Genomic DNA, 230,203 nt, shown 5'->3' on the forward strand with positions numbered 1-230,203 from the left:
TATAGCAGATGCCAAAGCTCCTGAATGCTAAAATATCCGTCTCTATATTCACGATTCCTTCTCAACATCAGATTGCCTGCCTCTGACTGACACTATCCTTGGATATTTTGTGTTTCAACATGACGTAATGCTAGAAATTCTTGGAGGCCCTGTTAAAATATCCAGACTTGCTTTCAGTAGTCACCTAGAGACTAATGCCGATTAGTGGCATTCCTGGTTGTTCTGCTGCCTGTGGCCATCCCTTTAAATGCCCCCCCCCGCCTGACCCAGAACTAGTTGTGATGCCATGATGACATCATTACACTGGAGTGAGTTGCATTTCAAAGCAAAACAGGTGGCCACTCTGAGCAACACAGAACTGCTCCAAGTGGCTGCGAGGGGGGGGGTAGTGGATGGTACCCCCCAGCCTTGCCACCCAGGGACACTTGCCCCCTGACCCCCCCTTCAGGTATGCTAGTGATGCTGATTCTTGGAGACTGCAGACCAATCCTGAAGGGTTAGGATCTTGGAGACTGCAGACCAATCCTGAAGGGTCACTATCTCAGAAGTTCTCTGAAACAGGGTTGCTGCCTTAGCTCACCCTCACAGTTCAGATTTTTACACAATCTGTAATTTGGGAATAGTGTACTGTAAGCAAGCATGATCCCTGTATACACCCAATATTCCTTGCATTGCAGATTCAGACCTGGTTCAAAGAGGCAATCAGTAGATACAGGTTCAACCTTGTTATACACTGATTTTTTATACATGGATTTGACTCAACACGAATGGCCACTGCAAACGAGAAGGAATGTGCTGAACCCCGGAGAAGGGGAAAAATGCATCCCTTTAAAATAACAGTTTAAAAACTGTTTTTCTTACTTGTAGAGAGACAGTCATGCAAGCGATCATTCCATTCTTCAGCTGAACCAGGCAAAGGTAGGGTGTCCTTTGCATTTCTAATTGCTGACTGCCTCTCTACAACAGTAAGAAAAGCTGTTTTTTAAACCACAATTGTAAAGGGACACACTTTTTAAAAACTGCTTAAATTTAGCACATTTTATGGTATCAGCAGGGAGTCCCAGAATCAAACCCCTGTGGATGTCAAGGCATGACCGTATTCCATTAGGAGCAATGAAGGAGCAAGAAACCTGAACTGGGTCTTTAAATCTATTTTTCCACTTTTTTTTAATCCACTATTTTTTTTATTCCCAGTGAATAACAAGGGATGACCTCTATTTATGTGTGTTCAAATAAATTAACAGAAGCATATGAGCAATGGTTAGTTTACTCTCTGGGACAGGAGGCAGTGTATTGTCAACTTGATCATTCTGCAGTTACAGTTTTTAATACAGGAAATGATGCAATTTTCCACATGGCTGTGGCTTCGGAAAGCAGTGTTGTTGGGAACTATCTAGGGCTGTACCCAAATGTGAACTGAGAGTTCTCACCTCATCGTCACTGGTTCTGGTCCTTAAAAGATGCAAAAGAAAGGAGTATATCCATTAAATATCAGGATTTCTCAGACTGGACCCAGCCCAAGCTCAAGCATCAAATGAATCAGGGTGTAAATGCTGCTGCGGCTGCCTGCCTCCAAAATGGTGTAGAACAGTGGTTCTCACACATTTAGCACCAGAACCCACTTTTTAGAATAAGAATCTGTCAGGACCCACCAGAAGTGATGTCATGACCGGAAATGACATCACCAAGCAGGAAAATTTTTCACAATCCTAGGCTGAATCCTACCCACACCTACCCAGGAGTAAGTCCTATTTACTGTCATTGTTAAAAGATTATACATAGTAGCAGTGCTTTTTTTGTAAAAGAAAAGGTGCAGGAACTCACAACTTGTTAATCTTTTATTTATTTATTTATTTATAAACCATTTTTTATTGGAGAAATAAAATATTTTTATGTGCTTCCCCCCTAAAGATGAACTTACTTCTGAGTAGACATGCATAGGATTGGGCTGTCAATCTCCACATCCCCTTCCCCCTAGCTACTTTTTCTACACATGGGGAAAAATACTGTACAGGTGCACTTGTAGCGTGTAGTATGTAGTGTGGCACTACTTCGAGGAGAGGAAGCAGTCAATGGATTCCAAAAAATGGCTTACATGAGTTCCATGTAGTAAAATTACTCTAAGCAACTGTGGGAGTAAGAACAAAAAAGGAATTCTTACACGAGAGGGGTCCTTAGGTGCACATAGAAACAGCTACGTTTGCAAACAAGCGATTAAATATGGTTTAATTCAGGTATCAGAATACTCTTTGAGAGTGTCTTTGGGAAGGCGCCTGGCATGCAATTGTATGTCCTCTGCTGCCCTGAGCAGCTGCTGTGCATTGCTGGAGAGGAGCTGCAAATGCTGGCTGGTGGAGGGCATGCTTGTGGGGGAAGGATGAGGAGGATCTCTGGCAAGGCTTGGTAGCATGTTGTACACATGTAGAATCCCTTTTCACCTGCCCTTAGCATGTGAAAATGGGTGCAGATATATATCTCTGCCAGGATTAAGAACCCAATCCTAGGTATGTCTACTCTGAAGTAAGTCTCATTCTAGTCAATGGAGCTTACTCCCAGGAAAGTGCCTAGGATTGCAGCCTAATCCTTTGCATGTCTACTCAGAAGTCCACTTTAGTGAATGGGGCTTACTGTGGATAGGATGGCAGCCTCAGGGCCCAATCCTGTGCCTGTCTCCTCAGAAGTCAGTCCCATTAGAGTCAATGGGACTTCCTCCCAGGAAAGTGTGGAGAGGACTGCAGCCTCAGAGCCAAAGCCTATGGCTGTCTACTCAGAAGTTAGTCCCACTAGAGGCAGTGGGGCTTCCTCCTAGGAAGGTGTGGAGAGGACTGCAGCCTCAGAGCCCTTCCTCTGCCTGTCTACTCAGGCTGCAAGGCAATGACACTTTCCCAGGAGTAAGCCTCATTGAACGCAATGGAACTTACTTCTGAGTAGACATGCATAAGCTTGGGCTCTCAGGCTGCAAGGCTATGCACGCTTTCCCAGGAGCAAGCCCCATTGAGCACAATGAGACTTACTTCTGAGTAGACATGCCTAGGCTCGTGCTGCAGATTGGCACAGGGGCTGCACCAGCCAGCTTCCTTCCCCTCCTCCTCCGCCAAGCCAGTACCTGGGCATTCCGTGGGTGCCACAGCCCGTCTCCCTGGCTGGCTGGCTGGCTGTCCGTCCTCCTCCTCAGCGTCGTGCGTGTCCCCTGCGCCCTCCACTGGCTTGGAAGCTGAGCAGGGAAGCAGAGTGCGGGGGGAGGGGAGGCGGGCTGGGCTCAGGTGAGAGCTTGGGGATGGGGGCAGGAGGGGGTCATTGTGCGGTCAGGCAGGGGCCAGGCGCCTGCCCACCCTGCACCCCCCAGCACCCACCCAGCGAATGCCTCTGTTTTGCTCCCCCCCGGAATGCCTCCGAAGGGGAGGGGCCCCTGCGAAAAGGTGCCGGAACTTCGTTCCCCCGCGTTCCATTAGAAAAAAAGCCCTGCATAGTAGGTTGTTAAAAGTACAGATCTGTAACATTTCTCCAAATGCAGTCACATACCATGGTAGCATCATGTCTCATATAAAAAATAAAATACTGAAATGAATGGAGACCCACCTGAAATTGGCTCACGACCCACAGTTTGAGAAACACTGGTGTAGAAGGTGGCAGTCCAGCCCCATACCTCTTCAACTTGTTCCTTCCTAGCACAGGCTCTTTAACAAAACCAGGAAGTGCTCCCAGCATGTCCCTCACTCCCTATGTTGTTTAAAGGGACCACACAAAGAAGGAGAAAGGTAAGAAGATAGGGAGCCAGGCTGCTGTTTTCTGAGTAGCAGCCAGGTGAGAGTGGCTCCATTCAAGGCAGGCTGGAGGGAGGTGGTGGCATAAAGGAATCCCAATTCTGTTTGCCATTCCCTGAAACTCACTGTGAGCTGCATTGTCCGCTTCATGCACAGACCAGCTGTGTCTCAGAAACATACAATATATAATTTTATTTGTTTGCTCATTTAATTAGACTGAATTCTAAGAGACTGAAGGAGTTTACAAAAAGATTGGCGAAAACAACAAAAAACCATAAACACATATTTAAAACACTATTATAAAGGACAAGAACAGCAGCGCTGAAACCACTAACAGTTGCAAAGTGAAGATGAACTTGCCAAATAAACATGTTTAAGCTTCTTCCTTAAAAATCACAAGTTTTTAACTTTCCACAAGTGTGGGAACTAGGCAGGTCTTTTTATTTTGGACTATTAAAGTCCATGGTGCTTTACTGAGTTTTCTAAGGCTGCCATCCTAAAGTCATCTAACTCAGGAGTAAGTACCATTGAAAAAAGGACTTCTGAGTAAATGCATATGGTATATGATTGTGTTGTAAGCTTCCAAAATGTCACAATTTAAATGATAGTGATGGAGGTAGAGAGGGAAAGAAGAGAGACTAGAGGGAAAGAAGTCTGGAATGCAGGCTGGTAAGGGAAGCAACAAATGGAGAGGATTTTTTTTGCAATGCTTCCTGAACCAAACACAGATAACAGCTGAGCAGGTGCATGGGGAAGTGGTAGGTAGTGCAACTGGCAGGAAGTGAGGTCCAGAGGTTGAGCTTTCACCCTGCCTGAAGAAGCTAAGTGAGATCAGCTCAGTTGTGGAGGAGAGACTGGAAGCTGCTGATAAGTTGTTATAACCCATTGTGAGAGAACTGAGTGACTGACAAGCCACTGTGGTAGGAGAGCAGAGGAATATGGAGGAGTTCACTGGCAAGAATGGATGAGAAACTGCCTGGGCTTGATTTGTAGTTGCTTGCAGAAGTTTGAAGGCATGAGAACTATGTAGCCAGAGAGATGACCATGCTGTGAAGGGAAACATCTGGAAAATGATGGGTTCAAAAGAACAATATTTGCAAAATACCCATTTGGAAAAAATGGGGTTTATGCCAGGCTGCCAATGCAATCCACCCTGAATCTATAAGAGAGGTGGTATACAAATAGTGTAATAAATAACATAAACATAGAAAATGAATTCCTTCTCTACACCTGCTTTTTTTTAAAACCACTTGGTTTGCCAAGGTGAAGCTAGAAGCAAGGAAATATTGACCCCTCTAGAATCTGCTACTCAAGGGTTTCCTGAATCAGATGATTCCGATACATTCTAGCCATTATCCTGTTCTGTATGAATCTTAGTGTGCAGCAACTGCCAAAACAAACATGTAACTCAGTGCTGAATAAAATTATTCTATGAATCTACTCCTGTGCCTCACTTCAGTTTGTAAATAAAGTGCTAGCCAGTGCAAGTTTCATTTAGTTTCTCTTGCTAGATAAGTGCTTAATGTAATGTAAAGCCCTTAATCCCCAGTGACTGGAAGTGATATTTTGATAGCATAAGAACATAAGAACAGCCCCACTGGATCAGGCCATAGGCCCATCTAGTCCAGCTTCCTGTATCTCACATCGGCCCACCAAATGCCCCAGGGAGCACACCAGATAACAAGAGACCTCATCCTGGTGCCCTCCCTTGCATCTGGCATTCTGACATAACCCATTTCTAAAATCAGGAGGTTGTGCATACATATCATGGCTTGTACCCCATAATGGATTTTTCCTCCAGAAACTTGTCCAATCCCCTTTTAAAGGCGTCTAGGCTAGACGCCAGCACCACATCCTGTGGCAAGGAGTTCCACAGACCGACCACACGCTGAGTAAAGAAATATTTTCTTTTGTCTGTCCTAACCCGCCCAACACTCAATTTTAGTGGATGCCCCCTGGTTCTGGTATTATGTGAGAGTGTAAAGAGCATCTCCCTATCCACTCTGTCCATCCCCTGCATAATTTTGTATGTCTCAATCATGTCCCCCCTCAGGCGTCTCTTTTCCAGGCTGAAGAGGCCCAAACGCCGTAGCCTTTCCTCATAAGGAAGGTGCCCCAGCCCCGTAATCATCTTAGTCGCTCTCTTTTGCACCTTTTCCATTTCCACTATGTCTTTTTTGAGATGCGGCGACCAGAACTGGACACAATACTCCAGGTGTGGCCTTACCATAGATTTGTACAACGGCATTATAATACTAGCCGTTTTGTTCTCAATACCCTTCCTAATGATCCCAAGCATAGAATTGGCCTTCTTCACTGCCGCCGCACATTGGGTTGACACTTTCATCGACCTGTCCACCACCACCCCAAGATCTCTCTCCTGATCTGTCACAGACAGCTCAGAACCCATCAGCCTATATGTGAAGTTTTGATTTTTTGCCCCAATGTGCATGACTTTACACTTACTGACATTGAAGCGCATCTGCCATTTTGCTGCCCATTCTGCCAGTCTGGAGAGATCCTTCTGGAGCTCCTCACAATCACTTCTGGTCTTCACCACTCGGAAAAGTTTGGTGTCGTCTGCAAACTTAACCACTTTACTGCTCAACCCTGTCTCCAGGTCATTTATGAAGAGGTTGAAAAGCACCGGTCCCAGGACAGATCCTTGGGGCACACCGCTTTTCACCTCTCTCCATTGTGAAAATTGCCCATTGACACCCACTCTCTGCTTCCTGGCCTCCAACCAGTTCTCATTCCAGGAGAGGACCCGTCCTCTAATTCCCTGACTGTGGAGTTTTTTCAGTAGCCTTTGGTGAGGGACCATGTCAAACGCCTTCTGAAAGTCCAGATATATAATGTCCACGGGTTCTCCCACATCCACATGCCTGTTGACCTTTTCAAAGAATTCTATAAGGTTCGTGAGGCAAGACTTACCCTTACAGAAGCCATGCTGACTCTCCCTCAGCAAGGCCTGTTCGTCTATGTGTTTTGAGATCCTATCTTTGATGAGGCATTCCACCATCTTACCCGGTATGGATGTTAGGTTGACCGGCCTATAGTTTCCCGGGTCCCCCCTCTTTCCCTTTTTAAAAATAGGCGTGACATTTGCTATCCTCCAATCTTCGTGGCCGTTTTGAGGGACAAGTTGCATACCTTAGTCAAGAGATCTGCAACTTCATTCTTCAATTCCTTAATAACTCTTGGGTGGATGCCATCAGGGCCCGGTGACTTATTGATCTTTAATTTATCAATGAGGTCTGAAACATCTTCTCTTTTAACCTCTATCTGACTTAACTCCTGGGTCAGGAGGGGCCGTTCGGGCAGCGGTATCTGCCCGAGGTCTTCTGCCGTGAAGACAGATGCAAAGAACTCATTTAATTTCTCTGCCATCTCTAAGTCTCCTTTTATCTCCTCTTTCCCTCCTTCACCATCCAGAGGGCCAACTGCTTCTCTGGCAGGTTTCCTGCTTCTAACATATTTGAAGAAGCTTTTATTATTCCCCTTAATGTTGCTGGCCATGCGTTCCTCATAGTCTTGCGTGGCTTCCCGTATCACCTTCTTACATTTCTTTTGCCACAGTTTATGTTCCTTTTTATTCTCCTCATTAGGGAAAGACTTCCATTTACGGAAGGAAGCTTCCTTGCCCTTCACAGCCTCTCTAACTTGGCTAGCAGATCATGTGTTAGAAGTTGTAGAAGATATAAAGATAAGCAGTAACTGTAACTATAATTAAAATAATGTAAACATACAAACTTATCCAAAGATAACTCCACAAGTGTACTGGTTACTTCAGTTTGGTAGCAAGTTTGTCTGCACTGGGTGATCTTTGCAAATGCCACATTGTAGAATATAACATGAGCAGGCCCATATCTCCTGTAGCTCATCTTGGACAATGCTTTTGATTAGAATCCTATTTATAGGTTTTGTTGTAGTATCCTATGAAAGAGATATGGGCGGCCCAATCCTAACTTGTGCCAGAACAGCCAGACTGAGTGGCCTGTGCTGTATGCAGCACAAGGTAGGTACCGGCTGGAGGGCAACTTTTCCCTTTACCCCAAGTAATACCCCAGTCACCCCTATGGGGCTGCTTTGATCTGCGCCAGCAAAATAGTTGGCATAAATCTGAGCAGCCCATGCAAGGCCGCCCAGGCCAGGGATAGAGGTTAGGATTTCTGCCTCCCAAAGACACCCCCTGTCCACCCTCCCACCCACTGCGCAGGCCTACTCTGACTGGTGCAAACACCCTGTCTGGGGCTGAATGTGGCCTCTGGGGGCTGGTGTGGGCCTCCACACCTAGGCAGCTCTTGAGTAGCCATGAATGTACTTTACAGCATGTTTGCAATATTCCGGGGCCTACACAGGGGTTCTGCGCTAACCCCTCTCACAATCTGGATTGCGCTCTAACTTTAATAACAATTGATTCTACCAGAAATGTTAAGGGCTGCAGATTCAAGTACTTGCCCTGCTGTTTCAAGAGGCAAGTTGACATAAAGGGTACAAGCATTCCTATTTACAGAGAGTAGCCCAATTTAAGAAAGTAATACAGTGAAGAGATTGCATGTGGACATTTTCCAAGGTGAAGCAGGACAATTAGTCATTTAAGGTGTGACAGTCTTTCAAAATCACATATTTCTGACACCCTATGCAGGACTAGTTTAGAAGCCGAAACCTAGGACACCATGGAATGAGTGTACACATACTGCACAGAAGCTCTACAGTCTGATGCAAAGTTAAAGATGTTTATGATTTCCATAAGTTTAAGGTGACTTTCAGGCAGGTTCCTTGTTATGCCAACACATGCAAAATCACAACATTCCTTTCACACCACAGTAGATGTAGCATTTTGTGGGGACAGAGTAAATGGACCCTGTTTTTACCCATCATGTTTCCGTGGTGGTTTATTCCAGAGCATGCATCTCTCAGAAAAGATGGAACCACAATCCTCAAGTGCTGAAATAGTGTTGCTGTATCTCTGTTCTCAAAAAGCATAGAGTTTCTTAACTAATACATGTGACGTTAAGTAAGTTTGAAGTACAGGTTTAAATACAACGAAAGGATATCGACATTTTGTGAACCCCCCCCCCCTTAAGAGTAAATGAACAAAGGGCGCAATCCTAACTTGCATGGAACAGGCAGGCCAGGAAGTCTGCACTGTATCCAGCGCAAGTTTGGGCTGACTGTGGCTCAGCCAGAGGCAAGGGGAAACTATTCTCCTTACCCCTGAGAAAGCCGCAGCAGCCCCAATGGGGCTACCTGAATCTGTGCCACCTCAGGAGCTGGAGTTGCCCACCACGGGCCAGTGCACCTCTGTGCACTGGTACAGCCTACTCTCGAGGAGCTACAAATGTGCTTTATGGCATGTTTGTAACCCTCCTGGGCTGGCTCAGGATACTGTTAGGATTGCGCCCAAAGTGTGACAATGCCAGACTAAACACCCTGTCTTGAAGGGTCCTAAGGTTACTTAATTGTGTTGTGCATATCCAATAGGACCTTAACTAACCTAGTCCAAAAATCACAGATAGGCAGCCTGTCAAAATTATTACCTGTCTCTTGACTACTATCTTCTTATTTTCTTCCAGGGATAGAAGCGCAGTAGAAGGTGCATTTGTCCAAAATTGCCAGTTATTTTCTTTTCTGGTCCAAGGCAACAAAAATAGACAGGTTACACTTTCATTTTATTATCCAAAATTGCTACTTGCCATGATCTCCTGCCTTCTGACAGCCATCCTGAGTCCATGCGCTAAGGCAAGAATGTCAACATGAGGTGAATTCCTCTGCCAGAATGATATGAATTCAGCAGATACATGCAATTCTCTTAATTAGCAAAATGAGGACATTTGAGTTTCTGCTAGTACAGTCGGCCTTCCTCTGTTTTTGCACTGAGTTTCTTTTCAGGAAAGGTTTCTATTGACTAAAGAAACATTTAAAAATCCAGCTGGAGTAGAGCAAAGTCCTTGCTCAGCAGAGTCCAAATGTGTTTGTGTGCCAAAACATACGTTACCGCAGGAATCTCAGATCTAGGTCAGAGATTCAAGCTTCAAAACATGTTTCTAAAGTGAGAAAAGAGCCCATCGAACAGTGCCCAGCCCATGCAGCGACTTCCCCAGGGTCGTCGTGACTGCTCTACGGTCCGCAGATAAAACGGAGGACCAAAATGCACCAGAGTTGGCCAGCCACCAACGGAGGCAGCCCTATGAATCACAAAGCTGTCCTCTTTAAACCCTGGAAGAATTTAACCATGCAAAAAAAGGGGGTGAGGGACAGAATGCAGTCAAATCAGCCTCAAGAGACAGACTTGCATGTTAGCCACAGAAAACTGTTGGGCCAAGAAAAGCTTTTGTGAGTGTGCCAGCAGACAGTTAAGCTCCTAATTGCTTTTATTATTTTTCCATAGTTAATAGCCATTTTCACACATTTGTGAGAAAGAGCTCCCTTCCCTCTCCTTGCCTTTTGTTGTTGTTGTTTAAGTTAGAAGAGGGGGGTGGGGAAAGAGCCCATAGTTAGTAATAACCGTGCTAACTATCTGTCCTGGGGCAGAAGTCTTTTTATGTAGAAGCAGCTTTGTATAGGCGTGCAAATATTTGGCACATGTTTCCACCACTCTAAATTATAGTAGTGTCTTCAAAGCTGGCACATATTTCTTGGGAAGGAAGAATACATGTAAACAGGGTTGCCATTGCTGGAACGCTGTGGGTCAGACAGTTCAGTTGCACCATTTTCAAATGTCATCTCGTGAGCATTTGCACTTTGCCTTTGAAAGTGCTTCAGAGCTATGTAGATTTAATTTTATTTTGTTCGAAACCATCTCCTAAGGTGATACTGAGCAAAACTCTACACAAGGGTTTTTTCAAGTTTGCTTTGGTGGGAACCACTTCTGTGAGTATCACCATTGCGAGAAAAAGTGGCAGCTGTGCACTGGAGCGGGTGACTTGGAGCTTCCTTTGACACCCTCCTTCCTGGTCCCAACCATGCCTCTCTTTTGGAAAGACCAGGCTACTGCCAGGACCTCCCCTAGCTCAGCTGGTACCTTTGTGTGCATTAGAAAAAATGCACCTTTGGGTTCAGTAGAAAAAAAAGGTGCCCCTTCCTCCCATCAGGACGTTCCACCTGCATTCCTCCTCCTCCTTATGTGAATGGCATCCTCCTTAGATGTGGCACTCTTGTGCAGTGCACAACCTGCACAACCTTACTGGGTGGCCCAGGCAGCTGCACAGCTTCCTCTTGCACTACCATCTCAGACACCTCCACTTCCAGTGGCATCAGGCCAGTGGCATGTGGGTTGCTACAGCAGGTGCCAGAATACTACACACTTTACTGGGAGATGCCACTAGTGGTACCTGAAACCAATGCAACTGACCTGTACTTGTACCACTAGTTGAAAAGCACTGCTTTATACAGGTGATTGCTTAAAGCATTTTGAGTGGATATTCTGGAGAACCACTTATTCTCTGGTTTGATTCCAAGGCAGCTCTGGGGCACAATTTCAGTTGCAGGAGAAAAAAAATTTAATTATTGGAAAAACCTTCCTGACTTGGTCCTCAACCCTTGTGAGAACCATTCATGTGTCTCCTCCTACCATGTTCAGAATTCTGACATAAGCAAACAATCAAAAAGTAATTTGAACATACGTGCCCCAAATCTGGATCTCACACATGAAGGCACAGATACACACAATTGACTAGTTCTTGATGGGGAAGTTGATTTGCATAGCTTCTGACACAGTTAGTCTGCCAGACACCCAAATCATCACAGAAACAACAGGATCAGAGTCAACCACTTTAGGGTCAGTTGCTTTCTTTCTAAGGATTTGCATTTGTGCTAACTTCCCATTGCCACTGGGTAGTATAATGGCTCCCTTGCCAGAGCCCACAGCAACCTACTTGTAGCCTAGATCTGTGCCAAAGATTATGAATAACTAGTATTATAGCTATTATAATATTATATACTTAGTACTGAAGGCTGCTCCAAGTTTTCCTTGGTCTCCCAGCAGGCCTATCCTGGCAAGCTAGTATCACATATCTGTGAAGAGACTGCATTGCAAACCAGGACTTCCCTGGTTCTAATCTTGCCTGGGCCATGAACTCACTAAGTGGCCTTTGGCAAGCCACTCCCTCTCAGCCTCAGCTCCCCAGGAGAGGGGGATAGTAATACTTACCTTATGCAGTGGTTCTCAAATTTTTAGCTCCGGGACCCACTTTTTAGAATGGAATCTGTCAGGATCCACCAGAACTGATGTAATGACCGGAAGTGACAACATCAAGCAGGAAAATTTTTAACCATCATACCCACACTTACCCAGGAGTAAGTTCAATTTACATACCACTCTGGTCAGTGAATCTGGAACTGAATTCTACATCCTGAGTATTGCCTCTGCCAGTGTTTGCTAGCAGAGCATCTCACCCTCATAAATTCTCTGTTACTGGCCAGCCTCTATCACCTGCTTCTTAGATGTAATTCACTACTAGCTGCTGCATGTTATCTGGTCCGATCCTTCCGCAGCTACTGTTCATGGCTACAGAGCCTGCAAAGGCATCTAGGTATGCCAAATTCCATTCCAGAATGTATAGCATGCACTGGACTCAGTTTGCCAGGTAGACAGAGTGATGGCAGGGGCAAAGGCTTGTATGATATTATCCCTCAGTGGTGCCCCTTGTGGGAGTTTTCTTCATTTCAGAAAATGCATTGTTTTTTATTTAGAGTTTACTGCTAGACCCTGCTGAAAGGCTCTCTGTATAGTCTTAGTTGTATGTTCTACATAACTACAAGATACACTACAATTTAATGAAAGCAAGCACTATTAAAGATCCATTGGGAGTTCAGTCAACGTCTCAGATTCACAGAGGCTCATCACTTGTGACCAGATGGTGAAATACCATCGACTGCAGAGACTTTTTATGATTTCCCCTCTCAAAATAGTGGTACCCTTCCTTGTGTTGCAAATTTGTCCAGGTTCATTACACCTAGAATTGAGCAACACAAGAATTCTAAATTCTGTTGTCAAATGACTGCAGCTAGAATCATGCATACACTTTAGGCATTTTATTCAACTTTCCAAATACTTGCAATTTGATTATGCAGAATTACAATTTCTTTGGAAAAAGCAGGACATAAGGTGGACATTCAGAAGCGAGATGAGAGGCATTTGGAAAGGAATGCCTCTGCCCCAGAACCATCACACTCCATTGTGTATATGGAACTTGACTGAGACTTCCCCATTCACTTGCTTGGAGATATATGTGGAAATAGAGCTCTCTTCTTCCTTGATGGTGAAAACCCTGGGGAACAGAGGCCACAAAAAAATTAAAAGAATATAGGAGAGGCAGGAAGTGATGGCTCCTCTGGTTTTTGATCCCTTAGCAGACACTACACAGGTGTTTTCAAAGTTGCCCTTCACCATGAAGGTTAGCAACATTTTAAAGGAAAATTTTCAGTTGGTAGATTGCAACTTTCTCTTTTTGAGAACTAGTGATCAGGCACTGATCTCAATTTGCCTGTTCAGAAAAAAAAATTAAACTCTAAAAATACAAACCAGCTGTTTAAAAGTTATTTTATCTAGTATGGTGCAATTGTAGCCATCCAGGCCTCTAGCTCCTCTAACAATTCACAACCAAATGTGCCAAGATCTTGGCTATGACTACTAATAGATCTACACACAGGAGAGATACTGTAGACAGTAGCCCCATGTGAGACTGCAATTCAGTGCAATCAGACTTCTATGGTTTGAAAACCAAATCTGAAGTTTTGTTCCAATCAGATCAGGATGGTCCAACATGCAGCCCACAGGTCTGTGGCCCGTGCTGTCTCTTTTGATGGCCATCAAGAACACTGCCACACCCACCCCTCCTGTTTCAGTGGCTTTTCTATCTCACAGCCGCACCATTCTGGCTTCTCCTTTAGAGAAGATGGAATGGTGCCATAGGGAGATTGTAAAGTCCCACTGCACCCACCACCTCCTCCTCTTCTCTGCCTGCTTCTCCTGCTGCCCCCTCCTTTGGAGTGATTTTGGTGGCTCAGAGCCCAATAGTAACTGGTGGTGACCTCATCACATCACTGCCAATTACTTCTGCATTTGCACCCTTGGGGGTGGGTGGGGCCAGGGTACTGTCTCCTTAGTGATGAAAGTTGGGCAGCCCTGAATCAGATGATTATTCCAGTTGGCCCAACCAGTTTAGAATGTACACGCAAACATACGCAAAGACTTGCTTAAGCTAAGGCTATTTAAGGGTAGCAAATTGAACAATGTAATGCTTCCAACTCACACTTAAAACATTTGGCTTCATTAAAACAAACACAGTTGCATGTTTGATCATCTCCATGTGTGTCCTCTTCTACCATTCTCTCTCTCTCTCTCTCATCTTGCACATTGTATGCTTTCAGAAATTAGGATTCCAACTTTTATGGAACTGGGTAAAAGCATCTTTTGCCCTTCTGGCCCTGCAGAAATGAAATACACTCTAGCATCCATTTGGGCAGCAATGCAAGTGCAGAGGTTTCATAGTTTCTAGAAATTTCAGCTATTTCTGCCCTTTGCTTTCACATCACAAACAAATAACTTGGGGAGAAAATGCAGGTTTTGACAACAGATCAGATGGTATCAGACAGGTGGCAGGGAGCTGGGGGTGCATCTGTGGCATGGGGTGCTGGGAGAGGGAAATCTATATTTGGAACAAGAAATAAAATTGGATCTGTTTTCCTGTTGCATTATCTTGCTGGGACAGGCTCTTTGTGATTAAGACTGACAGGCAAATACCAGGGTAAACAAGCACCTTATCTGCATGGTGCCAGCATCTGCTGATTCCAGCAATTGTATGCTCACCCCTGAACGATATATATCCATGCAAGCTGTAACCGTGACCTCTTTAACTTAACCATGTTATACAGTACTATCAAAGTTCTATGTTAAATGAAACTTGGGCTCCTGCCAAAGTAATATACTGAAAGGGAAGACTATAAAGTCAAAGCTTGCATTGGGCCTCCAGGGGTCTTGCTTAAAAGGGCTTCTGTGTCACATAGAAGCAATCAGCTTCTTCATGCTTAAGAATAAAAAGGAGAGAGAGAGTGAGAGTGAGAGTGTGTGTGTGTGTGTGTGTGTGTGTGTGTGTGTGAGAGAGAGAGAGAGAGAGAGGATCTCCCAACTTGCGTTTTTCTTTTTCAAAAATTAGATGTGCCAAAGCCAACTGGAATGAAAAAGAACATTTTCATACACAAAATTGTCATAACTCTCTGTGTACAGTCCGGCACCCTTATCATCAAAGCCCTCCATAGCCTTGCTTCTCTGGCCCTCTCTGCTCTTAAATCCTCCGCGCTCAGCTGCCGAAAGGTTCCTTGCACCCTCAATCAGTTCCACGCCTCTTTCCTTGCTGCCCCTTTTGCCTGGAACTCCCTTACTCTCTGATTACCTGCAGGATGCCTCCTTTTACTGCCTTGAAAGCTGTCCTCAAAACCCACTTTTCCCATGAAGGCTTTGGCTTCCTAGTCCCTGTACCCGAGTTGCAACTGTTGTTGGCATCCTTCAGTCTCGGAAGACTATGGTATCGCGCTCTGAATAGTGGTTCTGGAACAGAGTGTAACCTCTCCAGTACACGAAGCCTGGGTAAAGTAGATATGGAGGATAGACTGTTGACCATGCAGCAAATCTCCCCTCTCCACGTCGCTGAAATGGTCCAATGGAAAGGCAGAGTCCAATATGGTTGGTTCCAGCGGCGTCGCAGGAGTTGCCAGAACGTGACTGTGTTCAGCCATGAACTGCCTCAGGGACTCGGGCTCCGGATTTTGCCTTGAGGTTGACTCCTGAAGCCTTTCCCATAACTGGATGTAGCCACAAGGCAGTGGAGGTTTGGGATCAGAGTTTTCCTTCTCTCAGATGAGCTGCCTTCCCAGGCTGACGAGTCCCATCTACCCGGTGGCTGTTTAGTCGCCTCTTATGACAAGTACAGCCAAACCGAGGGCCTATTCTTATCTCCAGCCCCCCCCCCCCGAGTTGCAGCTAAGCCTAATATATGTACATGAAATAATTACATATTCTACCCTCATTTAGCACCTCCCTGTCAGGAAAGACAAGGCATGATAAAAATACCTTAATACATTTACTCTGGCACCACTCCCCTCCCTGTGTCATCTCACTGGTGTCTATTTCTAGACTGTAAGCCCCTCAGGACAAGGACTCCTCTTCTACTGTAAAGCACAACACACTTTTTTCATGATACTATATAAACTAACACCACACACATAGTAAACAGCACTGAATGCTACACACTGGGAACAAAACAACCTGGCAAAAACCTGTTTGCAAGCAGCTGATGCAATGCTGGATCACCAGAGAGAGCTTCATCTGATGTAGTGAGGTGATTCTTATATTCTAAACGAAGCAGACAAACAGCACAATCTATGCAGGTCTAGGCATCAAAATCTATGCATAAAAAGTGAACCCCATTGTGTTCAATGGGCTTATTCCCAAGAATGTGTGAGGATTGCAGTCTTAAGGATTTTTCAAAACAGGAGATTCCAGTCACCTCCATTAGACATTTGTATGTAGCACACCTATAGTAAAGTTGGTTAGCAAGCTGTCCTGGGCAAAGAGGGGTTTTATGGCAGGAAGCTGGCTGTTTTGACTGCATAGCCAACACTATTCCTGTCACCTGCATGGACTACCATGGAAGCAGTGCAAGTGGAAGTATCCCATATATCTGATGTGGTTTTAAAAGAGTAAACTTTCTCCCAGTTCAGCACGTTGCAAGCTTCCTTTGATCTCTGTGCAAAAGGAATATATTCTGTGTCTATAGCTCAGCCCCAAAGCAGGTGCGGCTGGATCAGGACCACTGAAAACAGTCCTATTGTTGCTGGATTGCTTTGGGTGTTTTAAAAATCACAGTAAAGTTACTTAAGACACCCAGAAGTGTTAGCAGGAAATCTGCTGGGACCTCTTGCCTTATCAATGTACTTGCAACCAGATTCACGATACCAGGGAAAGGACAGGCTAAGCAGGAAGTAAAAACTATTCCAATCCTTGTGCAGGTTTTTATTTTTTTGGGGGTGGTGGTGGTTGGGCTATTAACCACTCGGATGGGAGAGCCACTTTGTAAGGAAATGTGTGGCTTCAAACTCACAAGCACCCAACACAGGCAGGAGCAGCTCAGTATCCACCCATTGGATGTCTGTCTTCCACAGGAGGGAGGGACAGGGAAGCATTCTGTTGCTGTTGAAGTCAAAGTAAACAGAATGATGGAGATGTGTGAATACATTTCCAGCAGCAAAGTGGTGATCAGGACTGTGGCACATACTGGGAGGGAAGGTTTCAGCATCCCCCCCCATGCTGTTTTCCAGATAAAATCTTTTATCTGCTATTTGACAGGTGGTTTTTCCTAGGTGTGCACCAAACATCATGAGCCTACCTAGCTAAGTACCCAATCATGACAGCAAGCTTTCCCAAGCAAGAGAGTATCTTGCTCTCCGTTCATTCTGTAACCTTTATTTCTATCTTCTGGTCCTGGACTGGCCTCATGTTTGGCTGTTCCTGGAAAACTAGGAATGGTTCCTTGGCTTCACAGGCTGCAAGCTTTTCATGCCCTCACAGGCCTCCTCAAATCCAAACACCAGTACTCACCTCTTGTAATGCTAATGGGAGCTGACCCCTTGCACAGACCTGACTTTGTGTGCTTTGTGCCTGGTATGTTTGTTCTCATCCCAAGGATTTGATGAACTCAGACTATAAACTGCAATCCAGCAGTCTCTCGACCCCTGACTTTTTTCATAATCAGGTCTGATCACAAACAGGAGTTCTTCCGAGCAGGTGGTTGGAATCCTTCATTTCTTCCAGCAAAATCGGTTGCACCATGGATTCCTAAGCCTCAACACTGAAGTTTTAAATCCAGGGTTCTGCTGCGGAATATTACGCAGAGTACTTCTGAGGATGTGCAAAGGGCTCCCTTTCTATGTAGCCGTACGACTTAAGCTCCAGTATTCATCTATCAAAGTAACTGCTGATTGGGCTGCAGCTGAAAATTGCTCTGATCAATGCAGTTTCTTCTCGGAAAGAATATTGACAAGATGTTCAACATGCTCATTCTTTTCTTCCATCAGGCACCCAATATTTAAAGAGGTATCTCCCTCAACTGTACTTTTATGCAGCCAAAATCTGCCTGAATTGGGACCAATATAAAGTTTTTGGGAATATGTTACCCCCTTACATAAAGAAGAAGCACTGCGAAAACTGGAGTGGAGAGAAAAGAGTGGGTGATTACTCTGGTTTCCACATGCAGACCACTTCAATTGCTATCCTTATTGTATACTTGTCTATTATATTCATTAGTGTCTCCATATTCAGTAAATTTTCATAGCTGAAAAAAAACTCAGACTCTCAGATCCTTACTTGGTAATGAAAGCGGATAACCAATGTGTGGTTAACAACCATCAGCCACAACATACATGCAAAAAACAACAATGGGGAGTATAATCAGTGCTACTTTGCTCATGGAGCATCTTCTGCAAATATGCTTAGTAGTTTGCAAACACAGGAGGGGAAAGGTTCAGACTAAGGAAAGGTCCTTAGAGCAGTTGCCTAAGGCTCACTGAAACCTGGCACAAGGCCTGCCTGGATCAATTCATATACAGAAGTTCAGAGAAATCATCATGGATAACCCACTAATGTCTTCATGCAGGGAACATTCCTTCATTAAGGTCATGCACAGAAATTTCCCCTTTTGGGCCATTGTGGAAGGTTCCATGTTTCTAAAGAAACTTTTCACCTTAAATCCTAGACCAAAAGAATAGCATCTACAAAGGATAATGTGTGCTCTACACACTGCACTGAGCTACATCATTTTCAGGTTCCGATTTCATACCTCCTTGAATGTGCATCAGGCAGCTGGATCTGGCTGTTTCTCTCCCACACAGAAATACCATGCTGGTCTACTACTGCAGCCTGCAGTTGCTTAACAGTTGAACATATCTTAAAACCAGCTTTAAACTGGGGGATAATAGGAATATGCAATAAAAGGGGTAGGAGCAGGTCAACTGGGAGTGGTGAAACCACTGGTAACGTTGCCAAGATAGACACAGGATTTCAAAGGGAACCAACAAAAGCAACGGAACACATGTATTGACAGTAATGCTTGGTTACATTGCCATATAAAAAACAAGTACAATCAGGCAATCCAAAGATGGCTGGCAGTCATTTTTAGTTATAATTTAAAAATATTCAGCAGAAAGCAAGCTAGAAATGGACAGAAGTTCTTGTTTAATTCACTCAATTCCTTACTAGTTGAGATATTACCCAGGGAGCAAAGCCATTAACAATGGGTTGGTGGGAAGCAATGCCTTGCTCAATGATGTATGCATGTTTTAGAGTTGCACAGACCTGGATTGTTTTGTTCTTCACGAGTTTGTTCTTCAGGAGTTGGTGAATTTGCAACACTTGCAAAAACTGCAGTAACAGGACTTTAAAACTTTGTCCTTCTGACCCTAATTGCACACTCCCACATGCTATTTAAAAAATTGAAAGGTTCCCCTTCCCCCCACTGCAAATACTGCAGGGATTGAGATTAGAACCATGGTGGGAGCTAAATTCTAAACCTCTTCCAACCCCTGCTGCTGTTTCCTCTTGTTTTGCAAGCCTCTCATGTGCTATTTAAATGAGCAAACACACATAGGCAATTTCTGAGTTCTTGGAAACAGGACTGATGCTACCTTATTGTAGAAAACATGGAGAAGTTTGGTCTTCTTCTTGAAAGTTAATACTGTGACTTCCACTCCCCTCCAACCTTGTAGCTCTAAAGCCTGCTTCATTTGTAAGAATATCCCTGTACTAATACACTGGTCAGGAGAGTTTGAAGTGAAACCTACAGGTAGACTTAAATGTGTGGTAATTGCACATGTAGGCATGAGCTTACACTAGTGTGCGCTGCAAAGCCACCACTATAAGATGTGTGCCCAGCCACAACACATGCAATTAAAAGCTTACATGCAGGTTCTGCATTGAAATTTCAATTCAATTCCTGCTAATGTCTTCCATTTAGGAATTTTGTATGAAGAGGTCCTCAAATGGAAGGTACTCAGGCATGTTAGATGTGATAGTTCTGTAATATAGCCATGAGAACAACATGTTCAAAATAGAAATATTGTGGTACCTAACACAATTGGTAAAAGTAAGCATAATAATCTTAAAAGATTTACGGTGCAAATGTGTGCATCTGTGTTGGGAAGGGCAGAAATCCTCTGAGATAAACATTCCATTTCTGGGTTTCTAACTGAGCTGATAAATACAGGCATCCCAAAAAGCCAGCTGTTCTCTTTCATCTGTTTGAAGTGCAGCTGGAATAATGCCCACACAGCCTCCACCAAAATACTTTCTTTGAAAGCAACTCGCTAATTGTCTTTCAAGGGATTAATTCCATATACATGAAGAATGTGAAAGGGAGCTGATGCCACCTAATGGTTATGGGCTGCATAGCTTTCCAAAGGAGGATCAAATTAAATGGAGATGTATGAAGCATGTACCTGTCTAATTCTCCTTAAACAGTAACTGTAGTTACTCTACTCAAAAGTAGATATGGGGAGGGTGGAGACAGAGGATTAACCCTTTCCTCTTTGATCAGTTTCCTGTTGAAAACTGCTGTTCTCTCTGGGTAAGTGCTTTCTTGCCCTGTTAATAAACCCATACAGGTATATATATTTTTATCCAAACAGCAGCTTCAAAGTAGCAATTTTCACTGGGTAACCGATGAGGGCAGAAAGAATTTTAAAACAAGACAGAAAACAAGACAAAAACCTTTTTCCTGTATTCTTGATCTGAACTGGGTCCCCGCCACTATTCCCTGTAATTTCATTGAATGTATGGAGCTGTATGGTGGCTGTCCAGGGGCAGCTTCAGAGTACTTGGCAATGACGTCATTGTGAAGCTCCAGAGCATCCTGACAGAGACCACACAATTAAGTGCTTAGTTAGTGGGAATGCTTAGTAAGTAGGAATGCTGGTCTTGGCCCCCGAGTCGCTGTTTGAGATGAAGTTTAAAAATGCATTCAGACACCTATTTTGGCCTCAAGGTTGCACATACATGTCCATAATTTCCTGACAGGAGTTAACAGCAGAGATGGTATACTCTGCTCTTAATTGTTAGTAATGTTTGGAATGTCTACATAACCAAGCAATATTTTGGAACTTGAGTGAACTGTACTGGTTACAGAAGTCACACATCAACTCAACCGCTTTGCTTCACAGCCTTTATAACAGATGCTGCTCACAAACTTTAAAGCTTTCCTGTTGCACCTGTAAATCTATGGATCTAATGGGACATCTGTATTAATTATACAGGATTCAATATGAGTGTTCATGTATAAAATGCAAATACAAATTTATAACCCCCTTGATGCTACATAAAAGTAGGTAGGTAGTGATAATTGCCTTTTACATGTTTGCCACACTATAATTTGTAACAAATCTAAGGTTTTTAAGGTGTCACAAGACTCTGCTGGCTTTGCTGCAACCGACTAACAAGAGTACACTTCCTAAGTTTCTTTCTTCAAATTCTTACTCTCAAATTATTCTCCTCTTAGCCTGCTAGCTGCCACTGCACAAAGCACCTTCTTCAAGGGTTTCAGTGTAATGTCCTCCTGTGTTGAGGAATGCTGTAAAGAAAAGAGAGTATCCAAAATCCATCTATTTAAAATACTGTTTATTTGTGATTTAACATTAATTAGCATTACATCTATGAGCAATTTCCAACAACATTTATATATTTTTCCACAGGACACAGAGTTGGCTGGCTCATTCTTTCTGCCAAAGCAAGTAAATAGAGGCATTAGCAAAAAAAGGTGCAAATAGTTCACGGTTGCATTTTTAAAAAATATTTATGCACATTGCATTCATTTAGATTTTTTTTAAAGTTATGAAAAAGCATAGTTCACAGGTTACTGTTTCTACATATGTTGTAATACAACACAAAGAATGTAGAACATAAACTAAGTTAAGCAACTCAGAGATTTCCACTAATTTTTTTTAAAAACACACTGATTCCAGTATTTTGCGATATCTAAAATATCATTTCCAGAGTCACTCCAGCACTGCATTGTCACACTTACACAATCAAAGCTAACCAGCCCTGTAACATGCTATGATCAGTTTTTGCATGCCAAACCACGCCCCAGCCATATTTAACTATCTATATAGGGTATATTTTTCAACTGGCAATCTGGGAGTCGCATTGCTATTTGAGATTTGTTTGCTCTTTTGGCTATAGGTGTATAAAGGCTAGCTCAAAGGCCAAAGGTTAATTTTCATGTTTATTGTGTATTTACAGGCTTTTTCTTTTTTTAAAAAAAGTCCAAAACAAAATAAAACTACCAGCAAGAAGGAGCAAGTGGCAGGATCAGCACCTACATTGCTAGATTAACTGGGTCTAAGATTCCTTGAGAAGGCAAAACTCAGGTTAAATGGTTCTCCTAAAAATCAGGGGATAAAATGTGGCACTCCAAATACATTATTTTATCATTTTTAATATGGACTTGTCCTACCATCAATTTAATAAAAATACCCCCAAATCCATACAATATATTTTATGAAAAATAGTCCACAAACTACTACTCTCTTCAGCTCCACCCCCTTAAATCATTCATTTCACTTTCCCTTTTTCAGTTTCGTCTCCTTCATTTGGTTATGGAACTTTCCAGATGATCGGTTTATTGTGCAACGTATATGCATTTGCTGCATGGGATCCAGTCTCCATCTTTCAAGGAAGCACTTCTGTTGTGGGGATATTGCATTTGCCCTGCACTCAAATGGCAATATAAAGTTGCTGCAATGCCATTATTTCACAACTAGAGGGGCCACAGCCATTTGGAGGGCTGTCTAGAACGTGGCAGCACAAATGTCACAGGCACAGAGTATACAACACTGTCCTGATGACAAGGAGCACAAATTTCTCATCCTGTGGCCTTGCTGGACTGTGACCCTAACACCAGCACTCTACCTGCAAAGCACTTACACAGGAGCTGAAAACAAGATTTTCCTAAGGCAAAGGGTGAAGAAACCCCTTGTTCGCCTGACCAACAAGTCCTCAAGACTTTGCCTTGAGAGTTCAACTGGACTCACTGGAAGACGAACCCACAAAAGGCTAAAATGAAGCTGGGGCATGCTTTGAACAGATCTTCTAGATAGGCCCTATGTTAACAAGATTAAGTTTCTTCATTTAATAGCGATACCATGAGGAAAAAAAATACAGTAAGATTTAAACCTGAATCCAGTTAAATTTAAAAGCTTCCAGCATCCGTTATCAGAGCTTCTGGATTCCTGAATTATATTTAGGTATACTCTACACCAAGCATCCTTAAATATGCTCTATTGTTAAATGCTTGGTTTACATGCCTATAATACTTCATACTGAGTGGTATACAAAAATTTTAACATATAAAATTCTTCTCTGTTTTTGCCATAGTTAAACTAAGTTATCAATGTTAAGCATATAAAATCCCCTTTATTGAAAAATAAGGGCTTCTCCCTGCCCCCCAACTGATAGAATAAAAAAAGTTTTCAAAAATTATATCTTACTAAAATGAAGTATTTGGCAAAAAGTTATTGTTGATGAATGCAGTCTTCACAGAGTCTGTAAAATTCCAAATGCAATTCCTTTTACGGTTTCCCTCCCCCAATATTATGAGCCAGTGTATCATAATAATTATAGGTGACCTACTCTTGACAAGGTGTGTGTGAGAAGCATCCTCTGAGGCAACAGGGATAAAACAAATGCTATGGTCGAGATCACAATACAAAGTATCATCCAAATACATGGTGAGGCAGTAGATTAAAAAAACAAACATTATCTGATAACTCAACAGCTACCTTAGTGAAACTGTGCTGAAGATCTTCTAATCTAGAAAAATCTCTGTGTACGGTTTGCTACCACAAAGGTATTTGAAATAACTATAGTGCTAGATTGCAACACCTGCCAGTGTTAGTGTGTGTGGTGGAACTACGTATTTCAAACCCTCATGGCAATTCTTATTCACACTAGAGATGAATTCTTTTGCTAAATTAAACATAAAATGGTTTCTATTTCAATTTTTTCCAGTTTTGTTCTTGGGTTAAGGCCCAGTTTACTGCACAACCCTACCTAACTGGAACATGTTAATGGGTGACTAAAATGTGGGTTTGAAATGTGTTATGTAGCCTCTGAGTGAACTGCACTCAGGCTTCCACTTTTTCCTTCTTTTTGTTCTTTTTCAGGAAGGATGGAGTACGGAATTTCTTCTTCTTCTTGGATGGTGATTTGGAGGGTGAGCCCTCAGGGGAAAGGGCCTCCTCAATCTTTTCAGAGGTTTTAATGGTAATTTCTACATTCTCTACAGTACTAGTGGTTAACTGGCTGACTCTCTGTGCCAGATCTTCTTCCATCTCATGCATGTCTTCTTTGCCATTCATCACCACGGCTGGCATCTCCAGAGAGATGAGGGTAGCATCTTGTAGGTAATCATCATGATTTTCTGAAGAAAAGTAAGGGGGAGGGATTGTGTTTTATTCTTTGTTGCACTTATGGCTTTGCAAGAGTTCTGCACAGGGTCAAAATGCAAACTCTGATTGAGACCCCAAGAGAACAGCTACTAAAAGGCAAGTATTTGGAACTGGGCTCCTTCCCCAACCAGTATTCCATTTTCCCTCTTTTTTGTTTTAAAGCAACCAAAATTTTAGCCATATTCACTGTAGGACATATGGAGCCAAGGTTTTCAGCCTGTCCCTCTGATCAGAAAGATGATTACAAGGAGAGCAACATCATAGGCTGATTATGTTAGCCTGGCATCCTGAGCCAATATATACACACAGTACTGGGGGAAAAACAGTTATTTTTTCCAAAAGATACAAGCACAAATTGGTGCTGGAACAGCAAATCAACACAATGTTGGTACTGTTAGTAAATGAGCTGTTCTGAATATGAAATCATAGCCAAAATCTATCCAATACTGAGAAGATATCAGGTTCCTTAGTTCTGGTAAGCCCAGAAGGGTTCTTAAAGATATGAAAGCCAGTAAAACAAAATTCTAGCCTTCACCTATTGAGAAGGTTACTTTCCATTCCTAATCTAAAGAACTGCAAGGAATGGCACAACAGGCTCATGGTACTGTACAGGACATTACATTGAATACCTTCTACTTTTTCAGGGACATTTTGCGGGGACTGAGTTTGAGAATGAATTTGTGAAACAGATGACCCATCATCTGAGAATAATTCCTGATCAGCATCTGTAGGATAAGAGCTGAGTTAGTAGAAGCCATGCCAAAAATAAGCTCAAATGCAAAAGGATCAGTGTACGTTAGTACATACAACACAAGCAACTCTGCAGGCTTGACCTGCCTGTGCTACTGTCATCACACACAGTTAGATGTTTCAGTGTTCATTCTATTAGTACTCTATAGTTATTAACATGTATACCATGACAAAAATGGTCCAGATATTTAAAAGATAGCATTCCATGCATATTTTAATCATGGAACCTACTGTGCAGAATAGACAGAGCAATCTATGCAATGTTAGTGCTAGAAATGCTAGTGTTAGACAACAGTAAATTAGTCATTCATGGAAAAGGTACTAAAGAACTTTATCCAATGCTTTTAATGAAGATGGTGAAAGATTTGTTGAAATGTAATATTTTTACCTTTGTATCTTTATGCTTTCAAAAGTAAGAAATTGGCAAGTTAGAACACTGCCAACCATAATATCAAAATTGTAGGAAATATGAACATACTATTAGAAATATTTATGTACCGCTTTCCAATAAAATAACTGAATGCCTTCCTGCTCCAAAAGGACTCACAAACTAAAAATTTTGCCAGACTGTTTTGCTTGACAAACTATGAATCTTGGATCCTTACCTTTAGAGCCTGCCATTCGCACTAATGAACATACACCTTTATACTCTTTAATAGTTTCTAACATCTTCAACCAATTTTTAAGACTGTTGTTTTAAGTAGTACTGACATACTCTTATGTCAGTAACATGCAAAAGCAAAGCAAATGCACAGCAAATGCCACCAAATGCACCTGATTGTGTTATCTTACTGTGTAGATCTCTTTATGGTTTATTTTCTAAACTGTGGAATGTTAGCTATGCATTTTTATTCTGTAATTTTCTGAAGAAGAAAAATAATAATTGCCCCAAGTTCTAGAGCAGCCATTTTCAACCTTTTTCAGCTTGCGGCACACTGACAAGGCACTAAAATTGTCAAGGCACACTACCAATTTTTTACTCACATTAAATTATGTATTATTTCCCCAGGAAATATTCCTGGGGAAGGGGGTGGGGTGGGGGAGGAGAGAGAGGTGCCAATTGCCTGCTTGTGTATTTGAGAAAAAAGAGTGCGACCAAAAGCCCAATCCTATGCATGCCTGCTCAGAAGTAGAGCCCATTATAGTCAATGGGGCTTACTCCCAGGTAAGTGTGAATGGGATAGCACCCCCAGAGACCAATTCTATGCATGCCTGCTCAGAAGTAAGCCCCATTATAGTCAATGGGGCTTACTCCCAGGAAAGTGTGGATGGGATAGCACCCCCAGAGCCCAATCCTTTGCATGCCTGCTCAGAGGAAAGCTCCATTATAGTCAATGGGGCTTACTTCCAGGAAAGTGTAGATAGGATTGTGGCCCAGTGCCCTTCCTCTACAAGCTCCGAAGTGCAGGGAGGGTCACTTTGGGGAGTTGCAGGCAAACTGGCAAGGAAAAGGGATTTTCAGGGATCCTGAAACCTTAGGTTGGGGGCCTCAGCAGACTCGCTCACTATGTACCTGCTTGCCTGCTTCTGGCTCCCTCTTCTCACTCACTCTGCAGCTCCCACCTCCTGGCTTCTCCAGGCTTCCCTTGTTGGCCAATCAGCAGGCAGGCAGGCAACAACCTCCTTCGTGCCCAACCCTATGCATGTCTACTCAGAAGTAAGCCCCATAGTAGCCAACTGGGCTTACTCCCAGGAAAGTAAGGATCAGGTTGCAGCCTGAGTCGGGCTCAGTAGCAGGAGCAAGCTCCAAGCGGACTCTTCAGCTGCTGCATGGGATGCAAAGCAGCCGTGACCAGTCCCTTCCCTGGCTGCTCCCTTGCTTGTTCTGCCTGCTGCGGGAGGCTCAAAGCAGCCGCTTCACCTGCAGCTGCTGCCTGCCTCCTCTGATCCTGCAGCACACCTGAGGCAGCGTCACAGCGGTTGAAAACCGCTGTTCTAGAGACACCAACAGCATGTTCTAGGAATTTCAAAGTGAGAAATAGAAGTGGTGCTGAATGGCAGTTAGGACGGGCAGGATGGGTCAACATATGGGTAAGCATATGAATGAAGAAGTGGAAGGACAGCAATGCAGCAGAGAAGAAGGGGGATAAGATGGCAAGTGGAAGCTGAGAAGTGAGGATGGGGGAGTCTGTGCAGGGTTTCATCGAAGACTAGAAGGTGGCCATATGATACTAAGGAGAAGGCGGGGTGGGAGATGGAGCATTAGGGTGGATAGCTTCATATACTGGGGATGCTATCAGATCCAGTTCTATATTTAGAGGCCTAAGTAACCTTGGTGACATAAGGCACTTTTCACTAACTAAGGCTGGTGTGCTTGTTATGGTCTTTCCAGGGCAGCTTGACCACAGTTACCCAATCTCAAATCATCCTGTCTGGATTACCTCCAGGCATGGTGCATATGGGGTTGTCCTTGAAGACAGTCCAGGAACTACACAGCTAATACAAAATACATCAGCCAAATTACTAACTGGGGCAACACATATGAATTACACTTTGCTAGTTTTACTAGAGCTGCACTGATGCCCAACATGTTTCTGGTCTCAGTTCAAAGCGCTGGTGTTATAAAAACTTAAATGATATGGAACAACGGGATCTTAAGATCCACACTCTCCCAGTTATTAAGAGGTTCCTCTGAGGACCTCTCAGGTTTCTTCACCCTCTTGTGAGGCAAGGTGGGCAGTGACCCTGCAAGGGTCTTATTGGTCACAGCATCCCAACTCTGGGACATTTTCTCATGTGGGCTTGCCAGGCAAGACTCCCAATGTTCCTGTACCCAGAAGAAGGTCTTTTATTTGCCCAGGCCTTTGAGGTATCAAATTCAATTGTATGTAAACTGGCTGTTTTTAGATTATATTTGCTGATCTTCAGGTAAATAACACAAATTTATTATGAAGTGGTTTTAAACATAACTACTCTGGAGAATGATAATCTGAAAACTGATACTAAAAAGTGTGATGGCATAAATTCAAGAAGTACAGTTCATTTCAATTGTTAACTTCTACACAATAAGTGTCCACAAGACTAAGACATAGCAGGAGGAGAGTTCTCCCTAGAACCAAACCAAGTGAACAGACCTGAAAAAGGTGGAATTATTCAGACAGTCATTACTCCAAGTAACAGCTCTTTAGAATTCAGTTGCAATTGTTTTAACATACGTTTACTCCACCTAGAACTCAGCCTGCTTACAAAAACATTTAGATGATCAGAACACTGACCGTCCACTCCCTGCTGCTTGCGTTCGATTGTCCGCTTGTACTCTTCCAGTTCTTTCTCCGTGAGATGACTGAATGGGTTCGGAGGTGCGTGTGGGGCATGCTCATCTTCAAACTGCATAGGCTGGAACAGAAAATAAATAATCGTAAAGAAAAAGGTAACTACAAAAAAATCCTAATCTTGTTTGCGATAAAGTTCTTCAAAACAAGAATCCAAGAGTTTAATGCAAATCTAGATGACATGAACTACCTCAGTTAACAGGCTACTGAATACTCACAAGCCCTCACAGGTGCAGCTTCTCAACTTTAAGACAAAAAGAAGTTTAATGATGAATCCCCATACTGAAGGATCTAGACTCATGGTTCCCGAACTTCTTAGCACCAGAATCCACTTTTTTAAAATGACACTATCAGGATCCACCTAGCTTTATGAGCCTACAGAAAAAGTTTGCCTTATCAACTGCTCAAGCCTCTCTTTTTATCCTTTTTACTATGGTGGGTGGGGGCGCTTTCTTGCACATTTGTTGAGCTTCATGTTCCTGTGCCATCCTGCATGTGCCAGTGGAGTAACAGCTGGAGCAAGTAAGCCCAGCACAGGGATGGAGTGGGGGGAGGGCAGAAAAGGGAGATAGGGCAGGGGGTGGGTGGACTGAAACTGAGGGGGTTCGAATTGGCAGCAGTGGCGCATGCAGAATTCTGACCTTCCTGGGCCTGATCCATCTGAACAGTTCAACACAGATTTGTGCCAGTGATATTGCTGGTACAGGTCTGAGTTGACCACTGCAGGTGCTGGGGCTTACCCCAGGGCAAGGGGACAAAGGTCCCTTTATCCTGAGGAGACCTCCAGCAGCCACAAATCCCCTGCGGGATGCACTGTAGCCAGCACCAGTGACCCTGCATCGCCACACTGGGATTTAGGTAGGATTGAATTGTTAGAGATTTAGGCTGCAATCCTATACGCATTTACCTTTGAGTAAATCCCACTGAACTTAATGGGAGTTACTTCTGAGTAGATATGCATACATTTGTGCTGTTAATGAACCAGCTTCAGAAGTTATGCATTTAACTAAAACTATGAGTTCACTTACAGCACCAGGCTTTTTATCCACCACAATTCCAGCAAGTAACTGTGACTGGGGCCCTGCAGTCTTTAAATCATACCGGTTTTGCTCCCGAATCTAGAGAGAAGCAAAAATGGGTTCAAAGCATTCAGAAACTCTGTTTCACAAATTCAACTCACACTCAACAGAAAACAGACACAAGGGCTAATCAACCTACTGTTCTTGAGTCTGTTCTTCTACCGTGCTTTTATTTTGGCTTATCTAATGAGAAGCACTTGCAAATTCTTGGACATGACAAATACAAAACATTTTAGGAAACAGATCTAAATGTATACCAATATTAGCTTGGCATTAGTCTTCTTACCAGCATATTTGGTGGGTGTGGATTTCTGAACCAACAGGTAGTGAATTACAGAAAGCCAGGAATAGTCAGGAAAAAAGTAGTGCTAATTTACACTTTTGGCTTGAAATACGTTGGCAAATTACAAAGGCATACAAAATTGAGGGTCAGAAGTTTTTCCCAAACTTTATGGTGGTTTGATATGAATTTGGGGTGCCAATTCCAAAAATGGCATCCGTTTTGCCCTATCACGTCTAGTTTTGGAGATATAGTATAGCCTCATTAGTGAATGGTTCAAGCAGTTCAAACCAAGCTGCTTGAACCATTCACTAAAGAGGCTATGCCATGTCTCCAAAACTAAACGTGATAGGGCAAAACAGATGCCATTTTTTGAATCGGCACCCCAAATATACCCAGGAATTGGTGTAACGTTTAAGGAAACAAAATGTGTGTTTGGCCCGCGTTATCACTTATATTGCACTCTCTTTTCCCCTAGAGTAGTGCTTCTCAAACTCTCTGGGAGTCTGAGAAGCACTGGTAAGTTTTGATGGGGCGGGAACCGGGATGGGGGGATGTCCTGATGGCGCCACAGTGATCATGGTGCCGCAGGCACCCAGGCGCATTTAACATACCTGAGGGGACGGTGCAGTCTCCTGGAGGGTCCTGGAGGCTTGCAGCCCCCTCAGCGAGCCTCCCCTCCACTGCAGTGGGCTCCAATTTGCAGTCGAAGCCCACTTCTGGTTTCGGAAACTCCATGTTCCAGAGCTCTGACTGCAAACTGGAAGTAGGCTTTGAATACTATCAGAGCCCACTGCTGCGGAGGGGAGGCTTGTGGAGGTAGCTGTGAGTCTCTAAGACCCTCCGGGAGGTTGCACAATTCCGCCAGGTCTGTTGAAATGTGCCCGAGTACCCGTGGTGCCACGATCACTGCAGTACCATCAGGGCACCCATTTATGGGTCACTCCCTTTAAGGGGAAAGTGACCCAGTTCAGTTCCAATGGTGGGTTGTGACCCACCACTTTGAGAATCACTGCTCTAGGAGTCTTTACGTAGTCCTAAGCCCGTGCAATCCATGCAGACCAGGTTCTAAGCTCAGTTTCCGCTGTACTGTTATAATAACAGTTGCCTTCTTTGATGAAGAACAATTCTGCTGATTCGATTGTCAGTGTTTGTACATCCAGATAGAGCATGTTGTTACTGCAGAGGGATTATCATTTGTTGCAGCTAGCAGCTCTGGCTATACAGCTCTATCATGTGCACAGTTCATGACACCATGCACAAAAACTGAAAAACAAATTTCCACTCTGATGCTAACAGTTCGCCTGCTTCAGTCTGTCCAGAATTGATAACACTCGTATAGACATCAATGGCTATCTGACATTGATGTGTTGTTCCTTTCCAAGAAGAGAGCAACCTTCCCTGAATGAAGCTAAACCAACCCTTTGATTGCTAGCAGATGCAAGAAAGAAATTCTTAGAACTTCTGGATGAAACACTGTATTTGGCAGTACACTAGTATCCTAGGGTGGAGCCTGAATTGGCAGGAGAACCAAAGAATGCACTGGTAAGAGAAAGCAGCAAGTAGTCTGGGGGATCAGGGCAGGCTAACTCTTGTGAAACTGCCTAGCTCTTCCTTGAAAACAAGAGAGAAAGGAGCAAAAACTCCAAAATAGTAAAAAGTGAAAAATAGCGCAGGAAAAACACACTCCACCTTAAATAGATTTTCTATCCTCTGATGAGGCAATTCTTGACAGAGTTTAAAACCAAAAGGTTTCTCAGAACAAATTTATGGAAAGTTTTAGCAAGTTCTATGTGCTTATTTGAAATCCAAGACGCCAATTTTTGTTAAACCGCATTATGTTCAGATGCTGACAAGTATTCTTTAATATTAGAATAAACAAACATGAATAGAGCAAAGATGCCACTTTACTGGCTAATGTCAATAAGCAAATAAAACTGATCTTCATAAAATCTGCTTTACCTTATTTCTTTTTTCCAGTACATCACTTGGGTTTGTATTCAGAGGAACAAACTGGTTTGGATCTTCAATTTTGATTGGAGTTCCCCCACTAACCTTAGATGTGTCTTCAGCTTTTATCCACTAGGGAAAGAAAAAATTTTGGATTACAGGAAAATAGGAGACTGTGTTCAGAAGGGGAAGTCAGGAATTAGAAAAGACAACAGGGACTTGCAGAACAAGAGGGTTTATATTCAGCTGCGTAAATGGCCCACTAATTGTACTTTACCAAATCCCTGAGCTGCTCAGTACATTGTTTCATAAAGAAATTCGTTCATCAATTCCATAATATCTGCATTGATTCTCTAGAGTGAATGACTTCTAGCTATTTTAAAATTACAAGTAAAAAATGAGGTTTGAATAGGAAAGATTTGATAAATTTATTGTAAATATCTTCACTGCCAAAATATTGTTCTGTAGAACTAAAAATCTACTGTATTCCTTAATTCATTATCCCGAGGATGATTTTCATTTCTAATTGCAGGTATTTTTTATTGTTCAAAGCAGGCTTTTTTAATGCGGCTGCTCATTGAAAATAACTCAAAAGCAGAGATAAACTGCTCAGTCACTACCAGGTGGAGTCAATCTTTTAAGTTAGGATGCTGAAAACTTCAAAGGGTAGAATTTTACCATCTCAAGGAAACATCTAGATAGCCTGCATAAAACCAAATCTTATGTGAAAAAAGTGAGGGAGAACATTATGTCTTTGTAGCAAGATCTTATTTTAGAAAAGTTTTATAGGGTGACTATTTAGATTGTCCTGTAGAGCCTTTCTTGAATAAAGTCTTGGTACAAAGTTTCCTGGTTTAGGATGACATAAACTAAATCAATAGCATTCAGTGTCACCAGCAATGGTTTTGCTTGCAATCTTCTCTTTAACCTAATCTGCATTTCCTCAGCAATAACCACCCTTTGGATCAATGGCCAGTTTTAAGTCAATCTTGCTTGCGTGCTAAGTTCTCAGGAAAGTGAGCTAACTACCAGCTACTGCGTAAGGGAAAGTGTGGGATGGAGGAAAGGTGTATGAGTTTATTCAGATAACAATCTTGTAGACTGAAAAAACATATTGTAAAATATGTCTTAATTGTGTTGTGTTGATATGCCAATAAAGGTTTCAGACAGACAGACAGAAACTTTAGGGGCAGGGAACCATTTAGTTTATTTTGCTATGTTTAATGGTTTAATAAACCATTTAGTTTATTTTGCTATTCACTTTGTGAATGTATCTGTTGAAAAGCAGTATACAAATTCTTCTTAATAAAAGTAATCATAATCCATTGAAGACATATCAAAATATATATTAGACCTGTTTTAAAAGGCAGTGGCATGCAATGCCATCTGTGCACAATGACGGGGGAATTAATCTCTGCAGATGGGAATAGCTGTGATGCAAAATAGCAGCAACACCCCCCCCCCCGGTTAAAAAAATAAAAAAAAGACTAGAAGTTATGCACTCCAATCCACAAGAGGGCGCATACACTGTAAGAAGTGACTTATGAGGAGGTTGAAACTGACTGTATTATGGGTGCAGTGGTTCCCAAACTGAGGGTCAGGACCCACCAGTGGGTCGTGACCCAATTTTGGTGGGTCATGAAACTGTCATGACCTACCTATGAAAACAAGCAACACGTGCATGTTTACTCATGAATAGGCAAACGTGCCTCAGTCCACTTTGAAGGGGAGGCTGAGGGGAATGCAATGCCATCAGAATGGTCCCAATCTGATGAATGCAAGCCCCCCAAAAATCTCGGAAGTTTCTCCCTCCAAACTGACAAGGAAACTGCATTGAATCCTATGAAGAGCAAAACTGAGCCATACATGCTCCTTTACTTATGTGTAGGCAAACACACCTCAGTTTTCCTCTTATCAAAGAGGAACACAAGGTCAACAGAATAGTCCAAATCTAATGAACATGGAGCTTAAGAAATGCATTAGAATTTGATTCCCTCCACCCCATCATAGTAAAAAGGATAAAAACAAAGGCTTGAGCAGCTGCTAAAGTGAAACTTTATTTTTAGTCTCAAAGTTGTGTGGGTTCTAATAGAGTGGATCTCAGTGCTAAACAGTTTGGGGACCACTGTTTTAAAAAGTGGGTCTCGGTGCTAAACAGTTTGGGGACCACTGGTGTAGTGTAATAGGTAGTACTGTACAGAAAAGTTTTCTTGAGGAAGGAGATCTGGTTCCTGTGCAAAAAGTAGGCAACAGAAGCACATTGGTGGTGCTATGAACCATCTTGAAAGGCTGGGAGAAGAGAAGAAAAGGCTGTACAAGGGAGGAGAGATAAAGGACAGGATAGAGTGTAGGCAATGAGTTGGGAAAATTCAGAGGGTTTTGCGAAGAAAAGAAACCACTGTAAGACAGGAATGCTGCTCCTATTAAAAGCATTCTGATATATACAAACTTGGAAATATTTTCTCTTTTCTACATTTGAAGCCCCATGCTACTGAAAGGCAGTGGAATGCACATTCCGCCTGCGTAACCTCCCTTATGGCTGCCGCAAATGTGACTAGACAGTGTGTGTGAGCTGGCCACTGCCATAACAAGCCAGCTCCATGTGCGAACAGACTTTGGATACCTGTCGGAGGAGATGAGCTGGCACAGGGGGTTGGAGGGAGGCAGGGAGGGGGGTTGAATGGGGTGGGGGAAGGGTGGAAAGAGGTGGTGAGGAGAGGGGCAGATCAGGCCCAGGAGAGGATAGGATCAGTGGAAGAATCAGTAGCGCACACCAAATTCTAAGCCCCACCCTGATCCACCCTCAAGGAGCGATGGGGATTTGCACCTGCAATTTGGTTGGTGCAGTTCCAAGTTGTTTCACAGTGGCTGCTTGGGCAAGGGGACAAATGTACGCTTACTCTGATACTCCAGCAGCTGAAAATCTCCTGTGGGATGCAGCGGAAGCCATGCTGGTGCCAATGCATCACTACACGGGGATTTAGGTAGGATTGGGCTATTAATCTCCTATCAGATTCCTACTAGAATCTTGCCCATGGTTGCATACTACTGGAGACCAATGAAACCTGAAGCTGTGTGAAGAACTGCTACCAAAGTTGGAATCCAGACTTCTTTACAGCTCATTTTCCCCAAGGCAACTGCAATTTCATAATACCCAATTCCTCCTTCCATTTTAGGATGTCCCAAGCCCATCTCTAGGAGTTGCGTACTGTGGTTTTAGTCCGGGGGCTCGTTTCTCCATTCCGAGATTCTTCAGGAACATCAACTTTCAAATATGTGTTTGGGGAATTCAACCATCTTGTCTTCTCCCGTTGCTGTTTTTGTGCTAGGAATTTGAGAGGGGAAATTTGGACTGAATCATCCTCAAAGGAAAAGGCAGTCACGGTGGCTGGGATCTCAACATCACTCTTGTGCTTGAGCTTCTCTCTCACTAAGGGCTGTCGATAAGCATAACCAGTCCTGTAGCCCTGTGTTAAGAGTAGGAAAAATACTCATTTAGACTGTTATACCTTGAAGGACATTAAAACATGGGTATAAAATTAATCTTGAATCACAACTGATTTTCAAATGAGTTGAAAATACCTCCAAAAAAATACCTAGGTAAACTTCAAAGGTTAAACACAAATCCGCTAAGCTGCTCCCAGCACCAAATTAATGCTAGCCACAAAAGAGGCATTACAAACTTGGACTTTAACACTCTCTCTCCTTGGTCTACACTGTGTGGAGCAGACATCACTACCACCCTTATGAGCCATCACTGTACCAGCCTGATGCACAGATGGAACAAAAGGAGGTGTGTCAAAATTTTGACATGGCAATTTAACTATTGCACAGCCCATGACCCACTGACAGGGTAGAAAGCATTACAAAAAGAGGTTGTAAGAACTTCCGTTTCCAAACTGCTACCTTAGACAAGTCAGCCAAACCACTCTTGATTTTTCAAAATAACCTGGACTGGTATAACGTCAGATTCTACTTAGCACAAGTTGGTCTTCTCTTCTGACCAAGAGAAGGACCCCCACCCCACCCCCACAATCCTATAGGAAGGAAAATGTTCAGAGCACTAAGAACTTGCAGATTTGCTTTGTGCACACACCAAGTTGTCCAGCATCCTCATCAGTGCTTCAAACTCTTGTTCCCCAACTTTCCATTTGAACTGAGAAGACATATTAACTCCTCCTCCTCCAGTTGCTGCCACCTGGTGGGTGTAAGGTTTATACTTCTGCAAGTCTAGGATAAGGAGATTGTCTATGCCGCCAGCAGCTAAGGCATGTACCTGTAACATAAATGATTATAATTTGTATTCCTGCCAGTATTATTGTAAAGCTGAAGAAGCAGCTTATTTACATTTTCTAGAAAGAAAACATTTGTTACTAGTGCATTTCCTCTTGATACATATATGAAGTTTTCTTTAAAGTGCACTCTCTGCTAGATGCTAGGACACAGGCATGTCACTTCTCTATACCCAATATCATAGCTAGCATGTTTAAACTTGTTTTCTGTCATATGTAATATAGCAGTGACAGAAAACAAGTATCCCCTTTATGCCATGGACAACCTACAAATAACTGCTCCAAGAAGCAAATTTTATTGAGAAAACACACACAAAAAATAGTGTTTTTTTTCCAAAGCCCTTCTTGTACATCACTCTTACCTGTGATTCACATGCTTTTTGCACATTGAAGATATAATGGAAGGCCTCTTCTAATGTCTCTCCCAGTGCTACTACCCCATGGTTTCTCAAGACCAGCACCTAAGAAACAGAGGCAGTTGTAAGTGACAAACGGGGAATGACTTGGAAACCTTGAACACACACACACACACTGAACTAGAGCAGAATACCTTACAGCTTGGTCCAAGAACTTTCTGAAGTTGAATTCTTTCTTCCTGCTCATCTAGAGATCCTTGATAATTGTAATAGGCAATGTCTCCTAGAATCAGAGCCTCCTGAGAGATAGGAAGGATTCCACATTTCATGGAAGAAACCTGTTTCAAAGCAATAGTATCTGTGACTATGAATGGAATTGTTCTGTGAATTTATTTCACAGCTGTTCCAAAGAAGCAGAGAAAGTACATAAAGAAAGTGGATGATAATCAATAGGGTACATGAGCCGTGGGGATGGACTGACACCATACAAACTTGGGGGCAAAGGAATGGATTCAGAATAAAGTGGAGTGACTGAATGGTGGGTTCCAAGCAAAAATACAAGTTTGCTTTGGGTGTTCATAGTGGACATTTTGGAAGCCATGCAGAGATGACTGCATACACAGTGTGCTAACAGAAGAACATAACTTGGAAACTGTATTTGCTCTTCCCTTGCTTACTGTAATAAAAGAGACCTAATGTGAGACCTAATGTTCACATTCTATAGAGTGCGGTGGTAAGCTGAGACGGTAGAATTCTGAACTGCTCCACTACAGACTGTAGGTGCAAAGTTGTACTTTATTTCTCGTGAAAAAACTTCACTTCATGTAGTAAATGATCATGCTGAAAGTTCACAACAAACCTCTCCCTAATTTGATGGTTTTGCTAACATGCAAATTTTGGTTTTTTGTTTTTTTTTTGCATGGGAAAGGATTCAAAAATATCACTCCTGAAGTGCAACAGTGTAGCATCCTACCACCACACTGTTGTGTGGAGATTAAGCCTTCCAGATACATTGTACATTACATTAAAAATATATTCCTCTCTGGCACTACCATCCTTAAACACTCCACACATTTTAAACTGTTTCTTATCTTTCAGCCATGCTGTGCGTATAATTACTACTGGATTAGCTGCTTCTATACTAAAACTCTATTTTGATCCAGGTACTTTGACTCATTAACTGGGATGGGCTGAGATTATGAATTTGTGCGTTGTACAAATTCTCCAATATACAACAATCAGATGGCGTAGCTTAGTCTGGATTTTTAGGGGATGATCTTTACTATATTGCTGTTAATTGTTGTATCTACCACTGTGAAAATACAAGGCACAATAACATCACTTCCTTAAAATTGGTGTCAGCCTCAGGAAGGCTCAATTATTCAATGACAACATGGGACTGATTTCAGGTCTGCATAATTTGTAGGCACACAAGGATACGGTGAATGGGAAATTGAAACTGTTTAATCTGCTTGGGAGATCAAAAAACCACCTCATAAGAACATAAGAACAGCCCCACTGGATCAGGCCATAGGCCCATCTAGTCCCGCTTCCTGTATTTCACAGCAGCCCACCAAATGCCCCAGGGAGCACACCTGATAAAAAGAGACCTGCATCCTGGTGCCCTCCCTTCCATCTGACATGGCCCATTTCTAAAATCAGGAGGTTGCACATACACATCATGGCTTGTAACCTGTAATGGATTTTTCCTTCAGAAACTTGTCCAATCCCCCTTTAAAGGCGTCCTGGTCAGATGCCATCACCACATCCTGTGGCAATGAGTTCCACAGACCCACTACCCTCAACCCACTACTGCAGTGGTTTTTTAGTACCAGGACACACTTTTTAAAAATGATAAACTGTCAGGATTCACCAGAAGTGATATTATTAATCTGAAGTGGCGTCATGGCTGAAAGTGACATCATCTATTTAGGCCACAATCCTAACCAATTTTCCAGTACTGACAAAAAGGCAATGCAACTCCAAGGTAAGGGAACAAACAATGCTCTACCTTGAGGTGGACTCCATGACTGCCCCCCAACTGCAGGATGCAGCATATGCCCCACTGGCACAGCTATGCCAGTGCTGGAAAGTTGGTTAGGATTGTGCCCTTAGGCTTAAAATCTAAGCTGCGATCAGCCTGAGGTCCCATTACACAGTGCACTCATGCTATTATTTTGCATAGCTCAGAATTCAAACATTCCGGGCAGGAAGTCAAAGCAGAATGTAGACTTGGATCCAGCCAACCATACAGCCCTCCCCCCTTTCCAGCATTCCATCTTTCTGTTTATTCTCTTCCACTGGGAGTCCACCCTGCCCAACAGCTCTGCACCCTGTATTTTCAGCTCTGTGTTTTCAATGGCACCTTACCCAAGTGCTACACAATGCACCTGAAATTGGCTCAAATTGTCCCTACCCACTGTTTGAGAAGAGCTGCACTACTGGATTGCTGTCTTGATTAAAGATTTCACAATACAACAGCCCAAAGCATGACCATATACAGGTGGGGCCTTGGTATCCACAGCGACCTTGGACCCCCACCGTTGTGGATGCCGAAATTCATGGATAATCAAATCCATGATCAGCCCCTCAAGCCCTCTGAAGGGCACCCTCTGGAGGGCTTTCTGAGGCCCACATAGGCAGTGCACATCTGCGGGCTTCAGAATGGCTCTTAGAGTTGAAAGAATGCAACTTTCAGTTTCCCAAGGGAAACCAGAAGCAATATTTTTAAGGCATTCTAAGGTCTGGGGAAGCACTTCAGAAAGCCCTCAGGAGGGGACTGGAGAGCAGCTCTGGTCCCTTCTGGAGAGTTCAGGTGGGGTCCAAGTCTGGCCCAACGTGGGTCTGGGAGAACCATGCTGAGCCAGATCCAAGGATATAAAATCTGCAGATAAACAGGCTCCATCTGCAACAAACTATGCTTCAGTTTCATACTGGATATTTAAATCTTTATATCATGTTAGGAAGACAACAAACTTACAGCTGCTGTTGCTGGAGTGTGTATGTGAATTGCACATCGGACATCAGGGCGCATGGAGTAGATGGCTGCATGAGGGCTGAATCCTGCACTGTCAATGCTTAGATTGGTACTTCCTTGGTCAACCACGTCTCCTAGGATATTTACTTTTACCTGGAAAGACAGGTCAGGGAAACTCCTGAATTTATTTATTTAAATTAATTTCATGCCTTTCCCTCTGAATTCCCTTTTGACTGCAAGTAACCGAGTAACCAAATTCAGCTTGCCTTGAATAGGTTGTATAGTTCCTCAGATATCAAAGTGGCAAAGAAAAAGATTAATATTGCTGAAATTTGCAACTATTTAATGAGCTTGATGTGGTATTTTAAAGTCATCTGAACTTATTCTGTCTCAGAAAAGTCTTTTAGTATTAATGTTTTCATTTTAAATCCTATGCAAGTCCTGCCTTACCTAAAAAAGGGACAAACTCTTAGAAGAATCGCAATTCCCAGGTTTCATAATAATTTGGTTCAGAATACAATCCCAGATAATTCATAGCGCTTAGTTACATTACAACATGAGCACCATGGCCCAAAGGATGTAAAATCTAAACTAAACTAACTTTAATCAGACTAAAATTAAGCTGAAAGTGCCAAGCACATGTGCCTCCTTGGTATGTTACATGCTGCAACGACAACACCACTGGGTACCAGAAACCCTGAGTAATTACATGTCCAAGGGCTCTCTCTCTATCACTGGAAAACATTTGTCAGGTATGACTATAAGCATGCGTGTGAGAGATGGGAAGAGAGAATAAGAAAGCTGACTGTAGAAGCACCTAATGAACTAAATGTGATAAGGTTTTAATTTTCATTCAGGCCAGTTAAAAATGCAAAAGCTTGTTCAGAGGGAAGTTATAGCTGAATGGGAATGGTAACTTTAACCCAAGTGGAACTTGAAACAAGTCCGAAGAACTCTGGCATCTGGGGAAAAGGTATAACTTTTGTTTTGCTAGATTGCGGAATTTAAAAAATCTCTTGAGTCATACACCCTACATTTCAGCATTGTACTTTAGGTCAACAGCCAAAAAACCCTCTGAACACGGTTTTTATCCTCTAAATTATCTGTTTCTGTTATGCACATACCAAATTGGAGGCAGAAGCTTCAGAAAACGACAGGCCTCTTGGAATGATAAGAATATGATCATGTTCTTTGCTTACTCTTACCTGGAAATGAAGAGAAAATGATTATGGATATACTGTACTACCAAAACTGTATGTTTATCCAGAAAAACATATACGGTTAAAAAAGGCTGAAAAGTTTAGATATATCTTTCAACATACAAGGAGAGAACAATAAATGTAGTCTTAAGGATACTTACGGTTATATATGAATTTGCCAAATGCCCCCATCCAAATAAATCTGTCAGTCTGTACAAGCTGGCTAATTTACAACGAGTAAGCTTCTCTCCCTTAACAAATGCAGTGGTGTCTATCCCAGGTAGGTCATTGATGGGGGTAACCAAGCCAGAACCTAAAAACAATAGCAAAAAAAGGAGTAGCCAAAAGGCAAGCAATAGTCCATTACAAAAGAAGCACAGAACAAAGTTTAATATTGAACTGGAACTTGATAACACTGCAGTGAGTTCCAACGGAGAACTCATGCAGGGAAAGCGCCCTACAGGTAGACCACAGCTGTGATACAAAGATATCTGCAAGAGGGATCTGAAGACCTTAGGATTGGACCTCAACAGATGGGAAACCCTGGCCTCTGAGCATCCCGCTTGGAGGCAGGCTGTGCAGTATGGCCTCTTCCAGTTTGAAGAGACACTTGGCCAATAGACTGAGGCAGAAGCAAAGAAGGAAGGCCCATAGCCAGGGAGACAGACCAGGGACAGACTACACTTGCTCCCAGTGTGGAAGGGACTGTCACTCCCGAATCGGCCTTTTCAACCACACTAGATGCTGTTCCAGAACCACCTTTCAGAGCGCGATACCACAGTCTTTCGAGACTGAAGGTTGCCAACACTTGAGTTCCAACATCTTTCCAATAACTTGGTAGCTAAACTACAGCAATACCTCCCCAAACACTACGTCCTTTAGCATTATTTCACTGCACTGCTCTTTGTGCTGAGTGTTGTTACATGGTGAATACTTTATTTCTGCTTAATTCCAGATGTGCAGAAGATATTCATTTAAACACAGGTACTTAGGTGCCTGCGTGGAGAGCAAAGGGCCAGACTAGTAATGTGGCTATTAAGAGGGCTGCTGGCAAGAAGCCAGATATGAAGGCCACATTTATGGTACCTTACTTCAAAGGGAATGTAATATTCCCCCCCATGCAATTAATCCAAGGAATTCAATGTTCCAGATTTGAATTGGAACTTGTTTACAGCTTAAATGTTAATGTAGTTTTCACATCTCCAAGAGGGAGATGAAGTTTTCCAGCTCTGAATCATGCTAGAACAACACAGTCAGTGGTTTATGACCCTAGCTACTTCCTTGGACTCCTGAGTTTGGAAAGCAAAGAAAGTTTCATACCTTCAGGTGAATCCTCAGGATTAAGTTCAATCTACGAGGCAATCCAGTGGCCATCCCCAACTGGGTAGCAGCACAAAGGCAGAATCTATGAGGGCTGCTGAGTATCCTGATTGAGAGCCCAATCCTGTTCTCCACGGCATGGTTCCATGCTGCGGACCACAGTCGCTGTGCCATAAGGCACATTTGCGGGGCTCATCACCAGGCTCCCGCCGGTGCTGGGCTAGCGCTAGCTGGTGCTGGGCTAGCGTTGGGCGGTGGCCCAGGTTCCGCAGCTTGGCAGTGTCCTGGACTGCCAGGCTGTGGAATGGGAGGCGGAGGCATGGATGGGGGCGTGGGGGAGGCGTTCCGGGGATGGGGGAGGCCGGCGGGGTGGGTGGGAGGCGTGCCAGGGGGCGGACGGGAGGCGTGTTGGGGGAGGGAGAGAGATGGATCTGTGGAGCTGTGCTCCGCAGGATCCAGGGTGCTTGTGCAGGGCTGCGCGCCCTACACGAGCGCCTTTACTTTAGCGCTGACCTTTTGGTAGGTTCTAAAGAGAGTAGCCCCACTGCAGGGCTGCTTACCTTACACGGGGGAAGGGAACAAACGGGAGGTGCCTCCCGTGGTAGTGCGGGAGGCGCAGGATTCGGCAGCAGCCCTCCTCGGAGCCGCCGAACCTGGGCTCTGCGGGCAGCTCAGGATTGGGCTGTGAATCCCCCCACCTAAGCAGCCCACAGGATTCTATGGGGTAAAAAAAAAAACTTGTAAAAACAATTGGCTTTAGAGCCCTGCACTTTTTGTCCTTCACTTCACTATCCATATCTGGACTTGCCAAGTGTGGATTGTTAATTCAATGAGTCAACCCCAGCCTCCTCTCAAAAACTACTGTACCAGCCAACACCCAGGACAGTAATACCACACAACACCTGTTCTGGTCTTTTTTCCATCTCTCTCCCCGAGTGCTACCAGACTGCTAAAACCAGAGTGGGCTTTTCAGCCAATCTTGGTTCACAGCCTAAGTTGTTGCAAACTTATGAGGGTTTGGGCTGTTGCTTGGTCTTCTCCTGTACTAGGAAATTGTCATTAGGCAAACACTTTACAATTACAAAACCTTTTTGCCACTTAGGCTTGAGTATGTTGGTGTTCAGGCACTAACACTAACACTTTCATGCCCTCTGCCAATTCATGAGGTCTGGCTTTTAGATCATAACGTTTCTTTTGTTCAGCTTGAGTCACTTCTAGGTTTTGTTTGGCAAATTCATGCAAAGTCTGTCATGCAGTTTGTTAAAATATTCAACAACAGGTACTGGCATCTCATCTAATTGGCCTTCCCAAGAAGACTTGAGTAAGTGCAAAGGCGTAGTTATGTTTCTGCCATAGATAAGCTGATGAGGTAAACAGCCCAAAGCTTCACTAGGGGTGTCACTGTAGGCAGAACACAAAAATGGTATAGCATTGTCCCAAGACTGTTCATAATCATAACAAAATTTTTTCAACATCTGTAATAGCATTGAATTGGCTCGCTCAATAATTCCATGTGAAAGAGGGTGGTGAACGGAGCTAGTAAGTTTGTCTATCTGGCCCAATTCACATAACTTCACTAATAACTTAGAAGTGAAATTTGAGCCTTGATCTGACAAGATTCTGGTAGGCACACCAACTCGAGCAAACAAGTCCAGTAAACATTGAGCAACTTTCCCAGCTGTAACTTTGGCTAAAGGCATAGCCCAAACATATCTGGTTGCTCTGCAAATACACACCAGAAGAAATTGATTTCTAGCAGGAGTCTTTTTCAAAGGCCCTAACACATCAATACATATTTCAGAGAACGGAAGCTGGCTTAGAGTTGGCACAGGCCTTTACTTGGCTTTTTGTTCATCTGCATTTCTTCCAACAACTTGGCATGTTTCACAGCTCTTATTGTACTCTTTGACTGATTGCCTACATGTTGGCCAATAGAACAACTCAGTCACTCTGTGATAAGTTCTTTTTTGAACCATACGCCTTCCACACAACGAATCATGCGCTTGCTGTAACACTAGATTTCTATATGAAGTTGGAACTACAAGCTGTATTTTCTTTTGCCACGAGGGGGCAGTGCTGGCTAATACAACTTCTACAGAGCAAATCATTCTGGAAGGAAAAAATGAACATCTCCAGGCTCTCCCTCCCCCTTCTGCGCTTTTTCGACCCATTCTTGCAAGGCAGGGCTGGATACGGTGGCTGCAATAAACCCGCTTTTTGTTTCAGGGTCTTGTAAGCACTGTAAGGCTGATACTTCCTGGCAATTTGAGGGTACAGTCTCATCAGACTCGTTAGCTGGCTGCTGTTGCATCTTTAGTTGACTTCTGGTCTGTACAGATTATACAGCCAGGACATCTGTTCCTTCTGCCTGTTTTCGTGCTTGTTCATCTGCGAACACTAGGTCTCACCCAATCAGCATGGAAGGCAAGTTAGATGCATGAACTAGAAAAAGTGGGGTCCTTTAAACACTTTATACTCACAATCTAAAGTTATTAACTCATAGAAGTGGGGAATTGGGGAGTCAAACAAATATGTGGCTGCACAATGCTTGGCTTTTTGTGCTGTTTCATTCTGTAAAGAGTCTAGCAACTCTTGAGAAACGAACGAAACGTCACTCCCAAAATCTTCACAACCTATGGTTTGAAGTTTTCCCCCACACAATGAAATAGGTTGCTTTCACTTGTCATTCACCCATTTTCGCTCCTCCTTGGAAATTAAATTGTCCATCTCCATTACTTCGCATCCTGGCAGCGGCTCTGAAGACCAACCTGTTGCCGTAGCAACCGGTAGAGAGTCTCTATTGTTTTCTGAGATGGCCTCACTCCTCCTTCCTCCTCCTAGAACTCTTACAAGAACCTGGGAAATTTTCCCAACAGAGGAGTGGGCTAGCCCCTCCCTCTCTTCCCTCAGGGAACTCCTGGGGCTAAGAGCAGTCTGTTCAAGGCTGGTCTTCTCTTGCTCGTTTTTGGGCTCCCCTCTTCATGAGATTTGCTAGAGCTCTCCCTTGGGGCAAACCCTGCAACAAGTTTTACCCGGGGCCCAAATGGTTTACTTACAGTCTTAAGGGCTGGAGTTTGCACCGCACTTCCATTGGTATTTTGCCCACAGAATTTTCTTATATGGCCTGTCCGATCGCATCCATAGCAGAGATCACTGGTTGTTGGGGTTGCAGCATTTCCAGTGAATTTGTGGAAGTCAGCTGGCTTTGGTTGCTTGACAACGGCTGTTTCTTTGTTGGCTGGCCAGGACCTTTGCTGTTCCCCTGCCCCTCCTTTCTTTGCTGGCTGTTGCTGAAAGTTTTTAGGCTGCCCATTTGGTTGGCTTCTGATGCTGGCTTGCTGATGCTGCCTTTGGGATGCAACTTCATCTGCTATCCTTGCCGCTTGCAGAGCAGTTGCAGGCTGTCTTTCTGCTACCCAGTCGGACAATGCTGGCGGTAAATAGGAGAAAAAGTGTTCTTTCGCCATCAACTCTTTCCATTGCTGCACAGTTTCTGCTCCTGCGGTCTCGGCCCAGGTGCTCAAAGCTCTCTCTAAGCGCAGCTGGAAATTAGTATACGTTTCATCTGGCTTCATTTCTGCATGGCGGAACTTCTGCCTTGCCATTTGCTCATTTATGGCCAGATTCTCCTTGACTAATGACTTAAACAGTTTGTAATTGGTCTTTGTTCTTTAGGTAGTCCTGCAAGTATGTGCACTAGTTCTGTACCCACACATTGTGAAAGGAGTACACGCAGCCATAACTTCTTAGGAACTTGCTCGTCCTCACATGCTTGTTCAAACATAGCAAGATAGGACATCGCATCCCCATCACGGATGTACCTTGGAAACATGTGTTGGTCCCACTGCTCTGTGAGACGCTTCCTTTGTCCTCTCCAATCTTCCATTTGCATTTCCGTATGGCGCTGTTGCATGGCAAGAATTTTAGCCCAGTCTCCTGCTGAGGGCATTGCTGTTCCTGGGGAAGCTCTGGCAGCATTCTCATCCCCCGCTACTTGCGCTGACGGTGGGGCTGTTGGTGCAGGAGTGTGTGGAGGAGGTGTGAAAGCCGTTTGCACTGCAGCCGGCAACACCGGGTTCACAACAGCAGGCTCAGATGTCGGTTGTAAAGGAGGCTGTGCTCTTACTGTGGAACATGATGCTGGTTCTTGCACGGCAGGCCACTCATCCTCTTGTACTTTTACAACAGTTTCTTGCCATGCACCTCTGGCTGGCAACATCCGAGGGTCCTCCTCGCTTTCGGCATCACTTTCATCCATCCGTTCCAACTCTTGTTGAAATTTGAGAGTAGACCTGCTGGCAGCTGCACTTGGCATGTTGTGCCTCTGCGGATTGCTCTGGTTCTCTGCACTCCATGACGCACGTGCTTTGAACCTCTGTCTCTCTTCCTCCATGAGTTGAGTTCGGTGCACCCGAGTGTCCTCTTGGGGGCCTCTTGTTCTCCATGGTCATAGGTGGTACAGACTCAGATCTGTAAGCCTCTTCCACTAGGCTTGGGGTTTGGGAATCCAGTATGTTGACTGGCATCGGTCCCACAGCCCCCTCCACCTCTTCAAAATCAAGCAGCTGATCTCTGAACATCATGTTGCTGTCTTCTACTCTATGCTAGTTCTGCTTAACATTGCTGAGGCAGAACAGCCCTTACTGCCAAAATAACAAACCACTGAAATCTTTGTAGAGGTTTGCCTCTGCCTTAAGTGTAACCACTTTTGGGAACAAAGTTCAGTCCACTGCCAGCATGTCGCAAACTTATGGGGGTTTGGGGTGCTCAGAGTTCTTGGTTCTCAAACCCTAAAGCCCTCAAGGCCCCCTGTTCAGTAGTACTGCCACCACTCTGTATGTGCCAGTGCCTTAGTCCAGGGACACTGAGACCCTCTAGGTTTAACTCTATCCCTTGCAGGAACTGAGCGCCTTCTCCAATTAAAGCTTCAGTCCTCAAATTACTAGACCTCAATGAGCATTTAGTAGCTTGCTGAACAGCTAGGCAGGATTCTGAACCTTTGTCCCCAACAGATAATGAAAAAAACTTGGTAAAAGAGATTTTAGTTTATTAAGTACATAAGGTTACATAAGGCAGCAAATGCTAGAGGCATAAACATCTAGGAAACATATCAGCAATAAAATAATAAAGCTAGCTGGCTATCTCTATTAATCCCTATCTCTCACCTGGGTAAGCTTCTCTTGTAGATATTTTAGCTCCAGGCTACCTGTGAGGCCAGATGCCCATGGTGGACAACAGAACTCCCAGCGTGTAGGATGTTGCACCCAAAACCTCTGTCCAAGAAGGGACCAGACACACCCCTTGGGGCACTCATTATTTCGACTGTCCAATCAGAAACTTTTGAGGACAGAACGTTCCCGAAGTTGGCTTGGTTGTTAGCTCTCCTAGTTCTTACCCCTCCAAACTGGAGATCCACAGCTGCACTTCATCAGCTTGACAAGGCACCTTTTTGTCTGCAGAGGTGCTAACATTCCAGTGGGTTGTAATTCTTGTTGTCTGTCCTTTCTGGCCAGCAAAGGAGAGACAACAATCTTTTTGTTTGTTTACTCACATTCTTGCAGCCAGGAACTGCTAGCAACTTCTCCGTTACCAACTTAGTTTGGTTCAGGTTCCACATGCTAACTAAGGCCTAACATGTACATATTCACGACAGTGTTCCACCTGCTCTTTCCTTCCTGGGAGGAAAGGCAGCTTGGCTCCCTTGTCCAGTTTCCTTCAAGGCTACCGTTCCCTTGCATAAGGGTTTGCCTTCCAATATTCTCTGCAAAGGGCCCTGCAAAGATTGACAGTTATAGCCAATGAGAATGGTGCATTCTTGGTAACAACGGGCCAATCAACATGTATTTTCTGCCTCATCAGAAATGACATTCCCCAATGTTGTTTTGCACAGTGCTTGACTTTGGGGAACGCACCTCTGGTGCTTCTGGAGATATTGCTGTATCAGATATTATGCCCAAGTAATGTTCATTTCTGGACTTTCAAGAAATGTACTCTGTTAAGAAAGTCAATCCATTTAGCCATTGAACAGGCCATGATTATTTGCATGCACAGCTTTACTTACTTAGCGGAGATGATGAAAATCCAGCAAAAGAGCTCGCCATAATGTAGTCAGCAATTTGTTGCAAGGCAAGCAATCCAGTTGGGTTATTGCCTTTCTTCATCTGCTCTTGTATAAGAGATTCCAGATCTTCCCGAAAAGCCTGTAAAGACAATGATGTTTCACCAGACCTGACTGGGAGTGGCAAACACTAGTTTTGTTCTACTACCCATCTAGTACTTATAGTTTACTATAATACTTGATAGTTTATATATACTTTATTATAATGGTTTACTTGTTCTTCAAATCTGAAATATGCTAGAATCCAAAACTGTGTTTTGAAATTCAGAGTAGCCACATGGATGCAATGATACTTTTATAGACTGCTTGCACCTCCTCTTGCTGCTGCTTTAATGTAGCAGAAATAGGAGAAGAGGAAATGAAAGGTGCTTTAGCAGCTTGTTGAAAAGGGACAGCATTCTGTTGCAACACCATTCTGACTTGTGCAGCCATGACATTCAATGACAGATGAAGCACCAGTTGACAAATGCAGTACAGCCATCCTTAGTGGTGTCACTAGGGTTTGTGTCACATGGTGCAAGAGGCCATGCAGTGGGTGGGGCAATAATGTGGGTGGTGGGCATGGTGATATATCACTGCCCCGCCTCGCTGTTTTTTTGGCTACAATTTTTGACAGAACATAGATATTTCAATGTGGTTTTTTTCATTGCATTCTGTTGTAAATTACACATTGAATGGTATATAACATGATATTATTCCTACAAATTGTGATTTTAACAATTTTGGTCACTAGTGCACGTCATCTCTCCATGTGCATCACCCAGTGCAGGTTGCACCCCCCACATCCCTCTAGCGATGCCACTGGCCATCCTAGCTAGATAGTTATGTCAGGTCCAGAAAGATCTTGCGTGATGCCTTCTCTGATGCTTTTTTGTCTACCATTTTCTGAAATTAGGGAACAGTGCGCACATCCACTCTAAACTGTGGCGGTTTTTTCTGCCACAAAATCTTACAAGTAGAAAAATTAAATGTAAGGCTTGTATCCAGGTAGAGAAGGGTTAAGGATATAATCTCTTTGCTTTTTCTGTTATGCTTTTTCTACCTGCTTCTCCCACAGAAGTTACACCTTGTCATGCTTAATTATTGTCCTTTTGTCTTCCACTACTGAATGCAATGTGTCATGCATTTATTTTGCAACAGTATTCTATGGAATTAGAGCAAACAGAAATCTTGTTGCACAAATATGTTCAGTTTCAATAGAGAAACTTCTCCAAAACAGAGGTGGGTCTGGATCAAGATGTTCAGAGTGGCTGTTATAAGCTCATCCACCTGCTACCATTAAGTGAGGTCAAAAGCAAAATTAAACACAGCTCTGAGAACTCTGCAACTTGAACTCTCTGGTTCCTACCTACTAGCTGCAGATTCCCTCCAAGGGAATCCCTCCTTCACTTCAGTATTGGACCCACAGCTCATCAATACCCAATTCCATTTACAGTGAAGAAAAGCAGAAGCTCATTGCAAACTTATCATTTGAGTACATCACACCTGCGGCTTTGTCCTTCACAAGACATGAACTAAGATTTGACAATGAATGAACGCCAAGATTCTACTTGCACAGTTCCGATTCAGCAGCAAGTAGTGTTTTCCCAGGATAAATCAGTGTATTTATTTAAAAATGGAAAAAACATTTTGCCTACTCAGCATCAGTTTCAAGCATGTCTGACTCATTTTTATAAAAGGTCACACAAAAGATTTATACGGAAAAATACACAATGCAGTGATATTTCGAGCAGAAGGGGCAAGAGTAATTTCAGATGAAATTTCTTATGAAAATGCTGAATCAGGAAAACAAACCATCACAACTGTCAGAAGAATGAGAAATTGTGTTATGAAGTCTGTGGGCACTGGACATGTTTTCTTAAAATAAACAGGCCAGCGAAGATATTTAATGGCCCAATCCTATCCCATTTCCGGTGCGGATGCAGCTGTGCCAATGGGGCATGTGCTGCATCCTGTGGTGGTGGGGCAGTCACAGAAGTCTCCTCAAGGTATGGAAACATTTGTTTCCAAGGCTGCATTGGTGCTGGAAAGTTGAATGCAATTGGGTTCTAAATTGCCTATAAGGATTGTGCAAGATTCTGCAGAAAGATCTCTCGCATGTGTACACACACATACGTGCACATCTTTAAAAATAAAGTTCAAGACTAGTACATTGCCTCAGGTGTCTTTAGGTAGACAGTGCAGTTTATAAACAAATAGAACAGGACTGCTGCCAAAGAGAAAATAAAATAGAATGAAGACTTTTTCAAACAAGATATAAATGTTCTCACAAAATAACTTCTCAAGATCTACAACTTTAATTTACTTGGCAACCCACCTGGCGATCTTAACTGCTTGCAAAGTAAGAAGGCCAGTTTTTTGTTAGTCATAATGGGCATTAAATATGTTCTTTTGAAGTGATAATCCTTTCAAGTACTTGGGCATAGGTTATAACAATGAGTGCATTTGTGTGTGCTTAAATTAAACATAACATTCAACATAGGTAAAAAATTGATTCTTTCTTTCAGGATAGCAAAATGAAATCTGCCAGAACCTTGTATGTTGTACTTGGTCCTCAACTTGTATAAATCTGACATTTTAATGAAGCCAAACTCAGTAAGATAACATGATTAACACAAGTGATTCTCAAAAAGAATGTCAAGACATATAGGAAAGCACATGCAGTTTTGTGGATGGATAACTAGTACTGGGAAAAGTGGATTTGCACAGGTGAAAGGTTTCTGTTAGGTAGATAATGTTGTATACCAGGGTTTCTCAAACTGTGGGTCACAATCTGATTGTGGGTGGGTTGCGGAGCTGCAACTGACAATCCCAAGGAAAGCAAAACTGAGTGATACCATATGTTTACTCGCAGGTAGACAACATTGCCTTGGTCCATTGTGATGGGCAGGCTGAGAGGAATTCAACGCCATGAGAATGGTCCCAATCTGATGAACGCAGCCCCCAAAACACCAGAAAAGGAAGTCCCTCCCTCAAGCTGACAAATGTATTCAACCCTATGGAAAGCGAAACTAAGCCACACGGTCGCGTTTACTCACAAGTAAGCAAATATGCCTTGGCTGGTGTGGAAGGCCAGACAAGTGGGACTGCAAGGTCACCCGAATGGTCCTAATCCTATGCACATGTAGCTCAACAAGTGCTCCAGAAGGCAGCCCCCTCCCCCATAGGACAGTAAAACGAGGCTTGAGCTAGTAAGGCTTTTTTTTTTTAAGTCTTCTAAAGCTAGGTGGGTTCTGATTGTGTAATTTTAAAAAGGGAGTTCCAGTGCTAATAGGTTTAGAAAAACTACTTGATTGGAAAGGGTTGTTATCTTTAACAGATTCCTTTCCTCCGCCCCACAGTGGAATCTCATTTCCTCTCATTATTCTGGTTTTTTAATGCTGTTTAGAGGGAAGCTTTGAATCTCAGTCCAGCCCAAACAAAAAGACATGTTGGATTTAAAATTGATTTTGCCCCAAATCACACTGGACTGGCTTAAATAATTCAATTCAATAAACCTTTATTGGCATCTGGCTTAAATAGAAGAAAAATTGAACAGGGCATTGGGTGGGGCTGTTTTTTGGTGAAGGGCTGTGTTTTTTGGTGGGGGATTTGAGGTCTTTGCAGGTAGGCTACAGAGAGACTTCACTTGGTGGAACAGGGCTAGCTTGCCCATCTCATCTCCCCTTCATTGTTTTACTTTAATTATTTCTAATTATTCATTTTTATTTATTTATAGCCTGCCTATTTGGCACACTCAGTTTACAAACAAAATTAAGACTTCTCCAAGCCATCACTGTCCCAACAGCAATATACGCCAGTGAGATATGGAAGATGACAAAGAACATCATCCGACGGATAAACGTCTTCCAATAACTATGTCTTTGTTGAATCCTGGGTTTCTCGTATTGAGAACATATCACAAACCAAGAAGTACATCAACAAACAAGTATGTGCCCACTGTCAGAAACCGTGGTTGAACGACGCTTCTGATTCGCAGGTCATATCTTACACCAAACAACTGCCTAGGACAGACATAAACTGGATTCCATATAAGAGGAAGTGAAAACCAGGACGTCTGAAGATCACATGGAAAAAGACTCCCATTGAAGATCTAACGGTCATCAACCTGTCATGGGATAAAGCTGAGGCTGCTGCAATTGATCAACTACGGTGGAGAGCGCTTACTGCCCAATGCGCTGAATGGCATGGGAGGATCTAAATCTAAGTAAGCCTGCCTATGGAAAAATGGCACAATTTCAGTGCTTGCTGCATTCTCAGGAAAGCACTTCCTGCTTGATGATGTCACTTCTGGCCATGACATAACTACCAAATTAATGACATCACTTTATTTTTAACACAGACATACAAACATATACATTTAGGAGTGCTAAATACTATATACCATTACGCATTAATCATACTATATCTCCTAATCTACTACTCATCTACTTCTGCCTCTTATTAGTTTATCCATTTACTTATATAATATATACTAAATTTTCCCTAATGTCCTATACTATATTTTCACTTTCTAGCAAACATAAACTTACTTCAATTACTCATTAATATTAAAACAAAATAATCTAATTACCAAAGTATTACTTATAAAATAATTCTTCCATCTACTTCTAACTCTTCTACTCATTTATATATTTCTTATATCAAATATAATAGACTTTTCCTAATTCCCTATAATATCTTTTCTAAATATTCAGTTTTTATCATCTCAACTAGTTCAATTACTCATTAATATCAAATAATAATAATCTAATTTCCAAATTATAATAAAACCAACAATCTCTTATAATATGATCTTTACCATTCTCCAATCTAATTACATTTTTTTCTTTAACATAATAACCACCTATAAAACAATTTATCCACACACTAACATTTCCAGCTATTTTTTCTAATTCATTCTAATTCATATATATCAATTTTGTATATATTTATTTTTTAAGTAAATTTAAACCAGTTATTAACTAAATAAAATCCTCCAATTTTCTTTAACCCTCAGGTTAACCCTCAATGAACCCTGAGGGTTAATGACATCACTTCTTATGGGTCCTAGACAGATTGTCATTCTAAAAAGTGGGGCCTGGTGCTAAAAGTTTGAGGTATACAATGTATATCCTCACAACAATGGCCCCTTAAGAATTGTTTATTTGGGAATAAAAAGTATAGGCCATACTGACCAAAATATGTAAACCTGATAGAAAAGTTTCAAAAATGTGATACTTGTGCAATATTTAGTAAATGAGTCCTTTTCTGCATGTCCTAAGTGGTGTAGGACTGATATAGTGCAGTGGCTAAGAGACTGATCTATGAATAGGGCTGCACCAGTTTAAATCTCGCATTTGCTATAAACTTAGGCAGGCCTAAAAGAAGATTTTCTTAAAGTGGGTGCCTAAGGGATTGTTCCAGATCTACATTTCAAAATACTCATTCCTGTACTAAACCAAAACACCACACCTTAGAGTCTGCATGGGAAAAAATTACAGCTGACCTGGTCAGCCAGAGACAGTAGAATACTCTCCAATTTGGAACTGAAAACTCAGATAAGGAAAATGTACATTTTGGAATAGGATCAGAGATACTGAGCTTCTTTTAAAAATTAGACTCTAGGCACAGTGAGTAAAAATATGCCTAAAATGTTAGAAAGAGATGGACCAATGGCACTCATTTGTAGGGATGGGATCTCAACTCTGGATGACTCAACTCGAGTCGCCCAAACATGTGTTTTAGGACAACTTAGTGTCCTGGACAACTAAGTGTCGACTAAGTGTCTACTCAAGTCATGGACATAACTGACCCCAACTCGACTCGTGACCAGTGACTCTAAAAATGTGTCTGGACTCAAAATGACTCAAGTTCTACCATGAGTCCCTATCTTGTGTGTTCCAGCTTACTTTGTTCACCACTTCCACAACGTGCTGAAGACCTTGTGGGCAATCCGGAAGCAAGAAGGCATTCTGAAGAAAGACATGGCAGCAGATGTGATGGGAGGGTAGGTTCCAGGAGACAGGGTATGGGTGTTGAGGGGAGCTGGAAGGGTTGAGCTTTCTTTCTTTTGGGGGGGCTGCACAATGCTAGGGGGAATGAAGATTAGGCAGGGGCCACTAAGATACAGGGAAGGAGCTCTATTGTCATCAGAACAAAGTTGTGCTCAGGGAAGCCCTTGACTCGAGACTCGACTTATTTCATGAAATGACTCATGACAACTTGAAAGACCAACTTTCTCGTGAGTCAAGGTCCCTGCATGATTCAGGACTCAAGTCACATTGTGGGGTCAGTGACTACTTACTTGACTCACTGGCTCAGTGACTCAAGCACATCCTTGATCATTTCTAAACAGTTGAAATGAGAGATTGCTAGAAATGTGGGAATGAGCAACTTTGATCTATGGCAGGTTCAACTTACTGTATCGATAGCAATGCATCTATTCTACCACAGATAGTTTCAAATCTCCCAGAAGTTAGGAGCAAACACAGTATCCTGCTGATATTTAACACAAAGACAAGCACGTACGAGACATATTGTCTCGTATATTGTCTCCATTACAAAATGCTTTGTAGAAATGGCATTATTAGCAATAAGCAGGTCAGGGTATCAGCAGAACAGATTTTCCCAGCTAAAATAAAGTTTTGTATATTGACCACTGGAAAACACAGTGGATGAAAGGTACATTAGTATCTGCTTTGGGAAAAAAGTATTGTACCATGTCTCTATGAGACTTACAAAATACATTCTAAGTAAACTGGATATGAACACTCCAGTATTAACTAAAGCTACAGGAAGGCCACAAATAAGAGGGTGATGCATGGAAAATGCTTTAAGAATTCATGGCTTAAGTCTTAACTATTTGCATGATGATATATCTAAAAATAGTTAGACTAAACATGGAAAAAGAAGGTAGAGATTAAAGACATAGGGAGGAAAAACCAGTGAATTACTGGTAAGAGCGGTTTAGTAGATTTATGCTCTTCATGTCTGAAATCTGCCAATAACCAGTTCTTGCTAGCTGTATAAAATCTGAGCTAATTAAGTGTTCCACAAACATTTTGCACAACGCTCAAAAGAAAAAAGATGCTCAAAGTCACAATGCTCAAAGCCACCATTGCTTCTGAGAACAACCAGGAATTAGGAATATGACTAAATACCTAGAATAACATTGCTTGATCTTGTCACACACTGACCCAGGCAAAAAGAGTTTGTCCTATCTTGAAGACTCTTCTCCTACCCTATCATATGATACCGATATGGATCATGTTGCACTCCCCTTAAAGGGTCAGGTTTTCAGTCTGAGGGTACTCATAGACCCTTCTTTGAACCTGGATAGTCAGGTGATGGCTGTGGCTGAGAATGCCCTTAGCTTTCTTGAATCAATTGGACCTAGATACGAGTGCTGCTGACATTAAAGTTGAAATACTGGAAATATTTATCTTTTTAAAAATTTATATTTCAAATATCTCAAGGTCTGTTTCTCTCTGAATGAATTTGTCTGTCCTGTAAAGCCCTTAAGAGAGTAACAACTCTCTCAGTACTTCAGAAAGGAAGTTTTCTGCATGGACTCTTCTTGATGGCAGGAACACTAGACACCCATGGATTTGACTCAATGCAGGTGTTACCCTAACATAAGAAACACAAGAACAGCCCCACTGGATCAGGCCATAGGCCCATCTAGTCCAGCTTCCTGTATCTCACAGCGGCCCACCAAATGCCCCAGGGAGCACACCTGATAACAAAAGACCTCATTCTGGTGCCCTCCCTTGCATCTGGCATTATGACATAGCCCATTTCTAAAATCAGGAGGTTGCGCATACACATCATGGCTTGTAACCTGTAATGGATTTTTCCTCCAGAAACTTGTCCAATCCCCTTTTAAAGGCATCTAGGCCAAATGCCATCACCACATCCTGTGGCAAGGAGATCCACAGACCAACCACATGCTGAGTAAAGAAATATTTTCTTTTGTCTGTTCTATCTCTCCCAACACTCAATTTTAGTGGATGTCCCCTGGTTCTGGTGTTATGTGAGAGTGTAAAGAGCATCTCTCTATCCACTCTGTCCATCCCCTGCATAATTTTGTATGTCTCAATCATGTCCCCCCTCAGGCATCTCTTTTCTAGGCTGAAGAGGCCCGAACGCCGTAGACTTTCCTTATAAGGAAGGTGCCCCAGCCCCGTAATCATCTTAGTCGCTCTCTTTTGCACCTTTTCCATTTCCACTACGTCTTTTTTGAGATGCGGCAACCAGAACTGGACACAATACTCCAGGTGTGGCCTTACCATAGATTTGTACAATGGCATTATGATATTAGCCGTTTTGTTCTCAATACCTTTTCTAATGATTCCAAGTATAGAATTGGCCTTCTTTACTGCCGCCGCACATTGAGTCGACACTTTCATCGACCTGTCAACCACCACCCCAAGATCTCTCTCCTGATCTGTCACAGACAGCTCAGAACCCATCAGCCTATATCTAAAGTTTTGATTTTTTGCCCTCATGTGCATGACCTTATACTTACTGACATTGAAGCGCATCTGCCATTTTGCTACCCATTCTGCCAGTCTGGAGAGATCCTTCTGGAGCTTCTCACAATCACTTCTGGTCTTCACCACTCGGAAAAGTTTGGTGTCGTCTGCAAACTTTGCCACCTCACTGCTCACCCCTGTCTCCAGGTCATTTATGAAGAGGTTGAAAAGCACAGGTCCCAGGACAGATCCTTAGGGCACACTGCTTTTCACTTCTCTCCATTGTGAAAATTGCCCATTGACACCCACTCTCTGTTTCCTGGTCTTCAACCAGTTCTCAATCCATGAGAGGACCTGTCCTCTAATTCCCTGACTGTGGAGTTTTTTCAGTAGCCTTTGGTGGGGGACCGTGTCGAACGCCTTCTGAAAGTAAGGCCCTACCCTGCACTGGAAGACCTTACTTGACCCCCTAGATGCCTATGGAAGTACCTTCTGGTTGCATCCAGGAGTCGTTCTGAGGTATGGGGTAGATGTGCGCGCGGGGGGGGGGGGGTTTGTTTATTCAGTAAGCACATTACGAAAGCATGACCAAGCAACAACTGTGTGCTTTCCTTGCTCCCCCACAGAATTTCTATCCAACAGTGACCATCTTCATCCAATTGCTCTTGTCACACGCATGCTAAATTCACAGAGTACAATACTGGTTTTAGGGCAACACTATGTATTGATTACTCTAGGCCAGGAGTCTCCAAACCCCAGTGTGGGGTCCAGATGCGGCCCATGACAAGCCTCTAGCTGGCCCACACCAAGACTCTGTCCCCTGCAAGTCTCTGGCCCACTTAACCAAATGTGACCAGAGTTGTACTCCAGTTGTGTCTGGAGGGTGTTCTCAGGGCTGGGAAGGTCAAGCGCCTCTACTCAGAATACTTTCCGAAGACCTAAACACATCACTTCCTGGTTTTTCTGAAAAACCAGAAGTGATGTTTTTGGGCCATCTGAAGGCCTTCGGCTTTCTAATATATTTATTTAAATTCTGTATTTAAAATTTATTTATTTTTCCAGCCCTCGACACCATGCCAGATATTTGATATTGCCTCTGCTCTAGGCCCAATTTTGCTCATGGAAAACTTTCCTTGAATGGTCTGTGTATTGTATTAGAAAGTTTTTATTTCATATAAAATGGAAAGCACAATACAGAATGTTGCAGACATTTACCTAGACATTCCAAATGGAAAATCTAAAGCACATTTGAAAAAGGATCAAATACCTTCAGATAAAGGAAGTTCCTAAATCTCCATTATCTGCTACTACTAATGGAATTTTAAGAGTTTTCCCTCCAAGAGCACAATTGTGCTGACTTTTGCCTAACCCACTAAAAGTTATTAGATGATTAAAATTCATCGTGACACACCATTGCAAATATCCGCTTTCCACTAATCCATATTGTATACACCTGGCTGCATTATCACCCTTCTCTGAACCATGAGAAGAAGCTTTCATTACTATTTTGTCCTCCATATGCCTAGCCAAACACATGCAATTTTCCATTTAGCCCCGTTGAGAGCTTGTATATACTTTCAGACTCTGACCAAAAGAAGCTCGCATCATATCTAGCTATATGCCGCCTTGAATAAGAAAATGCCTTTCTAGCACTCTAGGCTCCTTCCCTGCAGTATGGTGCACATGTTTGGAGCAGGATGAGATTATTATAGAATTGTTTTCTATAATTTTTTCTATTTTTTTCATGGTACATTTAAGCCACTAATTTTTTTTGTAACTGATGAAGAGGATACAGTGAAATGACAGCATTTGTAAGGCATCTGAGACAGTTTCAGAATACAGAATTCAAACTAAAAGCAGAATGCTGAACTGCATGTAAATGTCTTAGGAATTTGTATCTGGCCAATGACTTTCTTCTCTGCATCTAAGCAGCAATCAAACGCCATGTAACTGGGAAGCAACTTCTGTGCAGTGTTAATGAAGCATAGCATTAAGAAAAGAAACAAAACAAAAAGAAAAGGAAAGTAAAACTCCAAATAAAGGGCTGTTCGTTCACACATGGAAACTATGCAAACAAATACTGTACAAACTATTCACTGATAATTTTCAAGAAAACTTCCACAGTCCTGCAAGATACCCTTTGTTGTAATATAGCCTAAGAGGTTTCTCCTCCTGTTTTGTTTTAAACACTCACATAAAAACACAAGTTTCTGAAAATGAAGAAACTGTTTTTGTTTCCTTTCCACCTCTTAATCCTACTCACAGGACTCTGCAGTATCTGGGTGACTCTTTTCCTTTGTTCCATCATATTGAAGTCTTGCCTGAGGTCAGGAGACATGTTTCTTTCACGGATGTAGTCAGGGTCATTTTCATTGATGCGGTCAAAATATCTCTCTTTGTGAGGCATGCTGGGAGGTGGAGGTGTTGTGATCACCCCCTGGTTGGTCTCAGCACTCATGCTTCAATCTGGATTACTCTCTTCACCTGAAACAATAAGCAGCCAGGAGAGATTTAATGGAATTTAAAAACAAGTCATCAAATTGACCTTACAAGCACAGGGGGGCAAATATAATTCTTCCTTCTCCTCATGGGGAGGGCGCAGGCAGAGAAACATGCTTAGAGCCCCACAGCTGTAGAACGAAAAGGTCCTGGGAGGGCGTTACTCAATCAAATGTATTTTTAATGCTCTAGAAAAAATTAGTGGTAGTCATTTAGCTATGAATTGTGTTCCAGTGCAATAAAAATAGAACAATCACTTCAAAGAATTATGAACGGGCTGCATATCAGCAATAAGAACGTTCATAGCAATCCATTCACTTTTCACTTTCTGAGGGTCAAACACGAAACATTCACGTTATTTGGTTTTGCGTAGGTGAGGGTTTTCTGGTCTATGTCTTTTGGGACCACTCAGAAAACTTCAGTACAGTGGGCCTTCCTTATCTGTGGGCTTGGCATCCATGGATTCTACCATCCACAGATACCAACCCATACTTCAGAAGGCCTCCACGATGTGACCAGAAGCCACTTCCTGTTCTCATCCACAACTTCCAGCTGTGTCCGAGGCATGAGGGCTGAAGGGTTAATCTAAGCTAGGGGTGTCAAACTTGTTTCATACAGCAGGCTGAACAGCATTCATGATGCCTATGGAGGGCCAGAAGAGATGTCGTTAAGCAGGAAGTGATATCATCATGCAGATGATGACCAAATGTACTTTTTCTCACTTAGGAACTCATTAACTGCAAATGACAGAAGAGAAAATATGCAAATCATCATATTTTCAAGATATGGGAGAGCCCAATTATTACACGGACTGCTCTTTCAGCAGTGACACCTCAGCTTAGCTCAGCAGCTGAGAGCTGCGGCTGGGAGAGCAAGAGGGTCACATCTGGACCCTGGGTCTTATGTTTGACACCCTTGATCTAAACTGTCCTCTCCCTGGCACCTATTTAGATGCTCCCCCCGCCAGCTAATACTTGTAGTCTGGTCTTGTGGACCAAGTCATACACTCAGGTTTACCCTGCTAGTCAGTTTAGGATAACAAAATGTTTTGAGTGTCACAAAAGCCTATTTGTTGCAATAAGAGATTCATGTTGCCTCTTTCCGCTTTCAAAGTTTGGTCAAGAAAAAAGAAAAGGCCCTGTCCGTCTTTCATACCTTCTATATAATTCCACAAAACTCAGGACAAGAATACACCCTTATCTGTCTTGGTGCTAGATTTAGGGAGGCGAAGTAGTAAAGGAGGCTTATGCAACTTCTTTCTCTCTTTAAACTCCTGTGTGACATGTGAGAACAATTTTATCCTATCTCAGCTTTCTCTGTGCATTCCAGAGGATGGGGGGGCATGGACAGACACACAACTTGGGATCAATGGGAGCCACAAATAACTGCAGGCTATTAAACCCACCAATTTTGTTGACCACTCGTTTTAAACTAAGTAGACAATGATCAGCAACATCACTTCCAAGACACACTGTAATTTCAGTGAGATAATAGTTTATTTGCTGTAAATTGCTGCCATCAGATCTCAATACGCCACCAGATGGTGCCTCAGCACTGAAGAGGCCTTAATAAAAAGCAGCTCTGAAAATGGAAAGAATCACATGATTGGTTTTACTAGACTGAACCTCCATTTCTGAGAATTTCTACAGAATGCAATTTTCTCCTACTTGTATGTAGTGCAATAGATGAATTTTTTGCCCAGGGAAAAAAACTGAACATATAAGTTTGAAATAGGAAAATATACTGCTGTAGAAAGTTCATATCATGCTTAGAAAAGTATGTTACAAAAACAGTTCTGTATCAAAAGAAGTGCTTGAATTCTCACACACAACTTGTTCATATACTACCATCTCTTTAGCTGGAGGTTACACTGGAATGTAATTTCTAATTGCAATGCTATTCTGTGCACACACTGCAAACAAGTGGTTTTTCTCCAGACCTCTGTGAAAAGCACAAGATACTTTTCCTCCATCATGGACATCCCTGTGAGCTTTGACAAAAGTAATATGCAAACACTATACATTCTGAGTTTCATTTAGATATTAACATGAACATTTGTACATGAAAGTAACAAAACCACAGGATGAAGTAAACTCTGAACCAGATCCTGAAGTTGTCTTTAGATTATAAAGCAAAACATTTTTTTATGGTTTAAGACTGAAGTTCTCAAACTTCCTGGGTTACTTCTGGGGTCAGTCTTTGCCGGGGAGGGGGCTAGGGCAGTGATGCGATACCCAGGATTGCACTGTTAACAGGGGTGGAATGGGTGTGCTTTTATTTACAGGTGGCTGCAGGACACTGCAGGAAGCATGGGGAGCCCTGTGCAGACCCCCAGATGCTCAGAACATTAAAAAATCCTTGATGCTCAGAACATTAAAAAAATGTGGGTGTAAAGCACTTCCTAGTTGTGAATGCAAAGAGGAAGTGCTTTGTGCCAGCTTTGTTTCAACATTCTAAGCAACAGGGAGCCTGCGGTGGACTCCCTGCACTCCCTGCACTGTCCTGCAGTCACCTGTATGTAAAAGCAAGCCCGTTAGTGACATAAACCTGGGGATCACATCGCTGCCCTCGCCACCTCCCCCACTCCTTAAAGGGACCGAGGGAACTTTACACGAGCTGATGGGTCGCGACCCACCAGTTTGAGAACCACTGAAGGATCCTGAAATAAAAGAAACCATGGTCTATAATATCCCCAAATGGGCTTTCTTAATGGTAGCTATGCAGTTTACACTCAGAATCGTTGCTGTAAATGGGAAAATTTACCTGTATTTGGGCATCTTACCACATTGTGGCCAGTGTTTATAAGGTACATTTTTATGGCACTAAAGATTGCAATACAGAAATATGAATGTTTAACTATTTTTTTCTCCCCTAATAAAAAACAGGAAGTTTTAATATTGTAGTCTTGACTTCAGTGTAAAATTCCAATGCCAGCCACAGGCAAACTGACTGACAAATATTAATGGGACTAAATCCCAAAACTCCCCAACTTGCTAAAATGAAAAGAACTGGAATAGTATAACTAGACTTTATATCACATATTCATAACCTCTTTAAAACCTGTCTACTGTTGAAATTATTTGACTCCAATACGACTTTCTTTAGGGTAAGAATTCCTGACCTGCATGCTGAGGCATGCTAGTGGAGTGGTGGTGCAGCTCGTCAACTTGTCAAGCGGGAACCCACCTCAAACTCCATCTGCAACATGGGATTAACCTTCAACACCCCACTGGGTGAGGGACCACAGTTCCTCCTTCCCATAGAGGGGCGGCAGATCAGTATGCATTGCTACTATTCTGCCCCTTCTTTGCTTCCAGGACAAATGGAAGGAGATGAGGAGCAAAGAGCAGCACAGCAAAGAGTGAACTCAATTTTGAAAGGCAAAGGGAGACAAAGTGGAAGTGAGCTGGTTTGAGCAGGGGGAGTGCCATGGCAGGGGAGAGCAGACAGCTGGGTGAGAGTGGGTGTCAGTGAAGATTGTGATGCCTAACTAAAGCAACTCCTGTAAAGCAGGTTTATGTCAGCTAGGACTCCTAGTCATGGACTGCTGTTCAAATCATGCAGATTCAAGCTGCCTCAACTCACCCACATAATAGTACTAGTGTAGCACAAAAAATCAAATTAATTAAAATATTCTTGCGATGTACCCTCATACAGGAGACTGCCTTCTGGGTCCCTGCATAATTTGCTGCAAGCGGTGGGTCTTGCCACTATCTCTAAGTAGAAATACCCATCGTAAGAAGAGGCATGTCCAATACAGGAACTCTCACAGAAAACAGAGAGAAGGAGAATTTCTTATTCTTACACTCTAAATGTAAAACATTTTTGGATGAAAAAGGAAGTGTGCTTCCACATTTAATTTAGAAAAGGAGGTGGGGACCTCAGCTGGGAAACTCAGTCAAGCGGCAAACATAATTTCATTTCTTAATTCTACTCCACTTATTTCTCAGTGAAAACCCCCCTAAAAATACATGTAATACTTGAGCAATCTGTAAAAGCCTCTGGGAACTAATTGGTTCAAGTTTGTTACTTTGCTATGAGTTTGTATGGTAAAAAAGGATCATGAGTGTTCACAAAAGTAAACATCAAGTAAGCATCTAAATTGCTCCACAGTTGTCCCCCCCCCCCCCCAAAAAAAATTCTAGTTTTACCAGAAAGCTTCACATTTCATGTTGGCATTCTTTTTATAACTATGCACTTACATGATTCTATCCATGACATCTTACAGCCTGACTGCATTCCATTTCTGGAGCCCAAGTTTATTAGTAGGTGTCCAAACACTGCTGTTAAAGAACCAGTCTCCATTCCTTGTGCATGCAGTAAGTCACCCCCCTGACACAACTGTACCACTACAGGGGTGGGCAAACATTCAACTTTGGGGATCCTGGACCTTAAACAATTGTGCAGAAGAGGGAATTTCAGCAGGTGTAGTTTATCATCTGTGAGATGACAAACTGCACCTGCTGAAACTCTCTCTCCTACACAATTGTTAAAGGTCCAGGATTCCTAAAGTTGAAAGTTTGCCCATTCCTGCTCTAGTACATCTCCCATAACCTGCAAAGTATAGCTATACGATGTAAGTGCTTTGGCAAAAAAGTTAGAGAGGAGATTGCTGCTAAGCTGCCACAGTTGGAATAGATGGTTAACTAGGGACTAGGCTTCCCTAGGACATGGAGATTCGCAACTAAGCTACATTGGCATAAATTATGACTTGCTCTAGAGCAGCTTAAAAAGGTTATCTGTATAATTTCATAGAATCACAGCATGTTAGAGTTGAAAGGGACCTTGGAGGCAATCTAGCTCAGCCCTCTGTTCAGTGCAGGAGCCTACAACATCCTTACAGGTGGCCATCCACTCTTGACTTGAAAATCTCCAATGAGGGAGAGTCTACAGTTATAGGAGGTGGACTCTTCCAATGCTGGACAGCTCCTACAGTTAGGAAATTCTTCCAGTCTACCCTAAATCTAGTTGTCTGTATTTTCAACCCACAGGTTATAGCTCTCCCTCAGTAACCACGGATAGTAAGTGCTCTGTGAAAACCCTTCAGGTAACCTGTAAAACAGCAATTCCCTTGCCTAATCCAGGGCATTTATAAAAATGTTGAACAGCACTGGGCCTAAGACAAGAACCCTGTGGTACTCGACCTTCCAGACTAATGTGGAGCCAATGAATAGCACTCACTGGGAATAGTTGTTTTCCAAGTGCTCAGGGTCGGCCTGAGAGACCACCCGATTCAGCATGCTGAATCCTGCCCTTCTTACCCAATGATATGCCAGGCTCTTCTCCCACTCTCCAATGGTGTAGCTCAGCACTCCCTTCACCTCCCCATTTCCTCTTTGTCCCTTTTCCAAACCAGAGAGTGGAAGGAGAAGGAACAGCAGTGGAGCTGGCCTTGCATCTTTGCTTTGTGGAAGAAGACAGATACAAAATAAAAACTAAGGAGCACTGCTCCTACCACTTCCTTCTTATGTTATGTTCCTTCCTTCTCTTTTGGAACATAACTAAAAAAAACCCTCCTTTTTGTTGTCTTTGGCTATCCTTCACTAGCCTCAGATCATTCTGTGCTTTAGCCTTCCTAACATCATCCCTGCAGTGCATCATCCCTACACTCATGTATTGTTCCTAACTGTTTGAATTCATTACTACCAACCAAGCTATCTACACAAATTTATAAAAATCAAAGGGGATAAAACGTCTTATTCAATCTTTAAAAAAATCCCCTAACAAATAATTTAAAAATAAAATTACACAAACAACTTTTTAAAAGTACTGGAAAACTGTATAGGAGTGGACCCTTAGACACCATACCCTACTATAAGCCTAAATACATGTAACAGAAACACATTTTTCTCAGTCTTTATCTCTCAGGTTAGATCCCCCTACCTTTTCTGCTTATATTTGTATTTGTTTCTACTTCTCTCAGTTTGAAGGGAGTCTCTGGAATTGTCATCCATTAACATTAGAAGCCTAATAAACTTCCTCCTAGTCCCGTAAAAGAATTTTCAACAGAACACATAAGCTTCCTTGATCATTCTGCTACCTCTATTCACTAGACTCTGGAGCAGGGGTGTCCAAAGTTTTTGGCAGGAGGGCCATATCATCTCTCTGACACTGTGTTGGGGGCCGGGGGAGGGGGGAAAGAATTAATTTACATTTAAAATTTGAATAAATTTACATAAGTTTACATAAATGAATATATTAAAGATGAACTTATATGAATGAATGAAGGTCTTGCAATAGCTCAAGGCCAATAAAAGGCCTTTCACAAAGCAAGGCTGGCCTTTCCTTTGCTGCCGATACTGCATCACAGATGTGAAACAGCAAGCAGCGGAGGGAGCCCTCATCCCACAGCTCATGCAAGAGGTCAAACAGTCGCCCTCACGCTGAGAGCAGTTGTGTCAGGCCAGTGCAGGCTCCAACAAATCTCTGAAGGGCCAGAGGCTCACTGGAGACTGGGGGCTCCCTGAGGGCCACACTGAGAGGCCTCAAGGGCTGCATGTGGCACCAGGGCTGGGGTTTGGGCACCCCTGCTCTAGAGCACTGCTCTCCAGCCTCCGGCCTGGTTCTCGCACCCTTGCTAATCTCTCCCGTGTGAAGGGATTTCACTGTTCCGTGAGGGAGGCTTCCATTGAAGCCGCCAATCTCCCTCATTTTGCTCCTCCCAGCCGCTTCTGCATCCTGCTGCCCCAGCAGGCTCTGCTCCAGGATTCTTTGGCAGATGTGGCAGAGCAAAACAATGTGACAGAGCAAACATTGGTGGCAACAATGGAAGCCTCCCTGGAGGAACAGTAAACTCTGGTGGTGCCGGGGGGGGGGGGCTGTTTGCGTCACGCAGCAGTCTGTAGTTTGAAGACCGCTGCTCTAGAGAGAATGCTTAGGATAGTCATGAAGTGATGTTTTCAAAAAGTCAAACCACAATAGAAGCATCTTACTATAGTAATGTGATCCCACAAAAGCAGTGTGTGTGTGTGGGGGGGAAGAATACTTGATTTCCCCCTCTCCAAACACTGAGCATTAACCAGTCTGCTCCTTATGACATTCAAACAATTCTCCACTGACTACTGCTGAAAATATGACACTACATTCATGTTACATATTTCTCTTCCACAAGTACTGCACAGCCCACTTACTGCATTTTTAGTGTTCCAATTTTTTAACATATTTGTTAAAACAGCCACTGCTGTTTTTTGAATGTGTTAGGACTTCTCACTATCACCACCCGCCCTTTGAAATCAATTGCCAAGCTCCCAATTATGATAATTAATAGTGATCTGTTCCCTTTGGGATATTGGGTTCAGTTATGCAAATACAAGAATTCAGTGTAATTATCCTTTGAATTCCACATCCCTCTAAAATGAATATGGACATTTAATTATGACTTGCTTTCTTAGAAAAGGAACAGGCTTCTCCTATTAGATATGCTAGAGGGAGTTTTCCCTCTTAGCAGTTTGTTTCTTGGAGATGCAAACAAATGTACTAAGTGAAGAGACAGAATTAGGAAGGGGGGGAAATGTCATTTTAGGCGGAAGGTCAGCATTTGCTCAAAAATTTGAACACTTTATCCAACTTTTTGATTACCTTCAGAGAAATGCATTCACAAAACAGTGTGTCTCTTTTTTCTCCTCCCATAAAAGGTCAAGCTGTCTATTGCCTCAGGGGTACAAACAGAAGACTTGAATGCACATTTGATCACTCCCCCTCAAGCTCTTTTTCTAACTTAGACTGAGTTGATTGAACACTTTTCTTTCCTTCTGAGACTTATGTTTAAAAACAAAAATTTGCTTACAGTATGACAATGTTTCCCTAAGTACTGAAAACATTTATACTTTTGGGCTTGGAATTGTGAAGGGAAGCCATAAGAAGGAATGGGGTCTCTCTCTCTCTCTCTCTCTCTCTCTCTCTCTCTCTCTCTCTCTCACACACACACACACACACACACACACACACACACACACACACACAAGTCAGCGCCAGGAACATTCCACTCTAGATAGCCTGCAAGTTGGAAAGGACAAGGCAAGTAGGAGGAGATGCTCCTCCTGTAAAAACAATTCAGGCAATTCAATTGTAAAAAAGATTAGTACATCAGGGAGAAAGATTCTAGGTCAGTCTACTCTCTTGGTTATGCTAATATTTTATGTGCAGGGTTTTCTTTACTTTTTTTAATATACTAAGAATTAAAACATGGTATTCCCTCACCTACAGCCTGAAACTGTACAATCCATTTGACTGCTTCAAGACTCCACCACCTCATTCTGCTGCACATCTGGACCAATACTCATGCCCCAATCCTATCATTGGGTGCTGCCACCAGAACTAGCAATCCAGCAGTGGGACACACATTGCAGTCATTGCAAGTGGCATTCCAAAAGCATGCAGAGCTATACACTTCCAGAACGCCAGTGGTGAGGAAAGAGCAACTGCGTGCAAGCGAAGAGACTTGGAGCAGCTGCTGATGAAGGTAGGTTAGCAGGGGATACAGAATGGGGTGGGGGAGGGTGGAATGGGGAGTGGGTGGGAGTGTGACGGAGCCAGGAGGGGACGGCACCCAGGACGGGCAACTTGGGCTAGAGGCTATCCCAGTGGTTCTCATAAGAACAGCCCCACTGGATCAGGCCATAGGCTCATCTAGTCCAGCTTCCTGTATCTCACAGCAGCCCAACAAATGCCCCAGGGAGCACACCAGATAACAAGAGACCTCATCCTGGTGCCCTCCCTTGCACTCTGGGAGAGTCTGAGAGCCAGTAAGTCTTTGCAGGGGGAGGAGGCAGCGTGGGCGGGGGGCTGCAGGGGCTTGGGTGCACTTACCCAAGCCTCCTGCAACCTCCCCGGGGTGCGGGGAGCCCAGCGCAACTTCTGGCAGGGTTTCCTGCAGCAGGGAAAGTGGATGCGGAGTGATCGCCCCCCGCCCCCGCTAAAGAGTGGATGTTTCCCTACTGCGGGGAGCCCTGCCAGAAGTCATGCCAGAAGTCATGCCGGGCTCCCTGCACCCTGGGGAGGTTGCACCCAAGCCCCTGCAGCCCAGAGTGGCACGATCCTGGGCATTAGGTTGCTGCCTTCCCCCGCCCCTTAAGGAGGCAGAGACCAGGGTCCTCAGGCTGGGAAGTCGTGACGCCCCAGTTTGAATAGCACTGGGCTATCCCCTCTGATAGGAGCCAGCATGACCTCTTTCATCCCTCAGACTTGCACCAGTGCTGAGAAGACCTACTGGCAGTTGCGGGGCTTGTGTGAAGGTAAGGAAGAATATGTTCCCTTATGTCTCCCAAGTATCCTGATCTGCCCTGCCCCGCCCCCCACGAAGGATGCAGTGCAAGCCTTTTTGGCGCAGCTGCATCGGTAGAGGGTGGAAGGGTAAGACTAGGCTATTACAGGTTAAGTCTCATTATTCATGAGGGTTCTGTTCCAGGAACTCACCTGGATGGCAAAAAACGCACTATAGCAAATCAATTCAAAAAACAAAGCCTCTTTGCTCTGGTGATTTAAAAAACAGCCTTGCTGACCTTTTTAATGCACACAGAGTCAATCAGTCTCTTTCTAGGAGCTTAGGCTTCACTGGGAAGCAGCAATCCCTTCCTTCCCCAGGAGCCCCAGCAAGGGGGAAAGAATGATAATCACTGCCATTTAGCCTTCTTTCACAGAAGGCAGGAGTGAAGCCTGCAGAGAGAATGATGGATTGTCAGCTGGCTGCCCTCTTTGGCATTATTAAACAGCTGTTTTCCTTTAATTTAAAGGGTCCTTCTCATCAGCTTTGAGATAGAAAAATCTGTGGATACTTAGGTTATACCTGTAATCACTTGTATGACTGTCTCTCTGTAACAGTAAAAAGCATTTTTTTAAAACTGTGATTTTAAAGGGGTGCATTTTCACCCTTCTCCAGGGATCAGCACATTCCTTCTCATTTGCAGGGGGCCATTCGTGTTCAGTCAAATTCATGTATAAAAATCCACGTATAACAAGGCTGGACCTGTATATTGTTAAGGTACAGAGCTAAGGAAGCGATTTATCCAATATCTACACAGACATCAAAAGTGGATATAGATAGAATTAGACTACTCTTGCTTTAAAAGCACGTCAGAAAATAAGGAATAATCTAGTTTCAAGAACAATACCTTTACCTGGAACTTGAAAGTTTTGGTAGGGTGTATGAAACTGAAAACAAACATTTGTGAAATATTTTCTGTTGAAGGGATTTATTCCTTGATCAGCTGTTTGGTTATCTAGACAGATTCTGTCCCATAAAATGTAGGTTAAAAAACCTGAGAGACGTTTTCAGGCCTCACAGAGAAATTTTTGGCAAGTTACTGTCCCAATTATGTCTACTGCTGAAATGCCAAATGGACAGGATCAGTCAGCAAAGCAAAGTGCATCACAATAATAAAAAACCTTGTCACTGCCATGTGACAGCAGTAAATTAATGGTTTGCCCAATGCCTTCTTTTTGCTTCTTCCCCTCTCAATACAAAGCAATTAAGAGGTGGAAGTCAAATCCCTAAAATAAATAAATTTTTAAAAATTAATTTGATATCCAAAGGTTCCAAAGGGGTCAATAAAAAACAAAACATCACCCACATATAGATGTTCTAATACTGTTTATATTTTATTTAATAGCTATCATTAGTCATTCTCCAGCTGTTTTGGGCCTCTGAGGAGCTCTCTCAGGTTCTAGGGCCCCCCATCAAACAAGGATACAACACAAACAGATGAACATAAAATCAATTTAACACTGTTTTCAGTTTGTGGCCCCCTTCAAATGTGCCATATGGCTTCCACTGAGAATGGCTGGGAAACAACAAGATGGACAGAGGATTTCAAGGCAACACTTCCCTTTATAAAGTCTAAAATCAAACTGAACCTGCTTAAGGTTACTTTTACTTTAGTTATCATGTCAGAGAAATATTTAAAGAACAGAAAAAAATATGGCCAGTCTACATATTCAAAAGCCTTTTTAGTAACAGGCATAAGATGAATCCTGGTTGTTTTTTTCTGAGAAATGTACAGTAGATATTCACCTATCAGTTGAGAAATTTCTGCCAATAAATCAAGAGTAAATCATCTCCTAGCTTTATCTTTGGGTCACAAAGTGATCAGGGCTGTTCAGGTCCCCAGTAGAAACCCAGAGGAGAACAAGAGGACAATAATTAAGGGCTATTAGTCTCCAGGGCAACCAGGGTACTAGTTTCTGCAAGTTGTAGCCACAGGTAACCCTTTCACTCCTTCCTCCTGAGCCAGGGCTCAACACTTCCACTTAAATCAAGCAAGTCTCATTCTCTTTGGCAGGATCACACCGGACCCTTCTGCACCCTAGTTCCATTTTGAAAATGTTTGGAAGGGGTCTGGTTTTTATAACACCAGGATGTCATCCTCATTTCCATCTGAAACAAAGTCCCAGGCCACAATTCAGTGCACCTTTACTTAAGAACACCACCCATGGAAAGCAATGGGTCTACTTCAGAGTAAATCCAGTTGCAAGTATGTGTAGCTGTGCTTGCTCAAGCTCAGTTTTGCTGCTTGTTTCTCTGCTGTGAACTGAATTGCACACTCCCAGTTATGTTTTATGCTATATTTACAGCCTCTGGCTTAACACACTAGGCACCTTAAAGGAGAATTAGATTAACGGTTCTACTTGTATTTTGTTTACAGTGCACCTACTCTGATAATGTTTACAAAAAGGTTGTGAAGACCAAAATTTAAACAGTTAATGAATAAAAATGTACCTTATGATCTTTTGCTAGATTTTTTAAATAAATTAGAGACTATACAGTTCTTAAGTAACAATTACTGGTAGGATTTTTTTCAGGAGCTGGCCATGGGTAAAATCAGACAAAATTATAGTCAGATATACCCCTAAGTTTAACCCGACTTATCCAAGGATCACAGAAAATGCCATGATTTTTTGTTCAAAACCTGGCCTCGACTTATCTGTGAGATTGGTTTAGACTCAAGTATCTGCAGTAAACATTTTGCACTGGCATCCTGGGATTTGTTACACATAATTTTCCAGCAATAAAAGTAATTTAAGCTTGATCTATACTTGTTCCTTACTTCACTCAAAGGAACAAGCATAAAAATATGCTCAAAGTAGTTCTATCACTGCATATGGATTTTTAACAACAGTCTACTTGAATAGCCTATTCACTAACATCTAAATTTACCTAAACCCAAGAAAAGAATGCTAATGGATGATAATTTGAATTAGAATTATTGTATAATTAGGTTTCTCCATACTTTGTTCTCATGTTACAAACTTGCTATAATTTTTAGTACTTTGTTATTGCTGTCATGATTAAACAACAATTGCTTCATTAAACAACAATTGCTTCGAAGTTAAGTAAATGCTTGTTATTCTGAACACAGATTTTTCCATCAAGGCATTTTTCATCCTTATAGGTCAACAGAGAATAATAATAATAACAATAATTTGCTAACTGAAAAGATCTACAAGGAATGTAAACAAATTCTCAAATGGTGAAATACTGACACAGTTATTTCAACTTCTTATCTACTCACTGGTGTTCACTTATTACTAAAACTATACAGGTTGAGACTAATTATTCACCTGGGTTCCTTCCAAGCACTCATGTGAACTGCAAAAAAGGCAAAAAACACACTATAGCAAAAGTTTCTTTGCTCTGGTGATTGAAAAACAGCCTTGCTGACCTTTGTGATGCTAAGATAGAGTCATTAAGACTACAATCCAACAATCAGTCTCTCTCAAAGTGCTTAGAAAGGCTTCACTCTGACCCCTCTCTTCACCAATGCAAAGCATCTTTCTTTCACCTGCTCAGGGGGAAGGGAGAGGTCGCCTGGAGAGAGAAGGATTGATGGATTGTCAGCCAGCTGCCCTCTCTCTTTCATTAAGGAGGCTATTGTTAAAGGACTGTTCAGTTTTTCAAACTGATTTTAAAGGGGTGCATCAGCACATTCATTCTCATTTGCAGTGGCCATTCCTGTTGAGTCAAATCCGCGTATAAAAAATCTGTGTATAAATAGGCTGGACCTGTATTACTTTTCCAATCACCTAGTGTTATGCAGGGAGAGGACAAAATGCATGGCAGAGATTACCACTTAGTCTGAGTTATTATGCTACTTCGCATGTCTTCTTGCAAACAGTTCACATGATTTGCAGAAGAGTGACATTGCCAATTCACTGCATTGGACATGCATAGAGGTGGAAATGTTCCTATAACTTTATATATGTGGTCCAGAATTATTGCAAATTGAAACTTCTTGGGCATACTCCTTGAACACTGCTGGGAACTTAAAAGCTAAATGCATTATCCTTTTTTTGCATTGGGAGTATTTGGATCCAGCCTTAAACCTGGATATCCAGGTGCTGGCTGTGACCTGGACTGCCTTTCACTAGGTGGTCTGCAACTGTGTGCTTTCCTGGACTGATCACAACTGGCCATGTCACTCATGCCTTGGTGACATCCAGGTTTGACTGCTATAACATACTATATTTGGAGGGCTGCTAAAGACTGTATGGAAACTACAATTGGCAGAGCGCACAACCACAAGGCTGGGGTTGTGACCATGCAATGCCCTGTTAAAACATGTGCAATAGTTATCCATACTTTTCTGTATACAATTCAAAGTGGTGGTGATGACTTATAAAGTCCTTAAGTATTGGGACATGGATGTCTAAATCTCTCCCTCTACAAGTCTGCCTGTGCCCTAAGAATCAGCATTATGAGCTCACTTCCAACTGAAATCAGGACTGCCTCCTCACTACTGGCATTTGGGAAAGGTGTTAACACTTTTTTTCTTATGGCTAGTGTTTAAGTAATTGCTGTTGCTTTGGCCTTTAGTTAGTTATTTGGTTTGGGACCATGCTGCTCACTTACCAACCATTTTACATTGTTGTTGATATGCATTTGTTTTTGTATATTTTTAAAATCTTACTGTATATTATGTAATATGTGCTGTATATTGTTTTGACAATGTTGGAAACCACTATGACCTGCACATTAGACTTGGAAAAGTGGCTTCAAAATACTTATGTGTGTGTGTGGGCGGGGGGGGGGGGGGTCTTATATCTGCAGATCCAGTCTGCAGATTCAGTTATTCACAGATTGGGTCTGTGGAGCCCCACTGTGCATGCATCCATGTGCACCCCCTCCAGAGCTCAGCAAAGCTTTAGCGTTTAAAAGCCATGACTTCCAGTTTCTCTATGAAACTGGAAATCACATGTTTTGAACTTCAGTAGAGGACTGTCTTGGGGGGGGGGGCCTGACCGCAGGACAGGTGCTCACCCATATCCAGTTATCCATTGGGGGTTCCAGAACAGAACCACCGCGGATAAGGGGGCACCACTGTAAATACTTGACCTTTCAGAACATAAACAATGTTTTCAAATTTGTCTGAAAACAATTTTGGAATAGGAAGCTATCATTCTCAATAGCCAATCAACAACTTTTGGTAGCAGCTGCTGCTGACCTCTCCTTCCCCTGCTCCCAGTCCTGAGTTTGTGGCCCACAGACATCAGTCTTGAGCTTATAGAAAAAGAGATACAAAGACCTCTTCTGCAGCAGGAAACAAAGTGGCTGTGTAAAAACAACCATCCAAAAGGGCGATATAAAATTGGAGCTTATGTAATACACATTTTTTGAACAGCTGCAGAGAAACAGAAGATCAGCAGCGACAGGTCCCCTTTTTCTTCCCTACCCCAACATTTTTTCTTCATCAACTTTGCTCCAGGGTAAAAAGTTTTTCTTTAAGCTTTGGTGCTTGCAGAGCAAACAAAAGCAGGCAAACAAACCTGACAATCAGGATTGCAGCACAAATTCTTACAAAACATTCATTAATCAGGTGACAAGCTTTCAACATCAAAGACTGCTCTATTCTCAACTATTACATGAACTTCTCAGAGAGATAGGGTAAAGCCTCAGCACATTACCATGTCCTGTGGTAATGTCCATTTCCCTAGCTCCAGCTGGTGCACAAACAATATTCTTTATTTTCTCCATAACAGAACTAAAGTTTTACTATTTATAGCTTGCTTCATCAAATTAAACCATTACATCTCTAGGAATTATTCAGCCGCATGTCCACTGCACTACAAATATACAAACTGCTCTATACCTAATTCACAAATCTTGAAAAACATAATCTTTGATAAGAATGCAGTTGTTTAGTTCACCTTGACTATTCAACTACACATGTGTTGAGAAAATAACAGGGTTTTTACAAAAAAGTCATTGTTTACAGGCGCTCAGGATAATAGTAAATCCCACAGGGAACTTAATTCTTGGCAAACATACCTAGGATTGACCTCTCAAAAAGGTAAACCTAAACCAATAATACTTCTATGCAAGTCATGGCCACTGAAGTTACTCATGAAAGACTTGAAAATGCCTTCTGGCAGCGTATGTTCTGAAATATTTATAAAATACTTTGTCTTACCTAGTCTAGAGAGAAAAAAGAAGCCTGCCTTTTCGCATGCTGATTCTCAGATCCTTAATGGAGGCCATTCTGCAAAAGTTCTAGCAAACTTACAGCCAATTTCATCTGGCTTATTAAACTTTATTGATGCAACAAAGGAAAGGCTACGAATAGCCAACTGGTGTTGTATATTGGTTGGTAAATGACATATGTAAAAAAGTAAAATCAAAGTGATGCAGAGCACCCTAGTTGATGGAGCTGTTGTCACTCTTCCCCAAGGCTGATAGATGAAACAAATCATAAGATCTGGCTAGACAGGCAAGTGTGGGGGCTGCTGAAAGGACATTCCCAACAGATTGGATAACCATGGTTTCATGCAGGGCTTGCCCTCTAATGCGCCCTGGATGCCAAGTAGTTCATTACAGAAGGCAGTAGAAGAGTGTCACAATGGGTTATTATTTGAGGGATATTATTTGGAATCACACGTTAGTTTAGATAAGAATGAAGAAGGATGGATAAATTAAAGAGGATGCTGGAAAAATGGAAATAATATAATGTATGCTTTGATTTTAACATCAGAAAACGGCACCATCTTGACATGAATATGTTACATCTTTGCCTGCATATTTGTAACAGCTTTATGGCTAGGCAGAGTTCTGGTCTCTGATGTGTAAATACATGGAAGGGTTAAACTTTGAAGTGTAGAGAGGTAGAGCAGAAGTGTGAAATAGCTAAGTCACCTCAGCCTTGGGAAAGGAACTAACAACTGAGTGAGAATATATTCCCAGATGCATCCAATTTGGTGGAGAGCCAGCTTCAGGTGCAACATGTCATGAAGGTGATTGGGTGCTGAGACAGCAAATTTGGTAAGAACATGGATTGGTCCAGATCCCTTGTGGGGTCCAAGAGAGAGTGGCTATAAAAATCAGCTAGCCCTCACTGAAGAGCACTTTCTGTCAGGCAAATGCCGCCAGAGACTCTGCTTCTTTGACCACCAGAATGGACCGACTAAAGATCTTGGTAATGTGGGATAGAACTTTGAGCAGAGCAGACCAGGTAGCTTTATTATGTTTTCAGCTGTGGTGACACTATTTCCCCGGGTGTGTCCTTGTATAGCTCGCTGCCTTGGTAGAGAGTGGCACTGCCCCTATTGTATTAACTTCTGTTGAATAAATACATTTGATCCCAGATGGGTTGTGTGGGCGCTTACTGGCTGGGTGCGGGAGGTTGCTCATAAGTCTCTATTAGTTAGAAGGAACATTTGACAGAATTGCCAAGCACTCACAGTTGTGAATGGATATGGGTAACCCCGCCAGGTGGGATAGCGGAATGTCTAACTTATGTCATAGACAGAATGCCCCAACCTCCCCTATTTTGGTGGTTTGAGTCACCTGGTATTGGTGAACAATATGTTCAAATCAGTTCCCAGGAACATGAGCAAACCCACCTTGGCTATCCCCAACCAGATGCAGATCTGTAGATAGGTCTAAGGATGTCACTTCCACATACTCTGGTCTGGAGTTCTTTCTGTCGAGGCAGTCTAATATTGCACTTGACACCTCTGCAACATGGTCTGCTGGCAACACGTCCACAGATGTTACATGGTGTTTCACCCATGTAAGTCTTTTTCTATGATGGAACCTGCATCTTGCCTGTTTAGATGCATCATGGTAGACAGTCTCTTAATTTGAACCCTGAATCTGATTAGCATGTCTTATCATCTGAAGCTTCAACCAATTCTTGCTCATCTTGATTCTGTACCTCAGCCGAATCCCCAGTGTCTTGGAAATGTGCACACTACCTGGAGAGACTGACGTTTGTGGTCAGAAAGGATCATTTTACAACATCAGGATCTAGATGTGATTTTACTTGCTGTGCTTTTAAATTATGCAAATTGTGTTTTTAAGTAAATGAGAGACACTTTGAGGGCTTCTAAGGGAGTGAAAAGGGGGGCAGATAAATGCCTCACTAAGTAATTTCAAAACCTATGTATGGCATATAGACTATCAACTGAATATTCTTGCCAAAAATAAACTGAGCACTATAAATGAGGAGCAGAGCCCAAATTTGCTGCAGGGCCTTGGGGGAGGGGGTATATAAATCAGCAGTTCTCAAATGTCTTACCTTTGCAACCCACTTCAGCATCTGTGGTAGGTCCCGGGCCCACCAGACATGAACTGGAAGCCACTTATCGGATGTACTGTCCTGTGACCTGCACCACTGCACTGCCTCACATCCCAGGATGCCTCGCAGGCAGCTTCTGCAAGGCATTCTGTGGTGTGATGCAGCATGACGTGGGTTGGCATGACACAAAAGCAGTTTCTGGTTGTGGTGGGCCTGCAACCCACCAAAAATCAGGTTGTGACCCATAGTTTGGGAAATGCTGGAAATATAAACTTGGGTTCCATAAATAAGGGCACAATTCTAACCCACTTTCCAGCACCCACATAAGGGCAATACAGCTCCAAGGTAAGGGAACAAACATCCCCTTACTTTCAAGAGGTTTCCGTGATTCCCACCCAACTGTAGGATGCAGCACACGTCCCACTGGCACCACTATGCCAGTGCTGGAAAGTTGGTTAGAATTTGGGTCTAAGTTGCATTCAATTACTTTTATTTAAAAACAGTCTAATCTCCAGGACCTCTACAAAAATTAAACGCAATACCTAATCTATTTTAGAATTATAGTCTAAAAATAAAGGCAAGTCACATTATGGAGAAGGGAAAAATAGTGATCGGTGCAAGCATTTTCCTTTGATTACTACATCAAAAAGAACATTCCCATGCCTGTGATTAAAGATATAATCCAAGACAGTGCATCAGAACTACTCTTGCAATTTGAACAGAAAACACAAATACACACACACAGCACTTGTCAAAGGCTCCAGATTCAGAGACCTGTTAACTTGACCAGTCTTACATCTTTAGCAAGAGACCTTGCTCTACATCTCAACAACTTCAGAGATTAAGCACATGAGTACATGTCAGGAATTTTCCCACATCATCATTAATAATAAGCCAATTTTTATACCGCTTTTTAACAAAAAGTTCACAAAGCAGCTTACATAGGAAATAAATAAATGGTTCCTTGTCTCCAAAGGATTCACAATCTTAGAAGGAATACCAGAGAACAGATACTGGAAACAATGCTCATGAGGAGGGACAGTTGCTTTCCCCCCACAAAATATAAAACAGAAGCAACACTTAAAATAATTGCCTTTTGCCCAATAAGCATGTCAAGTCCAGGATTACTCCCTGACCACTGATCAAACTCCTTTTGTTCTGGAGGGCCTTTGGGATTCATTTTGTTCCATGATCTTCCTCCTGACTGTCTCCAGTGAAGTGATATTTGCATTTGACTGGTTTTTGAAAAAATCATTGTTTGTAAGCCCCTTTGAATGCAGCAGCAATACAAATATTTAAATAAATAGATGCCTTTGTCAACCTTTCACATGTTCCAGAGCCCCAGCCACTGTGCCTTACTATGAATACCAATGTGCCATAATTCAACAAAAGAGTTCTCAAAATTCCCAAGTACATACAGAATAAAAATGTAATGCAATTGTTGTAGGAGGAATGCAAGGATGCTGGGAAAGGGAGAAATGAATTTACTTTTGCATACGGCTGAAGAAAATGCCTACTGACTTTTGTGTGGCTTTAGAGAGTCATAATTTCACTCCTTGCAAGGCTGTGGCAAAAACCTGGGCAAGTAAACCATGACAATGGGGTCATAAGTTAGAGAACAAATCTCTCTCCTACAGCAGTATGACAAATCAATTCTGTGACGTCAGAGCAATACAAGGCATCTAAAAGTTAGTATGGGCACATTTTTAGAAAAGCTTTGAAATCAGTGGTGTGAAAAACTATTTGCAAAGATGACACAATTTTTATTTGCTTGAATAGAAAGATTTTGCTGCAGTCTTGGCAACAAAGACATTGCTGCACTGAAACGGCCAGTTTCAGTTTTTGGTTCTCATGACCTAGCTTATTTTCACTGCAGTTAATTCAGCTTGGACAAAAGTAAACATCAGTCAAAAAAAAGACACACAGAGAAAGAACATGGATGGGGAGGGGGGAAGAATGAGAAGCCCAAGTGAAAAGAACCCAACTGTGTCTTTGAACTTGGTAGCATTCTGGAACTTTTTATATCACATCTTTAAAATGACAATATTACATTTGACATTTAAAAACATTCATGTTCTATTATTTTATTCTATTATTTTACACACAGAGAATTAAAAAACCATTTCCTAATCTAGCATTACGCTGAAAACTTACAAAGTATTATTTGGTGTTACAAAACCACGCAAATGGCAAGTGACATTCTTTATTTACAATCAGCTGACAACGTAACATGTAATTTATTGTTTCAGATCATCTGTGGATAAAACTGTAGTCATGGAACAATTTTCTTTACTTTTTATGGGTTGTAAACTGTTTCTATGGTTCCATTGAGATAACTATGACAAGTCTAAGCAACAATTGTACAAAACATTTGGTCCTAATTATACAAAGTGTTCTTGGAGGCCAAGACTTTGGAGGTTTGTAAATATTTCCTCTCTTACAGCACCTAGTAAGCTCTTAAACTCTCTTGCACAATTACGATCAGTTATTTGGTATTTTCAAAAATCAGTCCATGGCAGAAAGAAAAGTTTCCTTTTGTTGCTGAGATACACAACTGAAATATAATTTGTAAGCAAATTTATCAGAAATGTTACATTTCTGCACATGCAAGCTCATATGTTAACTCTCCCTACTGGGAATAACTCTGAAAAGCAATATCAAAAAGCTCTGCTTTCTCTCATTACTTCCTAGTAGCATGGAATCACACACCGGATTCACATCATTTCAGAAGTCTTTTTTTGATTTATGGTGGTTTTGCCCATCCTTAGAAATGTCAGAGCAGAAACAGCTGCCACCTAGCTCTGTAGGTTCAAAAGTTGGGAAGGCGAGCAACTCAAGTGACAGACATGAAGCAACTGGTAGATTTTACAAATGTTTACATGAACAACTGATCTCAAACAACACTGCTGTAGTATGTGCCCTAATCTTTTTATAGTGCAAGACTTTGGAGTTCCTCCTCTTCATCTACTTAATATCAAGGCTAACCTTTAATTCTCACAGCCAAAGTCAACACAACACAGACAGGCTATCAAACTTTCTGAAATGCTGCCACCTAGTGAGACCTAGACACCCATCACCACTGTATAGGACCCAATCAGCAAAACAGGGATAGAGCTACACCATATTTCAGACAGAATTGTGAGCACGAAAAGACAAAAAATGATCAAAGCCAGCACTCAGGTATTGCTCTATGTTACTGATCACTGAACTATCCAGAAGGGGCAAGTGTTATTAAAAGGACATTGGGAGAGATGTATGTTGGTCTGCCCTAGTCTAGCATTGTACATCAGTGGGTCTCAAATGTTTTAGTACTGGGACCCACTTTTTAAAATGACACTACTGGAACGCACCTAGCTTTACAAGGCTTTAACAAAGTGATCAAGAGAAGTATTTAATTTACTTACAAGTAATATTTTATTTGCCAAAAAAAAAAAAAGCAATCAATTTCTTATAATGATGCAGCCCTAATGAATAGCCTCAAGGCTTAGTTCTGTGACCCAGCTTTCACCTGCTCTCCACTACCTCTCATCAACAGGCTTGGAAAAAACAACCTATAAAAAAAGACAACCAAACAAGTATCTGCCTATATTTACATAAGCTTGCAAACTGCAGGAGCTCAGTTGCTGGTAGTGCAATTAGCAGCTATCCGATTTTTGAGTAGCCTCAGGACTTGAGGCAATTAGTTTTCTGATCTTTCCATAACCCATGTTTTCACTGAAGGCTCTGTGAGAAATTGGGTTATGATCCAGTTTGAGAAACGCTGCTATACATAAATTTTCCTGTACTTTCCTGTTCCTTGATGAACCTAATATTGCAAGGACAACCTCAGCAGAAAAAGACTCAAAATTAGTTGTCAATCTATCTTTTTCATTAAAGTAGCACTGTTAGCCAGTAGTATCAATGGTTTATTACCTCACCCTGGACTACTGATGGTCCATCAATAAAGAACTATCATGCAAATCTTCACAAAAGTTAGGACCCACTTTTTCAGAAGTAACTCTGCTCACTACATATGAGATCTCGTACTCGTACATACTTGTAGATCTGCAAAAAATCAAACCAAGTTATTCCCTCACAACAACTATCACCTTGGGACATAACTAGGGCTTGGTATCATTTCCTCCACAGCAGCACAGTGCGGGGGCACTGTGATAACCAATAGGCCCTTGTGTAGGATCTTTTCTCTAGAAATAGTTCAAAATCCCTGTGTGACCACAGAACACTGAGCAGAGATTACATCACTGTAATGCTGCAACCCTTTAGAAAGCAATTGTTATTGTCGGCTTCAGAGTGATCTCCCCGCCAATCTTGGCACGAACAGTTTAAAACAGGGGTGTCAAACTCATTTCATCCTGGGAGCCACATTGTATTCAGGGCACCCGCTGAAGGCCAAACTCCAAATGTGGCACCCGGAAGTGATCTGAACACAGGAAGTGATGTCACTTGTGACATCACTTTTTTTTAAAAAGCTGAAGCTTCCCCCTCACTCTGCTACCGCACTCCACCCCAGACCCCATTCTGCCACCAAGCAATCTCCGCCTCAGTCCACCCCAGACCCCATTCTGCCACCAAGCAGCCTCCGCCTCACCCCACCCCAGACCCATTCTGCCACCAAGCAGCCCCTGCCCACCAGCCAGCCAAGCCTCCCAGTTGGCCCCCAGCCCCCCATTCTACCACAAAGCATCCCCTGCCCGCCAGCCAGCCCTCCCTGTCGCCCCCATCACCCCACCTACTTGCCACTAGTCAGGGCCAGGGAAGCCACGCACAGCGGCTCCGGCTCCCAGGCCCCCTCTAGTTGTGACCGAAGTCCGGGAGAGCTCTGGCCGCAGCTGGAGAGAGGACCAAAGGCTGGCGATGCCACGCGCGGGTTCTCCAGCCATCAATCACCCTTCCGGCCGTGGGCGAACCCTGCTCATGCCTGGGGGGAGGACCAGGGACGCCGCACACGGCTGCTCCAGCCCTTGGAACTCTCTCCGGCTGCGGGTGAGCCCTGCTCGCGCCCAGAAGGAAGACTGAGGGCCAGGGACGCTGTGCATGGCTGCTCCAGCCCTCAGTCACCCTTTCCAGCCGCGGGCGAGGCCCAGTTGCAGCTGGAGGAAGGACAAAGGGCCGGAGACACTGCAGATGGCTCCTCCAGTCCTCGGAACTCTCTCCGGCTGCGGCCGAGCCCTGCCCGCGCCTGGAGGGAGGACCGAGGACGCTGTGCGCGGCTGCTCCAGCCCTCAGTTGAGGGCGAGGCCCACTCACAGCCGGAGAGAGGGCCAGGGATGCCACACGTGGCTGCTCCAACCCTCAGAACTCTCTCCAGCCGCAGAGCTCCGCTTGTGGTTGGAGCAAGCAGGGGTGGGGCAGCCCCAAATTCCCCCAAAGCCTAGGGGGCCATCCAAAATGACTCTGCGGGTTGGATTTGGCCCGCAGGCCTTATCTTTGACACCCCTGGTTTAAAAGCACAAAAGGTATGAAATATAAACTGTACAGAAACCAGTTACACTATGGACTCTCACACACGTGGTATTTTCCTCTGTTCACTGATACATCTGTTAGTTTATCAACATACAGTTATACTTATGAGGATGGATTCTAAATTCCCACCTCTTTAAGAGTTTGAAACAAAAAATCCTAACCCCCTACAGACACCAGTTACATCTTGGCCAATAATATACAATGTGACAGAATCAAGAGAAGCTGACAAGGACTGAACACCAAATTGAAAAAGGCATTTTTAGAGATAAAACTTCTATTAACAGTTCAGAGGTATGTAATATTAATTTACAAGGAGCTGACCATTAATGGTAAATAACTATTAAGATATTTGAAGGGACTATGAGATACAACATTAAAGGCAATGCATAATCAAATAAATCCTCTAAATTGCTTTATTTCTTCCCACCAAAGTTGTATATATGCAGCAGGGACCAAATATGTACACCTGTAGGCTGGGTAAAAATGGATTAAGGCAGCAATAATAAACATTCCAAGAAAAAGAGCATTTCCTTGAAGGACAATGATCCCATTTAAAGCTTAGAATTCATTTATGTTCCCCTTAATTTCCTTGGACTGACCACAACACTGAATAAAAGCCCAAGGATTTTCTACTGCAAGATTCTTCTTTATGTAGTTTTAATGATTTAAATTTAATGAGGACAACACTGACATTTTACAATTGACCTGTGCCAATTTTAAAATACACAATTCTGATGGAAGTTTATTGTGTTTAAAACTTAAAAGTCCGTTTTCTGAAAAACATAGGCAGATGACCACTTGCTTAATTAAGCTATCATGAACGGATGGCTATAACAGAGAATTATCCTAACATTAAAGACTATTTGAATCCACAATGGTCAAATATAGCTACAGCACAATCCTAATCTGCACCTGTACAGTCAGGTCACATGGTTTGCACTCTACCCTGCACAGGTTAGGAGGCGGCTGGAAGTTACTTTGGGGTAAAGGGAAATATTTCCCCTTACCTCGAGTAAAGCTCCAGGCACCCCCATGGGGCTTCTTGGACCAGCTATTCAGCTGGCACAAATCCAGGAAGCCCGATGTTACGCTGGACCGGCTAGGAGGGTGGTTAAGATATGGTGGAGGCCTGTTATGCTGATCCCACCTTCCTCCAAGGCCTGATCTATCCTTCCCTGCCCTCAAACACCCCCTCCTCACCTTCACATTGCCTTCCCACTATGCTCTCCCACCCCTTGTGAACTTACCTATGCCGGCGGGTATACGAGTGGATCTGTGCCGGCAGGCCGGCACATGCCTTTGTGTTAGCGCTGCTGGCTCACAAGTTAAGAGCAAACATGCACTACGGCACTTTTGCAACATTCTAAGCCACCACAGGGAGGCTTGCGCCAGCATGACGGGATCTTAGCATTGGGTTTGCGAACTGCTTAACTTCAGTATTGTTCTTTGCTTCTAGATGACACTGATGAATGAAAAGAGTAGCCTGCATTAATGTAAAAACTATCTCAAATAATACTATGCTCACAGTTCACCTTGTCAAACAAATCAAGCTTACACCTATGTGATCAGATTTCAATCACATATCAAGGCCACTTAATGTTCAGGATCAGGACTAAGGTATTTAATCATTTACCTGCTGAAGCCAACAGACAGGAAGTCAAATCTCCACATGCTGACAGTGGTGTGGAATCGAGACTCATGACAGGAAAGGTGTGGAAAGTTATTAAAATAAATACTAAACTGAAAAAACTACCCTGTTTTTCTGGCATTCCAGTTTATCTACCCAGTAAAGGTAGATAAACTGCCACTGGTATGCCTATGATCAAAAGAAAAATCCTTCATTATGCAGAATCAGAACTTCAACCTGTGAAAGACGCTGAAACAATACAGAACACTTGTGCAACACTGCACTCATTCCTTCTGCCTGCTCACATCAGTTTAGAAAGCTGCCATGGAAACCGGTGACAAACATATGAGTTTTCTTGTTATGTTAGATTCTGAACAGAAATTCTTTTGTGAGGCTCCATGAGGATGAACAGCCAGTGCCAGTCACCTAATGAAATTCTAATTACTTCCACTATGTTCAACACAGGGGAGGCCTGACACTTTCACATCCATGTGGTGCACCTCATACATCATGGATTTTAAACTTCATTCCCAGACTGAAGTCAAGAGTAAATCATGTCAATGAAGGTTGCAATCCTAAACACACTTACTTGGGAGCAAGTCCCATCGAGCACAGTGGGACTTACTTCTGAGTAATCACGCATAGGACTGTGCTGGAAATAATTTGGTTAAAGTGGATTGAACTTTGAGATAAGTGCTTATTGACAGAGCCAGCTCACATAAGGTACTTTTTGTCTGAGCAAGGAGAGTCCTAAGTATCTAATTCAAATACATCTAAGAGCAAATCTAATGTATGGACTGGGCAGTCGCAGTCTAAACCAGGGGTGTCCAAACCCCAGCTTCGGGGCCAAATCAGGCCCTCGGGAGGATTTTTATTAGTATTTACATACCGCTTTTCAACGGAAAGTTCACAGAGCAGTTTACGGAGAAAATCAGACAAACAACTAATGGCTCCCTGTCCCAAAAGGGCTCACAATCTAAAAAGATGCAAAAGAACACCAGCAGACAGCCACTAGAAAAGACACTACTGGGGTGAGGGGGACCAGTTACTCTCCCTCTGCTAAATAAAAGAGGAACACCCACTTAAAAAGTGCCTCTTACCCAATTAGCAGGGATTTCATTCAGTCTTCGAGGTTCCCCAGCCTCTAAAAAATAAAAAGACGCACTTCCGGGTATATATTGCATTCAGTCACTAGAAGTGCCAAATGTAATGCAATGTAATGGAAAAGACAAGTTCGTTACCTACATTCAGCACCTTTAGTGGCTGAATGAGAGACCTGGAATATAAAGTTTGTGATTTGCATTGTAGGTTGCTTGATGCTTTTTCAAAATCCATTCCCCCCTCTTTACATGTAAATCAGTTTTGTCCTCTGCTCCCCCAATCCTTTTCCAAAATCCATTCCTCCCTCTTCCTGTGCAAGTCAATTTTGCCCTCTTCTCCCCTACTCCTTCCAACCCCACCCATGTATTGTATTCAATCAAACTCTCAACTCATCAGTAGTCCATATTACTTATTTATTTTCTGGCCTGTGTTAGATATGCGATGCAGCCCTTGTGCTGAAAAGTTTGGTCACCCCTGGTCTAAACAACAATTCCAGAGACTCAAAGTTAGAAAAGGTGCTCCTTTCAGTCATGTGAACTGCTGTTAATCCTATCTGTGACTGGACAAGTTCAGACATGACAGGGATACAGACCTGTTCTCATGAACTGAAAATGTTTTTTGAAATCAGGATTTCTGTGACAGTTATGATCACAGCACACACTTAGTTCTGGTTCACACATGCATACATTATTTGATTTTGCTACACTCTATGCTTGATGACTAGAAACTGAATAAAGGAATGGGCTCAGTTGATAGTAATGCGCTTTTGCCGAAAGAGAGTAAGAGCCCATCCATTTGGGCTAGCTAGATGATTTATATGCTTGTGTGAACCAGACCTTAATATAAAACAAAATGACTCTCACAGCACTATATCTACTGTATGGTTAACATCCGTTTTAGTAAAAACGTCTACTTTCTTATAGAGCTGTCAACAGAGAAAAATTAGTTTCTATAAAAATCAAATTTTGTATTAAGATGAAGAGGTTTTTGTGAGGTTTTAAAGATACTTCCCCTTTTAATAATTATTTATTAGACTTCTATACAGCTTTTCTAAAAATCCAAAGCAGTGGGTTTATATTGGGGTAGTTCGCATATCATCGGGTGAATTAATGGAACCAAACTTGCTTAAAATTTAGAGTATTATATAAAGTCGTAAGACTAGATGAGGGGGCATACTGTAGATTTTCAGATTACTGGAGTACAACCTCTAGTTGGCAACCTTCAGTCTCGAAAGACTATGGTATCGCGCTCTGAAAGGTGGTTCTGGAACAGCGTCTAGTGTGGCTGAAAAGGCCGATTCGGGAGTGACAATCCCTTCCACACTGGGAGCAAGTGCAGTCTGTCCCTGGCCTGTCTCCCTGGCTATGGGCCTTCCTTCTTTGCCTCTTAGCCTCAGACTGTTGGCCAAGTGTCTCTTCAAACTGGGAAAGGCCATGTTGCACAGCCTGCCTCCAAGCGGGCCGCTCAGAGGCCAGGGTTTCCCACTTGTTGAGGTCCACTTGTTGAGGTCCACAAGGCCTTCAGATCCCTCTTGCAGATGTCCTTGTATCGCAGATGTGGTCTACCTGTAGGGCGCTTTCCTTGCACGAGTTCTCCATAGAGGAGATCCTTTGGGATCCGGCCATCATCCATTCTCACGACATGACCGAGCCAACGCAGGCGTCTCTGTTTCAGTAGTGCATACATGCTAGGGATTCCAGCACGTTCCAGGACTGTGTTGTTTGGAACTCTGTCCTGCCAGGTGATGCCGAGAATACGTCGGAGGCAGCGCATGTGGAAAGCATTCAGTTTCCTCTCCTGTTGTGAGTGAAGAGTCCATGACTCGCTGCAGTACAGAAGTATACTCAGGACACAAGCTCTGTAGACCTGGATCTTGGTATGTTCCGTCAGCTTCTTGTTGGACCAGACTCTCTTTGTGAGTCTGGAAAACGTGGTAGCTGCTTTACCGATGCGTTTGTTTAGCTCGGTATCGAGAGAAAGAGTGTCGGAGATCGTTGAGCCAAGGTACACAAAGTCATGGACAACCTCCGGTTCATGCGCAGAGATTGTAATGCAGGGAGGTGAGTCTACATCCTGAACCATGACCTGTGTTTTCTTCAGGCTGATTGTCAGTCCAAAATCTTGGCAGGCCTTGCTAAAACGATCCATGAGCTGCTGGATCTTTGGCAGAGTGGGTAGTGATAGCTGCATCATCGGCAAAGAGGAAGTCACGCAGACATTTCAGCTGGACTTTAGACTTTGCTCTCAGTCTGGAGAGGTTGAAGAGCTTTCCATCTGATCTGCTCCGGAAATAGATGCCTTCTGTTGTAGTTCCAAAGGCCTGCTTCAGCATGACAGCGAAGAAGATCCCAAACAAGGTTGGTGCAAGAACACAGCCCTGCTTCACGCCGCTTCGGATGTCAAAGGGGTCTGATGTGGAGCCATCAAAGACAACAGTGCCCTTCATGTCCTTGTGGAAGGATCTGATGATGCTGAGGAGCCTGGGTGGACAATCTTGGGGAGAATCTTGAAGAGGCCATCCCTGCTGACCAGGTCGAAAGCCTTCGTGAGATCTATGAAGGCTATAAAGAGTGGCTGTCGTTGTTCCCTGCATTTCTCCTGCAGTTGTCTAAGGGAGAATACCATATCAGTGGTGGACCTGTTGGCTCGGAATCCACACTGTGATTCTGGATAAACGCTCTCTGCAAGTACCTGGAGCCTCTTTAGTGCAACTCGGGCAAACAACTTTCCTACAACGCTAAGGAGAGAGATGCCACGGTAGTTGTTGCAGTCACCCCTGTCGCCTTTGTTCTTGTATAGCGTGATGATGTTTGCATCTCTCATGTCTTGAGGTACTCCACCTTCTCTCCAGCAGAGACAAAGGATTTCATGCAGCTCAGTGATGATGATCTCTTTGCAGCACTTTAGGACTTCAGCAGGGATACTGTCTTTTCCAGGTGCCTTGCCAAAGGCAAGGGAGTCCAGGGCCACATGAAGTTCTTCTAGGGTTGGTTCACTGTCAAGCTTCTCCAGCACAGGCAGGCACTCAATGTTGTTCAGCGCTTCTTCGGTGACTACATTTTCTCTGGAATATAGCTCAGAGTAGTGCTGCACCCAGCATTCCATCTGCTGCACCCGATCCTGGATGACCTCGCCTGTTGCAGACTTCGGAGGGGCAATTTTCTTCTGTGTTGGACCTAGGGCCTGCTTGATACCATCATACATCCCCTTGATGTTGCCCGTGTCAGCTGACCAATAAGACAGCAGACCAACTAGACAGAAGACCAACAAGATAGCAGACTGGTCTGAAGCCCACTCTGAGGAGTTGACACCAGTCATTGAGGAAAAGAGGAGAGCTCAAGCAGCATACAAGGCCTGTCCCAGTGAGCGCAACCTGCAGGTCCTCCGAGGTGCTCGCAGCAAAGTCCAGCAGACTGCCAGGAGATGTGCTAACGACTACTGGCTCCAGCTCTGTTCCGAGATACAGATAGGAGTACAACCACTGCAATAAGTTTTGTTGTTACACAAAATTTTGACCCATTTTATTATTTTGAGTTGATAGACATTACACACATAAGAGTGAAGGACATTCTATAACTTGTGAGCTATACAAATGAAATTCTATTCTCTCACATTAATAAAAAAAATCACAGGATGAATTCTTGAAAGTGTAGAGAAAAGTATTTAAGATTCCTAGGATTCTGAATTCCATCACCTTAAACAGCAGAGGAATAAGTTTCCAGGTGTCTGCATGAGATCCCCAATACAAATCAGTGCTAGCAACTCTTCCAGTTCTTCCTGACACAATCTAAAAAACCACTTACAATGCAATTTTATGCTTCTTTACTCATAGGCAATTCAATGGAATTTACTCCCAGGTAAATGTGGAAGAATTAAATTCGTAGGTGTGTGTGTGTTTATTTTTTAAATACTCAAGAGTTGAAAGCTTTTAGTAGCGATACATTTGAACTTGGTATCACATATTTTCACATTTTAATTATATTTCAGAAAGCATCATGTGTCCCAAGTTTTCAAGTGAAGAGATTTTTAGATTTCAACTATGAAGTTCCTTTAAAACTAGTACATTTATTTTTGTCTCTTTTACTACAGGAAAACAGTGGCAGGAAGCTCTGCAGGTTAAGTGCATAGCTATGCTTTTGGCTAACAAGAAAGAAAATAGCCAGGCCCTAAATGCAAGGTAGTTGCCAATGACTGAACCCATTCTACAAACTAACCAATGCTTTCTTTTAGGACAGTACTCTGAACAAAATCAGTATTGGCTTAATTATGACACTTGTTATTCCAATGTTTCAATAGCTTATTGTTCACTCTCATTGCCTCAACAAGATAAAACCCTGAAAACAGCATTTCCTGACAGGAAGTGAATTCCCACTGTGTCATAGCATTTCAGCCAGAATCTCTGCTACAGAGAAGGAATGGTATTCCAAGTACAGATCATAGCAAAACGTTATTTCACATCTATGAAGTTGCAGCCAGTTCACACAGCTTCTCTCTCCCCATGAGATGAATTTTTAAAAACCACTTTACAATGAGATTCAATCTCACCATATTAGTGTTTGATGTACTTACATGAGACAAGAGCATGATTTCATGATAGACTTGTTCACAAGATCATCCTTTACACAGAATTATATTAAAGAAGTGAAGGAGTTGTAGAATAACATGCAGATATGGAGTGGGGCCAAAAGAGGCAGATTAAATACTAAAGGTTTAGGTAGAAAGAATCCACTTCTGTGCAGCGCTCCTTACAAAAGAGCTCTCTCAAGACAGTTGTCTTGGTTTGGTTAAAACAACTTATCTCTTCTGCATCTCACCTGATCATTTATATTTGCTGCATCCTATAATTAGGGCAGTGCATGCAGGAGGAACCTGTCCTACTGGAGACTGAATGAATGAGATTATTTTAAAGTAAACACTATTTAATTCCGTGACTCAAAGATCAAAGTTTCCAATACAGGGGATCCCTGAGTTATGGAAGTTGAAGTTAGAGATGTTCAACCATTGGCGCTTTCGCAAAGGCACAGTATGTTCTTTGTAGTGCTTTCACATAGATCTGATAGTGGTGAGCCAGCAAGAGCCAGCTGTTTTGAGCTACATACATTCCCATTTTCGTGCAGACCTCCAGAACCAGACTAGTATATACACAGAAGACTTAGAGAACAATCCTATTTCTCCCCCCCCCCCATGCAGCAGCACTAAAATGGCTACTGTTGCATCTTGTGGGGGGGGGTAGTTGTGGAGTTCTCTGGGCAAAAGAACCATAATTCCATTACCTGGGGGGTAAGCCATGGCGGGGGGGGTGAGTCTACTTGGACGTGATGCAGGATTAGGTTCAGGAAGGGTATTAGGATTCAGACGTTAATGAACCTGCCACCTTCCTGGACACAAACTGCCCATCCCTGACCCCAATCATCGCCCTTCCTTTCCCACCATCTTACCTCTACTGTTATTTGGTTCCTCTGGAGTCCAGCCTTCTTGCTGGCGCTCCAGCAGCTCCCAGCTTCATGTGCTGCTGGAGTACCTTTTATGACCGGCACTGACTGCTTTGCAGTTGTAAGTGCCATTGGAAGAGATGTGGCAATGATGGCTGGAGAAGACAGCCCAATCTTATTAGTGTATTTCCAGAACTGTGAGATAGGACAGTAAAAGAGCCCAATATCCTACCAGACAGAAGAACACTAGATTGAATATGCAACCAAGAATTCATTTGAATATGGAAAAAACTATTGCTTGTCTCCAATTAGCATGTACATTAAGACAATTAGAAATCCGCTAACAAGGCTGCTGTGAAAAGGTGCTCTGTCTCAGTCAACTTTACCAGAAAATATTTTTTAAAGGTCTATGAGCCCAGCGATACAGCACATGACTGCCATTAGTTTTAATGAGGACGAGAAGTACAACAGTGGGAGAATAAACTCTGAAATTGCTCAACTGCTGTAGGTTTGAAATGCGGCAACAGAACAGTTAGCTTAAAAGAATAGTTACGGCTACAAGGAAACTACAGAACTAGAACAATCCTTTTCAAAAGGAAAAAATCCAAATACACCAAAATGGAAGAACAGTCCTACCAACGTATTGTATGGACCTCATGGTTGTCTTTACTAGCTGCAGTTAATGGAAGCAACAAAACTATTTCAGAGTTGTCAGGGTGCAGCTCTTTCATCTAGATTAGAAGCTCAGTACTGCCTTCCCAGAAGGGCTTTAAGATATTTCTATGCAGTTTTGCCTTAAAATAACGTTGCTTTGGTCTTGCTGGTTTTATTGATCTGTTTATTTGCACTGGTTTCTAGTCGGGTTTTCTAGTTAGTCTGGTGGCTGATGCTAGGGAGCACTGCCAGATTTTTAAGTAATCAATCACTTTTTCACCCTTAGTTCCAATTTAATTTCTAACTAGATCAACTCAAGCAAAGAGTAATATTCTGCCGCATCTCCACTGCTAACATATTTTGGATAGGTAATTAATTTAGCTCCCTACTAATGCTCATGAAAAAGACAAAGTCACTGGCCAAAATCACATGGACTTAAAAAAAAGTCCCTCATTAAAAGCTGCAATCAGTCTTGGATATAACCAATGTATATTAGTCATGAATATACCCTATTATGAACCAATAACTGGTTATAGAACAGGAAGCAGAGAAAAGGAATAGGCAGACAGTTTTCATAAACAGAGAGAGGAAATCAGTGGCCTCTCCCTCTCCCCAAAGATATCTGAACCAAGTGCTATTAAGTAATTCATAAAATGATCTTGAGTCAAAAGTAAGCAGCAAGGGAGTCAAATGATACTAAAAGATTCAGGATGGCGAAATCCAAAAGCAGACTGAAGAACTCCAAATGGCTCTCTCTAGACAGGGGACCAAGAAGCAAATCAGAGTCAATGTAAGCAAATTTAAAAAATGTATATTGGGAGAAAAATACTGTCAGCTGCTGGGGTCTCATAATTTAGGAACAAGGAGATGTAACAGACAGCTTATAGAAAAGGACAATTCTAGCCAGCAGTAGTAAAAAATGCAAACTTGGTGCTGGAAATTATTAAGAAAGGGATTAAAAATAAACCTGCCCACTACTACTACTTTCAACAAGTCTTTTTTCCAGTTTCCTGATTTCTATTTATCTAGAAAGATAATTTCCATCTATGGTATAGGTGCATTTCAAATACTATCTACAGTTCTAGTCACCAGATCTCAGATACAGCATTGGGAAAAGTGCCAAAAAAGCAACCAAACAGATCAAGGGGAACTTAGAGCACTTTTTGTTTTACAAAGGAAGACAACTGGGGACCACAGTTGTGAATAGCATGGAGAGAAAGATAGAAATGATGCTATCCCATATTGCTAGAATTTGGGGTCACTAATTAAGCTGAACAGAAAAGAGATTCAGAACAAACAAGAAGAAAGTACAGGTGGGACCTCTGTATCCACTGATTTGACTCACCACTGATACTGGGGTCTACCTTTAAATGCTCTGTAAAATGGTAAAAAAAAAAAAAAGCACCAAAATTGAAGTTCCTACCCTCCAATCCATTATTCACGCCATCTAGTGGATGAATACTGATGCATTATGGGGCGACAATGGAGGAGCAAGAAACCTGGAAGTGGGTCATTCAAGTAATTTTTTACTGATATGGTATCCACTGATTTTTTTAATCCATTGGGTGTTCTGGAACAGACCCCCAGTGGATAATGAGGCACAACCTGCAGTGTTTCTCAAACAGTTGTACGGGTACCACCAGTGGTACTTGAGGTGGTGTCTGGTGATACTCACTGGATCACTACCATGTGGCAGCAAGACCAGGAACGCAACACAACAGTGATAGGAGGCTTGGTTCAGCAAGCAGCGCTAGAGAGTATGCTTTTCCACACTAGAAAACGCCCTCCCATCCACACTGAGCCTCTTGCTGGTGTTTATTGCGTAGCATCTGGCCTTCCAACTCAGAAGTAACTGGTGATGAAATAAAGGGTGGAGGTCAAATGTTGAGATGTAAGAAGATGATACAGGAGGCTACGAAAAACTTTGAGGAATGCATGGCCAGCAACAAAAAGGGGAATAACAAAAGCTTCTTCAAATACGTTAGAAGTAGGAAACCTGCCAGAGTCCACTGGTTGGTTAGTTGGTCCACTATAAGGTGAGGGAGGAAAAGGAGAAATTAAAGGAAACTTAGAGATAGCAGAGAAGTTTAACGAGTTTTTTGCATCTGTCTTCACTGCAGAAGACCTCAGGCAGATACCACTACCTCAGTGGTACTCAAACGTTTCTGGCCAGTGGCTCCTTTGACCTCATGGCTGTTGGCCATGACGTTCCTGAGGGCTGGAAGTGACATCATTAAACAGGAAGTGGCCAGAAGTATTAACTATATTAAATACAGACTGCACTTGCTCCCAGTGTGGAAGGGATTGTCACTCCCGAATTGGCCTTTTCAGCCACACTAGACGCTGTTCCAGAACCACCTTTCAGAGTGCAATACCATAGTCTTTCGAAACTGACGGTTGCCAACATGTGTATTTATTATAATATAATATTAAATATTAAATATATATTAACTATATTAATATTAATTAAATTAATCATATCATTAATTAAATGCAGATCTTAAAAATATATCATTAATACATAGCAATATACATGCTTTATAAATGATGAGCTGCTGATCACTGTTGGAGACAGGATGCTGGAGTAAGTAGATTTTGTCTGGTCCAGGAAGACTCTTTTTTTAACTTTGTAAGCATACCAATAGAATTGTTTTATCAAATGAACTTTGTGAACAACCAGTCTGACCAACATTACACACACACACCCCTGTGGACCCCAATCCAACTAGTCATTTCTCCCATTCTCCTTGGATAGGATTGAACCCTTTATTAATTTAATGAAATTAAGTTTTTCCAGCAGCTGGTGGGGAAAACAAAAATTGACCATGAAAATATATCAGAGCTGATAAGGGTTTGGTTAGGAAGCTGATTTGTCTCCTATACTAGAAGATGCACAGCTAAAGCCTATGCATGCCTACTCAGAAGTAAGTCCCATTAGACTCAATGGGGCTTACTCCCAGGAAAGTGTGGATAGGATTGGGCTGGCAATCACTTCATCAATGGCTGATAAGTATTCCCTTCTAATAGCAAGTTTCATAACTTTAAAAATACAGCCTTTCCTCTTCAGTCAAACAACAAGATTAATAAATCACTTTAAAAACGGTACCTTTTTTCTGCTCCTGCCAAGTAAAGTGTGTGCTTGTCTCTCCCCTCCCCATTTGCCAACTTCATGGAAGCAACTTTAAGACCCCTGGTGACTGGTAAAATGGGAAGCGTTTTATTTGGGGAGGGGGAGGAAAGCGGGAAGGTTTAGAGATCAAAGGGGGGAGTGAAAGAGGGAGGGGGTTGAAAAGCGAGATTTCACTTTGATGAGAAGTGATCCCAGGCTGGGAACTAGGAACCAACCAGACAAGGATCATCGAGGGTTAAGGACTGCAAGCTGAGCAAACAACATGCAGCAAACACAGAAGGCAGCAGCCTCCAAGTGGAGGGAGAAGAGGGCAGGGTGGCAGCAGCCACTCTCGCAGCTGAGCAACTCCTGTTTCTTCTGCTTTAAAAAAAAGCACAGACGACAGGCAGAAGATGGGCTCATATTCTGGTCAGGGGTGTGACTGTATCGCTGCAAGAGGACATCCCACGCCTCCCCTTTGAGTTCCTAGCGCCTTCCTAAAGAGCTGCGCCACACAGTTTGAATAACACTACACTACCTGAATGGTCCCTCCTGAATAAGGAACTGAGTCAGATAAAGATTAGAAGAGTAAATGCTTTAGACTTAATTGATAAATTAAAGATTAATACATCATCAGGCCCAGATGGCATAACATTCTTTGGTTATTAAGGAACTGAAGAATGAAATTGCTGATCTTTTAACTATGATTTGTAACTTGTCCCTTAAAGTGTCAACCCAATATGCAGTGGCAGTAAAGAAGGTCAATTCCATGCTAGGGATCATTAAAAAGGGGATTGAGAAAAAAACAGCTAATATTATAATACCATTGTTCAAATCGATTGTATGGCTACACCTAGAGCAGGGGTGCTCAATAGGTGGATCGCGATCTACCGGTAGATCGCGAGGCAAAATGAGTAGATCGCGGAGTGCCGACCCCCCCTTTCAGGTGCCTCTGGGAGGAAACGCCGGAAGTAAGGCCCATTGTACTCAATGGGGCTTACTCCCAGGTAAGTGTGGCTAGGATTGCAGCCTCACAGCCTAATCCTAGGCATGTCTACTCAGGAGTAAGTCCTGTTATACTCAGTGGAGCTCAAGGTACACCAACATACATTGTACACATAAATGTTATATGTTATGATAGCGCGAACATTGTAAAAAAAAAAAAACTCTGGTAGATCTCTTGGCCTTGCTGGGTTTCAAAGTAGCTCTCGAGCCAAAAAAGTGTGAGCACCCCTGACCTAGAGTATTGGGTTCAGTTCTGGTCCTCACATCTTAGAAAGGATATAGTGGAACTAGAAAAGATGTAGAAGAGAGCTACCAAAATGATTACTGGGTTGGGGCATCTCCCTTATGAATAAGTGCTTGAGGCTCTTCAATCTAGAAAAGAGGCACCTGATGGGGGACATGATTGAGACATACAAAATTATGCAAGGGATTGATAGAGTGGATAGAGGGATGATCTTTTCCCTCTCATACAACACCAGAACCAGGGGACATCCACTAAAATTGAGTGTCGGGAGAATTAGAACAGACAAAAGGAAATATTTCTTTATCCGGCATGTAATTAGTCTGTGGAACTCCTTGCCACAAGATACACTGATGGCATCCAGCCTAGACGCCTTTAAAACCAGATCAGACAGATTTCTGGAGGAAAAGTCCATCACAGGTTACAAGCCATGATGGGTATGTACAGTCTGAGATTAACCGATTGCTCATTATGAGGGCTGGGTAGGAATTTTTTTCTGTCATTCAAATTGGCAGTGGATGGTGGTTTTTTCACCTACCCCAGACTGGCAAGGGAGGTTTATTCAGCAGATTTCATGCATTAAAAATTGGCACTGTGTTTAATAAAGCAGCACAAGTTCAACCCAATTGCAATTTGGAATCTTTACTGGGAGATGTGAGTGTAGATAGAATGCTAGATGCAAGGAGATGGCAACAAGATGCAAGTATCCTGTGGTCTTGTGTGTGCTCTCCAAGGCATCTGGTGATCTGCTGTGAGATAAAGGAAGCTGGACTAGATGGGACCTGGGTCTGATCTATGTTCTTAAGAGTATGACTGAAAACTGGACTAATGAACCATGCACAATAATCAAGAAGTCACCCCTCCTTCCTATCCCATACCCCATAGTTAAGAAATGGGTTTTCATTTTTATTTCAAAATTTTTTTTAATTATTTGCATAATTTTCCTTGAATATTTTGGAAAACATTTTTGGTAAAGTCATGAAAATCCAGCCTGTGTCATTCTGGCTATTCTGAAAATCCCAAAATAAAGCTTCATGGGTAAAACCTACTGAAATAAAATAGAGTCTTGAAAGAGCTTGTGGAAGATTGGGAACGCCTTACACTGACAGCAAGAGAGGAAGCAGAAACACCCAACTTATTCCTAGATTACTTATGGCCCACTTTCCAGGTGCTAAGTAGTCAGACACTTCTAAATCATCAGTAGGCAGTGGCAGTAGTAGCATTGATATACACACAACAGCAAGTATACGAACATCCTATCCTTGACATTGTGTGAATTCCTGCTTTTACAGCAATGTATATTTGTTGGCAGGTTAAAGTTTATCTCTCAGTTTGTTTCCTCAACATCATTCAGAATTGTCTTATGTCATTTTCAGCATTCAATAAAGCAAGGAAGAGGATTAAAAAAGCTAAAATGTCAAAATTCAAGACAAGCATACCAGTGTTCAGCATTATCAATATCAATGCTTCATTTTATATGCTTCACCTCAGAAAGGGAACACATGTATGTTCAGATCTCAAAATTAAGAATTAGCTGTCAAGAGAAATAGGATATGGTTTAAGAAAGAAGAAATTGTTCAAATTACAAGTCTAGTTAAAATGCTATGAACATTTTTGTTCAGTTACTTGTCACTATTATAAGGTTGAACGTAAATTAAGAGGCAACAAGCTCTGACAAGATACTTACTACTTTTTCATCCCCAGATAAGCAATCGCACAAAGAATTACAGGGTTTGTAATTTCACATGGGTGGAGCACACAGTTCTCTACTGAAGCACAGTGATCAAGCAAAAGGAACAAGGAAGTGCAGGTGAGAATCTTGGGATTAACACTGAATTTTGATCATAAACATTAAAAGTTCAATTTGTTTCTCAAATCCAGGATTATCCTATTTGGTTAGAAAACTGGGCTAATGATACAGCCCTAGCCAAAAGTCATGCTTTTGAAATTTATGCTACTAATGTGCAAGAACCATGTACAACTGTCACTATTTTCAGTGCAAGCCTAAACATGATGCTTATACTTGCTTTTAAATCAAAATTACATACCTTGCAGATCTAGATTAATTTGAATCTTTTCCTATTTTAGAAAACATGCCTCCTACCCTCCAACACTATAAACCAAGTCCTGAATGAATGCTGAATACTATCTACATTATTCAAACACTGAGTATATAAACATGTATATATTCATGTTTCTCACATCATTAATTAATGTTCATTAATTAAGTTTCCTTAATTAATTAAGGTTCATGTTTCTCATTAATTATACCTGGTTTTCAGAACTGCTGATATATCAGACATTTGTACATCCCTAGCATTCAGAAAGGAAAAGCTGTAATGTAATTTTAGAGGAGAAAATTGGTATGCTAATTGCTACCAAACACAGAAAAACAACATGTTAGTTTTAAACTAGGAAGCCTCTATTGGCTGCTATAGCCATACTGCTATCACTGTATTACTCACTGTCTAAAGCTGTACTGTAGTTGGTTCCATATGTGCTATTACATATTAAATGCAATCACAGTTCAATCTGACACTGACAGTACATCCTAACACCATAACTCTTCATCATATTGAAAACTGCTATCACTGTTCAGTTTTCAATAAATGCTGCATACCTTTACCAAGGAGTGCATAGTTAAAAGAAGAACTTGTTCCTAACCTATTAAATCCTAGGCTAATTGTACCACTTTAGCAATGTAAAGTCTGATATCCTCTCAAGAAGTCCCAGTGTATAACACTGCAGAAGGGGAAAACACCACTTTGCGAGAGAGGAGGTCCTGCACTAAAACAAGAACGTTGCTTGAAAAAAGGAAAAAAGAATAATTCACAGAAATTCAGACTTACCATTCACATTGTAAAACAGAAGATGAAGGCAAAGTTTCAAGCACAAGAGTGCTGAAATATGCTTCAAAACAATCTTTGAGTGTGTCCCTCCCCAATTGGTCTGTCAAATCCACAGCAGCTACAGCACAAAGCATCTTTATGGATGGAATAAAAGGCTCTTTAAATGCTCCCTTTATTTTTTATTGAATGAACCCACTCTTACACAAAGTTCATGCCACGATGTCTCGAACAGCAGAATTGCCAGATCACAAGTTTCCAGCTAATTCTTGCAGAGTATTCAAGTATTTACTTGATATACAAAATAAATAAATATTTTATTGATAGCTTATTAGAAGACAGATTTAACATTTCAAGGTGATGGAATCCATGATATTAAAGTTGTCTCTAAGGTTAATTCACAGTTGCCATTTCAAATTAAACCTCACACTTTCTTACCCTGGAATTCCCATATCATGCAATTTAACCACACTTCCATACCTTCCTACCTCTCTTGAGTCATTATGAACTTAAGAAACTCTGCTTCTATAACACAACAGAATCATACTGCTATTTATTTTGGAAAGATGAGAACAAAAGGTGATTAAATAGCCCTTGACTAAATAAGTCTCTTCATTTCAGTTTAGAATTTACCCTTCACTTGTATAAACAAGTCCTTGTTATTTTCTGCAAAGAATGTCAGATTTCTTACATGACAGTCTCCAGTGCAAATATATTTTTTCTACATTTATGAAATCCAAAGCAGAGAAACATGGTTTCCTTTTCCTCCAGCAGATATATATTACAGCAGCCACCCCACTGCTTTCTAAAAAGCTAAAAAAGAAGAAGCTGACATTGATCACATATGGCAGTGATCTGATGAAATCTTGCCCTAGAGATGACCCTTATTTTTTCATCAAGCTTTTTCATCTCATAATACAAGTGCTAAAGATCAAGGGTGGAGCTCTTTTTCCATGGACAAAACTACTACACAAAATTGTAGAAATCATGTTTTTGTGTATTTCAAGTCAGCCAAGTCTACATATTCTCTTATCTGAGGATCTGGAAGACATCCTAAAAGTTTGTACTATCAGATTTCAATACGCAAAATGTAGTTTATAAAAAATCACATTGATACAGGGTTAAAAGAGCATGCGTACAGGAAGTGTTGGATTTCGGATAATAAAAATTCTATAGTCTCCAGTTTAGCAGGATTCAACCACATTGAACCCCTGCTAATTGGGTAAGAGGCACTTTTTCAAGTGGGTGCTCCTTTTTTTAGCAGGGGGAGAGTAACTGGCCCACCTCACCCCAGCAGTGTCTGTTCTAGTGGCTGTCTGCTGGTATTCATTTGCATCTTTTTAGATTGTGAGCCCTTTTGGGACAGGGAGCCATTTAGTTATTTGATTTTTCTCTGTAAACCGCTTTGTGAACTTTAGTTGAAAAGCGGTATATAAATACTGTTAATAATAATAATAATAATTTTAATTTTGTCCTGCCCAAGTTGCAGGCAGTTTTTTAAAAGTTTTTTTAAAGCAGAACCTTTCCACTGTTTTGGCTTAGTCCAATTTTTTTGAGTGGTTCTTTCAAAAAACAGCATCACTTTTTTTGCAAGTTCACCATCTCCAGAAATAGCATGCAGGTCTAGGAAGTTCTCTGTGCTGTCAGCTCTGCAGCAAGGGAGAAACTTCTCCAGTTACTTCTGCCTCTTGGTCTCTCCTCAACTCTTTATTTTCTTCTCCTAACCTGTGCTTCTTTTGAATGGAAAGATCTGGACTGCGGCATAGCTGCACATTATTGATGACCCACCCATCACCAGTGAGATAGGCAGTCCAATCCTAATGGAACTGCCTGCGTGATGATAGAGTGGCACTGAAAACAGCTGCCGCTGTAACCCACATGGGCAGGGAGGCAGCCAGGGGTCTCCTTGAGATAGTTTCCTTATCTCATTGAGCCTCACCCCTGTGGAAGCTAACTCAATGCACACCCTAAGTCACTGAGCTAGGGAGCTGGCCAAGGCCCTGTGCCCAATTTTTGAAACCCTGAATAATGACGAGGGACTCAGCGCATCTAATCTCCTTAGTCCTTTCAGTATAAAACAGAAGGGCCTTCCTGATGTCTAAGGCATGCCAAAGCTTTTCCCTGCGAGGGCTGGGTCTAGAGCACAAGGAAGGGAGCGTGAGCTCCTGGGCCCTCTGGAAAGGGGTGTTGATTTTGAAATGAAGGAGGGGTCAGGGCAGACCACTACTTTATCCCGGTGAAAAACACAGAGCCTGGGATGGACCAAGATGGCACCCAGCAGCTCCTGCTGCTCCGTTCTACCTCCCTGGTTGAGAATATGGGAATGAGGAGGAGAAAGGAAGAAAAAAGGAAAGATCATGCTGAGCTGTGGCTCAGCTCCAGTAAAATATGACCATTCCCCAGACAGGAGAAGGGACACCCCAAAGAAGCTGTCAATGATTCAGGATACCGGTCCTGCCTCCAGAGAGGAGGAGCTTCCTACATGTATGAATGCCACCCTTCCTTATCCAGAGAAAGAGGCTGTTCTACAGCTTCAGATAAATGGGTCAGACAAGTGGAAAAACAAAGGCACATGTCCCAACATGTTTTAAAACAAGCAGAACTAAACACAGTCCTCTTCCATTCCCTTGCTCACAGTAAAACAGGCAATTTCCCCCCCTAATTATTTCAAATAAACCTAACTTCCTTATTGTTGGCGGGATTTGCTGAAAAGCCTTTCCCCACAGCACCAATTAATTCCATGCTTCTGGACTCTTCAGAGGTCCTTAACTAAGAACTGAATTGTGTGAACTCCACTCTAGAAGTCAAGTTCTAGTAAGTCCCATTCATTCTGCTACCACAAACTCATAATGTGAAGCTCTCTGGCAGTTTGGAGGGACAACTGACTCTACGTAACTGGCTCCAATGACTATAACACCCATCCCATGATTATTTGCTTAGGAGCATGCTCCCCAACAAATGAAGCCATGCTAACAACATAGTGTTGATTTATTAGATTAAGTTATATCATTATGGTAGAGACCAAAGACTATAGTTGGTGGATATAGCAAGGAGAGAAAAGGGATTTTGAAAAGAAAAAGCTTTGTTTTTGTTTGTTTTTTAATCTGGAGCCCATTTCATTTTGAAAAAGACAGTCTGTTCTTCTTCCCTCTTACTTATATCAAATGATAATCATAATTCTTATCCATTACTTTTTTCTGTTTTAATTAAAGATGTTTCAATTAAACTGAATGGTATATACTCTGCTAATTGAGCAAGAGTCTTTTCCCAAGTGGTGTTCCTCCTATATTTAGCAGGGGAAGAGTAACTGCCCCTCTTCATCCCAGCACAGTGTCTTTTCAAGTGGCTGTTTGCTGGGGTTCTGCACATTGTGAGCCCTTTTGGGACAAGGAGTCATTTACTTATTTGACTTTGTGTGTAAACTGCTTTGTGAACTTTTTTATTGAAAAGTGGTATATTAATACTGTTAATAATAATAATAAAAACAACAATAATAGTAAAAATAACAACAATTATTATCATTATGCTGATGAAATGGTACAGACTAACTACAAAGAAAAGCACAACAGAGTTGGAACAATAACTCATTGGAATGTATGTCAAAAGTATAAACTGCCTTCAAGTAACAACTGGTAAAGTCACAAAATCAAAAAAGTAGTAGAGAATGAAGAAGTCAAAGTGCTCTGGGATTTTAGAATACAAACTGACAAACATCTGCCGCACAACACAACACAACCTTTCCTTGCAAGATGTTTTCCAGAGACTTGATCATCCTCAATGTCTTCCTTTGAACCTGCTCCAGCTTGGCTACATCCTTCTTATAAGCCAAAACAATGTGTAAAGCAACATTTCCCTTCTGGTTGAAACAGTCAAAAGTGCCAAAATTTGCAGGCAACTGTGTTCTTCAACTCTGGGTCAAGAAGCTCAACAAAGTTTATAGAGGGCCTTCATGTTCAATCGTGACACAAGTAATTAAATTGAATAAATTAATTTAAACACAAGTAATTCAATTGTAACACAAATGGTAATTAAAAATATTTAAGTGAACTTAGCTCAATTTGCAGTTAAACTGAGGTTTCACAGAAGCCTTTTTCATATAAGAGTAACAGCAAAAGAAAACAGTTACTATTGGTTATGATGAAGACATGTAAACTTAGGGCTCAAACCAGACTTCTTATGGGTGGAATGCCTACACAAAAGCTCTATAAGGCATAACAAAATCTTGTTTCTTCACTTTGCAATCCCAAGGAGAGGATGTATGGACATGTCTTCAAAATGCTCTATTGTTACAGGGAATGGAAGATCTGTACATGTATCCCATCTCCACTTGGTCAAGGAATATGAGCTCAGAAGCTTCCCATTCCCCATAAAGATTTGACATGTTGCTCACATGTGCCCAGGGGGAGACTGAAAAGACAGAGCTTTTCTATGACCAGTCAGGAGACCTTGGTACACAGACAGAATGTAACTGACTAGTTTGAGTTCTTGCTATTTCTGTATTTTGACAGATGTTAGTCCTATGCTTTTCTACTCATACTCAAGTCTCACTGAATTCAGTGGGACTTACACCCAGGAAAGCATGTTTAGGATTGAAGCTCAAAATGTGTTTCTTATTTAAGGAACATTTCAAACCTCTCATTTCTATAATAAAGTGGGTGCAACACACATACATGTATACCCTCCCACTACATCTTACCATACCTAGTCAGATACAGCTTGCTTATATTTGAATACTTCCAACAATTATTGGTATTCAAGATACTCAGTTTTACAGAAAGCTGAAAGCCTGAAACATGCAAAATGCAACACAATTAAAATACTGAGAGTTCTGTCCAAAGCAAATTATTTTGTTTTAAAGGAAAGATCTGCACTGTATTTCCCAACCACCACCCACTCTTCTAAACAAACAAGTGTGCTGATGCTGCATTGGAATTTTAATTGTTTCCATAACTCTCATTGTCTGCCAAAAAGTACTAAATATGAGATAGTCAAGAGAGGACACACAAAATCCGTGCACATAACTGTGTAATGACTGAAAAGTACATTTAGAGTCCCAAACGCCTGTTGAGCAAACCTTATGTTGAAAGAAAAAAATATATCACATAAGCGCCAAAGTAACTTAATTCTAAATAAAAGAGGAATTATTTGGGAAGAAAAGTATTGTAAGACTGCTACATGTGTGTGTTATGTAGGCAGTTTCTGTGCACTGAAAAACCTTCCTCTGAATTTAACATCCTACACAATAGACTTTTAATAAGTGGTCAGGTTATGAGTTTGAGAACAGGAACACATCTATGACAATGAGCAAGTTTAGTAATGAAAAAAACTACATGATGAAGTAAATATTAGCCATGATCTAAGGAAAAAGACTAAATACATGAGCACCAACCTATGCAGTTTCAGCAAAAAATGCTTCAAAGTTTTACACACTACAGATGGCCATAGAGTTTCAAGAACTCATCTTTCTCCTTGGTCAAGATAGATAATCTTGACTAAGGGGAAAGATGAGTACTTGGAAGTGCTCATAGGAAGCACTTCCTATGAGCTGGAGGTACTACCAGGAACTAGCATTTCTATGTCAAACTGCTGGCCACATACTCTGTAACTACCAACATCCACTGTGGTTTTCTCTCACAACACTACATTTCCCTATTCAGACAACACGAGAGAGAGAACATATAGTTACCACCAGTGCTTTTTTTGTTAAAAAAAAAGGGGGGGGGTGCAGGAACTCACAACTTGTTAATCTTTTATTTATTTATTTATTTATTTATTTTTAAATTTATTTAAAATAAAATATTATATCTCTCCCTCTCTCTCTCTCTCTCTCTCTCTCTAGGATTATATCACGGCTTGTTGCATGTATTTGCAAATATGTAACAACCAAAAAAAATTAAAACTTTTAAAACATTTAATAAATATTGGTTAAAACAATTGATGAAGGCAAAATATAAAAAATGATTACATTACATCACTCTACAGATTTGTTTGAACCCAAATCAATTGGCACACAGGGGAGAGGGGGCACAAAAGATGGGTTAATTAATTGATTAATAAACAAGTTATGGATCAAAAATCATGTGGTCACATACCCCCTATTGGCTCAAGACACTGAAACATGATTGGTGCAAAAAAAAAAAAGAGAAATATGTGATCAGATAACAATGAATGCGCAATATAAGCACACAAGGGGGGAGCAGAAGAATAAACACAAAAGATGAATTGTAAAATAGATAAATTATATAATACAGGAATATAATCTATTTTACAACTCATCTTGAACCAATAGAAGGTGTGTGGCCACATGATTTTTGATTCATAACTTCATAACTTAATCAATTCATTAACCCATCTTTTGTGGTTCCCCCCTTTCCCCTGTGTACTATGTCCCCATTCCCCATTATAATAATAGTGATTATTAAATACAGTCTAAAAAAACCAAACATTAATAGACAACAATGATCTGACCTACTGCACAGAGGAATACATATTTCCTAAGTGTTGTTATAATGCAGCAAGGACACTTAAGCTTCCCCATTTATAATTAAAAACCTAAATCTCCTGTTGATGACATTACAAAGCTACTAAATTATTAGTAATAATTTTTGCTTAATTAATTTAGATCAGCCAAGCCTTATATTAATAACTATAAAAATGAATGAATTACTTGCTTCTGAGTAGACCTGCATAGGCTTGGGCTGCAATCCCATCCACATTTTCCTGGGAGTAAGCCCCACTGAACACAAGGGGACTTACTTCTCAGTACACCTGCATAGGCTTGGGCTGCAATCCCATCCACATTTTCCTGGGAGTAAGCCCCACTGAACACAAGGGGACTTACTTCTCAGTAGACATGCCTAGGCTGTCTCAGGTGCAGGGGCTGCACCAGCCAGCTTCCTTCCCCCCCTCCTCTTGCCAAGCCAGTACCTGGGTGCTGCAACCCGTCTCCCTGGCTTGCTGTCCCTCGTCGTCCTCCTCCTCAGCACATGTCCCCACGCCCTCACCGGCTTGGTAGCTGAGCGTGGGGAAGCAGAGCGCGGGGAGAGGAAAGGCGCGCTGGGCTCAGGCAAGAGCTGAGTGCGGTGAGGCAGGGGCAGTGCTTGTTTTGTAAAAAAAAATAAAGGTGCAGGAACCCACTTACAAGAACAAGTTTAAGATTAACAAGTGTAATCTTTTATTTATTTACCTCCCCACCTAAAAAAAAATTATTCCTTACGGGGATTTGAACCCCCAACCTCTGGCTCCACAGACCAGCACTTTAGTAACTGAACCATTGGAAGTCTTAGGCTCAAAGTGTTTGGAACTAATACTTGAGGCGCTGATGGCCACCAGCTGGGCACAGGACCTTATATATATTAGTTCTGAACACTGTAACTCTAGGCTTTCCTATAGCCCAATGGAGAGAGTGCTGGGCTGTGGAGCACAAGGATGGAGGTTCGAATCCCTCCTTAGCCAGCAGTGCTGGGTGGCGCAGGGAGGGGAAAAAAGGTGGGGGCCAGTGCAGGCCAGGAGGGGGAAAAAAGGTGGGGGCCAGGAGGAGGGTTGGAGGTTTGAATCCCTCCCTAGCCAGCAGCGCTGGGCAGCGCAGGGAGGGAAAAAAAGGTGGGGGCCAGTAGGAGGGGGGGAAAGGTGGGGGTCAGGAGGGGGGGAAAGGTGGGGGCCAGGAGGAGGGGGGGAAAAAGGTGCCAGAACGCTGTTCCGGTGCGTCCCATTACAAAAAAAGCCCTGGTTACCACAAAAGCAAGCTCTTGAATTTCTGTAAGTGGAGCCATAACCAGCACTTGCAGAATCTTGCATCACAAACCACACAAAGGTTTTTCTGTGATTAATAAAGGCTAAGAATATGATGGTCTGTCACAGTATTGCAAGCCATGGGAATACATGTGGGTGAACATAAATACTTCAGTTTGCTTACTTCTATTAAACGAAACCAGCAAATTGTTAACTGTCACATCTTTAGAGTGCCAAAAGCTGCTCTTGAATGCTGTTGCTGATTTGTAATCCAAGGACAGAGTGAGGTATGAGTTGAACCTGATGAAATCACCATAAACCTGAATTTCCACTCTTGGAAACACATGCATTTTTATAAGCCAGAACAATGTGTAAAGCAACATTTCCCCTCTTGTTGAAACAGTCAAAAAGTGCCAAAATCTGCAGGCAACTGTCTTCAATTGTGGGGCAAGAGGCTCAATATTATAAAGGACCTACGTGTTAAAAGAGCTGTAACACTTTGTATATTTACTGAATGATTCAAAAAATATTTTGTTGCTTAGTTTCCTTCAACACATAACTGCATGAACCTAAGCTTTCAGAATCAGTGCCCTTGCAGGAGATATTTAAATTGAAATGAGTCCATGATGATGTGTAACTTTACACTACTACTGCTGGAAAGTCCATGCTGCTTTCAGGTCTAACCTTGCCTTTCACAGCTGCAAAGGAAATGACAAGCAAAGAAAAACACAGGCAGTAGAGATCAGTAATTAATTCCATCCACAATTGGCCAGATGTTTGTGCATGGAGGAATCAGCCTGTTTCCTTTAGGGGCTATTGCCACTGAAAACCGATCTCGTGCTTTCAGAGACACAAGCTGTTTGTAACACGTTTGGAATGCACACTGGATCACACAGAGATGAAGAAATCAAATCCAGATCTGGCAGTCTTTGCAGCGTGTGTTGCATATCTAGACTAAGAGGATCAAGTTATTCTATCCCCTCCTCTCTGGATAACAATGGACAACTGCCAACTCAGACAGATTAAGTATCCAGAGTGGATGCAGTTGTATTTTACTGGCAAAAGAAAGGTGTGACATTCTTAGGGTTCTACCTGTTGTAGCACGTTAAAATCATCCAAAACGTTAGTATTTTAAAGGGGTATTGCCAGACAGAGAGATTCTGTGGTACACAGGGTTACCTGTTACAAACTGTTTTATAAAGGAACTTCAAACAGCACATTTCTAGTCAACACACATGGCACATTTTTGTTTGCAGTGATATTCTGAACACAGTTGTTCAGGAGCTTTCCACATTCTCTGTCCTATGCATACGTAGAAAAAGAGGTATAATGAGGTGTGGGTATTTTATCAACAGCACACCATCCCATTAGGGAGCAAGGCAGCAGTGCATAGTGCAGTTTCCAGCATCCACAATGCAGATGATAGGTGCATACATTGGACATAATCCTTTTCCACAGGTGTACCTCTGATCCACTGAAGCTTTATGGGAAGTTATAAGAAGTGATCCAGTGTGCAGATTTTATACTAGAAAATACTTTCCTGCAAGTATTAAAGTAAATATATACAATATTAAGAAAGAAGAATACACTCACAGGCTTCAATATTCTGTTCCTGTTAACAACTACATACACATTTCTTTTTTCATACACAGAAAATTAACTTTTTTTTAGCTGAATAAGGACAAGTACTTCTTTATGTACTGAACTGAAGCTTTATGGATACGAATAACTAAGTCTTGAGTGAACAGTATATGGAAGAAGGAAAGTATTCTGTTGGAGAAAATAACTAAACAAACCCAAACATTATTAAGTACCAGTATTAGGAAGAAATTTCCAATGTATATTTCTGTTATCGCTCTTATTGCATGCAAGACAAAAGGACACATCAAAACAAGGAGTCTTAACGCTGGGGATATGAAACTGGATTTGTCATTTCTTTACCACTGCAATAACTCAAGAATTTCTTTATTTAAAACATTTATAACCTTGGAAGCATTCAGGGTCACATGATCCAAAAGGATGCAAGTGGAGGGGCTCCCTGCGTTCTTCCAAACTTAGTTTGCCTGATCGGAAGTTTAAAAGTCCTTTGCTGGGTGCTGCCTAGCATTGATGGTTCTTAAATATTATTCTTTTGCAGGTTGCTCTCGCTGGTCACTTTCACTTCCCCACTTTAGGAAGGTTCTGGGAGTGGACACTTCCTTTGCCTGCCTTAGGAACTGCCCTGGAAAGGGCTGGCGTGCCCTAAGCCCTTAACAGGGCTTGTTGCTGGGCTAAAGGCTCAATTCCACCTTCGCCCCTCTTTTCTTGATGGTGGGATAGGCTTTGTCACCTCAAGAAGTGGTTGCAGCTGTAGGCTTTGTGATTCCTGCCCCCCCCCCCAATTGACAGGAAAGTCTTATATTTGCTGCAAACGCCAGGAGGCAAAATCAGAGCTGTGGCCAAAGAGCCACAGTTCCCACTTCACAGGGTGGCGAAACCTGGGCTATGCAGCACCTGTGACTGGATTTTTGGCACCTGAAGGAGGACTTGGCATTTGTTGAGGCAAATGTCCCCAAGCATTTCAAAGACGAGCTAAAAATATTGCCTTATCTATAGACTCTTTGAATGACAGTGTCCAAATCTTCATTTGGGCTATATGGCATCTGAGATTGTAGCCAGGTGTATCATGTAGGTCAGGATGTGGTTCCCAGGCTCATCTCACAGGTGTGCCCTTCTTCAGAAGCAAGCTTTGTTAGAGTTCCTTGGATTCTGGTGGTTAAAGAAAAGTAGAATATCTTATCAATGTACAAAGGTGTATGGAGTACTCCTTTAAGGACCAGTGCTCCTTTTAGAGAGGACGGTTTAACCCCAAGGGCCTGAGAAGTTTCAAGCCCAAATGGCAACAAGGCAAGTCTCTAGGAAGGGAATTTCATAGTTGGGATGCTGCCACAGAGCACCTGGTCATTACCCATCTAAACTGTTTCAAGAGTGGCGCACACAAAGGGGTCTTCTCAGATGATTGTGGGATGAACTGGACCATATGAATGGAAGCAGTCCCTTAAATACCTTGACCCTAAGAAATGAAGGGCTCTCAAGGTTAAAACCAGATGCTTGATATGGCATCTTCTGCCATAATGAGAGCATGTAGATTTTATAAATATGGTAGTTCAGAAACATGAAAATATTGTGTGTTTGTACACAATTGTGTTTTTATAGAAAAATGTTAACTCGGATTACTTACTAGCAATTGTAAAGTGATTTTTCTTGAGTGATATTATAGTCAAATGCTAATGTGAAATTACGCATTTCTATGGCTTTGAGTGGGGAATCCTTAACTTCTTCCTCACTTAGGTACTACATAATGGTGGCATTGCCAGACATTAGTAATAGTTTGGCATTTTTTTTAACATACAGCATGTGTCTTGCTCAGCGATTCATTTTGGCACAGGTCTGGCATGTGCTCTAGTATCTGTTTGGTGTCATGCCAGCTCACACAACACAGTCATACATTTTAACTTTTTGTGGAATAGGCTAAGAAGAAAGTAGTGGTTGGTCTTAAAGGTTTATACAACTCCGATTGGACACGATGCAAACTTATTTAATTTGAAGATACTTTGAATGTTGTTAATGTTAATGAATAATTGCAGTCTTCAAGTACACAAATGTGAGAATTGGGCAGTACATTGGCTTTGGGCATGCTCTCTGCACAGAGGGTTATTCCCATCGTATATGAAAGGTTGCCTCGTGAACTATATAGCGGACTTATATGCAGCCTCATCTGTAAAGCTTCTATCTTGCAGGTGTGGTGTCATAATTATATACCCTTTTTGTGTTGATACAAAAAGCATTTATATATAATAGTGCTGGCATATCTTTACACTGCAAGGTGTAATAGGGAGTTCAAAGTAAAAAAAACTATATAGTGCTTTTTGATTTAAAAAAAAGTCTATAAGCACTATCTAGTATAAGTGCCTGTGGTAACTATTAATATAGTTATCCACCCATCTCTGACACGGTTCCTGTAAAAAGGTGACAGCAGACAAACCCCAAATGATAAAAACCTCCACTGTAACACCTGCTTGTAATAACTGTAAATCACAGATCGCAGCTAGAACCCTTTATGTGGCTTTAATTTGCCTCTGCTGGGATTCATGAGGTCATGTTACATATCCTCACACTGGAAATATCTGATAGATAGATAGAGATAGAGAGAGAGAAATTCAGTTTGTCTATTTCTAAGAAATGTGTAAGCAAGCAATGTAATATAGGGATAAAAATATGAGACCAAAAGACTAGGATGATATAAGAACACGATGGTATAAAGAACACAATATGAATATTTGTAAAAAAAATTTGAAAAAAAATGGAGTTTATAGTTAGCCAGCCTATATAGACTGCTTTGAGTCTACAAGACTTAAGTCTATGAGAAAGGTGGTATTTAAATACTGGAATAAATAAATGCCAACTTATACCCTATTAATTTCAAAGGAACTTAGGAATACAAATTTTTTTAGGATTCAGTCCTATATTTTCAATATACACATACAAAAATCCAGACAAAGCATTAAAACGTTACCAATGGTACTTTTTTAGAAATGTAGAAAAATGAGATCAAATACAATTTGATAAATCCATTAGCTTAAATACTTAGCCAAAGGCAGACAAACCAGATGATGGGAATGGAGGGAAACGGAAGGCATTTCACCTATACCAGTGTAACTCAAGACACAACATGCTAACAACTTCAATCATCATGCACTTGAACCAAAGTTCTCAAACTATGTACATATCACTCTGAAATGGGACAGACTGTTGCCAGGAAAGGCGCACACTTTTTCAGCTCAAATTTGTTTTGAGAAAAGAGAAAGCAAAGTAGCAGACTGGAACAAGAGTGTGGGTATTGGAAAGGTTGCATGAATAAGACAAAGTCAACAGTAGCAATAAAAATACAATGGGCGCATCACCAGCGCATCACCAGTTTTGTGTGGCAAGAGCCACATGCCACAGGAATGTAAGAACATCAGCAGTCCTCTTCTTCTGCACTATGGCCCCACAGATAACCCTAACATGCAATGTGTCCTGCCCATGACTGCTCAGTCTATCAAATCAGATTGTACATGTATATGTGTTGCTAGTGCTGCTTGTATGAACAGAAAACATTCTGAAAACTGATTATTATAGGGACAGAGCTTTTATAAATTAATGCACTGAATCCATTTCACTGTCTTTATTTGCTAATAATGTTAACACAATTCCATTATAGTTCAGGAAAATATATTTGGATCCAATAGCATACACCAGGGGTGTCCAAAGTTTTTGGCAGGAGGGCCACATCATCTCTCTGACACTGTGTCAGGGGCCGGGGGGGAGGGGAAGAATTAATTTACATTTAAAATTTGAATAAATTTACATAAGTTTACATAAATGAATATATTAAAGATGAACTTATATAAATGAAGGTCTTGATATAGCTCAAGGCCTATAGAAGGCCTTGCACAAAGCAAAGCTGGCCTTTCCTTTGCTGCCGCTACTGCATCACAGACGTGAAACAGCAAGCAGTGGAGGAAGCCCTCATTCCACAGCTCACGTGAGAGGTCAAACAGTTGCCCTCACGCTGAGAGCAGTTGCGTCGGGCCAGTGAGGGCTCCAACAAATCTCCAGAGGGCCATAGGCTCATTGGAGACTGGGGGCTGCCTGAGGGCCGCATTGAGAGGCCTCGAGGGCCCCAAGTGGCTCCAAGGCCGGGGTTTGGGCACCCCTGGCATACACCATTCTTGCTAGAAAGAACATGCAAGTGAGCAATTGCTGAGTCTTCAATGTTAATCTACATGAATCCACACCCAAGGAAATTCACTATTGCTTGAAAGTACATAAAAAATGTACTGCAAACAACAGCCATTAAATCTTTAGGTTCCAAGAGTTCAATACAAACCAGCAAGCTGTCTACAGGGATCTCTGAAGAAAAAAAAGGACACCACAACACTATAAGAAACTCATTAAGTAGCACATGGAGCCATGAAGCCCCATTGGTGCAGTCAGCAAGAGTAAATATTAAGGGTTTGGATCTAACATTTGCATTCATATCACAACTTCCTCAAAAGATAGGAAACACTGGCAGCTGTTTCCAACTGCAGACAGATCAACACCAAAAAAAACAAAAAACAAAAAGATAAAGTTGCTCAGTACACCAAATCAGTCAGAACAACTGTATGGCATTTAGTATCACCAGCAAGAATTTGGGAAGAGAAACTTTTTTCCTACCAAACGGTTAGAGGTCAGAGGTTCTCCTGCAAGATTAGGTATTAGCATCATCTAAAGTAGGGTGAGGAATGCAGCTCTCTGCTTTGATGTACACTCTAGAGAAGAGATTAGCAGCTGCAAGAAGAATACAGAAATCTAAAAACTAATTTAGGATAAAGCCTCTTTCATTCATCAAAACTAGAAGTTTGTACAGCTATTTAGAAGAATTGTTTGCATTAGCAGGAAACATACAATTAAAAAAAACCTACCTGGTCTATTACTAAAGTAATGCGTACATGTGTCTCTGCACATTTAATGACATAGATCTCTCCTTTAAATATACAGATTTATGAAGTGAGATGAACAAAGGAAACCTAGATAACACACACTTGTCACATCAGGTGTTAAGCAACACAAATCTTCATCTCCATCAGTTTGATATTATTGGATTACATTTGTTGCCATCAATATCATCAGCTACTTTACTTTCTACTATCTGTTCTATAGAGCATTTAGATTGAGACCCCGAAAGAAACAGCATGCCATTCTTTTTAAGGTGTGAATCTGTGAATGTTAAATAGCCTGTCCAAAGCTGTACAGACAGCACGGGAGACACACGTAACACCAGAGACATGAAAATGTATCTAATTTATACTCATATAATTAACACATGCCAAATGACATTTATTTATTTCCCTCCTTTCCCATGCTGAAGCAAATGGCCAAGGTGGCTTACAAATACTATATTAAAATGTACAGGATGTATGATCTCCAAAGAACTCTGGGTCAAACTAGACATTACATGGGCAACCATGTTTCTTGTTCACGTATCTGCTACATTCATGTATAAAATAGGGGATGGGATGGGGCCTAATGTTTAGAACAAAAACATATGGGCTAATGAAGAAAGTACTGGACGACACCCACACTCTGACTCAAATACCAAAACATTACTGTGAGGGAATTGTTCCACGGTTGCTTTCCACTTGATAGTGCAATCGAACACTCGGGGACTTGACAGATTTCCCAATGGGTGAATAAGTCCCACCCTTGTTAGTATCATCATAGTATGGTGAAATTCAGATAGACTTCTAAACACACATGCGCAACACATTACAAAACAAAACAAACCACAGATGAAAATCTTCATGTGGCACTGCAATTAGATAACCATAAAACAACGTGAAAACATTAAAACCATATGATAAAAGTAATGTTTGTTCTGGTTCTTTTAGGTCAAATAAAAAGTGTCTGCAGTAATAGAGTACAGTGGGGAAATTTCGGTGAATAAGTCATCTCTTATCATCCACAAACCCTTTGGCATTGTAAACATACCCCCGCCATCTCCTGCTTTTATATACGGCTCAGACACATGAACAAAAAAATGTGGTTGCTCCCAAACCCTTATGTTATAGAGGTACATCTATAAAAACTGAAAACCTAATTTTGACATGTTTGCACTACATGTAACATACATTATGATACATGTTTGTCAACTCTATAGGCTATCTTGACTATGTAAAAACTTAGTGAAATTGCATAAAGAAAACTAAAATTGTTTGGCCGCAGTCTGGAGGAAAATAAAGATATTTAACATGTAAAAGACATTTCAGGGCAAACTATTCTACCAGAATGCTGTTTTCTTCTTTCTTCATGTAATTTTCCATGGCCTCTAGAATTCCAGAGCAAACAAAGTGGAACAATAAATCATCCACATATCTTATGAGTTTATTAAGAAATGAATAAACTTGATGACAAGGCACATTTACTCAACCAACAGAGCAGAGAAAGTTGGATAATATGAGCCAACTAATAAGATACGGCAAAAGTTAGTGTCAAGATCAAAGACAAAATTGAAGCCATTATGGACTGGGGACCCATGCTTAAGGTATTGGAATATTAACGAAAGATGGGAATAGGTAGGTCAATCACAAACTACGGCAGGACAATTATTCTGAAATGGTGACCTTTTAATACATGATGGTTCACCAGGTAGTATCACTCAAAAATATCATGTATATAGAAGACACTACCACAATCCTCAAGGATTCCAGGCTAGGGTGAGACTGTGTAGACTTATTGTACCCAAAACACTGAAGTATCCAATACGTTATTCTTTTACCACAACCTTCATGAATGTTTTGAGATTTTCAATGAGTGTACAAGAAGATTAGAACACAAAGGAATAACTACAGAGGACACAGGTACACAAAAAAAGACTAAGGCTACAATCCTATACACATTTTCCTGAGAGAGTCCCATTGAACACAATGAAACCTATTTCTGAGTAAACTGATAGATTACCTGATTATCTCCTATCCATTTTTACTGAGAACACTATCAACATATATTCTTCCACATATTCAACTGCATAAGTATAAATTAAGTTGACTGATAGCAAGTCTGATATATTGTGAACTAAAGATTGTAAAGGCAAAAGGTTATGATATACTGCAACCAAGTTTTCCTTATCAACCGAGTATAAATTTGTTTTGAAAGTGTGAGAGTGGTAGATTTAAATATATAAAATGCAAAGAAAATGTGAGAGGAAAAGAATTGAAACTTTCTGGAGCAAGAAACCTACAACTGATAACCATCCAGCTGTAAGTGACTTAATCCAATGAACAATGCTTACAAAAATGACATCAGTTTCAGCTGACATGCCAAGATATTTAAACTAAAACAAATACTAATGTTAAGCCTGCTTTTTAAATGAAACAACATTCTCTTTAAAAACACACTACACAGTTTTGGCCTTATGCACAGTTTAAAATCCTCATTTCATAAAAATTGCACAATTGGGTAAATAAAAGTGCTTGGCAATATGTTTATGATGCCTTTTTTTTAGGGATTATCAGTGTGCTATGGAAGTTACCAACAGTTGCTATAGTTTAAAATGAGGCATAAACAGACTTTTGTTGACATGATTTACAAGTGATCCTGTTAAAAATGTGAAAGTTTATGACAAATTGGGACAAAAGTTCATTTCTCAACAGTTACTTCTCATTCACAGCGATATAGCAAGTCTATGTGAACTAAATGGAAAATGTTCAGGCTGCAAGAAAATCTCCACCCTAATGTTGTAGCACTTTGTTGAATTCTAAGATACCTTCTGCTGACACACATTTGCTGTTTGGTAAGTAATCAAATCTAATAGAATCACTCAGACAATACAATCAGCTAAGCAATTTTTAAAATCAAAATAAGTCATAATAATAGGTTACTGTCAAGTTCAAACCAATTTGGCAAATCCTGTTACATTAGCAAAATATGATACGCTTTAACTTCCACCCCACCCTCCCCATCACTAGCAAAGCAAAGCTAAACTTGAACAGCCATGAGCACTAGTAGTACTGAGTGTTTTGACTCGGAACACAAAATCAGCATTTACAGTGTAAACTTCACCATCCTTCAGAAGAGTTCAGGGGGAAAAAAAACATGGCTTGGTATGCAAACATGTACATGCACACAATATAAAACATGTAACATCCTCCTTGCTACTTCATCTTTGAGACACACTCCTAAAGTTAAATGTGCAAGAGAAAACAAAGGCTGTGTTGCTTACCTTGAGTTAGTCTGAAGAATTCAACTGAAAAACACAGTCCATGTTCTGTTGGGTGGGTGGGGAGAACCTGAACATTTCAACTACAACCAAAAACAGTCTACTCCTGCATAATTCCTTTTCATAGTAATAGCCAAGTGTTTCTTACCCATGAGTGCAGTCAGAACCTTTACATTAACCTTAGCTTTCTCCTTTCTGTGTAGTATTAAACTGGTTTATCTCATGGCCCAGGAATCCGACAGGGAAAGCGATACAGAAATTTATCTGCTGCCAGAAAACTAGTGTATGGTACTGGAAAGAGGAGGGACAGTCAGCAAGATAGGGAGTACATTTTAACACTCCACAAACACTGTAAGGAACAGTACTTGATGGCTTTAAACATACTCTTCTGAAGACACATCTTTCAAGTAATTAGCCAGAAAATACTTCTTTTTATAAGAATACCTGTGGGCTGACAAAGTTGCCACTCAGATAAAGAGAACGTGTGCTGAGTAATCTTATGAGTTTTAATACATTAAGTAAAATAATTAAGGGGGAGAGTTATGGCTCAATGGTTGCCTGCATGGATTACCTGCAAAAGGTCAGAGGTTCAATCCCCAGCATCTCCAGGAAACCCTGGAGAGTCATTGATAGTGTTGACAATACTGACCTAGATCAATCAATGGTCAGATTCAATATAAAGCAAACTTCTGATGATGAAAAATATTTGCATATTAATAAAATGACTCTAGTTTTTTAGAATATAAACACATTGCAAAAGACACCATCTTAGACAAAACATTCCCACTTTTCTGTCACACATCAAGGAGTGCTTTTTCTAAGACAGCCACCATAAGTTCTGTAATTTCTTGTACTAAAAGTAATTTACATTTTTTTAAATCTGCTGTTTGATTAATTGGGACCTTGGAACTTTTTTGTCATTCAAAAGAACTCAACAGATTAAACACTGCAGCTAAACTCTCTAAAAAGTCTTATTACTAGGCCCATTCATACTTTGGATCTGTGCCAAACAGCTTACATTCTACTACAAGAAAATCAAAATGTGATACACAAATGATGAAAATACAATTACTACCAAGTAATTACCAAGACACTACCAAGCAATTTACTTCTTTTAGGCCTGCATGATGCCATAAAGGACTATGCTCTCTTTTAAGATAATCTGGTTTAAATTAAACTGGACAAAACAAATACAAAATGCAAGACCATAAGAACAATTACAGAGACATCTCAGAGATGCTACACATGTTGCAACACAAATAAATGTTTTAAATTTGGAAAATCATTTCTGGCAAATTGATGTGGTGAATAAATGCAACTATGAAAGTGTCAGTCATTTACTACCTTTCCTATCCTGTGAAGAAATATTAGTGATTAGAAGAATGCCCACTACTAACAGAGGTGTTGACAACTTTTGGATACCAAATTGAGACACTTCTCTTCATGTAGAAGAACCCTAACAGCACAAGTCTGGTAAGATTCTTTGTAGCTAAAGTGAAAGAGGGTAGACATTAGTTGAAATTTTTTTTAAAAAAAAAATTGATATTCGCATTTATTTATATTTATAGTCTGCCCAATACAAAGGCTCAGGGTAATTTAAAAGAAGAAATAAAAACAGATCACAAAATTTAAATTTAATAACATTGTAATAAATTATGTTGTGACATTAATTGTTCCATTTTCTGTCATTACTCTAATGATATTCCTACTCTTTGCAGATGTAGAATTCAGTAGGTTATTACAGTGATGCAAAAGCAAGTACCGTAAACAGATGGTACCAACACTTTAACATCTCCCCAAACCATTCCTGCTAGTTCGACTGTAGTTGAAACACTGATAATTAAAAGATATGTCAGACTAGAACAATCACTTATGTGCCTCTTGAGAGATCTTGGGCAACATATTCAAACACTGTTTACAAAAAAAAAATCTATTGTTTGTCATGATTTATCTCAAAATGGTGAAGAAATAATATGGTAGCAAACTATCTTTTACATCAGTATGGGTGTTATTATTCCTAAAACTTCCATTAACATCATTATAACTAGAGAATGCAGTCTCTTAAGTTATAAGAGGTAGAGTTCAGCAGCAGAGTATATGCATTACACATGGAACATCCTAGGGCAGCCATTCTCAAACTCTCAGGGAGAGTTTGAGCTGCTCTAAGTTCTTGTGGGGGCAGGGAGAAGGCACTGACACAATCCCCAAGACTGCATTGCTCAGGAGGCAGCAGGGGCTTGGCTGTACTTACCAAAGCCTCCTGTAGCCTCCTGGGGGTGTGGGGAGCCCTGCGCGACCATCTGCAGGGCTCCCCAAAGCTTTAAAAGCAAAAGTGGAGCGATCGCATCCCGCCTCCACAAAACAGGAAGTGGAGCATGATCGTTCCACTTTCACTTCTTAAGCTTTAGGGAGCCGATGGTCCTGCAGGGCTCCCCGCACCCCTAGGAGGCTGCAGGAGACTTTGGTAAGTCCAGCCAAGCCCCTGCAGGCCCCTGAGCCTCCACCCTGCCCCTGCCTCTTAAGGGGATAGAGGCCAGGGCCCTCAGGCTGGGGTGTCGCAATGCCCCAGTTTGAAAAGCCCTGTCCTAGGGTAAATCCCAAGCAATTCCAGATGAAAGAATTAGCAAAGTGATGGAAATGTCTTGCACAAGACCCTGGCTGTCACTAGAGGGTTAGCCATTAAATAGGTAGTACTGGCCTACATAGACCTCTAATTCAGTATAAGGCTGCTTCACATGATATGCCACAACTGGGAAAGACCAACTTTCACCACGCCTAAGTATGTGCTGAATAAAGAAAAGGGTTAGTAAGGCTGTCCTGAGCACAGAGATCTGGAAAAAGATGCTCACCTGCAACAAAATCTGTACAAAGTACTGAAAAATGAAAGTTTTATTCAGGTGGTGTAAGAGGCTCAGGATGGAATACAAGGAAATGCTGCTTTCACTTAGGTACAACTGCCATGAATTTATGGCCCTTCTCAAGTTAATTTTTACCTGAAAACTACAACCCTAGCTGCAAGATAATATTTATGTACTGTTTGCACATACTTCTGGGCAGTGGGCCAATCTTTTTAGTAAACAACACAGTTCAATACATTAGCACAATCAGCACTGGAGAATGGTCAGGAAAGTGGGAGGCGATACAGAAAGCAAATTTTCTAGCTTATGGCAAAGAACAATTATGAGCACTCGGACAAAGGAAGGACTCTCTTACCAAACAGTTTCCTGAGATGAACAGGAAAAAAAATACAAATAATGTTTCTTTCCTTTCAAGAGAAGATAGCTGATAAGAGCAGGATGCACTAAAAGGTACTACCTGTAAAGCAACTACAGAAGGTATAACATGGGGAAAAAATTACCATTAGCAATTCAGAAGAAATAATTCAAAACTCTACATCTGCCACACTGCAGATCATAAATGTCTCTTAGGTTCTAAAAATCTCCAATTCATTCTCTTTAGAGAGGCATAACAATCTGGACTGGGATTTATCAGTAAAAGTTTTTTTATTTTTAAGACTCTAATGGCCAAAGCACACAATACTTTAAATGTGTATGGTGACTTGGGTTGCTTCCTTCTTTAAAACAACACCACCACCACTCACCAGCATGGTTGCACTCCATTTCAGGCAACCCCACTAGTGTCTTTTCCTCTTTTTAAACAAGACGAAACTCATATCAGCATATGCATTTAAAGTACTGCATACTTTGACTCTAAAAACATGTCAGAAATAAGGCCTGTGGGTTGGATACAGCCTGTGGATGCTCTTTGTCTAGGCCCCATGATACAGCTGCTCAGACCTTGGAAGTGATGCACTGGCAAAAGCAGCACTGCTGTAAGATGGCGTTAGATTATCATGTGGGCCACTACCTTTCAGCACTGGGACCCATTTTTTAGAATGAGACTCTGTCAGGACCAACCAGAAGTGATGTCATGACTGGAAGTGACATCAAGCAGGAAAATTTTTTAACAATTCTAGGCTGCCATTTTACCCACACTTTCCCAGGAGTAAGTCCCATTTACTGTCATTGTTAATAGTATATACATAATAGCATGTTAAAAGTACAGATCTGTAACATTTCCCCAATGCAGTTACATACCATGGTAACATCAAGTCTAATATATTAAAAATTAAATATTAAAATGAATGGGACCCGCCTGAAATTGGCTTGCATCCCACCTAGGGGCTTCCGACCCACAGCTTGAGAAACGCTACCCTAGAGTGCAGGCTCCCTGCTTCTTGTCACTTTTTTTGTCTAGTGTTTATAGAAGTAAGAGACATGCCTGATTATTAAAGAAGAAAACAGAAGGCAATGGGCGTGGGGAAGGAGAAGTGAGGGGCAGCAAAGAATTGCAGATACTGGATCCGCGGGAACACCTTTATATACAAGTAACATACACGCATTGATAACACAATTAACCCTATCAGCTCAACAACAGAGTTTTATTTTTGCTCAGAACACAAATTGTTGACTCAAACTAAATTAAAGAGAAATGCTACTAGTTCTTCATGATTTACTTTACTTACGACCTGCAAGGTTGATTTTATGACACAAGATTTTGTAAATTTGCTATTGAACCCTGTCCCACTATTTGGGGATCACTCAGATAAATCAACTTGGATAATACTGCGAATGTCAAGACCAGTCGGATAATGGAAGAAAGCAAATAGCCCTTATGTATTCTCTTCTTGTCGGTTCCCAACTACTGTTTCAAACAAACTGATGAATGTGGGAAAAACCATTTGCTCTTTGAAGCTAGCCCCATAATACTTCAACTTCAAAGTGAAAACTCACAGCTGACTCTTCCTCCTTAAATATTGGAAAATCTCCTTTAAAATATTTTTAAGGGATGAGCCACAGTAGGTAGAGAGTGTCATGGAGAACTGCCAGATTGCTGCTCAATTGAACATATGTAGGGTGAGATTTGCTGGAGTGAACTGGAGACACCTACAAGTAGCAATTTAGAATGAATGACTGGTAGCATTCCTTTACTCACACAGTTTTTCCTAGAGTTTCTAAGTGTGATGACCCTGCTTTTTTTCCTAAATACATTGTTCTCTTAAGAAGTTACATGTTTGTGATTATCTTCTATTTTCTCAGCCAGCTTTGGTTAAAACAGGTAGAGCAAAACTATGGCCATACAGAGACAAACAACGTATGGATTTTTAAATGAGAAAAACTCATTTGTCAATTTGGCCAACATATCCGATACAGATTTTATGGTGCCATCTTGGCCTTCAAAATCAGATCGATCTGACAATATACAAGCTGAAACCTCTATCGTTATAGGCTGCGAGTTCTAGTTTCCATAGACTAAAGTTAATGTTTCCTAATCACTGACTCAACAGCTGAGTTTCTCTGGAAAATTTGTAAAGGTTGCAGGCACACAAGACCTAGCAATAAGATGGGGCTATTGGCAGAAAGCAGTTCAGAGAAGGAAGCAAGCAACAATATTAGTAATCAACTGTTCACTACTATGAAGGAACTGGTGTGTGCAAGAGTAATTAGAGACAGATGGACATGGTACTGCAAATTTTAAAAAAATTATGAATGTTGCAGATGTCTCCATTACTTACAATAGCCAATTAATGTAATTTACACTACAATCACCAATAACTGTACATAGTAATAGGAGCCACTGATTATAGTTTTCTTCCCAACTGTGACAATATTTCATCTTCCACTATCATTTCCACCACAATCTCACTCATCAAAATTTCCACCATAATTTTATTATTACCTGGATGTTATGTTCAGAGGCCTCCTTTCTCTAGTAAGGCAGTTGACCTGTAAATAAAAACACACAGTATGTCATCTCAAGGCAGACCATATGTAGGGCAAAAACACTGACATTTTATATTACTGAATACAGCAACTTAAATCCAAAAAGACAAAAACATAAACACATAAACAGGTGATAAGAAAAGTAAACTCTTCACCTCTCTCTTATTCCCTAAATTGGCTGCAATAAAGTTACAACAATACACACTTGAAATCACCTTCAGCATGTTTAACTTAGGAGGGGATTGCAACAAATGCTTATATAATGCATGTTTTATTTACAAATCTGGGGGCTTGAATCAAGGATGGATGTGATGTACAATGCATTTCTAGAGAATAAAAGATTAGCTCTGCACGTGCTGAGCATGACAAAACAAGAAGTCCGTAACCAAGAAATATTGCCAAACTTCCATAAATTTACTTCCCAAGTAACAGTCCCTTGCCCAAATGGCAACAGTCCCTTCCACAAGTTTTTCACACATTGCAAAAAACCTAGAGGAGGACAAATCTTTCTTTCACTGGCTTAAAAGAGCTAGAAGCACCATGAGGTATTCTACTGTTTCTGCAAAAGCCCTAAACAAAGTGAAACAAAATCTAGACCCTCCACCCCTCACTTCCCCAGGTCCATAAGGACAACTCAGAGGAAATCTCTGCATGCATGCACATGCAGGGAAACTGCTGGGACAGCTTTTTTCCTTCTCCAAAGCCCAATATAGCAAAGCAAAGCGAGAAAAAATCCTTGTGGTACAGGAGGTACAAGAAGGAAGGGTGACATGACAACTGTGAACAATCTCTGGCTAGTGAATTGAGTCCAGATATGTGCTTCAATTAGTATTATTATTCGTAAGAATAATGATTTCTAACTCAAATTTAAAGGACAGTAAATAAGATTCCTTTAGAACACTGGTTCCCAACCTGTGGTCTGGGGACCACAGGCGGTCCGTGAGACGCTGAAAAGTGCTTCACAAAGTTTAAGGGGGGAAAAAAAGATTGTCTTTGATCACTTCCAGCAAGCTCTCCCACAGACCACCAGAGAGGGTGGAGAATGAACTGCCTGCAGCCAACAACAAAAGCAGCAACTCACAAATCTTTACCATAAATAACAAATCTCTATCTTCGCTAATTATTACAAATTGTACAGGAGTGCACCACTTAATGACACAGATATTCTCCAATCCCCATTGTTATCCGATTAGGTCATTAAGTGAACACTCAGTCCAATCTATTGCCTCTTTGAAGAAACAGACACTCCCTGCCAGACACTAGCTGGCTGCATGGGCTACTGGAGATAGATTGCCTCTTCTTTGCATTAAAACCTCTCCGTTGCATAAACAGACACTCTGCTGCAGGCTCTGGGAGACGCAATTGCCTCATTAAGAGCATCTTCATTGTGTTTTGACCACTGTCATACATGCAATTCATCATTAAGTGAGCCATTGTTAAGCGGTGGATGCCTGTATTTTTTGTGTGAAGGGGTGGTGGTTGCATGCAGGGTCCATGAGAGTGGGTACAGGGGGTAATCTGAATTTGCCCAGGGTCAAAAAGGGGGCCCGGGAGCCAAGGGAAGACCCCAAGAAATTTCCTGAGATCTTATATTTTCCAATCTCACCTGGACTTGCTGCCCACGTGGGATGCTGGGTTCATGGAGGCTGCAGCTGCCGCAAGCCATATATGCTGGACGAAGGAATGCATAAATGACAGTCATGAACACTGTCAAATCTGGGAGGAAACTGGCCTGCTACAGTAGCTCTTTAGCTTGTGAATTTGCTTACCATGAAGGAGTGTATCAAGGACACAGCTGTGGGACCACAGCTGCTGCAGAAGTATGCTTTGGTACACACAGGACACTTTCCATTCTAGTGTGAGCCCAAATATCATTTTCTAATTTTCTTCAATGAGTTTCTATATTTAAAAAAATTTAGAGACTTAGGAGTGTGTTTGGTTTTATTACTGTATCTAACTGCCGACACAGTATGGGCAGGTAGAGCTGGGCTCCACACTGGGAAGCACAGTAGACCTGGGCTCCAAAGATTCTTCCTGCTGCTGCCACCCCCCTGCCCTGTTTTGCCCCCTTCCCACTCCGGTCACCACCCCCACTGTGTTTCACCCTCTTCCTTCCCCCTTTGGGAAGAGGTCCAAAGAAACATTGTACCCCTGATAAAGGTTCTCTTGGAGGCCCTGGCTGCATGTGCTCCACACTAATTCCAATTTTTGTCTCAGTGGTCCATGGGCTCCTAAAGGTTGGGAACCACTGCTTTAGAAGCTCAGGTCTTGATATTTATGGGCTAGAGATTTCTGAACCATGACCAAGCTCTCCCATGATTATTATCTATTATGTGCCACAGCACTAGCACTGCACAAAATTAAGATGTGAAATGGATTGTAACCACAAGCTTGCAGCTTGATTTATGAAATTTCACATTAGGAAAGAAAAAGGAGGATTAAGGTTAAAGGTAAAGATGGGCAGAGGGGCACAGTTGTGATGAGACGGAATAGAGTTGCCATCCTGTGACAGTTGCCCCCTCCCACTACATTTGCTTCAGCCCTGTGTTACTAAGGCCCAATTCTTTATAATAAGATTTCAGCTGAGGTGCCCAGAAATGCATCTGGTGGCTTCATGCAGGCTCCTCAACGTTAGCTTACTACCAGAAACATGGTGATGGTGTGAAAATTTTCCAGATGACTGAAAACTAGTCACCATGCAATTTGCCCAAATCATATGACCACCTGAGGAGAGCCACTGCCACGAAGAAGCATGCTCAGTAGCCTCCCACAACAGGGCCATAACATGCCCAAGCCTGTGTCACAGGTGGAAGAAAAAAAGGACAGGGAGCGGTTGTTCAAGAAGTGTGCTTACTAAGTATCAAAGTACAAAGTCTATAAGGAACCTGTAACCTTTCACAAACTCAGACCTGTTGAACAACAAATTTGCTCTCTCTCATCTATAACATGGAAACTAAGAAATGAAAAAAAGAATACTACGCCAGTGTTAAGTGCTCCCCTGCCTTCTCTTTAATGCTGTGAATTTTGTAACCCCTCACTGGATCAGAGAAAAGAGCTACGAGTTACTATGAAGATGCTGGTTTGCTTCCCAAATCCTCAGCAACCCTTCTACAATGCCTCATGTAAGATCTCAGCAAGGGGCTGTGCCAGACTACCAAGTGCTAAGGACTACAGGAACCAGCAGGCAGCTTAGGGTGGTGGAGACAGGGCCTTGGTTGAGAATAGGAATCGTCAAGTTCCAGAAAGAGGCAAAGTAGTGTTGGAATGGATAGAGGCACATCTGAGATCAAAGCAGACAGAGATTATGATCCATTGCAGCAATTGGGTGGGGGGAGAGGAGCAGCAGCTAAGTAGAATTTTCAGAGTATCAATGAGCTGCTCACACTGAAGATCTAGCCCAGCTATTTTCAACCACTGTGCTGTGGCACACTGGTGTGCCGTGAATGGTTCCCAGGTGTGCCGCGGGAATTTGGGAGAGGGTCATTTATTAGTAGGGCCATTGCGGATGTGAGCCTCCCATTGATAGCATAGTGTGCCTTGTCAATTGTCAAAAAATTGATGGTGTGCCTTGACCATTTTAATACCTTGCCAGTGTGCCGTGAGAAGAAAAAGGTTGAAAATCACTGATTTAGCCCCAAAGTTTAGGTCTTATATGGGGTCTTGTGAACTGGCAGGCATGGCACTCTAGATGATGCCATGGAAATCCAGAGCCCAGTCCTCTGGACAGGAGATAAGATGCCACAGTCTGACTGCTATAAGTTCCACATCTTCCCCAAGCACCTTACTCTGCTGAACACTGTGTGTTTGTTTTTTAAAGTCAAGCATCCAAATATTTTGGTTTGGTTCAGTAGCGAAGACATTAACTGAAATTATCACTAATGTTTTCCCCTCTTCCTCCTTTCAAAAGTCCTCTGACATGTGCTTGAGCAAAGAGGTTCTCACATGATAAAAAAGACAAAAAGAAGTTTTAAAAAGGCATCTTTGAAATTCTTAAACACTTAAGAACTGGTTAAACAAAAATCAATGGCTTTAAGAAACACCACTAACAGACCTAGTTTTTTGGGGGGTGGGTGGGTTCCTGAGGTCTCTCCATTCCACAAAGGAAAATGAGGCACATAACTATACCCATGCCTACCCAGCTGATCAATATCACACTTGAGTGAGAGAAGAAATGGTGCAGCTAATATGGGCAGCACAGTTGTAAATCACATGATGCAAAATATTTTTTTGTGAATATAGGAGTATTTTGGAAATTTAATCTGTAAATCCAAAGCAAAAGGCAAATAACTAACAAAGGACACTCCTAAGCAAATGTGTCCTTGTTCTTGGACAGCTTCTCAGGCAGACCACCAAAAACTTTGCCACTCATGTTACAAGAACCTTTCTAGATGGACCCAAGAATCTATACCTCTTCTTTTCAGGGTCAATCTTATCAGATTTGGGATTATTTAGAGAAGACTACATACCAGAGTACTTGAATGTGTAGTTATTCCTACAGCTTCAATCCTGACATTAAATACTAGAACAGTATGAGAAGTCTTTTTCATGTGACAAATTCTTCATACTGTAACTTCACTGAAATCAAAACTGTTTGCATTATAATTACTGCATGATTTTTAATATATAAAGTAGTTCCAATGGTTGGCTTGATCCAGCAATGGTCTTCTTATATTATTCAATAATGTATCTTATGGAGCTAGATTATATAAAAACAAACCATCTAAATCCTGTATCTCACAGTGCCTCACTAGGTGCCTCTGGGAGCACTCAAGACAACGTGATACCTGTATCCTGTTGCTATTCCCTTGCATCTGGCATTCAGTAATAAGCCATTTCTAAAACCCGGAGGATGGCCATAGTCATCACAGCTTGTAACATGTTACGGAATTCTCCTCCACAGATCTGTCCAATGCCAATTAAAGGCAGCTCAGTCAGGTGTCTTCACCCCATTTTGAGGCAAGGAGTTCTACAGATTAAATGTGGGCAAAGAAATTGAACACAGTTCTACTTAATAGTTATTTCAGTTTGGTTGTGTATCCTTCCAGGTCACAATGATAGGGAGATAAAATTAAATGTTTTTAACTTCTGATTCACTGGAACTTGTCAGTATTCATACAGAACCACTGAAGTAACAATGGAAAATATAATTCCATGGTCCCTGCTTGGTTTGTTTCAAATTAAAGAGACTATCCACACCAGAGATGAACACTATTAAGAATCAATTACTGCAACTGCATTGATATTTGACTCTAAAACATGAAATGCAAACTCATTTTGGGAACCATCCATAACAAGTAACTGAAACATCTGACAATACTAGGAAGAAATGTTCCCTGGCATGAAAAACAAATTTCTTGATCAAATTAAGGAAGCACCTCTGGTTCAATTCCTGACCTTGGTTTAGAAAAATAAAGATAAAACCAACAGATGTTAACCAAAAAGGTAATGGATTAGGAACTAAATTTCTCTTTCCGACTTCACCCCCAACTCCCACACCCCAAGGCATTACAGAATTTGGCATCTGAAAGAGGATCCTAGGGGAAAATAATTGGAAATTTTTATAACATGGTATTTCCTTATACCACAGACCACAGGAATGCAAACAGCTTTACCAAATGGAGATTTCTACATTGGAAACAACTGACAATCACCCCACGATTGTTCCAGCCCTAAATACTGCCAAAGCCTCAAGCACACAGAAAGGAGAGGATACAGAATATTACACAAATTCTCCAACGGCCACAAGAGTCTGAAACATCTTGACGTTATAGGAAAATAAAGCAGGACATTACTGGAGTGATTTAACTGAAAGTTAAAGCTAAGCTTTATTTTTGTGAAACAAAAATAAATGATTTTTTTGCAGTGGTTGATCACTTACATGAACCCTAGTCAGTTCTCCCTATCCTATTCAAAACTATTTGCAGTATAGCTCATACAATACAGGGGTCCAATTAATTATAGGGTCCAATTAATTTAGGTGAAATTTAATATGGTTTATAGAGCAGCGGCACAGGGATAAGGTTCCCCCTTATCCGCAGTTTCCAGTATCAGCATGGGGGCACACACACGTATGCCCTACGGATACCAAGGGATGCCCATACTTCATTCAGTGCTACACTGCAAAAGGTGGAACCTCTCACAGAGAGCACTCTAGGCTGGTAGAGAAAAACATGTGAGCCACTGGATCAGATCCCATGGCTTCCACATCAGCTGAGATTTAAGCACAGACAACCACTTTATTGGATCTGTTTCTTGTATCAAGAGAGACATTTAAAGAGGGCAGACTGGGTGAGTTTTCTCTTCAGCTCCCAACTCAACAACATAACTCACAGCGATGCTTTTTAAACCACTTCATTGTTATGGCTTGAATCCTAAGGCTCAATAAGAGAAACAACACAAAGAGAACCAAAGAATAATATTCCTACAGTAGCAGAATTTTCACAGACAGAAGAACACATTAGGCAACAAGCAAGAAAAAGAATCACCAGGACTTGTACACAAGTACGCAAATGACCTTGCACACCCATTCACACATACTCTACACTAGCATAAAGCTCTGCAGTCCATTATTAACCTTTTTTGTCAGCTATGTCCATGGAAATGCTTTTTTAAGGCAGGAAGTATTTAAGTTAAGGGAAAGATACCTTTATTTAATTTGAATTAAACTTATTTAAATGATTTTTTTGCAGTGGTTCATCACTTACATGAACCCTAGTCAGTTCTCCCTTTCCTATTCAAAACTATTTGCAGTATAGCTCGTATAATATAGGGGTCCAATTAATTATAGGGTCCAATTAATTTAGGTGAAGTTTAATAGGTGAAGGGCAGGAGGTCTGGCTCAGTTGGTAGAGCTGCCGCTTTGTATGCCTGAAGATCTGAGGCTGCCAGTTCGAAACAATCGGAAGCACCCCAGAACTGACGACACGCTAATATACTGATGAGCTGACCCTCGGTGGCAGAGAGGAGTTGCCGTCAAGTACAGCGTGGGAGGTGAAGGGCCAGAGAGAGGCCAGACCCGGAAGGAATCCAGCTGGAACGAGGAGTTCTATGAAAGACTAGAACTATTCAATTGTAAAAATCCCTACGGGGGTTTAGAACAGCCTGCCCATGTAAACCGCCTTGGATTAAAGTCTGAGGAGAAATCTGACAACCAAAGAAAGGCGCTATATAAATACCTGTATAAATAAATAAAATAAATAGTGGAACAGTGCCATTGGCTGTCTGCTGCTGTGAAGGCTTTGCTGCCTGCACCCTTAACGGAGCGCAATGTGAGCACAATGCCTTTCTGGGCAACGTCGGTAGCAGTGGGGAGTGTGCGTGCTGAAGGAGATGGCAGTGGCCTTTTCAGCACAGTGCTGCTGTGGCATTTGGGTCAAAAGGATGGGTATTTCTGCTCGGCCTTGACCTGCTCACCATTACTGTTCACTAATGGGAAGCTGAGCTCAGCGCAGAGTTCAGCAACTGGAAGTTCAGTGATGATGTGTGATGTCTTTGCTAGATGTCCAGGAGTGGCATTACCACACAGTGGCCTGCCATCCACTCATGGACCCAAGAAGGCTGCTGACCCCTGATCGAGACTGACACAAGGAATATGCAGGCAGGATGATGATGATGATGATAATAAACAGGTATTTATATACCGCCTTTCTTGGTCTTTATTCAAGACTTTATTCAAGGCGGTTTACATAGGCAGGCTGATTAAATCCCCGTAGGGATTTTTACAATTGAAAGAAGGTTCTATCTTTCAAGAACCACAACAGTCCAGGTGTTTCACTCTGATCTGGTTTCACATTCTGGCCTCCTTCTCCCACGCTCAGAGCAGATGGAATCGCTGGGCTTCAGCTTGTCAGCTGCTTCAAGGTTGCACGGTGCCGGTGGCCTCGAACTGGCGACCTTGTGGATGTTATCTTCAGGCAGTCGGAGGCTCTACCCTCTAGACCAGACCTCCTGCCCTGGATAGAATATGCAGTTATTCCAGTTATTCATACCGGAGATGTGTTACAATAGGTGTAGGAACAACAAGTAGCTTCTGATTGGAAAAAAGGTGCAAACATACTTAACGCATAAGAGCAGACATAGTACATCATATTATTCTCCTTTACTACATTTCAACACAGAATAACCTGGATAAGGTTACTCACTGTTTTCTTATCCACAGCACTAGAGCTCATGTTCACAATAAGGGAAAGTTTGGTTAAAAACCCTAGCTCCTTTCTGCTGATTATGGCACAAAGATTCATTTAATCCTTATTCTCTCCTAAACAAGATTATTCATAGATGTCTAATTATTCCTGCATAATGGCAAGACTAAACAAAAAGTGACTTGCTGGTTTCTGTGAAAATGTGTATTTAATTCCCCATCACTGTTTAGGTTAACACACCTGATTATAGCTGTCTTGACATTCTGAACACAGATCCAAGCACAGTCCTGTAGCTAAAAAGGCAAAACGTCTACTTTTTTGCAATAGGTTTGTCTAATTAAAGGCCAAGATTTTGGCAGCTGGACAGACAAGCATTTGAGATTATAGAAGGCATTTAACAGATTTTAAGATTAGTTTAAGATAATTCTTTAGCTGCCTTAGTTTAAACTTCTGGCAGTGATTATACATTTTGATCACACACTACAGACTTATTTGATTTCAAACCTAATACTCAGACTTAGCTCTGCTTGTCAAACAGTTGTAAAGCTCTTTCAGTTAAAGGGGGGGGGGGGTTCAAAGTGCTTTTAATTGTACAGAAATTCTTTGGTTTCAAGAAACATACTTGTACCTTGTCAAGCATATCTGCCAGAAACCAAGAGTCTTGTTACTTTTTCTTTGAGATGCATTCCTTCATACCATTCACCTTCATCTCTCAGGACCCACCGGAAGTGATGTCATGACCGGAAGTGACATAATCAAGCAGGAAAACTTTGAACAATCCTAGGCTGCAATGCTACCCACACTTATCCAGAAGTAAGTCCCATTTACTATAATTGTTAAAAATTTTCACAGTAGCTTGTCAAAAGTACAGGTCTGTAACATTTCCCCAAATGCAGTCACATACTGTGGTAGCATCAAGTCTAATATATTAAAAATAAAACAGTGAAATGTATGGGAACCCACCTGAAATTGGCTCACGACCCACCTAGTGGGTCCCGATCCACAGTTTGAGAAACACTGCAATAATGCATTGCTTTTTAGTAATGTGCAGTTTTTAACTGGAAACGCTGGGTATAAAGTCTTTAGATAAATAGTTCCAAGACTTCAGAAACTGAGGTATCTGCTACAGAACTAAGCTATTTGCATTTCAAAAAGGTGATTTAAAAAGGGATCTACTGTATTCTTTAGGGGCCACAGTTCTCAGTTTATACAAAGTTGTAATTATAAAACACAAATTACAAGACTGCATCCTTCTCTCAATACACACAACCACAATGGTTAAACGCTACTAACAGCTGAGGCACTACCTAGAAGGCTCACGTTTGCTTTGGCTATACCCGCCAAACGCATACATTTGGCTATACCCGCCAAACACATGCATCACTGATTGGCTTATCATCCATGACATCCTTTTGTTGGCAATCATAAAATGAAAAACATATCTTATAGAGAAGTTCATTTTACTACAGAGAGTCAATTGTAAAGTTACTTGATTATAAATGAAACCCATTGCAAAGTGGAGTCAGCTGCGTAGGATTACAGAAGTTGGGCTCAGCTACAGTTTCATAGTAGTTCATGATCGGTGAGTGGAAGGGGCTTTGCTTGTGTCTCTCTGTACTGCAGTTTGATGTAAATTGATGCAGGAGGACACAGTCCTTGGATGAAAGGAGCCAAATAGAAGCTGGCTCTAAATGCTTTATCATTCTGCACAGCCATCTTATTAAAGGGGGCAGGGGTTTGCCACCCAATGAGCTTATTGTTCAAGAGGAGGTATGTACCCATGCCTTAAAGTTCAAGATTGATGCTTTATTCTTTGTGAATTTTGAGTACTCAGAACTCAGCAGCAACTTCTCAAAATTCTCCACGTAGTGGAAGGCCGTGCTGATGTCAGGGACAAGGAGGGTGCAGTTTCTACTTACCTACAGCCAGCTGCAACCTCCTGGGAAGATCCAGGGACCCTGCTGACTTCACTGCAGTGCTCCCCAAGTCTTCAAACTTCTGTAAAAACTAAAAAAAATGAACTTCCTGTTTGCATTGCAAAACCAGTTTTTTTACTTTTTACAGAAGTCTGGAGGCTCCCCGAATGCCCCAGAAGGTTGAGCTACCTGCAGGTAAGTAGAAAAAGTCCCCCTTGTCCCCAGCAGCAGCATGACCCTAGGGATCATGTTCCTGCCTTCCTTCCTTCTCCGCCCCTTAAGGTACCAGAGGTAGGACTTCTCAGGCTGGGGCACAGTGACACCCCAGTTTGAGAACCTCTGGCATAGTGAATTCAAGGGGGCTGCTACAGTTTAGTTTCTTACAGATGAGACACAGCACTGAAGACTTACAATGTCTTTGTAATAGCTATTTGCAAATATACAAGCAAAGTTTTGGGAAGCAGGCAAGTTCCTACAGCAGCAAGTGCAAATGTTGACCCTGCATTAGATTACTAAAAAAAGCAAATGCCCCCCAAAGAATTCCTCAGTTTGAGCCAACTCCACCTAAAAGCTTTTGATCTCTGTTCAAATTCAGACTAAAACTGTTTTACTGCCTCTTCCATTAGCTGAAGACTATCACCATCCAAAAGGCAAGGATATTCACAGCCATCAAGAAACAACTTGTTTTTAGTCAAGTCCCTAACCACTATAGGAAGTAAAGTGGTCAATCTAGGTGTGTTTAATCAAAACAATCAGAAGCATTGTTTACTTGCAAGCTACAGGTGTGCATGGGGGAGGTGATCTTGATAGAGAGATATATTCCTTTACACACCATTTCAGGTTGGAAATTCCACTGTCACCTTGGAATCCTACTTACCACCAGATTAGCAATAAGCCCCCAAAGTGCCAATTTGAGGAAATCAGGCAACCTGTTTATTGTGTAGAAAACTTAACAAGTCTAACTAGTTTGAAAACAAAAGTAATACTGGATTGTGAGAACCACCCTTTAAGGCTGCAATCCTATGCACACTTACCTGGGAATAAGCTGCACTGAACTTAACAGAATTTACTTCTGAGGAAACATGCATAATGTTGCAATGTAAGTTAACTGAATTTTTATTTTCTCTGTATAAAATGTACACTTGTTCCTAACAAGCCAAGAACATATAGCTATCAGTATTTTTTCCATAACTAGCTATAAGCCCATTTCCATTCTAATTTTAAAATTTCATCCAATTTAAAAGTAATTAATGATCTCAAGAGAAAAAGATTTATTCCCATCTAGAAGGGAACTACATCCAGTTTCCTTCTAGATGGGAAGACAGACATACTTTCCCAGTTAGAAGGGAAAGTACAGGTTGAGTCTCTGTATTCATGAGGTTTCTGTTCCCAGAACTCACATGGATGGTAAAAATTGCATTAAAGCAAATCTGTTTAAAAAAACAATGTCCTTTTGCTAGGTGATTTAAAAACAGCCTTGCTTACCGTTGTGATGTAAGACAGAGACATTAGGCAGACAATCCATCAGTCTCTTTCCAGGCGCTTAGAAAGAATGCAAAGTTATTATCATTCTTTCACGTGCTCAAGGGGATGGGAGGGGTCACATGCCTTGGAGTGAAGCTGTTCTAAGTGCCCGGAGAGAGAATGATTGACTGTCAGCCGGCTGCCCTCTCTCACATTAACAAGGCTATTGTTAAATAACTTTTTCCCTTTAATTTAAAGGCCTCTTCTTACTGCGTTGAGATAAAACTACGGGTGGAAAATCCGGGGATAATTAGGTTATATCTTTATGCGGGACTGCTGCCCATGTTAGCTTCCCCAATCCTACTGCAATGTCTCATTTAAGTTTCCATATGTCTTGATGTCCTTACTGTGTATGCTTTCCCATACCCACTCTATCCATGGTAACCAAATCTAAAATTTACATCAGCTATTTTGGAGGTAGCTAACATTCTTTATAATAGGCAGTTTGGCCCTTAGCTGTGGCAACTGTTGAGGTGACAAGCACATTCAGCACACCATTTCTGTCATTCATCTTCTGACTCTCAACAGAGCACCATCACACCCTAGTCCACAGGCGCATATTCAAGGGGCTTCACCATGAATTACATGACAGCAGACCAAAACTGCAATTTAATTTGCTTCAGGCCACCATTTTAAAATTTTCTTACAAGATATAAGCAAATGAAGTGGCACAAGGTTCTGCAGCATTTCAGCTTTTGGTCCCTAGCCAAAATTAACAAAGATTCACAGAAGCTATTCATTATATACAACAAAGATTTAACACTTAAAAAAAACAAAGTCAGGTTTCTGCAATCAGACTACAAGAGAGAAAGACAACAAAACGTAAGCAAAATAAACTGTTAACTCATCAAGATAAGAACAAGATAGAGGATTAAGGAAAAAATAAGATAAAAAGACATGTAAAGCCTTGGGTGCCCTTCAGGGAGAAAGGCAGAATACAAATAATAAATAAATAAACGTAAAGACTAATTAATCTGAAATTAAGTTTTCTCCTAAAGGCTTACTTAAGCTAAAAAACGTGACTTTTATGCAGCGTAAAATAGTTTCAACTCAACCCCATCTTAGTTTTATCTTCCCTGTAACTTGAAGCTGTATTGTCTTAACAGGTGAGGTTTCTCACTATAAATTACGTACAACAGAAGAGACAGGCTTATCAGTCCGCAGCAACTCTTGCTCCTTTAATCTTTCATGGCAGTGGTCATTATTCTCAAGGAGGCTAAAAGTTCAGAAATTATCCTTCCCAGAACTCTATTAGTTTCAAAATAGCATGGTTATAAAAGCTAGCAAAGTACATACACAGAAACAGCAAGTTTTTCACTTTTTCTTTCAATGTAAAAATGGACATCCATAAACAAATACTTGTTGAACATAGTAATCGTTCTATGTGAGCAGAGCAAGTATGAACACCACCACAACTGAATATCCCAACTGTGAAAGTCTGACCATTCAGTAATTTATTGAACTAAGCAAAGTCCTCTCAAAGCACTGACAACTTCCTACAGCTCATCAGCACAACTAAGTTAAACATTATAATTATTTGTCAGGTACAAACTGAGAGTCTGTTGGACCAAAACAAGCTTAATATTCATGGTGAGTAAAAATATTTAAGAATTTAAATGCTTCTTAAATATTGCGGCTCTCAGATATCTGAAGTTTATCATATGTGGCTCTTACATTAAGCATATTTGGTCACCCGTGCAGTATAGCTATCTTCACATTCTATCCAGCAAAATATGAGCAACCATTTCAATGGGAGAAGCAACTCATACGATGTCTGAAGTGTTGCTTTACAATGGTTTCAACAAACACTTTCTAAAAGTGTTTCCCTTTTCCCTCCCACGTAGGGGAAAAAATACATACAGATATTTCCACTCCAGATCAGTTTCATTCCAAACTCATATTCAAGCTTTTGTGCCACAGCTTTGTATTTGCACACTAATCAGACTGCTAACATTGTGTGGGAGGAGTGTATCCTATTCGTTCACACATTTCAAACAAGTCTGGCAATGCTGGTGATAACATTCTATTTCCAGAAGGCTGCTTGTTGGGAGGGATCAACAGCTCAAAACTAAGTTGCTTACATGGGCTGCCACATGCCAGAGCATTATTTCAGTATATGATTCCACTTGTAATTTGTATTCACATTCTACCCTGATTTAAAAGATGGCATCCAGGAATCAATTTATAGACGCTGAACAATTAAGGAGAACTGCATAGCAAAATAAATTTTTTTATACTGTACAATTAAACAAAACCTGCAGAAAATAAAGATGCTAAGTTTATTTTGAATAGAAATTAAACAACAAATCTGTTCACTAGGACTGCAATTTTCACTTATGCTTTCTGTCAATGCCCTCACCAAGTTCAAAACCACCAACATGTAGAATATCTGTAGCACTTTTCAACGTTCAAAGTGCTTCACACAAATTATTTTCCCAAAACAATTACCCTATGTGCACTGTCATTCTACAGCAGGGCCTGAACCAAAATGCTGCATGTCCCCAACCTTACTGCCCAATTGGTTCAAATTGTTCAACTCACCCTCCCTTCAGTGTGCAGCAGGTTTTTTCTTCAACATGCACCTCAACAAGCTACTGAGAAAAATCAGACCGCATCAGGCTGTTCTCTGGATTTTTTCCTCTCTCTTTTTCATTTAAATTTATTGTCACATTTTACCCGGTCTTTATGGAAACAGCTTAAGGTGGCTAACAAATTTGAACAAGTTCAAATATCTATAAATATACCTATAAATACAAATACAGTAACAGTCATCCAAAAAAATACCCACATAAAACTCATGCAGAGCCTTCTCTTTTTCATAAGCAGCAGCATAAAATAATTTAGGGTGCAATCCTAACCAACTTTCCAGCACTGGAGGTAAGGGCAATGCAACTCCAAGGTAAGGGAACAAACATTTCCTTACTTTGAGGAGGCCTCCGTGAGTGTCATCCAACTTCAGGATGCAGCATATGTCCCATTGGCACTGCTATGCCAGTGCTGGAAAGTTGGTTAGGATTTAGGCCTTAATCAATACAAACAGCAGCCCAATAGCAGCAATAAAGTAGTACTGGAAGTAATCAAGAAAATGAGCAACAAGTAAGTAGTATATGGAGGTTAAAATGTCCAATCCACCTCCCAAAACTCATACTCAAAAAGCCAATCCAAACAAAAATCTACAAATGTCTATTTCTGTGTACCCATGAGTCCCCCAAATATGTAGAAGGAACTACCCTGCCTTGTGGGTAACCTTATCTTATAGGTAACCCATTATAGAAAAATGGATAGGTACTCAGCTACCAGACTTTAGTATTTAGATGACAGAAACAGAATGACAAGATGGGAGCAAGGTCAAGAGAGAACAGCTTGCTTAAGCGCACCTAGTAAGTACAGGGCAGAGATGAAATTTGAACTGAGGACCTCCCTATTCATAGTTCAGCTTCTATCAGCTCTTGAGTTCAGCATATATTTATTCTGCATGATGTTGCATGCATGAGAGACTTGTGTACCTCTTCCAACCTGCCCAACACACTCTCCACAAGTCTGAGTTCCATCCAATGCACATCATTTCAGAAACTAAAATCCAGTTTGGTGACCGAGAAGGCATTCCTCATTACCACAATGATGCACAAAAATGGGACAGAATGAAATACTTCAAATACTTTAGAGTGTGGGTGGGGCAGGGGCATGGTGTATAAACTGTTAAAGAGAATTCAAAGTTCAGGGGGATAAGTGCATCAATTTCATGAGGGGGAAAAAGAAACAAAACACTCTTTAAAAGCATTCTTACAAAGGTAAAAGTCAAAATGGATTCATACTTTCATCCATCTCATTAACAAAAGAGACAGACCTAGCTAGGTGTAAGAGGATCGATTCATCAGCACCCACACCTACTGTTTGAACTACACTCAGCCTTCAGATGTTTTTGCTAGAAATAAATGGTCTCTGTGTCTGACAAACACAAGTCTTTGATGTTGAGCAGAAGATTGAACCATTCCACTAAGAACATGAAAAAGTATTTCTTCAGAGATTACTTTCTCTGGGGAAATACCTTCTATCAGCCCTACATGGCAAAAGCAAGAAGTTATGCTTAAGCAACAGCTTACTCCCATTTACCCTTATCTCAGCATGAATACTCAAGGCGGGGTGGCGGGTTATCTACTTTAAGTACTTTAAGGCAGTGTCTGTGAGCAAAATAGGAAAATGTGTCAAGGATTAAATAAAAACAGGTAAATTCAGGAAAAAAAAATTGAGGTCTCCTGTTTGTAACTACTGCCCTAATTCATTGTTGTGTAATCCGTTAACCATCCGTGAATATATTAACAATTGGCTATTTTTGAAAGTAAATTTGATTCTTCTTGATTGTTTCAAGAGGCAACCACTTTTGAGTCAGTGTGAGTATGTCAGAAATTGCCCAATGTTTAATATATCCCACTAGAATATCTTCACTACTTCAACAATGAAAATATATTTTAACTTTCCCTTTTTTTCAAAGCTAAAGATGACTAGGTTATATACACTGAAATTCTGATTTGCTTCATCTTCCTTCTACCAGTACAAGCCAGTACAAGCATGGGGGGGGGGGGCTTTGAGGATGGACTTGCATTACACTATTCTAAGAACGACCACGATCTTTCTCCCCCTAGGGCAACTAGTCTTGCCCAGTGGAAGCATATTATTATTAACAGTATTTATATACCGCTTTTCAACTAAAAGTTCACAAAGCGGTTTACAGAGAAAAATCAAATAACCAAATGGCTCCCTGTCCCAAAAGGGCTCACAATCTAAAAAGATGCAAATGAATACCAGCAGACAGCCACTAGAACAGACAGTGCTGGGGTGAGGTGGGCCAGTTACTCTCCCCCTGCTAAAAAAAGGAGCACCCACTTGAAAAAGTGCCTCTTACCCAATTAGCAGGGGTAAAAATAAAACCTAGAGGCATTTTGAAAGCAGCCATGATTTGCTTACTCTGGAAGCAGCTGGCAAAAGGATCTGCTCCCAGGAGTAAGAAAGGCACAACTGGTGTTGCCCAGGATGAGTTGGTGACAATGGTAACAGTTTCCCCAGAATACATGGCAAAGAAGTATTTTAGAAAGCCAGGCTTGTTAGCCTCTCCATCCTCCTTTGCTTTATCCAGGCTGCAGACGCAAGGAACTCTGCTCAGCAAGCACTATATATGTAACTTTATATATTAGTATTTTCAACTGTGTATGCACATGTGTCTAAACTTTAATCTGTTTATTTATACAGATTATATACATATAATACATAACTCAGAGAACACACACTACTTTTTGTGAAATGCAGAGGCAAATCAGGTAACTTACTTTACAGGTTATTTGTAAGGATAAGTAAAGTACAATACATCTGAAGCATTCCAAACACTCAAAAGCAGTATGCAAATGCTAAACAGTATCATTATTGTATGTGCAAGTATAGTAATGAAAGGGTCAGAAAATGTCTACAGGCGTGCCTCCATATCCATGGTTAAATGGAGCCACAGATACAAGTGAACACTTCCCTCCCCACCCTCCAGAGCCGAGGGAATTGCCTCCAGAGTCCTCTGAGCCCTAAAGATAAAAAAAGTCACTGCTGGTTTTTCTGTGAAACTGGAAGTGATGTTTTAATGCCTTTTAAGGCATTGGTAGGCCCAGGAAATCCTCTGAGGCTTCCCTGAGTCTCCCAATGCCTTATAAGACATTAAAAAACATCACTTCTGGTTTCTCCATGAAACCGGAAGTGACTTTTTCACTTTAGGGCTAGGTCTGAATTCAGCCTCTGCTGCGCTCAGAGGACCCTCCGGATGTGAGGGGAGTGAAGCCTCCATGGGGGAGAACCCGATACATGGATAAGAGGGCTCCCCTGTATACCAAGTTCTGCCATACCAGGAAACAGAGCCTAGAGTGGGGCTATGGAGATGTTTGTCAACACTGTTCTTCACTGTTCCTGTCAAGTTCTAGTTAAGGGTCTGCAATCTGCTGTAGAGAGGGGACAAAACTTAATTCTCACCCCTGGAACTACTTGTAGTATCACCAAAGCATGGGGAAGTTTTGCCCACTGTGCAATGTTGTCCACAAGGCCATTCTTTTACTTTCTCCTATTGAATTTACACTTATTCCCATGAGGAAAAGACTGCTATCCTTTGGGCAGCAATGCAGTGGAACAAAACTGTCAACCATGGTCAAGACTGGAATTCCTGGCTACCATATCACTTGTGATGACAATTAGTGCAATTTCCCTAGTTTGAAATGGTTATAACTATACCATACTATAGGCTGCTAACAAATACAAATATTTCATTGGTGCATACACATCCAAGAAAGAGATACACCTAAAAGAAATAAAAAACAAGTCTGAAAATATACTCCCAATGTCAAATTAAGGGCACCCATTTTTTCTTTCAAAAACTCATCTTCACCTCTTCCTCCCTTTTTAATTTCATATAAAAACAGCTGTTCAATCTCCTATTCTTAGCAATGTTTGCCTCTCAACTGCAATTTAAGAGAAATAAACAAAGACATAACTATGCGTTAATTACGTTAACTGGATTTGCACTGTAAAATGAAGTGGTAAGTGCTTCATTCCTTGCGGGAGGTTACACACACAGCTATTTTGTTCTTGCCTTGCATTTATATCTGCAAAATAAGGCTTGTCCTATCACAAAAAGTAGGAAGACTGAGTCAGTTTTCCCAAACTAGATGCTGATTCCTACAATATTTTCAGTCTTGAAAGAGTTCATCATTAAAATTATTTACAATTGGAAACTCTTAAAACTAAAATTCTTGGGAGGATTACCACTCCAAAAATTATTTCATTGGTTCCAAAAGAATTTCCAGGAACCAAACACAGGAACATAGACTTTTAACCCATTTCCAAGACTTGGGCTGCAATCCACACTTTCCTGGGAGTAAGTCTCACTGAAATCAATAGAACTAACTTCCGAGCAGACATGCAAAGTATTGTGCCATTAGTCTTAAGACTAAGAAACACAAAGGTAAGCATTCCACTCACAATAAAGTTCTGAGTCTAATTTATGGAGTACAAATATGTTTGATATAGTATGCATTCATAGAACATTTTCCAATTTAACATGTTAAGCACACTACAACTTTTTTTTAAACTGTATTCTTAGGATGAGTTCTCACAAACAACAGATGAGATGAAACCTGCTTCAAGACTACTTCAGACTGCAAATTCAGGCCCACATAAGTTATTGATCATATCTTTAAAAAGTATCTGCATACAGAAAGTTAGCATGTGAGGAAGAAGACTCAACTGAATTCTTCTTTCCAACAAGTTGCTTTTCTATGTGCAGTGGAGGTGGCAAAGAGGAACACTCACTAAGCTAATCCTGCATTGACAATACGGTATAGTCTAGAAACAGGTTTACTTCATCTGCTGCATGCTAAGTGCTAGATAGGTTATTATTGCTGCTGTGAACTGCAGTCCTCCTGAGAGTCATTTAGAGAACATGGGGTGAATAGGGCCACCAGGATTCAAGATCAACTCCAGAGCATACAATCTGAATGAACTTCCAGGAATCTTACTGAGTGCTTTTGCTTGTCCCTTCCTAAAGAATCAGAACTTCTGGTCTAGAACTAGCACGTGTACCATATGTTTAAAACAGGAGTGTCCAAGTTTTTGGCTGGAGAGCCACATCATCTCTCTGACACTGTGCTGGGGGCCGGGGGGGGGGAAATTAATTAACATTTAAAATCTGAATAAATTTACGTAAGTTTACATAAATGAATATATTAAAGATGAACTTATATGAATGAATGAAGGTCTTGCAATAGCTCAAGGCCGATAAAAGGCCTTGCACAAAGCAAGGGTGGCCTTTCCTTTGCTGCGACTACTGCATCACAGATGTGAAACAGCAAGCAGTGGAGGGAGCCCTCATCCCACTGCTCATGCAAGAGGTCAAACAGTCACCCTCACACTGAGAGCAGTTGCGTCAGGCCAGTGCAGGCTTCAACAAATCCCTGAAGGGCCAGAGGCTCACTGGAGACTGGGGGCTCCCTGAGGGCCACACTGAGAGGTCTCAAGGACTGCATGTGGCCCCAGGGCCGGGGTTTGGGCACCCCTGGTTTAAAAGATTGATTTGTGTTGTACAAATTGAAAAATGATATAATACAGGTTGAGTATCCCTTATCAGAAATGCTCCAAAATCTGAAACTTTACCACTCTGCGGGGGTCTAACTCACCTCAACGCTCTGAGCAGAGCTTGCTTTCCGACACCCAGCTGAGATAAATAAACCTTGGGATGCAGCAGTGGTCCAATGAAGGAAGAGATGGAAGGGCAGTGCACACTGTTCTGAGGGGATGCTTGGCTGCTTCAGGAACTTGCATGAAGGCAGCCACAAAGGTGGATGGCAGAAAGTAAGGGTTTACATGCCTCAGTGCTGCTCCTTGGAAGTAAGCCTTATGGACATCGGTAGGACTTTCTTCTGAGGTAGGTAAACACTGGAAAAACTGCACCCTTACACAAGCTTCCAAAATCTGAAATCCAAAACACTTCTGGTCCCAAGCATTTCAGATAAGGGATACTCAACCTGTAACTGCAAGTGCTAATAATCTACATTTTTGCCTACAGTGCCTTAAATTATCATCATCATACATGCAGTACCACTCCAGCCCCAGAAATGAATCATTTATATGATTCTTCTCAATTCAAATAAAACTGCTCTTCTCTCATAAACAGGAAGCCATTACCCTGAAAAAATAAGCTATTGCTCCAACTATTATGAAGAATGACTGGGTGGTCTCAAACCAGATATAAAAGACAGGTGCTCGTAGTTCATTAACCATTATCACAGCTCTGCTTATGTCTTCAGGGGCCGCTATACTACCTTCATATTTTTGGATACACAACACTAAGCCCATGCTTCTCCAACAGTCCACCTTAAACATCTGGCTTCAATCAGGTTTTTCAATAATTGTTTTCCTTGAATTTTTATCAGAGAGGCGCTTACACCCACTGGAGATGAAATCTGAGCCAGCAAATCGTATATATAAAGTGTTACAGACAAATGGTTTTTCATATGTACTATTTTCAGACCTTAAACAATGCAGGTTCCTTCAGTACAAAAGCAGTTAGCCTGTTAGGTGTTCAGTTAATTTGGTTTCATTTTAAAATGAGTTATCAAATAAATGTTTTTAAAAACAAACTGCACTCTTACACACATGTAAGTCAGTTCCTAGCTCTGGGTGTTCAGTTAACAGTGCACTTTACTGGAGGCCAGTATAGTGAGTACCAATATTCTTTGAAGTTCATACACTCATTGGACCCTGGGACAGAAAAGACACACAGGCAAAGACTCATTGCTTGCTTTCAGTCTAGATGTTGGCCTTTATTTACCATCAGATCTGGCTCCAAAGGGACATACCACAGTGTGAGTGAGAGTGTGTGTTAACAGGAACTCAGCATGGAGAGATCAAGAAGTAACAAGTCTGATCCTTGTATCATGTAAACAGGACTGGCCTCACATTTTTTTGTCCTATTGCACAAAAGAACATTCTTGGACATTCCAGGACAAACATAGCAAAGTGCATGTACCACAGTTCTCACTGTTGGAAGGTGGGAGAGAAAGAGCATGGTAAAGTGAGCGAGAGAGATAGGCTGCATCTTGCTTAGGGTTCTTGGGCTAGCTCCTGTCCTTTTTCCAAACCTAAGCAATAGTGGCAACATGGAGAGCCAGAGGCATGTCCACACATCATATTGACAGATGCTATGTGCCAGTACAAACATCCCCCATACCTGCAGATCTGGGGGAGGGCATCGTGCTCCTTGTGCCCATTACAGTTCCTTAATTTTTGTTTAATAGTTCTTGAATCATGAGTAAAGTATGACCAAGCAATATTCTTGCTTCACTGAAGAACGACATGCAAGCAACCAGTCTACATGGTAGAGGGAAACGAACGTTAACCAGCCCCTGCCAAATGAATCTCCATGTGATAAATGCACTTTTCATTTATGCATTTAAAATATTAGCAGCACTAGCTGTAAAAAAAAAAATCTGTTCTCCTGGCAGCCTTGTCTGCTTTGCAATGCTGATCTGCCAGCTGGATGAAGTTGTAAATGACATTTAAAGGGTCACTCCCAAGAAAAGTTAGTACTTGGCTGGTTAGCATCTTATGAGTCACTGAATTATATAGATGTACTCAAAAGAATTATACTGTGTATTTTGTCTATCTGATGGAAAAGAGTACAATTTTAAAAACATCAAATGTACTTGATCCGATACTTTGTATATTATAATCTGCAACCATTAGACTACATAAGAACATAAGAAGAGCCCTGCTGGATCAGTCCAAAGGCCCATCTAGTTCAGCTTTCTGCATCTGACAGTGGCCTTCCAAATGCCTCAGGGAGCACGCACACAAGACAACAAGAAACCTGGTGCCCGCCCTGGAATCTACAGATTCCTGCAGTCCCTCATGTCTGAATCAAACTATTTTTTTCTTAATAGATTACTATTCTTACTGTTTTAAGAAAATGCAGTTTCGGCTATGTAACTTGAGCCAATATTCAAGTCTTAGCATTAAGACCAAGAGAGTCAAGCTACATGTTAGGGGCACGCTCCAACTTCTTTATTTACAAAAAGCATAATGACTTTTAGACTTAGGGCTAGTTAGAAGTTCAAAGGAGGCAAATTTCTGATTAAATGTAAAATGGGATAGGTTTAAGTACACACTTCACATAGGATTTGATTTAGAATGACTTTATACCAAAAACTATAATACCGTAATACACTATTTCAACAAAATAAAGATGTCAGTTTGCTTCTTTTGAAGAACGAAAAAGCTGAAATGATCCAAGGTGTAACCCAGTGGTTTTCAAACTTGCAGGGAGTTTGAGGACCCCAGTAAGTCATTGCAGGGTACTGGGGAAGGTAGCAGGGGCAGGGGGAAGGCAGCGACACGATCCCCAGGATCACGTCGCTAGGGGGGATGCAGGGACTGGCATGCACTTACCAGTTCCTGTTGCAGCCTCCCAGGGGTGCGCGGACTCCCGGGGGTGCACAACTGTCCACAGAGCTCCCCAACCTTCAGAAAGTGAAAGCAGAGCAATCGCCCTCCGCCTCTGATTTGCAATCAAAAACTGGAAGTGGAGTGCCTGCTCCACTTTCACTTTCTAAGACAAGGGGAGCCCTTAAGGGGGCAGAGTCCAGGGTTCACAGGCTGGGGTGTCGCAGCGCCCCAGTTTGAGAAGCCTTGGTGTAACCAGGTGTAACCAGATGCCGACAGTAGAAAATGATTTAAGACTGGATTGGTTACCAAGAGAATTACTACAAAAATGAGGTCTGCCTCCTATGACCAAATCTTTAAGGAACAGAAGCTCTTAATATAATTTTCTAGGAGCTGTGTAGACTTCCTACACACATGGAAGGTCTACGGCCTAGGCAAGCGTGGTTACACTTCTCACACGTACACTAGTATATGCACCCAAGGAAAAAATATGCACTGAAGTAGAGAAAATGATGTCCCACAGCATCATATACGAGACGATCATGCCCTAACCATAACTACTTAAATAAAAAGCAATTAAAATATATCGGAACAAAATTTACTAAACATTCCCTGTGGTACTGTTCTCAATATCTTGCATGGTGATCTAGCACAGTAACATACCCAATAATCTCATATGTTAACTGTATCTCTTAAAGTCTTCACTAGTATCCAAATTTCAATTACAGGTTCAGACTTGTTCATACACAGATTTTTTATACACGGATTTGACTCAACACGAATGGGCACTGCAAATGAGAAGGAATGCGCTGAACCCTGGAGAAGGGAAAAAATGCACCACTTTAAAATCAGTTTAAAAAACTGAACAGTCCTTTAACAACAGAGAGAGAGAGAGATGAGAGAGAGAAAGCAGCTGGCTGACAATCCATCAATCCTTCTCTCTCCAGGCAACCCCTCCCTTCCCCCTGAGCACCTGAAAGAGAAGTGATCACTTTTCATGAATGAAGCAGCTTTCTAAGCTTGGAGGAGGACTGATTGATGGTCTTCTTAATGACTCTTATCTTACATCACAAAGGTCAGCAAGGCTGTTTTTAAATCACTTTAAAGCACTTTAAAGGCTCTATTTAAATCACTTTAAATTTAAAGCGAAGAAACTTTGTTTTTTAAATTGATTTGCTATAGCGTTTTTTGCAATCAAGGTGAGTGCTTGGAACAGAACCCACGCGAATAATGAGGCTCAACCTGTATACTGCCTTTTCCTTCCTGTCCATAGAAGGCTAAAGCCTTATAGATATTCAAACAAAGGTGAGGAAATTTCACATTATGTCCTTGTATTGTCCTAGAAATAGCAGAATGTAAGTTTAAATTGATTGCTTTCATCATTTTTAAGTGTCTTGGCACTTAATATCTAAGATTGCTTTAACTGAAATCAGGACACTCCCAAATCAGACTAGTTAAATGCTTAATTTTAAAATGACTTCTGAGGTTACTGACTTTGCACAGTATTTATTTCCATTAAATTGATTAAGGTAACTGAAGCTCAGTCAGCAAATTGCAATGACAACATCCTACAACCAGTGGTTAAAACATAATTATATCCCCCAACCATTTAAAAATAATTACTTGCTAGTAAAATGATCCATAAACTTTAGTCTTCTTTCATTAAAATCATTAAATTATTAAAAAAAAGTTTACTTATGTTTAAATTACTTTTTCTTTTTTAAACAATTTATTAGGGAAAATAAAAAACTATAATCAACCAGAAAGAACAGAGGGGGAAAAGAAAAAAGGGGGAAATTAAATATACATAACAAAACTACAAATAAAAAAGCAAAACAAATTTATAGCAGTCTACACTGTGAACTTTAATAATTAACTTTTTACTATAAGGATGTTGCAGTATCCAATATATTCTGACAACAATTTTTGTTTCTGTCACAGTTTGAGGTCCATCAATATTGCAGTAATATTATACACAACAGTACAGTCCCATTCTTGCATTCCAAATTCCTCTAAATATTTGAGTATCATATTTAGCAATATCAGATATTTATAAACAGATATTGAAGGCTTCTTTTTCTCTGTTGACTAAATATGCTTAGTATGTAAATGGGTTCCAGAAGCAGGTAATGCTGCCAGACCAAGTTTAGACTTTTTTAACAGATGCCATAATTATAAATGTTGTCAATTCATCATGACGACAATTTGTACTTAACCTTCAGCCTTGAAAATTTAAAAGACTCTTCATCTTGACCAATTAATTGATCTAGAGTAAAAAATGCTCTATCAGTCCAAAACTTCCATAAATGATTCCTTCCCAAATTTCAGTTCCCAAATCCACAATGTTAATTTGCCATTGGCAAAATGTTAATTTGCAATAAGGATTCTATAAGGATTTATATTTAAGTATCATTCTCCATAAACATTTAGCCATAGATATTGTTCATGGGTTATCCTTAGTTTTAACATGTGTGAACACCAATACCATCCATATAAGCAGTGGAGCCATTGCAGAAGTTTCTTAGATATAAACTTCCATAGAAACATAGAGCCAGGATGGTGTTGTGGTTTGGGAGTTGGACTGAGACTTGCAAGATCTAGGTTCAAATCCCTGCTCAGCCGTGAAGCTTCCTGGATGACTATGCACAGTCACTATCTCTCAGTCTAACCTATCTCACAGGGTTGGCGTGAGAACAGAAGAAGGAACCATGCACACCACCCAAAGCTTTCTGGTGGAAGGGTGATATAAAAATGTGATTAAATAATAGGATAGCCCAGTGGTTCTCAAACTTTTCCGGCTCGCGCCGCCTCCCCTGATCCTTGTAGCCATTGACCATGGCTCCCCATTACAACACCTCATCTCAGTTACCCCCAAAACGGGGATGAAGGTGTTATAATTATACACTAGAAACAAGGCTGCTAGCACTCTGAGCCTGCAATCCTAACCACACTTACCTGACAGTAAGCCCCAATGAACAAAATAGGACTTACTTCTGAGTAGACCTGGTTAGGATTGTGCCCTGAGTTTGTTAGCAGCGCACCTGGATGGTTTTGAAAAGGGAGGGGGGAAGTGATGAATTTGCAGGAGGGGAAGACTTTGTTTTGTGTGTATCTGCTAATTGCAAACTGATACCTACACACTGTTTGCCTGGAATCCTAACCCCACTTTCCTGGGAGTAAGTCCCATTGAACACAATAGGACTTAGTACTTCTGAGTAGACCTAGCTAAGATTGTGCCTTTTGTCTTACAATAGCAGCCAACAGAGTAACCCCCCCCCTAAAGGAGGCAGGAGGAAAAAGAAGAATGGCTAAAAAGGAATGGGGATTTTAATTTTTAATCAATTTTTGGAGACAAATTCATCAAGAATGGCTTTTTTTTCCTTTTTTGAAGGGGGAGGAAAAAGAGAAAGGTGAAGATCCTGAGTTAAGCTGACACAGACCCCAAGCCTATGTAGGTCTACTCAGAAGTAAGCCCCATTTGAGTCAATGGAGCTTACTCCTAGGAAAGTATGAAAAGGATTGCAGTCACACCCTGCAAGATTATAACTCACCCCAAAGTAGATGGGGGGCTGCTCACACACATACACCCAACATGCAGATGCCACCCCTGTTCCCCCCAGGCAAGACGGAGAGATGCAGGTTGGGGCATTTGGACACACACCCCTCCACTAGGAGCAGGCTGGCTCCTTCCTTCCCAAGCAGCCTTGACCAATCCCAGGATGCCCAGAGCAAGGGGCACACTGGGAAATGTAGTCCTTGGGGCGAGGTTGCACATGGAGAGAGCTCCATGATGAGATGCGGCACCTCTGCCTGCCCAGCCAGCCTTCTCTCCCGCCTCCCCCCACCATGTTTCACACGTCCTCCCAGCCTCATGCTGCCCCACCCACCTCGTTCACAGCTGCAGAAAAACAGCAAGTCAGGAGGCAGCACATGCAGCAGAGCAGAGCTCAGCAGCAGAGCAGCTGCTGACCACCTCTCTCCCCAAGATGCCTGGCAACGCCCCTGGAGGCTAGCCATGCCTCACTAGGAAGGCGGGACACACAGATTGAATACCTCAGGGATAGCCCAAGACGGAATTCCCTGTTTGTTGTCCTCCCGCCACCCCCAATTAATTTTCATTACAAAAAATAGAGAATGAGCTGGAATGATGTATATCCAAAAATGAAAAATCATAAGCACTTCTACAGCCCTCATGGTTATAGTAACTAAAGTTTCACACTACAATGGAGGGCATAAAAGTTGCAACAATCCTTCTCTTGTCCCTTCTATAGACGAAGAACCAATGCACAGAGGGTAGCATACCATATCACTAAAGGCAAGGATGTGTGAAATGTCATTAAAGTCAGTGAAATCTAAACCAACGTGATTAATAAACACCTAGTCATCCTAGTTGTTTCCAATCACTTCAGTAATCAATGACTAAAGGATACCATATCTGCTTTCAGATCATAGGAGAAAGGGAATACACAAACAAATGCTAAATATGACATGACCTCCACAAACTTTACTATTATACCCAAAGTGGTAAGCAAAGGTCAGATAAGGGCAGGGGAAAAATACAAAACAGGAAGCAACAAAGCATTAGCCTTGATCCAAAGTTAAAAGCAAAGCAAGAATAAGGTAACATTAAGAGCATGTCTAAGCAGCCAGTTAAGGAAACTCTAGTGGTTCTCACATATTTACCAACGGGACCCACTTTTTAGAATGAGAATCTGTCAGGACCAACCGGAAGTGATGTGATGACTAGAGCTGACATCATCAAGCAGGAAACGTTTTGACAATCCTAGGCTGCAATCCTACTCACACTTATCCAGGAATAAGTCCCAATTACTAACATTGTCAAAAGAATACACATAGTAACTTGTTAAAAGTACAGGTCTGTACCATTTCCCCAAATGCAGTCACATACAAGGTTGTTGGCAACCTTCAGACTCGAGAGACTATGGTATCGCGCTCTGAAAGGTGGTTTTGGAACATCGTCTAGTGTGGCTGAAAAGGCCGATTTGGGAGTGACAATCCCTTCCACAACGGGAGCAAGTGCAGTCTGTCCCTGGTCTGTCTCCCTGGCTATGGGCCTTCCTTCTTTCCCTCTTAGCCTCAGACTGTTGGCAAAGTGTCTCTTCAAACTGGGAAAGGCCATGCTGCACAGCCTGCCTCCAAGCGGGCCGCTCAGAGGCCAGGGTTTCCCACTTGTTGAGGTCCACTCCTAAGGCCTTCAGATCCCTCTTGCAGATGTCCTTGTATCGCAGCTGTGGTCTACCTGTAGGGCGCTTTCCTTGCACGAGTTCTCCATAGAGGAGATCCTTTGGGATCCTTTGGGATCCTTTGGGATCCATTCTCACAACATGACCAAGCCAACGCAGGAGTCTCTGTTTCAGCAGTGAATACATGCTAGGGATTCCAGCACGTTCCAGGACTGTGTTGTTTGGAACTTTGTCCTGCCAGGTGATGCCGAGAATGCATCGGAGGCAGTGCATGTGGAAAGCGTTCAGTTTCCTCTCCTGTTGTGAGCAAAGAGTCCATGACTCGCTGCAGTACAGAAGTGTACTCAGGACGCAAGCTCTGTAGACCTGGATCTTGGTATGTTCCGTCAGCTTCTTGTTGGACCAGACTCTCTTTGTGAGTCTGGAAAACGTGGTAGCTGCTTTACCGATGCGTTTGTTTAGTTCGGTATCGAGAGAAAGAGTGTCGGAGATCGTTGAGCCAAGGTACACAAAGTCATGGACAACCTCCAGTTCATGCGCAGAGATTGTAATGCAGGGAGGTGAGTCTACATCCTGAACCATGATCTGTGTTTTCTTCAGGCTGATCGTCAGTCCAAAATCTTGGCAGGCCTTGCTAAAACGATCCATGAGCTGCTGGAGATCTTTGGCAGAGTGGGTAGTGACAGTTGCATCGTCGGCAAAGAGGAATTCACGCAGACATTTCAGCTGAACTTGGGACTTTGCTCTCAGTCTGGAGAGGTTGAAGAGCTTTCCGTCTGATCTGGTCCGGAGATAGATGCCTTCTGTTGCGGTTCCAAAGGCATGCTTCAGCAGGACAGCGAAGAAAATCTCAAACATGGTTGGTGCAAGAACACAGCCCTGCTTCACGCCGCTTCGGATATCAAAGGGGTCTGATGTGGAGCCATCGAAGACAACAGTGCCTTTCATGTCCTTGTGGAAGGATCGGATGATGCTGAGGAGCCTGGGTGGACATCCAATCTTGGGGAGAATCTTGAAGAGGCCATCCCTGCTGACCAGGTCGAAGGCCTTCGTGAGATCTATGAAGGCTATAAAGAGTGGCTGTCGCTGTTCCCTGCATTTCTCCTGCAGTTGTCTAAGGGAGAATACCATATCAGTGGTGGACCTGTTGGCTCGGAATCCGCACTGTGATTCTGGATAAACACTCTCTGCAAGTACCTGGAGCCTCTTTAGTGCAACTCGGGCAAACAACTTTCCTACAACGCTAAGGAGAGAGATGCAACGGTAGTTATTGCAGTCACCCCTGTCGCCTTTGTTCTTGTACAGCGTGATGATGTTTGCATCCCTCATGTCTTGAGGTACTCCACCTTCTCTCCAGCAGAGACAGAGGATTTCATGCAGCTCAGTGACGATGATCTCTTTGCAGCACTTTAGGACTTCAGCAGGGATGCTGTCTTTTCCAGGTGCCTTGCCAAAGGCAAGGGAGTCCAGGGCCACGTGAAGTTCTTCTAAGGTTGGTTCACTGTCAAGCTCCTCCAGCACAGGCAGGCACTCAGTGTTGTTCAGCGCTTCTTCGGTGACTACATTTTCTCTGGAATATAGCTCAGAGTAGTGCTGCACCCAGCGTTCCATCTGCTGCGTCCGATCCTGGATGAGCTCGCCTGTGGCAGACTTCAGAGGGGCAATTTTCTTCTGTGTTGGACCTAGGGCCTGCCTGATACCATCATACATCCCCTTGATGTTGCCCGTGTCAGCTGCTATCTGTATCTGGGAACAAAGCTGGAGCCAGTAGTCGTTAGCACATCTCCTGGCAGTCTGCTGGACTTTGCTGCGAGCACCTCGGAGGACCTGCAGGTTGCGCTCACTGGGACAGGCCTTGTATGCTGCTTGAGCTCTCCTCTTTTCCTCAATGACTGGTGTCAACTCCTCAGAGTGGGCTTCAAACCAGTCTGCCGTCTTGTTGGTCTTCTTGCCAAATATGGACAAGGCGTTGTTGTAAACGGCATTCTTGAAATGTTCCCGTCTGTTGGATGCATTTGCATTGACCGGGCCTGGAAGAGATTCCTCAAGCGCTTGTGCAAATTCCTCCACTTTTCTCTGATCTCGGGTCTTGCTGGTATCAATGCGAGGTCTTCCTTCCTTTTTCATGTGGTACAGTCGCTTTGTTTGCAGTTTCACTCTGCTGCACACCAGGGAATGGTCGGTGTTGCAAGCAGCACCCTGATAGCTGCGCGTGATCTTGATGCTGGGAAGGCTGGAGCGTCTGGTGAGAATCAGGTCGAGCTGGTGCCAGTGCTTTGATCTTGGGTGTCTCCAGGAGACTCTATGTTGGGGCTTCGTGTTGAAGAATGTGTTGCTGACACAGAGACCGTGATGACAGCAAAACTCTAGCAGGCGTTGGCCATTTTCGTTCATCTTCCCAGTGCCGAACTGACCTAAGCAAGTGGGCCACGAACTGTTATCAGCACCAACTCTAGCATTGAAATCGCCGAGGATGAACAATGGCTCTTTTACGGGGATCTTCTTGATAGTGGTGGCCAGGTCATCATAGAATTTGTCTTTGGCTTCTGCTGGAGACGACAGAGTCGGTGCATAAGCACTGATGAGAGTGACAGGTCCTGCTGATGACTGGAGCTGCAGGGACAAAATTATTTCACTTCTCACAGTAGGTGGGATGATGGATTTCAGCAGGGTATTTCTGACCGCAAAGCCATGTTCCCTGGTTCCGTTTGGTGGTTTTCCTCAACAGAAGATGGGAGGACATCTATGAAGTGAGGCCTCAGCAGAAGCAGCGCTGCAGAAAGGGTGGCCCATGTGATAATTGGACGCTCAGCACCTATGCAACATCTCCTTCTCTCCCCTTTCTTGGTCTGCCCCTTTCTGCTATTGTATTCCTTGCCTCCTGAGGCCTATTTCTGTCTCTCCCTCCCAGAACACTGGTAAAAGCAGTACTGCTGAAAGGCAGGACTGGGAGAGCCTAATCATCATGTGGGCTGGATAAAGGCCTTATATTTCACACACACACCCCGCCCTATGCTATGGATACAGCCCCCCTCCCCAGGTATTCAAATAAAAGTTTGAAGCCTAAAATGCAGCACAGATGTCACACAGGGAGCTTGTGGAGACAATATGCATTTGAAAACAACTGTTCCATTGGACCAGCATAGCTAAGGGTTGCCATCTTTGATTCCCCCAATGTAAGAACTTGTATTCAGGTTCTTATTTATACACTAGTGGGGTACTGCTAGGTGAGAGCAAATTAAATGCCACAATTTTCAGGAATGTAGTCAATGGACCATATTCACTTGCACAAAATGCATAACCAGTTCTTGGCTGGTTTTCAAAAATCATCATCCTTGGGGTTAGCACAATGAAGCAAAGCCATGACCTGCTGAATAACAGGTACATAATGGGGGTGGTGACAGAGAAAAGCACTACATGCTTCTCTGCTATATAGTTTTTCTTAATGTTCGGAGAGAATTATTATTTTTCAAGAGTTCAATACAGAAACTCAACATTTCAATTGCAAGTCCACTGAAAAACACACACACACACCAAGTGCTTTTTGAATGTCTACTCAAGAAATCTAGTTCAAAGCCAAAATTAGGCCATAAGGCAACCAAGTAAAGGACAGAGGGTTCCACATGAGTTGAATAGCAAAGCTGGAATTGGCTGCCATTCATCTCACAACTTACCGTAAACACTCAAATGATTCAGTTTGAAACTACACTTAAGTGAAGAGAAAAAAATGAATGCCTACACATATAATTCCAGGAACTCCACTTTTAGCCAAATGTGCCATTACTTCCTTCAATTATGCAGAATCATTCTATTCAACTACTGGATGCCTCTTAATTATATCATTGTTCCTAGCCAATTGAAGGTACTTCTGTACTGGAAATTCCCCAGAGAGCCATAAATTCAAGGCAAGTATCTTAACTGGGTACAATAGATTGTGTGTGGGTTCAGCCAATAAAGTACAGATTTGGCTGAAGACTGTGTAATAAATTATTGCCAAGCATTCAATTTGCAATGAGAAGGGGAATGGAGTGTGTGCGGGGGGGGGGGGGGAGTTTACAGGTTTTATAAAGGCACACATACGTAGAACAGATTCTTCATAAAGAAACTGAGACCACAAATATAATTTAAATGAATCAATTTATGCTTCAAATGAGACCTCAAGAGTTTAATCACATTTCACAGGAGATACAAAACACCTGAAGCAACTTACAAGAAAGTTCTGCAACTTGCTTCCAAAGATGGAATTTTGAGACTTTCAGCAAAGACTTTCAAAGTAACTATTTTAGCATTTAAGTCATTACTTCCTTTTGAAAGAGTATTCCAAGAAAAATGTTTCTTTCATTTCAAGTTCATCCCCCTTCTTCCCCCTCCCCCCTGGGTAAAAGTGTTTGTTTGAGACTCTAAGTAACTTTTTATTCCTTACTAATATACTGCAGAATATTAGTGCAGAATATATACTGCAGAATATTCCCCTGGGGGCTGGGGATAAGAATAGGCCCTCAGTTTGGCTGTACTTGTCCTAAGAGGCGACTAAACAGCCACCGGGTAGATGGGACTTGTCAGCCTGGGAAGGCAGCTCATCTGAAAGAAGGAAAACTCTGAACCCAAACCTCCACTGCCTTGTGGCTACATCCAGTTATGGAAAAGGCTTCAGGCGTCAACCTCGAGGCAAAATCCGGAGCCGGAGTCCCTGAGGCAGTTCATGGCTGAACACAGTCACGCTCTGGCAACTCCTGCGACGCCGCTGGAACCAACTGTATTGGCCTCTGCCTTTCCATTGGACCATTTCAGCAACGTGGAGAGGGGGGATTTGCTGCATGGGTAACAGCCTATCCTCCATACCTACTTTACCCAGGCTTCGCACACTGGAGAGAACACTCTGTTCCAGAACCACCATTCAGAGCATGACACCATAGTCTTCCGAGACTGAAGGATGCCAACATTCATTCATACTGCAGAAGTACCTTTCTCAGAATTTTACTTCAATACAATGTCAACTACATAACTTTACCTCATCTGTACTAACACCTATTATACATTTTAAATATCCACACACACTCCCTAGAATTTTGACAACGTTTAGTAGCAGCCAAGTCTAGTTGCCAGTATTTTGCCTCTGCAACAATGGAGGAACAATGACTAGCCTGATAGCAAATCGAGTTCTGGAAACACTCAAATTACATTTCAAGTGCAGCACAAAGTTGAGGGATGATGCCTGCTCTCCCCACCTCCAAGTTTAGGACAAAGGCAGGAGCTAATCCATGCTAGACTGCATTTCTATGCTATGCTGTATTTTCAGAGCTGACATGGATGAAACTCAGTCTTCCTTCCAAGCTTGTACCAAAGGACAAATGCAGGATTATCCCAGCAATTGCACTGTACTTCAGAGGCACTATAAAGGCCTTGGGAGAACAACAGGAGTGCAAGGACAACCCCTGGCCTGCAGCCCCCAGATCCAAGTTCATTACAGCAAGTGAATTTGTAGACCCCTGCATCTATAGTCATAAAAATGATACACATTTTCCAGAAGAATAGCTACAGCTGCTAGCACACTCAGTATATTAAGTAAGGCTGCAAACTTTAGACTGAAAGATTAAATCAGTACGACTCTTAAATCAGAAGGGCACTCTTCTCTTTCTGAAGCCATTTTAGATTTACTGTCATGGTATTGTTGAGAATAAAAAAGAAACTATTAAAAATATTTTTCTTCTTTAACTCGAGCAGTAACTATCTCAGAAAGGAACATGCACTGAGGCTTTAATAATATTCTTTTGTTTTGAAATCACTCAAGTAGTTTATCAATCATCCAACTTTCCTGCTTCTACCATGTTTAATCAGTGGAGTCCCGATTAAGATCCACAATCAAATAATAAGATATTGTATTTATGGACAGTCTACAAGAAACAAGCATCTAGCCTTTATGCGACTGACTATATTGCAATGTTAACAGAGTTTGTGATCTTGACTTGAAACACTATGTTCTTAGTCATTATATTCATGATGTCTACTCAAAAACATTCTATTAGGACAGTTTAATGAGATGCAAGGTATGTGAGCATCACACATCCATTGGCAAATGTTCCTCCAGCTCCACGGCCTCCCACTGTTAATGCAACATCCACTCTAGAACTTGGCTCTGTCAACATTCCCAAGGCTGCATTCAGTCAAATGACTACAGCAAAGGACATCTTGGTAAAGCATCCAGACTTCTTTTAGAGTTCAATTTCAGCTGAAAACACAAGTGAAAGCCCAGGTAAAACATCTTTATTTAAAAAAAAAAAAAAAGTTATACCAACTACTTGCTTCCAACTGAATTCCAAATGAAGGTTTACAAATAAAGCAATGAAGAAAAACCTCAAAAAGGGCATTTATATACAGTATGGAATATGAATGCTATATGAGGCAGCAGTTTTTGTTTTTAAAAAAATGTTTATTCTACCTCATTTTAACAACAAATGTTAGAGCAGGAAGCACTAAATATAGCCAATTCATAATCACTTAAGCCCACATTTGAAATCCATTAGCTTAAGGTATGCATAAAAGCAATTAGCTTAAAGTATGCATAGAAGCAATGCCATTCTAAATAAGTGTTTGCTGCTGGTGGCAGGTACTATGCTCAACATTAACTCTTTGTCTGGGCAAATACTGGAGGTAGGAGAGAAATAAAATCTCATCTGATTACACACACACACAAAATATTTTGCAGTCATGATTCCATTCTAATTTGTAGCATATAAACATCACTTAAGAACTGGGGTATGTATCTCTCAGTTCTTAAGTGACATTTATATGCTATAAATTTAAATGGAATCATGACTGCCAAACTTCAGCTAAGTGGCTCAGCACATCCTTTGAAAAATCAAACTGCCCTTTTAAAAAAATTATTTAGTACCACATATACAATAAAATTCACATCATGCCCCACATACAGTAAAAACAAGCACATACTGTTGCTAATATAATGTACCAGTGAACATAAAATATTCTTCTCTTGCCCAAAAGGCGTACACGTACAGGGCCAAATCAAAATCTGTTTCCTGAAGATCACAAGAGATCACAGCAAGCTATCATCTAAGCCAGAATTATTTCCATAGTTTTCAATTAGTTAAAGTGAAAGCAACCTTGTCACCAGCTTTACATAACTAAAGAATTAATGAGAAATCTGAATAGCACATCCAGAAACTAATACGGCAACATAATTTCTCTGTCAGAGATAACATCATTTCTCCAGCAAGAATCATTATGAATGCTTTGTTTCGCTCCCATTTTGGGGGGGCCTTTTTTCTTTATTTTTGGCTACTCCTAACTCCCCAGCAGTTCGTGTATAAGTTCAGGAGCCAAAGTGCCAGGGACAGCAGCAACTTACTGAGGCCTTTGTTTGAAACACCATTATTGACAGTGATGTGCTTTTGGATTCAGGATTCTTCTCCCTGTCTGGAGTAGCTACCCCTTCTACTGAGTGGTACAGGTTTACCTGTTAGACAGCCAACCCTGTCTATCTAGTAATGGGGTGGGATGCGGAGTCCTGGTGGGCTCCAATCAGATACTATGACAACATCAAACCTAGGTTGCTTAAGTTCAAGCATAGGGATGCTTGTTTGCATTTCTGCCAGATCTTCCATGAAATCTTGCATCAAGTTTGAGAAAGGTATGCCAGCTTACTGTCCAGTAAGTGTAGGGACTGGAGTTCCTGCGACAATGCAAGCAACTAGCAATAGGGACTGTATTTCTAACCAGATAAATTCAACCATTAATGTTGGCTTGTTTGCTCTTTGCCCATCAAGTTGTCTGCAAACTTCACCATTTTAGTCATACAATGTATGGGGTTCTGTATGCTTTGCTCTTGAGCAGGGGTGTCCAAACATTTTGGCAGGAGCGCCACATCATCTCTCTGACACTGTGTCAGGGGCCGGGGAGAAAAAAGAATTAATGTACATTTAAAATTTGAATAAATTAACATAAATGAATTTATTAGATATGGAACTTATATGAACGAATGATGGTCTTGCAGTAGCTCAAAGTCTATAAGAGGCCTTGCACAAGGCAAAGTCAGCCTCTCCTTTGCTGCCACTGCTGTATCACAGACGTGAAACAGCAAATAGTGGAGGGAGCCCTCGTCCCACAGCTCAGGTGAGAGGTTCAACAGTTGTCCTCATGCTGAGAGCAGTTGCGTTGGGCCAGTACGGGCTCAAGCAAGTCTCTGGAGGGCCAGAGGCTCATTGGAGACTGGGGGCTCCCTGTGGGCCTGATTGGGAGCCCCCAAGGGCCGCAAGCGGCCCCCAGGCCGGGGATTAGGCACCCCTGCTCTTGAGTATCCTCCCAGTTCCATTTGCAGGGTATTATTAGTAACCAAACCCAATTTGGTCACGCTTTTCTTTGTGTCCAACCAGCTGAGTTTAGGCATTTTACATCAGCCTGCTTGTACTTTTTCTAACCCTCTGCCTTCCATTTTAATTCTTATCTTTTTCATGTTTAATAAACTAATGATCTTTTGACTCTTGCTTATCAAGTCCACGTAATTCAGTGGGTCATCATGTCTGATTCCTCTAAGACACTACTGTAGTTTTGATTTTTAATAAGAACCCCTAGGTTTCTAGGTTCTCCTGGCAGCATACTTTTCCCCAGTCAGCCCCCTCCACACTGTAGCCTAGAAGGGTGGCAGCAGATAAAGGTTATCAGTTTTCTTCCCCATTCAGCTGCTGGCCCCATAAAAAAGGAAAGCAGAGAGCAGGAACAGGTACGCGTACCAATGGCAGACCTACCATTCACTTGATAGGGCAAATGCCCTGGGCAGGGAGCCTCGCACTCTTTGAGGACCCTGTGGAAGCCTCTCTGAAGCTCCTGAAACAGTCGGAAACTCTGTTTCTGGTTTGCCAGAAGCACATTTTAAAGTGCCGGGGAAACTTCATGAGGCTTCCCCGATATGTCCTGGAGTCATGAGAGGCACCATGAGCTCCAGGTGAGTGAGGGGGTGGCATCCTATGTGGGCTCCATCACAGACCTTCGCTCCAGAGCATGCGGCTGGGGAGGTCTGCTACTGACATGTGCACTAACCAGCAAACACTACTCCTCCCATCTGCCTGGCTTTTGCCAATACCTTCCCTGGAAAACATATAATGCAATGACTACTTTTTTAGGCTCTTGTTTAATCCTATTGCTTCTTCCACAGTTTTCCTAAATCAATTCTTGCCCTTTTCCTCAGAACCATCTCTATTTAGATTCTAATTTTCTCATTGCTATTTCCCTCCAACACCCTGCCTCCTACCATCTCACTTCAGCCAACTTGCAATGTCTTTGCAAATATCAGCTTTTTCTTTACTATTTATGTCCTCTCCTTAACTGCCCATATGTCAATTTCCAATTTTAAGCTCCTAAAATTCATTACAAGCCTGCCCTGACCAGATCTTTTGTCATTAGATCTCTTTTCACAAAAAGCCTTTCATAGACCATCACAGAATCATCTGTTATGTGCAGCTTGTTAACAGCTATTCTAGACCATTGCTTCTCAAACTACACGATGTGACAGACTGGCATTCCCCCCATGTGACAGGGACTGGTATCATATATGTGCCATATTACTAAAGGTGTGTGTCTTTTTTCCTTTATTACATGGACAAAAATAGGAAAAAATATAAAAGAGTGTTACATAGATACTTAATTATTAGTTACATGCTTTTATATATATATATATATATATATATATATATATATATATATATACACACACACACACACACACACACACACACATACATACACACACACACACACACACACACACACACACACATGACCAAAGTTAATCTGTACATCAACATGTTTCATACGGCTTATGATGTAATATCAAGGAATGGTCTCCAGATATCCTCAAATATAGCCTTATGTAACTGTTGCCAGTATGCCATTCGCTCAAATACTGATGTGCAATATATCATCCATCCATTGGGCATATGTAGGCGGGCATCCTTCCTTCCAATGAAGTAATAGAAGTCTTTTTGCTACTGTGAGGGCACAGAGAGTCTATTTCAATTGACCAGATTTAAGTCTCCAAATAGCGGGTAGATAAGAATTACATACATATCCGTAAAAATCAAAGGTTGCTGTAGCACAATCTTTATAATATTAATTATTTCATCTCAAAGGCTTACAATAACAGGATATGACCAAGGTGTGTGTCACTTTACAAGACGGGGATGTGTTCTCCAATTCCCATTGTTAAGCAAATCTGTCATTAAACAAAGGGAGCAGCACTGCAAATCTCTCAGTTTCCTCCTTGGAAGTTGCTACATCAGGGGTGTCAAACTCATTTCATACAAAGGGCCAAATAGCATTCATGATGCCTTCTGAGGGTCGTAAGTGATGTCATTAGGTAAGAAGTGATGTCATTAAACTGGTCAGAACCAAAAATATGCACCACATTTTCTCACTTAGGAACTCATTAGCTGCAAATGACAGAAGAGAAAATACATAAACCTTGATAAACTCTCAAGATATGGGAGAGCCCCATTTTCATGTGGACTGACCTTTCACAGCAGTAACACTTCAGCACTGCTCAGCAGCTGAGAGCCTAAGGGCCAGATAAAAAGCTTCAGCGGGCCACATCTGGCCCCCAGGCCTTATGTTTGACACCCCTGTGCTACATGATCCTTCTCCTCTCTAATCCACATGCACCTTGTAAAGTCTCCTATGGTAGTTGCCTTTTCCTCCTGATCTCTGAAGCAGAACCGCTGAACTCCTGCTTACCTAGACCATCCTGCCGACCACAATCCTTTGATCTTTGAGATATGTGGAAGTGACAGCAGCAAAAGGTTGCACCTGCCTCACTTCCTCACATCTTGAAGATCAAAGGATTGTGCTCATCAAGAAGCTCTAGGCAAGCAGGAGTTCAGGGGTTCCACTTCAGAAATCAGGAGAAAAAGGCAACAGAGACTTTTCAAGATGCATCAGGGTCAGGGAAGGGAAGGTGACCGCCATCTTATATGTGGTCAGTCCTATATGTGATCAGTCTTTGATCGGAACGTTGCTAAGCAACGCAGACCTGTATTATGGTTTCTTTCTTTCCTAGAAATTGGTTGGGGGCCAGCAGCTGATGGCTTGCAGACTGGACCATTACTTTGAATAGCACAGTCCTAAGCTACCTTAATTACTATAAACTTCTCTTTGTGCTCACCCTTCAACTTTATTTGTCCATTGCACTGTATTTCTAAAAATTTTTAGCCTGCTTTTCTTGCTGGAGGCAACCCAAAGTAGCATACAACAAAAACACAAGGCAAAATTATAACAATTATTAAGGTTGCTACAAATAAATAAGACATACTTATGACAGAAACACAGTCCACAACTAAAGCTCTAAAGTTATCATCCAACCAGTAGCCAAAGTCTCCCTCAAAAGCAGGCCATAACACAGTGCCTATAGGTGCAAAGTACCAACCAAAATGTCTGTGAGGAGAACATTCCACAAGGTCAGCATCACTACTGAAAATGCCATGCTCCTACTCACCCACCATACCTCGGAGGACAGGGGCAACTGGAACAGATTAAGGTGGTACAAAATACTTTCTCCTGTTTACATCAGAAACAGCCTCATTCCAAATTAACACGCAAATTGCACTACTGATTGCTCACCAAGTAAATTTTGCGAACTACAAGGAAGTCTGCTCTATCTAAAGCTTGTTATTTACTTATATATTTTATTTTTAAGACATGTGTCCCATTTTTCTTCACAGCATAAAACAGAGGGATAAACAACCATTTCCACAAAACAAAATATAAAAACGTAACACACAATTTACATTGTACCATCAAAATCAAAAGAGCAGTAAAATATACTGCAGCAGATGCTATCAGCACAGCCACAACGCTCTCTTAAACAGGCAGGGCCTAGCCTGGAACCTGAAAGAACATCATGACAACAAGCAAACAATATGTGGTTCTTCCTGTCACAGGTGGGTATGGCAACAACAAGAGCAACAGCTAACTTAAAGACAATTACATGTTACACAGAAGATCTGTCCTTAGATTGCCTAACATTTTCTGTTTCAATGAAACGCAGCCATAGGGATCTGCCAATTTTATTATAGCAGTATCACTAGGGAAGTGACATTGAGTCCTTTCCTCCTATGTGATTTTCTTTATCAAAATCAACTATAAGATGCTGTTTGCTCCATGGGGGAGGGGGAACAGGAACCTGCATTTCCTTCCACCATATGACAAAAGAGCAACTGGGGTGTGTAGGGAGGGGTATCGTTAGAATGAAATGGACCCCCACAAATGGACCCCAAATATTCAATCATGGACCCCCACATAAAATGGAATTTCACTCTCAGCAAGGTCTAGTACAAGAATCTGTACGCAAGATCCTCGGTGCTGGTCAATAGATACAGAATATTACAAGGGTATTTTGCTCTGCGGAAAATACTTCTCCAGAACCTTAGTAACACAAGTCATGTCATGAATCTTTTCTAGAATTCAACTCTTTAATGGACTGCCCTTCAACCTCCACATTAGAAACTACTGCTGTACAACTTCAGATGTTACAACACAATAGCTTCAATTGACTGCAATAGCAACTAACCTTGAGAAGGTTACAGATCTCTCAGTAGCTGAAATCAAGTTTTACCACTTATTTGCACGAAGTAGTAGTATTCCCATTATTGTTCTACATGGGAGTAAATGCAGCCTGCTATTTTGCCTTGAGAAGGTGGGGGGGAGTGAAGGATCCAAAGAGTAAATTACAAACACAGAAATAACCAAAGAGTCAGGCTACATTGTAATCATGTCATGGTTTGCCCTCATTTGACTCCCCCTATAATCCTCTTAAGACTCTCACTTATTCTGTCATGGTGAATTTTGTTTACATACCCTTATGTTAGGGAAAACACAGCTCTACATTTCTATGTGCGCCTGAAGTTTTGAATAATCAAATATTAAAAGCATAATTTTTTATGTCCAATTGTCTTATTGTGTTCCCCATAACACTGTAATATATTAGTTTGTCTATGGCAGATCTGGTATATATTCCAATGCTTTCGCTTTGGTACTTAGAATTCTGACAGATTCAAATTTGAAAATAAGCAGTCATTCTCGATTTAACAATTAACTTTCCAGGATTATTCATTCTGATGGTTTGGTGTAACAGAAGTTAAGTTTAGGACATAAATACTGAAATCAGGCAATAGACAAAGTGTAGATTTACTGAAATTCTCAGACCCCACAGGTCTCAATGAAACATGTTTACACAGTGCATTAGATTATGGCCTATGATTAAAGTGAAACAAATGCTAATCTACTCAATTACTTGATCTCACCAGCTTAGTGGTCGCCACCAGAAGTTAATCCACATTTTTTTTTAAAGTCTTGTTTACACTACTCAGATGCTGAAGCTTCAACAAGTTTCTAGAAAAATGACAGGACTACAAAACATGGGTGCATGAATGATGAATCTGAGATAACATTTACACAACTGAAAACAGAAAAGTAGTTGTGTGTATACGGGGGGAGGTGTGTACAGGGAAGAGAAGATGCTCAAGTCTAGAGCAAGAGTGTGAAATTTCATTCATACACAAGCTCTCTGGGAGATAGTGTGTTAACGTCATTACAATTCAACCAGATTCAATTTAACAATGGGTTCTTTTAGTCTACATCAGCAATTCTCAAAACTCCTTACCAGGAAGCTACAGGGCAATATGATGTGTGACACGGAAGTCACTTCCAGGTTACGCTGGTACATTACATGACCAGCATCATTAGCTGTGTCACACTTCTCAACTGTGTGTCATGACCCAGCCAATGGGCTGTAACCCAATTTTTGGACCAGGAAGCTGTAAGGTGGTCTGGGGCGCAATGCAGTGCAACACAGCCAATGAAGCAGGTCACATGCCATATTGCCCTGCAGCTTCCTGGTTGTGGCAGGCCTGGGGCCCACCAAAAATCAGGTTACGACCCACTGGTGGGTCATGATCCACAGTTTGAGAAATAGTGGTCTATATCATGATGTGGATGATGCAAGGATACTGAAAATCTGTCATTCAGGACTTACAGGTCCTCATCCTATCTAACTCATGATGAAGCTGATGGCTAGAAGAGATGGAACTGAGAAAGATCCTTTGTTAATAAGAATTTTTTCCACTGCTCCCTTACAAGCAGGCACTATGACAGACATAATAATTATGTTTATAATAATTATTATGTTTATTAATTAATAATGATTAAATAATAATTATTATTATTATTATTTATATACCACTTTTCAACAAAAGAATTCAAAGAGGTTTACAGAGAAAAGTCAAACAACTATATGACTCCCTTTCCCAAAAGGGCATGCAATGTAAAAAGATGCAGAAGAAACACTAGCAAACAGCCACTAAGACAGAGCTGCACTGGGGTGAATAGGAACAATCATTCTCCCCCTTGCTAAATATGATTGCAGTTTCCAGAGAAGCAGAACTTGTCTCAATGCAGAGAAGCATGACTTGTCTCAATCTAGATCAGCAATTTTCAACCATTGTCCCATGGCATACTGGTGTGCCATGAACGGGCCAGAGGTGTGTCACAGAAGTTTGAAGAAGATCATTTATTAGTTAGTCACCGAGCATGTTAGACTCCCACCAGCAGCATGCTGTGCCTTGTCAACTGTCAAAAAACTAATCATGTGTCTTGATAATTTTAATGCCATGTCAGTGTGCCGTGCAATGTAAAAGGTTGAAAAATGCCAATATGGATTATGAAATGGTGGATGAGACCTACTTTTCTGGCAGGAATGAATGAGAGGGTGACAAAATAGAAGATCCAGTTATAAAAATCTGGTTCTTTGATACAGAAAAATTGATACAAAGGACACATATGTAGCTCATCACAATACCTGACCATTAAGTCAGAAACGCATCCGTAATTGCTTCCATATTCCTAAACTCTTAGACAATTGCCACAGCACATACACTTTGACAACCTATTAAGCAGCATGTGACTGGATAAAACACATTTTTTATAATGAAATGGTCACTTTAATGGCTCTAAGAACAAAATGCTCTTTTTGCAGTCTGCAGGTAGAAGATTTTGCAGGTACACTTTGTAGAAGACTTCCTCCGCAGCCACCTGTTCTTCTCAGTTTATACAGAATTACAATGACTGCATCAATATCAATATAACAAAGATACTAGTTTCCAAGAGAAAACTCTTGCTGACTTAATTTCTCTCTCTCTCTCTTTCTCTCTCTCTCTCACACACACACACACACACACACACACACAAATTCGCTGTTGTATTTGGTGAACTGCATACCAGGAAACAAAGACAGGTTTCCACTACTACAAAAGTTATTTTTCAAGTGATCCAAGTTCATTACACTTAAGCATCAAAACAAGTGCTACTGAAAGAGAGGCAAAACCTTACTTGATTAGTTATGATACCAATGCCTAAGATAGGTAGTAATTCTTCTAGTTGCAGAGATTACCAGTAACTTCCTTTAACCTGTTTTATTTGCACTTAAGAGACAGTCACAACAAACTTAAAAAGCAGAACTGTAACTGTAGGGAGATTTCACTCCCTTAAGGAAGATCAGAGCCACTGTCTAAATTTTCAGATCTCATTAAAATGAAAAGCTCAAGTCTAGTCCCTTTATTTGCAGGGATGAAAGGAAATGTGTGCAGGTAATATCCTACCCAACTTTTCAATTAAAATTGAAGATGCTCTTGCCTTTCTGGTCAATGAATGCAAAGGTACTGCAACAACCAATAAAGCAGATGAGAACTTATGTTTTTATAGGCATTTTATACCACTAAGGCTGCAATCCTAACCACACTTTCTCGAGAATAAGCCCCATTGAACAAAATAGGACTTACTTCTGAATAACCTGGTTAGGATTGTGCCCTGAATAATATACAGTACTAGACTACCTGTATTTAGATTCTGGCTGTTCTACATCAATACACACCTTAAGCCCCAATTCACCATAATATTTCTGGTTCAGGCCTGCGTAAAACTGACAGTCTAACAGAGTACATAATCTAATTCTGAATCTTTCAACTTGAACCGCTATTTTGGGACACAGGAGAGACACTTGAATTTAATAAGAACGTTATTGAAAATTAACATCTTTTTAGTTAAAGAAGACTATTCTGAAATACCAGCTAAAACCTGTGTACCTCTAGCTATGCTCAAAGTTCAACACGAAGAGCTTGATTCTTCCCTTCCACCAAGATCTGTACATTTGCCAGGGAACTCCAGAAAGGACTCAGTACCAACCACATATTAAATGCTATTTTCATTAAGTAGGTAATAAAATGTACAAAGTGAACCTAAACTCATATGTTACTCAATTATATAGTATTTTATTCTACAGAAAGATGGACAATGGCAAGTAGACACATTTGAATTATGAGATTAGGACATGAAAATACCAAGGTCAGCAAATTACCTTCAAGTTTCAAAATATGAGTCAATGATTAACCATTTATGAGGACTGCATTCATGTTAGTATGGCAACCTTAATTCTGAAACTGAAGCACATAATCTATGGTTTGAATTTTCTCCGCCTCTCTGGAGTTCATTTGAAACTTATCGGCCCCAAAATTATGTGGCTGGTATGTCTATAAATGACAAGTTAACCAACAGCTGCAATTCAAAAGGAGTTCATGAAAAGTTTTATTTTGAATTTTACTGTTTGAGTTTGACAATGTGACATAACACACACAATCATTTCTCCCCTTGATTAAAACTTATAAACACTGGGGAAAAGAAAAGTCATGTGCATTGCTGGCTACAGTCCTAGTAAATCATCAAAGCATACTGGGATGCACTGCTTTTAAACTTTGCATGAGAACCTTTTCCAAATAACAATCCACATGGCAGTTTTCCATGCTTGTAGTTCACTCCTATAGCAGGACATCATTTTTTCAGAGCTTCCTTACACTCAAAATACCACCAGCCAGGCACACTGCACAATCAATATTTCTTTTGCCATGATCTCACAGGCATGTAGTCTAGCAGATGCTTAAAGACAGCCTGCCTGTTGTTGGATGCATATAAGATTCCCTACTTGAAGCCCTGCACACACAAAAGTATTATCTGAAAAGATATTAGTCTGCATTCTTAACCCAGTCAGATAAAACAGAGCTTCATATTCCCACAATGGATCAGTTCCCTAGGCCTTGTGCACTACAACCACAATATGGAGGTGTCAACATTCTTTCATGAACTGTACATGTGCATGGGGGAAATGTGCAGTGTTTGTAACCCTCTTACTACAAGCACCAGCCTAACCAAGTGAATACAGATACCATGCACTGCCAGAAGCATATGAATAAGCTTGCAAGCATTGGGTGCTTCCCTTTATAGGGCTTTTTTCAGCAGCCTCCACACAAAGGCTATAATACCTGGATCAGCCCTGACATAGGCAAGACAAACCTTTCACTTTTCCTCCAGCAGTTTTACTTAAAACTGCCCCAAAAAGCACAAGTTTTTGGAGAATGCACGATATAGTCAAAGTTTGTGGAGAATGCATGATATAGTCAACGTTTTAATCTTGCTTTGTTAACAAATAAGCACTTAAAAGACATGGCATGCTGAGAACTACATCAATTTAACATGATTTTACAACGGCACCCAAAAGGCATTATATGCTGGCAAAATACAAGAGACAAAATAGTCCAAATACATTCAGTATTAGTATACTAGAAATGAAAGACAAAACTAATAACCACTGGGAAATATTCAGCTGTAAGTTTTGTATTCTCACGGCCAGAGGTTCCCCTTGCGAAGGAACAGTAACATTCCTGGAGCCCCTGAGCCAGCAAAGAGGCTGAAGAGGGGGGCAGAAAACCCTGTGTAACCAGAATACGTGCAGCAAGGTGGAGCTCTCTCTCTCACACACACTCACACACTCTCACTCACACAGGGGCAGGTGTGGTAGCAACAGAGGGGATTGCTTTAAAAAACCCAGGGAGTGTTTGCAGAATTCCCCCCCCCCAGATGATGCAGGCAATCACCAACACAAGCAAAGCATGAGATATAGCTTATGATCCTCTCCACACTGTCCTGGGAGTAAGCCCCATTGACTACAATGGGGCTTACTTCTGAGCAGAAACGCATAGGGCTGGACTATTAAAAGCTCAGCATCCCAACTGTGAAAGAAGCTGGGCAGCTGGCAACAGGAGGGCTGAGTGCGGAGGGGAGGGGATTGAGAACAGCTGCCTTAGTTTCCTTCCATCCGGAAGTATCAGGCTGCAGTGTATTTGTGTAACTCTATGGAATTTAGCACAATGCGTTTTTTGTTAATCGCACCGAGTCACAGAACGGAACTAACGCAGATAAATAGGCTCCACCTGTAGTAAGATTATCCTGAAAAATACAGAAGTCCAAAGTCATTCTTTTGTTGGTACAAGAGCTTGCACAAGCAAGGAAACAGCTATCCCTGTTACCGTATTTAAATATACAGGTCAACCTTTGTTATCCACTGGGGTTCCTTTCCAGAACCCTTGGTGGATTAAAAAATCCATGGATAAAAAAAAAAATCAGTAGAAAAATAGATTTAAAGACCCACTTCAGGTTTCTTGCCCCTCCACTGCTCCTATTGGAATAAGGTCTTGCCTTGATATCCGCAGGGGCTTGCTTCTGGGACTCCCTACTGACACCATAAAATGTGTTAAATAAAAGGAGCTTAAAACAATGTGTCCCTTTACAATTGTGGTTTAAAAACAGCTTTTCTAAATGTAGAAAGGCAGTCAGCCATTAGAAATGCAAAGGACCCCCTGCCTTTGCTTGGCTCAGCAGAAGAATGGAATGATCACTTGCATGACTGTCTCTCTACAACATAAGAAAAGCAGTTTTTAAACAGATTTTAAAGGGATGCATTTTTCCCCTTCTCTAGAGATCAGCACATGCCTTCTCATTTGCAGTGGCCATTTGAGTTGAGTCAAATCTGTGTAGTGTGTACCAATGTAGATAGTAAGCAAAGCAATTAATTTTCAATATTCAGTGCACAGTATAAACTATTTCTGGAAATCAGTGTAAGATGACCATTGGTGCAGTATCAATCAACTACGCTGAAATACATTCAAAATACTTGTCCTTTCACTTTTAAGTAAAATATACTGACTGGTTTATTGTGATATGAAGTTCTGTAGGCAATAGTCCACATAGTGTGCTGGATTAAGCAAGTACAGAATGAAAAATACCAGATAAATACACATTTCCCCCCCACAATGGTACAGAAACAGTTGACACACACAACTACCAAGGCACAATCCAATATTGACAGCCTGCGAACTTTTATAGACAAAACAGCTAAAACTTTAATACATTCTGCCTTGCAATTAATCAACAATATCAAGATTAAAAGGCACACAGGTGTGAAATTTCCTAAAGAGAAACTGCAACTTTTTATCCAATAGCCTGAACACCATTTCAGTAATTCACAAAGTTAAATTGATCAATTATAGTACCTTGCAAATATGACAATGAAAGTTATTAGCCTACCCATTATGAACTTAGGACCCCTAAAATATCTATGCAAATCATTCAACATTACAAACTAAATTATACTGCAGGTTGAGCCTATTCATCTAAGGATTTTTTATCTGTGGATCTGGTTCAACACAGGTCCCCTAGACCCACGCTGAGCCAGATTTGGCCCAACCTGAAGCCTCCAGAGGCTTTTCTGAGGCCCATGCCCTTCTACAATCTCTGGAGGCTGCTTTGAGGCTCGTAGAGGCAGCATATGGCCTCTAAGGACCACAGAACAGCTCTGGTTGCATTTGGAGCCCCAGTAGGACAGAAAACCATGGATTTCATTATCTGCAGGTTTCAGTATCTGCGGGGACGGGGGGTCCGGGAACAGATCCCCCACAGATACAAAAGCACCATCTCTATTTCTCCTTGTCCATTCTAAACACTGTAAGAAATTTACTGAGTAAAATGTCCTTTATTTTTATCTAGAAGCCAAGTAGCTGGATTGAAAATAAGGGCCCAATCCTATTCAACTTTACAGTGCTGATGCAGCCATGCCAACAGGTCATATGCTGCATCCTGTGGTAAGGGAAGTCACAGAGGCCCCCTCAAGGTAAGGGAATTTTTTTCCCCTTAGCTCGGGGTTGCATTGTGGCTGCATCACCACTGGCAAGTTGGATAGGATTGGGCCCTAAGTCACCTTTAACCTGCAGCATCACCCCCACACACCCTCCTTTCTAAGTTTTCTTTTTAAGGAACAACTTACAAGTCCCTGCTAGAGGCAAATTGCTCCTTCCTCACCCCAGGTTTATCTGGGTACCCTCATAGAAGGAAACATGAAAATGGTCAGGGTATACTGTTTGAAAACTAGAAGAAAAAAACCAAACACTCTTCCTTATTAAGTCAGTAAGTCTGCAACACTATCCACACTTACCTGGAAGTAAGATCTATTTAGTATTATGAGACTTACTTCTGAGTAGACATGAAGGAGATTGGGCTCTAAATCCTATTACTTTGACTGAAAGTCCCCTCATGCAAGTCACTATACTGTAGCACAGAAGAAGTGTTGCAATTGGGGCAAGAAGAACCAGGTTGAAGTCTCTGCTCAGCTTGAAGCTTACTGGATCAGTTACTGTGATCCAACCTAACCTATCTCACACAACTGTTGCCAAGATAAAATGAAGTGAATGAACATTATTGTCCGAGGATCCTTGGAGAAAGGGTAGTATATAAACTGAAACATAAATAAGGTGACAAACAAATGACCTAAAGGGTTAGTTCTGAAAGTCTGGGGTGAGCTATATAAGATCTATTATCCCCAAAGCCCTTAACCAGAGTCAAGGTGCTAGCCAGGAATATACTCATGTCAATTTCCCAACTGTATATGCTAATCAGCCTAGGCCCTCTGGCTCTAATGCTGTCCTTGGCCATACTGTTTACTGCTGTCCTTGACAGTCCTTCCCAATTTAGAAAAAATATGCAGGGTGCACATTCCTCCAAGTTAATCAATAAGCACCACATTTTTGGATTTATTTTTATTGTTCACTCATTATAGGAGGGGAAAAAATAAGGATTACCCTAGACAACTCTGTATTTGATGAAAAATATTGGGTGGATTCTGCACCATAACTCAATAAAATTATTAAGAATTGCCCAAGTATCACATTCAAGAACCAACAATTAACTCCATGAAATTTCATCAGATGAGGCAAGCATACTTTGCTTTTCTACTTCAAGCATGTTTTGACAATTAACCACCAGTATATTATAGTCAGGTGAGGGTTGTAACCAAAATCTTTTACAACAGGTCCTTGTGAAACAGGAAGCCAAAATAAATCAAAGGTCACCTTGTCTAAGAGAGCCTTATTGTTTTGCTAAGCACTCCAACAAAACCTTTGTTCAAGGAGAAGAACTGAAGGTAGTACGTATTTTATTTAACTGTAGGCAATGGAAGCAGCATACAATTTATATTACAAAGGTGGAAGTTGAGATAACTTGCTGCAGTAAGGTGGTTTGATGTTGGAGTACTGGGTGGTGGCTCTACTCAGAAGCAAACCCTCAGGCTATTTTTTCAGCTTTATGAGCTATGCCAGGCATTACACAATCCAGTTAAGCCATTGTTTCAATACTACCGTAAATTTTTAATTAATAATTTAAACTGTAAATAGCAATGCTACAGTCATAGAGTGCAATCCTAACTGCAGCCTGAGCCAGTACAGCCATCCCTGCGCCAGTTCAAAGTGTTGCAAATGTGCTGCAAGGCACTTCTGTGACAACTTGTGAGTCAACAGTGCCAGCAGGAAGGCCTGAGCTTCTGGAGCCCTGGTCACTGGTGCAAGGAAGTAAGGTGCCAAGTGGTGCAGGAGCATGGGGAAGGGCATTTCAGGGCAGGTGTAGGGGAGGGCAGAACAGACCCAGGAAGGAGGGTTGTACTGGCAAAGGCCTCCTCTGGCATATCCTAGCCCCCTTACTGGGCCACCTGGCATTATACCAGACTTCTTGGATCCACACCAGTTATTTAAGCTGGAGCATATCTGGGAAGCCCCATAGGACAGGCGGGGGAATTCCTCAGGATAAGGGGAAAATATCCCCTTACACCAAGGAGACCTCCAGCTGCCTCCTAACCTGTGCTGGATACAGTGCAGGCCATGCAGCCTGGCTGTGCTGGCACATGTTAGGATTGGGCTGTTAAGAAGAAGAGCAAATATTAAAATGCTAGTGTTTTACTTAAGTATGATTCAGAAAATATATTTAAAAGTGAAAAAAGATACACAACCCATGCAGATTTTTTAAACACACTGATCTATTCATGCTTCTATTTTACAGGAAAAACAATAAACGGTCAGATCACCTCAAGCCATCTTATCTTTCACACTGACATGACGAAGGACCAGTTACCCAAACTCAGCGATTTTCAAACTCTCAGGGAGAGTTTGAACCGAAATAAGTTCTTGCGGGGGGTAAGGGGAGGAAGCGACGCAATTCCCAGGATCCTGTTGCTCAGGGGGCTGCAGGAACTGGGATGCACTCACTAGTCCCTGCAGCAGCCTGTCGGGGGTACAGGGAGGCCTGTGCGAGTGTCTGCAGGGCTCCCCAGGTCTTGAAAAGCGAAAGCGCAGCGATCATGCTCCACTTCCGCAAAACCAGAAGTAAATGCCAGTCCCTGCAGCCCTCTTAGCGATGCTATCCTGGGAATTGCATCGCTGCCTCCCCTCGCCCCCGCAAGAATTTACTGTGGTTAAAACTCTCCCCCGCCCTTTAAGGGGAAGTGAACAGGGCTCAAAGGCTGGGGCGTCACAACGTCCCAGCTTGAAAAGCCCTGCCCTAACTTGTAATACCTGCGAAAGACCAAACAGACACTGAAGTATACAGTATCTGTTTTGAACAGCAGATGCCTCCTAAACCCTTTCCTCTCCAAACTGCAAGCCACTATGTTCAAAGACAACTTCTAGTATGGCAGACTATCAGTGCACATCTGCAAATCAAGGGGCTCACTGGGTCCAAATATGAGGCTCCAAGTATCCTAGGACCTGGACAATTTCCCACAACACACATTATTTTGTTTCACAAGCAATAATTTTCATCCAAGATAGATGAAAATATACTTGGCATATTGAAAGTGACAAAAAAACTATCAACATTTTGTGGCCACATTAACCAGAAAAGAGGGTTGAATAGTAGTGGCAAAGATGCACAAGGACCTCGTTATTCACTCCAATATTTCAATGTAAGTAAGTATAAAGTCATGCACGTTGGGGCAAAAAATCAAACTTCACATATAGGCTGATGGGTTCTGAGCTGTCTGTGACAGATCAGGAGAGAGATCTTGGGGTGGTGGTGGACAGGTCGATGAAAGTGTCGACCCAATGTGCGGCGGCAGTGAAGAAGGCCAATTCTATGCTTGGGATCATTAGAAAAGGTATTGAGAATAAAACAGCTAATATTATAATGCCGTTGTACAAATCTATGGTAAGGTCATACCTGGAGTATTGTGTCCAGTTCTGGTCACCACATCTCAAAAAGGATATAGCGGAAATGGAAAAAGCGCAAAAGAGAGCGACTAAGATGATTACTGGGCTGGGGCAAATTCCTTATGAGGAAAGGCTACAGCGTTTGGGCCTCTTCAGCCTAGAAAAGAGGCGTCTGAGGGGGGGACATGATTGAGACATACAAAATTATGCACGGGAAGGATAAAGTGGATAGAGAGATGCTCTTTACACTCTCACATAACATCAGAACCAGAGGATATCCACTAAAATTGAGTGTTGGGAGAGTTAGGACAGACAAAAGAAAATATTTCTTTATTCAGCGTGTGGTTGGTCTGTGGAACTCCTTGCCGCAGGATGTGATGATGGCGTCTGGCCTGGACGCCTTTAAAAGGGGATTGGACAAGTTTCTGGAGGAAAAATCCATTATGGGGTATAAGCCATGATGTGTATGCGTAACCTCCTGATTTTAGAAATGGGCTATGTCAGAATGCCAGATACAAGGGAGGGCACCAGAATGAGGTCTCTTGTTATCTGGTGTGCTCCCTGGGGAATTTGGTGGGCCGCTGTGAGATACTGGAAGCTGGACTAGATGGGCCTAATGGCTGATCCAGTGGGGTTGTTCTTATGTTAATATTCCTGTGCTCTACCTGTGCACTCATGTGATGGGGGAAAACAAAACAATTGGAACTCCTTTGCAAATGAACTCTATACACGTACTCAACTGATTAAGTCCTCTCTCTAGACATCGAAACAGAATTCTATTTGTTCTAAGAACATATGCAGAGAGCTCCAAAAATAATGTTAAGGCTTTCCATCCAATCTCATCATCCCAAATATGAGTAATATCTATTTGAATGTCAACCCACATAATGTGAAAAGAAAAGCCTATCAATCAATCTTAACAGGTCCCTAAGGATTCTAAATTTAGTTACGCTCATCACATGGCAATCAGGATCTTCCATGAGATCATCACAAGAAAGCATTCAGTGCAAAGTGGAAGTAATTTTTTTTTCACAATTGACATATTTGACTAAACTAAACCAATGTGAATGCTACTTTTTGGTGCAAGTCACACCTAAGGCTCAAACTTACAAAAAAAGTCCATTCATTTTCTTACTTTTCTTCACAAATATTTAGTTTAGAAGGTTGCAAATACAAGGTTCTCACAATTCTGACCAAGCTACTAGATTTCAAGTTATAGATCTAAGTCCACTGTTTGGGTCCACAAGTTTCAAAGCCATTGGCAACACCATTAATTACTGTCACACACATTGACCAGCAAACAGAACTTTATTCAAATTGAGTTAGAAGCAGGGGAAGTAGGAAGCTTGGCTTAGGAATTGTGCTACCTGGGTGGTATATGAGGTACTTTCCAAATACAATTTCACACTGCCAGTGAACTATGGCAGCCCTTATGCAAACATTGCTCATCAAGTTCCAATTCTGAGTTTAAAAAAGAAAGTAAGCTAAAGTTGTTGTTCTATGAAGAGGGACATACTTGATGACAAACTGGCAATCATAAAATTCTTAAAGGAAATTCTCATCCTCCGAAGAAAAAAAGCCAAAACATGCACTGAGTTAAAATACAAGACTCTTGTTTTACATATGCCAAGCCCATGTCTGAGCTGGCATTTAACAATAAGACTTAACATGGCATGACAGAAATTTTAATTTCTATGGACTGCATATTCTTACTGGAGTCAAGCGAATTTCAGCTATTACCTACACCACATCCTTCGCAAAGCAAAAAGCAAAAACTGGGCTAACTAAAAACTGGGCTAGCTAAATACTAAGTGTAGACCCACACCATAATAGAGATACAATTCAGACCAGAAATTCAAACCACACTTGTGACAGTGCGTCTTAATAAGCCTACATGGTATAAATGAGTACAATATCGCTAACATCTGTTCAAGAACCACTTATGAAACTGATCATGCTCCCATTGAGACAAAATGTATGACAACACCCTTCATCCAAGTCATGTCATTATTATTCATTAGTCTCAGGTTAAATAAGCTCTCTTGGGATGATGTGGGGTGAATGGCAAGAAAATCAATCTACTTAATGAAGAGAAAAACCACCATAAGCAAAACACTACAAACCCACTGTAATGGTCTGACTAAAAGCTGAACTTTCTAGTACAGCTCTGAGGCACTAAATTCAATGGGGCAGTGTAAGTGGTCCCAAAATGACCATACAAGAGAAAAATTAGCAAAACATCCATTTATAGTTGGATGAGTTTAGCTATTTGTCATTAGCTGTTTGATAACTAATATTTATTTTGTTTTGTTAACAAAATAGCTGTTTGTTATTTTTGTTGTTTTGTGGCGGTGGTAGCAGCAAAGGGATCGTTCTTCTCTGCTACCATTGCGTCTGCTGACAACCGTCCGGCAGAGCTGTTCCGTGTGGTGCGGGGCCTCCTCCATCAGGCCCCCCCCCCAGTAGACCAGGGGGAATACACGGTCAGCCGCTGTGCCGTGTTTGCGCAACATTTTGCAGATAAAATCGATCGTATTCGTCACAACTTGGATGCCACATTGACAGTGTCTGACGATGTCCCCTTGGCAACTGCTTGTCCTGTGTTGTGGGATTCTTTTCAGCTTGTACAGCCTGAGGATGTGGACAGACTCCTTTTGGAGTGTGAGGCCATCTGCCTGCCTGCTCGACCCTTGCCCAGCTTGGTTGATAAGAGCTGCCCGGGGTGGGCTGGCTGAGTGGACAGGGAGGGTGGTCAACTCTTCCTTGATGGAGGGGACGTTACCACTCGCTTTGAAACGGGCGGTGGTTCGCCCCCTCCTGAAGAAGCCCTCCCTGGATTCCACTGTGTTGGATAACTACCGGCCAGTCTCCAACATCCCGTTTCTGGGCAAGGTAATTGAGCGGGTTGTGGCGTCCCAACTCCAGAGGGTCTTGGATGAAGCGGATTATCTGGATCCTTTTCAATCTGGCTTCAGGCCGGGCTTTGGGACAGAAACCGCCTTGGTCGCCTTGGTGGATGACCTACGCCGGGGACTGGACAGGGGGAGTGCGTCCCTGTTGGTCCTGCTGGACCTCTCAGCGGCTTTCGATACCATCGACCATGGTATCCTTCTGGGCCGATTGGCCGAGTTGGGAGCTGGAGGCACTGTTTTGCGGTGGTTCCGCTCCTACTTGGAGGGTCGGTCCCAGATGGTGGTGCTGGGGGATGCCTGTTCGACACCCTGGCCCTTGAGATGCGGGGTGCCACAGGGCTCAATTCTGTCCCCCATGCTATTTAACATCTACATGAAACCGCTGGGAGAGGTCATCCGGGGGTTTGGAGTGGGGTGCCATCAATATGCTGATGACACCCAGCTCTATCTCTCCTTTCCTCCAGACTCCAGGGTGGCGGTTCAGGACCTGGAGCGCTGTCTGGAGGCAGTGAGGATCTGGATGGGGGCTAACAAGCTGAAATTAAATCCGGATAAGACAGAGGCTCTCCTGGTTCGGAAATCCTCGATGCAGGTGCTGGACTATCGGCTTGCGCTGAATGGGGTTGCACTCCCTCTGAAGGAGCAGGTCCGCAGCTTGGGGGTCCACCTGGACTCGCAGCTGCTCCTGGATTCCCAGGTGGCGGCTGTGGCAAGGGGGGCCTTCGCTCAGCTTCGGCTGGTGCGCCAGCTGCGGCCGTACTTGGATCGTGCAGACCTGGCCACAGTGATCCATGCCTCGGTGACATCGAGATTAGATTACTGTAACGCGCTCTATGTGGGGCTGCCCTTGAAGACGGTTCGGAAACTGCAACTAGTGCAGAATGCGGCGGCCCGTGTGGTTACTGGAGGTAGGCGGTTCGACTCTGTCAGTCCGCTTCTCCAGCGGCTGCACTGGCTGCCCATTCGTTTCCGGGCCCAATTCAAGGTGCTGGTATTGACCTTTAAAGCCCTATACTGCTCTGGACCAGGGTATCTTAGAGATCGCCTGCTCCTGTACAATCCGGCTCGCCCTCTCAGGTCATCAGAGAAGGCCTTTTTACAAGTGCCGCCGCCTAGGGAGGTACGTGGGGCAGCTGCAAGAAATAGGGCCTTCTCAGTAGTGGCACCAACACTATGGAACTCCCTTCCCCCTAACTTAAGAATGGCTCCCTCTCTTGAGACCTTTCGGCAAGGCCTGAAGACCCTTCTGTTTAAACAGGCCTTCTGAGTTCTTGGCCTTTTAACATTTTTTAATATTTTTTACAGGCCTGATTCTTTTATGACTTGCTGCTGCTCTATGCTTTTTTTACCTATTTTTTTTTACTCTGACTGCTGTTTTTAGTATGTGTTAATATGTTTTTATTTGTTTTTAAATTGTTTTTAATATGTTGTAAGCCGCCTTGAGTCCCTTCGGGGAGAAAGGCGGGGTAGAAATAAAGTTGTTATTATTATTATTATTATTATTAGCAGAAACAGATTAGAGACAACTAAAACGCTCTACATGCCAGAAGCTTGAAGAGAACTCAGAAGCTTCAACTGGTACAAAATGCAGCAGAAGGTACCCTGGAGTCCACCAAAGAGAGCTCGTAACACCCACACTGTACCACCTGCGTGGACTTTCTATCTACTTCCAACTCACTGTGCATCAAAGTTGTAAATGGATTGAGACCAACACAATATAAGAACTACTTTCTTGATACAAGCTTGTCTGCTCTTATGTTGTTAGTCAAAACCATACTCCAACAGCTGAAGTTCAAAAGATGGCTCTGCAACAGCTTGGGAACTCTCAATGTTCCTTCTGAACCCTTTGCCACTGGCCATCTATTCTGTTTTGTAGAGGTAGTTTTTCACCTAATACATTTTTTGCTGACTTTATAATTTCTGCCGACTAATTTATGTAGTTAAACTATTGCTTTATCTTTTAGGATTGTTTATTGCACTATTTGTTTTTATGTATGGGGAAGACTCTGGTCTTAGAATTTACAGTAACAGGATAGTGTATGGTAGGAGAAGGGTGAGAGATTAAGCTCAGATAAAGGAAGGACAACTATTCATTCATAACTCAAACTCAAAAATGCCAATAAAGATATATCACTGCATAAATTATCTGAGACTAAAAGGGTGGGCCACTGCAAATAGATACCACAAACGTTGAACATTTGTCAGTTGTAAGAAAGTTTTTTTTTTAAATTAGAGAACCACCAAAAAGGGTTCAGCAGTAGATAGTTCACCTTACTGACTGGAATTTAAGACAAAGGCTCAAAAACCCCTCCCCCATAAATGTATCACAAAGTGAGTGAAACCCCCCCCAAATTAGAATCATGAACAAATTCACAAGATTGCTGCCAAACTTAAAAGCGCCTTAATTAAATTATCATGTGAGTAAACTTGCAATCGTATTCACACTTAACTGGGAGTAACCCTCAATGGAGCTTACTTCTGAGTAGTCAATTCCCAGTAGACAGGTACAGGTTTGTGCCATAAGTCTGGTATGTTCTCTCATCTTAAAAAGAGAGAGTTGTAGACGCACCTTGACCCCTTGAGGTGCTAAGAGAAATGGCCAAGTGTATTTTCAAGATCACAGTACACAATAACCGTCCATGATTTAATTATTGTACTTGTATATTTTAAAATTATGTAAATCACTCCAGAGACAGAAAAGTGGGATATAAATTTCCAGAGAAACAAGTACATTTCCTATAGGGAAAACAGTTAAATAGCTAAGTGTACACAGAGTTGCTCCAGGCTAACTTCAGGATACCTCAACACACCTCAACCCTGTGGCACTTGATTTTCTCTTGGAATTATTTCAGAAAAATATGGAGCAATTATTGTAGGCAAGTCAAGCAGTATGTAAGTTCAAAAAAATCACATGCTTTAAGACAGAGGTGGGTAAACCCCAGCCTGCAGGCCATTTGCATCCCTTGGGGACCTCCAATCCAGCCCACAGAGAGGTTCTAGTCTCCAACGAGCCTCTGGACTGTTGGAGGCCACGCTGGCCAAGGACTGCCAGTCGCGACCTCCAGACACAAGCTGCAAGCCAAGTCAGAGCAAGGACTTTTATAGTCTCCAGGTCCTTTCTGCTTTTCCCTGGACATTAATTTAACCCCCACCCCCACCCACGGTTTCTGAACAACTTATGTATCCATGTGTTTCTGCCTTGGTCTATATGTTTTCACTGTGCAAGTGTGATATGTAAATTAATTCTTTTTTTTCCCAACCCCTGACACAGTGTCAGACAGATGATGAGGCTCTCCTGCCAAAATGTTTGCCCACCTCCACTTTAAGGCTTCACCCAAGTGAGGATACAGTGTGCTAAACTGAATGGAAAACATATTTTGAAGATAAGGCATTCTGTGATATTTGGAAGCACCGCAAGGTACTATAGATGTTAAATGATTATGTGGGACTGCTCTTTAGCGCACTATTAAATTATACATTATCTTAGTAGACAGTGGTCAAAGTTCTGCAAGACAGTATTTATAGGAATACTCCAGTCACTGCCAGGAGAACCAGAGATTTCTGAAAGACTTTTATAGGCGCAGCATCTTGGAAAATGAATCATGTCAGAGAACCTAAGAAACAACTACATGAGAGCTAGTGCAGCACAGTGGTTAACAAACTAAGCTGTGAATCAGGACTTCCCTGTTTCAAATCTCACCTTGGCAATGTTCACTAGGTGGCCTGAAGCAAGTCACTTCCTTCTCAATCCAACTGCAATATGGGGGTAAGACTTGCAGTGCAGTCCTAGGACATAACAACAACAACAACTCGGTATTTATATACCGACTTTCTGGTCATCAGATTACTCTTCTGACTTTATTCAAGGCAGTTTACATAGGCAGGCGTTTCATTTTACAATCATAAAGGTTCTCTCTTTCAAGAACCAACATTTCAGAATGGATCTTCCTGGTTTGGTCTCACTTCTGGCCTCCAGTTCTCCCACGCAAGCTGGCAAGCAGCTCCATCTCTCACATGGAGGGCAGCCTCAGCTTGGCTTGTCAGCTGCTTCGCCATTCTCAGCCATTCAGGGAGCTGCTGGTGTCCTTGAACTGGCAAACTTCTGATGTTATCTTCAGGCTAATGGAGGCTCTATCTTCTAGACCAGACCCCTCCTGCTCTATACATACAGGTTGAGTCTCATTATTTCCCAGAACTTCGTGGATGGCAAAAATCCCACTATAGCAAATCAATTTAAAAAAAAAGACCCTTTGCTCAGGTGATTTAAAAACAGCCTACTGACCTTTGTGATATTGTGTCTCGAAAGACTCTGGTATCGCGCTCTGAATGGTGGTTCTGGAACAGCGTCTAGTGTGGCTGAAAAGGCCGATTCAGGAGTGACAATCCCTTCCACACCAGGAGCAAGTGCAGTCTGTCCCTGGTCGGTCTCCCTGGCTATGGGCCTTCCTTCTTTTCCTCTTAGCCTCAGACTGTTGGCAAAGTGTCTCTTCAAACTGGGAAAGGCCATGCTGCACAGCCTGCCTCCAAGCGGGCCGCTCAGAGGCCAGGGTTTCCCACCTGTTGAGGTCCACTCCTAAGGCCTTCAGATACCTCTTGCAGATGTCCTTGTATCGCAGCTGTGGTCTACCTGTAGGGCGCTTTCCTTGTACGAGTTCACCATAGAGGAGATCCTTTGGGATCCGGCCATCATCCATTATCACAACATGACCAAGCCAACGCAGGCGTCTCTGTTTCAGCAGTGAATACATGCTAGGGATTCCAGCTCATTCCAGGACTGTGTTGTTTGGAACTTTGTCCTGCCAGGTGATGCCGAGGATGCATCGGAGGCAGCGCATGTGGAAAGCGTTCAGTTTCCTCTCCTGTTGTGAGCGAAGAGTCCATGACTCCCTGCGGTATAGAAGTGTACTCAGGACGCAAGCTCTATAGACCTGGAACTTGGTATGTTCTGTCAGCTTCTTGTTGGACCAGACTCTCTTTGTGAGTCTGGAAAACGTGGTGGCTGCTTTACCGATGCGCTTGTTTAGCTCGGTATCAAGAGAAAGAGTGTCGGAGATCGTTGAGCCAAGGTACACAAAGTCATGGACAACCTCCAGTTCATGCGCAGAGATCAAATGCAGGGAGGTGAGTCCACATCCTGAACCATGACCTGTGTTTTCTTCAGGCTGATTGTCAGTCCAAAATCTTGGCAGCCTTGCTAGAACGATCCATGAGCTGCTGGAGATCTTTGGCAGAGTGGGTAGTGACAGCTGCATCATCGGCAAAGAGGAAGTCACGCAGACATTTCAGCTGGACTTTAGACTTTGCTCTCAGTCTGGAGAAGTTGAAGAGCTTTCCGTCTGATCTGGTCCGGAGATAGATGCCTTCTGTTGTGGTTCCAAAGGCCTGCTTCAGCAGGACAGCGAAGAAAATCCCAAACAAGGTTGGTAAAAGAACACAGCCCTGCTTCACGCTGCTTCGGATGTCAAAGGGGTCTGATGTGGAGCCATCGAAGACAACAGTGCCTTTCATGTCCTTGTGGAAGGATCGGATGATGCTGAGGAGCCTGGGTGGACATCCAATCTTGGGGAGAATCTTGAAGAGGCCATCCCTGCTGACCAGGTCGAAGGCCTTCGTGAGATCTATGAAGGCTATAAAGAGTGGCTGTCGCTGTTCCCTGCATTTCTCCTGCAGTTGTCTAAGGGAGAATACCATATCAGTGGTGGACCTGTTGGCTCGGAATCCACACTGCGATTCTGGATAGACGCTCTCTGCAAGTACCTGGAGCCTCTTTAGTGCAACTCGGGCAAACAGCTTTCCTACAACGCTAAGGAGAGAGATGCCACGGTAGTTGTTGCAGTCACCCCTGTCACCTTTGTTCTTGTATAGCGTGATGATGTTTGCATCCCTCATGTCATGAGGTACTCCACCTTCTCTCCAGCAAAGACAGAGGATTTCATGCAGCTCAGTGACGATGATCTCTTTGCAGCACTTTAGGACTTCAGCAGGGATGCTGTCTTTTCCAGGTGCCTTGCCAAAGGCAAGGGAGTCCAGGGCCACGTGAAGTTCTTCTAGGGTTGGTTCACTGTCAAGCTCTTCCAGCACAGGCAGGCACTCAATGTTGTTCAGTGCTTCTTCGGTGACTACATTTTCTCTGGAATATAGCTCAGAGTAGTGCTGCACCCAGCATTCCATCTGCTGCGTCCGATCCTGGATGACCTTGCCTGCGGCAGACTTCAGAGGGGCAATTTTCTTGTGTTAGACCTAGGGCCTGCTTGATACCATCATACATCCCCTTGATGTTGCCCGTGTCAGCTGCTATCTGTATCTGGCAACAGAGCTGGAGCCAGTAGTTGTTAGTACATCTGGCAGTCTGCTGGACTTTGCTGAGAGCAGATCAGAGGACCTGCAGGTCAGGACCTGCGATGTTGATAGAGTCGTTAAGAAGACAATCCAACAATCAGTCTCTCTCCAGGCACTTAGAAAGGATTATCTTTCTTTCAGTGTTCAGGGGGAAGGGAGGGGGTCACTTGGAGAGAGAATGATTGATGGCTTGTCAGCTGTCTGCCCTCTCTTTAACTATTGTAAAGGACTGTTTTCGGGTCCTTAGCATGTTGAGATAAAAATCTCTACAACAGTAAGAAAAGCATTTTAAAGGGGTGCATTTTCCCCTTTCTCCAGGGATCAGCACATTCCTTCTCATTTGCAGTGGCTATTTGTATTGAGTCAAATCCATGTATAAAAAATCCATGTATAACAAGGCTTGGACCTGTATATACTCAGAAGTAAGTCATACTGAGTTCAATGGGACTTATACCCAGGTAGCTGTGAGAGAACTGCAGTCTTACAGGTAATTACAAGGACAACATCAAGATAATACATCTTACCCAGAAAGTGCTGTCTAAAGGTTATGATATGCACAGTTTCCATTGCTGGTACAAGCTTCTGTTCACACCACAACAGAAAGAACAGTATTCTCTGTGAGCAAGTGGAACAGAATTAACAGGTTCTTGTCCACCTGTCCTAACAAACGAAACCTCACCTTTTACAATTCCAGTTTACCAGTGCAGGATTTAACCTGCACTGGAACCATTCTAACAGCCTTTGGGTTGCCAAACTAGGTTTGCCCTCACTCCTTTACAGCACACACACATACACACTCTAAATTAAAGATATTTTCTTAAAATAAGTGGTCTGATGCTGATCAATCTGTGGTCTGTGGAACCCCTTGCCACAGGATGGGGTGATGGCGTCTGGCCTGGACACCTTTCAAAGGGGATTGGACAAGTTTCTGGAAGAAAAATCCATTACGGGTTACAAGTCATGATGTGCAAGTACAACCTCCTGATTTTAGAAATGGGCTATGTCAGAATGCCAGATGCAAGGGAGGGCGCCAGAATGAGGTCTTTTGTTATCTAGTGTGCTCCCTGGGGCATTTGGTGGGCCGCTGTGAGATACAGGAAGCTGGACTAGATGGGCCTATGGCCTGATCCAGTGGGGCTGTTCTTATGTTAATCTAACACAGACAAAGAAAATAATCTTTGCAATGGACTCATTGACTTATAATAAAATTTATGTCTGGGTACATATACATAGGATCGGGCTCTTAGTATTAGAATATATTTGCAGTGTTGCAAGGAAATCTAAAGAGATCTTGCCAGCCCCTATTTTGGTTCCAAATATGATTAAAGGTTCTAGGTTTCAATCAGAATTATTTAGTCTCTTCCTTGTTGTAACCCAAATAAAATGGGTTGGTATAGTAAAGAGTGACACCATCTATGCTAATGTAGTATTGCATCTTTGTTAGGACATCTGTTGTTTTTCTATCTTCCCACTATCTGTTTTAATTTAGATTGTTATATTTAAAATTGAGCTATTATAACTTTCACGTGTTCAAGCAACAAGACCAAATGGGTACTGTATGCCATAATTTCATTTTTAACATTTATCCAAATCAGTAAAGGGCACTCAAGGTGGCTTACAAAAGAAATCATATAAAAACATAAAATATATAAATATGTATAAAATTAAAACATTTAAAAACACCACAATAAAACTTGGACCCCAAAATTAAAATACTTTAAAAAAAAAAAAGCCATGCTCCCTTGTGTCAGCATTAAAAGGCTTCTTTAAATAAAAAGCCCCTGCTGAAAGGACTCTAAAGAGGGAGCTGTTCTCAGTTCCAGGGGAGAGGGTTCCACAGATGAGGAGCAACCACCGAGAAGGCCCTCTTTCTTGCCGCCATCCCCCTCACCTCCACTGGTGGCGGCACAGTTAGAAGGGCCCCTCTGATGACCTGAGAGGACGGGTCGGATTGTATGGAAGGAGCCGGTCCCTCAAATACGCTGGACCTGAGCCGTATAGGGCTTTAAAAGTTAAAACAAGCAGTTTGAATTCAGCCCGGAAATGAACTGGCAGCCAGTGTAGCCACCAAAGCAGCAGCCTGACTGAGTCAAACCGATGAGCCCCAGCAACCACACAGGCAGCCACTTTCTGCACTAATTGTAGTTTCCGGACCGTCTTCAGAGGCAGCCCCACGTACAGCGCATTACAGTGGTCTAATCTGGATGTCACTAGGGCATGGATCACCGTGGCCAGGTCTGAACGACTTAGGTATGGTCGCAGCTGGCAAATCAGCCAAAGCTGAGCAAAGGCTCCCCTTGGCCAAGCCACCACCTGGGAATCCAATTACAAATCTTACTCAAGTTTAATCGGCCTTCTAAAGGTGTATGAGATCTTCAGTTAAGATTTTTTACATATTTAATACTATGCAGCAAGATGTGCCAGGTCTTATAATTGCTACTTGTATTTTAATGTCTTATTCCCATTTCCTTTTAAGCACCAAGAATGGAGATTCTGAAAAGTTCAGGTGGTATTTCTCTTTAAAAGTTCTTTAGATCAATTATAACAACATAGTAATTCATACACTGCAGAGGACTATTTATACAACTATCTACGTATATCCCACTCTGCAATCCCATATGAAGCCCACTGGGGAGTTCACAACATAATGGCATAAATGACATTAAAAATAGAGTAAACCAAAATAATGAAATCACACACATCAACAAAATACTATCAGCAACAGTTGGCATTAACCAACCTTTACTGTCCACTTACACAATTCCCAAGTTGCAGATATTGATGAAAGATGGGAGAGTGGCTCATTCCACTACATACCTATATATGTTTTTTTTTTTTAGAATATGATTTAAAAACCCTATTCCAAAATTGAAAATGTCCTAGGATGCCATATCTGTTAAAGTTGTTATTGGTACTGACAAAAGGAAGGTTGACAAAAAGATTACAGATGTTTGTCCCACACTGGAAAAGCAGTATTCAATACTGGTTTCAGTTTTGTTGTATTGGTATTTATTAACAAATCCAACATCAAATATTAAACAGGTGAATGAACCAATCCTTGTTATATAGGTATTCATCACCGTTCTTCATACTCTCCAGAAATTCCAAACAGCACAAACACACTGCTACATTACAAAGACCAAGATTTGGCACATTCAGTATTCCCATCATTTTTACTCCGACAAAACTTTGGAAGGCATTCTCAACTCCCTTCCACCACCATACGTATTTGTTAAACATTTCCTGTTAACTCCATATATTATTTGCTTTATAAAATTGGAATTATATTAAACAAAATCTCTTCTCATTTCTGTACTTGCAATTTTCCCTTTCCCTCATATGGTTAGCTTTCACATACAATCTAAATATTTTATATGATTTACCAAAATAATACAGTTTCCTCCAAACAAATAAATTATCTTGTTGACAAGTTTAATTCCCAAGCATTTTTTCAGAAATTCCCTTCCAGATAACACTACGTATAGAACTTCTTAATCGTGTTGTTTGCCCAAACTAATTAATACAACATCAGATTTTATCAAATTCATATTACTGTATATGGAAACTATCACATAAATATAATCGAGAAAATATTCCTAACCATTTAGGACCTTCATTATTACTACTATGTTATCAGTAAACATCATCAGGTAGCAGGGTTTGCTTTTGGAGGGCCTCTTCGGAGTCTTAAAAAATGCCCAAGTCTCTATTGGCCATGATCCTTGCTTTAGGTTTACTGTAAAGAGCACCAATTTTTAAAGTTTAGTTCTATTCTAAATGCATTTTCCCACCTCTAAAATTTGCTCCATTGCTCAACTAGGTTCCTCTTAGCCAAGAGCAAAGTACCAAATACGAGCAAGGAACCTGGCAGGAAAACAGAACAATTGTAGAATGATTCATCCTCTGCCATTTACTCCCAGCTTCTGTCAATCAGAGGATCCCAGGCACCTGCAGAGTGAGGCTGCATGCCATGTACTGGCATAGGGATTGAACATCTGCACAACTGTGAGTGCAATGCAAATCAAAGAACATAGATTCCCAGTACAAAAACTGGCAGCCTAGAAATATGGGAACTGCAGCTTCTTTTAAAAAGTTGGCTTCTCCTTTGTATTACTGAGAAAAAAACAAAACCCAACAACAACTTGAAGATGTGCTGACAAAGATTCAAGGGACACAGGAGAGATACAAGTGCACATCTCGTATGTGCACTTATGCACATAAGAGCCACTGCTTATGAACCACTGCTTCAGAAAGTAGTTCCATACTAGATGTGCAAAATTTCATTTGGAACAAGTGTAAACTGAACCAAATGGGGCCCATCCAGTTCAGTTTTCATTTGTTCTAGAATAAACATCATGCAGAACAAATGGATATAAAGTGGGTTTATTCTGGGAACCCCACTTTAATCCATAGGGTTTTTTTAATAAAAAAGTTTATTTTTACCAATGTTTTTGCTGCTACGTGTCTTAACAATGCAGGAGCCACAATACATAATGCCTGACAGGAAAAGGCTATCTTGAATATCCATACTTGCATACCCAGGATGCAGTATTGTCCACTTCTCTCCACATGGGTAAAAACAGATGGTGATGACATTTTTTTTAATGGTAGTGGTCGGTTCCTACTCACACCATCTTTCACGAGATGACAGCGCACTGCTGGTCCTACTGTCATCAAGACACACAGTTACAAACACAACAGTGAGAGAGTGTGTATTTTAAGCACGTACCAAATGGGGAGTTTAAAAATAATTCGGAACATCCAGCTAGGACCCCAAAAGCTACAGCAAAGAGCTCAGAATGAAACAGGAGCTCCTCTCCTCCCCAAAAATGAGGTTTAAAAGTGAACTTTTTTTGTTATGTGCACATCATACACCTCACACCATCTAGCCTGTAGTCAGTATCTATATGGTACATTTCTCTGGATCATGGCCACTGTTCTTCCACAGAAATAGAAAGCAATCCAGAGATACAGTAATTATGGCATTCAGAATCAGGGTTCCATATGTCATTAGATTTCACTGCTCTTGCACATCCATTGGCTCATTTCTCTCAAGAAAGAATACATCTTGCAACTGCAAAAATGAACATTATGTAATATTAAGCAGGTTTTCTAAATCATGATTTTTTAGTTGAATCTCTTCCAAACTACAAAACTAAATCCCTGCTATTAAATGGATTTCTAACCTGAGGTTTAATTAATTGTTTAAAATTTCAACAATTTTCATTGACAATGAATTCTCCAGACTGATGGCACAATTTTTTTTTAAAACAGGCAAGCTTTTCTATTTGTTGTTCTTGGATACATGCTTTGCTCAACTGTGTCTATATATTTCCATTTTCTGTTTCCACAGAACTCTTGTCAGTAGAATAACTGCACCTCAAACTACACTCCAAAACTAAGAACAGGAAAAAGCAGTCTTATCAAGTGGATCTTGGACATCTACTTGCAAAATATCTCCCACAGTTTCAAATATGGATAGAAACTTCCTAGATTTTTGCACCTACAAATTGCTTTTATGCTTCGTTCTTGTTGAATGCCATGAAATAGTAGGTAGATTTTCAAGAATTAGGAAGGACACAATTCACGGATAGTACCTGACAAAAACAAGCAAAAATTGCAAGTTTTGAATGCCAGCCACAGAGAGAATGTTCTTTTAAAAGAATTAGCAACCAATCAAAAAGGTAAAAAAAAAACTTTAAGGGTATTAGGGCCCAATCCTATCCAGTGCTGATGCAGCTACAGTGCAAGCCTAACTTTAAGTGAACAAGTTCCCTTACCTTGAGGAGGTATCTGTGACTGCTCACCATCACAGGGTGTAGTACACAGCCCATTGACACAGTTGCAGAAGTGATGGAAAACTGAATAGGATTGGGTACTGAGATTTAGATTATTCACTTTTAGCCAGCCATCTCCTTGCTCATCAAATCATGCTGGCACGGAAAATTACTCCATCTGTGTAAGAGTAAGCTATCAACTCAAAGGCCACCAAATCATTCTTGCTCATATTACTTGAACACAGCTTCCAAAAAGGGGATGGGGTGTGTGTATATATACACACTATTCTGAACAATGGCAGTTATTCTTCACACCCAAAAGTTTTCCTGTCAAGCGTGAAAATCCAGTGAAATGAGCCTTCAAATGTACAAAACAGGAGCGACTAAATTTTTACAGGGCAACAGAGCATGATCACAGCACCAAGGTGACTATACTATTCCAAAACTTTTCCACAGAGCCACTGCCATAGTAAGTTGACAAAATAAAATAACCAAATTTATTCATACTCCAAAAGTACTCTAGTACAGAAACGCTAACATCTTTTTCAAGTATTATTATTATTATTATTATTATTATTATTAACAGTATTTATATACCGCTTTTCAACTAAAAGTTCACAAAGCGGTTTACAGAGAAAAATCAAATAACTAAATGGCTAAATAACTAACTAAATAACTAACAATGTAGAAGACAGTACATCACAAGTAGCTTTAAAAAATCATGTTTTAATAAGGTCTGAATCCTATCTAATTCAAATGAGTAATCCAACAAGACAGGATGCCGACTAAGCATGCATTTCCATACATGCTTGTGAATGATGCCTGTTGCATACAGAAGGAATTATCTCCATTTAAACATGTACAAAATTATGCCGTACATAGCTTTGCACTAACACAGAAGCATTAGCCTTACGCTGGCTCCAGCACAGCCAGTAGACTTGCCCCTGCTGCACTGCAAGAAACAAACAGACCAAGCCTATCCTACACTCCACAGTGGTACCTGCACTGTATACTGCCGGAACGAGGGGCAAATCAGGAGGCTTGGGAGAGGATATTTTCCCTTAACTCCCTGTAAGCCTCCCATTTATCAATGGGTCTCCTTGGATCTATGCCAGCTCTTCAGCTGGCACAGGCCTGAGGAGAGAAAGCGGACAGACCAGCTGCAATTGGATGAGATATAGCAAGCTGCCATCACCAGGTACAGCCTGTCACACACACCCAGCCCTCCACCTGTTCTGCTCTCCATCTGCCAACCTCACTTTGCTTGCAAGCACTCAATTTTCCACTGTTGCACGTCAGGCCACTCGAGCAGCATTCCAAAAGTGCACAATTCCACACGATTTCAGAATACCATGTGCGACAGCCGTCAAGCATGCCTTGTCATCGGAATATTAGTTCCAGCAGCAGGGAGGGAAGATAGCCATCCTGCTACACATGTGGGTAGTCTACATCTATGCAATAACAGGGAGGGGCTATAGTTCAGTAGTAGAGCCTTGCATACATAAAAGTTGGGTTCAGTCCCTAACATCTTCAGGTTGGTGTGGGAAAGAATCCTGCTGGCAACCCTGAAGAGCTGCCTGCCAGTCAATATAGATGAAGCTATGGTCTGATCCAATAGAAGGCAGCTTTACACATTTTACACACACTCACACTGGTACCAAGAACTTTCCAAGGAGGGACATGAGATTTTTGACTAATCTGGCCACTACTTTCTATATAGTGTCTGGACGGAGACCCTCCACCTTGGATACATTCAAGGCTGCACTCCAATTACATTCCAAAATGTAAGACAAACAGCAGCACACAGTGCAATAAGACTAAGAGCACAATCCCCTCCATGCAAATAGCAAGAATGCAACTACCAAACATGCATTTACAGAAGAGGCCTGCAGATGTACATTATGTCCATATACTGTGTTTCCCCAAAAATAAGACCTAGTGTGTTTTTTGAGAATTGCTGAAATATAAGACCTACCCCAAAAATAAGACCTAGTTGTGATCAGGGCCGGGGGGACGGGCAGGAGGAGTCCTCAGGCGGGGCGGATAGACAACGTGACCAGAACGCTGTACTCCCGCACGCCATCTAGAAAGCGCTTGCTGTGTTGCCTTGGGCAGAGGAGGAGCTGAGGCAGGAAGCAGCAAGCGAGGCAACCCTGCCTACCAGGCTCTGAGGCTCTCCACACATTCCAGGGAGTACCATATTTTTCACTCCATAAGACGCACTTTTTCCCCCCCAAAAAAGTGGGGGGGGGAGTGTGTGCGTCTTATGGAGCGAATACTGCAAAAAAACCACAAAAAACTCCGCCCCAGCCCTGGCCCCGCCCCCTCGCTCTGCTCTGCTTCCCCGGGCAGTCAGAGGCTACTCAGAAGTAAGTCTCAGAGTCACTGGGGCTCACTCCCAGGAAAGCGTGGGTGGGGTGGCAGTCTGCTCAAGCCCGCTTGTCTACTCAGAAGTAAGTCACAGAGTCACTGGGGCTCACTCCCAGAAAAGCGTGGGTGGGGTGGCAGTCTCGCTGCCAAATCCTGTGCATGCCTACTCTGAAGTAAGTCCCATTAGAGTCAGGGGGGCTTACTCCCAGGAAAGCCTCTCTTCCCCCCCCAAGCCTGGAGCATCACAGCCTCTCTTTCCCCCCACCCCAAGCCTGGAGCATCACAACTTCTCTGCAACACAAACACTTTCCCCCTCTCTCACACACACAGGCTGCCCCCTTCTCTTACACACACAGAAGCTCTGCCCCCCACACACACACTCACACAGCAGGGGAGGGGCGCTTTCACTCACCTCATCCAGCATCTGAATGTAAGCCCCCCCCATCACAAAGAAAAAACTGTCTCCTTGGTCAGAATGCCAGTGTTTGCTTATTGCACAAGCCCCAGGTAAGGCTCGGTTCTCACCATAAATCCACAGGTTTGTTGTGTCTTGAGAATTCAAGTTGTGGTTGGACTTTCCACTTGTTCATTTGTATTGGAATCACGGAAGAACTGGTGAGGAGGTAGATGTGGTGTCAGCAGTGGCCCCTTTAAGGGTAAGGCCTGGGCATTCAGCAGAGTGTGCTGCACAGCTGCAGCCACTGGAAGGCAATAGGGCCCTTAATAGGGATATAAGGAGTACCTGAGGCAGAAAGGGTTTGTGAGTTTTGAAGGAGTGCAGGTTGGAGGTAGGAGAGGAGACTGACTGTGGATTGTGACTACACTTGGATACCCTGATGGATTTGACTGACCTTGGACTGTAATTTGGCTTATTGGTTCTGGACTCTGATTTGGCAACTCTGATTGATGGGACTGATTTACTTGGCATCTGTGGACTGGAACTGGACTCACTTTTGCTTGCTGCACTGGTGAGTTGCACAAGGGGGACTGATCAGCCTTAAGCGGGCACAAGGCCCAGTGGATTGGGATTTGGCAGAACATCATTGTAGCAGAAAGATAATGTGATCCCTATTTGTGTGCACCTGCTTTTGCGAGCTTCATAAATTCTGACTCTAGCAATGATGAGTTCTTGGGGGTTCCAGAAAACTAGAGTACTCAAACCTTTAAGTCTCCCCATCTGTTAATGACAGTGATAATGGTTCTTAATGCCACTGTTGACTGCTGTTCACTTTACATGGTTCAAATGTTATTGTTATAGTTTATTAAATATTTTATTACACTATTTGGTTCAGAATATTTTTTTCCTGTTTTCCTCCTCTAAAAACTAGGTGTGTCTTATGGTCAGGTGCGTCTTATGGAGCAAAAAATATGGTAAGTCCCATTAACTACAAAGGGACTGACTTCTGAGTAGACTGGTAGGTGAGGATTTTTTGTAAGGTATATTTTTGTACATGAATGACTGTGGATTGCTGTACATTAAAAAAAGACCTACCCCGAAAATAAGACCTAGCATATTTTTTTTTGGTTCAAAAAAACACAAGACAGTGTCTTATTTTCGGGGAAACATGGTAGGTAGAGGTTTTGTTTCCGGTGAGTAAGACAGAATTACAGCTTAAGTCGTACTGAACACAACTGGCTTACTTCTGAATAAAACGTTTTCAAACACCTCTACAAACAGGGATCAACACATTGGGCCAATCCCCATAAAGTCTTCTTGCATCAAAACCATGGAGAACAGGTTACCAAAATGAAGGGCACAACTGCACGTGCACATCTCACTCGGGAAATCAGGAGGATAACAGCAGAACAAACCAATTAGCCCAATATCAAATGGATCATTCACGAAATGAAATATATGATAGTAAATAAGCATCTATAAGATACCAGCTAGTTTGCACACGTTGCAGAGTACAGAGGGAGCCAATCCACATGGAACATAGGAATGGCCTACATCTCCTAAACAGTGCACAAAAGTGACCCTGAATTTTATTGAACTCCTCCAGCATGGGTCAGTGACCAAATCCTTCCCCCGAATGACAGCAATGTCCCCATATCTGAATGTCATCCCATTCAAGCAGTGTTTCTCAACATTCATCCTCTGGAAATATCATCACCAGTTACTTCTGAGGCGGGAGGCCAGATACAATACAACAAACACCAGTAAGAAGCTCATGGTGGATGGGAGGGCTTCTTCGAGTGCAGAAAAGCATGCTTTGGAGTTATACCCACTGAGCTAAGCCTCCTACTGCTGTATGTTGCATCATACTCCTGGTCCTGTTGTTGGGCAGCAGATGTCCCATGAGTACCATCAGACACCACCTCAAGTGCCACTGGTGGCACACATACAACTGGTTAAGAGACACTGCTTTAGAGTACACTTACAAAATTGGGATTCCAAAACCGGTAACCTGCAGAAATTGAACAGCTGTGACCCCAAATTTAGATGAGCCACAGCCACACACCCAGAAGATTAAAGCAACGCCAAGTTATACTAAGCCATAGGTGGACATAAAGTTATAAAGTTTTGAGCATGGCCTCCAAATCTAGCTCAGGTGACTTCTGGGTGAAGTTAGAATGAGCAAGAGAGGCCAGCAACTTCCACCGGCAATGACAATCTGTGTCACCATCTGCTCTTAAAGCCACACAGGACACAACCCTCCACAACCTACACCAAAAGGAGGACACGTCCCATTCATGAGGGGATGCATGCCTTTTGGCACCAGCCAAACCCCTGGACTGTGGGGTGGGTTGGTGGGAAGATGAGTATAGCAGCCATTCTCGAGTCACCCACAGGATGACCCTTCTCCAAAAGATTAATTAATTGATGTTAATTAGGATTGATTAATTAATAAGGCAATTAATTAATTAATATAAAACCCCTTCCAAGTTGACCAGCTTCACTCTCCAAAACACCGTTTTGAGTCTCCTGCCACAGGGAGAGTGTAAGTCTTCAACCCTATGTACACTTTCCAGGGAGTAAGCCCCACTGACTATAATGGGGTTTACTTCTGAGCAGACATGCATACGACTGGGCTTAAAGGCTGCCATCCTATCCACGCTTTCCTGGGAGTAAACCCCACTGACTATAATAGGGTTTACTTCTGAGTAGACATGCACAGGACTGGGCTTAAAAGCTGCCATCCTACGCACACCTTCCCGGGAGCAAGCCCCACTGAGCACGATGGGGCTTACTTCTGAGTGGGGCCGCTTAGGACTGGACTGGGCTGCGCGAGACCCTCCCCGCGCCCAGGAACTCACCTGGTCGCCCGTGCCAGGAAGGGGGTGCGAGGGGCGGCTCTCCTCAAGAGCGAGCGCGCCTTTGTGTTTCCCTCTTGCTGCCTCTGCCGCTCTGGCTGGCTGAGTGGCCGGGCAGCGGGGGCAGCGGCACCTCCTCCGGGGGAGGGGCGGAGCGGGGCTGAGCGCAGCCCAGAGGGGGGCGGGGCGGGGCAGAGGCGCCTCACTATCTGGCAGGAAGGGTCGCGCGGCCCCGCCCCTGGCCGCCAGGCCCGAGGGCTCCCTATGTGGCAGCGTCCCACCCGCCCTCGTTGAGGTCCTCGCGCTAGCCCCGCCCCCGCCAACGTTCGTCCAAGTTTGAATCTGGGGGCTGTTGTGAAGCAGACCCCCCGGGGGTCTCGAGGCGACGGGGAGCGGCGCCAGCCCTCTCCCCTCCCTCCTCAGCAAGCGCCCAAAGGGGCCGTGGCCGACGCCCGAGAGGCGGAGGCTCCGCATGACCGAGCCGAGGGTCGACAGCGTCGTCATTCCCTCCACGTCCCTCACGCCCGCCCGGCCGCGGAGCTCTCCGACGCCTCAGGGGGCTCTGGGCCGCCGCTGGCACAAGCCGGCCTCCCTCCGCCTGCGGCTCTTCCAGCGCCGCCGCCTCGAACGCTGCACCTCCGGGACACAAGACATCGCCTGCTGGCGCCACTAACAGCCCCATCCCATGCCCGTCTACTCAGAAGTAAGTCCCACTAGAGTCAATGGGGCTTGCTCCTGGGAAAGTGTGCAGAGGATTCGGCTGTAAGGCTGCAGTTCTAGCCTCGCTTACCTGGGAGTAAGCCCCACTGGCTTCCTTTCTGAGTAGGCAGGCATAGGATGGGGCTCTCAGGCTGCAATCCTATCCACACTTTACCTAGGAGTAAGCCCCATTGACTATAATGGCACTTACTTCTGAGTAGACAGGCATATGCTTGGGCTCTGAGGCTGCAATCCTATCCACACTTTAGCTGGGAGTAAGCCCCATTGACTTAAAGGCACTTACTTCTGAGCAGACGTGCATCGGCTTGGGCTCTCAGGCTGCAGTCCTAGCCACACTTCTCTGAGATTAAACCCCACTGACTATAATGGGACTTACTGCTGAGCATAGGATTGTGTTCTAACACTGTTCACACGTGGCACACAGACCCAAGATCGCTCTACCAACTCCTTTCTCTGTACTAGGGAACTAAAGTCAGGATGGGCTGTTCACACGTGCAAGGGGAGCTTGTTTTCTTCCGCCTTCCCCCCCTCCCTGTCAATGCAGACAGGCTCGCCAAAATGGCAAAATAAGCAGAGCTTATCTGTTTTCGGTGTCGCGTCCGTAGGAACCACGCCTGCTGCGGGGAACTAAGGCTGCAATCCTATGCACACCTACCGGAGAGTAAGCTCCTTGACTATAACGGGACTTACTGCTGAGTAGACATGCATTGGCTTGGGCTCCAAGGCTGCAATCCTATCCACACTTTCCTGAGAGTAAGCACAATTGACTGCAGAATAGACATGCATAGGATTGGGCTGTAAGGCTGCAATCCTATCCACACTTTCCTGGCAGAAAGCATCCAGGGACTTACTTCTGGGTAGGTATACATAGGATTGGTATCCAAGGCTGCAATCCTATCCACACTTTCCTGAGAGTAAGCACTATTGACTGAAATGGGATTTTTCTTCTGAGTAGACATGCATAGTCTTGGGTTCCAAGGCTGCACTCCTATACACACTTTCCTGGGAGTAAGCACCATTGACCGCAATGGGACTTACTTCTGAGTAGACATGCATAGGATTGTGTTGCAAGCCGGAAAACGCGTTTGCCAACCCAGGGCAAAGTTAAGGAGGAAGCAAGCTCTGTTAGGCAATCTTGAGTGGGCAAGTTCATCTGTACAGCCTTTTTTTTGGTCCCCCACCCGCCCTCCTGGGATCTGTTCAATTTCCTTTTCCTCATCCCTTCTGCAGTCACTTCTCAGCCCAATGTAGCTCTCACGTTGCCCACGCGAGTCTTCCATTCTCTCTATATAAAGAAAAAATCCAGTAAGCTATTTCCATTTTACCTCCCCCCAAGCCTACTGTGTTGCTGCAAACGCTAGCCGCCCCTTGAGTCTCATTACATTCCTACACATTCCCACTGGAAACTCACTGGTTTTTTTTATCTCCAAAGTAGGTGCCACAAACAGCTTTCAATAGGATTACTTTAAGTATGCGGCTGAAGAATCTATCGGCTTCCATATAAGCTTTAGAATCTGCCTTGCCGCTCGAGTAAATCAGCCCCTCCTTCCAAACTCCACCTTCCTCCATTCAGTTTTCCTACCACCACAAGCACCTGTTTCATTCGCACAGCCCGATCCTATATATACACAGGGTGGGTGCATACATACATACACATTGACTCAAATGCAAGTCCTGCGGTGTTCAATAGGGCTTGCACTGCAATAAATGCAGACAAGGAAGATTGCCGCCCTTTAGGATTTCATCCTGCACCCATGCGGTCCCAATTCTAGCGAATGCTACTTGGAAGGAAGTAAATTCCACTGGTGAGTAAATCTTGAGCTTTGCTTGAGAGCCAGTATATATGGTTGGACCTACAATTCCACGAGCCCCTTTTCACACACACCTATTATTCCTCTTGCAGCCCTTCCAAGATGCAGCCGCCTTACGTGCTTTTCATGTCCCTTCCATTCTCCCACTCACCAAGACACACCCACACCTCTTACTACATAGGCTCAGAACTCCCTCGGTACCCCCTTCACTACAGAAACCTTGTAATCGACTGTATAGAACGCTCTTACGACAACCAAGACGATCCCTTTAAAAAAAAGCCTTGCCTTACTAAAGCTTGTAAGATAAAAGACTGCATCGTTCAACTCTCTTGTCTTTCCCTCGCCCTCCTAGATCGTTTCATGCACCCAAAACGCCTTAAAATGCATAGATCCAGCCTTGTAGGACTTGAGGAGCTATGGGGATTTTGCCAGCTCCATTATGGCAAAATGTCATTTGATCTATTTGCTGGGGTTGGAGCTTCAATATGGAAGGAAGACGTTGCATATTTCTGGGTGATTACAAAGCAAATGCAATGCTAATGATGAGAGTGCTTACTTCCCTCTTTGCATAAAAGTTTACCTTAATTTTGCAAAAGCACTGTGAGCACAGGAAAAGGGGAGGTGTCTCTTGCAGTCAGACCATCAGATAACCATCCGTCTGCAAACCCTTACATAAAAAGCATGCAGCAGAATCGATTCCAAGCGTGGCTAAGTATTCCTCGTTCCACCACAACCTAAATATTTGTAAGGCCATAGAAGATTCCTTACCAGACAGCTTTCCAGGGTTTCTCGGTTTTCCTGTACGTGTGCCCTTTCCTCCTGTGGAAATGTTAAATCTCGCAGTGCTGCATAGAGGCAGAGCCACACACACACACTGCAGCAGCAGCAGCAGCAGCTCCAAAGCCAGAGGACAGGAAAGTATGTTACTTCCTAGAGAGGCTCTGTATTGCCACTAGGCGCTGGCAGAAGCAAAAAGCAGTGCTTCTTAAAGCTCACTGATTCTTCCCCAACTGTTTCCTGCCATCTAGAATACAGGAAAGGCTCATCAAAAGAATCAGTATTTGGGAAATTGTATATGAAAGTTCAAACTGAGAACTGAAAATTAAAAATACAACTGGACCCTGAATCCAAAAAGGAGAAAACTCAGGTTTCTAAAGTTTCAAAGCCAATGTATGTTTACCCAGGAAGCTGGAAGTCCAACTGCATTCAGTGGAAGTTACTTCCCATTAAGTGAGTAGGACTGTAGCCTAGATAGACTTCCATAAGCTTTAATATCTGCCTCTTTAAACTGCTTTATATGCTGCCTCTGTTGCCAATACTAGTGAAATGTGTGTTTGTGCAAGCAGAGATACTGCAGCGCAACTCTTGGAAATAATTTTCTTTTATGTAGTATTTAATAGAGAATTTCATCCTTTTTCATGTTCCTTTATGATTATTGGTACAGGCATAGATGTAGGGCCAAATTCTATCCAAATTTCCAGTCCTGGTGTAGTAGTGCCAAAGAGGCACTATAAACCGTGGAGGGTAGTTTCAGAGGCTATAACCTGTGGTGGGAGGGTAGTTACAGAGGCCTCCACAAAGTAAGGAAACATTAGTTTCCTTGCCTTGGGGCTGCATTGCAGCTGCACTGGTGCTGAAAAGTTGGATAAGTTTGGGCCCTTAGGCATAACTTGTAAATAAGATATAGTGGAAAAACTAGTGTGATGTCCAATATTTTCAAGAATATAGAAAAATGATTTATGGGGAGAAAAAACAAGCAGAGTCCCTGTGCATTAAATAGCACAATTTCCACTGCTGCATTAATCAGAATTGTATGCCAACATTTTTGCAGCTGATGAAAAGGCAGCAAAATGCTGCTCCAAATAGCACGAAGTGTGATAAATGTTTTTCTGTTAATGATGGCAGGATGTGGGGGAGATACAGCCTTCAGAGGTGGTAAATATATGTAAGAAGCCGTATTTTCAAAAAGATGCACACAGAATAAAAGCTGAAAAATCACACCAGCATTTGGGAAGCCTAATTTCCACTTTCAGAAGCAACTGTGATCTAGTGCCATTAGTCACTGTGCCTACACATATGACTAGCTGATGTGGTGGTTATCAAATTAGAAAGAACTACTTCTAATGCCTAGTTCTTGATTCATATGACTTACAGCTTAATCCTATCCACACTTACCTGGGAGTAAGCCCCCTTGACTATAATGTGATTTACTTCTGAGGAGACATGCATAGGATTAGGCTGTTACAGTCCAATCTTACATGGGCGTATCTGGAGTATATCTGCATGTATACTGGTGGATGTGCCATGGACATTGGTGCAATGAGTAGTTGGCAACCTTCAGTCTCGAAAGACTATGGTCTCGAAAGACTATGGCGCTCTGAAAGGTGGTTCTGGAACAGCATCTAGTGTGGCTGAAAAGGCCGATTCGGGAGTGACAATCCCTTCCACACTGGGAGCAAGTGCAGTCTGTCCCTGGCCTGTCTCCCTGGCTATAGGCCTTCCTTCTTTGCCTCTTAGCCTCAGACTGTTGGCCAAGTGTCTCTTCAAACTGGGAAAGGCCATGTTGCACAGCCTGCCTCCAAGCGGGCCGCTCAGAGGCCAGGGTTTCCCACTTGTTGAGGTCCACTCCTAAGGCCTTCAGATCCCTCTTGCAGATGTCCTTGTATCGCAGATGTGGTCTACCTGTAGGGCGCTTTCCTTGCACGAGTTCTCCATAGAGGAGATCCTTTGGGATCCGGCCATCATCCATTCTCACGACATGACCGAGCCAACGCAGGCGTCTCTGTTTCAGTAGTGCATACATGCTAGGGATTCCAGCACGTTCCAGGACTGTGTTGTTTGGAACTTTGTCCTGCCAGGTGATGCCGAGAATACGTCGGAGGCAGCGCATGTGGAAAGCATTCAGTTTCCTCTCCTTTGTGAGTGAAGAGTCCATGACTCGCTGCAGTACAGAAGTGTACTCAGGACGCAAGCTCTATAGACCTGGATCTTGGTATGTTCCATCAGCTTCTTGTTGGACCAGACTCTCTTTGTGAGTCTGGAAAACGTGGTAGCTGCTTTACCGATGCGTTTGTTTAGCTCGGTATCGAGAGAAAGAGTGTCGGAGATCGTTGAGCCAAGGTACACAAAGTCATGGACAACCTCCAGTTCATGTGCAGAGATTGTAATGCAGGGAGGTGCAATGCTGCCTGCATTGCAGCATTGGTGCAATTGGTGCAATGCTGGCAAAATATCATGCTGATGTAACTCAGGAACCTGTGCAGCTCTACAGTGGAGACACCAAAACGGAGAGAAGTTGGGAAATAACGTGGGAGCGAGGAGGAGGGCTGATGTATGATATATCCTAATCCCCCTTCAGAGGATGGACATGCTCCTGATGCAGGTAAAGGTGGCGCCAATGACAGTCGTGGCGTAAGAAGGAGTAGTCCCATAGGAAACAGTGAGGGAGAGGAAAACACCAGAAAAATCTCATTGCCTACCACTACAACTTTCATGGGGTATACATCTCTGTTTCTGATAGGGAAACTTTGGTGATGGGAAACTATGGTGAAAGGGCACTTGGTGCACAAAGGGAGTACTTTGCACAAACAAGCTTTTGTCCCTCACAAAACAAGCTTTTGTCCCTCATGTATCACGAGATAATTTGTTAACTCTTGCCTTCTCTGAATTTTTATTGCAGGTATTCTGACTCAGGAGGTCTCCATGCACAAACACCCAGCTAGAACCCTATCTCAACACCCAAAAAGGGGAAGCAAGTACAATTCAACATGAGTAAACAAAAGGACAGGAAGAATTCCATGTTGCCACACATTGATGCTGCATCTCTCTCTCTCTCTCTCTCTCTCTCTCTTTCCACCCCCTTTTGATCCTTCAGGCTACAGCCTCAGCCAAATGTGCTGGTTTGTGGTGATGCAAGGTGTTAAATGCCTGAAGGGGTGATCTTTGCCTGTCTCCTGCTGTGATTCAGTGGTTAAAACAATATTGTGGAATAATGGTGTAAATTCTAGTCCTGCCCCTAATTGTGAAGGCCTTGAAGATGTTCTGGCCAGGGAGGCTGCACACAGCCTCCAAAGGTGATGAAAGCACAGTTCCTGTCACCTCCAGAGGATTACAGGCCCCCCAAGACCTGCAGATTCCATCATCCACAGGTTTCTTTATCTGCGGGTCCCTGGAACAGAACCCCCACAGCTAACACGGGAGGCCTTGTATAATGGTAATAATTTCCCTTCAACTCAATTATCACAGTTTTCCCAAATAGTTTTTTAGCTGTGACAACAAAACATTCATGATAGCCACTATTTCCCTCTGGCACTGGTTCACCTGATTGCAGATCCTTCCCCTTTCCCTATTCAAATCATTGAACTAAATTCTGTATCATTGATTTATATAGAGCAGAATCTGGAGTCATGGAAACCAATGAGTGGGATTGCTCAACTGGCCTCATATCCTTTTATTCCCAAGAGAGGTAGCCACGGTGGGATCCCCAGCTTTTTTTTGCCCCTACTGCAGGCAACTTTAATTACAGTATTTTTTCCAGGCTTACTACTTTCTATCTCCTTCTCCCACATTCACCTCAGTTGTTGTTGTTATTATTTAAAAAAATTATATACCACAAAGTGGTTAACACAGTAAAATAAAAGAAAAAAAAATTGTCAGCTTCCAAACTTCCTGGAGGCTCCATCTGAGAAATCATGATTATTCTATTATTATTTATGTGGCATAAATAGAATATTATTCTATTATTCTGTTTATGTGAAGATGAGGCCCAGGTATCCCAATCCTACCTCACTACCCTTGCAGCGATGCCAATATCCACTGTATCCCATAGTGGAGTTTCAAGCAGTTTGGTTTGAAGCTCAGGTGTGCTCTCAGTGGTGCCTTGGGTGATTTTGCCCCAGTTGCCACCGAGAGAGGATGTGGACTCCAATTGCTTCCCCAGTTAGGATGCAATTGGAGCACACATGCCTTCTCAGCAGTGCCTCAGGGGATTTCACTACAGCCAAAGCTGGGGAAGTGACTGAGCACCTGCTGCCTGCCACTGTGAGTGCTCACGATCTCCAGCCACTTCCTGATTCAGGAAGCAGCTGAAGAACCTGGAAGTGATGTCATGTGAAGTAATGACATTGTGTGACACCATGACATCGCTGCCCCGGGCGCTGGGTTTGCCTCTAAGTAAGCCTGTTGGACTCACTGGTACTTATTTTCAAGTAACAATGCATGGGTTCTATTTCTTTCATGTGTCCTTTAAAAAAATATGAAACGGTATTTCTGACAGTTCTATAAAGAGGACTCCATTGTTTCATGATAATAAAGGAATATTTATTTGCTCACATCACAGATTAAAGATGCAATCCTAACCCCTTATGTCAGTGCTTTCCAGCACTGACATAAGGGCAGTGCAGCTCTGAGGTAAGGGAACAAACATTCCCTTACTTTGAGGAGGCCTCTATGAGTGGCACCCAACTGCAGGATGCAGGACATGTCCCATTGGCACTGCTATGCCAGTGCTTTCCAGCACTGACATAAGGAGCTAGGATTGCGCCATCAGCCAGACAATTCAGCCATGTTGGATCGTCATTTCATATAGAGAAGTAATCAGAACGTGGTCTAGAGATTTATTGTGAACATTTATTAGCAGTTTAATATATTGCTTCAGCAAAGAACTGGATAATTTTTCAAATAGTAAGGGGGAAAGGGAAGGAGGGAAGCACCCCCACAGCTGCAAATATTGCAAATATTTTTCTCTTACTGTAAAAATTCTTGTGCAAAATGTATTTGTAATGTTCTATAATTGACTTACTCTGGCCCACCATAAGAGCAAGACTATGATGTGGTCCTTACAGCGGACTGCCTCTAAAGAAGAAGCAGGAAATTACCACTGGTGGCACTACTGAAAGTGGGGAAAAGAAGACTTGTAGATTACTTGGACATTATTTTGGTAAATATGAGCAAGAAGTGGAAGAATTAGATGATAAGGCAGACGGGAAACAGAGCTAGGAGTCTGACTAGGCCTAGTCAGACAACATGTCAATGGCACACAGATCCCAGTGTGATGTTTGAAGTCTTTAAGTAGTATCTAAGAGTCCAATCCTATGCCTGTCTCCTCAGAAGTAAGTCTCATTGAGTTTAATGGGACATATTCCCATGTAAGGGTGTATAGGATAGTTGAAGCAAAACTCAGGTGCGGCATCTGTGGATTTCATTATCCATGGATGCTGCAGATACTGGGGTCTGTTGGTTGAAACTTGTTTCAGTTCTAGTATGCTAAGGCTATGCAGTCTATGCACTTTCCTGGGAGTAAACCTCATTGAATAGATTGGTCCTTCTCCTTCTAATAAACATGCCAAGGGTTGCATTATAAGTCCTGTACACTGTGCCATCCTCAACTTGTGTATTGAGAAGTAAACCCCAATGAGGTCAATTATATCACTGGAAATACTGTAGCTTCTGTTTTCCATAGCAATGAAGCCAGATTTAAATTATTGGAAACAAAACTCCAGGATTATAAAAAAAATAAAAATAAAAAAAGAGTTTAGATCTTCACCCTTTGTAGTACTATTATTGTCCCAAAAGTATTACAGCTCATAATAAGCCAGAAAACCTATTTCTCATTTCCTGCCAGCTCCCTCAGGACAGGAAAGAACATCCTGTTCTTCTAATAGTGTGAGGCAAACAACAACTGTTGAGGGAGGGGATGGGGGGAGAGAATTCAGATTAATTTGAAAGTATATGAAAAGAAAAGACAAATGTAATCCTGGATTCAGATTACATAACTGTAATGAGAGCAAAACAGATCTCTTGGAATCCATCATTTATAAACTCCGACTTCATAGAAGCTTAGCTGAGAGTTCATTCTGGTTCAGCAGTAAAAATATCCAGGTGTTATCTTTTGAATGTGAACTTATGATGCTGAAGGAAGCCAACAAAGTTTACGTATAGCGTGTCTTCTATAGTGCAATCCTATGCATCTTTACTCAGAAGTGGGTCCCAATAAGGTCAATGAGGGCTTACTCCCAAGTAATTTGCACAAGATTGTAGCCCCAGTTTCCTAGGGAAAAAACATGCAGCTGCAGATATGTTGGGAGAGGACAGCTGCAACAGTTCCTGTATGAACTCTCATAGACTGAACATTGAAATTCATGCTGATTCAGCAGCTCTACAGGAAAGTGCTGAAGATCTTTACCATCAATATTTTTCTATATGTTTAAGGCAAGTCCATCCTTGATGGTAATTGAGGTGATTGCCTCAGGCAATAGACTGATGGGGGGAGCATCTGTCTCTGCCCAGCTACCTGCCCCCCCCAACTTCTCTTCCTCCTGCTGCTCCCTGGCATCTATGTCCATAAAAGCAGTGGCACCCAGGGCAAAAACAACACCAAGATGTCACTTGATGTCATCACATTACATTGTCATGTAACTTCCAGGTTTTCCCTGAAGAGGAGGAGGTGATCTGGCTGCTCCCCCCCCCCAATTCCTCTTCCTTTGGAGGCTCTTGCAACTCCAAAGCAGGGGGAACAGGGGGCACCAGCCAGATCATGAAGCCACCAAAACAGGGAGGAGGTGGCGGAGGGCGACATGTGGTTTGGTACTCAAGGTGTACTGCCCCTGCTTCCTGTTTCCTATGCCACTGCTCCTTGGGTTTGAACAAGGAAGAGGAAATGGAATGGAAAAGGAAGAAAGGAGAGTGCCATAACCTATCCCCCTTCCCTTACCTGATCCGCTAGCATGGATAAACTCAGACTTGTGCCAGTGGTATAGCTGGTGCAGGTCTGAGTTGACCCATAGCGGCTGCTGGGCTTACTCTGGGGAAAGAAGACAAATGTCCCCTTATTCTAAGGGGACATTTGTCTCCTTTCCCCAGAGTAAGCCCAGCAGCCACTCCTCAGTCTTCCAGCAGTTGAAATTTCCCGGTGCCTGCACTAGCGCTTCTGCATCAGCATGAGGGAATTTAGGTAGGATTGGGCTGTTGTATAGTCTTAGTGGGTTGTGGCTAGGAAGGATGGTGTCATGATGAGATGCTGCAGTTCAAAATGTTCCATTACACCAGTGCAGTAGGAATATTAGTAAAGTGGAAGAGAGCCTTTTAATAACTCAAGACAATATGGAATATGCAGGAAATGTAAAAGGCACTTTTAATATCAAATATGTATCAAAAGCAAATGGGTCCCTGGGGTACAGTCCTACATTGCTTTTTGAAAGTAAACTCCATGAAAGCATTGGTAATTACCACATGTAATGATTAGGTGATGGCTGGATTGCCAAATGCTGTTTAAATTGTAGATTATTTAGATTGAAAGACAAATTTTTAGTATGCATGTCATGTGCAAATTTCTGTGTTGCATAGCATTTTATAGCTTTTGTCTTTAATACTGCACATTCAACTGACCTAAACAGATGAAATATGTCACCTCAGTAATTCTGTCTATACTGTGTTTATATACGCACAATTTTTTATTTTCCTCTTTGTTTTACTGGTTTCACTTTTATGACAAATATTAGTTTCCCAAGAGGTGATGACCTTGTTTTTTCGAGTGTAAAGCAGTGCTTATTGGGAATGTATAGTCTTTGTAATATCGGATTATCCACAAACCAGTTATACTGTGTAATTGAATATTTGTTTAGCTGATTCCCTGTTTCCACATAATTGACTTAGTATCAAATCTTCAAAATTGGGTTCAGCAGTTTACGACAATATGTGCTGTAATTATAGCATTAAAAAAAGGTTTGATGGAGCTAGGGCCAGCCTTAGGAGCTTCAGGGCCCAATGCAAAATATTTTTGTAGCCTCCACCCCCTTGGGACCCCCCCCCCCACACACACACACACCAGGATGAGCAGCAGTGACAAGGAACCCAGCAGCAGTGTCACTGCCAGGTCCTTCCAGGGTGGGTGGGGGGAGGAGAGATTTCAAGCCAATAGATCTGGGGTGAGCCGGAGGGAGAGCTTGCCACTCTCTCCTCGTGACGTCTCGGCATGGAAGACACCTCGGCATCAATTACGGAGTGGGTGCTGCCTGTAGGCCCCTGTTCAGGACCCCTCCATGCACGGGGCCCAATTTGGTCAAATTGCCATAAGGTTGACTATAGACTAGATGGTACTCTAGTCCAATGTTCTGACTCCATCCATGACCTTAGCACATAGCAACCATTCTAACAGTACAATCCTATGCGCACTTTTTTTCTCCTTTATTTGTGAATAAAAACATCAGCAGAATAATAACAATGACAGCAATGCAAAATGAAATGAAATGACAGGAAGAGGAAAAGGGGGGAAACATACATACGTAATGTGCATGATATGCATACAGATTACAAAACTTTTCAATCAGCCATCTATAAAACAACCTCACTGAGTAGCAGCTGGGCTCACCTTGGTTACTTCAGGTAGGCTTTAGGCTTCTCTTAGCATCTGCACAGGGACTTCACCTGTTGTACAGCTGCCTATAGGGTCAGGGTGAAACTCAGAGAGAGTAACAGGGACATCTGTTCTTTGGCTTGAGATGCATAGTGTTTGTAAGAGAGAGTGGACCTTAACAGAGCAATCCCATGCATGTCTACTCAGAAGTATGTTCCATTATGTTCAGGGGAGGTTACTCCCAGGAGAGTATGCAATGGTTCTCAAACTTTTTAGCCCAAGACACACTTTTTAGACTTAAAATCTGTTGGAATCCACCAGAAGTGATGTCATTAACCTGGAAGTGATATCATGGCTGGAAGTGACATCACTGAGCAGGAAAATTTTTTAGCAATCCTATCTACAAATACCCAGCAATAAGCCCCATTAACTATCATTGTTAAAAGCGTATACGTTATAGTCTGTTAAAAGTACAGATCTCCCCAAATGCAGTCACATACCATGGTGGCATCAAGTCAAATATACTAAAAATAAAATATTGAAATGAATATGGACCCACCTTAAATTGGCTCATGACCCAGTTTGAGAAACAGTGGTGTCGAGGATTACAACCTTTGTTCTGTGTAAGCATGCCCAGGACTACACTGCAAACCTGATAATGTACTCTTTTCCTCCTTGTCTAAACATGCTCTGATATTTCTGTCCAGTCGATTTAGCCAGTCATCAGACATCTAATTTTATTAGTGCATCTCATAGTGGATCACATTGGACTGTGTGAAAACTATCCATTAGATACATATATGTTCAAGTAAGTATGGCTCTTTACTACTTCATGCCCTGGCCTCCTAGTCCTAGCTCCATCCTGTTGTTGCTGGCCAAGTATTAAAAATATCTGTTTTTCTGAAACAAACATGGCAGCGCCAGGTCTGGAAATCCAGACCTGGGGATTCAGTATATTTCTCTGTTTAATATTGACCCTTGCCAGTCTAAACTGACCTTTAGCAATGGATCCCCAAAGCAGTATTCTTCAGCCTGTGGGTTGTGACCCCAATGGGGTCGCAAAGCCTCATTTGGGTAGTTGGGACAATCTTTCAAACCCTATGCAAGAGAGGGCTTGGCTACAATCCAAAAATGGTACTGCCTTATCCAAACTGAGTTCTTGATATAATCCTGCACAGTCTCTTCTCACTGTCTTGCCCTGCAACTCATAAGCATCCCTGTTCAGGCTGGTGTCTCACAAGGTTGTTGCGAAGACACAAGAGATAAGGGAAACAGTGGGCAGGGGCAAGGGGTGGATGGTGACAAGAGTGGGGGGTATGGGTGGATTGGGTCTCAGGAGGGGGGCAGGATCAGCCCAGTCTCATACTTGGATTGATTGATTGATTGGGGTGATGGCACAAAAATGGTTGAAAACCACTGTCCTGAAGCTTTCTGTCCTCTAATCTACTGACTAACAGTTCAATTCTAACCAACTTTCCAGCACCAATGCTGCCACAATGCAACCTCGAAATAAGAAAACAAATGTTCCTTTACCTTCAGGAGGCCTCTGTGACACCCCCCCATAGGATGCAGTGCATACTCCAATGGCATGTCTGCATCAGCTCTGAAAAATTAGTTATGATTGGGCTGTAATCCTACTAAAAATTGCATCCCTAATTTTGTTTAGATAGTTGTAGTATGAATTTCTAGCTAGCCTCCAATATGAATACAGGTTTCCCTACCAATACCTAGATTACTCTTTGAGTTTCCAAAGGTGTCAATTTAAGACGAAGCAAGATTACAGAACACATACTCCTTTAATAGAAAAGGCTTCCATCACCTGTCATTAGCCTACAGGCTCAGCTTTTTTTTCTCTTGATACAACATCCCACCTCATTTTTCTTCCTAATTCTATTATTGTTCTCCTTAAATGATTGCTACTGTACTTCTTTTAAGAGTTCTCCTTCCAACCAGCTAGATCACACTGTCAAGAGCCATCTGTGGTATTCGTTTCAGTGAGGTCTAGCCTTCTGTTGCATTGCCTTGGCAACAAGATTTCACAGTGAGGCACCAGCTTTGAACTTGTCCAGGTTTATAACAATATGCACCCAGCATGTTTTACTCACTAACACATCAGGTTGCCTTGACAACTGTTCACAAAATAACCTCACCTCCCTTGCTTTCCATGCTTTAGCATTTACAAGTTGGTTCCGAGATGATCTCAATCTGCAGAATGTCAATTTAGAGTTCATTACTCACTTTTATAAATGAAACCACTATTAAATAGTGAAATTATGGAAGAATCAGAAAGGAGTTAAGCCTATAATGTGGCCATAACTTTATGACTCATAAATTCAGTTGATAGAAAGATAAAGCTCAGAGAGAACTGTGAGGATCATAAAAGAATGGGAGAAGCAGTGTTGAAGGAGAGGGTAATTATTTCAAAGTCCACATAGGTATTTACACAATCAAGTAATGCAAGCTGGTTAATTCTTGACATGCTTTAGCTTCCTTTATTACGCATAGGCAGGACAATTGCAAAAGACACAAAACTTTGAATGCTGGTTGGATAGTCTGACAACTTGAATCTGTGATGGTGAGTTATGTTCAAAAACCCACATGGAAGACTCTGAACTCACAGATTTAAGAACTGAAAAAGTTGGAAAGCCGTACTATGATATTCCATGGCAAAAGACTCATGGATGTCTCATGGACATCCACCCAATCCACCACATAGGTTTTGCATCCAAACATTCTTATTCTGGGCTTGAGTTTTAGAGCCATGCATGTGCAATGCCATACATGCATTGGATGTTTGTAGAAGTTCTGCCTTCTTTGCAGTGGTCAATGGTACAAATAAAAAAAAAAATTGTATTTTTCTTACTGTCCACTTTAATCCCAAATATTGCTGAGTGAAGCACTCACACATCACTCCTCTTCAAAGAAAATATGGCTCCAGTTTTCTGAATTATGCCCTAGGTCTACAGCAGAAATTATGAATAAAAAGACTCTCATCATATGCTTCTATTTCCTCTCTTTCTTCATAGTCTTCCTGTGGTTTTATTCACTCGAGTTGTATACAATAATCATCCTTCCACTGTTTTTCATAATGACAACTACTTATTCTTATTTTCCATCATGATGACCATAGTCAAACATTTCTTTGGGGGAACATCATCCAAAAGCCAAAATGCTGAACAATGGAAAAGTTTGTTTCAAAATATAAGACACCAGCAGTAAGACAGGATGCAGCACATTTCAAGTGCTGTTTCTGCTTGCAAACAGGAACAGGAAAGAAGCTACAATTTTTCCTTCTTGCTGAACAAAGTTCTCATCACCCCCAAGGCAGGAAACATTGATGGCAATGGGATAATTAATGTAGGTTTGTACGGACATATGTTCTATTTTCAACATACTGTACTGTCTTTTACAAGCTGAAGTCCAGAGGCAGGATTTCTTACTTTCTGATCCTAAATGCAAATACAAATAAATACTTAACTTGAATTTATGTTCCATTCATTTTAAGATTATTTTGGATTAGGAAGCCCTTTGATTTTTTTTTTTCCTAAATATAACAGATATTGACATTTTTTTCCTACAGTCATGGAAACTTCATACAACAGTGATTGAGCTTGGATTGGTTTGTTATTGTAGTCTGCAATCCTATTCACACTTTCCTGGGAGTAAGTCGCATTGACTATAATGGAACTTCTGAGTAGACATGCATAGGATTGGGCCATAAGGCTCTGATCCCAAGGACACTTGAAAATCTTTAAAATGCTTGAAAATCTGGTATATTAAAATTCAGCTGTACCTGTTTCTGGTGTAAATGGGTCAGTATTACATTAAATTAATCTCCAGCTTTGTTAATAATAAAACTTCTGTTCTCTGCCTGACAAGGGGCCTGTGTATTTTGACTAGTGCTGAGGATGAAACAGAGTAATTGCTGGGCTTTATATTCTGAAAGCAGAATATGCTGAACAACCATTATTATCAACACATAATTAGTCAGTGGAATGTACTTATTTATATCCTTCCTTTCCTCCTGAATAAATGGGGTGCTCAATGCAGCCACAAAATGTGATGATGGCAACTAGCTTGAAAAGGCAATTGAACAAATTCATGTTGGACAGGTCTATTGGGGACTAGCCATGATGTCTACATGCTTCCTCTGATTTCAGCAGAAGCATGCCTCTGAATACCAGTTGCAGGGGAGTAATGGTGAGAGAAAGGCATGCCTTTTTCACCTGCTTCTCGGTTTCCCAGAGGCAGCTGTGGGCCACTGTGGAAAACAGGATAGGCCTTTGACCTGATCCAGCATTGCTCTTCTTATGTTCTTATCTCATGGTGACAGAATTCCTGGATGCAAAATGAGATGGATTTAGCACCTACTGAGGCTCATCCTACTGAGACTCATCCATTTGCTTAATTCTACTATGATCCCATTTTAGGGGCAACAGAAACTGGAGATTTTGGGGGTTTCACATCATGTTCTGCCACCTCCTCCCATTTTGCTTGTTTAACATCTAGCCTGTTGAAGCGTTCTGAAGAATTCAAAAACTTGTTTAAGATTTCACATTAGTTTGGTTGGTCCTAACAGAGGTATTATCAGATTGTATTTTTGATTTTTTTTCCCCCCAATGAACCTACACAGCTTCATGATGTCATTTTGTGTTTGGTAATGTGAATGTAGTTCACGCTCATTGCTTCATAGTAAGCCCACCAGAAACCTGACTGTTTCTCAACTAAATAGCATGGCATTGACAAGGATAGCTCTGTTTATGCTCAATGGTGACAATTAATACAAATAAATAACTTTGCTACCACATTGATGTGGAATTGTGTGGTGGGGGGGGGGGGTACACAGTATAGTAGAAGCACCATAATCCAGATCTCTCTGTGGATGCTTGTACCTATTGTATATTTTATCTTTCTGATGTGTGCATGTTCAGCCCTATTGAGCTGCTGAACAGCTATTTAGCTATCCATACTAATAAGCTCTTTACATCTGTCAGGACTCACAAGCTTACAGAGAATGATCAGGTTTGAATGAATGACTTCTTGCCTGATTACAGAGCATGAGTGAAGAGGAAAGTAACAGGAGAAGTTTGGATTTTGGCTAGAAAACTGTTTTGGTTTTTAAGTTTTTCGAGTTGCAATGTTGGATTGCAATAAGAACCACCAGCAAATTAATTCACTTCTTCACTTTCATATAACAGCTTCCTAATCTGCATATCTGTAGCTAAACAGATTATTACAATGATATGTTAACCCTATTTGTACCAACTGAAATATGATTGTATATTCTGCTCATCTGCTCCTTGTTCTCTATTAAGTTCTTTTGTTCATTTCATTTTAGAAGCGAACCTCCCATGTGGACCAACAAAGTTCTCAAGGAGGATTATAACAATAGGCATATTTTATACAGGCTGTGATCAACTATGAGATATTGCAGAGTTTCATAGTCCCCTCTTTATGAAGCAGTGAAAAGTGCAGAGCATCTTTCTCATCCCTGAGAGCAGAGAACACTAACAGCACAATCCTATGCATGTCTACTTAGAAGTAAGTCTAATTGAAATCAATGGGACTTACAACCCAATCCTATCCCCAGTGGGGCTGCTTGGTGCAACAGATCCAAAATGGTGATCGCTGTATCCTGTGGCCCCACGAAGGCTGCCGGAAGTCTCCTTGGAGGAAGGAGATATTCATCCTTTTCCCCCAAGTAAGGGCGTAGGCCCAGCAGTGGGCTACTCAAGTCTGTACTGGCTGTTTTGCCGGCACAAACTGAAGAACCTCTGTGATGGGTTTTGCAGCCTGACACGGAAGATAGCATCCAGCAGAGCAGGCCTCCACAAGTCCACCCCCCTCCCAAGCCAATCACTCTCCCCGTCCTGCTTCCTTCCTTCCCTGGAATGTCTCCCCTTGCCCCAAAAACCTGCACTGCTGCCTGGTTGTGTGACTCACCTTCGGGTACTCCACGTGGTGCTGAGGCTCAGTGGCAGCAGTCCCTTCTCTCTGGATGCTGTGGACATGACTTAGGCACATTTGCGACATCTACAGCCAGCATTCCAGGAGTTTAGAACTGAGCCTTTACTCCCTAGTTCGCATGTGTAGGTTTGCAGCTAAAGTCCTATGGTACCTCATGGATTATGAGACTTTACATGCCAAGTTTATAGTAGATCAGTGGCTAATTCACCTTGTGCTGGTCCAATGATAGAAGAGTCAATCAACTATTCATAGTTGTCCAGGCTTTCTTCGGGTGGCAATAGTGTGGTGTTCTGCCATCGAGGATTGAGGATTTAGTGGATTGCCATCCACTAAAATTGAGTGTTGGGTGGGTTAGGACAGACAAAAGAAAATATTTCTTTACTCAGCGTGTGGTCGGTCTGTGGAACTCCTTGCCACAGGATGTGGTGATGGCGTCTAGCCTGGACGCCTTTAAAAGGGGATTGGACAAGTTTCTGGAGGAAAAATCCATTATGGGGTACAAGCCATGATGTGTATGCACAACCTCCTGATTTTAGAAATGGGTTATGTCAGAATGCCAGATGCAAGGGAGGGCACCAGGATGAGGTCTCTTGTTATCTGGTGTGCTCCCTGGGGCATTTGGTGGGCCGCTGTGAGATACAGGAAGCTGGACTAGATGGGCCTATGGCCTGATCCAGTGGGGCTGTTCTTATGTTCTTATGTTCTTATGATGATATGGGACCCATCTTTTTGGATCACAGAAGGTGGTAAAAATCAATGCATTAATATTTTCCTGCAGTTATGCTATAAAAAGATGAGTTGTAAGATCCATAGATATTAAGTAGGGTACAAATCTAAAGGGGAAGAGGTAGTGAAATAGTTGGCATGTTACACAAGTGCCATGTTTATTCCATGGTTGTGTGGATGCAACTTTGAGTAAGGCTTAAAAGAACCTAATCTGTTTAATTCAAATCAATCATTGTTTCTGCCCAGCACTGCCACCTTACTGATACTCCCCTTATCCATATCATATTGCCTCCACTACACTATGTTTAAAATAGCAGCAATGGGGCAGATGCCCTGATAGTCTTTATTTACTGGAGAGACACTGTTTTCTAATACCCACCCTTGGTAAAACATGCTTATGATGTCATTTTTGCAGGAAATTGTGGATGTCTGTAACATTTTGTTAGTCTGCATTTATGTGAACTACAGTGGAAACTTCAGTCCCCCAAATCAATAGAGATTAAATTTCTGAGTGGGGGGGGGGAGTGGGTGCAGATCCAGCTTGTAAAAAATGCTAAATATGTTGTGTTTATCCTTCTATAAAAGGATATTATTTGTTTATCATTTATCCTTCTATGAAAATAACTAGATCAGCAGCAAGATTAAAAATTCTAAAAATATGTTTGACAGCAAACATGCTTAAAGGCAGATTAGTAATACAGATTACACCAGCTGAGAAGTGCAATCATGAGTGGTGGTGGTGAAGGGACTAGTGCTCTGGCCTTGGTGTGAGAAGCTTGGCTCTCTGTTTTCAACTGTGAAATGCTGGAGGTTATAATGCTATTAAAATGTTGGTTCAACATAGTAAGACAATGAGGAAGTGGGCGGGGCTGTGTGCGGGGCAAGGACTGGACAGAACATGGAACAAAGCCCTTTCTCACCCAAATGAAGTCCCCTGTTTATAAACACCTTTTTGTCAGAGAACTAGGGACTCCATATTCTTCTTTTTTAAATCTTCCACTGAGACAACAAGCTGCAATCAGTTAGTATACAGAATGGTTTTGAACTTTGACAGACCCTCATAAACCCACAATGGTATGATAAGACTATGAGAACTGTGGCTTTAGCAAGAGATCAGGAAACTTCCTTGACAATAAACCATCTGTTACATTTAAGCTCAAGTTTGTCCATAGTCCAATTCATTTACATTTTTCAAGGTTTTTTCCTGTTTCCCACTGGTTTAAGTAAAAAATTGCAAAAAACCAACGAAAAATAGTGAGCAAGTCAATCCAATAAAGTATTTGCCCTAAAATAATAATAATAATAATAATAATAATAATAATAATAATAATAATAATAATAATAATAATATTATTATTATTATTATTGATAATAATAATAATAATAATAATAATAATAATAATAATATTATTATTATTATTATTATTATTATTATTATTATTATTATTATCAACAACAACAACAACAACAACAACAACAACAACAACAACAACCCCTGGGGGCTGGGGATAAGAATAGGCCCTCAGTTTGGCTGTACTTGTCGTAAGAGGCGACTAAACAGCCACCGGGTAGATGGGACTCGTCAGCCTGGGAAGGCAGCTCATCTGAGAGAAGGAAAACTCTGATCCCAAACCTCCACTGCCTTGTGGCTACATCCAGTTCTGGAAAAGGCTTCAGGAGTCAACCTCGAGGCAAAATCTGGAGCCGGAGTCCCTGAGGCAGTTCATGGCTGAACACAGTCACGTTCTGGCAACTCCTGTGACGCCGCTGGAACCAACCGTATTGGCCTCTGCCTTTCCATTGGACCATTTCAGCGACGTGGAGAGGGGGGATTTGCTGCATGGGTAACAGCCTATCCTCCATACCTACTTTACCCAGGCTTCGCGCACTGGAGAGGACACTCTGTTCCAGAACCACCATTCAGAGCGTGACACCATAGTCTTCCAAGACTGAAGGATGCCAACAACAACAACAACAACAATAATATAATATTCAAATCAAGAAATTGATTTTTTTTTCTCCTTTCCATTCTTGAAAAAGTGAAAAACAATCAAGCCATTTGTGCTGTGGCATTCATTTTCTTTTCAGTTTTCAGAAGTCCATGGTTTTGAATAAACTGGACTACTTTTTCAAAGACTACTTGGCATGCTGTATTATGGGTTATTTACCAAGGTGGGGCTGGCATCAGAGATCAGCCGGGTCAGGTAACTAGGGGCCCCCACCTGTCAGTTGTTCCATCTAGCCAGGCTGATCCCTGAACCCTCAGTACTGGTGATCCAGTGTGCCATCAAGAGGTAATTGGAAGTTGACGTGGTAGACCTGATGGAGGGCCCCTAACAACTTGGCTGTGGCAGGGCACTAAAGAAACAGAGTCAATTAAACTGCCTGAGCTGCTTGAATATGGTTTGGAAACTTGTATGGTGCCCTAGCAACCACAGTGGAAAGGAGGAGCTTTTACTTATGAACAAAACACTCAATATGAACCAACCTGCTGCTGTCCAATAGCAAAAAATATTTCTGCAGTTTATCTAGAATGGGAAGAAGAAATTAAGGGCAAAATCCAAACCTGTGCTGGAGCAGGCGAACTAGGAGGCTTGCGCTGCATCCAACGCAGGTTTGTTGGCTGCAGCTGCTCAGCCAGAGGCAAGAGGCCAGCCACTTCTGGAGGTGGCTCAAGTCCAAGGAGCGTGGAGCAGCTTGAAGCCGCTCCATTCTCCCTGGGGATGGGGGTTGGGATCCAGCATAACCGCCGGGTCCCAGCCCCGCCCCCAATTCCCCGTGCGCCTGCCCCCAGGGCCGCCCATTGCCTGCCCTCTCCCCACCCAGAAACGCCTCCCTCGTGCCTCCTCCACGCTCCCCCACGCCTACCTTCACTACTTGTGTTGGCACAAGTTGTGTTGTGTTCACTACTTGTGTTGGGTGTGCTGACACAAGCGGCGGCACAGAAGCCGCCGCGGAGGCATCTGCTGGCCTCTGTGCATCGGCGCATCTAGATGCGCCAACGCAGCTTCCTCCCATGGAGGCGCAAACATGCTTTACAGCACGTTTGCGACCCTCCCGGAGCACTGGCCTAAGTGCTGGTTAGGATTGCGCCCTAAGTTGCTCTAAATACATTCCAGAGCTTTCCAAATATTTCATTGTTTTTGTACACAGGCCTGCCCCACCCCACCCCCCAAAAAACACCTTTTATTTAGTTGCCTAGAATGTTAGAATGAATTCAGGATATTTTTGAGCTGTAAAAATGGCCTACACGCATGTTGTTGTCTCAAAAGTTAGACTTACTCCTGAATATATTTGGGGTGCTGAATCAAAAAATGGCATTTGTTTTGCCTGATTAACTCTAGTTTTGGGGGTATGGCATAGCCACTTTATATGCTAGTTCAAGTAGCTTCCATGGGAGGAAGCCAATGCCATGGCTTCCTCATGAGGAAACTACGGTACTTCAATCAGCGTATAAGGTGACAATGCCATACCCCCCTCCCAAATTTGAGCCAATCAGGCAAAACCGATGCTATTTTTGGATTCCACACCCCAAATTTATTCAGGAATACGTCTAACTTTTGAGACAACAACACGTGTGTAAGCCTTTGTTATTTATCCAGATTGGAGTTTATTAAAAGATGGATGAAGGTTGGAAATGAAGCTTGTATGATGATCTGGAAGAAGATGAGATTTCTCTTAAATATGTACAGTGGCTAGGAGAGTTGGAAAAGGTTAAAATTGCTACTGGCACAGTGATCAGTTACTTTTTTCATTAACTATTTTGTTTCATGCATAACAGAGAGAAGTCTCTCTTAAAATCTGGGATACATTAAGAGGAATAGGAAGGTTATCTGTAAGCTCTTTGCTTTGAACTTCATTCACATAGGAAACTCACTTTAACAAAAATGGGATATTCAGTTCATTTGATTAATGGGAACATCACAAGAGAGATAAATGGAATGGCCTGCAGGCCTATTATTTCTTAATAAGAAACTTCTAAAATGAGAAGGAAATCTTTTTTTTCTACTACCTTCAACTCAGATGTTATCGCAGAATTGCCAACTGACCACAAAACAAAACCGCTAGTTGTGCTTTAGTTTCATTTTTTGTTTGTTTGTTTCGTGTTTTACTTTTTCTTTCAGAAAAGCAACAAAAAAGGTTGCTTGTTCTTCCTTTGGCAACACATTTATTTGTTTAGCAGTACAGTTTGAGTGTATTGCCATGACCTGTCAGCTCACAGAGCTGGAATCAGAAGAGACCTTCTCATAATAGACCCCTAGCGCATCCCCTAGCATGAATTGTGGGCAGGAGGAAACAGGATACCCTGAAGAAAGCCTTGAATCCCACTGGCAATCTTGGCCCCTGTGCCTCCTAGGGCCAGGACTGCAGAATGCCACCCCCCCAGGAGAATACCATCCCCACAGCCAGGGGGCTTTCTGAGGGCCAGAGAAGCTGCGTGCTACATCCTCTGGCCCTCTGAAGGCCTTCTGAGGCTCTAAGCAGACGTTTAACATCACTTCCAGTTTTCACTGAAAACCTGAAGTGAGGTTTAAAAGCCTTCCAGAGGCCTTCAAAAACCTTCAGAGGGTCAGGTAGTGCAGAAGGAAGAGCCCAAGAGGGCTCTTGCCTTAAGATTGACTGGAGAAGCCCAGGGAGGGAGGGAGGAGGTTCATAGCATAGGAATCCTGATTTTAAGTACAGCCAGGGTTGGAGTCCCTTTGGTGTATACTAGGAAGTAGGGATGGGAACGAGTCAGGTGTCTCAAGTCTGAGTCATGAAAATCTGTTTTTCACTGACTCCTAGAGATTTGGGTCACCTGTGCTGATGACTTAGGCATTGACTTGAGTCTGAGGCCACTTGACTTGGCACTGATTTCCCACGTATGCACACTGGAGTCAGTCTGGGTGTGCTTGTTTACTTTTTCACTGCATAAAAGACCTTGTGGAACCATCATTCAGACCGGGTGAGCAGCAGGGAAGTTCCAGTCAGGAGACAGGGAAGGGTTAATGTTTTGCTTTTGCATTGGGCAGGAGGGTGTGAGGCAGGAGCAGACTCTCTTGTCCATCTCTGAGGGAACCAATGGTCATTGGATGAAGGATGGGCAGTCTGGTTTTTTCCTTTGGATGAGGGAAGGCAGGAGGAGGAGCCCAAGGGGGTTCTTGCCTTAAAGAAGCCCATGGAGGGAGAGGAAGTGATTCATAGTGATCATGCTTTCCAACCATGGCTAGCTCCAGTAGCATAGCTAGAGAGGGTGCAAAGCACTAAATTTTTCAGGGAGCCTCACCTCCTCTTGCAAAGCACTATGTGTTGCATGGAGCCTCACTGCAGTCTTGCCCTATTATTGTCCATGGAAAACATCACAGCTGTCCTGCCTGCTTACACCCGAGGAGGCTTTCCTTATACCCGAGAAACCGGTTGTAATGACAGATAACCTGCCTCACCTGCCATCCCTTCTCTGAAGGGGGCTGCTTCCACACCTGTGGTGAGGCGCCTTGCAACATGCAGTACTTTTCAAGTTGAGGTGAGGCTCCTTGCAAAACGTAGTGCTTTGCACCCCCTCTAGCTACCCTATTGGTGGGCTCCATTTTCACTTAGGAGGAGGAAGCCTTATTGAATTGCAAATGGGACTCCTTTTGAATAGAGCTGCAAAGGATTAGGTTGTCCTGTTAAGCCTTAAAGCTGCTATGCATGACCCTCCTCCCTCTTGCTGATTCTGTCTGCACTCTCATGCAGTCCGTCCCACCCTCTCCCTCCTTGTTTACAGAAGGGATGGGGACAGCAGGGAAGTGTTTAAAGAGAATTCACACACCCACACATTCTGACAGCAGCCCTGTTTTTTCCACAGCTTGCTTTTTAAAGGGAACAATTCGAGACTCAAATCTTTTCGAGTCATGAAAATGCTCCAGGCAACTCAGAAAGTGCCCCTGTTAGGACTCATTTTTGAATCGAGTCATGGAAGGTGGAGACTCATGACTCAACTCAAATCAAGCCATGCCTGACTTGCCCATCCCTGCTAGGAAGGGTAGAGTAGTTGTCTACAGAAGTGTCACTTTTTGCCTGGAAGTTGCTGATGCAACAGCTTCATGAACTACTAGCTTCTAACTTGATAGCTTTCCTACTGCTCAGCACTTGGCCCTCTGTGTTGCCTGTTTCCCCTGCCTGGCCTGAAAAACTTCAAGGAGTTTTTGTGCTGGTCTCCACTCCTAGATTAGTCCCAAACTAGTGAGCTCCAGCCTTGGATCCTCTCCAAACAACTTGGCTCCAACCTTCTGCCCTAAGGGGGTTCCACCTAGTGATCCAATTGTTTATTCCAGAATTGTCAACTTAATTTACGAATACATAAAATTTAAATAAGATTAATACATCATTCTGTGCTTTTAGCATGTTTCTCAACATCTTGTCAGACCTCCATGACCAGAACTCCACAAGTTTCTTTCCTTCAAAAAGCTACCAGTGATGGGGAAGAGGATAGGAATCTAGACTGGGATCATGGCATGGGGGGAGAGAAGAGGTTTCCTTTACTCACTGTGCTGATTTTCTTATTTGAATCAAATTCCCCCTCCTTGAAGTGGTCCTGTTAAGGAAAACTTGTAAGATTTGCCCAGAAGACAAATGGCAGCACCAGGAGGGTCAATGCAATTCAGGAAATCATTGTGGGGGCAGGGGGGCAAAGGGTTACACTTCACTCAACTTGCATCATGGCTCAGATCCAAACTGCTCCCCCCCCCCCACATACACAGCTGCTTTTTGAAGAAAGAAAGAAAAAAAAAAAGCTTGTAGAATTTCAACCACAGAAGTACACATAATAACATGGAGCTTGGCCCTCAGGCCCAATATTGAACCCTTTGGATTGCTTCTTGGTATCTTTGCATGATTTCTCTATTTCAGATGTTTTTCAACTAGTGTGCCAGAGCACATTAGTGTGCCACAAATGGTCTGCAGGTGTACCCTGGGTGTTTGGTGGAATGTCATTTGTTAGTCCGGCCATTGGGGAATGTGAGTTCCCCACCAGCAGTATAGAGTGCCTTGTCACTTGTCAAAAAACTGATGGTGTGCCTTGACAATTTTAGCACCTTGTCAGTGTGCCGTGAGATGGACAAGGTTGAAAATCACTGCTCTACTTACTTCTCTGTAAAAGCTTCTTACCAAATAAACTAGTAATAAAATTAAGATATGAAGCATTTATAATGTGAGTGTTAAAATTATAATAGTACATTTTCATAATCAGAAAGGTTCCAACCTATATAGATTTAAAAAAAGAAGAAGGACAGGCTTGTGACTGTTAATAAAGTTTACACCAGCATATATGAAAGGAAAAATAGTAAGAGACTGCACTTCACAAAAGTCATGCAGTTTGATCCTACCCATGTTTGCTCAGAAATAAGTACTCTAGTACTATAAATAGACACTACCTAAAGATAAGGGTGACTACACTTTTATGGCCCAAACATGTTTACTCAGCAGTAAGTCCCACAGAGTCCACTGGGCTTATGCCCAATTAAGAGTGCATTGGATTACAGTCTATGTTATCCAATAACCATAATTTCCTGGTTTGGATAGGGAGGGTACACTGTGTGTCATTCACTTAAATGAACTTCCAAATTATATTGCGTTTTATGCTAACTACACTAATTATCCTTAACAATAGCTCACTACAGAAGCAAGGAAAAGTTTTTATCCTTTGTTTTGCTTTTGTCTTTTTAACTTCTAGAAAGACTTCTCTTACATTCTAGGTGGACTTTTCCCATAGGCAGATCAAAACAGGTAAACAAAGAACTCATAGAAATTAGTGGATGGATCACATTTCAGTCCCTGTGCCATTGTTCAGAGCATAAACAGAGCTGGGTAGGACATTCATGAGGTTTCTCATTTCAATAATTGAAAACATTTTAGCAGCAAAAAGCTCCCTAAATGGTAATTTGCTGCAATTAATATGAATAAACCAAAACATCCTGTTAGTTTAATGCAGATGAGTGATTTTCAACTCAACAAATAATGGTATTGAGAACCCCAGAATAGTCCTTTCTTTTTCTTTCATTAAGTTGCTCAAAAAATACAGACAGTAAAAGTTAAATCATGAGAGTCACTAGGAGGATTTGGACAATTTAGTCTTGCAATCTGATCCACTTCACAGGGTTATTGTGAGGATAACAGAAAGTGCAGTATCTGAAAATTATGTGTGGGTGTAAAGTAGGCTAAATATGTCCCAGGTTCTCCTACATCAGCCTCCTGTGTTATTTCTAAAAGGCATCCAGAGCTCACAGAAATGTGGCAAGCCTTGGATCCTTTCAGAAGGGCTTCTGCCCCAGTAGGAACCCATCGTTCTGGTCTGAACTCTCTCAGCCAAGAACCACGTAGGTAACTTATGTTAATACACTGAATCCACAGATGGTGATGTATGAATGGTAAATAGCAGCAATAGATTTAGAAGGAAAGAGTGTGGACACTGGAAAAAGGTGGAATATGCTGGCAGACACATTGGGTTACATATGACAGAAAGGTCTAAACGAGCATCACAACCATAGTTGCTGAAGACTGGCCCTGAGCAGTGCTTGGATGGGAGACAACCTGGCAACCATATGAAAGTAGTTCTTTCTGAGTTCTCTGGAGGAAGAGCACCATTCAAGTGCAATAAGTAGTTAAGACAGTAAAACAAAGAGCTTTGTGGAGCACTGATGTGTTTTAGCCTCTGGCCATGGGAAACCCAGCTCAGTCTGCACTCTGGATTCAGACATATCACTAATGATATCACTGGTTGCATTTTTTTAGATATCTGTCTATTGCCAGGAGGACTTAGCAACTTGAAAGTTAAGATTCTTAGGGTGCTAAATTCTGTACACAATGCCAGATTCACAAAGACATATAAAATAGACTATAGTCTTGCTACAAGAAAACCCCCCTTTTGACCCAATCTTTCCTGCTCCAGCCGTTGTTGTCTTGCCTCTTCTGCTGATTGCCATAAAGCAGTCAATGCCAGTTGAAAAAGGCATTCCAGCAGTGTGCTACCCAGCGTTCTGTCAGGAACACTGAAGGGAAGGCCGGAGCCTTCCTGTCAGTGCCAGCAGATCAGGAGCCACCTGCTGATCCAGGTAAGATAGGAGGGGAGGTGGAAGAGTAGAATAGGGGAAGGGCAACACAAGCTTGTGCTATGGTGAGGGCTGGGCAGATCAGGTCCAGAAGGGGTGGGTTTGGCAAGCAGCACCAGCAGCCAAATCCTAACCCCCTTCCTAGACCCAACCCATGGTGTGGATCCATGTGGACCTGTGCCAGCCATTTAGCTAGTGCAGGCCTGAGTAGACCCTGACCCTGCACTGTGGACTTACCCCTGGGTAAGGGAATGATTGTTCCATCACCCAGAGGAGACCTCTGCAACTGCCCCCTCCCCAGGATGCAGTGATAGCCATTTTGGTATCGTGGCATCCGCTGGAGAGGGGAAACAAAAGGATTGGGCTTGTGATCATTTTTCCCCCTGTACATTAATTCAAAAATACTTTTTTCCCCTCTTTGTTGACTTTGGAGGCTGGTGTTTGGAAGTGGGCCGCTTCAGATGTAGGGATTAGGAGACAATTATTTAAAAAATAATATGTTTGGGAATGTCGGAAAAGATATTTGGAGTGGTCATGAAGGTGTAACATTTAGGAGCACTGATAAGAGGATGTTTATATCCTGATATGGTTGTGGATAACAAAAGGGTAACATCCTCTGTCATATGACAGGCATTTATCTTTTCTTAGGTTATATCCTGCTGTAAAAAAAAAAGCAAAGCACAAATTAAATGGAAAGAGTGCAATTTCAAAATCCAAACCAGAATGAAGGAAGCACATCTTTTTTGACTATACTTAAAAAAAAAAAATACTCATTTTGTAAGGAAGCCAGCAGGCATAATCAAGATCAAGCTGCTTTAAGAAGTGGCTTCCTATCCTGCATAATTAACTCTAATATGTTTGATTAATTATTAAATATTTTACATTATACGCAGGTGGTAGTTTTAGGCTTACCAAGGTTCTTAAAGTCTAGAAATTGGCATTAAATCTTCCTTGGCTTTATTGGGAACCTCATCCCGCTCCCTGGCGTTTAAATGATTCTCCATGCATTATTCAAATATAGCAAAGAGTCAGACCGAACATTAATCTCAGTAAGCTCTCTGCAGTTCTCATTTACAGCCATACTAATCATTCATGTCAATTTCATTCATTCTAAATAGGAGAGAGAAGATAGGGGCTCTTACCCACATTTATACATAGATGTGTTTGGGGATATATTACCTCCAGTAGGATTGTACACGTACTCAAAACTGAAGATAAGCAATACAATCCACAGTTTATGCCAGTTTATGATTTATTCTTATAAGTATGAGAGTATAGTAGTTTGTAAGATCAGATAACAGGGCGTTCATGTCAACCAGGATACCACTTGGCCTCATGCCAGCACTAAGATTAGAATCCAGCCCTATCAGTAGAACTGCAGCCATGAAAGTTGCTGCAGTGGGCTGATTTCTGTCATAGCACAACTGTACTAGTTGTGGACTATCATATAACTCTAGCTAAGGCAAGATGAGGGAAGTATTTTGGAAGTATAGGAGTGATGGATGCAAACCTGCCCTGGCTGAGAGAGTCCATATCATGGGATGGAATTGGGGGCATCACTAAGAGATATCAGGCTGTCACTAATTGTGTTTTTACTACCAAGTATGTGATATGTGTGAGTTGGGGGGGGGGGGAAGAGAAACCATTTGAAGTGTTCACCAGGTATCTAAATGTCTTGCGCTGTCTCCAATTCCTTATAAAAAGAATGAGTTGGTATACATTGTGGTTTTATGTGGTATGGCTTTGTGTGTAACTTTGTGTTGATATGTGAAATCAAGTGCATGAGGGGTGTTACTAGGAAGCATTGAAAACAACGAGTACTGTGTTATCTTAAAGATGGGCAGTCCAATCTTACTTAACTCTCTGCACATGTAGCAGAAATTGGCAATACAGCAGTGCTAACGTAGCACCTGCTCAATCTTGTGGGGATGTTTCAACCTCTGGAGGTCTCCTTGGGGTAAAGGAACATTTGTTGCCTTGCCCCAGGATAAGTCTGCACCAACCCACTGGGTCTACACAAACTTGCAGCAGCTGTATAGCTGGTGCAAGTCAATGTGGATTCAGACTGAAAGACTGAGGCCAGGAAAAGAGTTAGGACATAAGAGTGCTTCTCTGCAACCTTCTCCCTTCCCCAGATCCACCTCATTCTGCTCTATCCCCACTTCTCTCCCACCTTCTGTGCTAACTTACTGGTGTAGTTTCCAGCCTGTTGGTGTATAGATGCAGTCACTAACTGCTTGAGGTAGTGGCCACACTGCACTGAATGGCTTGTCTCCTTTTGTAACAGTTGTCCGGAATGACCACTCTGGCAGTGCAAGGCCCAATTCATATTGGGCTGTAAATCAATTTGTGAACCTTTAAGGAGCTACATAATGCACTGTTGTTTATTTGTGAAATGCATATGAAATTTTTAAATCAGTGTAGCTTGTGTTTCACATTTGCTTTTATGTAGTTATGTAGTTTTGTTCAGTTTCAGTAAAAATAAAGTATGGATTGTTACTGAAACTGCAACTGTAGCTCATTCAGATGACCAAAATCAGGATATCAGACTTGATGAAGGTTTTTGTGCTTCAGTTTTTCTTTAAGAACATAAGAACAGTCCCACTGCATCAGGCCATTGGCCCATTTAGTCCAGTTTTCTGTATCTCACAGAGGCCCACCAAATGCCCCAGGGAGTACACCAGATAACAAGAGACCTGCATCCTGGTGCCCTCCCTTGCATTTGCATTTAAAATTAGACACATCCTTGACTATGCAATAGAATGTGATACCCAGCTGATTAATATTATAGAACAATTTCAAATTCTTAATGAAAATTCATGAGAGCCTTATTACAAAAGGTTTACCAGAACCACTAAAAGACCAAATGGAAAAAATAGGCACTTGTGCAAGTTTTGTGAGAGAATATTGGTAAGAAGCTTAAAACTATTTGTTTCTTTATCACCTAAAGTAAAAAAAAAAAAAAGCTGTTGCCTACTTTGCTAGCCACAAGAACAAACCAAACACAAAACACACATACACGAACCACAAGAGCTAACTCAGTGAATGATGAAAATGTATCATTTCAAACTACCTTAGCTAAAGGATGGGGGAGCTTTATTTCCAAGCACTTCATGCACAAGAGATGTACAACTTTTTTCCAAACAATGGACAATGCAGACATCTGAGGAAACAATGTAACGTTAGGGAGAGTACGCAGGTCTCCCTTTAATCGTAATGACTTGCTACGCTCCTGCAATGAGTTAGAAGTTCTAATGTCCGGTTTGCCCAGCTGTCCTGAACATTTTCCTGGAACATGAAGATCCAGATATTTCTTTAACTGAATCAAGGTCATGAGTAAGAAGTCAGAAGAAGAGGAGAATAATGATGAGTCACAGAGCAAAAGGGCGGTGGGAGTGCAGGCTAAATTTATTTTAAATGACAGTCTTAATGCAATGTTGATATAGGGTACAACTGCACATTACTTGGTATGCTTGTAACAAAAACCAGATGGCTGCTCTTCCAGGGAAGAGCAGCTTTGAGAGGAGAGTTTAGAGAGGAGGAATGCCTGACCCTCCCTCACTTTTCTCCCACTTCAAATATCCCCAATGGTGCTTTTCCCTAAAAAAAACCTAGCAGCCTGCTTTTTGTTATGTGCATTTCTGTGGCTTGTGCAATTGATGCTGCAATCCTAACCACGCTTTCCTGAGAGTAAGCCCCATTGAACAAAATAGGACTTACTTCTGTGTAGACCTGGTTAGGATTGTGCCCTAAGTCTAGATCAGAGTTTAAGGGTACAATCCGAACCCCTTATGTCAGTGCTTTCCAACACTGACATAAGGGCAATGCAGCTCCGAGGTAAGGGAACAAACACTCCCTTACTCTGAGGAGGCCTCTGTGAGTTAAACCCAACTGCGGGATGCAGCACACATCTCATTGGCACCGCTATGCCAGTGCTGGAAAGAACTGACATAAGGTGTTAGGACTGCACCCTAAATTTAGCACATTTGTCAGTGATAAACTCCTCAAATTTTCTCAGGTGTAATGCAGTAGATGACTCCTCTGACAGGTCTGGCAATAGAACTACAGGGGCCTGCAGCATCCCTGTAAGAAATATAAGATTTTCCTGTTGAACAAGGAGCTCCATCACTCCACATATATTTTCATTCACCTGCCTAGGGTATCCTGCATAGTGAGCTGAAGAAGAACCTTCTGATCCCCCTTCCTCCCACTGAAGTTGCTACACCTGCCATTTGAGAACCATGGACACTCATTTTATAATTGATTGGCAGTTTGGGTGAGTCTCTCCTTTCCCTCTAGGCATGTAGCATTGCTGTGTGTGCTTTTCTTAAAAATAAAATAATAATAACAAAAGACCCTCTCCACAGGATGCTATGTTCAACCTGTCCCTCCTTGGTCCTGAATTAGTTTCAAACTCTCGTCCAAAGTGTTGGAGCTTCTTATTATTGGGAAAAAGAAGCTCTCTTTGCCACTCGAAAAAGAGAAAAATCAGTAACTTCCCACTCAGCTATGGACCATCTCCCTTTCCAGTCAGGTATAAAGACGTCAGGAGACACACACAGCTCCCACTTACACAAATCCAAATTGCCACTTCCTCAGACTAACTGTAGGCTTGCGTAAAAAGCATTTCTATTTATCAGAGCATGCAAATGGTTTGGCCCGCATTGGTCCCTTTACATAGTGTTGGCATCCTTCAGTCTTGGAAGACTATGGTGTCATGCTCTGAATGGTGGTTCTGGAACAGAGTGTCCTCTCCAGTGCATGAAGCCTGGGTAAAGCAGATATGGAGGATAGGCCATGCAGCAAATCCCCCCTCTCCACGTCGCTGAAATGGTCCAATGGAAAGGCAGAGGCCAATACAGTTGGTTCTAGCAGTGTCGCAGGAGTTGCCAGAACGTGACTGTGTTCAGCCATGAACTGCCTCAGGGACTCCGGCTCCAGATTTTGCCTCGAGGTTGACTCCTGAAGCCTTTTCCATAACTGGATGTAGCCACAAGGCAGTGGAGGTTTGGGATCAGAGTTTTCCTTCTCTCAGATGAGCTGCCTTCCCAGGCTGACGAGTCCCATCTACCCGTCCCCATCTTCCTGTCCCTTTACATAATGCTGACAGGAATTTATTCTTGTTTAAAATGTTTGTATGTTTTCTTTTTTGTCATCTCTGTATCCAGAAGAGAATGAACTCTCTGCTCTTTCTTGTGTGTGTGTGCATTTTTAGCTGTGCAGTGCCACAGGAAGCACTGAGTGTACATGATTTCCTGGCTCTTCCAAGGAAATGGGTCCTCAGGCTAGTTCCAACATGAAAGTGTATCACGTTTGAAGTTGCCTAGGGATGCTGTGAATAGCTATTTGCTTAAAACAAAAGCTAGACTTTCATAGTTTTCTATGAAGTCTTCCATGTCTTTGCTTTCATGTGAAATGCCATAAGCTGACACAAAACTGCAGTGCAGTCAGGACAATGGTTTAAAAGCTTAAGGCAGCTATTTTCAACCTTTTTCATCTCACTGACAAAGAGCTAAAAGAGCGCACTGACAAAGAGCTAAAATTTTCAGAGTACACTATCAGTTTTTTGACAATTGTTTAGGCACATCACACTGTTGGCAGGGGGCTCACACTTCCCAATGGTTTTACTAATAAGTGACCTGCCCCCAAACTCCTGCAGCACACCTGTGGGCCTTTCATAGCACATCAATGTGCTTTAGCACACTGGTTGAAAATAGCTGAATTAAGGTGTAAGAAAGCCCACTCCAGTATGTAAAGTATATGACTCTTTCCTGCTCTCTCTCTCCAGTTGTTATTTAATATCTACACTCAGCAATGTGGTTTAAGGAGACTGGTTTTTTCTCCCTATAGGAAAGTCCTGCACCTTCTCTATTGGATTCTTGATTTCTTAACTATTGGGAAACAATCATTTTCAGCTCTTACATCTTACAGGCAGAAAGCTATAAAGGAGGGGTCCTTCCTCTTGATGCTTAAAGGCTATAAATATTTACCTGTTTCCTGCCAGGGTGTCTGAGTGATCAGAGAGCATGCTGACCTCCTGCTATGGTAAAGCATGTCCTTTCTTCTATAACATGGCAATTTGGTTAATATACTCTAGGTTTCCTTGTTAACAGTATGCTTGATTTCTTTGGTCTGAATGGCTCTTGAATTTTTAGCAGCTCACAGGAAAAGGAAACAGGAAGGTCCTATTTTATTGCCACTCAGTTCTTCTTCCTTAGATCTAGTTGTATTCTTTCCCCCTCTGGTTTAGATTTTTACCTTGAACTCACAGCCTGTGTGTGCAGCTTTTACTTATGGATGTAGTAGTGGACTGATGAAGTGGTGGTCCACAAATGTTTATGCTGAAATAACTGGTTTATTAGATTGTACACAACTCTCTGGTAGTTTTGCTGCCACAGACAACCACAGTTATTCCTCTGGAAGTTATAGCTGCAGATTATTAACAGTATTAATTTAATTAACAGATTCACTTTTTCTACATTTTAAGGTCTCCACAGTATACATACAATTTGTCTTCTGTTCACAGTTTTGCACGTATGACCATGTTACCAGCTTGGTAATAGAGGCCCTTAACCTCACATGCAATGCCATCGTATCCTGCGCTAGAATAGGCAGGCCAGGAAGCCTGCACTGTATCCAGTGCGGGATAGGGGCCCAAAGTGGTTCAGCTGGAGGCAAGGGGAAACTCTTCCCCTTACCCCCAGGTAAGCCACTGCAGCCCCAATGGGTCTCCTCAGGAGGTGGCATAAGTCCGAGGAGAGTGAAGCAGCTTGTAGTCACTCTGCGTTGCTCAGGAACAGGGGCTAGGATACAGCATATCTGACAGGTCCCAGCCCTGCCTCCTGCTCCCCACCCCCGGGATAGCCCTCCCCCTGCCCAGAACATCTGCCTCCCACCTCCTCCCCACTCTCCAAAGACTCTTGCATCAGCTGCACAGCCTACACAAGCCTCTCCACCAAGGTAGGCATGGAAGATGGATTCAGCCTCCGTGGGCCAGCATGCATCCCTGCGCCTGCCCAGCCAACTCTGGGGGAGGTGCAAATGTGCCTTATGGCATGTTTGCAACCCTCCTGGGCTGGCCCAAGGGTGCCTTAGGATTGCTCCCTTAAGTGGTTAGATATTAACATCACCTGAAAACTGAAAGTAAGAATGAAATTTGCAATCTAATACATACCTCACATTATTGTAGCTCTATATATCTCCATTGTCATTCACTGGAACAGCACAGTTCATATCTGTAACTTCTTCAAGATTTTAAGTTGTGACTACAAGGGAAGTCAATTTCAGAACCCTTCCCTAGGCATCCATGGATCAAACTTCACAATGTTACAACTATAAAATTCTCATGCACTTGCTGCTTACTTGATGGATGAAGGGAAATTCCTCCCAGATTTAGCTTGTTAGCAATAAAACCCAAGCAGATGATCTGCTGCCTCTCCTCCCAGCAGCTATAAACTGGGGGCTGCTGCAAGTCACACAATTTTATTACTGTTCAAGCCACATTGCAAGTCCTGTGGGTAAATCCAGACTGTAGCAAACTTGCTCAAATCTGGAAGCAATTAGAAAAAAATAAATCCCTCAGCACACATCCCTTTGCCTTCAGTAATTGCTGTTATTGTACAAGTCTAGGGCAGTGGTCACCTCCACCACATTGGAGCAGACTCCTCTTTTTAAAAAAGCTAAATGAAAAGCCACCTGTGAAATTTTGCCCAAGGGTAAATCAACTGGCAAACTGCTACACTTGAGGGAGCAATCAGGGAAAAGATATCAGATTCTTCTGTAATTACGCCTGTCATTCTGAGGCTATATGGATTGAGATAGGAGGAGGGAAACTGAAGAAAAGTTCAATTATTTTAAAAAGCTGATGGCCTCATATCTGCTGAGAAGCAAAGGAAAGCAATATTTTTAATGCATCTTTTAAAAAATGTTTGACTAAACCATGGGTCCCCAAACTACGGCCCAGGGGCCACATTTGGCCTGCAGCAACTTGTTGTTTTTTTTGTTCAGAACATTTGCTAATGTTATAATTTTTACTCATTATATATCATTTCTCAGTTTAAGCACGGCATTGTTTCTTTGTAATTGTCACATTTCTCTTTTGTTCCAAATCATATACTGAGTACAAAAAAGATCCAAATAAAGTGTGTCCATTTAAATTTCATTCATTCATTTATAAAACTTATGTTTTTCAGCCCACAGGAATGTGTAAAATGGAAAAATGTGTAAAATATACGATGTGGCCCTTGTACTGAAAAGTTTGGAAACGCCCCCCCCCCCCCATGAATAAACAACATGCAAAAAATGAGATTAGGTAGCATCACAAGACTGAATGGGATATTCACAATGGAGACACTTGGAATCAAACCAGGCGTGTTGCTCAGTATCTCATTTGGGCTTGCATTTTCTCCCTTAACTGAATTGGCAGACATGGGAGGCTGTAATCATGATCAGGACCATGCTGCATGAGAAGGGAGCATTTAACACTTGAGCTGTGGTCTCAATGATCTCCAACTGCTACAAGATCCAGGAGGGAAGCTTCCATTGGTGAGAAGAATTTAACATTGCCTGTTATCAATGAGATATCAGGTCTAATGTGCTTATGTGTTTTGGAAAGAGCAGCTCAGATTTTGCACTGTCCTGCAAACTCACTAGTATTTGTTCGAGCAAACACATCAAAAGTAAAGACTTGTATCCCCTAAACGTTTGGGGAAACACACCAGGAAGCTGTGACTGGCTGTTGCATCTTGCTGATCTGACCAATGTCTGTTTGGAATCACCCGTCTCCTCTTTCACATCTTGGTCGGAAGCTAGGATCACCAACTGTGATGAAGGTTTTCTTAGAGATTTGTTTTCCAACCTGATGTAATGTTAGAAATTCCCAGAGGTCCTGTTCAAAACTCCATGATTGCTTTTAGTAGTCCCCTGGAGAAGGATGCTAATTTCTGCAGACTCTAAAACAATCCTAGCGGATTGGCAACTCTACCAGAATCTAAACGGTGGCTTCAGGTGTGCACAGCAGCATGTTTGACTTCTTCGTTTCTTGAATGGCAGACAGTTCCTACCATGCAATGCCACAAACCGCTTTGGAAAGGCCCCTCTTTTAAAAGCAGCTTGTTATGTAGCATAGGAGACTCCCTGGGTGTGTGAAACTAGAGTCATGTGGATTCTTGGATCCAGGCTTTGATTTGCTTACTAGCATATCAGTGGTGCCATGTAAAGTGTGAATCAGCTCTAAGAAAGCTCTCAAATATTATGCCTTACCCAGAGAGACTGGCAACCACATCCAAGAACCCATGGCATATAACACAGTACTTGGCCACCATTTTATTTTGCCATTTGAACCCTGGATATCTTCAAAGGAGAGTAACCAAGATGTCCTTTTAATCAAATCAAATTCATCCCAACAAGACAGATAATACTGATTCAGGTAAGAACCATAGCTCAGATGAAAAGCAACTTCATTGTATCCAGAAGGTCCAAGGTTTAATTGTCAGTTTTTCCAGGTAAGATAGACGAAAAAATCTTGTGTTGAAACCCTGGAGAGCTACTGTCAGCCCATGCTGACAATATTGAACTAAACAGCCCAGTAGTCTGACAGGAAATTAACCTTTCCAGTATAAGGCAGCTTCCTAGTTTCTGTGACCCACAGGGTGC

At 42.2% G+C, this 230,203-nt stretch overlaps 1 protein-coding gene across 7 annotated transcripts; it reads right to left on the reverse strand.

Annotated features, from left to right (window-relative positions):
• Positions 1 to 21,415: 21,415 nt before the first annotated feature.
• ADD3 (adducin 3) lies at positions 21,416 to 196,313 on the reverse strand. 7 transcript variants are annotated; one of them, XM_066618839.1, is made up of 16 exons: positions 196,205 to 196,313; positions 121,045 to 121,091; positions 58,576 to 58,796; positions 47,800 to 47,938; positions 40,580 to 40,731; positions 40,344 to 40,424; positions 39,223 to 39,372; positions 36,437 to 36,580; positions 36,249 to 36,347; positions 35,691 to 35,870; positions 34,804 to 35,061; positions 31,607 to 31,726; positions 29,314 to 29,403; positions 28,229 to 28,349; positions 24,893 to 24,988; positions 21,416 to 24,235 (listed from the first exon to the last, which is right to left on the reverse strand). In XM_066618839.1, exons 3-16 carry the CDS (start codon positions 58,768 to 58,770, stop codon positions 23,940 to 23,942), a joined length of 2,121 nt encoding a protein of 706 aa, XP_066474936.1. In that variant the 5' UTR covers positions 58,771 to 58,796; positions 121,045 to 121,091; positions 196,205 to 196,313; the 3' UTR covers positions 21,416 to 23,939. The 7 variants fall into 7 exon arrangements, with proteins under 7 accessions (XP_066474936.1, XP_066474933.1, XP_066474929.1 ...); XM_066618836.1 differs by lacking the exon at positions 24,893 to 24,988 and adding an exon at positions 131,149 to 131,236 and having other exon boundaries at positions 196,205 to 196,312; XM_066618832.1 differs by lacking the exon at positions 24,893 to 24,988 and having other exon boundaries at positions 196,205 to 196,312.
• Positions 196,314 to 230,203: the final 33,890 nt, after the last annotated feature.

Source organism: Tiliqua scincoides, chromosome 3, assembly GCF_035046505.1.
Source record: "Tiliqua scincoides isolate rTilSci1 chromosome 3, rTilSci1.hap2, whole genome shotgun sequence".
Taxonomy (NCBI): Eukaryota; Metazoa; Chordata; class Lepidosauria; order Squamata; family Scincidae; genus Tiliqua; species Tiliqua scincoides.

Coding starts and splice junctions, on each gene's coding strand:
- ADD3 (XM_066618839.1), bottom strand. CDS start 58,770: ATGAGTGCTGAGACCAACCAGGGGGTGATCACAACACCTCCACCTCCC. Junction 39,373..40,343: donor AAGCTTCTGCCTCCAATTTG/GTATGTGCATAA, acceptor CTGTCTTTCCAG/GTAAAAGTAAATATCCTAGG. Junction 31,727..34,803: donor GCCCCCGGACTAAAACCACA/GTACGCAACTCC, acceptor TTCTTTCCCTAG/TGGATAAAAGCTGAAGACAC.